The sequence below is a fragment of the Anopheles stephensi genome, chromosome 2 (genome assembly GCF_013141755.1).
Source record: "Anopheles stephensi strain Indian chromosome 2, UCI_ANSTEP_V1.0, whole genome shotgun sequence".
NCBI classification, from domain to species: domain Eukaryota; kingdom Metazoa; phylum Arthropoda; class Insecta; order Diptera; family Culicidae; genus Anopheles; species Anopheles stephensi.
The window spans coordinates 42,005,485-42,213,924 of record NC_050202.1 but is presented as its reverse complement, the minus strand read 5'-3'; the positions used below and the strand labels follow the sequence as shown (position 1 = coordinate 42,213,924).

General features: G+C 44.6%; 9 protein-coding genes and 1 long non-coding RNA gene across 28 annotated transcripts; 4 read left to right on the top strand and 6 right to left on the bottom strand.

The window, feature by feature from the left end:
* The first annotated feature begins 9,088 nt into the window (after positions 1 to 9,088).
* On the top strand, positions 9,089 to 28,509 carry LOC118503289 (protein phosphatase PP2A 55 kDa regulatory subunit). Of its 8 annotated transcripts, none has more exons than XM_036036379.1 (7): positions 9,089 to 9,227; positions 10,311 to 10,869; positions 15,873 to 16,093; positions 16,703 to 17,011; positions 23,822 to 23,973; positions 24,935 to 25,744; positions 25,831 to 27,559. In XM_036036379.1, the coding sequence occupies exons 3-7, from the start codon at positions 16,087 to 16,089 to the stop codon at positions 26,197 to 26,199; spliced, it is 1,647 nt and encodes a 548-aa protein (XP_035892272.1). In that variant the 5' UTR covers positions 9,089 to 9,227; positions 10,311 to 10,869; positions 15,873 to 16,086; the 3' UTR covers positions 26,200 to 27,559. The 8 variants fall into 8 exon arrangements, with proteins under 8 accessions (XP_035892272.1, XP_035892271.1, XP_035892274.1 ...); XM_036036378.1 differs by having other exon boundaries at positions 9,096 to 9,227; positions 10,299 to 10,869; XM_036036381.1 differs by having other exon boundaries at positions 9,102 to 9,227; positions 10,299 to 10,869; positions 16,708 to 17,011.
* Positions 28,510 to 29,599: 1,090 nt separating this feature from the next.
* On the bottom strand, positions 29,600 to 30,809 carry LOC118503292. Its single transcript, XR_004905170.1, has 2 exons — positions 30,680 to 30,809; positions 29,600 to 30,617 (listed from the first exon to the last, which is right to left on the bottom strand). It is a non-coding gene; the product is annotated as an uncharacterized LOC118503292 (long non-coding RNA).
* Positions 30,761 to 32,334, top strand: LOC118503291 (allantoicase-like). The gene is made up of 2 exons (XM_036036386.1): positions 30,761 to 31,100; positions 31,165 to 32,334. The coding sequence occupies exons 1-2, from the start codon at positions 31,011 to 31,013 to the stop codon at positions 32,254 to 32,256; spliced, it is 1,182 nt and encodes a 393-aa protein (XP_035892279.1). The 5' UTR covers positions 30,761 to 31,010; the 3' UTR covers positions 32,257 to 32,334.
* Positions 32,335 to 33,083: 749 nt separating this feature from the next.
* Positions 33,084 to 37,259, bottom strand: LOC118503288 (protein Skeletor, isoforms B/C). Its single transcript, XM_036036377.1, has 3 exons — positions 36,420 to 37,259; positions 34,975 to 35,194; positions 33,084 to 34,907 (listed from the first exon to the last, which is right to left on the bottom strand). The coding sequence occupies exons 1-3, from the start codon at positions 36,532 to 36,534 to the stop codon at positions 33,116 to 33,118; spliced, it is 2,127 nt and encodes a 708-aa protein (XP_035892270.1). The 5' UTR covers positions 36,535 to 37,259; the 3' UTR covers positions 33,084 to 33,115.
* A 1,458-nt stretch (positions 37,260 to 38,717) lies between these two features.
* On the bottom strand, positions 38,718 to 43,209 carry LOC118503287 (protein fem-1 homolog C). Its single transcript, XM_036036376.1, has 3 exons — positions 42,434 to 43,209; positions 41,077 to 42,359; positions 38,718 to 41,006 (listed from the first exon to the last, which is right to left on the bottom strand). Exons 1-3 carry the CDS (start codon positions 42,936 to 42,938, stop codon positions 40,782 to 40,784), a joined length of 2,013 nt encoding a protein of 670 aa, XP_035892269.1. The 5' UTR covers positions 42,939 to 43,209; the 3' UTR covers positions 38,718 to 40,781.
* A 1,308-nt stretch (positions 43,210 to 44,517) lies between these two features.
* Positions 44,518 to 45,606, bottom strand: LOC118503285 (luciferin sulfotransferase). Its single transcript, XM_036036373.1, has 2 exons — positions 45,244 to 45,606; positions 44,518 to 45,173 (listed from the first exon to the last, which is right to left on the bottom strand). Exons 1-2 carry the CDS (start codon positions 45,588 to 45,590, stop codon positions 44,534 to 44,536), a joined length of 987 nt encoding a protein of 328 aa, XP_035892266.1. The 5' UTR covers positions 45,591 to 45,606; the 3' UTR covers positions 44,518 to 44,533.
* Positions 45,607 to 45,720: 114 nt separating this feature from the next.
* Positions 45,721 to 54,144, bottom strand: LOC118503286 (ADP-ribosylation factor-like protein 3). 2 transcript variants are annotated; one of them, XM_036036374.1, is made up of 3 exons: positions 54,025 to 54,144; positions 53,245 to 53,742; positions 45,721 to 45,840 (listed from the first exon to the last, which is right to left on the bottom strand). In XM_036036374.1, the coding sequence occupies exons 1-3, from the start codon at positions 54,025 to 54,027 to the stop codon at positions 45,760 to 45,762; spliced, it is 582 nt and encodes a 193-aa protein (XP_035892267.1). In that variant the 5' UTR covers positions 54,028 to 54,144; the 3' UTR covers positions 45,721 to 45,759. The 2 variants fall into 2 exon arrangements, with proteins under 2 accessions (XP_035892267.1, XP_035892268.1); XM_036036375.1 differs by lacking the exon at positions 45,721 to 45,840 and adding an exon at positions 52,963 to 53,132.
* On the top strand, positions 49,993 to 52,913 carry LOC118503282. The gene is made up of 3 exons (XM_036036369.1): positions 49,993 to 51,221; positions 51,371 to 51,653; positions 51,729 to 52,913. Exons 1-3 carry the CDS (start codon positions 50,236 to 50,238, stop codon positions 52,050 to 52,052), a joined length of 1,593 nt encoding a protein of 530 aa, XP_035892262.1. The 5' UTR covers positions 49,993 to 50,235; the 3' UTR covers positions 52,053 to 52,913.
* Positions 53,893 to 56,622, top strand: LOC118503283 (probable E3 ubiquitin-protein ligase HERC2). Of its 2 annotated transcripts, none has more exons than XM_036036370.1 (4): positions 53,893 to 53,964; positions 54,090 to 54,349; positions 54,421 to 54,913; positions 54,971 to 56,622. In XM_036036370.1, exons 2-4 carry the CDS (start codon positions 54,283 to 54,285, stop codon positions 55,470 to 55,472), a joined length of 1,062 nt encoding a protein of 353 aa, XP_035892263.1. In that variant the 5' UTR covers positions 53,893 to 53,964; positions 54,090 to 54,282; the 3' UTR covers positions 55,473 to 56,622. The 2 variants fall into 2 exon arrangements, with proteins under 2 accessions (XP_035892263.1, XP_035892265.1); XM_036036372.1 differs by having other exon boundaries at positions 53,905 to 53,964; positions 54,099 to 54,349.
* A 9,384-nt stretch (positions 56,623 to 66,006) lies between these two features.
* Positions 66,007 to 195,985, bottom strand: LOC118503280 (mushroom body large-type Kenyon cell-specific protein 1). 10 transcript variants are annotated; one of them, XM_036036361.1, is made up of 10 exons: positions 195,850 to 195,985; positions 193,943 to 194,572; positions 160,448 to 160,535; positions 158,495 to 159,090; positions 107,834 to 108,217; positions 107,315 to 107,764; positions 106,857 to 107,248; positions 106,548 to 106,791; positions 106,230 to 106,461; positions 66,007 to 88,263 (listed from the first exon to the last, which is right to left on the bottom strand). In XM_036036361.1, the coding sequence occupies exons 4-10, from the start codon at positions 158,586 to 158,588 to the stop codon at positions 84,924 to 84,926; spliced, it is 5,136 nt and encodes a 1,711-aa protein (XP_035892254.1). In that variant the 5' UTR covers positions 158,589 to 159,090; positions 160,448 to 160,535; positions 193,943 to 194,572; positions 195,850 to 195,985; the 3' UTR covers positions 66,007 to 84,923. The 10 variants fall into 10 exon arrangements, with proteins under 10 accessions (XP_035892254.1, XP_035892253.1, XP_035892255.1 ...); XM_036036360.1 differs by having other exon boundaries at positions 195,872 to 195,983; XM_036036362.1 differs by having other exon boundaries at positions 193,943 to 194,569; positions 195,872 to 195,983.
* Between the last annotated feature and the right edge of the window lie 12,455 nt (positions 195,986 to 208,440).

Genomic DNA, 208,440 nt, shown 5'->3' with positions numbered 1-208,440 from the left:
CAAAGAGTGAGTGAAAGTGTGTGAAAGCAGTAAAGGAAAAACTTTCTCTTTCCCGGAAAACGTTTAGTTTGTGCCGTGTAAGGTAAGCTAACCCATGATAGGCGGAACAGGATTCAACCAATGTTTGCTTCCTGGAACGCGCGATGAGTTCCATTTCCGTCACACGTTGCTGCCGGTGTACGTGTAAGTTTGCTCACGAATGTACTCTGCTGTAATAGTCCGCCCAATTTCCTTCCCTTCTGGCAATTATTTCGCGTACCCACTGAAAGGGGCAAGGCCACGCAACGTATTTGTTTGTGGAGTCGAATCAATGGCAGCTTGAAGCTCTCGCTCGCTCGTTCTCTCTCCGGGTCCGGACCAGTCGCCAGTGTACCATCCAACATCCTGTTTCGCACTAGTCCAACAAATTAAAATGTTATTCTACGTTTATTACGTGACTTATGCGGTGTGCGGTTGTTCCTAGTCGAACCCGATTCAAACATTGATTGAAAAACGATATGAAATAGCTATTAGTTCCGCCCGGTGGAGAGCCCCCCGGTATTGGTTGTGACGTTGATGGTGGCGCCTCGGAGTTTTGTGTTTTTCTCCGTGCCGAGATTTCTCATAAACACTCTCGCATGAACTCTCAGGCCGAGCAAACGGCCGCAACAGCTGGCTGCATCGACGAGCTCTGTTCGGGGGGTTTTGGTCAGATATCGGCTTTGGCCGAAGAGATGGAGCCGCCTGGTGCCGGCCACGTGTTACAGAGGTCATGGACAGAACGAGTGCGAAAGAGATATCCAGAGAGAAAGAGAGAGAGAGAGAGAGAGAGAGAGAGAGAGAGAGCGTCAGAGCGAGGTAGAAAAAGAGCGAGAGCGAACGAAGTGTGATAAAAAGCGAATGGCAAAGTGGGCATGAGAAAAGTTCATGCCAGGGCAAGCGGAATGGACACCGTTTCGCCAAACGGCTGTCCGTAAATATTTAATGCCCTTCACCGGTGCCAGCGATCGATGAAAATCTGGCAGGAACCTGACCTTATCATCCACCAAGTGCGCTTGCTAGAACACACTCGCTGTTTATCATTCTCACTCATGGCCCGCTTTTCATGATAAAAATTAGACTTGTCAGCCGACAATGGTACTTGTACGGCTTAAAATGGTTTGGGCCTGGGGCAAGATTGTGTGCTTCGCTACCCGATTTTCGTTAGCCCAATTTTGCCGTACCCTACCTACGGCACGCCGTTGATCGAGATTTATGAAGGTTTAATGGCACCTCCGAAAATGTAATGCTGTTATAAGTATTCGCCAGAGTTGTTGCCGCTGACATGGGTCGTGTAGCTTCGGGTGGCGTTGGGGAGCTTTTTATTTTTAGCCCAGATCTATTTACAATCTTCGATGATAGTAGAAAAAATAGAACGAGTCAATAAGTAAAACAGAGCTGGGTTATGTACGTAGATAGTAATTATGTACAATTTGGTGGCCGCTTGGGACGAAATTAATTTTCGACAACCACGAAAGGGTGGCCCGATGGAAATGGGCGTCAGAGGCGCTGATCGGCACTACCGAAGTTCAAATCTCGTCCGGGCCGTTCCCCGGTAGTGAAAGTTGATTATTCAACTACGTGATATCAATAAGTCTAGTAAGTCAGACATGGAAGGCATGACCTAAAGGATCGTTAAGCCAAGAAGAAGAATCTCGAAAGGGTCTTGGCCTGTCATTACTGGCTTCCTTGAGTCTTGAGGATACCTGTAGCTCCGATCAGGTTTCGTAATCCGGGTGAAGATCGACAACACTTCTGATTCGAAAACAGGACAGGCCTTAAATTTGCAATCCATACGCTCCCAAATGAAGCTTTTCTGCTTCAATAAGGTCAATGGATCGAAAATATCAACTTATCAAAATTCAAAGTGCCATCAACGGTCGCGAACCTCACGCGTGTTGTATGTGCGAAGAAATTGTGTATGTTTGTGTCCTGTATGCAAAAAAGTGAATAATAATATACCAAGCCTAGATACGTTGTCCCGGTTTGAACAACATTCCTCTAGATGGAACTCGCACCGCACCAGCGAGCAGCGCGAAAAATATCCCGATCGATGAATGCAAATGATTGTGAACGCCATCAGCCTCCGATGGGCTCGTATGTATGTATGTGTGTATGTGTGTTCATCAGCATCCAAAACCCCATCATGTACAAAATAAACAACAACGGAGGCGCACACACACGCAAAAAAAAAACCTCAGGAAAAACAGAGCGAGAAAAGCGACAATCATGGTCTCCGTCGACTACGCTCTAGGAGTAGTGTCACCCAGGGTTTCGTCTTGGTTCTCTTGGACTTGGGTTGGTGGCCAGGAGATGGAAGGAGCTCCATCCCATCCCACGTGCTAAAATGCTAAGTAAATTGAAGAAGTTCTCTCCTCGCCTCCGCTCCCTGAATGGTAATGAGACTCGGCACTGTGCGATGGGTTCGAAGTGTTCCGTTAAAGGATGCGCCAAGCGGTCCTTTCCCATCGCCTGTGCAGGAAGGCAGCAGCAGCTATCACACTGGCTAAGTGGGTACCTTTTTACACAGGCCCAACCATCCGTCCGTGTGACGGTGTGTGTAGATTAGTTTGATGAAGTTGCGGCTGGAACATTCTACCGCCTGTGATGATGGGCAGAAAGCGAACCAACGTGGACAAATGAACGGAACACACAGGCTCTTCTTTCTGTGCCTTTTACTTTGCCAAAGAAAAGAAGCATCACTGTGTGTGTGTGCCGGTGGTGGTGAATGCACTTGCTCAGGAAGATGTGGTTGTACATTTTGTTGATAAGGCACAGGAAGCCTTTGGAGCGTACGGGGCTGTTGGAGGCGAATCTGGCGACCAGCAGTCCAACCGTGCCAGTCCATCAAGGACGAACAAACTCACCACAACCCATCTGGTAGTAGTAGTAGTAGTAGAAGCAGCAGTAGAGACACAAAGGCAGTAGCACTTCACAATCCAATGTCCGTGAGGACACGGTGTACTTCGTCCATACTCAGAACTCTAGGTTCCATTCCATTATGCTTCTTAAATCTTATTTTTATGTATCCATATTTGATTGACACACCGCGAATCCACGGCCGCATCCGCAACGGTTTTTCGTGTGCGAGATGCATGGTGATGATGATGGCGATGCACCATCCGCAAGGACGCGAATGCAGACTGCATTCATGCAGTCGGTTTGAGGTGAGCCGAGGTCTGGAAAAGGTCGGTGCTCAAGTGGTGTTTCAAGTATCCACGACGGTCGTGCGCAATTGTTCGTGCGGTTTTCTTGTCCTTTTGTGTACAGTACAACCTGTCGGGGGAAGGACCTGCCAACCAGGATGTAAAGCAATTTAACCTTCCACATGCTACATGTACAGAGCATGTATTCTAAGAACCCCAAATGTGCTACAAATACTCGAGGGAGTTACTCGACGGGCTTTAGACTCACGAGTGTGTGGGGTGGAATATTTGCTGGCTGAATGATTACCGGTGGATCCGGTGGGTCATAATTAACCTTAGGTCCCAGTGTGATGTGGCAAACACACACACACACACTTAGAAAGAGGCACGGAGAGTACATAAACTATGGTGTGGTAGTGGGGCTGAAGCTTTTCTTATCCACTCGACCGGTTGGGCAAGGAAATTGCAAAAAGGGCACACACGCTTCTCTCCGGATTTGACATCCTTTTCCCGGCAGTCGGTCGGTCGGTCGGTGCTATCCCTTCCGATGTAAAGGGGCAATCTCAGGCCTGCCCTTTCGCTGTATATTTTAATAAAAGTTAAAAATAAACATACATAGGCTCCGCATGTGAGATGGCGCAGATTATTTACATATCGGCCCCATCTATCGAATTAGTTCCGTTTTTTTGTTGTTGCTGTTGCTGTGCTGTGTTTTGTTTTCGTTTTCGCTCCACTGTTCCATGGCTCATCTTCGGCTGCTGGCATGGACGGATGATGATGCTGGATGCTCCAGGTCCGGCTGGCTCTGGCAGGACGATAAATAGGACTATCGGGTCCTTTTTGTTTTACCATGCCCCAGGAGCACGCTAAAGCTGTTTCAATTTGCTAAGCCCGCCAGTAACTGTAATGGAGAGGCAGACCAAGCTTCAGGACGGGCGAACGAGAGAGCATCTCCGAAGATAGGGTTCATTTGAGCCCGAATGGGTTGTGATGTGGGAAGCGATGCTTTCCTAAAATATCGCGAAGGAGTTTCGCTATTGTAAAATGCTGTAATATTGATTAATCGAGTATATCACCGAGTGTCTTCGTCAAAGATCATTCGAGTTAAAACCCTTTGCTGTTTATTTGTCTAAATCTTTTTAAATAGCAAAACACGAGCGCATATAAATAATATTTGGATTTAAAATGTTCGAGATTAGATTTAACTTCTTAAACCATTGTGTTCCGAATTGGTCGAAAGCTCCGCACCACGCGATGTGATCAACTAGAGATTTTGACTGTGTTATTTGAAGCTATTAATAACCCTCTTATATACGAGCTTTGCTAATGGGGGGAAGCGGCGAAGCCTAGCATAGCATCCTACGTTATCAATATGGCCATTAATATGATCAAAACTTATTGCTGCAGTGTACTCTCTGCTTGGGCTATTTTTTGTCCAGTTTGGGGGAACTAATCGATGCATTAACTTGGATATCTTGATTTCAGTCTTACAAATATACAGTGACAGACTACATAATAAGACCACCCAATTTTGAAACAGCGTAAATATGAGTTTATGATGCCGATTTTCAAGGAATCAACTTGTATTTTTTTGTCTAGTTTCGTTGATAATTCTGGGAAAACGATCAAGGTTTCTGATCAAGATCATAGCTTCGTTCTTGATAAAATATGGCTAAAATACTAATACAATAAAATAAGACTTCACATCAAATTATTTTTTTTACTTTCTGGGCATCCTCTCATTCCATTTTTTAGTATTAACACAGTTTAGCTGTGTTATATAAAAATAGTCTTTTTTGTCATCAAATTTGTTGACTTTACAAACATTTTTTAATTCTCAGTAATTTGTAATTTGAACGAAAACAAAATCTATATTGAAAGTTAGGATGTTAATAATTTCTTCTTCTTTCTAAACACTTTGATTGGTATGGTTATACCAACGAGAAGAATCAACACTAATACTTTTTCTGGAGCAGCCCGGTGGTAGATGGTACAGCGGTGTCGGTCTTCACACAGCAGAACCGGGATTCAAATCCCATCTAGGCCATTCTCCCATAATAAGGAATGACTATCCAACTATATGCGGTATCAATAACTCTAGTAAGCCAGAAATGGCAGGCATGACCTAAGAGGTCGTTAGACCAAGAAAGAAGAAGAAATTCGGATACAAAAGTTGTCTTATTCCACTGTAGGCATAACTTAGTTCTTTAAGTGGTAAGTCAAGCGTTTACGCTTCACTCCGCAACATTTTCGAGGACCGAGGATAAGGTCGTTGGCGTAAATTTTGGTACTAAGTTAGATTTTTTTGGTTTGAAATTGGTGACTTGGGGGCAAAATTTAACGACAACCACTGTAAATTTGATATAGTGTAAGAGCCATGGGGACAGTCGAATAGTAGAAGCTGTAGCGCCTCCGGTCTCTTAACAGCGGAGTACATCGAATCTCGTACGCTTGACTTACTCTTCAGAAGGAAAATTAAGTCAACGGATTCCCGAAATGGGAGGCCATGTGCTGTTGAGGTTGGAGAGCTCTAGATAAGAAGAAGAATAATGTACTGGCCACCCTTTTTTGTAAAGTTAAAGCGACAAATTATTTCTTCGCGATCAACATTAAACCTTTTTAGTTTTAGTATTCGACCGCACTGTTCATTAACTTTCTTATATTTTCACGCGTTCTTTTCGAAGTTCATACAGAAAAATAACAAATTATCTTCCGGGAAAAGTCGACTAACGAATATTTGGTGTTTTTGTACCATACACTTATGCATAATTCTTTTAAATACCTGTTGGTGCTTAGCAGTTGCAGCCGCTTGCATAGATACGTGCCAAAGATAACGTGCAAGAACTTTGGTCCAGAGCAAGCACCATCGGGCAGATTTATAAGCTGCAGATCAGTAGGAGACACTATAATCGCATCAGGTTTGACCTAGTCTTGTCCATAGACGGATATCTATGGCTAATACAAGTAAATATCTTTTCCGAAGTAATTACTTCCTGTCTAAGGTATCCTAACATTCTATACATAAAAATAAGTTTGAACTAAAGAGATATTCGTCCTGAGTCGCAATATCTATTATTCTAGGTTACTAACAGAATTTTAACAAGATCGTCATAAGCACAAGAGGAATAGTTACTTTTCATAGACCCAGGAATTACTGAAAGAACACTGAAGCCCTAAATCAAATAATCAAAATCTCCAATGACACTACACTCTGTACATACTACATTTGATCCACCGACTTTCGTTGCTTTTAATCTAGATCAAACTCCGAACCGCGGCAATCGTTGTTCATCATCATTTTACCCATCTATACGGTAACAGGCAAGGCAAGCAAACGAGCCTGGATCGTTCCCAGTCTGGAGTCTGCTAGCTCCATTTTGGCAGCCCGACGAGACAACGAGATGTTGGAAAACGTTACTTAAATAGGTGTTGTCAATGTTTGGCCAGCTTTTGCGGCTGCTCGACAATTGACTGGACAAACAGCACCCGAGCTGGCACCGGACTCCCTATTGCAAACCATAAAAGCTGTTTTGTGAATATGATGATGAACAACACCGAAAGATCCGATCGCCAGACGACTATTTTCGATCGCCAAACAATTTCCTCTCGCTCTTTCTCTCTCTCTGCACCGTATTTCCCCACATTTTATCCAAAGGGTGGAACCAAAACTGGTGATAATTGGTTTTGCGTTCACACAAAGGATTATTTTGGACGAATTTTTTAATGTGCTTTAGGTCGGAAATATCGAGAAATAACCGTCTTTTGCCGCTGTGACGCCCCACGTCGAAGAAAACAATCGTATGGAGTTAGCTAGTCAAGAGTTACCTCTCGTTTAGGTAGATACATTTGAATATCTCCACACAGTAAAGAGCTATAATAGTTATTTTGCTGCAAGCGACATCATTGACCGATCAACGTGCGGTGGCTGTATGGCTTTGTCGTTTTGCGCCTCAAGGTTTTGCTTGGCCGTTAGCGTCACGTGATCGTAGGCCGTGACTAATGTTCATAAATCTCGCACGCATGCTTCCGTTTGTGCCAAAGTGCGAGCAGCACGCACCGGGTCGAGTTTGTTGTGCGATCACTCGATCGTCCGCACCTTCAGATGCATACGATCACCTATCAGCGATAGATCTACGGCGATCGTTTACTTGTCTAGGGGCTGCATTAGGGCAACCGGAACTGCAAGGTTACTACTACGCTCCGGTATCGTGCCACCCGTGCCTAGCCATTCAGCCAACGGGTGTACTAGACCTTTGGGGCACCTCGTTACTTACTGTGTGCTCGGTGTGATGAATTTATAATGCACAGCAATAGGAACGAGCAATGGTGTAGATATGAGCACTATCGATGTTGATGCGAGTACCTTGCAACGGTGCTTAAATGAAGTTTCAGTATTATCTGTCGTTCAGTGCAGCATGCTGTTGTTATCATACACAGGGGACTTTACACGGCGTTCCTCGCGAAGAATATTCTAGGTCGAAAAAGGTTTATCACACAGAGAGCACTTCAACTCCAGTTAATAATTCTTAAAAAGAAAGCAGTCTTAAAGTGGAAAATGATTGCAATCATTTTTGACTATTGACATTTTTGAGCCTCTTCAATTTGGTACTAAATTATGCATCTCATCTATCAACATGATCTCGATGCCGCCCGTATCCGTATGTACACACGCTCCGGATGGATGGAAGGGTGTATTAATAATGTATGAATGTGTTCTTTGATACTTCTGATCCATCAGGACACGCGTCAATATAGATTTGAGTTTGCGACTCGGTAGCAGTCTGGTAAGATTGTGGAATTGTTGCCAGTGCCAGTTAATTCCAGCTTGCATAACTACCGTTTTGATTGTCCCCATAAGGTGTGATCCGTGCAAGACACCAAACAAATCTCACCAGCCTCACCGAGAGGATGAGTTACAGCTTACAAACAAGCTCGGGCACACTGACGCACAAGGCACCCTAGACCTTGATGGGTATGAGGGAACCAGGGAGCTAACAGCTCAGCGCTAGAGATAGAGAGAAAGAGAGAGAGAGTAAGGTAAGAGACTGATACAGAATCGGAAAACAAAATCAGAATGTATGAACAAATGTACAACGAGCTGGGTTGGAATGGGTTGAGTTGGGTTGGGTTGTGTTTACTCTGCAGGCTGTAGGCTTTGTGGTTTTTGCGGTTACCGGAAAGAAACTGAGCCGCTGTGGGTGTAAACACACACAAAAATGCACCATGCCATACACAATCAAAGCGGAACCGAAAGGTTTCGATTACACCTATTCGAATCCACACCACCGCCAATCAATCTTATCAAATGCCGGTACCGACTGTAAGCAAATAGTCCTCACGCGCAAAAAATACTCTCTACATCCACACACAAACGAAATAACACACACACACATTAAAAGAAGTCTCATAAAATTGTACACTGCAAAAAAAAAGTACGTACAAGAAAAACGTGCAAACACGCACGCGTGCGCTCCCACGAACGATGCGAGTCAACAACAATCGTGCGTCTCCATCGGATTAATCTGTTGGGCGGCCGATGCGAAGTAACGAAGCGGCGTCAGGGATGTTGGGCAGCATTACGTACCTAGTGTTTCCTGTGTTCCCACATGTGTGTGTGTGTGCGCGAGTGTGAAGTATGTATATGGTGTGCCCATCGCGACGCAAGATAGAAAGATACTCGTGGATCCTCTTCACGCGTATCCCCGATATCGCACATTGCCACATTGGTGTGTGTGTGTGTTTTTTTATTGTTATCTTTACCACCCCATCCCATCCCATCCCTGCCCCATTCACACACACACACACGTACACACTCTCACTCTCTTGTAGTACAGCGAAGCAAAAAAGAGCAATTCAAACACAACGCTGTTCAGTGATGCGTTCACCTCGCCTCGATTGGGTTAGTCGGTCGGATTTGTCGGTTGGATGGTTGCGTTCGGCCGCGTGGTACCTTCATTCAGTCGAGGAGCGCCGAGCTGTTCGAATCTTTTGCCGGAACCCGCGTACGTTGTTGTTGTTGCCTCAGGGAGGGCAGCAGAGCAAACGACAGAGAGTCGTGTCTTGGTGGGTGGTGAACAACGCGATCACGATCATCCGCGATCGGTGCAGAATGTGCGCTCAGTGCTGATGTTGCTGTGTTATTGTGCATGTTATTTCTTAATACAGTGTACAGGGTGTGATTGTTTGTTTTGTTTTGTTCTCTGTTGGCCTTCTTCTGGCCTACTTCTTCTGGAAAGTGACAAGGACAACCGCGACACATGCTGATGATGTGGTGTGGATAAAAATAAATGGTATCTGGCATTCGGTAACCGGGATCTTACGGCCGATGTGTGATCTTAACGTATGCTTTCTTTTCATTGCAGATCGTTTTGTGGTGGAAATTTTTTAGTGACGCTTCTGAATCTGGCACTGGATCATAATCCTTCCTCGTGCCTGTCGAACGTAGCTTTATGTCGTCATCTTCTTTCGGGCGTGCCAGAGCCAGCGTTTCATCTCCAGTCAGCCGATAGGAGAGATCCATAATTCATCCATTCCTTCCTTCAAGGGCACGTTTACGTTTCGCTCCGGTGAAAGATTTGTTTTTTTTTTTTGGGTGCCTTCTAGGCACCTTCCGGACTTCAAAGCGCTGGCAGATGAGAATGTTCTTATCTTTAATTTTTGTGTTGTTTTCTCGGTCGCATCATCCATCCATCCAACTCAGAGCTTAAAGCGACTGGCCAGGCACAGCTCTCCGGGCCTCAAGTATCTTGGAGACGATGAGACGGTTGTTTTTGTACCTTGTTGGGGATTTTCTCTCTGTTAGTATGGTGGTGATAATTGTGTTTGATTCATAAATTACATCCCTCGGTTTGAGGTGGTCTGTGAACGATTTTCAGCAAAATATCCAACGATGATAGTGTTTCCGAGGGTTTTGAATGTGAATTTGTGTGAGTGTTCTCGTGTGGTTTTGTTGACGTGAATTAACGATGTTTGTTTGTCTAACCTTTCGCTAGAGTTAATGACGAACAAAGTATCTTCCTGTATAACGGAAATCTAAAAACAAAGATCCTTAAAGTGATTGTGTCTTCAACAATAAAAATGGGATAAGAAATTGGTAAAAAGTTTCCATAAGTGTTAAAGTGAATCAATCTTCAGTCTCTCCCACAGGTTACAGTGAAACTTTTTGCTTTAAACCCTCCCAACCCGACATCAGTGCCAATATTGTTGCCAAACCATTCCGTTCCGCACTAGCGAAACATCTGTTGCAAAACTATTTATCAGTGCCGTGCCCGTGTCGTGTCTGAAAACACCTGATAACGTTTAGTGTGACCACTTAACGGAGACTGGAGAACGGATCAGGAAGTGTACGATCGACGACACTATTGCCGACCATCATAGCGCCATATTGCACTCGATTTGTAACGCGTTTCCTGTGGATGCCTCACCGAACGATTCGCGTACGGTCAATCGTTGGCGAACCTCTACCGAATTCGATTTACGCGATCAAAAGCCGCTGGAAAGCAGAGCCAAATCGTATTACCTCAAATCCGAGCTTCAGCCTGGTGCAACGTGGCGGTGCCGTTACTGTCCCGTCCCGAAGATCGAAGGTTAAAGCCAACCGGAAACCGGAAGTGCAGTGGTAGAGAGCGGGAGTGAGTGAGAGAGTGAGTGTGTGAATCGCCGCCCGAAACACTTTGCTGAACTCCAAATTGAAACGGCAAAAAAGGTAAGCAGTTCCTTTTGGTTGAGGCAAAAATCTTGAAAGTGTTGTGCCAGGAAAGCATTTCTACCGCTGTGTGTCGTGTGGAAACATACAGCAACGTTACTAATTAATAGCGTATTAGCGTAAAAGTTGACAAAATATCCGGTTATCAAAGCCATCATCATCACCAGTTCCAGTGCTCAACAAAACTGAGCAAAGCAATGCTGAGCATCCCGCGTTTAGCGACGACCGTTTGGGTTCTGTGCGATGGTGCGAATTTCTCGCTAGCTTTGGAAGTGCTAATTAGCAGCTGTATTACGCGGAAAGGTGCAGTGACATTCACGAGGCATCTGTAAATATCCGGCCGAAGAGTATCGGCCGCAGTAGCGGAGGATTGCGATATGTTGAGCTTTCGGACGAAATACTCGATCGTGAGCACAGAATGGCGCATTGCATTGTAGGTTGGCGGGGTAATTGAAGGCGCGTCGCCTTTTGCTCGCTACTTTTGGTGAAACGACATAATCGACCTACATTACATTAGATGGCAACGGCGAGTCCGAATACGCCGGAAAGAAGCACCAAACAGCGTCGTAGCGATCGCAGCGATTTCTGTTGATCTCATTTAGGGAGCTGTATAATTATTGGCCGTTTAAATTAAGCTCACTTTGCACCACGGTGGCACTAAATTAATGCCATAAATGATCTCATTTGAACTTCGCATTTGCCATCGACGCGATCTGATCGCGACTGATCGCGATAGACGTTTCGTTTTGTTTTCGGACAGCTCTCTTTTAACTCTCGGCGTGTACGGTGGGCGCGCGCTCGCGCGGCCATAAATCAAATCAGGCTGACCCACAACCAGCAGATAAAAACCACCAACTATTCGCGTACGGGTTTGCACAAACACTCGTGACATCCGCGCGAACGATCGTGCGTTCGCTGGGCTGGGAACGATCGTACGATCAAGGTGCCCGGTTCTCCGAGCGCCTTCGAACCGCATCGATCTCGTGTCTTTCCATCGGCGGCTATCCGACCGAGGTTATGGCCACCGGGTAGCGCATACTGGTTCGGCCCGACGACCTGACCGCCGACCGATGACCGGTCTCTGCCATGTTTGGTCATATTGTCCACCACCCATCCATCCTTCCCGCCACCGTCGCCGACCAGCGTGAGCTAGACCGAGTCGGCCATTTGCGGTACTTACTTGCCTTCCTTTCCATTGACATCGAGGTACGATTGGGGCGAAGGTTGCACATTGCGCGGCGTATGTTTACTTCGTCGACCTACCTTTCAAACGACGTCTACGTTCCTTGATCCTTTATCTCTCTTTCTCGCATCCTTCTCTATGTAAAAACCTTTCTTTCCGAAACCAAGCGTGCATGCACATTTTATGTCTTTCGCCCCCATGAGCCGCATCAGTCGCATGATGCGGACACCCTGTTTTTAGATGTTGTGCTACCGCTACTAGCCGCATGGATTACGCGTGGTGGCCTCTTTTCTTCGAACGATGAGCCACCGAATCGAATCTCACCGCCAGCCCAGCATGAAATGTACACAAACAAACCGGCAAGGCGATTAACGCTTATGCGACATAAATTAGCCCCTTGCAAGAGACCGTGCGGAGCAGCGTCGGAGGTGTGAGAAATGGATTGGTCTTGAAATCTGATTAGCAGCATGTGTGCCTACCCTACCTGCGAAAAGAAGCCGTGAATCAATCGATCGATCGATCGATCAAAGTTTATCCATCAATTTGAAGCTTCGCCTCGCCAGCCTATTTCCAGCGCTAGGACACGGGTCGCGAGCGATGGTTTTTCGCTTGCCGGACACGCATTTTGCGTGCTCTGTTCTTTCGGCTGGCCTTGGGGCCTGAGACATGAAAACAATAACACAACGTCTGGCACGATAACGCCACGATTGCAAAGCTGATGACGACGACGGCGATGATGATGATCCAGTGCTTTTTTTTCGGTCAGAACGCTACCATAAGACAGGTTTTTGGGAAGATGGGGCGGATCGTATCGCGTTGTCGTCGACGGACAGACGTTCACGGAAAAACAAATCTTCGCTACGGTTTGTTTGCACGTGCGTAAATTACACTTAACGAAGATATTTATGGTACGCAATGTGCCACACTTTGGCCCTGTGTGTTTTCTGTCCATTATTCCCTACTCTGTGTAGGGATTTTCTTGTGTCTGGGTGTGTGTGTGCATATCTGCCGCCGTTCATCATCGCCGTCGTGATGGGGTCGAAAGTGTGTTAAAACAGTTAATTTAGACCGACTTGTTCTGTCCCCCGTGTGCAACAAACAAGGGTCACACTATCGTGCGAGTGAGTTTCGGTAATGATATTCGCCCCATTTAATGTCACGGACAAAAGTGATTTAAAGATGAGAGCCAAATTAATTCCCCTTAAAAAAGAAGTGCCTTCAAAATCTATTTTTGGTAGGTGGCCACCTTTGTTGTCAAATTTCTTGGAATGATGCATGTTTCCTGGCCTTCAGTACAAATTAGATTGTTTTGTCTGAGATATAACCATCCTGTAACTTTCATTATACAATCAAACGAGCTTGCAACACGTGAGACATACAGGGTTTCGATCCATATGATGGAAGTTTTGATTCATTCCATCGTCTGTCAATCCATTTTCCCGGAAATTCTTTCGGACGCATCAACGCCATCACTCCATCTCAATTTGGGCCTACCACGACTCCTCTGTCCGTGTGGACGGCCTAAAAGGACGGCTGGGTCGTCCAGTGTCTTTCTCATGCCCACCGCAGCCTGGTGAGTCTAATTCGCTGTACGCTGGAAGATGATCTGTACAGCTCGTAGAGCTCGTTATTGTAGGGGCTCCTCCATTATCCTTCCGCGCATACGGGGCCAAAAATCCTTCTGAGCATCTTCCTCCCGAACGCGACTAAGAGGGTTCCGTCAGTTTTGGACAGTTTCCATGTATCAGAGGTTCGTCCATCGCGACAGGCATTTTGAGTGGAACCATAGAACCATTCCATGGAACCATATCATTCATATTACATTATTTATAATTGTTACTATATGTTTTAATAATAACTTCCTCAATATAAAATTGATTTCAAGCTTCCACAGTCGAATGGCATACTTCCCTTAATCGAATGTAGCATTCCACTGTATGATTGCAAATATCCACAACGCGACTGCAATATTACACTATACAGTTCAAACGTTCCATCGAGTGATTCAAAAGTTCCATTATATGAATGGAAACCCTACAAAACTAAAAAAAAACAGTTCAATGTAACCGAGCGCATGGCGCAAGACTTCTCCTCGTACAGGCGCTAAACAAACGGACTAACTACGCGGCAGATGGTTGTCGATTGCTTGTGCTTGCACATACCCACCCCAGTCCCGCGCATGGACATGGCGCAATAGTAGTCGAGTGTATATGCGTCTATGCGTACGAGCTCGGTGCGCTGTAAAGATCATGTCGGACCCATACTCTCCTCAAGATCATCCCGCCAGATTGTGTCCGATCGTCGGTGGGGGTAACAAAGAGCGAGAGCGACGGAGCAAACTGTGTGGATTACCCTAATCGCACGATAACAATCAGTAACCACCCCCAGCCACCACTCTCTCCCCTCCAATAACATTGTTGCTTGCAGCTACACCGGAACTGGTGTTGAGACGCTCGAGCGAAGTTGCATTTAATCGATGCACTTTTGTTGCAAGATAGCCAATTTTGACTCACGTGAACAAACCAGCAAAACACCAAACAGTGGTGCAAAACAGGAGTGATGACTTTTCAATCTTTTTTTCTATTACATTTCGTTTGTTGTGCTGTCGTTTGCAAGCAATCAATGGAGCCTGCTAACTGAATCTGGTTGACCTAAATATTCTTTTTCTTCACGAAAGCACAAATTCGGGAAAATCTGTTCGTTTGTCTGTTGTTACGTTGAAAATTTGGCGTTGGGTTCGGGAGCGGTCGGCGGGTACAGCCTCGTAAGCAGTGGAGTCACCCCAGCTGTTGCGAGATGGAATTCGCTGATCGCTTTTGAATCCGATGTTGACTTGGTCGATCACGGGCTGTGTCATTGCTGGGAACATTGCACGCAGAAAAAATCCTTGTTTGTACTGTCCAAATAACAGGTTTGTTGTTTTTTTCAGTGCGGACCCATAATAGATCCGCACAAAAAAAACCCACAACATACACACACAATAGAAATGGACAACAACCACCTATCTTTCGTGCACAATATGGCAAATAACTAGAAGGAAATGCCTAGTTAATTTCTGTTATACTTGTCTTTTTGGTGCGGTGGTGACAATACGGCATCGGACCGCCATATTTAAGAAATAATAATTACGTTGAAAATTAAAGACTCATTAAGACAACGCTAATCAGTTTGCAACGCATTGGTGTGCAAATTTGAACAAATGGCAGTAAAAGCTAAGTGTGTTTCAAAAATACTGGCCAAACAGTTTGGCAGCGTTCCAGTTACGGGGACTCTCTGTGCGAAGAGGGACATGGAACCGCATTCTATTGTCTTGGGACAATCACTAATCGGTGGCTGGTTTTAAAAGCTTCCAGAATTGGTGGAGGACGGTATGAACGATGTGGCTTATTGCTAGCTGTGCCGGGAAGTATGCAGAAAACTGCATTCACCGGCTTGGGCTTAAGCAATATGTATACCGTAGCAGTGGAATTATATCCAACGACAACTCATTGCTTCCAATCAAATATGCTTTTGGCACACATGTGCTAGATGTGTCCTAGTGGAGGGGTTTTGGTATAATATTAGGCAAAATTTATGAAGGGGTTTTGGGAAACCTATTGTAGTGTCCCTTGGTGTCCTTTCTTGCAATGTCCCTTTCCCTTTGGCTTCGCCGATCATGTGTGGAACGTGCGTTGGGATTCGGTCCACGATGTTGTAGCTAAACAGATGATTCCAAATATTGCTTTTGCAGCTATTTTTGTGGAACAGCACGACACAAGCTCAACATTCCAGAACGGTAAAACATTGCTTAACTTTCCCATCGTTCTGGCTCTCATTCTAGCGTCCTTGACATCATCGTGGGATAACGGGGACAGCAGCCACCGTAGATGCCTGGCGTTATCAAAGCTCAAAGAACGCGGTGGTCACTCGAGTGAACCAGTGTGCTATCGGTTTTGCATCCGCTTCATGGTTAACATAAACCGGCCACGTCAGCATCCCGCCCGACGGTTTGGTATTGAGCATCTCAACCATCAACAGCAACTTTCGAGCGATCGATGAAGTGTAAGTGCTGCCTGTACGAATTTATTTAAATACCGTACAATTTCTCATAATGGTAGCAGCATTGAGCTATCCTCAACAGTAAGGTCACTCATAAAGAAAGAGGCCCTTCTTTCCATAGTTCCTCGCATGCGATAAAAGCAACGCACCTTACCGCATTAAAAGCGAGATAGATCGCCTAGTAGCGCCCGTAGGTGTTTATAGAAATCGTAAACTTCCAAGTGTGTGGAACGACAAGTGTCGTACCGCTTGGCTCCGGCAAGCCAAGTGATACGGTAAAAATTTTATTACACGCGGCAATTGTTATTCGCCTCGCTAGATAGCAGCGAAGCAAATGGGGTAAGGTGAGCGATACACAAACCCAACGATGGGACGCTCTTATCGCGACTGGAATCGTTTGTTATCTTTTTCAATTATTTCACCTTATAGTGGCTCGAGTCCTCTGTAGTGACTCTTCTGCGGGTAAGACGCGCGGGGACAAAATCGAAATGGAAACCGCGCGTGATAGGATTGATTTGGTGATAAGCGAGTCTTTTTTGCTATATTTCGAACATTCACCGTGTGGCTGTGATTTAATTTCCAACCTGATATTAAACTTTTCCATTCCGGCAGCTAAGGTACAGACGAGCTTTAGACAGAATGCGTCATCGATTGGGCGATGGGGACGATCGACAACGAACCCGGTAACCATACCCGGCAGTACGGCCAGCGGAACGGCTGAGGGATACAGCTACACGCTGACCGGCAGTCCTAGCCCTCCGCACAGTCCTCCCATCAATATGCCACCACCGATACCGCCCCGACCTGTGATACGACAGTCCAGCTTCACCAAGATAGGGTACATGATCAATACGGCCGTCAATGGAACGAAAAAGCAATTCAGCAGCGGTAGTAGCAGCAACAGCAGCAGTAGTAACAGTGGTAAGTAATGCCATTTCTTAATCGACTGTTGTACACGTGCTGCGATAACTTGTTCAAGATAATTTTGTGCTCCTTTATTGAAGATATCAAATGCTTCTACCTAATCTAAGGTATTTCTTGGGTAACTTAAATGTAAAATTACTTAAAAGGATCTTTATAAATTCTGGCACTTTTCTCGTTGAACTTAAAAAAAGGGATTAAGTGGGGTTTAGCTCTATGTCATGTCTATTTAAAGTGAAAATTTGACATACGCCTTGTAGTCAAACTTAAATTTGCCAAAGTTAGACAAATCTGATGGAATTTGAACCAATTATCACAAGGAGGACAAATTACAACATTTGTTAAATTCACATTCAACTCAATACACTACATTTTTGACTTGGAAATTGTTGTGGAATTACTTAACTGTTCGAAATTGTAGCAAGCAATTCTCGCAAGTCGGTGGACAATTTGTAGTTCCAGAAAATTTTGGTTGATCAAACTTTGTAAATGATCAGAGATTCCCTTCATGAATATTCAGCAACACTCGAACGATTTTTGGCAATCGTGATAAATATAAACTCGGATCAACGTACAAATTTTACATGTTGGAAAAGTTAAATAAATCTTCACAACACACCCAACGACTCTCCTACATTTGAAACACGACGTTACTTGGGTACTAACCGTCGTTTTGAATTTTTCGCCAATTCCATCTGACTTCGGAGCGGAGTTGCTCAACCCTGGCCTCGTTTTGTAAGTTGGGTACGCGCAACTTTTGACAGCTGCACTTGGCATTCGCTTCTTCCTATTTTCATCGTGTTTGTTGGAGCTTGGTTGGTTGGTGCCGTGTATTCGCGTTTTCTCTCGACATTTTCCGTAGTATCAGTAGCCCTCTACGCAAATACAACGAAACGCATCGAAAGTGGTCCGTGTCACGAGTTTTCAGTTGCCCACGACAAAAGCCGTGGAGTCGGGTCGCAAATTTCGTAGGTTTTTTTTTGCTTTCTGTCACTGTGCTTCTACCTTCTCCAGACTACGCGGACCATTCTAGCAGCTGAGCCTGTGTGTGCGCGCGCGTATATTTATGTGTGTGTGTGTGTGTGCGTATATGACAGTGTGCAATGGTGGCTGCCGTGCAAACTTCTCGCAGAAAGAAGAACGCTGTTGAGAGTTTGGTCGGTCGGTCGTTTTTTTCGCCGTGCGAATATCCCGCATCCGTATGACACACGATGTGCGCTGTTCCCTGTGCCGTGTGATCTATGTGAGAAGAAGTTAGAGGGTTCTTTTTTGCGTTTGCTTCACGCCAAAAACACATCATCATTAATTTGTTACCCTGTACGATTTCCACGACGGCGGCGGCAAGAAGCAGTGATCGATTTTGGCAAATACCGCATTGGTAATGAAAAGCCTTTGCGAAACATTGTCACGGTGTGTAACCGAGTCGAGAGTTTCCAAGTGGTTGTTATTTGGCTAGTGGCGACATTCGCGAATCCTGTGTAGCGCTTCCGAATCCTGGAGCCTGTCGCACGCTGCTGCGCGGTGGTGGCAGTAGGCAGTGCGAATGGTCGAAATGTGCATTTGAGTCCACTACAGACACACACACACAGGCAAACACACGGGAAGATAACCATCGTTTGCTTAGATGATTAGAACGGGCACAGCAGCGGAGAAAAGTGTGTATAGTTATAGGTGTGTTGTTACTTCTCCTATTCTTCTTTGCCTTTTCCCGTCTCAAATCTAATCATACGATGGTCGGATCCAGAGGATCTCCGTTCCTGTGGGATGTGGTGGTGCGTTTGGCGTAGTTTAGTGGAGATTTTCAAAGATATGATTGGTGGGTGGTGGTTCCGCTGTACCTAATGATGATGATGATGATGGTCAGCAAATTTTAACCATACTCGGAAGCGAGTCGACCTTGCTGCAGGACGGTGGTGTGTAGAAAAGTAAGCTGTCACACTCACCCTAGCTTATCGCCGCGGAGTGCGTACTATGTGTGTGAGTGTGTGCGTTTCGCGTAGCATCTTGGAAGACACATTTAGACAGAGCGTGTGATACGGTGCGGCGGTGTATTTGGCTGGATTTCTTACAGCATGTGGGTCATTTATGGGCTATTCCTTGGGCAGGAATCGGTGAAAAAGCGTCCGCTTTAAATTGCGTCCTTTTTGGCGATGTTGTAACTCCAGATGCGGTAGTAGTGCGCGGTCGTGTTTCTAAAAGGGTGGCCGTACACAAAAGTGTTGAGGTGTGTGATAGCAACTCATCTAATACAGCGATATTTTTATGTCGATTGGTTTTCTTATTTCCCCTGTTACCATCAGATTACTCTGCTGGTTTAGATGTGACCTAGTTGTTCCCATTTGTGTGAAGTTGAAGTGAATACAAAACAAGTGCGCAATATTATTGAAAAACAACACATCGTTCAATCACACGGGCTTTCTGCTTTCTCTATTTACGCTCGCCCAGTGGCTACTACGTTCTACGCCAAAGTGTGCAAATTTCAATCGGCGCTAGTGCAAAATATAGCCTGATTCGTTCTGGCTCTTTAAAAAACAAAAGCTCGTGTTGAAGAAGAAGTATCAATCTACGATCTGCGATAAAGCACATCCTTGTGAATCGGGTGAAAGAAGGAAAACCGCAGTGACAACAATAGTTCGTTCTTGTATATGAAGTCTCTCCCCGGTAGAGGTTGCGACTGGATTTGACATGGCCGGTGAGTGTACATATTTTAGGTAATTTAGTTCAACCGAAAGGGGTGACAGCATAGAACGGAACCGAGTTTTTAGACAAGTGAAAAACATTCAACGAAAGTCTCATCGACCGACCTTTGGTCCTTTGCGTGTGTGACAACAAATGATTCTAACCTCACTTTCAGGATTTTGTTAGCAATGTTCCTGCATGTACGACTGTCTGTCTGTCTGTGTCTGGCTGTGTTGGTTATGCCTGCTGTGCTTTCAGCGCATACTTTGACGTTTGTAGCAGGCCGTCTCTTCCAAAATGCGTCGACCAGATTTGTCAAAGATCTTTTTCCTTACGCTCTGCGCTGCACGATGTAATTTATGAATCGTCGTCGTACTCGTTTGTACATAGCGGCTACAATGAAGCAAAAGAACGGCGAAGGAACAACGTAAATGTTGCTATCACGAACAGACGGGGTTGTGAGTGAGTGTGTGAGTGAGTAAGGGGGGGCAGCATCGGCAGCAGCAGCATGTAAGAAAAAGATGCGTGCTTGCTTTCTTGGTGGTGTGAGTTTCTGCAAAATAAAACGAATAAGAAAACGAATTCGCGCGCTGTGCTGCTTGTGTGTGCGTGTGCTCTAGGAACGGTGTGCTGCTGCTGCCTGTACATGTACACGGTACAGCTTTGCTCGCTGGCTACAGTGACGTAGGACAGGGTTCGTCAACACGTGGTCGGTTGTCATGTTGATTATGGGGGGAAAGCGATAAAAAAAACTGCCGGTAAAAGTGATGCACATGTGTGTGATTTACGAACCTGTGCGGGCAACTTATTTTACTGGTCTTTTACAATGTTCCTTTTTATGTAGTCCATAACGATAGTTGTTGCTAAATATGATCCTAGCCAATGTGGTATGCATTCATGAAAATATAACAGTTTTTATATTTCATTTAGAAACATTACAACATTCTACGAATTTGAAATCGCGATTATTAGTTTAATTTCTTGATTGAAACGGTAGCAATATTGTAGTGGTTCCGGTAAAACACATGTTAGGAGTGGGTATCGAATCCCATCCCGAGTGCTCACGCACTCACGCACAGGACTACATGCTGTTTAATTAAGTAAAGGGGGCTAGAAATATTAGGTCAAGACTTTTTGAAGCGGATGTGTGCAATCTCTTTGTGGAATTTTACTATCATATAATGTCACAGCAGTATTGTGTGGCCGTAAATAGTAACAGAAATTTATTTTATTTTATATATCTAGTATGACGGCTTGGCGGCGTATTGACTAGTAACAGAAATTGATAAGGAACAGCGCGAGGCTTTATCGATGTGAAGTCGGTATACCTAGAATATCTGAAAAATATCCTGGACAATATGGACATTCTTTAACGAAACTCGTTGTCCTTGCTTGAGATGAAGTTGTTCACGAGACAATGACTCATAACCAGCGGCTTACAACGCTAGTCAAAAATCTCTTTTTGACAGTGAACGCATCATCGACCGAACAGCTTCTAACTGACCTCTGAAGCGTTCATGTGAATTACAAGTTTCAATTATTGGAGTACCTTATCCCATAATTCTGTAGTCAAGACGAAGTAGTTACTAATTGTTTAAGAAATCCCTACTTCTTATCGTAAAGCCAGTTGCGGCCGCTTGGTGCTGCTATTTTTGTACAATGCTTCTTGGATACAAAATTCTACGATTATTAATGAGTGAGAAGTCCGTCGTACGTAGCGTTGAACATTTGTATCCGCTAAACCGGCTCAAAAAACCCCTAAACGATTGGCCAGAACCACCAATTGAACCATCCAGGAGAGGAATTTGTGTCCCGTGACTCACTTAAACTTCCATTACGCAGCACCGAATGGGATTAGGTCGATTAAAATCAATACCTTGTGATCTATGCAAAATTTAAACCGTAGCTGCTATTCTCACTGTAGCTAAACACGAGGGTCATCCTTGGCCTTGTTATGGATAGAGGAATAGCTTTGCATGCTTTTAGGATATCGCCTTTTTCTTTACATTTGAAAATGAGGTTGATTCGTCCGCTTTGGCACCAACTCAACTGTGCGGCGATTGTTCAATTAAAATTTACCAAACCCCCATTATGGGGCAATCGGTCGTGCGCACATACTCATGTGAGCACAGACAATGGCACCAATGTTCGCTCGTTGCTTACCCTAAACCGAACCCAATTATGTGCGAATTTTGGGCTTAGAATACATTCCAACGAATTTTCTCCCTATAAGCTCGTAAGATATCTAATGAAAGTCGTACAAATTGTAGCACAGAAACAAGAGTCTGCTGCCTTTTGCCATAAATAAAATCCCAGTGCTTTCTGTACGTACGAATGACCCGACCGTGTAAAACTATCCGCGGAAAAGCAACACAAAAATCGATATAAATGCACAAAACCACCACAACGTTTCTGTGCGACACTCGGATATTACATCCATTGTATCCATTTTTGTTCGTTTTTATGATAGTCTTTTTAAAGGGCTCTTGCTATCCTTTTACTCCTTGCGCTGTATTTAGGGTGTCCTTCGAGTAATGAAGGACCGTCGGAAGACTTTACACTAATTTAAAAAGGATCATTAGAAATTTTTCCTTCTTCGTATCGGTCCCTTTTTGTGTCAAAGCGCATTTATGGACCTTTGCGAAGGGATAAGTCTGTACTGAAGATTCTGGCACACTGCATTACATTAACCAGTGTCATCTAGTACTTGTTCCATGCAGCAGCAACTACAGGTGACATTAATTTCCAATCGATGTCATCCCATTTTATCCATTAATGCACACAGCAAATTGTCGGCTTCCGTCGTCGTTGGGAAGGATGTGCCCTCGGCTCAGAAGTGTCGAGAAGGCACTTGCGTTTGCTGGGAAAGGCCTACAGAATGGAAACGTGATTACGGGAGAGGAGTTTTGTATGTGTGATCATAACGGATAGGAACAGGAAATTCGTAAAATGTTTTTCGACTTGTTCAGTCGCAAATCAGCGTCACCCTTTTGGGGCTGTGGTAGATGATGCTGCCTATGTAGGAACTCACGTTCTGTGGCTGGAAGTGCGGTGGTGCACTTAGTTATTTCTAGACCGTAGCTAACCGTATGATAAGGAAATTTCGGTTACTCAGTTATGCCTGTTGGTGTCACAATCTAATCTTTCACTCACAATCGATGTCCCTTTTTTTTCTTAGATTAAACAACATTAACTGATCGATTATTGTTTCTGCAGAAAAAGCTTTGCTTCATCTAGATAAGAATTGGTAGGACAATCCTAGTAGGAAATGCACTAGTGCCAAATTATTATGGTAAACAATGAAGTGCGTGCTGTTTTCTTGTTGTGAGAGTTTTCTTCAATGGTTCATTAGACCCATCAAGTTCATGCTGTGAGGGAGACTGAGACCACTCTTCATAAAAATAAATTAGATCGATTTTCATAATAATGAACAAACCGCAATTTCTACGTAAACCTTCGATTTTTGAAAGCTAATATCGGGCGGTCCGGTGGCCGAGGCGACAGCGGCGTTGGTCTTCACTCGGCAGCGCCGGGGTTCATATCCCATCCAGACCGCCTCACCGTATGTAAAGCTGACTACTTTACTGCGGGTAAAATTAAGTCACAGAAGGCCAGAAATGACAGGCCGAGATCTCTCGAGGTTGTAGTGCCAAGGAAGAAGAAGAATATCTAAAGATCCTGTGAAGATCGGCAGAAAGTGGTAAAATAGCGATGAGTTTTGTTGCTTTCCATGTGGGGACAGTATGATGTTTCTAGTTCTTCTTAAACGTTATAAATATTAATTTTGGTTTCTTAAGTCGCACACACAGATGCCTGAATAACTGATGTTTGTGTCGTATCTATCAGAGATTATTGCTAGGACATCAAGCAAGAGGAAAATAAGTTTTCAAGTATATTAACTTAATCTCCGTTCCTTTTGGGTGCAACAGAAACATATTCCTACAATTTAGATAACATATGCAATAATATTAACAATATTAGAGCGAAATCTGCTGGTCTTCAGCACAGGAAAACAAAATTATCTTACTTTCTCATTATCTTCATGTTTGTTTCAACTTTATTATATATAAATTGCTAACTCGTATCTTACGTTATCTTTCATCCCATATCACTCACGCTTTCTCTTACTAGGTAATGGCGAAACATCGTGGTGCTTTTCACAGATAAAGGGTGCCCTGGATGATGATGTTACCGAGGCCGACATCATTTCCTGCGTCGAGTTTAATCACGATGGCGAACTTTTGGCCACCGGTGATAAAGGAGGACGGGTTGTTATATTTCAGGTAAGAACATTTCACAGTAGTGCAGTAGTGCTTCATAGTAGAGCACAACAACTATTTGTAACACGTCCGCGACAGTAAACTTTGCCACGCATTATCGTCGCATACGACTAAGGATTCGAAAGTGCTAGCGATACTTGGCGACAGGCAGAGATCGTTTTTTTTTAAACGTCCGTTTATGCTGTTGCTCTGGGTTGAATGGAGTTGGTTTAATTTTATGTAACCAACAAGCTGACATCATGATGCCAAACCGGTCATGTTTCCTTTTCGCTTCCATAATTGTAGCGAGTGAGTAGTGAGCTCAGTGTTTTGATAGAAGCTGTCGTGGTTTTTGCCCGCAGGGAACTTAACATGCAGGAGCTGGAAATCTTAAACCAAGATCGCGCGGATACATACGAAATAGCTTAAACGACGTTCACCAGCGCACACTTTTTTGCGTGTGGTGCAGTTTCGCCCATTTATTTAGTTCAATATTTCTCCGGTATATTATTTGTGTAGAACATGTCATACTATACACTGGGCGAATCAAGAGCAGCACATTAATGGGTTTTGAAAGTATAAGATAAAAATGCTTTACAATGTTGTAGTTTATTAAGTTCATTTTATTGTTCGACAATTTCATTTAAATAAAAAAAATCCAGATAAGGAGATAGGGAGGACTACAAAGTAATGGCGAAACATAAGTAAATAATTTGACAATAACGGCTTCAAGTCGTCATAATTGAAAATAAATAAATAACTCAATAATTTGTAGAAATGTAGGGAACTGAAAAAAATAGCATCACAAATTCGTGAATACGATACTCCAGGATATACTGTGGTGCAATGAAAAGTTGAATCGCAACAAATCGGCCTTACTAACTTGACAAATCATCATAAGCTGATTCGATTCAGCTCGATAGATTAATGCACTTTCTGGTTTATACTTTCATTTACTAATGTTCACCCCCATCTTCCTCTACAGAGAGACCCCTCCTCGAAGGCATCGACACCGCGGCGGGGCGAATACAATGTGTACTCCACCTTTCAATCGCACGAACCAGAGTTTGATTACCTGAAGTCGCTTGAGATCGAGGAGAAGATTAACAAAATCAGATGGCTGAAGCGAAAGAATCAGTCCCACTTTCTGCTCTCGACCAACGACAAAACGATCAAGCTGTGGAAGGTGTCCGAGCGCGACAAGCGCGTCGAGGGGTACAACACGCGGGAGGACAATGGGAGCATTCGCGATCCGGCCTCGATCAATGCACTGCGCGTACCGTCGATCAAACCGATGGATCTGATGGTGGAAGCGTCCCCGCGCCGCATCTTCGCGAACGCACACACCTACCACATCAATTCGATCTCGGTGAACTCTGACCAGGAAACGTACCTGTCGGCGGATGATCTGCGGATCAACCTGTGGCATCTAGAAATTACGGACCAGAGCTTCAACATCGTCGACATCAAGCCGGCCAACATGGAGGAGTTGACGGAGGTGATCACCGCGGCCGAGTTCCATCCGACCGAGTGCAACGTGTTCGTGTACTCGAGCAGCAAGGGTACAATTAGGTTATGTGATATGCGCTCCTCGGCGCTATGCGACCGGCACGCGAAGCTGTTCGAGGAGCCGGAGGATGTGGATATAACAAACAAAAGCTTTTTCCGCGAAATAATCAGTTCGATTAGCGATGTGAAGCTGAGCAACTCCGGCCGCTACATGATCTCGCGGGACTATCTGAGTATTAAGGTGTGGGATTTGCACATGGAAACGAGACCTATCGAAACGTATCCGGTAAGTGGGATGAAGGAGTGTTACCAGTTCCGGCAGGACATCCGGCGTTTAATACGCTGTCTTCTTCTTTTTTTTTTCTTGCCCAGGTTCATGAATACCTCCGTACGAAGCTGTGCTCGCTGTACGAGAATGATTGTATCTTCGACAAGTTCGAGTGTTGCTGGAACGGCAACGATTCGGCAATTATGACCGGCAGTTACAACAACTTCTTCCGCATCTTTGATCGCAACACGAACAAGGACGTCACGCTGGAAGCGTCGCGCGACATCATCAAACCGAAGACGGTGTTGAAACCGCGCAAAGTGTGCACCGGCGGCAAGCGGAAAAAGGATGAGATCAGCGTTGACTGTTTGGCCTTCAACAAGCGGATCCTGCACACTGCTTGGCACCCGCTCGAAAACATCATCGCCGTGGCCGCAACCAATAATTTATTCATATTTCAGGATAAGTTTTAGCCAATAGTAATAGTAGTAGCGAGGATAATTATACATTATTCTAATTGTAATGATGATGATTATAATTATTATTATTACTGAGCTGAGTTTCCTGGGCAGGAAGAGAAGACGGGGGCAGAACGGAGGAAGGGTAGCGTCGTCGCGAGTAGCAAGACGCGCAACATAGCCTGGCATAATACTGTGTAAAGCGGCAAACCGTGCGTGAGTGAAAATCACGATCATTTTCGGAACAGTCAATAATGTACGCGTTTGTGGAGCGAGCGAGCGAGAGAGAAACAGAGACATGCTTAGAACAGAGCTGAACAGTAGTAAGTGAAACAATCAATTGGCTGGAAGAAATAACCCTATGGCCGGGTGTTTCGGTATGACGAATAAGGTTTACTGAAATAGTAGAAAAGCCATACCCTTGTAGCTGGCGATGGGGTTGAATCTTTCCCAGGAGAGAGAGACAGAATGTATGTGTGTATAATAAGTGTGGCCACAACGTTATAGCTAGGATAGACGATGTATGCGAGTGATCCCCGATTTGCTTTAACTTGCGCGCTACATGCTATTGACAAAAGGTGCGAGAATCGGCTTTACACAGTTTACATTTTTGCACGAAAAGATCATCGAAATGTGTCTTTTGGTCTCCTTGACCGATCAGGTCCTGGATCTTTATCCCGTCATGCTCGTCAGCCATATGCTCAGTACGGTAAAATTTTCGATTTTGTTTAGCATGGTTCATTCATTTTGTTTTCTTCATTTGCCATACGGCACTTTCTCTCTTCACGCGTCGTCCCTACATCCGTGGCCTAGTACTAGTAGTCCCAGGAAACAAGCATAAAGCAAGAGCAATCCCCGATCGTTATCTGCCCTTCCCAAGCCAGAACAATAGTATCCCCAGGAGTGTTGGCTTCAGCGGCACGGCGCGGCACTATATACAAACAGAGGAACAATAACTACTGAAACGCCATGCATATGTTTTCGAGTGCGGGTACAATGAATGTGTGTGATTGGGCAAAGGTGAATGGCGAGAGTGCGTGAGATTGTGTGAGTGCGGTGAAGTGTTTGCGCAGCAAGATCAGATAGAAGAAGAAGCACTGCGTGCTTGGAATGATAAGAGTGAGCATGATAAAGGAAGTACATCGTTAATTCTAGATTCTAGTGAAATAAACCAGTTAGGGCGATGTTTTTTTTTTTTCTGGGGGATTGAATGTTTCTAGAGACGGAAATGGAGATGAAAAAAAAAGCATAAACGTGTAAAAAGAACGATAAGCCCCCACCCCCCTAAGTGTGCGTGCGTGCGTGCGCCACGATGATAAGCATCTGGAAAAGCTTTGCACATAGTGAAAAGAAAGGAGAGTATCAACAAAACAAAACAAAAAATGCGAGGAAACGAGGGAAGCCAAACGCAATCACTTGGGGAGGATGAAAGCACGATCATATAGTCAAAATCAGTCCTAAGTTTTGATTCCTTCAGGCATTTTGAGGCATTTTCAACCTGTCAAACTGTACTGTTGCCTATCATCGATTATCACGAAAAGCTATCGTTATCAATGGGGGGAGGTATTACAAAGCAAAAACGAAAAACAAAAACACACATAAAAGATACGGGCATAATTATACATATAAATGAATCACACAGCAAATTGTGTTTCTCAGAACGCGCGTAACAGACGCCCCCCCCCGGGGGGACACATCTCGGACAAACTGAAATCAACGCATCAAAAGGTTAATTAAGGAAGGCTAAGAGAAACTATCGTACTTCGCAGCTCAATAATGGTTAAAGAAAACTGCAAACAATCGGCAGCGGTTGAAACGTAAAGGTTTTGAACGGCGTGTGAAATCGGAATTCAATTACCCTTAGTTGCTTTCAGTTTTTGCTCATTTTCATTTTCAAAATGAAACATGATTGTAAAAAGATAAAAAAAGTGAGCGTGCGTATGTGAAAAACTTGTCACAAACACTCATTTGCCCACCAGGAGCGGGTCGTCTATTCCAATTGTGCATCCTTCCTGAGGGCAAGCAAACAAGCATTGAGATTACAGGACAGCATATTAGCCATTTTTTTTGTTGTTGTTACGTTTTGACTGGCGATGATGTATGAGAGGGTGTGGAAATTGATAGAAGGCAGCGTGTATGAGTTAGTTATTTGCGATATGTGAACAGAAGTAATTGACGTAAATTTCCTTGGCTTGGGAGGACTACAGCATCGGTTGAACAGGGAGCTACATCGGAACGATTGTACCGTCGAAGAACAATCTAAGCACCGAACACCGCAAGCTCTTTGTTCCGAGGAATCGAGCGTAATATGAGCTAAAGAAACTGCTGCGATCCAGAAAAAATGCACACTACGATGGATCTCCTTGCGCACCTCTATGTTTGGCGGTCTATATGTCCTTACCGGTCACTTAACGAATTGGAGCACACACCGAGCTTGTTGACTTTTCGGAGATCGGGTTTAGCCGTGGACCGAATTTCGCTGATCTGAGCAGGATTCACATGCAGATTTCCACGAAGTGTATGCAGTGCGCGATGCGTAGTGTATCATTACCAAGCTCTTAGGCATACAATCTAGCCTAAAAACAAGTTTTTTTTTGTGAAATTCAAATAATTTTGGATACAAAACAACATGTGGAATGGTTGCTTGAAAAGATATCATAAATGAGTTGCTCTCATGTAGATCATCAGGATTTAAATGCCTGCGGTTGGTTTACATCGATTGCCCCCGTATTCGCAAATACGTCAACCACGCTGTATTCGATCAGTTGCCGCTGCCCCTGTGTGCTTTGTTGCATGCCACGAGAAGCGATTTAGCGAACTCCCCCATTCACACAGACACACCTTTTAATCGTTTATTATGTTTTGCATTTAAGAGGGCAAAAAAGGCTGAAGCTTTAGAAGAGATGGTGTTGGATAAAGACACACAGTGAATCGAAAAACCACTCACCGCACTTACGCGTACGATGCATTCAAAACTAAAGCGCTAGAGCGAAGAAAGGATAAAATTAAAAACAGGAGAAGGACGCATACCTGTGTGCTAGAACATAGCCACAGACGATTGGAATAGCTTCGAGAGGGGCGATGCAGTGTGTGTGATGTTGGCAGAATGTGTAACACCACGAGCGATTTTGTCAATCGTGTGTGCGTGTCTCATGGAAGTTTGACGTGACGTGTTAGCAGGACCCCCGCAACACACTCACACATGATATCAGGCAATCACGGAGGGGGTGCGTGTGTGTGTGTGTGCAGAACACATCCATGATGCACCATCCCCCGTGCAAACATACGTACGTACGTGGTTAAGTGCAGCCGTTTTTTAAAAACAATTCCTTTGCGATAGGTTTTTTATATTATTATATTTCTTTACATTAAGTTTATCTTTTATCCCACTTACGATGTTGTTGCTGCCTTTGTCCCGACATGTTTTTTTTTTATTTCGTTAGTTTATGTTTTGTTTTGTTCGCCCAGAAGCATTTGAAAAAATTTTCGCTGCCAGCGTGGTGTAGTGCGGGGCGGCATTGAAAAATCTGGGATGAAAAGACAAACAGCAAGCAGACAGACGACGACCATGCACGAACGATTGGTTTATTGATTGGAAGTGGAAAGTGCGGGGACAAGAATTGCTTGTAAATGATGATGATGTGGGAGGCATGTGATACTCGTGTTTACTTCGTCTTGCACGATCGCAAAAGACTAGACAAACAAAACTAATGGAGGAGATGCTGTGGTGTGGACCGAGGAGGAACAAAGAAGACACAAATATGGGTAGCGAACGCGAGAGAGGTTGTCGAACACAATTACAGAAATGCTTGGCAAAGGCGTTATAATAGCACAGCAGAGGAAAGGTGGATGAAAGACGGGCCGGAACAGGCGGTTTGAATAAGGTTTATGAAATGCACGAAGAAACGAAGCAGCGCAGCGCATAAGCGAAGAAGCAAACAAGAAACAACAAAAATCAAATGAAATAAAAACAATGAAATAAACCACAACATACAGTGAAGAGACAACCCCGTGCAGCGAACGGAGCATAATATTGAGAACATAGAACATCGTGTCGGAAAAAATCGTCCCTTCCGGCAGAGTGCGACGTGTTCTTTTAGCTACCGGATTTGAAATATCTTTACGATAGCTTTATTATATTGTTTTTTTCCGTCGGAGCAGCCTGTAGCTGAGAATAAGTCAAATTCGACTCGTTTGATTTATGATCGTAGTTAACTGAGACATAGCAACTGTAAACAACACGACTCAACGACACAAAATTAGTAAACTATTTACGACTAATCTTGTTTTGTTTTTGAAAACTACAGCGCTTATCATTTGGAGGTTTTGCTGCCTGCCCGGTGTGTCCGTTCAGAACCCCACCGGAGACCTAGAGCAGCCTGCGGAAGCATCTCACTACACTGGATGAATGGACCTTGCTGCTTCATTGTGTTCTGAAATATGGATGTTTTATTATTTACTGTACTGCGATGAATACGAAATAGCAACGTAATACTCTGCCTTATCTGCCCAGCAGGTAATGAGTGTGTGCCTGTGTTTGAGCACATTTTAATTCCTACGCCAAGAACGTAGATAGACAATGGTGATGCGCTTTTCACATGCGCGCCACAAGAGCGATAGAGCGTGTTGTTGCTGGGAGATTGTGCGGCGGGTTTGATTATTTTGTAATTTTTATATTTAAACGGCCCGCTATCGTACGTTGTCCGTGTTGTTCCACATGGGAAGATTAACGGTGCTGTGGCGCGGTTTTGTCGATCGAGAGACTGTTTTAAGGTGGAAATAATACAAAACACGGTTACGTTGTTCAAAGCATCGGGATCGGGAAAATGGAAGCCGCCCAGAGCACCCATACACCGTCACTGGAGCGGCAGCTGCATCCGGCATTTAGCGAGCTGAGTGAAGTGGCATCAATTGGAGTAAGAAATACGGGGTTTCCGTTAGTTTGTCAATTACGTTATCCTTTTTGTTCTTGTTTTGCAGAGCAATGGCTCTATTCTGTTCGCAACGGACGATTGGTTCGCTCCGGCCGAATGGATGCTTAAGGATGCGGACCCAGTGTTTCGGCCGGACGAGTACACTTCCTTCGGCAAGTGGATGGATGGATGGGAAACGCGACGCAAACGTACGCCCGGTCACGATTGGTGCCTGGTGGAGCTTGGTGCTCCGACGCAAATCGTCGGTTTTATGATCGATACGGCATTTTTCACCGGGAACTATGCGCCACGCATTTCCATCCAGGGTGGCACGTTGGACGGAACGATGAAGCGTATGCTGCAGTCCTCTATTCCCCGCAACAGCGATGCGAACATGGGCACTGGCCGTACTACGGAGGAACTAGGCATGGTGGAGCTGATAGGCACGGAGCAGTGGGATGTACTACTGCCACGAACCGAGCTTAAGCCAGGTTACGAACAAACCCGCCGACAGTATTTCATCGTTAGCCCGACGAAAGCGAAACAATCGCCGCCGGTCAATCATTTGCGTGTAAACATGTATCCGGATGGTGGGATCTCACGTCTGCGCGTGTACGGTACGGTCCGGTTAAACGTAAGTGACAGTCTAGCGGCAAAGAAACCGATCGACATGATTGCGATGCTCAACGGGGGTCGCTGTACCGGTTTCTCAAACGCACATTATGGCCATCCACGGAATTTGATCAAACCCAGCCAACCCATAAATATGGGCGACGGTTGGGAGACGGCCCGGCGGCTTGATCGACCGCCAGTGCTACAGGTTGATGGAGCGGGAATTCTGCAAGTACCCGGGTGCGAGTGGGCCACCTTTCAACTGGGTGCCCCCGAAGGATGCTGGATAGAATGTGTATGCATTGACACGATACATTTCAAAGGAAACTTCCCCGACAACGTAAGGGTGGAGTATGCGAGCAAGGGCGAGCCGGATGTGTGGATACCGTTGATGAACAGGAAGAAGTTGGGACCTAATCAAACGCACGAGTTTAGAGCGGCAGATTTGCAGGCCCAAGAGAAGGCTGCCTCGCTCGTACGCATCACGATTGCCCCGGATGGAGGACTTTCTAGGGTTCGCATTTTTGGAACGATAGCTAAAAGGTAGATCCCATCTAGTAGCATGCGATTGTGGTTCGGTATGAAATTGTAAAATATAGTTTTTCTTATAAAAGTCGATTGCATCTTACATCATTCAGTCGATATTAAAATATACTCTGGACAACCCAATATAAGTATTGGGCCCAGGATCGCGAGTGTAGATAAAGTGTTCCGAAGAACGGCTGTGACGGTGATTGTGGCTTATTGTAAGCGAAAGTGAAAATGGCGGTCGAGTAAATTTAGGATTTACCCATTGCTGCCTGAGGAACGATTAACCTGGTTTATAAAAGATGGTCAGCCAAAGCGTGTAACGTCATCCATTCCAGGCCGGTATTGTAGACCACGTATGTACGATAATTTCATCCAAGATACGTATGCTCACAGAAAGTACACAGCTTTCCAATCGGAAAATCCATTAAACACGAGAGATGAGACTAATGACTTATTGATAGTAGCTTAGAAAATTCAATCAGAATAGGTATTGAATCATGCTAATCGTTAAAGACAGCCTACTTGAAGATTGCCAGAAGCGTATGGAGGGAGGAAGCTTTGGTTCAAATGGTGTGCGGTCCTCAAGAGAGCAGCGAGACCAAAGCAACCGGTGAGGATGAAAAATGTGTCCTTTACTAACGCAATATGTGGACTTCTCCAATGTGACGAGAGAGCTCGTCATTGTAGCGAATCCTTCATTGTTGATGCACACTAAATATAGGCACTATTGCAACAACTAAAACACTGGAAACAGATACTTCCATAGGTTTATACTGTGTTTGTTACTTACTTGGACGTCTAATTTTACCACACATGAAGAGGAAGTAAAAAAATCGATTTGAGTGTATTTGGGTGAGAAAAGTTTTTTTTTTTATTTATTTTTGCAACCTTGCCCACACGACGAGAATGCTCGTGAAGAGCAGTAACCGAATCGAGTGATCGAAGCTGTAGATCGTACCGTGATTACGCGCCGACTGGCTGTAACTATCAACTATGTGTATCTTCCAGCCCATGTTTGCGTGGGTAAAGCTGTTATAGTACACCACGTCCGGCCAGCTGGTGTTCGGTGTAATCTCCAACACCGCCGGCTCGCCGGAATCGCAGCTCCACTTGAGCGTGCGGTTGAACTTTTTGAACGTGGCAAAATTGTCATCCAATCGGCGATCTTGTCCCTCCGGGTGGCGTGCTAGACATAGCGGACCAGCGGCTATCGGTTTCGGACGTCCGCGGCGTGTAAACTCCACACCCGCCAGGACACGAATTTCGCTCTGCCGTGCATCGGAAAGCCTGTCGAAACCGCCGTGCGGTTCGTCCGTGATCACGAGCGGATGGTAGAACTCGGGCGAGTGAGGATTGTTGCCGCCACGTACCAGAAACGAGTAGGTGAGGCCACGCCGCAACCACAGCTCCGGCACGAGGAACCCATTGATGTACCATGCCAATCCATTGGAAACGTGTCCGGTAATGCCTTGGTAGCCTCGCTTGCCTCCAGCAGGACCAAGCGTGGCCGTGAACGATCGGACGGACCGATCGAAGATTTGCTGACGTTCCCACACATCCTTCAGATTGTCTTCACGACTTGTAAAGCTGAAACAGTCGTTGACCGGCTCGGAAGTGTTGAAGTGGATCTGTACATTTCGTTTCGGGTAGACGTCGTGGTAGGTAGGCTCATTGTTAGAATCGAGGCGACCCATCGCCCACACCACGTACATCGGTCGGTCCAGCAGGAACTCCTTGTCGCCGGAATCGGACGAAATGAGTGTACGCCGGAACGTGATCGTGTTGATGTCGTCCTCCCGGCTGAACGTGTGCAGCTGAAAGCTGTCCAGTCCTCCCACCACATCGTCACGGCATACGCCCTTGTTTTGACCAAGCACTTGCACACACGGCGCAAGCGAGGTGATGTTATAGTCCACCGCATATCCCCGATGTCCATCGATGAATGCAACAACGACGTCCGCGCCCAGCATTTGACTACGCTGCTCCGAACCGGACAGTCCAAACGACAAATATTCGTCCTGCTGTACGTTTCCTGCAAGTTGAATCGTAATTTGCGGTCCAAACACTTCCCACGACACGCGGTAATCTTTGTGCAGTTGGCGACAGTTCGGCAGCGACTCGGTGTGCGGCGTAACGCGTACCAGCGACGGCGGCACGTTTAGATCGTCCGAAATGAGGATTGACCCATAATCCCGACGTGCTCCCACATCGTACACGCTGAACCAATCGATGTCGAAGATGGTCATATCACCCGGAAGTTCCAGCGTGATCGTTTCGCGATCGTACGCCCGTATCGGGTCCAGGTAGCCCATCTCGTCCGGCACCTTGCTGCCTTTGGACGATGGCGATGGACCAACGCCGACCCAGAAATGTACTTCCGCTTGATCGCCCGCCTTTCCATCGTAGGTGAAGTCGGTGATGCGAATCGTTTTCGAGTCGAGTATGTCGATCGTATCGCTCGATACCATTGGACCACCGGCGATGACCGTTAGGCTGCCCGCCTTTTGCGGTACGGGCGGTTCAAAGTCTTCCGGGATGTACACGTCAGCAAAGTTGTTCTGCGAGTTTAGATCGTACACGGCCAACCATTTCACCTCCGTGATCTTCTTGTTGTCCGGTAGGCGAAGCGTGAAATCTTTGTTGAAGTACCGTTCTAGGATGTTTGTCCTGGAATGCAGGTGAGGATTAAATTGTTTTGTTCACTACAAGGCAGATCAAGTGATGGATCACTTACTTTCCATACTCGTCCGGTACGATGAATCCTTGCGGCCCGGGACGGTTGCTCGCGCCGGACCAGAAGAACGTATCGACACCGTTACCGTCGTAGTTGAAGCCGGTCAGTAGGAACGTGTACTCGTCCACGGCGTACACATCTCCTGACGCTTGGTGATGGTAGGAGTTAAACTTGCCGATGTACTTCCCCCGGTACGGGCCATCTTCCGGTTTTTGACTTGCTGTTGTAAGAAAGGCGATGAAGTACAAATTAACAATGCTGGAACATTACACATTCTATGGATAATGTGTGAACTACAGTCTCAAGTCTCAAGGCTAATGTAATCCGGTCCAGTATTTCAGTCGTTCTTTTCCACATGATTTGTATGAAAAGTGATCAATCCTCAACGCCGTTCATGAAAAAAATAAACCTTTTTAAGTGACGTTTGAAGTTCCAAACTTGAGAAGGCCTTTGGCGGGTATGATTCAAAGAATAAAGACGACAAAGCCCTTGAAAGCCCATAGTCACATTTTTTCTTAAACGACGATTCCTGTGGCAAGATGGGCATATTGATCTAGTTCTATAGAATTTGTAATCTAAGATTACTATTAGATCGTCCAAATCGTAATTTATTGATTTATGTTTTTATGAAAGACAGAGTACATCGTGAGGTGTAATTAGTTCTGGAAAGCATAGTAAAAGTAAAAGTCTTTGATTGTACTTTCAATATTTATGAATTATCCATTTTAAGCTTCTAATTTGCAGGCATGAATTTTGGTGTAGCTAACTTTAAAACGATTGGCAGGAGGAATGTTGCAACAGGCCAAGATTGCGAAGCGGTTGTAGCGCTGGAGAAGTAATTAAGTAGCTTTACAACTAATGAAACATATAAATTTTTTATTTTCATAACATCTGCCAAAATCCAAAAAGGAACAGATCAACAACTAGACTTTTTACGCGCATTTCCATTTGCTCGTATGTGGAAAAATTGTGAAAAAAGGAACTCGTTACGAGCACTGTTGACTGCAGTTCACAGCTATGAGATGAATAAGTGCTTGCACAACGGACATTTTGAGTATGACTAACACTGTGCAGATGAAACAGTCATCGAAACGTCCTTCGGTGAGCGTAGTGCAAAATTCGATCTTATTCCTATACCATGCACCCTTTCCACTAGCCAAGTGCGAAGACCAAAGTTGAGTGCACTTCCTGGGCGGTTCAACTCACTACAGTGTACAACAAACTCAAGGTTGCGCACTGTGCGTAAAACCTTTCCGCACTGTGTTCGTACGCAAGAAGAATGTTCCGACCACACGCTCTCCCTTTGGTTCGTTCGTTGGAGTTGTTTTTGTCTTCTTTCGCCCTCATTCACGGTTCGTCGCTTGTCGTTCGCGAGTAGAAGGAGTCTTTCGTATGACTCGCGTATCCGGGCATTGGGTTTAGGGGTTTGCAAGCTTTGTACTTACCAGCATGGTTTAGCAAAACCGTCGCAAGCAGCAACAGCGTGGCCAGAATCCTAGTGACGGTCACCGATCCGCGCCACCGAACGGCAGATCCGTACAAAAACTGCATACCTTTCATACTTCCTCTTCCTTACACTCACAGCCTAACAAAGCAAAATCGCTTCAAACAACACACCCGTACGCACACTGGGCCGCTGGGCAACCCTAAATGGGAAGGAATCGTGTGCCTTTTCGATACGGTTATGATAAGTAACGGGCCGGAATTCACAGATGGATTGGGGCTGCAAACCTCTTCTAGCAGTAGTTTGCTTTCACTCTTGTCTGCCCCGGTTGTTGTGGGACGTGGTGGACGCCTCGGTGGAAAGTGCGGTGAGATTCAGATACAGATTCGCACCATACAGTCGGGCGGGCGAGTTTCTAATCATGCTTCTTTACTTCACGTCACACTACCGATCGCGTTGCATTGTTGATGCACTTTTTCTTTTCTTGCACTAGAGAACCAAATGAAACACACGAGAACACAGGCTGGAGCTCAGATGTTCACGGCACATACGAATGACGACAACGCGTACACGTAGCAGTGGCCGTCTTTTTTTCCTGGTTGCCGCCTTTCACACTCTACCAGCAGCGGCGATCGTCGACCATCTTAAGACGGTCTGACACGACTACCAAACAATTGTGACGTGCAGAAAGCGGACCGTGCGCGAGATACGCACTGGAGGAAGTAAAACGAGACCCGCCCGAACGGTGGTTAGCGGCGGTCGGTCGGTCGGTCGGTCGGTCGATCGTATGCGCCGAGCGATCGCCGTTCGTGTTAACAGCTGCAGAGCGGCGGCGATCGGTCCGGTTACTTTCGCAAATAAATAGAAATACTCACACCACCAACGTACAGACAGGTATGTGCAGCTCACGCACACAAGCAGGCTCGGGACAAAATCGGAAAGCTAACTGTCATACAAAATCTTACCTTTCGCGCGCCTGCCCGTACACGCACCGAGACCTGTTGCATTCGAGAGATGTACAGTGTGGAACGAAACAATACGATCGTCTTAAATCTGACGGAGAATATCAACGAATTAGCCTGGACATCAATTTGGCGATTTAACAATGGTGGTTTGACAAACTGGAGTGTTACAGTAGAACTTGGAGATTGTAAACCACGAAACATTTCTTCGCTGAATGGGCTGTATGCTAAGTCATGAGTTTTTATGACTATGTTCACGCTCTGCATAGCTTCACCATACATTTAAGACCCAGGCCATGAAGTTTTCGCCACCATGTTTTAAGATTTATGTGGTGTACTCTAGCTGGAAGGCATTGGTATCCGTCTGCCGCTTTCGTTAGTTATCAAGTCACAGAAAGCCATAAAAGACCGGCCGAAACCACCCTTCGAGGATTGCAGTGCCAATAAGAGGAAGAAGTATGTTTAAGCCTGTGTGTTGTGTCTTTAACTTATTGTGTAAGTATTTCCTTATCGAGAAAAAAAGTTCGATGTCAAGCTAAGATGTTGTTAATGGTTCTCTGACCATTGGAATATGTATAATTAATTTAAGATTCAAAACCTGTGGTTTAAAAATGAGATTGTGGGGTGAGAGATGTTACTATTATGTCCTGCACTGTTACGTGGTTACGCACACAGTGATATTTATTCGCAATTTTCCATTCGATTGGCGCTGGAAGTCCCAGGATATTACAGAACCATGAAGGATATGGTCTTTTGAAGGTCGTCGCTAGTGGTGAAGTGGCTTGATTCGTGTATACATATACGTCCACGTTTATTGAGCCTTCTATAAAAATGTTCTTTAAAACTGATTGGTAGGTTTTGGTGTGTTTGAATGGGTTTCTAGCTGTTTCGTTACTATGACGATCAGCTACTCAGCTACTTTTCCGCAGCGTTTTCCATTTGGAGATTTTGAATATTTGAAAAAAAAAAAATCGTTAACTTTTATTACAGATCTGCCCTACCCGGCGATTGCAAAGTGTTTTTCTTTATAGACGTTCTTCATCTTTGCTAGAAGTTGTAGTGCTTGAATTTGGTTGCCGATTACTTGGACATTTCTCAAAATCAGTCCCTTTTTTAGTTTAGTGTAACACAAGAACACACACCACGATTGGGTTACCTTAGTTTATTGTATTGTTGCTTTGTATACGCCTCTATATCACAACTATATTAGATAGTAGTACGCTGCATTGAAACTCGCACAATTATCGGTTATGTAGTTGCTGCTGGTGTCTCTCATCTGTAATACTTGCTCCTTTTTTATTTTTTCGGATAATAATCACAATTACTCGTTAACAGTATGTGCCTTCCTACACACCATTCATATTTTGTGGGTTACCTAGCACTTTAATATACCGCATACGTGTGTGTACATGTTGTATGTATGCATATAGGCGTGTTTGTCGTCATGAAAGCAGTATATTATTGGGTAGTGCTTTTGAGTTACTTTATTCTTTATGCATACCTTTACGAACGACAGGGAACGATTATGTTATGCTCGTACGGGAGGTGTGCTACGTATTGCCCTTTGCTTTTTGCAGTGCGTCACTTACAACCACTTTGAGGTTAACGTTTACTGTAAGGAATATCCTAACGTCGAACGATACCAGCTTAGGTTGTCAAGGCAGCTAGAAAACGTCGGCGAAAACTTCAGAAAATTCATATTTTTGTAGCGCAAATTCTTGAATAGTAGGCATGCTTAAAATGTAGTTGCCCGTCGGAAGAGATTACCCAAAGCGTTTGGGATGTCGTTCGGACACAGTTCATCGAATAAGACAGTGCCTTAAAGGTGATACAATCGTTATACACTAGAAGATTGCTCCCAGTCCGGGGTGCGTTCCATCAGGAAACTTGACAAGGCAGCCAACATCTCTGGACAACCAGACCGCCCCCCGTACGCAGAGCTGACTACTTTGCTACGAGTAGAATCAAGTCACAGAGAGCCAGAAATGGTAGGCCGAGACCTCTCGAGGTTGTAGCGCTAAAGAAGAAGAAGAAGAAGCTAAAGCCACATGTTATATGTAACTTGCTGTGCAGATTTTGTACAAAAAAGCAGGATTGTTCTCCCACGAAAAGCTGTTTTGTATCGATGCCCTTTTCTACGATCCGCACAGATCGTTTTATGTTATTAGACTCACTCAAAAACCATCATTAGGGGGAGGGCCCAATGGTCGGTGGCGTCCGTACGATTCAACAATTTGAGAGTATGTTTAACCCGAAGTCTCCTAAAACACGCATCTGGCAGTCGATATTCGACAAATTATTTCGCAATACGTTTTCTAAACTTCTTGCACCCTCTTGTTAGTTCGTTTTCGATAGGATATTATCAACCTGAATTCTTCTAGAACCGTTCGATATTATTGCTTTTTGTGACTTGATAACGATGTGCTTGCTGCGGTACTCCTACATAAGTGTTCGCCCTTTTTTCTGCCAAACCCTAGTGTTAGTGCCAAGGAAGAGGAAGGATCAAGAATCATTCCTCCGAAATCGAAATGTTGTAAACTAAACAACTTATGCTAGGCAAACTAACTGTTCACCGAGTCAGTTTCGTACGTTTTGTAACTTTGCTAATCATACATTTCGACTTTATTTTAGTAAGTTCTGTGGAGTACCGGCTCAACATAATGCATAATACATCTTTTGTAAGATCCCTTTCATTTGCGTCCATGGCAAATTCCTCGTGAAAAGCACTGTTACAACTTAATTTAAGCTTTATTTTACCCAAAGTGTTTGTGTGGATGTGTTTTGCAAATCGTTCCAAAAGCTTTGCTACACAGCTGGTGCTATTTTACAGTATTATACGTTTGGTTATGTATTGCCGTTGTAATAATCCGATATTTTTAGCTCTTTCTCTCTCTCCGTTAAGCCCGCACAACTTACGTTGGAGTATATGCAACGGTTTACTTCTGTTTTTGTGTTCTCGTCCTAAACATGTCCCCGTCCACGCTATTTTGGAACTACTCATTTAGGTTCCTAGCTTCACACATATAGCTACATCGTAACGCACTAAGTATGTTTTATTAGTTTTGTAGTGTGGTTGGGTTTAATATGCATTTGCCTCCGGTGCAGTGTATCGCATCGTTGAATTTCTTTCCACCAAATGCTAATTATTGCTAAGAAATTGACAAATAGCGCGCCAGGGGGCCGTAGTGTTCAATGTGCCACCATTGCTGGTTCAGTTGTAATTTGTTTGCAAAACGATTTGAAATTGAATCCTATTGACAGTGGGTGTATGTGTTCTCGCTCTCGCTCTCGTGCTATAAAAATCACAGATTTAGAACTTAGCTGGCTGAAAAAACTTACGACAAACCGGGACAGAGTTCGTTCCCGGATGGGGTGGGTGGTAAATTAGTTTGCTTCTTCTATTACGGTTCGTGCCGTTGGACAAATTCTTCCAGCGTGCGTGGTATTTGGTTGCGGTACGGTATGCCAAACCGCACGATCACCGTCGAACAGAGACACTTGAGTGGAAGATAGTTTAGCGTCGGAATGTCGGTGATGGGATTGTTGCGCAGCAAGTTTAGCGGCCGATCATCCTGCCGGTTCGGTTCGTCCAAATGTGCGCCGTACTCAAGCAACGTATAAATCACCTGTAAGTTGAGTTTGCATCCAAATTAAAAGAAACCGTCTATCGGTGAATGGGCGGTGGACGGTACTTACATCACGATCATAGTTGTAAGGCATAGCAGCAACCAGCAGCGGAGTCGATTTCGACTCATTCTTTGCGTTCACGTCAGCCCCACAGTCTAGCAGCAGCTTGGCCACCTTCAAGCTCGGGAAAACGACCCGCAGCGAGGTGGATTCGTCACTGAAGTACCCACTCTTGATCACGTTCAACCGTGACACGGAGAGATGGAGCAGCGTGTCGTTGGTGATGGCGCTACACACCTTGCTGTGCACGAGCGTGTGCACTGCGCGGTAGATGGCGTTCCGGTCCGACTCCGTTTTGGCCGTGGCCAGCATCAGATACATCAAGTGCGTAAGGCACTTCATCACGCGATCAAAGTTTTCCTGCTGCTTGCGGTGCACCGGGCGGATGGTGATGAGTTGCCGGGCCACCGCTATGTTGGCGGTCAGGATGTTAAACACGGCGTACACATCCTCGAACCGTGGTACGCTGCCCTCGTACAATTCCACCGGCATCATTTCGTCGCACCCATCGGTTAGGTCCAGCATCAGCCGCACAATGGCTTGGGCCGCTAGACACGTGTCCGAGTACAGGATGGAATATTTGTGCACCCGTACCTGTAGCGCGAGCAGCCATAGATCGATGCAACGCTGGAACCGATGCGCATCGGCATAGGACGCCCCTCGGAACATGAGCCGGAACAGTGTGTCCCTGTGTTCGATGCCGAGAATACGCTCGTAAATGAGTAAACTCTGTACCCGCATCGCGTCCATGTCGGCGGCAATATTGTCCAGCTCGCGGACGGTGGTAAATTCGGTCGCGTATCCGTACGCCGCACGCGGCTCGATCGTGGGTTTCTTCGGTATGTACTCGGCTTCCCGCAGGCGAATCTGATGTGCCAATCGCCAGTGCAGAATGGCACCCCGCGTCACGTTCAGATCATCGATCAGTGTCGAGCCGAACAGCTCGTGCGCGTCGGCCAACCGTTCGGCGGAGTAGTTGATACGCTTTTTCAAGTAATCGAATATATGATAGGCTCCCTTGAGGCAGGCCGTCTGCAGCGCATCATCGCCGTAGTGCGATTTGGCGAACGGGTCAGCCCCGTGCTCCAGGAGCAGCTGGGCCGTTTCCAGCCGATGCTCCTGAATGGCGTAGTGTAGTGCCGTTTTGTTTTGAATGTCGCGGGCATTCACGTCCGCGCCCTTGCTGATGAGGTACGTGCAGAGGGTGACCGATTGCACGGAATTGATCAGACACGTGCCTCCATTGTAGTTCGGTTTCTTAATGTCTGCGCCGTGTTCCACCAAAAATTGAACTGCAAAAGAAACGAAAAGCAGCGGTTTTATGCTGTTGTCTGTTGCTACCAGGACCTTCTTTCACATCACTTACCAATGTCAATGTGTGTCATGAAGCAAGCGCTACGCAATGGAGTTGATCCAGTGTCCGAAAGCGCATTAATGTTGGAACCAAGACGGACGAGACATTTTACCACCGGAAGCTTGCCGGAAACGCAGGCACACCACAGCGGCGTTACGTGGTGAACGGAGCGATCCTCCGGAACCTCGAACATGCCTCTCTGTTCGCTGTCTGCATCGCACATCGTTATCAAATACTCCGTGATGTACACATTGCCTCGGCGACAGGCGATAAACAGTGGCGAGCAGCCATCGCTCACCCGTTTCACAACCTCCTTCCGCATCTTGCGCGCCAGGCGCTCCAGCTGATCGCGTAACCCCTTCGAGAGGCGTGAATTTTCGGTACAGGTTTTGCATTCTTGCAACAATTCATTCCCGATCTGCCCCAAAGTTCTGTGCTGGAGCACCTGCTTCGCGGACGACGATGACGATGCGGGCGACGTTGTGGAGTGCGACGGATACGTCGTAAGTTTTCTCATTACACCAAGTGGTGGTGCTGATGGAGAGCGCGACCGAGATACGCTTCACGAGATCTGTAACGTTGTGAACTGAATAGATTTCCTACCACAGACCAGCAGACGAAAGCGCTGAAAACGATGGCGAAAGCTTCGACAGGTTCTGGTTTGCAGTCAGGAATAAAAATAGAATAACACAAAAATTAAACCCCTCTGATGCTGGCTTGCTGGCTGGCTGGCAGGAAACTTTTTCACTCTTTTCTATTTTTTATTTACGGATTGATGTTTTGGCATTGTTTTGATGTGGCTGTCACTTTGACAATCGAACCGTCGTGCACTGTGGTCGCTGACGGCGGTCAGGAGGGGAATGTTTAAATTCGAAATTAACGTTATTTGTTGTGCATTTTTATTGTTTGTGATAAAAGTGATAAAAACGAAGGCTTCATTTCAAAAAGCGTTCACAGATTAACTGTGACCTAGAGCGAATTTTGTCGAAGATACATTATGCATATGATTATATTTAGTCCTAATTTCTTTCAATTTACTATTTCCGCTACAGCAATGAGCATTCAAATCTGCTTCCTTATCCTATTCAACAACCTAGCTCAACAACCTTGGGATATTACTCCATAATTAGTCCTCAGAGGTGGGTTCCATGGTGGGTATCCTTTCAAAGCAAAATCTAGGCGACCAATGAAATGGGGAAAATGAATTCGGCATCACTGGTATAGGCCAGTGATAGATTCCGTTTGTAAATTATATTCGCCAGTTATCCATTATAATTTTCAATTAGAGTACAAAAGAGTTGCTCTCTCGACTTGTAGCAGCTAGTTAGAATTGTCAAAATTAGAATTATGCAAACGACAATTTTTTTCTCCCAAAGCTTCAAAATGCGTCTTAGGACTCGTCGATTGGTCGGTCGGAAGAGTGTGAAGAGAATCTAGATCACCCAATTGTGCCGGGCTAAGGAAGATAAATTGTTACCGTTACACTTATTAGTAGTGTACACACGATCCCAGAAAACCTAGCAGGGCATAACTAAACGTGGCCGTAACGGTGTTTACCAGTGATTTGTCCGCATGCACCACAGCCAAGAACCGGTTGTCGATATACTGAAACCCGCCAGATGCAACCGATAGTCCCGATCTACCCAGTGAGGGGGGCAGAATAGTGGTTTGGTTTGGCCTGTATCGTTAGCCCGATAATCAGCTGACCAGTTTTCATCCGGTGCAGCTTTAACCGAGACGAGCGGTACCTATATCGGGCGGATATTGCATGAATTTGCATCGGGGACAGGAAGCCGTTGGCGCGCATGTGGACGAAGATGCAAAAGGAAACCACCAGCATGCGTGTGCACGGGGATCATACGGATTGCGTAAGCTAGCGTGGACACGGAAAGAAAGTGCAGAAGGATGTGGATGTGGTTTGTGTAAATCGCGGAACTGGCAGATAATTGGCGCACATGTGCCTAGGTGCGGCGCGTATGTACACTTTAAAGCAATCCACCGGTTTGCCAGCAATAACGGATGTTTTTTAATCGTCCTCTCTTTTAAGGCTGTCGACACCGACAGATAAATTGTTTCCGTTGGTTAGCTCGATTCAAAAAAGAATACTTTATTTCACTCGTAATCGAACTCTAGCCCGGTGCCCTGAAAATGCTCCTCGATCCAGGCGTCGAATCTCGCGGACAGTGCCTCGTCCATATGATTTTTCCAATCGCCAATTTCGCCTTTCCGAATAAACTTCCCACCAGCGTTTCTCGGTATGATTTGCGAATCTTTCATAAGCGGTTCCAAATTAACGGCCGGATTACGTTGCATCCGTTCGAACTGCAGGTGATCACACATCCGTTGCACTTCCTCGTCCGTTAGCTCCTGTCCAAATTCAAGAAACTCCGCGCACTGACGTATCACTTCGGGCAGATTGCGCTTCATGTCCTCGTACTTTAGGAAGAGCATATTGTCCTGATTGCGCCTCTTCCAGAAAGCCAATGCGTGAGCCCACATCGGTCCGATGGGAGTCTGATCGGCTAGGAAAAGGTCGCAAAACTCTTCGAATGTACCTTCGGACCGATGAATGAGCTGACAGTAGTAGTAATACGAGACGCACAGGTCCTTGGGATTTCGAACCACGTAGATGATCTTTGGCCGTACGCTGTCCATCTCGCGGGGATGAAGCTGCCACGGAAGGTGGGATTTGATGAAGCGCCTACCGGCCATCTGTTGCACACACTGCACCGAATCGATTTTCTCGTGTCGGCTACCGGTGAAGAAATGGATGTCAGTAAACGAAAGATTATGATTTGCACCACGCTCAACCAGTAACTTACGTCACGGTGTCCTCCACGCTACGATCGTCCGAAAAGATGGCCGAAAGCTCGAGCAGCGGTGTACGCACTTGCTGCAGTTGATTGCGGGCCGCATCGTAGTCAAGATTGTTCCCGAGCAGCCACACCATCTCCTGCGCCCAGGTCGATCCGGCTCTCGGAAACGACATCAACCACACATCGTTCGGGCGGATCGGTAGCGCACGGATCGAATCACCGAGCTCAGCGAACGCTTTCGGCATCACAACACGGCCCGGATTCACCTCGATAAAGTGGTCCCGCCGACCGAAGAAAGCGTCCAACCGCTCCCGAAAACCATCGCCGAGCGGATTGTACTCGAGAGGGTCCATTCTGAGGGACGGTATTACGCCAAATACAGACTAAGGCTGAGCTATTCTACGACCAAACACCACACGATTTTTCTAAGCGTTCACCACTTTCACTGTTCATCCACCGGGCGCAAACTGAGGCCGGAAATCGGCTGTGCAGTGGCATTTATAAAATGCAGTCCCCAGTCCCCTACTCTTGTACTGGACTGGCACCAGACGCAGGATTGCATCGAGACTTTTTGCAAGCGCGCCCGCGCGCCAACTCCAGTTCCTAGGAAGAAAGTAGTCAGTTTAGCTGGCACTAGTGGACGAACACATCATGCTGATGTTGTACCGGGGCTGGTGGTGGGAGTGGTTGTTACCGGCTGGTGCATTTCCGTGTTTGTGACGCAGGGCTGGTGTTAGTGAAAGCAGTTGGTGTTTTTGTACTGGCCAACACAATTCAGAACCGACGGAACGGTTACGCATGTGGAGGGCTTTCGATGTAATATCTCGGGGAACTGCTTTGAGCTTCACTGCCGGTGATGCTTAGCAGTGGTAAACACGCTGCTTAGATTACGGATTAAGGGATCTGCACTGCTATGCCGCTGGGAGTGGGACTCCAGCAGGAAATACGCAGAGTCATTGCTATGGTTACCTAATGAAATCATAAAGTGCATCGGCAACCATGAGAAATTGCAAAGTTTGATGCAATAAAGCACTTCCTCTAAGAGGTGGTGAAACGCCAAGGTTGCGAACCAAAGAGACTTTTGTCACATTGGCACTATCAATCAATGGCTCTTCGTAAAGAAGTATCCGCCCTTTATGTTCGCTGATTTGTTCGAGTATCACGCTCAACTAGCATTTCTTCATTCACCGGTGTCCTATGAGAGTTGGATCTTGGACATTTTAATGATGCGACAATCGCTTGATCCTTCGTCTTCGCTACCGAATTAGATTTGCCGTAAAAGCCCTATAGCTCTATAGTATAGGGATGTCTCTGTTGCCGATAACGCAATCACAATTGTCATGAGTGCTTAGAAATGGACGGCTTGGACAGTCCATCTTATCCAGTATCTTGCTCATATGGACGGATACTCTGAAGCCTGGAGACAGGGTGTGCAACCCTAAGATCACCAGGTTCTTTGAAGGTAGCTCTTCAAAGTGATCTCGTCAAAGGGAGTGCATTCAGTGTTCATGAACTAAGTGTACTATCCTAGTTTATTTTTTGTCACAGATTCACGGGCCAAGAGATATCTCATCCACACAGCGCATATTCTTGAATCTTGAACTAACGGTATTATTATATGACTTACCCATCGAAGCTCAACAAAAGAATGAAATAAATATTAGCGGGGTCAATCGTGAAACCACCGCGCAAGAGTTTGATCCACACATGCACTTTATCTAGTTTAGCAACCGAAGCAACCTTTTTTTTATCGGAATTGGTCCTATTGAATGATAGGAAAACGTCTTCTATTTAAGATATCCCACAAAAGCTCTACTTGTCTATGCTTGGAACTGGTTCTGCTTTTGATGACGTGATCACGATTGTTATGAATGATTATCGGTTGTTAAGAAATGGACGACTTGGACTGTGCGTTTTCTCCAGGACCTGCATTACATGGACGGATGCTTTGACGTCTGGCCTCCGGGTATGCAAACACATGATCACTATTGGTCGTTTGGTTTTTTTTAATGGGCTTTTGGGGTAATCTCACAAGACAAGTGATACAAGTGATTCGATACTTTTTCCACAATAGGGATCGGGCTGTTAGTACGAGCAAATGTTCAAAAGTAAAGACTCTGCTATGTTTGGCTATAGTTGTTCTGAATCAATTGATCACGATTTTGTCTGCAAACAGGAACCACCATGTTGAAAGACGATAAATAATGAGATTGATCGATTTCTTTAGAGGCGACTAAAGGCGACTGGTCTCACGACACGGTAAAACCGAGGATCACACCCCATCCGGACCGACTTCCGGTTCCGGCAGGACCGATTATCTAGCTACGGATAAAATCAAGTCACAGGAAGCGTGAAATTACAAACCTCTCACGGGCTTAAAGCTCAAGCAGGTCTCCTCTCGTGGTTATAGCGCCTAAGAAGAAGATCGCTTTGATGTAAAGACATTGAATGAAAAATGTGTTTAAGTAGTGGCAAGTTCATCACCGTCCAGGGAGCCTTAAATAATTCTAAAGCTTTCGTGTGCACCTCTCCGACCATGAATTCTCTTCGTTAAAGGAACCTTCTTCATGAAAGGGACTTCGTCCATCAAGCGATCCTCATCCTTTAATATATTGTCGCCCAGGTACATGGTCCAAAATCGGGTAACAAATCACAACATTTTCTTTGTTTTGACTTTGTTGAAGTCCTTCCTTCCGCCACGGGCCTATTGAAGTCTTGATTAGCCAATGTATCTAAAATGTAGTAAACTAAGTCAAATAATTAAAGATTAAAAAAGAAATCTTTACATAAGTTCGATAAACTTGGGACCCATTTCCGTTCCGCTCGGCTATTTCCAGTCATAAAACGAAAAGTATTGTAGCTATCCACAATTCTGCTCCATGCTACTTCGAAACATCCCGATCCGTTGTTCAGTCCGTTTGACCTTTTCCTCATAGCGAGCGAGGCCTGTCTGCAAAACGTTGTCTTTTGCTTTTCGAAGCCTGCATCTATTTCATATCTCCTATCGGTAGACACTTCCGACCCGCCTACAGATAATCTTCCAAATCTTTCCTTTCCTTCAACTCGATGGCTCTTTAGGAGTTTAAGCCGTACGCAACGGTCATGGGTGATTCCCGGTTACGGGTTCCCCACAATTTTATACTAGACTAGCATTTGACCCACTTTTTTACCGGGTCGGAACATCGACGGTGAGCTTCTACATACGGCACCAAAAAGGCGAAAAACAACATACTTTGGTCGGGGTGGTTCTCCAACCAACCCACGAGATCATTCACGATCGATCGCTACACCAAGAAGAGGGCAATGGGAGAGAGAGAGAGAGAGAGAGAGAGAGAGAGAGAGAGAGAGAGAGAGAGAGAGAGCCAGAGAGCAAGCTGGAAGAAAAGACACAAATATTAAATGATGATGCTTCATCCGAAGAAAGAACATTCTTCTGAAGTATCTTAACTTTGAGGTTAACGACACTGGTGGAATCGCTCGTCCATCTTGTTCCTCTCTCCCTTATTTTTGAACAAAAATTAACACCCAAACAGGAAAGTGTGTGTTTTGTTACAATCACCTCTCTGGTTGACGTCCGACAGCGAGGGATGTCTCTTCCCCGATGGAAGTGGAATAGCTAAAGGCCGTTTCATGGTGACCCATTTGCGGATTCTGGCTCCTTCACATCTGGTAACCTGTTTCGCCCAGTTTCTTCCCCCTTTCACGCTGGTCGGCGGAGTCATGAATAATGCAGCGCTCTTGAGTCGTCGTTATTCACGTCTGCGCGAGACCCACGTTATTTTGGTCGGTGAAAGTTTGGGAGCTTTTGTTTTCGTGGACATCGGCAAAGAACGCAGCGCACGGTCGTCAGTGAATGTAAAATGGCAAGTTGTACCCGTGCAACAGTCTAAGCTGGATATTTCAAAAAGAAAAACGCTTGAAAGGATCGCGAACGATCGCTGAAGTGCTCTGAGCTGAACAGCGCGCCCTAAATAGGAACCTAGCGGATCTTTGCTTGCTGCTCGGTGCGCGGTCTGCTGGTCAATTACGCTTATACAGAAGCAGTGGCACGGCACGCAAAATCGCATGGTTCTCTTCGCAAGCTGAACTGCCTACCCCTCCTATGCTCAGCTTGGAACGGATTGGAATTCTATACCCTCGCGAGGCACAGGCACCGGGTATAGCAATGCTACGTCTAATAGCTACACGGCAGGTCCAGGGAATATGTGTACATGCCCGCCTAAGAATTACTGTTATAAAAATATAATTTTCCACCATTCTCGTACCCGGCCCGTTTTCGTACGTCACCCTCCCCCGGATGGACCCGCAGCGTAACGAATGGCCTAGCTCACGCGCCACATACGCTGCTGATCACGCTCTAGGTACGCTGGCGAATGGCCGCTGACTTCTTGCGCCTTCCACCAGACACACATACAACCTGTTCTAGCGCTTCGCTCCGTTTCGTTTCGATGCCCATCGAGTCATGATTTCATGTGTATGTTTTTTTTTCGTTCGCATTTTGTTATTTCTTTCCTTCCATCCTGAAGCTTTTCTTCGCATCCTCACATCTTCTCTCTCGGAACCACCCTTACCTTTTTCTCCCTTTGCGATCGCGGCCCGACAATTACTAGTGCTTTTCCATCCTTCTGCTTCTGGCAGCACATTATCCGTCTCGTTTGTTCGCACGCTTGGCCGTAGCAGCGTCGCGTAGAGGTAACTCCGGACGCCAGCACGCCAATCTTCACGAGGAACGTGGCTATTCTACGGTTCGTTCAGTTCGGTACCAGATTTCGAGTCGAGCGCTTGTCTCACCACCAAAACCAAAGACGTCGCGCGGCGCGCGAGTGCAAGAACTTCTGTGTTTGCGTGTAACCATTTCACATCTGCACAAACAAGAGGCCCTGTGATTTAAGTCGTTGCAGTGCTGGTGAATGACTAACTTTCTTGACAAAAAATGTGCTAGAAATCTTTCGAGTGGCAGTTGATTAAACGACGTTCTAGTGTCATCCGGAAGCAATCATGTACTTCGGGCGTAAACATATGTGCTTTGTTGCGTTGGTGATCTTCTCGATCTTCAGCGGAGGCGCCTACACGGCGCAGCGTACGCATGATGCCGTGGCGGACGAGGGTAGCCCGTTCTTAGATATGGCGAGCGAGTTCTTGTCGACGCTGGGCAATCAACAGGGAGGCGGTGGTGCTGGTGGTGGCGGCGTTGGAGGTGCTGCCGGACTCTCCGGCATCGCTTCGATGCTGCTGCCACTGATGGCCAACGCTAACAGTGGTGGGAAAGCTAGTGGTAATGATGGCATGGGTGCGATCCTTTCGGGCCTCGGAAGTATGTTAGCGGCCGGTGCGAACGGAGGTGCAGGTGGTGGTGGAGGAGGAGGAGGATTTGATCCTGCGCTGATTGGAAACGTGATTCAAATGTTTGCCGGAGCGGCTAGTGGTGGTGGCGGATTAGATGACGATGAGCCTGTTCGTCGTCAGCAGCAAGGTGGTAGCAAGCGTCAGAAACGAAAAGCACAACCTGACCAGGCCCAGAATCCGCTCGTAGATACGATGCTTACAATGGCTACCAGCTGGCTGGCGAACTACAACAGTGCTGACCACGATCGTGATTCGCCCTCTGACGGCGCTGGTGGTGCTGACGCGCTCATGAACCTGCTGCCCTTGGCAGTGCAAGCATTCCAATCGTTTTCCGGACCGGAAATGGAACGTACCCATGCGAAGCACAAAGATCATTCCTGGGTGCTGCCACCGTTCCTGGAAAACATCCACGTAATGTGGGACCAGTTCACGCAATCCGAGCTGGCGGAAGCACTGTGGATGAAGTTGGGTTTGAACGCGGTCTTCAAGGGTTTTGTCGGACGTGACGGTAAGCTGGACTACGACAAACTCTTCCAGTCGCTGCAAAACCAATCGTTCCGGCGGCGCTGGATCAAGGCTGCGACCATCTATCTGGCCGAGTGGGTGAACTACATCGCCAATCCGGAGGTTTACCAACGGTGAGTAATCACGTACGACGCGACACAAGCGGGAATACCGTTACCAGATGACGTGGTGTATTCGATGCGGTTGAAAGTGCTGTAAAGTAGGTCAGCGGCGCGAACGCAACGCTTATAAATTTCGTGTCACTCGCTACCGGTGTTTCCAGGTACGTTGCCACCGGACAGATGATGGCCAACGGGTTCCTGCAATCGCAGGGCTACCCGAAACAAACGTTCCTCGATATTAATCGACCGAGCGAAACGATCTCGCACCTGATCGATCACGTGGCGAAGCGCCATCTGGCGGTAAAAATTTCTTCCATCCAGTACGTTAAGCCGGCCGTGAACTACGTGAAGGATCTGCTGAAGCTGGGCAAGGCCAAACAGTTCCTGACCCAGTACAACGTGACCGAGATGACGGATAAGCTAACCGACACGCTGAATCTTGAGGTGAGCTAGCTGGGTGCGATCGATTGAGGGGGTGTGGCCCGCCAATAATTTGATTATTTTCTTGACTCGTAATAGGTCATTGAACCGGTGCTAAAGGTGCATCGGGCTTACCGGCAAGCCATCGCAACGCCACACTGCGACAAATACATCCTGTGCGACATCAACTCACACGATCCAAACGAAAAGTTGGGTCTCGGCGGCTTCAAGCACGGCGTGACCCGATTCGGCAGCATGGCAGCGGCCTGGTTCATTGCACAGGAAACGCACACCCCCTTCTGGACGCTGTTTGCTATCATCAACGACCCGCACAACTGCGATGTGAAGCATCCGGTCGATTGTTTAGAGTACCACGAGAGTGAAAACCGTGTCACCACAGAGTATCCGCACAGTGAGCTGTAGAGGCGAAACGTGTGATCCTGGTGTGGCAGCGGTGGCTAGCTGACTGGTGGACGCATCCGGGAAACGGGCGCCAGTGCCCGCATAAGACTGACGTTCGTTTCCGTTGTTAGTTTTCGTTCTGTCCATTCCGATGACGGTGAGATGGACAGAATGAATGCCCAGAAAAAAACACGAGCAAACGCGTGATTGTTGACTCAAAACTACACAAAAAAACCTAGTGATCGTCGTCGATTATGGTACTAATGCGCCTAAAACTAGTGGTCACCCAACAGGGTTTTTACTGTACATTCGAACCTACCTAACCATGGGGCAGCTGGATGAAAGAGAGCGTATGATCGAACGTATGGTTAGAATTACGATGATAGGTGCTTTTAGTAAGGCACACAATTAAGCAAGAGGGGGAATTAAAACATTTTAAAGATTAGCACCTGAACACTCTCCCAGACTGTTATCCGGGCTGGGCAGTTAAAGGTGACCTGTTGAATGCTACTAGGAAGCTCCTAATGCGATTCAAATTAACGACATTGACACACCCTCGTTTTCGCAGTTGCCTACATCTTCGGCATTTACTACACGGGAGGAGCGATAGATTTTAAGCTAGCCGTAATTAACTGTCTAATGGGCGCACACTTGCACGAAGCTGAACTATTTGAAGGCTTAGTAATGTGTGCATGCGTGAAATGGTTTGAATGCTTACATCGCATGGTATGGTGTGTTCGAATGTAGATTACAAACGCTGGCAAACGTTGCACTGCGGTGCAACGCCGCCGAGGGTGACTGGCAGCGACGTGGTCACGACCAAAAAAGAAAATACAAATAAACAAAACAAAACAAAAATGAACTGAAAAACTCCCAAACGAACCGATGATTTGGAATTAGTTTTGCTTTTGTTTCTGCGTATCAAATGAGATTCGTTTTATGCATATGCTTTTTATTGCACTTCGGTGTTAAGGCTTGTGAAAGATATAGGTGGACGGAATGTTGGTTGGATCAGTGTGATCGAATCGAAATGGAATTGGTGCATCGAGTTAGTAGTAAGGCTTATTTCTTTATGCTTTTGCAAACCCAATCCATTCCCTCCTATCGTTCAAAAATAGCAGCATGCACGAGAAGACATTTCGTTGGTTATTGGAAACATTCAGTTAATGCTGTTAGTAAATGCTCAATGTTTCTAGGTTTAAAGTTAGCTTACCTTCACGCCTGTGCCTTGCAGAGCCGAACAGCCTTGTATCTGCCAGGTGCGGTCCATTAGCTTCACCAGCTTCAAACACTCAGCAATCTCGGAAGCTTTCAGTGCACCAACCACATCCTGCTTGTTGGCAAACACTAGCAAAGGTACGGATTTTAGCTTATCATCGAGCAGCAGCTCCGTAAGCTCGTCGCCCGTTTCTTCCAGCCGTTTCTTGTCGCTCGAATCGATCACATATATCAGCACGTCCGTGTTTTCGAAGTAGTTTTTCCAGTACGGTCGAATTTTGCTTTGCCCACCGATGTCCCAAACGTTCAGCTTGAATCCGTCCGACACGACGGACTTTATGTTGAATCCCGCCGTGGGAGTCACCTGCGTCACTTCCTCGGATGCAAGCTGTTTGAGCAGGGTGGTTTTGCCGGCATTGTCCAGCCCGAGCAGCAGGATGCGTAGCTCCTTTTCCGGCGCCGATCGTAATTTCCGCAAAAGCGAGAGAAGACCCTGGAAATTTTAAAATAAATTAATAAGGTTACTGCTACTTTTTTTAAATTTTACTGTTTGACAAGAAAAAATAAAATTATGCAAAATTTAAAAGAAATCTTTTTTTCTCTCGCCAAACTCTCTTAAACACCCAAACCCGTCAAACTTGTCAAAACAAAGTCGGTTTCCCGGGAAACGCGCACACCAAACAAAGTGAATCTCCGTACTGAGCTTGCAAAACGGGTAATTATCACGCCAAACGCATACTTTCCGGGTGGAATTTAATCCCGGAACGTGTCTTACCATCGAAAGATGTACAGTAGCTACGAATTGGTTATAAAAGTGTGATGGTTTTTCAAAATTTGGAGTGCTGATAGGAGCAGCAAACAGACCGCAGCGGCAACAGACAGCAGACACCAAAACACACACAGTCAACTGTCATGAACGTCACGAGCCGCTCTTCAACATTAGCTTGAACGGTTGACAACTAGGTGGCGCTGAACGGGCAGGGTTCGTAAACTCGAACGGTTACTGGAGGCGCTGCTAAATTATTCAAATACAATGAACGTTAAATTATGGGTGCAAGGTATCAATCCTGTGGAAGCGGAATCGGATTGTGGCTGGAAGGGTGGGTTTGCTGCTCGTTTGAAATTCACCTAAATTAAATACAAAGAGCGATGCTGTTATTTCCTCTTTCAGAAATAAATTTATGCGAGCTGATGAAGGAAAATTCGATTTCATCTAAAATACAACTACAGTTTGGTCAACTGTACAGTTTTATCGCATACGAACATAAACTACACATCTTTTGTGTTCTAACAGGCGATAGCAGGACGGCTACTCTCGACGCAAGCATTACATCCATAGCCGCAAATAGTAAACACTGTTTAGTTCTGTTGTCGACTGGCCAGTTGTTCAAGTACGATTGTTTGGCCGAAAAAGTGGTTCAGGTAAATTTTCTCGGCATAGAGGACGACGGTGTAAATAAGACACCGAACAAATGTTCCATAACCCATGTGGCCTGTGGGGAATGCGTGTCCGTAGCTTGTACCTCCACAAACGGCGTGTACAATATACCGAATTGCACGGTCACGCTTCCGCGACACGTGCGGATTAGGAAAGTTGCAGCTGGATTTGAGCATTGTCTGCTGCTCACCACGAACGGAGATGTGTACAGTTGGGGTGGCGGATTGTAAGAATGTGAGTAATCTGTTTAAACCAACGATAAAGTAACCATTTTTCTTGGTAGGCGAGGACAGCTCGGAAACGGAGAAATTACCGCACTCAGTGATCAACCGCGGATCGTGGAAGGATTGGCTGGAGTGAAAGTAATTGACATTGCCGCACAAGGATGGCACTCGGCTGCGGTATCCTCCTTCGGTGATCTGTATACCTGGGGCTGGAACAATAAGGGTCAGCTCGGGTTACCGGATCCCCAGCACAACGAGCGTGTCGTATCGCTGCCGCATCTCGTATCCTTCCCGGGTGATGATGAAGTAACGGTGGAAAAAGTACACTGCGGCATAGGACACACCATCGTGGAAGTGGCCGCTGCCGACGGAAGGAAGGATGCGTTAATTGCCGGATGGGAACTAGCTACTCGGTTTAGCTATACAGATGCTTCATCGGCATCATCCAACTTCGAAGGCTTTCGGAAGCTTGACAAACCCGTACAGGAACGCGACGCCTCCTTGGAGTTGGGAACGGGCGCATACCAAGTGTACTTCCTGCAGCGTGTTCGAAGCGAATAAAACTCACCCAAAATGCCACAAAAAGTCACACAATCCTTGACCTGATTCCGCTGGATGCTATCTATACCGTAGGCCAAAAAACAGAACAAAATACGCGGCAGTGCAAGGGCGGGCACATGACGCTGCCGGTGCTGCTGCCATGAGGCTGTAAAATTTTGAGGAAACAAGTTTTGCACGCTTTTCAAGTACGCGAGATCTTACGCAGCGAAGACAGCAAAAGCGGAGAGAAGAGAAGAAAAAAAAAAAAACTCGACATATCGCGAACGCTCTCATAACCGAGGAGTCGGCATTGAAAGAAAATGCAGGCCGCCCGCCCTACACTGGGTGATCGACATCGGCAGCAACGGATCGCGTATGCTGGAGGCGGTGTGCCGCGGAGCTAGGGAAGGAAGCGGTATCGGGCAGGATGTTGCTATGGTGTTGCTTGAGGCCGGCTGGCTATGTTCAAGGCTAACTCAGCTGGCCAAAAATTGCAAAGAAATGAGGTCACAGCGTCTCCGTCTCCGACGTCGGGACGTGCACATCCTTACCGTGCCGGCCAGCATCCTTGCTCGGCAGACAGAGCAGCACAGAAAACACCAACTCTGTACGCAAAAGTCACCAATGCACTTTTGCAGCGAACATGCATGCACTTTTGCAGTGAGACGTAAAGTTTTTTTTCTGTCTTATTATTGCTCTTTTTGCTTTGCGGTGCAGTTTGCAACGCTTTCGCCGAAATCGCTTGGCAAACAAAAGGGCACGGTGGACAGCCAGAAGCAGAAAGAAAACAGCAAAAGGAAGGAAACGCGAACAACGAAACGACGCGCTTCTTAAAGCCAGACAGACCGGGTCGAACCCTCGAAAAATCGAGAGTGAAAATAAGATCAAGGCCAGCCAGTTTCTTCCTGCCGGCTGCACATTGCTGCAACGGGCCGGTTTCGGTGTTCGGTGCATGCGCAAAACGCAACTCGAGTGCACTTTTCGCTGCAGTCCCGTCCGATGTGGTAATTGTGTGTGCAATCGACGCCGAGGACGAAGACGAATGACGTCGATCGTAGGATGACGATCTGGGTGATGGGCTGACTATGGCCGGGGACATGCGGCAACGATCGACGATGCTTTCGTCCAACAAAAAAAAAAAAAAAAAAAAAAAAACAAAAAAAAAAAAAATTATGAGCTCCATCGGACGGAAGACGAGCCCGGTCGGCGGAACCGGTTCGGAATCGTGGGCTGGTTTTTCGGGGGTTCGGGAAGGGATGTGGCCTCGATCTTTTGTGGTAAAACTCCCTCCCCTCGGGGCGAACTAAGTGTTCGCTTCCTCCCAAGCCCAAGAACCCGGAGGGGAGCATGTAGCCGGGCATGATCATTAAATTGTTACGGCCTGTGAGCAGTTTCACTTTTTTTCGCTTCCCCCTCGCTTTGTGCGCGCGCGGGGACACCAGAGGGATGGTTTTGTTGGTTAATAATATTTTGGCAAAAGCCCTCAATGTGTGGATGCAATTTTTAGTTTTGGTCCCTTCGGAGATCGGGCCTTTTTTTCTGCAGAATGGAGCGTAATTAGTGCAGAACAAATTGAGGGATTTCGGCAGGAACGATTGCACACCGACGAAGAAGAAGCGTTCCTTTGTTCTGACTCCTGCCTGCCTGCTGGTCGGTGAACGGTGGTGACAGTATTGAGTGTAAAAAAACCTTCTTCAATTTTTCGGGTAACTTCCAAATGACGAATAGTAATGAAGAGCGAGTGGAATGTGTGATTAAATAATTAAATTGGTTATCGTTAGCATATCTTAATAGTATTGTTGAACCTTTCAGGTCGGTCGGGTCACAAGAAATGAAAGCTTCAAGGAGATGGTAACTGTTATGCCATTAAGGTAACTGTAATACCGTTGGCTTGATATGTAGGTTAGAAAGAAAGCACCAAACTAACAGCAGGTGCAGTGACGAAGAGCATTTTAACGGGATTGCAAATGTTTTACGTAGCGGTCGATTTTTTGTTTTTTTGGCAACTAACAGTTGGACTCGTTGAATTAATTTTCTATTTTTCTTTAGCTTTTTTTAGTTTGAAAGTATCATCAAATATGATCCAACACACATTACATGTAGTTTATTTATATTATATACAAAGCGGATAGCAACATAAAATTACAGGGCATCCGGACCTCCCCCCTTTTGTTTGTTTGATGATATTTCGTTCCAATCACTATTTCCATTTTTGTTTTCTCTGCACCTTTTTACAGTTGTCCAGAGTTTTTTCATCGTTTTTTATTCTTTTCTTTTATTCTTAAAACAACTTCTTCTTATTCCTTGGCACTACAACCTCGAGAGGTCTCGGCCTGCCATTTCTAGCTCACCGTGACTTAATTTTACCCGTAGTAACGTAGTCAAGCTCTACGTACGAGGAGGCGGTCTGGATGGGATTTGAACCTGCCGTGTGAAGCCCGGCGTCGTTATCGCCTCGGCCACCGGGCCGCCCCCTCTTAAAACAACATTCGCTAATATTATTAACATATGAATAATATTAACATGAATTGAAAAGTTTTTGAAAAACACCGAGAAAACTGCAGGACTAAAATCAAAAATTTCGTTATAAAAATCGTTAAAATAGAGAGGAAAAAAAATACCTGAGAAAATGTGCGGAATTGTCGGAATAGTGGTTAGTGGTGAATAATTGTCCATCAAACAGATATTCGTCTTTTTTCACTAAAATTTGGATTCATTGGCTTAATTTGTTCTTGGTTGGATAGTCACTCCTGCGAATGCAGAGACGATCCAAATGGGATTTTTTACCCGAGCTGTTTTTGTTAGCGAAAGGCTTCTAAAATATGTGTACTTACTTACTTAATTCGAGAATTCGTGTAATGTTAGTTATTTTTTTAACATTTCCCCCGTCTTATCAAAACTACCTGATGTATTCCTATAATTATAATTAATTGAAAATTTGCGTAGAAATGTATTTATTTAGTAATGTATGTTTTATTTATGTAAAAAATAATTTATTATTACGAATGTTAATTTAAAGCTCCAGGATCATTGCGAGCCCAACCGTCTTTTCTCTCACGTTGCTACACGCACAAAAATTTCTATCGTTGGAGATTGTTAGACAGGTTTTACAGCAGGCCAAATAATCCTGCTGACTGTGAAGAGACTTAGAAGTTTCGAATTTAATTTGGTTTTTTTGTAGCCTCTTCTTAACCCAAATCGCTGGACCTTCTTCAATTGTGCTGTGTTCGCGACGGTGCAATAGCAAAATTTCATACTATTTTTGTTGTTATTAGAACAGTTATAAATTAGTTGATTTGGGATTCGAGCAGAACTCAATGCCTGTTAAAATATTGCAATTTTTAATGTATGCTTCATAAGCGCACCTTTGCTCAAAGATTTAGCTAAAATAGTTCGTTACTCTTCTTCTTCTTCTTTCTTGGCTGAACGGCCGCTAAGCACATGCCTGCCATTTCTGGCTTACTAGACTTATTGATACCGCATAGTTGGGTAGTCAGTCCTCACTATGGGGAAACGGCCAAGATGGGATTTGAACCCCGGGCGCTGCTGTCGCATGTATCACCGGGACGCCACCCCCCACGTGTACGGTACGGTACGGTGACAGTCCGGTGGCCATTACTGTAGCCATCGCTGTAGTTTGGCAGGACCGGATTTCAAATCCTTTTCTTCTTAGCTATAGGACTGACTATCCGGCTACATGGTGTTCATAGCCGACCTTCAAGGTAGTGCAATGGAGTGCATTAAAAGTGTATCAAAAGCTCCGTCATTTACCCACTTGCAGCTAAAAGAGTAATGACCTCCTAGTTAAAGGCGAATCATAGTATAAGCAAATTTTGTCAAGGACCTACCAGCTTTTGTGGGGCCCTCTACATATCGAAAGAGGCGTATGGAGTATCCTCCAACCAGCAGACTGTGCGGGTCCCGAGAGCCTCGAGCATTTACAGGAGCCAAGCTTTATAAGCGAGCTTGTAAAATGTCTCTGCTTGGTCGCTGAATATGGCGCAATCTTTAGAATTGATGTGTTAAAGGTTATCCAGTTTCATTCTGCCTAGGATCGTCAAGACGTTTGATCGTTTGAGTCTAGTATTTGATGTGAGGCTCTTGAAAAAAATGCAATGCTCAGCATGCATGTGAAATTTGAAATTCTGGTCCTAATGGGGAGCCAAAACCCAAGCATAAAACATTCAATGTCCATTGATTCCTTGCAAAGTCGTTGAACCGCTTTCAACACTCCCCAAGTTTAACATTCCTCTGGTAGAAATGACGCGTACTTTGGCCAGATCTTCGTAGCGTAGTAGCGTCTGCTCGTCAGTCACTCAGCACGCCCTCAGTCAGCTTTATCGCTTGCGGTGCTGATGTACGGCCTTGGCCAGTGAAGATCGGCAACGGCGGCCACGTCTACTTCAGACTGACTTGGTCAAAATACGCACTACCACCATCCAGACACGTCTGTGTAGACGAACAGCTCATTCCACGGTACACGTCGTGACGTATTATCGCGACCCTCGGGAATGTACCGATTTATCAGCCGAACAAAGTTTCTTGACTCGCGAAAAAAAAAAATCACGAGAGGCGAAAAGCAAATAATGTGCCAGATAGCGATAGCGAAACGGGCAGCAGCGATACAAGACAGCACACAGACGACAACAACAGCACGCCCTCAGAAAAAAAACGACCATCGCTAATGCTACTAACATTGCCGCAAGCTGATGTCGCACGGTCCCGGACCTAGCCTAATCTGTTTTGAAGTGATGCTTTACCGAACGGAACGGATGGATGCCTTCTTTTGGGTTCAACGCATTAGAAACATTGAACTCGCGCGTCCGACCGTCTGACCAAACGGGTGCGGTCAATACAAACACAACCGCAACCGGCCGTGTGGGCCGTTGAGCCGTTGGAACAACGGACCGAATGATGGCCATTTTTTATTGCACTAATTGTGCCGTTATTTGATGGACGCCGTCAATGTTTTGGTTTTATTTATAGCAAAACAAAAAAAAACTGGGGAAACTGCAAAACCCCGTCGGCCGGAAATGATACGCCTCTTTCCCTGTTCCTTGTCTGCCTTTTTTTGTGTGAAGCACATCGCAGACGAACAAACTTTTTCCCTCGCCCCGGCCCATCTCGTCTCCAGACGGGTTGACCCGGCTGCGCGAATTCAAGGCCATCATCCCTCCCGTTGAGGGGAGGGTTGTTGCCGCAATACGCATCACCGTCTGGGGGCCGTCGTTTTGTGCATTATCGTGTGCGTTTGTTTGTACACGACGATCCGTTCCGTCTGAGAGCGTACTGAGAGAGTTACGGAATTTCGGAATGAGGTTAGGATTGGGCGGAGGACGTCCTCCGGATGGAGTTTGCGAAAACCCGAAAAGGGAACCAAAATAATGCTTGTAATCTGCCTACTTTGGTTCGCTTTTTTTTTTTTTTTGACGAGGGAAGTGCAACCGACTGTGGCCTCATTAGTAGGCGTCTGCTCCCAAACGGCAGCTTTGCGCAATGTTTGACCACTTGACGCTCCCGACGATGGTTCTCCAACCAGACAACCGCTCCTCGTATCTCGGCAGGGCAATACGATTGAGCCGGGTTTCGCAAAATGTTTCGCAAATGAACGAAAAAAAAAACAGAAACATCATCCCACCATGTATGCGCGTTGATAAGAATAGCGCGTTGATTTAGGTCAGTTTTGTGTATTTTTGTTACGCGAGCAGCGTTTTTCGTGACGGGGTTTCGCGGTGTTATGTAGGTCATTTGAATATTTGGTTGCAATTGGGTGGCAGTTTGATGTGTTTTAAGGGTCTTTTTTAGCCCAATTCGAGATCTGCACCGTACGAATGATTTATTGATACAATTCTTATAAAGTTAAAAATAAATATCCATTAAATCTTTTCGCAAATATCTCATTCCGACTTCGACCTTCAGCTTGCAGGAGAATCAGAATCTAGTAGTCTAATCGGCAGCAAAACCAAGGCTCGTGGATATGATGCCTTTTTGTTGCTATAATTTATCTCAGTAGCCTTGATCGCAGTGTGAACGTGTTAGCATTGGCAGTCGATGAAACAGTTTGGATTGTGCAGTTGAGTTGAGCTGTGATTTTAGTGATAAATTCTTAGGTTTGAGCTTAACGACCATAGTGGAAGTAAAATATTTGAATAGTTGCGGTTACAGCAAGAACTCGTTCACAAGGTACTGTATAATCATTAAGAGGTATTTTCTTGAATTAGACGAGCGTTAAATTTCGTAGTTGTGAGTGGACTGTTTTCCTCTTCTCCTATGACATAATAATGTCGGTATTTCTTAGTCTGTCTTAATGTTTTTTTTTACTTAATTTACCCCCTGGTTGGTCCTGCCTATACAAGCAACCAGAACCGCTCTAATCCTCGATGAACTATGCAGCCAGGAGTTAGCAGAGGGGTGTTTCGAGGGAACCTTAAGAACTTCCAAACGATGGAGTTCATTTGTTATAAGTAAAATAATCCGTTCGCGGTATTCAATTAAAAAAAGAACAAGAAACAAAAAACAGAAAATAATTCCTTTTACAATAGAATGTTCTGCTTTCATATATGATCGATACCAATGGCTACTTGGCTACTATGCCTTTCTTAAGACTACTACGTCTATAGTTGCCGAATGCATTATGTAAAAAAGCAAGTGAAATACTAGGGTTAGTTCAATGGACCGATATATTACCCTTCAAATTACCGATATAAACCTATTAGTCATAGGTTTCTATGTTTGCCTTCAAGAATGAACAATTTTTACTCCATTCTTCTCTAATCGTTTGTTTCAATTCAATGTCATTCAAAACTATGGTGACACAATTTATATAGCATAAAAAACGATTCATTAGCAATACGGCCAGAATAATGCGGCCAGATGAATAAAAAAAAAAGATTCATCACATAAACCAACAACTTCCAAAGGTGCTAGATTTCTTATCGATCGGGTTTGCTTGAGAGGACAAAAGATCCACACAAAAGGTTTAGAGTTATTACTTACTTACTTACTTATCAGGCGCTACAACCGCTTTGCGGTCTTGGCCTGCTGCAACAATCCTCGATACCGCTCACGGTTCAGCGCCGTCGTCTGCCAATCCGTTATCCTGGCCGTTCTGGCGGACGCATCAACGCCATTACTCCATCTCAATTTGGGCCTACCACGCCTCCTCTGTCCGTGTGGACGGCCTAAAAGGACTTTACGGGCTGGGTCGTCCGGTGTCATTCTCATGACGTGACCAGCTCACCTGAGCCTGGCGAGTCTAATGCGCTGCACGATAGTGAGATCATCGTACAGCTCGTAGAGCTCGTCATTGTAGCGGCTCCTCCATTGTCCTTCCACACAGACGGGGCCAAACATCCTTCTGAGCATCTTCCTCTCGAACGCGGCTAAGAGGGCTTCGTCAGTTTTGGACAGAGTCCATGTCTCAGAGGCGTATGTGAGTACTGGGACTATAAATGTTCTGTACAATACCAGCTTCGTCCGTCGCGACAGGTATTTAGAGTGGAGAAGTTTCCTCAGGCTGTAGTATGACCGGTAGGCAGCCAGCACCCGTGCGCGTAACTCAACATCAATGTTGTTGTCGGTGCTGACTTTTGTCCCCAGATAGGTGAAGTTTTGGATGACTTCGAAGGTGCGGTAACCTATCTGTGCATCACCCCTGCGTAAATAAGTGTTTGTTAGCAGGGCCGCTGATGGTGCCACCATCATTTTGGTTTTCGCCTCGTTAATCTCCAACCCGAGGTTCGAGGTTAGAGTCATTATTATGGTAAAATATATTATTAGGTACTTGAAGTTTTGAATAAACATCTTCTTATCTTCTTTCTTGGATTAACGAAACCTTAGGTAATGTCTGCCAATTCTGACTCACTAGACTTATTGATACCGCTTAGTTGGATAGTCAGTCCTCACTACTGGGGAACGGCCGGGATGGGATTTGAACCTAGGTGTTGCCGTGTGAAGGCCGGAATTTGAATATCATATTGTAATCAATTTAAAGTCTTATAAAACCTTTATACATAATTTTTAAATATGTATAAATGTATAAATGTATAAATAATTTTTCTTCCATTTCTTATTGCTCTGGCTAAGCGGCCATGAGAAGACATTTGAGGGCTTCGATCTCATTCTGCAAGGGAACCAATTTACTCGTTGCTAAACAATCGCTTTCTACTAGTGGCGGTTTTAACGATTAGGTCTAAGAGCCTTATGTTTGGGTGGCGTAAGATAAAAGGCATCTGGGGTGGCGAAGAGTTCTCGCCACATTAGAGCTTTACTACGCCACAGGAGTAGCTTTACTAAGTTTCTATTGCGGAGTTTTGGATTATTAGTGAGAGTTTTTCGGCATCCAGGAACATTATTTTCAACCGAGGTACCCAAACATTGGGCTTCGCGGATGACATCGACATCATCGAATGTACATCTGTGGCAGTTTGCGTGGTGTTCATTCGTTTACTAGTCCCCTACAAGCACAAGTCCTGGACTATGCTGGGGAAGGACTGGCAGTGATCCTGCCGTTTTGGAGCAGCGGGAAATAAGGACTGTCTTCGGCGATGTGTTCGTGTTCCAACAGATTGAAGGTGGAGATATCTCCGGTCCAGGTGCTCAGCTGGTTGTTAGTCGGGAGAACCATATCATTAATGGTGAACCCGGCTTCATACTGTAGCGGTGGTTATGATCTTCTTGGAAGAACATGGTGCCGCGAGAGACAGTAAATCACCGTTGAAAACTGGAAGAGTCTCATTAGCTCCAAGCTCATAACCAAGTCCCCAAGTTGTCCGTTTTCAACGCGACGCTGTGACGGATTGCTCATGCAAAAATTGTCTATACCATTCATTTCCACTGTTATATCCTCTCGAAGATCTCCTCCTCGAAAAAAAAAGAGTTCAAGTTATCTATACGGTGTTCAAAGTCGGAAGATTTCTATGGTTGAGGTAAAAGATCGAAGATCACATGGAGCCATTGGTGGAGGATTGCAGTCTTGTACCAAATAACAGTTTGGAGATCTGGCCATGTCAGTTCAACGTAATCTTGCTTGAGCGGGCAGAGCAGAATAAGGGAGTTTTCGACTAAGCTTTTCCGTGCAAGTGATATTGCAAATAGTTCATATACTTTTTTGGACTGTTGTTTGGAGCATTTATTTGGGTTCGATATACAGACCTATACTTTCACTTTGAGGAGCCTTCGTAGAGCAATGATAAGATATAAAGTTGATCTAAAAGAGAACAACAAAAAGATAAATCATCATCAGTATAATAATTCGAAAATGGAGTAGATGGAATTTAAAGCTAGGAAATCCTCGTAACCCGAGCTGTGCTTACCGAAACGGAGACTGAAGCTGTACACATCCTTCGTTGTCCATCACGAGGGAACTCTAGAGACCTTTAAAGTACCAATTTCAAAATACTTACTTCTGTTTCATTCACACAAGCAACAAGCAATGCCACTATGCTTGTACTAACCATTCTGTATTTTTGAGAAGCGGGATTGGTGGGTTTTTGCAAATTCTTTCGAGATGATAGTTATGGTTTTAAATATATTTTTATTACAGTATAATAAATACTGGTTATATTCCAAATTCACATTATAAATATATTACAATAATTATTTTCTTGTTTATTATATAATTTCTCCCCCGGGTTTTTCGGTTTTCTCGTAATACACTCTTCCACTGTGTATGCATGCGGTTTGTGTTTTCTTGTATTTATGTAGTTGTGTATGTATGTGTGTGTATGGTTTTCACTTATCATCTTCATTCAGCACGGACTCCGTTCTAATCTCTTTGCCTCTACTTATCCTATAGAACGTGTGTTGCTTTCTTTATTCAGTATTACTGGCGCTCGTACGCCTGATCGTTTGCGTGATTCTGTTTTCTTGGTGAGATGGCCGATCCTTATGCAGTTACACAGCTGCACATCGACACTGATGTGTAACACAAAAACAGACACCGTAACGTTTTGATCGTTACGGGGCATTGTTTCCGATTGACTAACACCTATTTCTTACGTACCAGTGTGTTAGTGTTCTGCCTTCTTTGCAATTCGTTTTTTTTTGCTTTTTGCTTTTGTTTTTCAGCTACTCTCACTGTTGCATCTGTACTACGGTTTAGTTTTTACTCCCTCTTTTTTAATAACAATCCCACAACGTTTAATATGTATTCAACATGTTTGTTTGTTTGATTTACTCGTGTGTCCCGTTCAGCAAAAAGCTTGCACAGTCTCTGGCGCTACAGTTTAAAGGGGTTTTCTTCTCTGTTTTTAGATGTTTCGATACAATCGCTATGTTTTCGTTTTTGTTTTGTTTCAAACTTTTTTCTTTGTTTTCAAATATCGCGTTTTCTGTTTTTATCAGAGTTTTTGTTTTGGCTAATTAGTGTGTCTTTTTTGTAGCATTGCCGGACGTAATATTTTTCTGTTGTGTCTTTTCTTTGTTTTATTTTCATTTTATTCATTTGTTTATCTTTCCGATCCGAAACATTTCTTTTTTCCCTTAACTTAGACATTTTGATTTCGCCACAAGTTTTCCCCAAACATCTTGTGCTTGGAATCGATACGATCGATTGTTTTTTTTTTATACAGATTTAAGCGTACCTTCTACCGTAAATGAAAAAGGCATCGATATCGTGAATATCTTTGACGATCCTCGTCCCGTCTGGGTTTTCTTCAGTTCGTTTTGCAAGATATTTTGTTTTATTTCTTTGCAGCTTTCCATTCCCGCTATAATTTCTTCTTTTATTTCGTCTGACGAAAGTTTGCCCTGCTTAGAGCTCCATTGAACGCTATAGAACGTCTAGGTGGAGTAATCGCGCGTGTAAATTGCCACAAACGCGGATTTGATTAGATTGTAATTTTCAGTTTCGACTGGATATGGACTTTTGGAATGCTGATTCTGGAGGTGCTTTTGGTCCCAAAACAGGTTTTGTTTACGTTTGTTTTTATGTTACACGTGTTACGCACAATAGATTTTTGAAAGCCCTCTCGTTCTGATGCACTGAAAAACATTTAAAACCGTTTTACCCAAACCGTGACGTCTTCCCCTTTCGATAGCAACTGCTTTTTTGCGTCTAAGTTTCAGTACATCAGAACAATATTTGTTTTTGATTCGAAAAACAAAAGTGAACTGTGAGCGGTCGCTCAACGGTTTGTGATTTTTTTACGAAAGGATAAGTGAGAATAATACTATTTAAACCATTTGCCATACGAGTTTGGAAAATGTTTCACTAAGTACATACATGTACAAGATTCCCGTTTTTTTTATTTCGTCCTTTATAAGGTGGTTTGATGGTTTTGTTTGTTTGTTTTTATTTTGTCAGTCTTTGTTTAATTTTTGTTTCTTTATAATTTTAGCTGTAAAGATATTACGGCACGCATCCCATCGGTCTGTTCAACATGCGCAACATGATTTTTCGGTCTTGCCTAAACATTCGAGCCAACGAGGTTTTTTTGTTCTAATGTGATCGTAGTCTCTGCAATTCGAGTGCAGGGGGTTTGCCATGATTATGGTTTTTGTTGGTTTGGTGTAAAGATGTTTGTTTTCAAATGAGTGAAACGTAATAGTTTTAAACACCTGTTTGGGCTATTGTTTTGTTTGATGTTTAAAATTGCGTTGTAACGGGGGATTTCCTGTCGGTGGAAATGGTGTTGGATGTTGTATGCTGCTGTTTGCTCTTGCTATTGCAAATTGGTAGATTGGTTAGATTTTGTTGTAACTGTGTTTTGCTGCTGTTGCTATTGTTGTTACTGTTGTTATTGGTAGCGGCCAGCGGCGAGTCATTGGAAAAGTTGATGCAATCGTGCTAAATGTAGCTGTCAGTGCTCCAAAACAATTGTGGGTGACATGTCTGCCCTGCCTGCCTGCCTGCCTAGTTCTCTAACCTAACCTAATAGATCATGCCTGCTTAAGTTAGCTTACAAGACTTTAAGTTTTATGATGACTTATCCAAAGTATCTTCTAAACATAAAATTGTATCCTGAAAAACTAATCGAACCTAATCAAAACGACTAACAGTAAAAATCGCTAAACTTAATAGAATCAAACTTAGCCTTATCCGACGTCGCTATGTAACACTTTCATTTCTAATCGTAAAACATCTGTTGTACTGCTGATGTGAAATGATTTTGAAAAAAAAACCTTACAATGTAACCATTGGCTTCAGTAGATGGAGTAGTTAAATGCTAACTTGCTTAAGTAATGCGAAGAAGAACCACCTGGCCGGATGCAACTTTAAAGCAGCATTAGGTACGGTTGAACCCTTCGTTAGAATCTAAACGCTTTGCTGGTGTTTGCTGCTACAATTGCTGTCTTTCAAGCAGGTGTGTACGTGTGTGTGTTGTACAACTTAAATTAAGTCAAAAAAACATCCATAATTCAACCCGAATTGGGCTTTAGTAACCTAGTATCCCACATGCCTGAACTGAACTAGAGAAAAAATAATTGCTTACCATGTAGTTCGTATAAAAGCTTGTATCCTTATATCTTTTCGTTCTTGGCGAACCCTTTGTAATCTATCTACCTACGAACTTTGTGACAGTCGTTCATCTACTAGTGAGAAGATTCGGCATCCCCTACACCTTCTGATCACTACTGCAGAGAAGTTCCCCTGGAATGGCACGCACACTTTCGCACCGATTGCATTCACTTTACTTCGTGCTCCGTTGACTCGCAACGCCGTCGCCTGCTGGTGAGCTCGTGGAACAGGACATTAACCCTGTTGGACTGTTAGTAAAGAAGAAAGAATAAAAACCAAACTGCCACCTCTATGGTAGTATCGGTTACACTTGTCGGCATCGGAAAACTTAATTCTGATCCTGTTTTGTAGCAGATTGTTCCATCTGTGTCTGGTTGGCCGTCGATCTCGCGCCATCATTTGCTCGATTGTAAAACCATTTTTACTCTTAGTGTGTTTCTGTTTTTTAAAGTGTTTGTGTGTAAAGTGTGTAACGGAGTCGTTTCGACACCTGCGTTCTCTTTGAATGCAAGATTAATGCTAAACATCGGTTTAGTGTAGTTTCAAGCGCGTTCGACCGATTTGCTTATCGTGAACGGAGTTTGTTTCAGCGAGCTATGGGGCCGCCCTATTTACAAGAGTTTTTGCCTACCCTCAGTCGGTCTAAGACTTTCGGGATAATCGGTTTAAGTTCGGCTAGCAGTGTGGTAATACACAACTCCGAACGAAGTGTTTCGTAGTGTTTGTTACAGAAAAAGCTCGCGTGAATGCATTCCTACCTGTACCGCGCACTCAACATCCAGTGACGCTTCCGAAGGTAAACCTTACTGTATGCGTGATCTTGATCGTGCCTTTCTACACTGTACTGCTGTAGTTGTATGTTGTATCTATTGTAACGCAATCTTAGTTCTATTTGCCGACCCCATGACATTAGTTCAAGCGGTTCATTCGGTTTATTCTTTGCTCTGTGCTCTGTGTACTCTGTGTCCTAATCAACATGCTGAATTTGTTACTTCTGAATGCGGTACTGTGTGTAAGTTTGTTTCTTTTGTTTTAATATATTCTGATTTTGTGTTTCAATTGTGACATTGTATTCATTATGGCTATTGCTGTATGTGTACGTTTATTTGTGTGTGTGTGTGTGTGTGAATCCGTGTTTTGGTTTTCGCTTAATTGTAATGTACATTTAAGGGTTTTGTTTTACATTTTCTAACTGAATCTTGGCTCTTGATGCGTATCCTTTCCTATACACCTGCAGATGCATGTCTCGATAGTTTCTGTCCAACATGATTGCACCTCGCTTCCATTTTTTGAAGCCCATTTTGTTTGTCTATATCCGTGTTTTAGCAGCATTCAAGAAAGATACTTCGAAATCAAGCAATGCACATTTTTAACGCATTGATTCTTGATTTTGACATTTCGAAAAAATGTCTTTTCCGCTTGTTGGTAAAGCAAAAAACAGACAAAGAAACCATACAACTCAACTGATGCTGCTGAGATGGCATTTACTACACAACGATTTTATAAAAGAAGGTAGAAAGTAACAGCGGGAAGAGTGGATAACATTGAAAGTAGATTATTGAGAAGTAAAAAAAAATAGTAGTTAATGGTAGAAGATAGTCTGCTTACGAATAAAATGTATAACAACAACTTAAAAACCTGTGTTAAGGGCATAAAACATAAAGCAATATTCTCTCAAAGCAAAACAAACGAATAAACAAAACATTACGTATGTATGTATATGTGTACGACTTGCTGCTGATAGCTATTTGATTCAATCTCAACGAGAGATATAAAATGTTTACGAGCGGTAACAGAAGCACGAAAAAAAAAGAAAGATGTTGGATGGAAAAACGATTCGATAAAATCAAGCGGCTTTTCAAGATGGCCGTTGCCAGCTTAAACGTTCTTTTCCTAGTTAGGTTGTCCGGTAGCCAACTTTAAACCTTTTTCGTCTGTTTTCTACTGGAATGTAGTTGCTGCTGTTGATGACACATTTTCCAATTGGTTTTCAATTCAATTGGATTGCAAAGACGGATGCCGGTTGTAGTGCTTCTGTCTTAACTGTCAATGAATGACATATCCAAAACCATAAAAAGCACACCGACGGAACGGTGAGCAATGAAACTGTTGTCATAATATATTGAACTGAAACTATGTTGTAAATAAAAATATCGTTTCGTATTACTTTAAACCCTGGAGTAGATCCCGTAACGGGTAAGGTTTGGAACTCTGATAAACTTCCTTCTACTTGTACGGAGTTACAACTGCTTATTGCAGTCTCGTAATCCAATCTCTTCTATGTTTAAGGACATTGATATTTCCACCATTCTATGGACAGTCTAGAAAGACTTTAAGACCTGGGTTGTCTGTCGCAATTCCCATAACATTGGTCCATATCCATGGAGCCAAAAATCCGTCAGAGAATTCGTCATTTTTTTACGGAGTGCAGATCTCAGTGGCGTATGTGAGTACTCGGATCGATCAAAAGTCTCCCTGACAAACCCATTTTTCTGGTGTAGGGCCTTGGTGGTCGCAAAAGGCTCTTAGAATTTTATCTTCAGCTTCGTCCGAAATATACAAATAATGCTTTTAATCCACTACTCCAGGGTTTGAAAAATGTCTACTGTTCGTAGAGATGTTGTTACGAAATCATGTTGTAACCTCCGTTGCTAATTGGTTGAAATTGTTGTTGTTGATGCTGTTGTTATCCTATTGTTGTATCTGTTATCTGTTCTGGTTCTTGGTTTGATGTTCATTTTGTTGGTTGTTATTGTAATGTGAGAGTCTCAACACTTTGTCTGTGCTGAGCAATGAGTGTGGTGGTTGTGGTGGTGTGCAGTGACTTAAGAACGCTATCTGCTGCTATTTGCTTCTATTGTAGTTATTATACTGTGCTATGGTGTTAGTATTATTAGTAAAATTAATCCATTGATTATTCCTTTATGTGGCTGTTGTTTATGTTGCTGTTGTTTATGTTGCTGTTGTGTATATTGCTGTTGTTTATGTTGCTGTTGTGTATGTTGCTGTTGTTTATGTTGCTGTTGTGTATGTTGCTGTTGTTTATGTTGCTGTCTTAATTGCTGCTTAAGACTGTCATGTTGGCTGCTGCTATTTCCTATTGCATTGTGAATGTGGCGTTGATTGATTGCTCTTATCAGCATTAGTTTTGGTGGATTTGAGCTGCTGATCTATGTGCTTTTATTGTAAATTTTGTATGTAAATAAACTTTTTTTTTTTCTGTTGAGCGGAAAGTATAATTATAATAACTAAACTTAAACATTTCGCAAACTCATGTTGGATGTCATCCTTGGTGTCTGGCCGTGTGGGTTAAAGATTTTTGAATGTTTTTGCATCCTGCTGCTGGTGGACGTGCATGGTCGTGTCGGATATTGTTCGGTTTTGTTCATTTTTGTTCAATTACGTTTTCATTTCATTTAACGCATCTCTCATAGAGCCAACGGGTATATGATCTGCTTTCTTTTTGTTTTGTATAAATTTCGTCTGCCATAAGTCGCTTTAAATCTGTGTGCTTTTGCTGTTGGTTTTACGTTTTCAATAATTCTAATAATTCTTTTCCTTGTTTGGTTTTCGTTTTCCATCTCGTCATTTCATGATTTTTTCCCTATGTTGTTTTCAAGGACATTCTCGGTTGTCGTTAATGTTACAGGAGATTTAGTTCATACTTGGTACTAATTGTCATTTTCCTGTATCCAACAGAATCTTACATATCACATTTAGACATTAGATGAAATAAAATGTTCACACCTTGCTTTTTTTTATAGAATTTTTTCGTTTTTTTCCTGCCCAGTTGACAGTTGCTTTACTCAGACACTTTCGATTTAGTCACGATGACGTATTAAAATTTAGTTATATAAATGCATTTTATTTTTGGACAGAGGGTAAATATTCATCGGGGAGGACGTCCCTTAACGCTCTGGACACTACAGGAGAGCTGCATGGTATATTGCATGCTGTCTCAGCATCCAAAACGCCATTTCGTGTTGCCTCCATTGATTTGATGCCTTCAAAAGGTGTGTATAAAAGCTTCGTTTTTGCTACTGCCGTTTTGCTTTACTTACGCTTTCAATATGAAATTAAGGAAGAATCTAGATAAACCTTTCCCTAAACACGGTGTAAACAATGTGGTGTCTCTCTGCTGCTTTTTACCTGCACTAGAAGCCACATACACGTACCTAAGGGCGCAGTTTGCTGCCGAAGAGATGATAACAACAAAATAACAATTTCTCTGCCGAGTATCTCAGGAGCTCACGATGAAGTGCTTCTTGACGTTACTTTGCCTATTATTTACAACAAATCAAATGTATCAAACGCTCGAAATCGAAACAACTAGATGTGCTTTGCAGCGAAATTAAACTAACTCATTGCGCCATGATCCCGCCCGTTCGTTCGTAAATCTTCAAAGCACCATTGATTTAACACATTCGAATATGTCGCACTTGTATATTATTAGTCTCATAGTTTTTTAGTCGATCGAGTCGAACAAAGAATGTGCCCGATCGCTTATCCCTTTTCTTTTTGTTTGCTGTTTGCCTTTTTGTTTTTAATAATAACAGCATTACTACATTTTCGTTTAGTAACTTGAATTTCGAATAAAAAATTAAAGCGCTAAAAGCTATCCAATCACAAAATAGTTTGGTGCGTTTGTGTTTGATTTTGATTTTGTTTAAATTCCTAATTAATTTAGCACCGCTTTGTCCGTGTTTGAACACACATACACTTTATCAATGATAGGGTTGGTTAAAAATTTTTGATTTTGAAAATCGTTTTCGGAATGCTTGCAGCAATGTAAACATGTAATCACAATTTTGTGGAACCGTTGTTGCCGATCCGTTCAATAATGTTTAATTTTAGTCCGTGTAGTTAATTTCAAGTCTTGCCAATGTTCTAATTCGTGGTGTTTCAAGTATAACAGTGTTGCATGCATGCAATTCAACTTAAAGTAAAGCACTCCCTTAGTTTGGCCAATTGGTAAAGGTGCTTCCTTCAAACAATTTCTCGCGTGTAGATAGTCAAAAAATTTCGAGGACGAAAGAAATCGAGTTACTTAACGCTTTTCTTGTGCTTGTTGCTAACAACTTTTAGGTTTGGGGAGGTTTCTAGTAATGGTTTGGTTTCATACAATTCCTTCTCAAGCGAGCTTTACCTTGCGTGTAGAGTTTGTGGAGATCGTTCAAGGAAAGAAAGTATAACGCTTATAGCCATGAAACCATGTTTTGTTTCCCCCTCGAGGGTTTTTGAAATTAATTTGCAATTTTAACCGGGATCGAGCCTAATTAATCTGTACTGCTAACGTGGCACAAAATGAAATACTTTTTTTGAATTTGTTTTTGTACAAATCTCTAGTGTACACATCTTTCCATAGAAGGAACAGAAGGACAGACACGAACACTGTATTATACAGATATACATTTATGAGAAAAACAAAGCTTCAGCCTCTAGTGTGTATGGCTCCAAAAGTAAAATTAGTTAAAAAAGCACAGTTTCTAGATGTGGTTCTTCTATGTGCCAATTGTTTTTAACAATCCATAAAGCTGCAAAGCTACAAGCCTCTTGGCCGTGGTTAGACATGGCTCATAAGCTAAATCCCATGTTTTTGCCATAATTTTTTTTTGGGATTCATGATCATGTTGCGACATCGTACGACATTGTATTCGATTTGTGTATGAATAATTAATTTCTGTTTTTCTTTTCCACTATCCTCATTCTGTTCCGCTGTAAGGCATTGATTTGATATACAAAGATAAATTTAGTTTACTGCTTCTCTATACACCTACACTTATGTGCATTCTTATATTACCATTCAAGATTGAATTTAGCCAGATTTCCTATGCTCAGACGATAAAAACAGGGAAAACATTTTGACTTATCAAACAAACTGTGTTTACACAATGTATGTGTTTTTTGTGATAAAGTGAGAAGAAATGGTATTGAATTTTGATAGAAACGCAACGGTGCGTTAAACAAGGACAAAATTGAAACATGTAAATTTGGTTAAAATCCCGAAAAACGGCTGCACATTCACATCGAAAAATGCAATAGACGCTTCTTACAATTACGATAGCGCCGAGCATTTGCATTTTTACCTTTTTGTTTTCCACATTTTTGTTTCTGGCACATTTTTGGTGGTAAATACTTTGTAGTTGAATTCTTAAAACATGTTTTGTTTCTTTTCTTCTTCACTTTTTCCGCGTTTGCGTTTGTGTGTGTGTTTTTGTATATTTGCATTTGTTTTATCTACAAAAAACGCATTTTTATATAAACATTTCCGAAAAAGTACAAAAAGAAAGCAATAACAATGGAGGACTAAAATCCAAAAATCTGGAATTCCAAAAAAAAAACCTGAAACTGAAGTTGGTGCCGGTATTTGTCTTTATCACGACTAATTCCCTTTACCACTACAATCGCCTCTATGGTCTCCGTAATTCCTTAAATGGGCAAAAGCCGGACCGCTTGTGGACTTATTGGTGATTCTTTCCAGACAAGCCATGGAATTGGGTGTGTATGTGTGTGAGTGTGTGGGAGGTTTTTCGAATTCACGGTCGTGTAAGTTTTTATTGAGGGTAAATAAAGAGACACTTTTCGACACTTTTTCGGCAATACATTCGTCTGTTCTGTTTGTGACACGCAGTTAAAAAAATAACAAGTCAAAATTTAATATTGTGCCCAACCATGTCTTGCCAACTTAAAACTGACAACGGAAAACAGAAAACCGCACCTCATGTCTTTTTGTTTACTGTTTTTACTCACTTAAGCGCTAAATTACTAAATCAAATGAATTTGTTGTTTTTTTCCTGCAAGTAGTGCTATTTGTATTTTGTATTTTTGTGTTATGTATTATTTCTATTTCTCTAGGCAGCCATTTTATAAGTGTTCTTATCGTTTTCTTCCTGCGTTTCATTTTGTTTCACTGTTGTATTACAGCTTTGCATTAGAATATATGAATTGTGTTTGCGTGTGGTTGTGTGGGGAGGTGAATATTTTGTTTTGTATTCTCACATTATTGTATGCTTATTGTTTATTTGACGCACAGAGGGCACACAGAAAACCAATTTCTTTTCTTATCATTGATGGTTGTTGATTATTGTTTTTTTGTTTTCTGTTACTTTCTTGAACTTGTATGACAGATACAACTCAACCTTGTTAATGCTTACGGTGGATTAGCAAGCATAGCATCGTCGGGCCCGGTACACGGATTGTGATTGAACCACTTAATTAAATTAAGAGTAAAACGCAACTATAATACAACAACTGCAATCTTGCTGTGCAACCTCGTGATGCACATCATGCAAATAACATTCCTGCCATTCGTCAGCCATTGCTGGTGGTGGTATTCGCCCGGGCGTATCTCTTACGTTTTGGATATTTCATTCACCATTCCAGTTATACACTATTTAACTAGTCTTAAGGCTAAACGGAGAAAGAGAACTCTGGCCATATATCGTTTGTTTCCATTCCTTGCTAACACTTGTTGTTAGAATAAAACTGAAGTGTGTTTGTTTCTTTTATGTTGTTCCTATTAACTCGTTGCGAGCGATATCTTTTCTTTTCTGTAGACGGCGCTTAATAAAACCTATATAAAGGTTGTAAAATAAGTTCCTAATTTTACTGTTCTCGTACGTTTTCTTCACATCTGAATCGTGCCAGTAAAGCTAGTAGCGTTTATCACCTAGAAGTAAACAGAAAGCCAGCTCCTCTGACGTAAATTTACGGAATTAAAAAAATGCGTTCCCTTCTGTTCGGCCACTGTTACTGGCTGTATGTATGTTGCGTTAGTACACAAAAATGTTTGTTCATCATAGCTAAAAGCAAAACAAGAAAGTTTGACATTTGTTCATCTTTGGATCATCATCTCTCGTGAAGGTGTTCATTTTTGCCTCTGATCGATTGATCTGCATCTGATCGCACATTTACATAAAGAAACTTAAGCTTGGTTGTTGTTTGATTGTGATGATGTTGTTATTGTTTTGCTTAACGCAATTACCAACTTCGTTTTGTAACTCTGTTTGTTGCTGGCGGAAATGTCTTTCTATATGCAATTCTGGTTTTTGACTTTGTTATTTGGTTACTGAATCTTAGTTGCACTGTATTTGCTTTCTATTACATTTCGCGGAAGCCACATTTCTTTGACTTTATTTGTTTTTGTTTGTTTGTTGTAATATTGTAAAGAAAAACCGTTGACAGATCCGATTGTTCCGGGGGTTGTCAGCTTTGTTTCACTTACGGTGTGTTTGTTTGCATATCCGGGGCGATTTTGGTTTTATTACTATTGATTTGTGTTCTATTTGACTGCGCTTTTCTTCACACATTCAGCACAACTATTACATGCGTGTAAGTGTAGATGTGTTGTTGTGGTTGTTGTTTTTTGCGTTGTGAAATTGGGTTTGAATTAAATCTATCTTGCTGCTCCTGCTGCTGCTGTTTGAATGATAGGTCTATTGTTTCTATTGACATCGAATGGTCCTCCGCAGACAGTATTAGCGCGGTTTTTCCTGATGTTTTCTGGTCTTCGTGTTCTTCCCTTTGCTCCGGGTGGTTCCAAGGGTACATAAACTGTTTTTTTTTTCACTCAGGTATTCATGCCCGCGGGGGAACATCCGATTTGATATATTTCTGTGTGTGATCGTGACTGTGCAGACTGCACAGCCATTGCATGTAGTTTTTTTACAGATTCGGGATTGCTCTTATTGTTTACTATTGTTTACTATTGTAAGTACTGCGGTGTATTGAATTGAATGTGATCGTTTGCTGAGAAGTTGCTTGCTGCTTGTGTTGTTATCATTTACCTAGTCATTAAGACTTTAATAGAGGATCATCATCAGCTTGTCCGTTTGTTTGTTTTATTATTTTCTCTGTACTGGTGTCGCAGTTGGAGGAAAATGCGGGGCGGAGGGAAAATGGGGGGAAATTATTATTTTTTTGTGTTTTGTTTGTTTTTTTTCTTCTTCTGTGGTTTTGCTCATTCCATCTACTACTATTTGCTGTATGTTGCTGTTCATTACGGTTATTATTACTGCTTAGCAAGAGAACTGTAACAAAATTTAAACATTAATGCCCAGGACCGCCGACCACTGGCCGGCGATCGTGGCTGTATTATTGTAATATTGTGGTTGTGGTATAAGTGTGTGTATGTGTTGATGTGAATATGTGTGAACAAGAGAATAAGACGATGCTTACTCATTTAATCCTGGCTATTGTACAATAAAGATTACTTGCTGCTGCTGCTGCTGCTGCTGTAAGTAGTGGCTGTGAATAACACAACGCACTGGTTACTCTCTGGTTGGAGTGTCACATCCGGGCTATTGTTTACTAAACCGAGCTGTGTTTGGGTGTGTGTGTGCATGTTGTGTGTATTATAGAGATAGAGAGAAAAAGTGAGTGATATGGAGACTATTGATTTATCGTTACTGAACTCTGACATTCGTTCCCCGCGGACTTGTAGCAATAATAATTATAACCGTAACTGGGAGATTGAAGTGTTGGTTTGCTTTTGTTGTTGTTGTTATTGTTTTATGCTGTGGTATTTTATCCATTTTACTTCTGCCTATTGTCTGCCCAACATTGTAGCTGGGACTTTTACTGCTTGTATGGGTATGGGGCTTGTTGGTTTGTGTGTTGGTCAAGTTTAGTTCTATTGTATTGGCTATTGTATTACTTTACTGTTTGTTTGTGGCTCGATGGTTGCTGTTACTATTTTCTGTGGTCTCTATTATGAGTCAGTATCTATTTGTGTGTGTTTTGTTATCTGTACACTGTGATACATCGCGGCACGATCACGATCGCACGTGGCGCGCGTGACAGCTCCGGCTGCGATGTATCCTAGTGCCAATCGACTGTCGGCATAGGCTAGTTTTCAGGGAAGTTTGTAGTGTTGGTGTGGTTGTTTGAAGTGGGAAGGACATTGAGCGGGGATGATTGTATGTGTGTTGGATTGATTTTTGCTGTAGTTATCAATGGTTGGTGGTTGGTGGCGTTATTCTACTGCTGATAAGGTTGGTAGTTGATGATGATGGTGGTGCTTTTAGTTTTGTTTTTCCTCCTGCATTTATCCTGCTCTGTCAAATCTTGTTTTAGGTGATTTGAACTTATCTTTATCTGCTGCTGTTTATTGAGACATTTTTATGAATTTATTTGCGTAAGATGGTGGACCTTCGTTTTACTCGATTTAACGCTTCTGCTTGTCATTGAGCTTCAATCACTTTTCTGATGTTTCTGTTGCAGATAGTGTTTGTCGATGCATTTTACGAACGGTAAAACATTTGCCAAAAGCGAGTTTTGTGTGCTGATTGTTCGAACTGTGACATTGCCCAAAGTGAACAAATCATACATGTTTAATCGTACGTACAAACAAATGACCATTTCCTGTGACTGAATGTGTGAGTGTGTGCGTGTTGTGTGTAGTAAGTGTTACTGGTGTGTATTACTTGTGTGCTTCTGAAGTTGTTGTTGCGCAGCAAGGCTGTATTGCTGTTCGATAGGTTCGGTTGTGTTTTGTTGCGTTAGTTTGAAGTTTGATTCAGTGGTGGTTTGCAGGCCAAAATCCAGTTTTTTTGTTTCACTATTCTTTTAGCTGTAACTTGCTCCGAAACAAAAGATCTTTTTTGCGCTTGAACGTTTCTACCTATTGGTTACAGGCTTACGCTGTATGAGACAATCTCTCTTTCTCTCTGTAACTGTTGGTCCGTTATTGGTGAAATTAGGTAGCTTGTTTAGGCTTCACAAACAAAAAGATGGTAGAACACAATAAAATTAATCGCTGGGTCGTACAAAACAAACAGTTTGCGAGTCGAAGAGCTTTTTTGCTTTTTGTTCCGCATTGTCGACAATTCTTTTGCTTAAGGTGGTTTTAATTCGTTATTCAGATATTCTTTTTGGTACTGGACAACATTTTTACCTTCTTGAGAGTGGTTTCGATTACTGTCTATTTTTCAAATTTTGCAAAGAAAACACGAATTCCGTCTATGAAAATCGTTCCCGCTTCTTTCTACTTTCTTTTGCTTCTGCTTCTGTGACACTGTTTCCAATATTTTCATCTTTACTGTCGCTTGGCTAGTTTACTCTTTCGCACGCATAGTGTTTTACATCTTAAAAGTTATTTTTGATTTCGTTCACTTAAAGCACAGATTAAAAGGAAAACATGGAAGGTTTCGTTCAGTTATTCGCATTTCGCATTAATAAAACAATAATATATATGTAAAAAAAAAAACATTGCACTAGCTATTTGTTTTGAGTTTTCTTCCACCAGTGTAAAGGGGTGTAACTTTCATCGTAGTAGCCTGGTATAAACCCCGATTGACAATCGTCGTCGGTCATCGATCGATGACCGAAAGTCGTGTTGCCTGTGTTGTCACCTGGGGCAACTGTGGCAACCGATTTTCGAACGGGAAGTTAAGGGCATCTGGATTTGGATAAGAATTGAGGATAAAGGGATAGAATTGAATGGAAATTTGGCAAAGTTGGAAAGAAGGAAGATAGGAGAAGGGTGTCGACCAAACAAAACTTAAATGAAAACTGAAAAGGTAATTAAAAAAAAAACAAATGGCTAAAGTCTTACACAGGACGCTTGAATGGCTGGTGGTTCCTTCGCTACAGAGAGATTTTCGGTCCAGTTAGTAGCGTGTTCTCGATAAATGAATGCTTCATTCATGCCTTCAGCCTAAACCATTTCCAAAGACATTTTTCGCTCTTGACATATTTTCTTCTTCTGTGATTTCATTTTCCCTTAGTGAACCACACACATGTGGCGTAAGTGGCAGTTTCCCTAGTGTAAAGCTTTACGTGGAGCAGCGAGCTTTTCAAAAGCTCCCGTTGCCTTTGTTGAAACAAACACATAACTCTCGCAATCACACGTGTTTGTGTGTATAATGTTTTTGTTAAGTCCAACACAGAGAAAACGAAACAATTTACAACTTCCGAAGCACACTTGTAGCTTTCGCCGACTAATTTGCTAAATCAAGAAAATTTTGAATACCGTGTGCATGTGCGCATGTGTGTGTTTGCTCCGCTATAACACTGGTTGCCTCGATTTTTGCCATGATCAACGCTCATTTCGTACGCTTTTACCTATACCAATCAAATTACAAATTGGCCCTTATTGGTAAGCGCGTTAGTGAATATTTGTTCTTGGCCAGGCTTGGCGCACTTTGGCTGCCAGGATTTCATTTGTTCAGTTTTTTCTTGTTTCCACGTTTTGTTTTTTTTTTGTAAATATAGAATTAAATAATTTTTCCTATATATTTAAATTTATTACACCTACCACTTGTATTCGCATGTCCCGTGTATAATGTTGTGTATCTTATGTGTGTGTATGTATTTGTGGATGTGTGGTTGCTCTTCTTGGCGCTTTTGCATACTTTTCGTATTAACATTTCTTTTGTTGTGTTTTCTTCTTCGTATGGTTTTTGTTTGTTTTGTTTTAGCTTTTCAGTTTTTTTGTTTGTTTGTATGTTTGCTTACTCGTTTGTCAATATAAATAACGAATATGTTACGGTTTACATCGTTCTAATTGCACTTTTTGATTTCTTCTTCTTCGTCTGCTTCTCCACTATCTTTCACGTTTCACGTCTGCGTTCCCGCATTCCGATCGCGCACTTTCCATTTTCAATATTTATTACGTTCAATTGTTATCTCCTTTCATACACCACCATACAGCATCTATTCCTTGCGCATTCTCAGTCTAATGTTTTTGTTTGCGCTTGCTTGCCGCCCCAGTTTTGAGTCGCCTCCGTTTCTTCGCTTTGTTTTTGGGTAGCTTACCATGAGCTGTCGCTTTCCATTTAATCGGTTCTTCCCTTTCTAAACACGAAAATCGAAGGACAAAAACCGTTGCCTTTGCAAACCCCAAGCAGCACTTTTACAACGGTTACTGTTATTCTGAGAGGACACATTGAGACACTGGTGCACTTAAATAGCACGCGCACTAAATTTGAAACAGGGAAAATTTCGCTTAAAACAAGTTCATCTCGTGTCGCATCCATGCACTACCGATGCTGGCACGTGTTAATTTTTGTTTTGGTTTTTTTGTTATGCTAATTACTGCTTCTCGCCACCGCTTCTTCGCTTAATCATTTACTAACGAAATCTTAGTTTGGTCGAAAGAACAGTAGTTAAACAAAAAAAACAGAAAACGATGGAACAAAGACCGAAAGCTCACGGTTTTTTGCCATCGGTTGGTTGGTCAAACATTTGCTATACAACGCGGCACATAAAAACCTACAATCCTTCAGCTGCTTTTTGTTTACCTAAACGTCACGTTTTACAATTGTTTTACATCGTCACTAGTGTGTATGTGTGTATGTAAGTGTGTGTGTGTTTTAGCTCTCCTGGTACCGTTTTGCTGCTGTTGTTGCCATTTAGCAAACAACGCTTTTCTCTGCTCCCTAGCAATTAGCTCCTAAATTTTAAATTTTCATCTTTTTCTTTTTTGTTTATTAGAGAAAAATATACATCAAAATTTTGGATTATCAATCACAGATAGTGTATAAATATATATTTTTTCCGTCCTGCTTCTCTCTCCCGCGTCCCCTTTTCGGTGCCATTTCCATACCGTCTCATCCGCTAGTCTCTAGTGTTGGTAGAGCGTCTGTTTTCTTTTTTGTATCGTCTCGCATTTGGGAAGTTGCTTTAGTTTCGTGTTGGGCTAACCCGCAAAACGCAAGCATACTCACACTAGTCGCTTTTGTTGCAATGTGCGACAGCGCTTCCAGAAAGGATGCGACGTGTGCGTTGAAGAACATAAATCTGGTTCTATTGCGCGTAATTTTGTATCGTATTTGTGGTGGTAGGAGTGTGATAAAAGGGGTTCGTACGCACGCGACATGAAATCACGAAGCTACCGAAGAAAATGAAAGTTTGTGTCACGGGAAACTAATTCCGGTACACCCTTTTGGGTCGAAGTGTACTAAAGCAGTTCCCAAAAATGTGTCACGATTCGTCCCTCCTCAGCTGACATTTCTGGTGGCATTTTTCAGCTACGTTTATTCCAAATGTATTCAACGCCTAAAATTTCGCTTCCATTTTCCATTTCCCGAATTGGTTTTGGTTTGCCATTCTCGATCAGTTAAATATTTTCTGTTTTTTATGTTTTTTTTTGTTTGTTTGTAATCGTTTGAGGTATACGCGACGTGAAGACACACACATATAATATATTTCTTACTTATTTTCCACCCTTTTTCTGTGTTTCTGTGTTTATCTTTGCTACGAATGGATTTAGACTCTGCTCTACGCGTGGTACATGATAGAATGTGTGTGAATGTGTAAGGGAGAATGATCGTTCTCGGGTGGGCTAGGTTTCGGGATTTTGTGTGTTGGGGATGCCTGTGTACCCGTGTCTGGGACGGGACGACGATACACGCATACATCGCTCCCGGGGGCAAGCGGCTTGGCGTATAGGAATTACGGACCAAAACATCGTGTTTGTAACGCTTGGTAACGGCTGATAACGCACGCGGTGGTTCTGGGTTTAACCGCTAAGTATTATCTCGTATTTTGTTTCAGTCCACACGTTTTACATTTACTGCCGTCCTAATACCCATCAGCATCGTACCTTAATGCTCCTCGGTTTTCTTCCTCAATGCATTCACAAATATCTAGACTTGTTTTAGAAAAAGAAAAACGAAAATACATCCAGTTATAGTTTAGTATTACTTTTTTGTTGTTGTTTGTATAGATAAATTTTGATAAGATTTCACTTCACACAACACACATCGTTTTAGCGGCACACCCATCCTTTTTTTCTCCTCTACGACAGTATGCGCTGTTTAGATTTGTAATGTAAAAACGTCGAAACATATAGATTGATGTTTTCTTAGTCTGCTTATAATTTTGTGTTTTTTAGTTTCTTTTGCATTGTTCGCTGGATGGTTCTGCTCCTCACCTGTACCTGTGAAGCAAATCGTTTTGGGGAGTAATTTTTGATAGGATGATACAATTTTGAACACCAAATAGAGACTTCAGGGTCTACCCTAACCCTGACACGCATTACTGTAATACTTGTATACTTTAATTTGGTTCTAAATCTTTTCTCCTTCTTCTTTCTCTATGTTTCGCTCTCACGGACTCATGGTTTCCGAGATAGCATCTCACCTGAAACGGATAATACTTGTTATTTTTTGAAAATTTTGATATAGCCACAACATTTAGGTATTTTTTAGATTTTCTTCGATTTTCGATTTTCTAGCTCCAAGTATGTTTGTTTGCTCACATGCAGTACAATTTAACTGAAACGGCCCAAAACATTACAGTACACGGCTAGTAGAGATATCAATGCGCTTAATTGTGGTTTTTGCATCGCTTTCATCGAAACAATTCTCGATGAATCTCGTTTATCGTTTGTTCCATCCTTGGTTGATATTTCCATTTGGTTGCCTGAACGCATACTAGTAAGTGTGTCTATGTGAGTGTGTGTGTGTGTGAATTATACGATCTTAGTTTTGTCTGAATAACCGCAGGCTGGGAAACAAAGCAAAGATGTTGTTCGCTTTCTTTGTCCCAGTTTTGTTATAAGTGCCTAAAAAAGATTTCCAAAACTCGTAGCTACAGTTACGAAAACCCGTTCCCATTTTCCGGTGTTGATCCTGACGCGGCACTTTGGCTTTCGTTTTGCCGAGTGGGTATTTTCTGATACGCGTTAACGTCAAGCATTGAGTACTGAGTGCGACTTAGATCGGTGATCGGTACGTGACGTTTAGCTATTGCTATGTGGCATGGTGGATGCGATGTTGGTGGTGGTGTTTTTTTTTCTTATGTTGGTGCTAGAGATCGAATGGGTTGTGTTTTTTGCGCGATTTATTCCCTTCCCATTTCTTCTTGCACAATGTTTCAATGTTTCTTGCTGTATTCCTATACTGAGCCCGCACCTTGACCGGGTCACGGTGATGGGCAATTAGTGGTGGTGGTGTTGGTGGTGAATAATGGTGGTTATCATGACGATTGTGGAGGGGTGTACATTTGTGACGTAGTGTAACGTTTACACAAGGAGCCTATTTGTCGATTGTCAAAAAACATTAGCCTGTGCTTCCAAATTGCGGGTACTTGTTCCATTCCGCAGTTTTCTACAGTTCACGTTTGCCCGTTTTCTTGATGGTTGGATTACGCGATTTTCGTAGCCATTCAAGCCATTCTTCTACCTTCTTACACACCTTCAACTGCCATTTTAAACACTCTCCCGGGTGTGGAGATGTACGATCGGGGGTTTGCGTGTGATCTTGATAGTGTTCAGTGTTTCACTATGTTTCACCTGACGTGATATCAGGCTACTAAGCTCTAGCGGGATGATCGTAAAAGAATGATCATTCGCGTGTGTTTGTATGTTCGTGGATGACATCTCGATTTCATGATCGCCTGTTTAGAATGTTGATGGTGACGGTGATAGACGGTGTAAAGTGTAAGGAAAATAGTAAAGTATTCTTTGCCATCTCAGACGCTTTTTGTATGTGTGGTTCCGTCCTTTTACCCTTCTCAACTGTTTGTATAGCTCTTTGTAACATTATTATCGTTAGTCCTCTGTTGATCCTTTCTTCTTTCTGTTTTTTTTTTGTTGCTGCGATCTCTACGATAAAGTTAAATCTGCTCCTGCGATCATCAGCCTGCTTGCTTAAATGGATAAAATTGTTAACACTTCGTGCTCTCTGTTAGCGGTATCTACTTGTTACGCCCTGCATTTGCTACTGCATCGTCCCGGTTTTTTGTTTGTTTGTTTTCCTTCGGTTCCCGCACCCTTCCATGTTCGAAGGGACAGCGCCAGCCGCCCTGTCTACCTTTGACTACGATGATATACAATTAATATATATATATAAGAATAATATTTGAACTATGGATTCTCCATTTCTCAACGATCTGCCTTTGTGTGTGTGGGGGGTTGTCACACTCGATCGGCCGCGGTCTCTCTTACACTCTTCACACCCTGAATGCCTTCAATTAGCACAGCACAGCGGATCATCACTTACTTCACTTTAGCGCGTTCAGCAGATGGGTCGTCGCAGTTGCATTGCAGATGCACCGCGCAGCCGACCCTAGGAGCTGTCATCTGTCAGTCCCCGCTGGTGGTGATGGTGGTGGTGCTGCTGCAACAGACTGTGACGCAGGCTGTGCCCGTGATGGTTGCTGTTCGATCGCAGCGAGTCCGTGTCCGTCTCACCGTCCGAACCGTGCTGATCGGCCGAATCCGACTGGTGGCCCAGGAGCGATGCTCGGGATGCGGATATGCCGGTCGAGCCTTGCATACCGTTGAGTTCTTCCATCGCGGTCCGTTGTAAGTGCGCCGCGGACATCGACGAAAGATTCTCCTGCAGTTTCATGAGGCTCTCGACGTTTTTCGCGAGCAGTAGCTCCGGCGTGCTAACACAGGCGGCTGATTGTGATGGGTTCTGCTGCTGTTGCTGCTGGTGCTGAAGACCGAGTCCGTGATGTTGTTGATCGCTGCCAAGACTTACGCCCAATCGATTGTTGTTACTGCTGCCGGTGGAGGAGGTGGACGACGCGCCGGGACTGGCCCGCTCGCGCTTGACGCTCTCCGGGTGGAATGCTAGAGGGGGACTGGTGGCTGCACGTTTGGTGGCTGCTTTGGCAAGTAGAGCGGCCGTGTTGGCATCCTCGGCCGTTCCTACCGAACCGGCAGCGGCTGCAGATGAGCGCAATTTGCCTTTCAACAAATGATCGAACAACGCATTGTGGCTGCCCGTGAGTTCGCCCGACTTTTTGTCGAGACTTTGCCGTATGATGTCGTCCAGGAAGGAGCCACCATTGGCACCGCTACCGTCGTACAGCTGCTCGGCCATTTCACGCACACTGCTACCCTTGGGCAGAGCGGCTAGACTCGCGGCTGCCGCAGCACTGACTCCGGCCGGGACTGACTTTCCACCCGTGTAGTGTCGCGTGTCTGCTGGCGATAGCGGACTGGCCGTGGCTTCTTGCTGAAACCGCTGCATGAGTGTTGGGGAGTTGAAGACACCATCCGGACCAGGTTGACCGCGTGCAAAGTCTACGCCCGGCATTCCACCGAAACCGGATGCGTGGTGTGGCCAGAAGAAGGGTGATCCGTAGCCAATGGACGATGCATCAAACATAGGCATTTTTGCACCAAGGGCACCATTGGGTGAGCTGGTGGAAAACTGCGACTGTTGTGTTTGCTGCTGTAGATGGTGATGGTTTTTGCCGGAATGACCACCCATTCCGGCCGCACCTTTCGAACCGGCTCCAAGTCCACCCATGCCACCCTTACCTTTGTCAAGCCCGCGCAGGGAAGACGAACCATCTGCCGATCCCTTGCCGGACGACGAGCCACCGAGCCGATGATCGTCCAGGCCTGGTTGTGGTTTGGGTTCACGCTTTCTCGGTCGCATCAGATGCCGTTCCTTTACCTTGTACTCCAACGTGGAGTGTGGAACGCCGTAGTAGCTTCCCGCTCGATGCACGGACATCTCACCCCGCTGTACCGCTTTCACGGCCTCTACCAAACTGTCCCGATCGTAGTTGCGATACTTGCCACGCTTGGGACGTGTGCCTTTGCCTCCGGTACCGGTGTTGTTGGCAGCTGCAGCAGCCGCTGCCGCCGCTAACTGTGCCGCGTTTCCGACAGACCCCAGGCCGGCGGCAGCTGCTGCAGCAGCGACGGCCGCGTTCCCGTTCCCGAAGTGCGAGATATCGCCGAGCGTTTTGATGACCGATATGCTGGGCCGTTTCATCTGATCCATCTGCTGCTTGTGCATCATGTCCGATTGTTGTTGTTGAAAGTTTTTACTGATGCTTCGCGCTATCACCTCGTGTACGGAGAGCATTGATTTGCCGCCAGCCGCCGACAGGCCCGTTGCTGCCGAACCGTGATGTCCGGAGACTGGTGGTGAAATGGCCGACTCAGCCTTCACGACTCCCCGCAGGTTCATCAGGGGTGGAGATATGACCGACAGGTGATTCGACTGTGCATTCCCTCGATCCTGCTGCGCGATCGACGATGCGACCGACAGCGAAGAAAGTGGTGATGAGGACGAGAGGGATGACGCCAGTGAGACTTGCGACGAGGCCGGTGCGGAAGCAACACCTCCAATGCCGGTGCCACCGTTGCCAACACTGTTCAGCAGATTTGTTTGCGGACTGGCCGATGCGTGTGGAGCACGGACCGGTGCAGCTACGAGACTGCTAAGCACGGCAGCGGCAGCGGCTGTAGGAGGCGAAGGAGTCGTCATATTGTGATGTTGCAGGTGGCGTTCCAGGTCTCCATTTTTGCTGCTGGCAGGGACGCCTACTCCTGGCGAAGCGCCAGGGGCTCTTCCGTAGGACGGAATCTTTAGTATGACGTGCGGATCATCGCTCGAGGCGTCATTCAGCTCGATGGAGGATATCGAAGTGGGCGCGTCCGGTGTTCCGGCGGACATTGTACGCAGTTTCCCGTGCTGCTGCTGTTGCTGCTGCAGCTGTTGGAAAAACGGTATATAGCAGGGATCGATTGATGCGCCCTGCCCACCGGTTCCGTTTGCATTGAGAGCAGCGCTGAGAGAGGGAGATCTTGCCAGTGCCGCATCAAGTGCCGAGGAATTTACCAGGGAGGATACTCCAGTTGCACCCGAAAGTCCGGCAATGGTGGGACTGGAACCCGCGCTTCCCGACACGGACGGTTGTATGCATCCAGCCGCCGGAGGTACACCGCTGCTGCCGCTGGCCTTTTTGATTTGATCCGCCAGCAACTGCTGCTGATCGATGATCTTCCGGAGGAGTTCGGGTAGCTCGGCCAGTGCCTGCTGTGTCTCTCCGGACGCTTGTGACGTCGCCGTTACCTGCAGTATGCGTTCTACCTGCATCACCAGATTCGGGTTGAGTAGAGTGGATGCGGCCGCGGCTACTAGTGGAGACGATTGCGGTGGCTGCGTAGTCGCTGGAGGAGTCGCTGTTGTAGCAACGGACTGGCGGGGGGTCGACGATAGCGCGATCGGCTTTAGACTCATACCGGCAATATCTAACGAGGCCGGCTCGGGTGTGGCACGATGAGCGGGAGGTGTTGCGGTGGCGGGAGGTGTGCGGGTGAGAGAGGTCTCTTGCGGCCGGGGTGTGCCACCGGTTCCGCCGTACATCTTCATCAGCATTTCTGCCAAAACGTGCTTGTCGAGCAGTTCGCCGTCCTTGGTGTCATCGTCCAGCGAGTCCTTATCGTCGTCATCTTCCAGCAGTGACGCTATATTGCGCTTGCTGCCGATCGCTAACTTGTACACCTTGTTGCGTAACGTCGAGCGCGGAATGCCGTACTGCATCGCTGCCCGGCGTGTACCGAGCCGTCCGCTTAATATGTCCTGCAGCGCGTTCTGCAAACCATCCTCGGTGTAGGTTTTTCGTCCGCCGATAGGTGATAACCGTGGTTTTGCCCTGGTAAGAACGGATGAAATGAGAAGCGAAAGAATAAGTATTCGCCGAAGTTGGCAAAATCTTTAATTTGAAGGACATTCATATGTCTGACCGAGGGAAAAAAGCAGGTTCGGAAATTGGGTTTGAAGTGGTTGATTCCAGAGAGATGTGAATGATGTTTTTGGACATGACACAGCCCCAAAATAGGGTCTCTACTCGGTGGGGTGAAAGCGGCATCGCTAAACAATGAATTCGCTGGCGAAAGCAAAACGTCAGCAAACGTGATTTTTCATTAGTTTGCTGTCGTGGACAGAAGATTCTACTCCAGTTCCTTCGCGTTTTAGACTAACCAATCTAAGCGTATGTGTGTGTAGACGCGCTCAGTGTTTGTCCGTTTGGTACACAGATTTGCCTACATTATTTTGTGTCTTCCTTCACCCTTAAACCATCCATCCGACTTCCAGCATTTGGTCCTTGGTGAACATGTTCGTTGCGCCGGGTCGTCACGTGTGAGAGTAGTTGCTCGTACAGCACATATCGCTAACGCCAGCATCTTATACTATTCCAGACACTTGTTTCTTCCAAACTCTCCCTCAGAGCTCCAGCAGCGATGGGGATTCCAGTTTTTGCACGAATTCCGCTCCTTCATCTACCATCCTTTCGCGCTTACCCGACGAACTGGGAGGTACGTACAAGTGGTTTCGCTCTTGTGAGGTGAGGCTTGGTGAAAAATTTTCGCCAGTCAGAAAACAAGTGCCACTCGGAATGGCACCGTGTGTGTGTGTATGTGCTTGCCAGGACGCTAGGATGTGATGTGTGCACCGAACGCGCTGCATATGTATGTATGCACCGGAAAGGGTGCTCTCGGTGCCACAGCGGACGATGAGCGCCATTCCGACACAAAAGCGCGAATACGGCGAAAAAGTAAAAATAACGTGGCGGTGAAAGAGTGAAGCACGATGCTCACGAAACCACCGACCGAAAATGGGTGTGATGGGAGGGATGGAATGAGTCTGGGGAAGGGGGATAGGAGGGGAGGTAGTGGCCACCTGTGTCTGCCGGGGCCTTCACCGGGGCGAGGGGGGATAACCGTAAGGAAGCCACTTTCCACAACCACTTGCCCTAATTCGGTCAGCAACGAAACACTTCTGGCTGTAGAGTCCAGGGCGAAGAAGCTGGCAAGAAGCGAAAACGCGAGGAGGATCTCATTTTCCGTCCACACTCCGCCTAATCCCACTTCCTTTTTCGAAGCAGCTAAGCAAGTGGCTGGCTAGCCCTCCAGTGCAAAACAATGTCAGTAATAGCAGCTTTAACTGAGCTGGTGTGTAGTAGAAATGCTGTGTGCTTAAAATGTGTGCTCTTAAAATGACAAGCAATGACATATACTGAGTCGCTGGACAATGGTTGTCGCTGTGCGTTAACGTCTTTTTTTTTGTTCGTTGTTGTAAACAGAGGATCGAGTTTGATACACCGAAATAAGATACTCTTGCATTTCCGGATCCATACTTTTGAATTCACCGTTCATTGGTCGCTAGTTACAATGTTGGACGAGGACAAGTAAACGTCCGACGAATGAAACATGATCCGTTTTTATGACGATGACGGATCTACGAACTTCAGTCAGCAATGTATTCGACCATAAGATTCAACGTTTCCTTTTGCCCTTTTTTTGTTTATAACCTTAGGGGAAAGAGTTTGCTTTAATGTGTGCGTAGATTGTTTGTCGATGCATTGAAGTGGGAAGATTTGAAGGACTCCATCGTAGAGGCGATAGAGGCGACCCGCAGGGCCGACTTCAATCAACCGAATCGCACCGAAACCAATTCAAACTGATAGATGCAACGTTAAATCAATCCGCTTGCCCGTTCCGTTCGTTCGTTCGGTTGAAGTTGAAGTAAGGAAAACAAAACAACAGCAAAAAAGCGGAGAAATAGCACTTGGATGCCGACAGTGATGACAGTGCCTGGTCGTAAAGGGTCGGGGATGCATCGAGGCGATAATTGCATCATAAAACGTTTCCACTCTCTGTATCGATGGCCCCGCGTCAGGTTACTGACCAGCACAACTTGACGACGTTATGTCGCTTCGTTCGCTCGCTCTCTCAAGGGCTTGGGCCTGGCTGATCGAAGGATCCTCTCCTTATCTTGGCACCGTCTTGTTTGGTCCCTTTTCGCGCTTGATTCTTACGACGACTACGACGATCCGGCGACTGCCCCGTGTTCCAAATGCAGAGCCGCAGCTCTGCTAGTAGAACCCAATGACCGTGGTGGTGTTGATTATGTCGTTGCTTTTGGGGTTACGCTCACGGCCATTTCTCGATTCTTCCTGCCGCCGGAATGCATCGTGTCGTCTTTTGAAAGTGTGTGTTTTTCTTCTTATTTTGAACTCGCCTTATGCTCTCTTTCAATCTCAGGGTTTGATTGTCGGAATAAACTGTGCGACGATCGTGCGATGCCATTGCCGCATGGTTTGTAAAGACGACTTTCGCCCAAACAGAAACCCAACGACAGACAGGCAGCAAACGGGACGGGTCGAATATACAAGGTAAGCAGCAGCTAAAAAAAAGCTGCGACGAATCGTACCAACACACATCGCACAATGTCTCAAACAGCCTTTCAAACAGGAGAAGAACAGAAGTTGTTGAATACAAGTTGGCATAAGATAAGCGCCAGTGACAAGAAGGGTGAGAAGGGCGAGCAGTTGAGAGGCAGGCTATCCGAAGAAGATTTCTCGAAAGAGGGGTGTCCGAAGTTGTGTAGGGTACGGACCGGAAGGAGGGCTCCGCGAGTAGGCCAAAAGGGATGCGCAGGGGATGATGTGCCAGCAGCGCGACAGAGAGCATGTCTAGACGTGTCGATTTTTATGAGGCCTCTTGTTCGGCTGTTGGCCCAAATTCCATCACACACATACACACATACACACACACACATGACTCGAAAGGGGAGCGAAAGGAGGGATGCGCGAGCCGTACTGTGTGTTGTGAGGGTGTGAAATCGGGTTCAAGTGGTCGCGTCATTCCGGGAAAACTTTGGCAGGCAGTTTTCGGTTTCGGGAACGTTTGGTGGGAACCGAAACACACCAAACATGCAGCGCGCGTGTAATACAGAGTGTAGCGGCAGGGCATCCTACCGCAAGTGACTGCAATGGCGCAAAAACATTTCCTCGAAATCTTGTTTGTCAATAACCTGATCGACAGTTTTGCACACTTTCGGCACCCTTTCTTCCGGGAAAATGGGACCGCGCTCTCTCACACATATTGCGAAAAGCAGTGGGCAATGCAAAGGCAGTAATGACGGTAAAGAAAATCAGACTAAAGAAGTATGTTGCCTTTGCCCCTGCATTCGATAACACGAGAAGAAAGTGCAAGTTAAGGTCTTTTGTGTGCAGTAGCAGGAAATTGCGATTCAATTCGTTCTTACATGCAAAGGCAAAGACGAATCGGACTTTAATCAGTTGCGTTGACTTGCGAGCTTAAAAATGCATCACCGTTTCTGTTCGGTTTCTTGTGACGTCAAGCATCAACGACACAAAAGCAACTCAAAGCTGCTAATAGCCCAAGCAAGACACGATTTACAACTATTGGTGCGAGAGAGAAACAACATACGCGAAATAGAAGTAATAGTTTTTACGAACGCCTACATTGATGCCGTAGATCATGATGGTTGCTGTGGCCTCAAATTTGGACCGGTTTTTGAATTTCGTTTCTCTTTTGCGTTGTACTTTTTGGGTGTGATTTCTTCGTTGCAATGGCGGCAGGTTTAGATGGAATAACGAAGTACACCACAAAGCAAAACAGCCGAAAACTGCGTATTAGGAACGCCTTCTAATAGTTGATGTTGATCACCACCACCGGTCGTGGCCATGTTGTTTTTTGAGATTAGAAATGGTTGGTTGTCCAATTTCGTATAATATCTTTTTGCCCAATACGTGTCAGAGTTGGGTTGTTAAGACATAACAATTGTTTTTTTCAAATTAAAGTTGCAACACCTACAGCATGATCACGTACAAAGTGTGATGTAAATACATGGGCACAATCTGTCAAAAGCAGTAGCTACACATGGTGGCGGTTGCTCTGGTGGAAATAATTTGGACCGAAACGCTAATTTGTATTAGCGCCAGTACAGCGTTTGGGGTGTGACAAAACAGGTAGCGATGAACCGTTTAGCTAACTTAACATTTAAGGACAAATGATACACGGATTTTGCAACAATCTCAATACGTTGGAGAGGAAGTCGTGTGTTGTGTAGTTTTGTCAGTGATCTGCGAAATGTAACAGCTTATCGGGTGGGATTTTTAGAGGTCATTTTGTAGAACTGTGGTCACTGTGGTGCTAATTGTTTTAACATATTTTAAACAAATCGTTTGTAAGTTGCAATCGTTGCCTTTCAATATATCCTCGATGAATGTTTTTCAAAAAATGGTTCCTATTTATATATATGAACAAAACTATACAGAAAGTACGAATTCTACAAGCCAAGCTATTTCAATAGACTACTGCCTAATTTAATAACTTCATGTGAAAGTTTGAATAAGATTGGAATGCCTTTTTTCGGTTTTTTTTGGAATGAAAGCTTATGAAGTTTATTAGGTTAATTTCAACAATATTTTGGACGAATTCCATGAACAATCGTACTTAGCTTGGTTGAGTTTGCTGTCCGTGTCTTGTTCAAAATTGGTTGCAAGGGATGTATTTTATTATTGTTTTATTAACATAGACTTTAATTTATGGTATGCTTTAATTTGCTTAAGTAATCCAAACTACTTTTTCGATTTGTAGAAGTTTTAGATCTTCCATCTTGATGACTTATGTTTCGATAATTGAATGTAATTTTTATTTTATTCATAAAGAACGGCCTGGCCTTATTGCTGTGTGTCAATTATATTAGCTTATAATAACTTTTCGGGAGTCCAAAGTAGTCGATATCGATTAAAAGAAGTGCAATTCTTACAATATTCTTACAATATTCCTCATAATTTTAATTTCAAGTTTACGTTTCAAGGGCTTAAGAAATGAAAAGACATTAATAAGCTATCAAAGTCTGTTCTCTTAACGTTGGTTGGCGCGTTATTATACCGATGTTTCAATACATCGCAAATTATGACCTCGAATGAAAAATGTTTTGAGTCGTTAGTACAAAGACATGTTAAATGTTCTTTTTTGTTGCATTCCTACACCTTTAGAATTGTCCACAAAGTCATTCAAGCGTTTCATTTCAAGGTGTCAGGCTCTGCGTTACGGTCACTTTACATTGAGTAACTAAAACAGAGCCAAGTACAGCATGCCATATCAATGCATCAGCCTGCATGTGCATGTCGTTCGCCATACGCTACAATGTGTGGTGATAAATTGCACCTTTGGTGAGATCCCTTTTTGCCCAGTCTAGCTCTTTTCTAGTTTTGACAATTTTTCCATCGCGTTAGTCAGCACCGAACTTCCCGATAGAACCAGCCAACTTGCATATTTTAATAGAAACGCGCGAGCCAACTGTAATGCAAAAAAAACAAAACCCCTTATGGTACGCGGCCCAAGGGAACAACCAAAGTGCATCTTTCGACAGGATTTCCCTCTACACGGTAACGCCGAATGTTGGATTTTCCCTTTTCCAGCGCCTTTCTGTCCAACTTTTTTGGAACGCGATGCATTTGGCATCGAGAATAGGAGTGTCCACGGGTAAGTGTGTGTCTGTATTTTCGTTTGTGAGATGTGTGCGTTTGAATTCAAAGCTATGTGTGTGCATGTGAATAGCAAAGTGCAGCAGAACACTCATATATTTTCAGAATGCATTTTTTGTGCATCGTCTCACCATCTCCGTATGCATTTCTTCGTGCGCTTCTTCGCCATGGTGGAAGGGGTTTACATTGAGAAGTCGCATTTCGGTAGCGCAGGAAAGCGCAAAAAGAATCCCCGTCCCTGTTACAGCGACCAGGGACCCTGTCTCGCCTAACCTAGCCCTGCCAAATCACCTTTACCGTGTGCATAACAAGTTACGTCGGTTGGACGACTGGTAGTTGCTTTCCTTTGCACAACAGCTTTGCAAACATTAAACACACACACACACACACACACAGACACACCACACACACGGCGCGTGCATGCAACCCCTCTTCCACACACTTCCACACCGGACCTTCGAGGAGTTCCAGGCATTACTGACTGACCAGGACAGAGCCTGGGTTTGTCCTGCTTCCTATCTGGTACCGCCTAAGACGACGACAACGACGACTACGGCAAAAAACTATGTTGAGAAGAAGAGCATGGGTAGGTGGTAATGCGGGTGGCATCTTTTGGCTAGCTGAAGGCAGCGCCATTCAACGGACCGACCGTACGTAACATGCATTCGAACATGGATCCCGCATTGCTTTGCTCAGTACGGGGAAACACATACGCGAGAAAAATGTATTTTGAAGGATAACCAATACATCCTTTTGCACTTTTTTTTAGAATAATAATAATCATGTGATTCATATAAAAAACGTTTGACTTCAGTCGTCCAAAACCGACCAAGAACTCCCAATCACCAAGAATTATTCTTCCAGTCGCAAGGAACAATATAAAATATAGAAAAAAAAGATAAATTAAAACATTGAATTCACCGTCTCGGTGAGTTAATTGCGCGTTGTTTTTTACGTTAACACCATGTGCGTCACATTCTACCCAAATACATTTGGCACCTTCTGATACTTCGAATGAGTGCAAAACCGAGCCTAAACGAAGGTGCTACTTCAAAACCTAAGTGGTTGTAAAAATGGAGGAATGTGTCGACGGGGATAGTAGTAATTACGCTTTTCATCATCATCATCATCATCATCATCGCTGCCCAAAAAACCTTGCCCGCTCCAAAGATGGGAACCAACTCGAGTGTGGTTAAAATAAAAACCAAAAATCCTATACCAGACGATGCATACGAAACAGTACGTCCCAAACATACATACACGCTCATGCACACAAAGATTCAAACCTTCAGTTTGTGGTTTTGTTTCGTTTTTTTTAAGGGTGAAAGACGGTAATGACACGGCATGTTTGGTGCATTTTTCGGTGCAAATGTAGTCGGTGCAATATATGCAATTGCATGCATGCAGCCGGGCACGAAACGTTGTAATAAGTGGGGGTGGAGGAGGCGTAGGGTGAAGGGACAGGAAGCAAGGGAGGGGAACGGTTTTGAGGGAGGACGGGATCTTTATTCGTGCCACCCGAAAAATGCATTCTAACATGCATGTGCACAAACATATCAAGCCCCGGTGCATGTGCATTGGGCCCCCTTCTTGGCTCGTGTACTGTTTTCGGGATGGTATTTTTTTATGCTGCTGTATCAGTGTGTGTATGTGTGTTGGTGGGCTGTTTTTAGGATGTAGAGGAAATGGAATGATAGAATGCTTCTTTCGCAGAGCGCGACGAGTATGTGTAGGAGTGTAATTTATGCTACCGTCAAAAAAGGCGTTCTTCGAAAAAAAAAACTCGCTGCACCAACACTTACGCATACTTGTAAAAACGAAACGAAAAAAAAATCGCCAACATAATCCTCCAAGGCGTGGAGAAGGTGTACGTAGTACATGCAACTGGCGCACAAAAATTGCACCGCAGCAAATGAAGGTAGTTTTTGTGGGTCGACGTGTCGTGCAGTAAGACGCAGCACCATTCTACGACAATTCGTCCTTTCTTGGGGATTTTTGTTGTTCTCTCTCTTTCGCTCTCTCTCTTTCTCTTTCCAACACACACTCTCTCCAGGACGCGGCTATCCAGGAGTGAACCATTGGAAATGCACTTTTGGTGCAACGGAGCACACTTCTTGGGGTCTGAGGCAAATCGGAAACGAGCCCTGTCAGCCAGTGGGAACGGTGGCTAATGAACGGTGGTACAAAGCCAGCCTGAAAACGATGACGACGTCGACGATGAGGATAACGACGACGGTAACGGCGTCGACTGCACATCCTCCTTTCCATTCCCCAGTCTTCGCCAGTCTGCACAGCGCCATCTTTCGGGTTTAGATATGGCTGGCAGTCTCCGCGAATAGATTGCCGGGGACATGATGTGATGCGGTGTGTGTCGTTGTCCCGGGTTGCGCTCCAGGACGGAGGTTGCAAAGGGTGGAAGCAAGTTTTAAAATTTTGATGAGAACTTGCCTTATGTTTTCTTTCACCCTGTTTTGTGTGAGTTTGTGTTGGTGTTTTTTTTTCGTCGTTGTAACGCTTCGCGAAAAAAAACTGCATCCAAACATTGCGGTTGACACTGTACCGGCGGCAGCGGCATATGTGTGCGTTTTTTTGTTCAAATTTTCCCGCTCACACACATATGACCATTTCAACCACATATGTGTTGATGTGTGTTGGTGACAGAAATGCAAATTCAGTGTGAAATGCACTCCAGTGCAGGACGATGTTGAAGAGGTGCGGAATGGATGAGATTTGCCAGAGAGAAGAAGGTGAATTTGAAATCCTCGATCACACACGAAAAAAGAGGACTAGGGCACATTTGCGAAAGGCGAGGTGTGTATGCATGTGTGTGTGTGTGTGTGTCCTGTATGCATTTTTCTTCCTCTTCGCTAGCTAATAAAAGGAAGGACCGTCCCAAAAGGAAGTTCCTTCCGCAGTTTTCAATCACAGCGAACGAGCGGACCGCTGTGAAAGGAACTCCGGTGGGGAAGGCTGGCTGGGGAATGTCCTAAAGAGAAGGAGGGAAATTCGTTGCATCGAGTGCAAATGCATTTGCAGGATGCAAGCGAAACAGCTCCCCCCAGGTTCTGCGTACGGTGTCGTCAACGTGTCTAACGTATGGTGTACCTTTTGAAGATTTGGCTTCCCTTTCTTCCTAGAGCCAGAATACACAGTGCCGGCAAGAACGTAACGCACGCAAAGGTTGAACGGAAGTTCGGCAAGTTCATTAACCTTTTTTAGCTGTCGGGTTGGTAGCGATGTGTGTGTGTGTAAGTTGAGGTGTTCTTTTTTATGGAAATTTGATGACATGTTTACACGTGGCGGTGGCGACTGGTCTGGAGGCTTCACTTGGGACAGTGCACATTTTTGATAATGTAATGATTTTTGGGTGGACATGGGGCAGGTTTTTGGGTGATTAAGTGGATAGTATAATGGTTCTTTGTTAAATGTTTCTAAAACACTGGATTGGTTTATTGGTTGATTCATAGAGACTTTGGCTCATTAGATTTAATGCTGCTGTTTGCAGTTTTGCAAGTGATGTGTTTGTCATTTGTATTAACTAAGTTTGAAGATCTCGAAAAATGACTTAAGAATATTGCTGATGATCTTTTATCGTAGACTTTAATGGCAAAGTCGTTTATCATGAATTTTCGTGTATTTTTTGGTATCAATACGGCCAGGCCATCGTTAATGAATAAAAAATATATTTTTTGGACTTTGAAATTTGAAGTAATCCGACTAAATTCATGTCTTCTTGCAGAAAACTGTCCAGGATGACAAACTTTTCTCAGAAGTCTGCCTTTCACGAGATTTTAAACATTAGCGCTTCGACAAAAGTCTTAAAAAAAAAACTACTAGAGAAAATTATCAGAGCCCAATGCTACTTGAAGTTGTAACATTTAATTAAGAAAAGCATTCAAAAACCTCTTAAACTCTTAACATTAATCTTCCTAACATGCAATACGCATCATACATAAAGCATTTTGATAAAATATTTTGTCACAGTCCCTTATTTACCAAGATGGACCCTTCTTATCAATACCGTTTTTTTTGCTTGCACAAGATTGTTCGCGAGATGAGAACGAAAAGCAAGAATCAACATAGCGTTGGATTGTGTTTGTAGGAAGCTACGGTTCCCCCGCGATCACTCGCTTAGAACGTGCTGTGGAAGCCTTTGTTGCCTTGAGAAGCAGAGACTCGAGAGCCACACGGTGTGCTTTTGCCCTTCTCCTCCAAGAAACTACGGTTTGTGCCGAATGCGAATCGATGTGATTAAATATTTTAAGGTCAGATTTATTATTTATGAAACTCGCGTACTCCCCTAAACCCCTTGCGGAGTTTCTGTGCGGTGAGTTTGAGTACGGAGGCCCGGAGTGTGGCGCAACAAAGAAGCAGAAGGTAATTTTCGATTAAAATTGCAGTAAAGCAACGCACCATCATAGTTCAATGCATTGCGGCCTGTATCCACCAGCAACAAGCGTCTTGTGCGTATGCTATCTCACTCTCTGGCCCTCGCTCCAGTGCAGGATTTTCCCTTCGACTGCTGTGAGGGGTTTTTTTTAGCGTGCATCTACCACACGGCCCTTGTCCGTTTTCTTTGTCCAAAGTTCGTGGATAGTAGCGTTGCAAACGTAGACAAACATGCGTGTCATCGGATTCGAGCTCAGGATGCAAGGAGGGGCTCTCGTGGGCATTATAGCGCTGAGGGCTCGAAACGCTGGGCAGAGCCGTCCAGAGCGTCGGTCGTCGGAAATAAAAACAGCATGCGAGAAAACGAATCATTCGCTAAAAAGGTCAAGACGTCGAACGAGTTGCGAGGTCGCGCGACGTAAGGCCCTCTTTCGTCGGCGTCCCCATCGCCATCATCATCATCATCGTCGCCGTCGTCCGAAAGGCGCGAAACGTTGCGGGTACGCAAGTGGCATTTCGTAATGCCTGCTGACATTTGATGGCCGATCGGTGGTTGATCCGCATCCGGCCGGGATTGCGCGGTGGTGGTCGCTGTTGTGCTGCGTTAACAATTTATTCCAACTTCTTCTGAACGAAATCTACGGTGTGTCCCGCACACCCTGGACCCAGCGCTACCTCTCGCAAGGGGATCAAAGGTGAGGACAAGATAGGGTTTAGCTAGCCGACTGGAATCATCTCGATGCTGATGCAATGTGACGAAGGCAGATTGTTTAGCAAATATTGTCAGCACAACGTGGGCTACTTGTCTTAATTACGGGCGAGGAAACGGAAGATAACTGTTCTCGAAACGACGCCCAAGCACTCACAGTTATCAGGTTACGTTCTGCTTATTTGCAACTGATGATAATTTATCAAGAATCATCGCTAAAGTGCAACTGGTCCGACTTTCGTCTTACGGAACGTGATATGTTCCAGATATTATTTTGACTACACTTCTTGAAAAATTGTTGGACTTGAGACGATGGTAGAGATTTTTATTATTTTTCAATGAATTTCATAATGCCAGTTTCAGAGCGGTTTTGGATTAAAGCTATTAAGCTGGGTAGTGTGTTTGTGCATACATTTTTAACATGTTTGGTTTGCATTTTAATGGGTGCAAGAATGTTTTCCTTACTCTGTAGTCTAAAAATAAATTACCAAAGAAAATAGCTACAGATTGTTAGTGGGATGCTGCAAAACTATGACCATATTTCCATTTTGGTGTTTGGTTTGCAATGATAACATTCCCCGTTAGAAAAGCCTTTTTCACTCATTTATACCACCAGTTTTGGATTGATCCTGGGGACATCGAATAGGTATGGTGCTGGGAGAAAAAGCAAAAACAAAAAAGAAGATCCCATCCAATCCGGTTTCTAATTGGAATACACTCGTTTTCATAAATATATAGATATTTTTTGTACAGCTGTGACATAGCGACTGTTTGTATTATTTCAACGTATTTTCAACCAAGCGGCATTGAAGTCCATCCGGTGCGAATCGCTTCCGCCAATGAAGTGCCAATGGAAAAATGGGTGTGAATAGTGTCCGGGTGAGAGTAAGTAAAAAAACACCCGTATAAAACATAAAAAACGATTTACGAGAAAAGAGATCAGTGGAAAAATAGAAAAATATGAATGCAAAAAAGGCAACAAACGCACGGAAACGATTATTTTGTGAACGATTTGAAATACATGCATGCATACACACAAGCACATACACGGAGGACAGATGCACGGAAAAAGCAAACGCAAACAGGCAAAAATATGGGTTTTGCAAATCCATAGAATTCTTTTTCAACAATTTTGTTTTTGTTCGTCACCAACGCCCGTCCAGTGTGTGGATATGGTATGGATTGTATTGAAAACATTAAAAAAAAAATCAGCACAGCTTTGTCACTGCACTATAAACGAGGTGCAAACTGGGCGAAAAAAAATCCCGTCACTGGAAAGGAAATAAAATGTTGAAAAAGAGAAATTCCGACAGGTGCATCATTCAATTAACACAGCTAGAAACAATGGAATAGGTTTTTTTTTTTACAGCACACCTATTTTTTGTTGCTGCTGCTGTTTGTTTGTTTTTAAATTGAAATAGAAAAATCCTTTTGATGGGTAGTATAACATTATTGACCCCCGTTGGTGTTTAAGCATTTTCCGTTGCAAGCGGAGCAATAAAAAGGATACATATTATAAGCGATATGATAGGCGGAATATGTTGAATGACCGACTGGCGAAAAGGAATGACCCGCTAATGCATACATTTTAGTGAGCAGCAAGTGTTCCATTTTGTGGTCTCCTTTTTGTATTAGTTGGGGATGTTTGTATTAGTTTTGTTGGACCTGGAAGGCTTACCTCTGGGTTGTGTGATAATGGTGCGGAAGGATAATACTACCTGCAGTGTAAAAACTACAAGAGTTGTAGATTGAAATGAACGTTTCGTAAGTGGGTTATCTATTTTTGGAGTTGAGCTTAACAATGCTTTAAAAAGTTCGTTGCATTAAAAAAAAAAGTGTGAGAGTGTAAAAATATCAGTGCTCATTTTAGACTTCAAGTTTTACGAAGATATAGCCAGGTCGCCTTTTTAACTTTCATCCGAAGTAGAGCGATTGTGATAGTCAGGATAGATATTTGGTCAATTATTGAAAAGACATTTTCTAGCAGAGTGCTTAACATGTTGATCAAATGTTACTGAACTGCTATAAGCTGCATTTGCAGATGATATTATGCTACTGTCATACAGCATTGACGATATCCCAAAAGAAAAATCCATTGGATCAAGCACAAAACAAGCATTTACACTAGAGTAACCAAACTCTTGTCAAATGGCAGAGCAATCATTACAGGGGAAGAACATTGTATAGCGCTGACAAGATTTTCCCCTTAAAGATTCACTTGTCCCTCTGACAAAATCTTCACGACAAACGTTGTAGAAAATGGCTAAACAGCTGTTTCATTTCAACTCATTCCAAAATGACTCTGGCAAAACTCTGAAGGACGATAGAAAACTCCCAACGTATTTTGTTTTCATCGCTAGTCTGAACCTGATATCCGATTTATGCAGAGGCTGGATTTTTCTTGACCTTCAACACTCCCTGCCTCTCAACGATTGCATACCACAGCTTTCATAATTTCTTCGATCTTTGATAAACAGTCGGCACAGTTTAAAATATATTATTATACAATCTGAGGGAACATCTGCAACCAAAAGGCTTGTCTCGACGGACGATGCTGGGTCTAAGTAGAACATTTACAGTCTCAGGACTCACATACGTCTTGGAGACTCTGTCCAAAACTGACATATTTCTCCTCAAAGAAGACGAAGGTCAAAATGATTGGCCCCATGGTTATAAAAGAAGCTGAAAAGAACCTCAGTTTTCTGAAATAGACTGTCAAGCTGTGGTGGGCCGAGAATGAATGATCTGGTGACCCAGGTGATAGTTTCTGTTGGTCGTTCTCGTGAAAAGAGCAGTCGTTGTACGATCAAACTGAGACGGATGGCGTTGATACGTATGCCAGAAAAGCTAGGATAATAGATTGGACGACGACGACGCCTGATCGTGAGCGACTTTTAAGACTTATTTTGCAGGCCAAGTATGCAAAGATTTTTTGTAAGTAAAAACAATATAATCAAACTTGTTTCATGCTGCAAATAGCGAGTTTTGTCATTAATTATGTACTTCTTACAAGTTACCGCACATACCTTAAAAGTTAATTACATTTGACAAGTTATATCTGTCACCTTCAATCGGATAATTTGTCACACTCTTAACACTTTAGTGGCGCTTGAAGAAACACAAACATTCGGCAGCCGTAAAACATGATGATGCTAATTTGTCATGCGGTGAATCTGTGTTATACAACGTGCAACAGAAAGCCGTAGCTCCGGTCTTCCAAAAATGGCATTAAAAGCAAACTGGAAACAATCGGCTGATGAAATCTGACAAAATATCCCCCAAAACAACTAGGGGCATTATGTTGCAAGAGATTTCGTTTTTAGCTCCAGCAGCTACCTCTATTCTTGGACAAAGATCAGCGAAAAAACGGCATGAGGTTTTATTTTGCCTTGTGTCATTTTAATGCGAGAAGCTAAAATGTGAACTGTATCGTAACCGGGTGGAGTTCGAGTTACTTGCGCAAATTCAGACCATATGTCGTGTTAAGTAATATGTAGAAATAAAGAATCAACACGCGTCATAAGCCATAAAGTGAAAGCACCAGAGAAAAGAGAGGGGTTTCGGCCTGCACGATGAACAAATTTGGAGGGATCCATTTCAAAGCATCAGAAACATTTGTAACTCCAGGTTTCCTGTTTTTGGCTTCTGTTGGCTCGACGCAAACGAAAAGGAAAGTTGAAAGGAAAGAAAATGCCCGAGAGCAATGACCTGAACCGGGTGCCACCCTTTGCCCGTGACGCCTTGCCCTTGTTCTCGATCCAGGCGTTCTCGGTGCATCATCATCATCATCATCATTCTTTCGGTCGTTGCATTCGCTTTCCTTGTGTGCGCTCTTTTTGCCTTGGGCAAATGAAAAAAAAGAAACAAATCCCCCCAAAAAACCGAGAAAAATGTTACAAAACAGGAATCGGTGAATAAAAAAGCGAAAGGGTTTTTTTTTTCTGTGGCGTAGGGCCCAAAACATGCATTCGTTTACCACCAGCCGAATTGTGGTTTTTGTTTTTGGGTAACATAATCATCGTTTCGTTTTGGCCATTTATACGAGCAACAAAACAAACACAATAAAAACTGGGAGAAAAGAACAAACTTCGGTGAAAGTGGAAGGGCATCATAAACAGCAGGCATTAAGGGCAACGTGGCGAGTACCGCTTTTTGACACATTTGGGGACGCGTTTTCGTGTCAAAGTGACGATGCTCTTGGGGCTGTTTCTGGCTGCATGCGAGTGCATCTTCTGCCGATCTCGATGGTAGAAACCGACCAGTTTTTGGCGTTGTTGTTTTGGGCTCACTTTGCTCTCGCAACCCGTTTTCGCAAACATGATTATTATTGCTGCCATCGTCTCCCTTTTTTATGATGATTATTTTGGCGGCAAATTAACCTCACACGCACGCATCTGCTCTGGCTCTCTGCCTGCCATCAGTTGTAGTACAACTCACAATGCCACCCAGGACAGGAGGACAGGAAGTGGACGGGCTCTTAAAATCTGCACCAAACAAATTCGCATCCCGTTAGATTGGTGATGTGAACGAACTCGGCGGTATTTTGGAACTCAGCAGGTCCCATATGGGATGAAATGATAGTGTGACGGCAGCCCGTCAGATGTAAGATTGTGCGTATGTTTGTTGTTTTTCGCTGGTGCTGTTGATGATCTTCTTCTTCTCTTTTTATTATCCTACCGTTTGGCACACCCATGTGTGCAAAGGAACCACATTTGCATGTGTGTTCTTTGAGTTGGGAAGGGAATAGCGGGAAGAGGCCGGGGTCGGTCAATTGAAGTGCATTGCCAGAAAGCGAAGACAAATGCTACGCATCACGTGTGGCGGTTTTCAAATGCATCACGAACGTTGCACGTTCTGACAAATGATGAGGCCGTAAAAATCTGGCCAACGGAGTATGAAAACGTCAGCGATATGTTACGATGTGTTAACAAATCACGGACAGCTGTCATTTTAATGGAAGAAACCGTTAAAGCGATACATTTTTCCATTCACCTTAAAAGGCCGTGCATCGGGAGAGTAATGAACGCGATACTCGGATCTGGTTGCCAGTACTTAAAACAATGATTAATGGTATCGAATTGTTTGTGTGAAAATCGCAATGAAACAAAGAATATACATATCAAGGAAGAAAATATAATTAACCTTTTCTGTTGCTCTTCGGGCGACTCACGACGATATACTCACTGCAGGGTTACTGTTTTGTCCAAGGATACCCGGTATTGTGTCGTGATTTGGTGTAACGTTGCTGATGCAAAGTCATGACACCGATTGGGTGTGATAAGAGTTATTTAGGGGAATCGTAAAAAACAACTTCTTGCATCTTAACACCATAAGCATCAGAACTCCACAACGTTCAGCGATCAGATCCCGACTGACAACTCTTGATGATTGCAATCACCTTATCATTCTCGCTTTTACTAACCTCTATTTCGCTAGTTGGAATGAACGTGGAATGGTGTATTGTTATTAGTGAGATTCATGAACAAAACTTTAAAATTTTGTAGCCGGTACTTCATCAGATCAGCCAGAGAACAGGGTTGAGTTGACGATTCGCTTTATCGCTAATCAATGTTCTAAATCGAGAATGTGACAATTAAACATACATGAAACCCTTCGAATATTATGAATAATATCAGTACTTAAACATTAGTTTGATAGATCTAACGGAAATGAAAGTCTTCTATAAGTTGAATATTCCTCAAGGAATATTCGTCGTCGATTTTCTGATGAAAATATACATGACTGCCAGAGATTAAGTGATAGACTTGTTTTTCTTGGACTTTCAAATTTACTGTATTCTGAGGCACGTTTTCTTTGCATTCTAAGAATGCGCGGATTTCTCTTCGTATCGGATACTCCCTTTAAATTCTTAAAACTTTCTGGGAAAAAGTCACATTTTCTATCTTAATGCACATACTAAGGGAAGACATCTGAGCTGCCCTTGATTTCTAACTATCGAATTATAAGTTTAAAAAAAATGAGAGTAAGAGTGTGACAACATAACTTACGTCATGTAATAAAAACAAAGAACCTACTTCACAAACAGAAAAGGCATCTGCTCTGGAGCAAGCAGCAATCGCAACAGGACCGAGTGTTCAAATTACTAATTAAAAATTTATCCATCGATAACAACGATCACGCTCTCGCGATAGTCTAAGGCGTAGCGCGATCGCGTCAGCACAACCGATAGATATATCGCCTTTTCCTTTTTAATAGCATTTTGAAGCTTATCCTTCTCCACCCTCCATTAGTTGCACTGTAATCGCATTCCACATCTGCAACAGCAATATGGGTGTGGTGGTGGTGTTACACGATACAGGAGCACTTTCTTTTCCAATCACCTGCACCTGCACACGAAGAACTCAACAAAATTGAACACCGGAATAGGGGAGTTCTTCCCCAGTGGGGGACGGTGTTAATGAGAAAGCGATGTTAATTGCAAGGGTTTGGAAGGTTCGGTCCGCAGGATTTTTTTTACTGCTGCCACTATAAAAAGACAAAGCTCAACGGAACCATCCAAAGGAAGGGCACACGGCACCAAAATAGCTCAGTGTCCACAGCGAAGAGCGCATGGACTCCGGTGAATCAAAACCAATCAATCGAATCGCTATCGCTCGATTGCCTCAAGAGATCGGGAAGGACATGGAAAGCGCTTTTGTTTTTCGCCCGGCACGATATGCTCGCGAAGGCGTAACTCGTAACCTGGAGTACACAGTAGCACATCTCCCCTGGCAAGGTTACCTCACAGCACACGGTAGCGGTAACAGTTTGGTAGGGGGCAAAAATGGGAAAACAATCGACAACTAGTATATTTTCATTATCTCTCGATACACATCCACCACGCAGCAGCACTCTTTAATGGGTCAGCGGGTGCGATGTCGAGTATCGAATTTCAATTCTTCTACTACCGTCGCAGGTGGGCTAGTGTGCGAACGCGGCGGCGGCAGAAATTGAAGGAAAATTCAATTAAAAAATGGCGACATGGACGACACCATTTGGGGCCGATTGTTGCTGGCTGGGGCAATTTGTTCGTACTGGATCGAGGATAGGATTCGATTACGATCGGTCCTAACTAACGCGAACCCCCAGTAGGTTGGGGGAAAGGAAGACGTAATTGAAATAGTTCCTCTAGTGCTCACGGAGCCCGCCAGACGGCGCTTGACAGTGTCCGGGACAAGGGTGGAGAAGTGAAGAACGTAAAAAGGGCGTCACTTACTTGTAGATGTGCTTCGGATCCATCATACTCAGCAGTGATGTCATGCCGGAAGTACCCGGTTTCGCGCTGAGATCAAGCGGCTGCTCTCCCGTCGCTCCGACCGTTTCCAGCTCCGCAGCTATCTTGGCCGCAGTCGTGGGACTGATGGCTGCAGTTGCGGCTCCACCAGCTCCAGTTGCCGAATCGACGGTAGCCGGTGATATTTGCTGCTGCAGTTGCGAATACCAGAGAGCTGTTAGGAGATAAGGAACATCACAGAGAGGATCCCAATAGTAAGTTGAATGTGTCCTGGTCGACAAAATCCGTGATGTCACTTACGGTTATAGAGCTGGGCAAGATTCGGCTGTAGACCCTGGAGAGAAGTGGCCGCAGTGTACTGCGCTATGAACGACTGCAACGAGGGTAGATTTTGTGAAGATCCCGCTTCACGTAGTAACGCGGCCAGCGATTTGGCAGACACTCCACTAGCCGCACCGACGCTCAGCAGATTAGCCAAAAGCTCTGGCTCACTGCTCTCGCTCGTATCGCTATCGGATTCGGCCATCGCAGCAGCAGCAGCAGCCTATCATCCATAACAAAAGCATCGAGTCACGTCAAGAATTCGAATGAGCTTGTTCTTGCACTTACCCGTTGGCTAAGGTACCGTTCTCCTTCGGTCGGGGCCGGACCTGACTCGGGAACGACTTCGCCAGCCTCATTCACCGTCAGCAGCTTACCGTCGACGCAGAAATAGCACTTGTCCTGAGGCTTCCAGTCGACCGGAGTGGCCGCCTCTGGTTCCGTGGGTGTTTCGGTTGCCAGTGGCGTAGTGCCTGCGGAACCATCGTCTGTCGCCATCCCATTGCTGCGATGCTGAATTGTGTTGTTGTTGTTACTGTTGATAGTGTTGTTGTTGTTCGTCCCGACTATCGGTATTTTGGATGCGAGGGCCAACTTGACGGCCGTGGTCTCTGCCATAGACTCTGGGTTTGGTTGTTCTGATTTTATTCGCGACGTTTCGGCATTTTCTGTAGAATTTTCTGTATGAAGCACAGCAGAGTCATGATTGAGACCTGGTTTTACTGAAAACTCAAGTGACTACTTACCCACAGGTTCCTGCTTCACAATGGACACGCTTTCAAGTTCGGTGGCAGTTGGCTCCGCTCCTCGGAGATCGGGACTTGTCACGGAAGACGCGCGACGATCGGGTGTGTTCGTTTTTCTTGGCTCGGCAGTTACTTGCTGGGGACCGGAGGCTGACTTGGGCCGGACAGGATCTCCCTCCACCGTGCCGGAGGGTGACGTGGGACAGGGTGACGTTCCGTCAATGGTGGTACCCGTCGATGGAGTCGCGGTGCCATTATCAGTTGCGTGACAATTGCGCGGCGAAACCGATCGTTCGTCCTTGTCGTGTCGCGGTGATCTGGCACTAGAGTGAGGGCTAAGCTTTTCCGATGCCAAGCAGTTGGTGGCACGGGGACTGTCGGGACTGGAGGCGGAGGCAGCACATTTTGGGTCGACATCTACGTCGCCTTGCTGACAGTGCCCATTTCTTACTGCATTGTGGGGGGAAATGGATGACCGTGTTAGAGCCGACTCTTGAGAGGCACACAGCCGTGTCTTACCTATAGCCGTCGCGGCAGTTGTGTTGGCAGCTTGGGCAGCGGCAGGTGTTGTGAGGGAAGCCACGGCGGCAGCGTTTGCTGCGGCCACTATGGCGGCGGGACTGGTCTTTTGATCGATCATGCCGCCGCCAGCAAGCGAGAGGGCTGCGGCAGCGGTAGTGGCGCTGGCGGTATTCATCAGCTGCCCTTGCTGCAATTGGGCGGCCGCGGCTGCAGCAGCTGCAGCGGCGGCAGCGGCCACGCCGGTCGTGCCGCTCAGCAGATCGTCCTCGGTGGAGTTTGTTGTACTCGGGTCCAGCAGATTCAACTGTTGTCGCGTTAGGACGTCCTGATAGTGTTTCCATTTCCTGCGTCCCATCAATTCTTCAGCGACACGTTCTAGTCCTAGTTTAGAGAATTGCAACAGGAAAACAAGATTTAATTAATTGCACTCTTTTGGACATTGATAAAAGTATGTGGCTCTATTGCGATACGGTTGTTAGTAGATAAGAGCGAAAACATCCTTCAATCGGTCTATTATTTTACAAGACTACAGTATTTTTCTGCTTGTAATTGTCCGCTTGTTTTGGAGAAGTTGTCACTACAAAAAGGGTCCACTACAGCATTTTCCTAGATCGATAAAACTCCAAACCACTCACCAGCCCGCGAGAACTAGTAAAATGGAATCAACATTATCGTCAGTTGTGTGTGACAATGCGTGGGGTGAATTTGTTTGATCGTAATTTCCAGTAACAAGTATCAAGTATCTTTGGCATGGAATGATTGAAAATTGTAACAACTGCAAACATATTAAAATGCCTTCCCATTACAAAGCGTACGTTGTTTCAAAATCGATGTTTCGAACTAATTACAAATCAGTTCCAGGCCGTCCCTTACGTCTCCATATTCTTCCTTTGGGCGTTTAATTTCTTCGACAGACATGCTAAAAAGCGGCAACCGTTTGGCAACCGGGAGAATGGCCGTAAGAACTTTGCTAATCAATAATCATTTACTAGGACTTCCAGCAGTTCCCCCTTATGGCACCTAGCCTAATGTGGCCAATGTGTTTGTGTGTGTGTGTTTTTTTCTGTTCGACTGCTTACAATACCGGCTGTAAGGGAAACAAAATGAGGCCTGAGGGAAAAAACGCACCACGGCAATGAATATGGCTTTTTTGCACTGTTAAAGAGTTGGTTAATGTTATGTTAGTATGGCTCCATACATCGTAATACAGGGGTTTTGCTGCTGAATCCACAAGAATTAAACAATATTAGTCAAAAGACACTTGTACGACAAAGTTATCAAATAATATCCCAATTTTACCACATGATTTCACAAAGTCAACTTAAGCTCGAAGTAAATATGGTTTTCCATTGATGTAGCGTGATTTTTGTTTGAATTGGCTTATTTAATTTTAATTTTTTTAGAACAATTTAAGTTTTTTTGGCGTTTAAGGATTGGGGCGGTCCGGAGACCGAGGCGACAGCGGTGCCAGTCTTCACACGGCAGGACCGGGGTTCAAATGCCATCCAGACGGACTCCCTGTACGCAGGGCTGACTACTTTGCTATGGGTAAAGTCAAGTCATAGAAAGCCAGAAATGGCAGGCCGAGACCTTTCAAGGTTGTAGTGCCAAGGGAGAAGAAGAAGAAGAAGTTTGTTTGGCACTACAACCTCGATAGGTCTTTGGTCTGGTCGATCTGGATATTGGTTTAATTAATGGTCTCTTGTAGTAACACGCAGCTATTGTGATATCATCTGTGAAAGTTGTCCTCAAATGTTATTATTCTTATGAAATCTTTCGATAACCCCTGTAAGACTTTACAAGACCTGAAGCCAGTTTGTTTTTGAGCTTTCCCCCTATGGAGGGACCTTGTTGTTTTTAGTCTTAGTTAGTTTCTTTCGCTATTCTACAACTGGCTCTAGGCGCTCTAGCTTCTTATTTGCTATCTCCCTTGATCTGGACACAAGACACACACACACACACACACACACACACATACACACTCCCCAAGTTTTGTCTATTCTCGCTGCGGTATGAAAAAGAAATAAGTAAATAAGAAAATAGCGAACCCCTTTCTACCGTGCTGGTTCGCTTCGATAGCTCGATTCGATCCTATTTTCAAATTTTAATTACTTTCCGTTTCCGTAACTCCCCGTTTCAGGCAGTGAACGCCACTACCCCACCCTCCGTTGGCAAAGTCCCGGGACGTGAACCGAGTCGTGCCCCTTGTTTATCGAATCGGGCCGGTGTGCGGCGGACAAATTCGAACCACACGCAATTTTGACCCATTTAACCTATTCGGTTAAAGCGGCCAAGTCCTTGCAGTTGGCTACGTGTACTATGCGCTAGGCAAAGCGAAACCGGTAAGGATAATAATTAAGGAAACTCCCCGCCTCTCCCGGGCTGCAATGTTGTTCGCCGCCCCCCTTTGCACTCACACTTTAGCGTTTCACTCGTCATCGATCGACTTGGTGAATGCATATTAAAAATGCGTACTTTTTCTGCGCCTTCTGCATCAAGGTGCCTTCCGTGTTGCTGTTGTTGCAGCTTTTTAGGTTGTTTAGGTTATTATTCAAAAGCAAACGAACGAGGGCGCCCCTTCATCCGCCCGGGGGATTTTTTTTCTTGCTCCTGTGTTGCCTCAGCCGGCAGCAACTGAAGCAGATAAAGGGGGAAAGGTAACAAAATGTAGCATTTTCATGGAGTACTTGCAGCATGAGCCGTTGTACATCCAAAAACGAACCACTGCGTAGCAAAAAAAAGAAGTACGTGTGGATAATGCCTTCTCCAGCCGGTGGTGGTCGGGGAATCGCTGGATCGCTTCGGTACTACGGATTGTACACGCATCGAGGTGCAAAAAAACGATTCTCCCTCTCGAACGGAGAAAGGCCATTTTCATCATCCCTTGTGCGTGTGTGCATGTCATTTACGCGTGCTTTGCATCGTTGGATCGCTACCCTTCTTAATGCAGGTTGCAGTAGGCCGCACCGTACTCGTCGCCCACTTCGGTCAGAATCCTCACCCCCCAAATGCAAGAAATCATTTAGCTGCGAACTGGGCATGGGTATAACAGTTGGTGGAGTGGAGAGGGTGGCAGGAGACTCCACCGTACCGGATTCAGTTCTTAAGTAGCGAAAATCCCAGGCCTCTTTGGTGATACTCGTTGCCTCTTTCGTCCTCGGAATTTGGCCGCGTGGCATCGGGAAATTCTACGCGTAGGGGCGGGTGGGGTGTGGCTTCATTTATGCGTAACAAGCGCAAAGTGCGTTCAGGAACACGGTTCCCCGCGAGTCCCCAGGCTTCCCGCGAACCATCGCGCTCCTACACGAGTCCACGGTCCACGAATTTGCCAAACTTTCTTGCTCCCCATCGGTTCATCGGTCACGATTTGCAGTTGCAGCAGCAAATGCGTGGTGCGGTGCATCATCACCCAACGGCACCACTTACGTCCCACCAATTTCTGGACACGGAATACGTGGCGTGTGCCGGCCGGGGTAGGGCCTTACATCCTGCCTGCGGTGCTTCGTATCACGCATGTTTCGGCGCGAGAAGCGTGGGCCATACTCGAAGGGTGCCCTGAGGTAGAGAGTCTTAGTGAGGGGCTCGAACATGCCTGAGCACCGAAACTAGACCCTACGCACATACATAAGTAATAAATAGAAAATCGATAATGCATTTCATTATTTCAATATTAGTTTGCATTAAGTATTATTATTTCTGTCCTGCATCACAAGACGTTCGGCACACGAAACTGGACGAATCCTTACGGCCTTCGGTCAAGCTGGACTATTCCATCTCATACTATGTCTCTCTCTCTCACACTTTCGCTTTGTCTTTTTTGCTCCTGCAGCTGTTCGCTAGTTGTGTGCGTATTTCGGCTCTCAATCTTGATATATCCTTATCACACTAACCCTTCCCGGCGCCTCGCAGGGCACCTTTCTGCCGAATGTGGAGATGCATGTATGTCCTTTTGCTTACGCGACTGGTGCACTGGTGTTTTGTAAAGACGTTGCCGGTGCTACTAGTACGTGCTTTGGATTCGCGTGTGCGCACGTGTTGTTGTGCATGTTGAGATGGGCGAGCGATTGGGGTGAGGGTGCCCGACTGGCATAAGCGAAGAAGAATATCAAAAATATCAACACCAACAGCAATTCCATCATCACCCAAAAACAGAACCACCCCTTTCCCGGTTGTCTTGGGCAGCGTTTTCAAAGTTTCTGTCTTCGTCTCTCGTTAGCCAAGACCATCGAACACAAACTTTGTGAGGGCCCGTTCCCGTACGAAGGAACACTTCTTCGACGACCGTACGACCCTTGTGCCTACCGAAAATTGGAGAAAATGACCACGTACTTCTTCATCTACTGGCATGCAACGTTTCGTGCCCATTTACCACCCACTGACCGATACGGAGACGCACACAAACACACATTGACCAACGCATCCGCAAGAAACAGTCTCACCGGTCTCCCCCCCCCCAAAAGTCTCTCAAAGCATGGCACAGTGGCCGGAAGGAATGAGAATGAATGTATGAGGCCTTGCCGTTTCTTCCTTACCACAGGTCTTGCTCGGCAAGAGGATGCTGGGTGGGTCGGGACGGTTCGATTCTCGAAAATTGCATTTTCTGGCCACATCCTAAGGTGCCGGTCGTTTCGACCATCCATCCCACCCGGGTCTGCTCAGGATCTCTGCTTTTGTGTTTCCAATCGAAATCTTATACCAGGTCCATGCATATAAACACGCACGCATAAATACGCACATAGCACAACATACGGTGTGCACCGGGTGGTGGTTCACTTGCCCTCTCCCTGGCAAGCACTGAGTAAGAAGGCAGGCACAATAAGGAAATTTCAAATCTTCGATCGGATCCAAAATTTACCATCCATCCCGCTTTCGGGAGGGCCGTACTGGCCGACCGAGTTTGAAGAACGGGCACCGTTCCAGGCAAGAATAAGAAGACGGCCGCTTCTTCTAATCTAGCACACCCGGAAGTCTTCGAACTGGACTTCCCATTGCTTGTAGTGCTTCCTCTACTTGCCTGTCGGGAAAAACCACAAACCTTCGGTATTGCTTCCCATTTGCTGCACACGAAGGAGGAAAATCTTCATGAGGAGGAAGAATGTCCAAGATTAGGCAGGATTGTCGGTGGTAATGAGGAGACAAGAGGGTTGGAGATCAGAAGGGGATGGGAGGTGTTTGGAAATATTCCGACCGATACATACCCAGCCCAACACAAGCTTGGCGTATGCACAAAGCGTTGTGCATTGTGTAGCATCAACATCACCGTTAGGGGTTTTCTTTCCAGATGAAAGAAAACTGCAAGAAGTGTGACACCAGCTGGAATTGATGGGGAATGGGGGTAAGGGAAGGTTAGAGGGGACTTGTTCCGATCACCCATTCCTTGATATTCGCTTCTCCTGCTGCAACACACATAAAGAGGGCGAGGGCAATTGCTTTGGACGCCCACTGTGCGCTTTACAATCTAATTTCGACTACCTCCTACATTATTGATGCATCCGAAATGCATCCGAAAATTCGTACCCTTTCGCATCCGTTGAGGAAGACGGGTACGGGGTCGAGGTACTTCTCATGAGGAGGAGGAGGCACTCATTTGAACGCACATACGCAACGTTCAGACCAAAGTCTTGATGATGTCTTGTGTCGCAAGGATTCGTCTAGCACTACCGTCTGCTGAGGTTAGGATGGTAAGATGAAAATTGTACTCCACAAATTTGGGTTTGGAAAAGAGGGAGTATTGGGGCAGGTGTCACCGGAAGTGCTACAGAAGAAGAAAGTGCATATCCGAAAGGACCTGTGTGCCGACCTGAGTGTGCGTACACTAATGCACCTTGAAGAAAATTTCAACCCCAATGATCCTTATTCTCATTCCACCGCTATAAGGCCACCCGATGGCTTATATGCCTGCCAATATCAGGTATGGTGATGCAAGGTGCTAAGAGAGCTTCTGTCTTCCTCTGCTCAGACTTCTTTCCAATCCATGGCGTTGTGCACTTATTCGATGTTCCTCCCTGACTCCTAATGTTCCGAAGATAGGTAGATTCAAGAATCGAAGAAACTATGCTCCAAGGGGCTAGAAAGATGGCGTCACACAAACCAGAGGGTTTGGCCGGACAAAACGGATGGATTTCATCGTCTTAGGGTGGGCCACAGCCACGGGCATCGTCGTCTTCCTTCGGGTTGGGATGGTTGTAAATAGAATCCAGTTTCCGAAATCCTTTCGCACCAACACACACACATAGGCTGCAACGAGTGCGAGTGCATTGAATCCCTGCCATGTTCCTTATCTCGACTGACCATTTTGCCGAGAAATTTTCGGATGACCGCCCCAAATCACTGCCACCACCCAAAATGTGCACCCGTCCTCCTCGAATTGGCAGTCGCCTTCCGTGACTTTCCAGCACCGAAAATCCTTATCATAAACATAATAACATGTTTACGTAGGTTTTACACACGCACACACGAATTGTGCCATAAATTATTCGGTTTAGAATCGAAAGCTGTACATTGCAGCCCGACGATGGTGTGCATACCGTCGCGGTTCCTTTTGTCCCTGGAGCGTGCGCCAGTTTGGAAGATTTCTATTTTAGAGACGGCTAGGCCGGAACACCCTGCAGGGAAGCAACTTACGAAAATGGTCTAGGGTGAGCGGTAAGCCAACGTGTGAGAGTGGTGTGGGTACAGTCGGTCAGCTGTGGTTTTGCTGCTCGTTTGAATCGAGTTGTGGAGTAAGGGATTTGTTGCCAAAAGCCTCATCCCAGAATGGCATACATGTGGCTATCGAACGCTATTTCGTGTGGCCATGTCTCCGATCGACGTGTTGGTAGCTCCGAAAATGTGATTAGCAAAAGGGGATGGGGAGGACCACATGGTCACAAGACGGGATGTAATGCTGCTGTAAAGGATGGGTGTGTTTCTGAGGTATTCTCCGACGTATTCGGGTGGGATGAGTTAAAGCCATCTCTCCGACATTCCACATGACCACCCAGTTCTCCAGCATAATCCGTCCTACTGGAAACGTACTATCTCTCTTTCGCTCCCGGTTCGATGTCAATGTCTTGCCAGATTGTTTCACCCTTTAAAACTGAACAGTCTAAGGGTGGGGGCTAGTTTCTTGTGCTTGATAAAATGTTTCAATTTTTGGCATCATTCCGGAGCTTGAGTTTGAGTGACGGTAAGGAGAACGTCTGCAAGGGTCAATCGTTAAGAAAGTGAGGAGAAGCAGCTAGCGGTGAGACAACAGGCGGGGTGTTGTAATTGGAATTGGATTGCACTTGGGTGAGGACACTCGATTTGGCAACCGACGAAAAGTGGGATGTTGTTGGTGTTGGTGTTGGTACAATGATTACAAAAAGGCATGTAGGATTTGCAGTGAACTTTACAACAAGATTGCAAGAAATGTTGCTTTGGCAAGTTTGAAAGCTACACATGTTGATGGGAAAATCATTTGATTTTTTAATTGACTGATTGCAATGGTCCTGGTAATAGCTTTAAATCGATAACAAACAAAATATTGCTGATAAGTGGCTGACAAAACTTATTGACAAAATTCATTGACTCTCCATGTTACGCATCCACTTAAGGGATAAGAAATTGAACTAGACGCACATACATAATAACAACCAATTTTGCAACAACATAAATACTGCATGTTGTTTCATATTTGAATATACATGTCGATCAAATATCAAATAAACTGACCATCGATTGCCAGAAAACGTGTCATCTTGAAACTCATTTCGACATCTTCAAACGGATCCTTTCTCCACCTGAGGTGAAACTATCGACTGCTACAAACTGATTGTGTGGACACCGTCAGGGCGTGTGAGTGCGTGTGGGTGTGTGTGTGGGAGTGCAACATATTGTACTGAATTCCGACCCTCATCCCTGTCCTGGCACGTACGACCCGGTCCATCTTATTTCGTACTTGAGCGACATTTCCTATGTCTCCGAGAAAGTCTTCTTGATATCGAGTTGCCGTCCGTTTGCTGTACCGTCCAGTATCCTATATTTTCCAAACCGAATCGAAAGACACGTGGTTGACACGTGTAGGATGGGAAAGAGAGGGATTTGGAGGAAGGGGAAGCGGTACAAATTTAGGTTTTAAACCACATTTGCATCTTGGTTTGGCATTTCGAACGCATTTTAATAGAGTTTCTTCGTATTCAGTAGCCCAGTGTCTTGGTGAATAGTGTGTTGTGTTGCGACGAATGAACTCACACACGTATTGCGTGTGATGGGTGCTAGGAAGAGAAGAAGAAGAAGAAGAAGAAGAAGGTGGATGAGGAGAGTGGCTGTATATCCAAAATTCCGGATATGCAACGTTACGCACTTGCTGGCCCTGGCGAAGATTATTGGAAACCCGGGCAGACGGTATAGGTTATCCGAGCTATTTCAAGGATCAGAGACAGTGCGAAAGAGAGCAATGCTTTTTCTCCGATACGAAAATTGAATGCATGCAAAGACAGTGCCCGGGCTGTTCGATAGCTACGCAGGTTCCTCCGGCTGTGAACTTCCTCTGTCAGTTGCAATATTCGGACTTGGGGAATGGGGAACTTTCTTTCGTCCTAACTCAAGAAGCTAGCCCATAAGAAAAGGTGTCTGAAAGGAAGACCTTGGAATAGATGCACTTTGAACATGTGAGCCGGTAGCAAATCTTAGTGTACTGTTTCGTATCTATTAGGAGGCACCGGGCGCACGGACGTATCCTGCAATAAGATACAGTGCCAGATTTGCCTCCGAGGGGGCAGGAGTGAGGGTTGTGGTGTGTGTGTGTGTGTGTGCGTGTCCAAAAGCTTGGCTTGGCCCGGACCAAGATATAATTTCAGGCAAGTCCTACCGAACTCATCGAAAGCGTATCGGGCAAGCATGCATAGTTTACAAGGAGCAATTAGATTTGCCTTTTATACACACTCATACACATACCGTTCTACTCTTCCTGTGCCAAACTATATCTTGCTGTATCACAAGCTCCAAAAGAAGACTGTCTGAAGAAATAACTACCTTCGGTTCGGTTGGATGTCTTTTTAAAATCAAAATTAATGAAATTTCCAGTTTCATGCTACTGGCCGGCACCACCGGTCAATGCCTTGCTAATCGAAGACGAAGAATAAGGAATGTTCAGGGCGTCTTTAGACGCAAGAAGATGCTCTGCAGCCGAGCGTAAGCAACCATTAGGTGAGTTGCACATTCAGCAACTCGAGAAAGGTGAGTGAGGTAAGACATTTTGGAGTTGGTTCCTGGTTGGGATTAGTCGGAAGCTTTTCCAGATCTCCACTTCCATCCCTTTTTCTGAGGATGCCTTGCAAGTGTGGACATAAGATAGGACAATAGGAGGTATGCTATCCGGGGACGTCTTAGAAGAACAGGCGCATTGTACTAGGCCTGTGTAATAAATACCGATCATAACTCGATCATCAATCAATTCTTCCGTGCATTCGGGTTTCTTATTGATTGTGAGTTTTCTCGACGCTGCCTCAGCACCATTCCCCAATCCCCGGGTGGATCGTATTCTTCAGATTTCGTCCATCTCATGCTCATGCATCTCAATAAATTCACATTGTTTCGTCGACATCAAGAAGGTCGGGGAGAAGGCGTTTTGCCCAAACGAGTGCGCTTTGCCGGGGAAGCAGTTCCGGGGCAAGCATCCTTTAATTTATATTTACCATAAGAGCTACCGGAGCACACCATGACCATTATGTGAGCCGGGATTTGATCGAAGGAGGGGCAATCTCGAGAAAATAGGAAAATAGCAAGGCCAGTTGGCTTCGACACCCAACCCACCGTGCCAATGTACCATATGCTCTCGACTTGGCAACCACCACACATCATGGAACTTCTTGCAGGGAAGAAAGTTTGAAGAAAGGCAGGATTCTTCAAAATATTATGCCTATCGAGTAAGGACCGGACCAGTGTCTTGTGCCCCCTGTGGCACCTCATTCCAATTAGGCTGTATCGGCCATCCGTGTGCAGTGCGTCCCGACGAAAGGCGATGGGACTTACCTTTTGTGTGTCTTGTGTTGTTGTGAAAATCATCGCCGATAAGAAAATCTTTCCCAACTCCCTACCGGTCCTTCCTTTCCTCGATTTTCCGCTATCCTCGGACTTTGGTCGGTTTCGGTAAGTTTTCACACCGGCCAAGTGCATCCGGCCCACTCAACCAGACCAAGGTGTAATCTACATCCAGCCTGGAGGAAACAGACGCGCCCTTCTCCTTGCTTCTCGCCCTCTCTTTGCCTCCTGAACATCATCAAAAAACCACTCACTCTTATGCATATGTGTGAGAAGCAGATGGGAAAGCACATCCACAGCACTGCATACGCAACGAGCATCGTTAGGCTTAAGATTAATTCGAGGAGATTCTAAAATTTCGTCTTAGAAATCTTACAAAAGCAAATGATTTTCCGAACGGGCGACGGAGAGGTTAAGAGGAGGACCAATTTTATGTACCCCACACCAAGAAGACGAGCCAACTTCCGGACAGGTGAGCCACCAGTGTGCTTCCTATATGCACAACAGACACGTCCGATACGCATCGCCCGCTCATCAACGATCTTTCGAGGGGCCAATTCCTTGCATTCCCAATGCCCCGGTACCTGGTGCGTCTGTGTGCGAGCGTAACCAGATGGATCGATTCCTGCCCCATAGCCTTGGAGAAATCGAATCCTTAATAATTTTCTTAAACTATCCTCCACGATGCTGCTGCGAGCATGGGGCCGTTTTTCTTGGCTCCCGGGTAGTGGAACGTGTGTCGGTGTTGGAGGAGAATTTTCTTCCAGAAAGGATGTTGTTTCTTGCTCTGATAAGATTATGATCCTGGGCTGGTCTCAACCAAGCACTAGGAGAATAGAAGCAGATGTGCCGGTGGAGGCTGATAGTGAGATGAAAAAGATGCCTTCGGTGCAATAATCTTTTATCTTTGCCCAAAAGGTGCTCCGGATGCATACACATGATGCATCCGATGAACCTTTATCTACCTGAGTGCCAAACGTGTACATGACCGTCTGCGCTGCATTGCACTGCTTCGTTCTCGCTTCGTAATCAATGAACGAATCGGCAAACGCACATCTTACCATCAATTTTCGAGCAAGCGCCTCTTGTGCCGGGGACAACTACAAGGAGGCAAAGGTAAAGATTTCTGGGAAGAATAACCACTGGCCAAACCGCCGGCTCGATGTGCGTGCGAGTGTGTGCGTGTTTATGTTTTTGGAACCGAGTCATGGACTGTTCTCTTCAATGCAAGCTCCAGAGTGCTTCGAATGTGTTGCTTCTTTGCGAGTCATCGATTTAGGATGCACATAAATAAGATTGTCTGAAGAGTGTAGGGGTTTTTACAAAATCTGAATTTATATAAAAAAACATCGGAAGGATTTTAGGAAGAAGTTCTTAAGCGATTCGATTAGTTGAATTAGAATCCCAGTTTTTGAATAGGTTAAATAGCTAATTTAAAATATGGCATTACAGCAACATACTCTCCATACGTCGAGTGATGGCACCGTGCAATGGTTGCACTACAAATTAAGGTGGCGCACAAGAAATTTAACCCAACAAACGGGTGCCCGAAACCGGGGTGCTACATTCGTTGAAAAAGAAGCTTGACATCGTTATCGATTATTTTCCGCACCCACTTTTCTGCGTGAAAAGGGCACTAAAGTCAGGAAGGAAGGCAGGAAGAAAGGCCTGGCGGGGAGGAAACGCGGTCGAAGGGCGAGGTAGGATTTAAAAAGCAAAAAAAAAAGAAGCAGCTATACTACTTCGTTTTGGTTCGTCCGCGGTCGTAAAATTTCTTCCGTTTTGCCTCCACCGTGTGCACCGCTGTGCCTCAGTGAACTCCCACTCCCTCGTTTGCTGTCACTGTGTGGGGCTAATCCTGACAGCTCTAGCTCTAGGTTGCTGGAGTTGTGTGTGGCATTTTTTTCGGTTCTCTTCCACTTTACGTTTGCGTTACGGGGGTCTTTTTTCTTTATTTGTTCCTGCCACCACTTTGACCGAGTGTCCTAGGTCGCTTTTGCCAGTAGTATCCTGCTGGGATAAGGAATTGGTGACGATGACGAGACCGAAATGGCGACCGAAACTGCCGTGAGGTGCAGGATCGATAGTGAAAGAAGTGCGAATGAACGTGACATGCACGTACCGTGGTATTTGTGTAGTTTCGAGGCCATATGGTGGGTTTTGGAGAAGACATTTTTGTTGCTGTTGCTGTATTTGCCTCAGTTTGGAGCAGTTTCTGTCCGGAAATAGTAACACTAATTCACCGTGCGACGTGCATGGTCATGTGAGGTGATACGGTTACACAGAGATGTGCTTCAATCACCGAAACCTGAATTTAGAGCACTGCTACACTAATCAAGCAAATTGGGTGCAATTGCATTACGGAATTTGGGAGCTTCTCGTATGACTTATTTTTTATTTCAATTATCTTTGATTCTATCTACTTTCTGATTGAGTTATAATTATCTTGTAATTTTCAGTCCATAATATATAATTTATAAAATAGTTTCCAAATATAGTTCTCTGAAAACGCGGTATTAATTCATTCATGCTGACATGGATGAAAAATTGAGGACAGGTTCTAGCCATTATTTTAGCAGCCTCAACAATACTCATTACCTAATCAAGATTCGGTGCAACATCGACATGACATCGGCAATGAGTTATTTATTTGAATTTTTAGACTTCAAAGATTCAAGATCGTGGCTCAAAACTCGTCCTGACCGTTCCACTGTACTGTGAATTAACAATTCAACTACGTGGTAGTTGCCAAAAATGGTTGGCATTACCTTAAGAGGTCGTTAGGTCAAAAGGAGAAAGAGAGCTAGAGCGGCTCCCAAGTAAGGATTTCGATATAATCGATCTCCTAGTAATAAACCAGCAGCGTGATAAGAGACGAATGAAGTTTAGTAATTCTCTAAACTTCCTCTAAACTAACTCTAAAGTCTCTAGAATAACAACAACCAGAAAAAAGCACACCAAACCCCGAGCTGGTTGTTCCTCAACCTATAAAATGGGTCTTAGACACTCGAAGGGCTCATTTGTAGACATGTATCTAACTTAAAAGAGTCAAAAGAATTTGTCCATATTGAGAGGTAAAATGATATTTGGTGCTGATTAAAACGATGTAATAATGAAATGAAGTTAGCTTAGCTTATCCCATAATTCTAGACCCTCTTGAGGCATAATTTCATATTCTAATTTTAAGGGTTTACGATAACTATCCTCAACAAAGATATCGCAGTAATTGCGCCGATCCTTGCACCGAAAAGTTTGAGGACTCCCATACTATATATGATTTAAGCTCAAGACATCCTGGAAAACATTATAGTGCTTGTTATGAAATAACAATTGCTAATGAAAAATAAATCATACGAGACTGATTCAGAACCGAGCCCCCTGTGATGGAGGGAATATTAGAGTCCAATCAAATTGAATAGGCAAAGATGGGATCAGGCTTGAAGGGTGCCTGAAAAAAAAATGAAACACACACACACACAAACACCCACGCTCTCACACACTGTCACCAACACAACGAGTGGATTTAAAAATCCCGGGGATTCTGCATCGATGATGCATAAATATTTCACTTTGTCATTTATATCAATTTTGCATGAATGTTTTTACAAATAATGATAGGATAATAATAGCCCGGTTGGTCGGAAAACGGTGGATAGGATAGTAAGGGTCGGTCGGCGGTTGTGTGGAGATAAAATAAAAAGTATATATATGTATAATCGGGTTGTTCGGGCGTAAATACACGTAAATCGTCGTTCTGGACCGACCTGCTCGACCTGGCGCGGATAGGTGGCGGCCGGTTAGAAGACGGAGCGGCCACACCCGCATCCACGCATCAAGCCTTGCTTGTGGGTGACGTGTGTGTAGGCGAGCCTTCGACATCTTTGGCGCACACAGTGTCACCGGTGATATCTTGTCGCTCCAATGCCCTGTCGACACGCCGCGCACTGCTACTGGGCGTCTCCATCTCCAGGCAACCTGAAGAAGCAAGTGAGGTGCCCCGTCTATCACGGGGGTTATCCGAACCCCTATCCATAGTTATGTTTTTTTTTTCGAACTTCTACCACCCTCTACCAGCATTTCCCCTATGCTTCACAGTGTTCATTTTTAATTTACGAAAAGCTGAAATTCATTTTCGGGTTCTGCAATTCAATTTGCTGCAACGGATGATTATCCAACAAACGCAACTGAACGGCACATTTTTACGCGACTGGCAGGCGGATGCGGCCGGTGGACGGTGGCCATAATTATGCTGTCCATCCTTAACCACCGCTGCCCTAGGGGGTGCCCAGGTCCGAGCAGGACGATAAGGGCACCGGTCGGCAAATATGTGCGTATTGGTAATTTTGTTGGCGAACGGAGTAAAAAAAACGAAAAAACGAAAACACACACACACACACACACAGAGGGGTGAAAAAAAGTTGTTGGGGTGCAATTGTAGTTGAGAATGGATTGCAGCAACAAAAAAAAAGTGCATCGATCGCAACAGAATATGCAGCACACATGGACGGCGATGTATGCAGGCAGGCAGGCACAGGCCAGTGCATTACCCCAACGTTCAGCCCCAAATGTGTTCGGTGTTGTTGTTGCTGTTGGGTGCCCTATCGTTCAAATCCCTCTCCCCTCCCCCCCCATCCCCCCTCCTCCACCGTCACTCTCAGCGGAAATGGCGGCAGTAATGGCAGTCGAATTATGTGAGCCGTGATAAAAAAGGATGTCGAACGTGCGACAGGCTAATGGATGAGCGGGCAGGCGAACAAACAGGATAGGACGTTTGAAAAAAAAGTACTTTTTGAACATACATAGAAATAAAAAACTCGTATATTAAAACGCAAAACTCCCTTGATTCAAACCTCCCCGGGTCGTGTGGTTTCTTGCATGCTTCGATTCGGCTTCTCGTTCCTTTTGCCATTCGCTTGCTATTTCCATCCTTTCGGCGGATTGCTACCATCCTGTGCTGTACCTTGCTTCATGCTACCTCCCAGTTTTGTTTTGATTCTCTTCCGCACCGGGGTGAACCGGGGTTTTGGCGGATTGGGTAGTCGTTTAGGCGTCTCGAATGAACATACGCTTCATAAACATGGGCACCGGGCGCATAATCATCAATCGGTATGTTGCCTTTACACTCCTGTGTGCCTGTGTGAAACGATGGACACAGCATAGAGCGATATACTCGTGACAAACAACAGCAAAAAAGAAGCCCCAACCCGGAACCACTATTTGGGAAGAATTTTTGTTTATCGATTGTTTATTCCGGTGGAAATGAGCTGCACAAGGTATACACGGCAGGTAGAATATGAGTTTTACATAGAAGAGATAAAGAAATAAGTATAATCTGGGAGGCGATTTTGATCAACCGGATTGAATATTTTTTTAAATGAGATGATGGTAAATATTACTGAAGGTAATTTGCCTCTGCTTTTCTATTGCTGACATTATTTGCAATGCTTAAAGCAAATCATTTAAATTTGTTTCCTTATCTTGTTTTTTGATAATTTTCGACAATTAAATTGAGTTAAAATTGACAATACATACAAGGCGCATCATTGAAACGTTATTTATTGCTCCCAGACTTATTGAACGGCTATTACTTAATCTGATTCTAGCGGACGTTTTACATATTCAAGCAATTCTACAAAATATAACGATCAAGGGAAATTTCGGTTCACTATAACTTTTGTTAAACTATAATACCGTAAAAATTCATGCTTTTTGTAAACCTTAAACTTGTTCGTTTTGACGATAATTGAGTTATTAGTGCACCTGTCCAACTATAAGGACTTCTTTGGACGATGTGGCTGGTCTCCTTAGCAACAGCGCAAAAGATACAGCAGAGTATTCAAATTTCTGACACAAACAAAGACATATTGCGTGTATTCAGTTTTAATCAGCATTATAACACTTGAACATAGAAAATAGTCTTTGTCAAAATCCCTGAGATATTTGTATAATACTGACAATTATTAAAGTTTCATGTGATGAGATTTTTTGAAACTTAACAACTCGAGACTCCTTGGTCTAGCTTTTCACTCTACCTTTATTTCATTTAAACTTGATTCATTTGGCTGATCCACCGATCCTGCTTACATTAGAATAGTTCAGATTCGATATTTAGTCCTGCCGTGTCACTTCCGCAGTCGGCACTGAAGGCAAATGAAACATGATAAGTTTTGAAAGCATAATATCATTTCGACATTTGATCAGCCGACTAGCAAAATGTGCTCCAAATGTAACCTCCATGAAGCAAACTGCAAACACTTTTCGTTCGATGAGCTCACTAACTCGCATTGCACAGCACCGCACGTCATAGTTTGGTGCATGTGTTTGTGAGTAGTTTATTTGATTAGCAGCACAAAACCACAACCTTTCCCAACAAGCCTCACTCGAAACGGGTAAGCAGAGAGGGTGAGAGAGATGGAAAGAGTGGCGCAAATGGGGTGAAAGGTACGCAAATACACCCCGGCAACGGTTCCAAGTATAATTTTGGCGTCCTAAAACGTGGTAACACATAGGCGGCCTTAGGCCTGCTCTCACCGGAAAAACGGAAACGAAGTAAATAGCGAATGGAGGCGCATGGTAGTCTACAGTTCGGTAAGGAGCGCGCGCGTACGCGGGTGCAAGATGACTTGTACCAAACTAGAACACATTGGCATATCGGCCGACCGTCTTCCCGAGCTCTCCCATACTCTCCCGGATAGCCAATATCAAGAATATTCCGGCACGGGTTATCGGAGGGTGCAGCTATTGTTAATAACTTATTCTTCCTTGCGTAATGGCCTCGTGGGCTCCAAAGTTCCAAATGCAAGTGGCAAGTGGGTTTCTTGGTTACCCGGAAACATTATTGCAAAAGTGATAGTAGCCAGGCAGAGCTGCTACTGAGCTGTTACAGCATATCCTGCTACAGGCAGTAAAAAAGGGCGGCCACTCTTACAGGGAACGTCCGAAATGTAGTGGCGTTTTTACGCATGCAAATATAAAAACATAAATATCTCATGCACCGCGGCACTGGGAACGGTCTGATTTTGAGCGATTGTACGTACAGTGCCAGTGTGGAAAATGCGAAAGACTAGCAAGAGTATAGCTTTCCACACTATCGTTGGCTGGGTCGGGAGGTCTCAAATCTTATCCACCGCGTGTTTCTGGTTGCCATTTCTGTCAAGCTATTATGGGGTATGTGCATGTGTCCGTGCGTGTTTGTATTGGTACCTAGGAACAAGAGCGACCGAAGCCATTCTAAATGCAGCTTATTTTTATTTGTTTTAAAATGCCATTTTCTGCATTATTGACACAGTTTTCTTTTTGTTCTCTTTCGAAGCCGTAACACCAGGGCGCCCCAAACAAGGAAGCGTAAAACTGGTCTTTTTCAGGGCTACGGTGGGAGTGAGATGTAATAATACCATTAGTCGTTAAACGCCTAGCAGCACTCTTGGTGTGTTGTTCCGGCGTAATACATGTAGGATGACTGTTTGTATGTCGGTGTCGATATGTGGCTCTATTCACAGTTTGTGGCATGTAATACGGTCTATTTTTGTGTGAAGTCATAAATGCTATCCTATTGATAGGTCGTGTGAAATTAGAACTTAGATTCAGGAGTTTAGGACCGAAAACGGTTCTTAACAACTCCAAACACATTTGAAATAGATCTACCGTGAACGAACAAGCGCAGCACACAATATTCTCAATAATTTATCAATGCTTTTGTTCGATCGAGGCAAGTAGATTGTTTTTTAATTTATTCCACTATGAAGTCACGCTCGCTCGCCAAGCCGGCAAAAAACACGATAAAAATGCAAGGTTAGAAGCGAAACACAACGATCATTGTTTACGGTACGCGGATGGCGCTCTCCACTATCCAAACCATGGATTCATTTCGGTTCCAACAAAGAGAACTCGACTCGGAAGGCAAATAGAGAAAGAGTGGGGAAAAAAGCAAGCAACCGCCAGACAGTAAGCCATAGGGATAGGGAAAGAAGATGATTCACACGTATGTGTCACAATGAGATGAAGATCGGCGGGCTGGTGGTAACGTGGTGGTAGGCTGCGACGACGACGACGACGACAATCGCTAAATGGCCATCAAGAGTGTAGACAGCCGAGAGCTGGCAAGGGCGACTTTGTGATCGTTCCAAGTGCCTTTGTTTGTGGTCAACTCTTTGACTGAAACTTTGACGTTTCCGAACGGTTTAGAATAATTTGGACACTTTTTTTCTCTTCTTCATAATACCTGAGGATACCTGAACGCGGAAATGATGCATCGGCTGGGGAAATTATGTACAATTATTATCTGTTTTTTTTTTGCTTGATTGGTTGGTTATTTGGTGCTACCCACACACACGCATAAACGATGCGCACATGTAAATGATAATTTTGAGCTGGTGGTGAACGTGCGTGCGTGTGTGTTACATTTTTGTATTTCTCTTGTCGTTTTTTTTTGCGACGATTAAAACAAAAAATCAATATTTTAACTCGTTTGGTCGGGGTTTATGTTTTTGGGCGGTCGGGTTTTTACAGGCAGTTTTCATTTTTCCGACGTGTTTTTATTTTTCCTCCCCTTCCTCCTGCTGCTTGTTTTTCGTTTTATATATTCGATCAACACAATCACACTCTGTTCTGTGCTTCGTTCACAGCGTTCTGGGTGAGCGCGATGTATGGTTCCTGCTCAAAAATCAACATAATTTATTCATTTCCCAACACATTCATTCCATTCCATGCCTGCGGCTCCCGTTGACCGTTCCCGGTTGCAGATGATTGGGGAACTGGTTTTTGGGTTTGCCTGCTGGTGGTGCCAAAAGTCCAGCAATTTTGATAAAATAAAAACCAACTGACGTTAGCGAAGCATAATTAAAATTGAATGCATTAAAGAGGGATTTTAGTGCAAGTCTTTATTATGAGAAAATGGATTTTTCCTAGTTGTCATTCATATGGAAGTTGGTTATAGTTATCAAACTGTTATCGAACCCAATTTCCAATGCTCGTATTGAGCATGAGTATAATACGATGTGGAATGTATTTTTGACTTGCCTTATCAATTTTAAATTTAATGACACCAATAATTGGATCAACGACACACATCATGACTTTAGAAAGAAGAACAAAAATATATATACATAAAAGGCTGCTTTATTCACTGCAAGGTTCTATGATTTAATGTATTCCGAAGCGTTTGAATAAATTTTCGCCATTGCATGAAATATGCTATCTTGAAAGCCTCAGGATGTTACACTTTGCTGGCTAATTATTTTATAGAGACTTTGAGGCATTAAACTATTTTCATGCAAAAAGGACTGGTTCTGTTGATGGTTGAAGCATATTGCTCAACACAAACAACCAACACAAATCAAGTTTGTGAAATTAAAGCTAAAGACTTCAAATTAAAGCGTAGGAAAAATAACCCTCGCATATGCAAACACCATGCAGCATTCTGATAAAAAAAGTCCACACCAAAAAAATCCCAACCTCAGTGTAAAGTCAACACTTTCTTTCCAAGGCCATCCCGATTCGTCACTAGCCGGTGAAACAAGTACAAAATTTTATCTAGTTTTATTTTTTGGCCGAAATGGGGTTCAACGATTTGTGTTCGGCCCAGTGCGGTTTTGTTTGCCTTTTTGGTGTGCACTGCACACTCGCAAGGTCGAGGACGCCATTTTAGTTTTTCGTTTTTTAAATTTCCCGTTGAGCTCGTACACGCAGACCTGAGCCGGGCAAAATGAAACAAAACCTCCAGTGCAATGCAAATAAAATTAAAAAAACCCTCGAATCCCTCCAAACCCCAAACCAATATGCATCATTCTTCTGTAAGTGTTGGTGTGCGTGCAGGCCGGATCGATGTGGCATTAATGTGTTGGTTATTTCTATGTAAAGTAAAAAATGAGCCCAGGGCAAAAAAAGGACTACACCATCCAAAATGAATGTGTTTTTTCCTTCTCTTTGGTTTATACATAAAAATGCACAAATCCCCCCACACAACGCCGACATTCCAAACCAATGACGGATCGGGAAGCGTTGCATTCAAAAATCGACATAATGTTTAATGCTGCCAGCCATCACCAGCCATCGCCAGCCAGCATCAGCCAAGTGCCGAAACAGGCGTGCGGCCGTGTGCATTCTGCATTTGTATATACAGAAGTGCGTTCGTTTGTGAGGGTGCCGATGTTTTCAAATATTTTTACTACCATCAGGAAAAAAGTGGCATCATCGAATGTTTTCGCGAAAAAGAAACAACCGAAAGGAGGACCCTCCTTCCCTGTGACTCCCTGGCCGCGTTTCCAATAAAACCATTACAATGAACCTCTCACGCATACAGTTATATTCTCATTAACCCATCATCGTCATCATCAACATCATCGACGTCGGCGTCACTGTAGTTACCATGGAAGTTAGTCCTAGCACACTGCACATTGCACAAAGGTTGGACACAGTATTGGGGAACGTTTGGGACGGAATGCATTCGCTGGTTGAGTGTGGGGGAGAACATCCGTGTGCAGCACACAGAGGAGCAACAAAAAAATAGGGAAAACCAGAACGGATCGACAAACAAAAAAAGGTTCATGCTGTAGCGTTAAAAATGAATTTTTAATCGGTGGTGATGGCTATGCTCGAAGGTACATTGTGCTGATGGGCAAGGAGTAACAGTAGGGTTAAGCTGAAAAATGTATATACAGTGTGAAAGAGAGCCCGCCATACACAGTCGAGTGTCAGAACAGTGGAGGAAACAGTGGGATAAAATGCGTTTTTAGGGATTCGGAAAAACTGGACAGAGGTGTGTACGTGTGTGTGTGTGCGTGCAAAAATTCGATGCTGGACGGGTGACCAGGTGGGGTTGAAAAAATATTTTATTTTCGTATAATGTATACGGATAAGCGGTTCGGGTTTTTTTTGTTCCACTGCTCACCGGTCTCTGATGCCGTACATACAACATGCGCGGATTGCAACATGTTCAATTTTCGTACATAAATCCATCCGTACAAACACACCTACAGCTTGCGTGTCCTCCCGTGTAAGGTAAAGGTTGGGTATGCCCAGGCAGTGTTGCTACTGCTGCCGGTGCTGCATAGGAAACCCGAAAGTCATAGGGTAGACTATGCGAAAAGGTTTTTTTTTTTAATTTGAAAATCATTCACAAAAGCAGGAATGTTGGTTTTGCCATCATTATACTTCCCCCGATTTTTTGTTGGGGTGATTTATTAAAACAAAACTTTAGATAGCTTTGAAGTTATTATTAAATTTAAGTTCTAATGAGATAGACTGCTAATCGTGATATTGATTAAAGAAATAATTTCTCGGGGCTTTTTTGGTTATGAATATCGGTACAAAATCAACAAGTATCGAATCTGATTTGAACTTTTCTCCCGTAGCAAATATCTTTATCCGATTCTTCTTTCTCTTCTTTGGCCTAAAGACTTCTTAGGTCATGCCTGCCATTTCTGGCTAACTAGACTCAATGATACCACGTAGTTGCATAGGCAATCCTCACTACGGGAAAACGGTCTGAATGGGATTTGAACCCCGGCCCTGCCTTATGAAGACCGGTGCAGTTGTAGCCTCTACCACCGGGCCGCCCCCTTTATCCGATTACGAGCTAAAAGTCAGTCTAGTAACTCATTTAAATCAGCCTAAACAATAAACTGATGTGGAAAACTATAAACTTCGATTTAACGAGAAAGAACAACTTGTCTCCATATAGAAAGAGGTCTTACTGTTATGTCTGATCATTTACAATATTGTAAAAGGTTGTAATTGGAGATCTGGCTTAAGCACATTCTCTGTTGAACATACACTTCGTCCGATTCGATTAAAATAACCGTGACAATTTTACCTTTATTCTGTGGATAAGTGTTTCAGTGGTAGTTCAATGGATGGTTTTTGAAACAAAAGCATAGTTCTTAGATTTATTGCAGTCGAACCAATACTTATATGTGACTAAGAAGATGCTTATCAGATTGTGTAGATTTCGACACAAGTTGCAAGTAAATTGATATATTGATGTTAAAAAATGATTCAGCAATTCTGGCAGTCTATCTACGATTTTCTTTTTTAGTGTGTCCTCGAGCAGCTTTGGCCTGCCAGTTCCTACTGGATTTGACTCGTAGCAGAATCGACTGCGCTATGTGAATACTTCTTCTTCTTCCTTGGCACTACATCGTCGAGAGGTCTGGGCCTGCAATTTCTGGCTTTCTGTGACTTGATTTTCCCGAAGCAAAGTAGTCAGCCCTACGTACGGGGTGCGTGGCGGTCTGGATGGGATTTGGACCCCGGTCCTGTCGTGTGAAGACCGGCGCCGTTATTGCTTCAGCCACCGGACCGCCCCAATACACGTGAATACAGTTCTTTAAAATAATGAATTATTCATTTTTCTTCTATTGTTTTTTCGGAAGAATCTTCATTGTTAGCTCTCACTCGTATTTATTTGACTAACAAAGATTTTTAGAAAAAGTCCTCAATAGCTGCTTGTATTGCTGCAAGCGATGTGTATATCTTATCCCAGCCGACAACAGACAAAGACATCAGGAAACGGCGTTACGGTGCGTCACCGTAACCACGCTGACGACGACCATGACCTACCCCAAATACGTGTAAGTGTAAACAGTGTCTGGCAGTGTCGTGGCGTTCGTCGTTTTGCATCGTCCCGCTCGGCTCGATTACAGCCCAATTCCGGTTCGAGTCAATACATTTGTACCAGAAAGTAGCTCTCGCGCTCAGACGACTCGGCCACGGGAAAAGAAATAGCAAAAAATAATACAGGCTCCGTCCAGGCTTAAAGCAGGCCACATACACGAGGGTGGGCGACGCGAGCAACCGAAACCCCGTAACCAGATAGCGCTCTCAATATAAAAAGAAGCAATAAAACAGAAGCAACCGAAAAACCTTGCGTTATCGTTGCGTCGCGAGCGTGCAATGGTGCCGATTCGGGGGGACACATCATTACCGTCCTGCTGCAGTCCGTCTGGCTGGAAAGTAGGGCAAGGGGCGACCAAAAAAAGAAGAAACAAGCAAATCATGAGCACCAAAAACAAAGCCGTCCTCTTTCACGGTCGTGGTCGCACCACCGGCGAGAATTTGGCGAGAGCGTCCCATACATATGGACAGGAAGCGGACGCCTTGTTGTGCTGTGTCTCGCAAGTGCATACCGCTCACGACCTACGCACTCGGCCAAATTTGGGACTTTCGGACACACACACACACACACAGACGTCTCGCGTGGCTCTCATCATCCCGCGCGCGAGACCGGCAGCCGGCAGTGTATGTGCGCGCGGGCTCTCATCGCGTAAGCCCATTGGCGGCAAGTGTTGCATAGGCCCGCGTGTGTATATATCGCCGACTTCGGCAAGATTCGGCCGGCCGGTGCTTATTTCGGCTGCAGTTTCGCTTACCGCATGCGTGTGCAGGGCAGCGAGTGCTCGGGACGCGCCAAAATGTGCCGAAATCAAATCGAACTTCGCGTGTCTGATCTTGTGCCTCCCCACGGTATGCATGCGACTCGAGCGAACCACCACCAATCGGCCGGGAAGACCTTGAGCTGAGAGTGTCGCTTTGTTTATCTTGTCGACTGACTGACAACGGCGTCGTTTCCCCATTCGGACTGGGGGCGGGATGGACGGACGGGTCTGTGGGGGCAAATGTTGGGGTAAGTCTCATCTCACCCTCATCGCCAGGGGTCTGGTGGTAATGCTTTCTCTTTTGCGTGCACTTCCTTTTCGCTGACATGCATTTTCGGCAAGATGCAACCGAAATGAGGCCAACCGTGGTTCGCGTCATCGGTGCGCAGTTTTGTTCTTTTATGCACGGGCCGGGTTCCGAAGTGATTCACGCGAAAGCGAAAGTGATGATCTTTCTTTGCGATTCGCGTAGTTATTGGGCGGACCACGTGGTGGTGGTGGAGGTGGGTATGGTGTGTGCAAGGTGGGAGTGTTTCTTTGTTATTGAATTTTTGGAATGCACATGATGGTCGCGATCGTATGGCGCGGTGTGGACAGTGTGCAGTCGAATGCAAGAGTATCGATGACATTCTGTAGAAATCCATGACAAAGCGATAAAGCAAGTTCCAATAAAAACTGAGAACTGAATCGGGTGTTCTGTGTTGAAACAACAAAGACGTTAATTATGAAAAAAAACGAATTCTTGTGACTGATGATAGCCGAAATTTGATTGCGACAATATTGTCACACTAATCAAAGAAATATTCAAGGCTTTGATGCTCATCAATCTACGCACTTGAAGAAAATTGCGTAGAATGTCGATGTTGAAGGGTTGCTAATTAAACGCGTGAATAAGGGTCGTGCCATCCAGAACAAGCATCCTTTGTGAGGGTCCTCCCTACACACTTGTGTATAAAAAAGAAACACACACACACGCACACGAGAATGGTAGATGGCGCCAAAAATGAATCGTTTGTTTCACTTGCCTTGGCAAAATCAGCAAACAATAATGCCCAAGAAGAGCGCGTGCGACAGATTCACGCGACAATGAGGTGGGGTAACGATGAGTCGCACTTAGAAAAATGCGTCCTAGCTCACGTCCGACCCGACTCGTGTAGCTGCAGTTACCTCGCCGTTTCCCCGTTTCTACTCCTCGTTACGGTGAGCTCACAGTTGCCTCCACCTTGCTTTGATAACTGCACACGGGAACGGCGAAGAAGGGCACAAATGCAAACAATGCTGACAGATAAACGATAAATTTGAACGGAGAGGGGCTAGAAATTGTGCCAATTTGAAGTTAGTTAAGCAGGGCAGGAAATAATTTTTATTTTAGCTATTTTTCATTACTGACAACAATTTCTTCATTGCTACGAAGTTATTAAGGTCGCATTTCCATGCTCAAAATAATGCAGAAAAAATGTTTAATTTTATTGCTAAGAAATCTTAATAGCTGTCAATACGGCGCCAAGCCGTTTAACTTTAAATATAAAATAAATAAAATAAATCTTAATAGCTAGCTAACGTGTTAGCTGTAACATTACAACTAACGTTACGTCGTTTTCTAACCTTGGAATCTGGGCATGGCATTGCAATTTGACATGTAATATTGTATATCTTTTGAAACAAATCAACTATTTGAAGGGAGGGACTCAAAATGCAAATTAATTGTTTTAGTGTTTAAATACTAAAACAGAAAGAAGCTGTAGACCAACATGAGTTTTCAGGGCCAGGTCTTTGGAGAGATTCATAAAAACTTTTCAAAAATAAATTTTAATTTGTTAATGTAACCATTCTGTCTGCAAAGAAAATTTTCAGGAAAGAAATTCTTAAGAAAGAAAATTATAGTTAGATTGTTGGAGAGGTTCAAAATAATTCTCCTTCAATAATATAATCATTAGTAACTTTTTACGTCAGATTAGATGTATTAATGCCATGGTTTTGAAGAGGTTTTGTGGTTATTGTAAATTCTAATGCCCTTAATAGCAGCAGTAATGTGCAGTTTCGCAATTGTGCAGTGTGGAGAATTTAATGTAATAATGATCAATAGTTTAGCACACAATGTGGAAAGAAGAAGATGGATTGAACTTTAAGTTATTGAGAAAAGCCGTTTGGCGATACTGTAGCTAATTAAAAATTACCCGTCGTTGGATATAAAACCTTACATCCCAACGAAGAAGAACTTAGCATCAAACATGTAGGCTCGACTGAAGCAAGTGACATCAGTGAGCACAGTTATATTCTGTGTTCTTTTCCGAAATTTGCCAAGAGAAGCTTCATTTTCACCTCCAACAAAGAACTCCTCTAAAGAAGTTATTTTTCCTCAGCAACCACAACCCTAGCGGTTGTTTCTGGAGGGGACGGATCTTCAAAAATAAGACAAAAATACAATCACAAAATACATTTGTGGAGGCGCGAATCAGCAGTTGCACGTGCGAAGGACGTGAGCAATTCTGATGTACGCTCAAACAAAGACCATAAGGGTGCGGGTGACCACTGCTCTTTTGGCATGTTGTGACAGATAAGCAAAAACTGGCAGCAGCGGTTCCGGATGGTTCTTAACTCACGTTCCCCTTCCTGGTAGAAGAGCGTCAACTGTCAAACGATAGATAGAAGTATCGTCTATGTTCGTTCAGCGCTTGGCTAGGCGTCGTCATTTGTTTGATAGCTGTTTATCGTTTTCATACCCAAAATGGCCTCCCTCGCTCTCAAGGAAGTGTGCAACCGGTTCGTCAGCTGCAATGCAACCTGAGCACACGAGCAAGTGGGCAAGGGTATCAATCGATCGAGGATCGTTAATGATCTCGAATTCTTGGTAGCGGTGTAGCAGTCGAACGTCTATCTCAGTTTTGCTCGCTACTTGTGCACTATTCAACACAGCTAGTCGAACTCACTCGGACTTCGCTTCACAAAAAACGGCACTCTACATGACACGGCCTAGGGTGAGTATCTAGTGACCACTCGTTAGGCGCTAATTACGCACGTTCCGAGCGCTCGCTGCTTCGAAGCGGAGAGCTGGATTTGTGCTGGGGGTCGCCATATTGCACTTCCAAACGATCGATGATCGAGGAACTGAAACGCTGAAGGACACTGGCCAGGCAGGCTGGCAGGCAAGTGCTGAGAGGCATTTGCAAGCTTGTGGAGATGCAACGGAACGGGGTGGTGGTAATGGCGAAAAACTTGAACTTAATGCAGTTGGACCGTTGTGTGGTGCCGCAGCAGCACCAGCAGGTAAAACTGCTTCTCGAGGTCTCACTACCTCGCGATGGTGGAATTTCAAGTTTAGATTTATTTAAATTTATCGAATTAAGCTCGGCGAACAGCGTGGGGAGCCTCGGTGGTGGGAAGGAGGTGGTGTTTGATGGTGGATTTGTGTTATTTGCAACGTATTTCAAACCATCATCGGTACCGGTACCCGCCGTGTCCAGTGGTAGGGATTTGGAAGGGCAGCTACGCGAACCTACGAAGTTGTCTCGTGACAACACGGGGGTTTTTTTGCGAAGGGAGAAACGCGATCGGGGCAAAACGTTAAAAAAAATGGTTGTTTCGAGGGTTTGGCCTTTGAGGGTGCACGATTTGAATCTTGATCTTGGCGTATGTGGATATTGCGTGCTCTGTCGAACCGAGCGAACTCGTTTTAGCGTGCGGTTCTAAGCGCGCGAAGGTTGGAGGTGGACTTGGAGTAACGCTCCGAGTGTTTGGTTTTCGGAGGACATACCTTCGCTCGATTTTTATGTTCTGTGTTCTGCATCGTACATGGTGCGATCGCGGTGGCATTGAGCGCTCACATGTCATAACCTATTTACCAGCGGTTTTTGTTCTGAAACTGTGGCAAAAAAAAACGCATCAGCTAATGGTGCTCTGGTCGAATAGTGTAGGAAATGTGAAAGGAAATACAAAATGTAAGTACTATTAACAATTGATGGACTAAGCTGTGTGGTTTCAAGTAAAGCGAATTTCTCTGATCCGTTTAGTGAAATTGTCGTTCAATCAAAATCTCATTAAAATCGCTCACTTCAGTGGCTCATTAAGGTCAAGACTGCGAGGTGGAACCGTCCGGTTGAGTCATTTCGGTCAAGTTTGTTTGCCGTATCCGTCGGCAAGGCATCCGTAAGGCAATCAGTTCACGATGCAGTGTTTAGTTTTGGATAAATTGGAACTGCAAAATTCAAAAGAGCATAAGCGACGATTTGAGGCACTGCATCGAAGTTTACGTCGATTCACAAGACCGTACGTTCGTTGCTTACTCTTCAAAATGTTTCATTCAATCACTCAATGCGGCGGCCCGAACCAATGACGAAATGGGCCCGAAATCCAATTTTTCAATGCATCTCTCGGCTGTAGAGGTTCGTTTTTTTTGTTGGTACACTGCCCATGCATCCAATAAGTGGCTAACGATGCATTAGAAAACGCAGCTGCAGTTTTAGAAAATGCATCATCGCTTTGTCCTCGTCTAGCGCATCCGCTCGTAGGCTGTTCGGCTGTGCGTAGAGCTGCTTTTTCTAAATCTATTCCTATCCCACCCCACCATCGCACCGGGACGGAGCGAACCAGTTGTTTCTATCTTGGTTTGGTACGTGCCGAAATATATGGATGTGTGTGTTGTATGCGCTCAGTTGGGTGCAAGCGAGTGCAAAAGGTTTCTAAGCGCACATTGCTCCAACTGTTGCATACGGTTCCGCACACATGTACATAGCAAGGTTTTATTGGGATTTTTTTTTATTTCGGCAACTAACATTACCGAGAGCCGGTGCAGGTGGATGCACTCACTTTGTGGCACACTGCAGTTCGTCTGATCTGGGTGGCAGCAATGCAGCCGAACTCTCGCATGAACTCCGCCCGTCAGGATATCGAGAGGGAGCGTGTGCGATCAGCAAGTTAGACGATTAGAATTGCGGGGTACGGCCGAACCACTCACAAGCACACACCGACACACACAAACGTGGGGAACCGTCGAGTTCAAAATTTTACCCAATTTTTGATGCACCGTTCTAGCGCCACTGTTTTGCGTGTGTTTTGGTGAGAGGAAGCACTCCCTAAATACGCACTCCCCTGATATGTCCTGATCGCTTGGGCTAGAGTTGAGATTGTTTGGGGTGGCGTACAATGTGCTCGACATGTGCTGCAGCTTTTCGCAAACGATGCGACCAAACACGTGCCAACCCGGGTTTTGCAATCGCCCGACCAGTGTGCATCATCATCTCAGGTCGTGTGGCAGTGAATTTGCCGTACCCGGTGTGTTGTTGACTGTTTTCACTTAAAAAGGTAAACCGAGGCGAGACGTCATCAAGGTGAAGATGACCGACTGCTACTAATCTGCCACCACCGTTCGGACGGCTATCGCGGGTGGGTGGGCGGACGGAGAAAGCTAGCGAGATGAGGTTGTGGTCAGTGGGATGCACTAGTTGCATTTACTTGTGTAGTGAGCAATCGATACAATCGGGACTTCACACTGGCGCGGCTGTGTTCAAGAAAACGGCCGCCACCACAACGATGCTGTCTGGATCGACGGCGTCTGGAAAACTCGTCGTCGTGAGATTGTTGCTCCAATTCCCTCCGGTACACATTGAAATACACAAACCAACACACACACACGCAGACCGAGTTTCCTTCGCCGCCGAGAGACCGTGACGTATTTATAAAGGTGCATCAGAGCATCGTGTCCTCGACGCGCACGAACCCTTGACCCTTCCTCGCGTCGTGGGTCGCGTCGTCGCCGTGGGATGGTGCCGACCTTCACGGAAAACCATTACCATTCGTCGCGTGAAAGCCGGTTTGTGTGTCTGTTGCGCTGTGATTATGCAACTGTAACTGCACCACCAGTCAAGTCGAGCGGGCAGCAGCAGCAGCAGCAGCAGCAGCAGTAGTAGCAGCATCAGAGACAGCAGATTTTCCTCGCAAATGTACCGCGCGCGCTCCACGCTCGTTGTGTGTCGTGTTTCGTCTTACCGGGAAACCACGTACCAGCTCGCACTAGTCGCGTGGCTCTGGTTCGATTTCGATTCCTCGGTGCGCTTTTCCTCCATTTTCCAACGGCCCGTTGTTTTTCTGCACCTGGGCAAACAGGGGTACGGTGATGCATATCTTACGTTGCATCTTAAGGCCCACTGGTGAGTCGCGTGGTACGTTTCATTCACAAATCGCCCTGAAACCGTCTTCCGCAGCAGAATGGTTCGTCGCTTCATTCTTCCTGGCCCTCGGGTGCATGATTGTTCAATGGTCGCACGAGGAAGTCTTCAATGGATTGTTGCTATGGACGTAGCGGACGATTAGTCCGGCGGTGTAAAATCATCATCTGTGGGTCGGTTCAGTAGAACTGCACCGTTCAGGATACATGAAATGCTACTCACACGTGTTTTCATCGTTGGGCGTAGAGATCGCCGAAACTTGTCTTGACCAGCTAAAAAACTAGCGTTAGCACCGCTTCAAAAGTGTCACTGAACTGGAGATGTTGCAAGAACCTTCTGCAGTGTACATTTGTTGCTCAAACTCAGTTGCAACACCGGATGGGACACATTTTTTAAGGTGAAAGCATAACACCCTTGTGACGCAAGACTTCCCGCGCTGCGATAGCACATTCAAGGGTTCGGGATTCTTTGAAATCGTCTCCAAGTTTCGCTAGTTGAAACGTATTAGCTTCATTGAATCATTTCCCCCGGTGTGGTACTGTATAGTTTTGTTATTACTTTCTTCTAGCCCTTGCATGCCTTATTATTTTTCCCTATCTACTCTAACATATAGTTTTTTTTTTGGTCGACTTTTGCCACTAGCATCGAGGGGCAAGTTTTAACGGGCGTCGCAAATTTACATTTCGTCACAAAGCAGGCCTGAACACAACGTCGGCCTAGTCTGGCACTTCTTGTTCTTAGCCGTACGGCTATTCGCTCACAATCCGTGGCTTTTTTTGTGGCTCGGTCCGGTCTGCCCAATGTTTGTCGACTTTGAATGCAGTTTGTTGCAATCTAGGCGGAAATTGGGTAAGAAAGAAGGAGGAGCTTCGAAAAGGCGCTCTGTTTTTTGTATTGTCTGTGCTTTTGTTGCACTTTTGCTGCACCTTAAAAGCCTTTTCGTCAATCGAGTTCGAGCGAAAAGGAAAAAAGTTCGTTGTAGTATGTTGTAACTGCTTGTGTGACAGTTGCACAAGAGAAAATAGCTTTTTTTTCGTTAAATTATGGATAACATTTAAAACGACGCAATTCAACAAAAAGACAAAACACAGGGAAATTCAAGCATGATTTTCCGATTTTGATTTTTTTTCTAAAATGCGAGCTGTGAGTCTTAAGAAACATCGTTGCCTTGGGCTGTATAAAGTGCAGTTGAGAAACTAGTGAGGGCTTCAGGAGTTGCTTCCGTTTTCGGAACAATAAGAACAAAAATATGCAAAATTGATCTTCAATCGCCTCATAAACCTCTCATAAAACAGAAAACAAGTAAGAAAAGAGCAAACTTAAATTTGAGCAAAGCTATCCGATGCTTATTGTTAACATGTGTTTGTCTTCATTACTCAATACACATCGGAAGAGTAGGAATATTATTTCCCACGGTCACGTTTTGTCAGTAAGTTGTGCTGGGTAAGAGTTTTATATGAACGTCAATATTTTTTTGCAACCTCCGTAATGTTGACAAAGATGCTTACATAAAAAAGGTTAAAGCTCTCGATTTGAATGAGATCAATCCATTTTGAGCATCCACAACTTAATTTCCTTTTGTGAAGTAGAAACAAAAATCATTGTAAAATGTAGATATTCTTGAAGAGGTGTTTCTTATGCATTAATTATGATGTACATTTGTTAGTAATCCATGCTACAATGTGCAATTTTCAACGACACACTGTTACTGTTATGCTATAATGTTTATAGATACAAATGATTATTTTGCAGGATAATTGTATGCTCCGAAAGAGCTAACCCTCTATGATAATGGATATGTACAACAAATATAGACGATTAGTGTTACGGAAACAATCAGACAGAAAGTAAACCACCATAGAATGGGTCAGATAAAGTTAATCACAAGGTAACATGTCTTGTTTCTTGGTTGCTAGCCCCAGAAATAAACTGCTACAGTACAAGAAGATGAAGCGAATCGTGAGAGACAAACAGATAGAGAGAGAGAGAGAGAGAGATACACGCAGTGAAGAAAAGTGAATCGGATTGGCCTGTAAAAACTCACGCACTCATATCTTTTGCCGGCAGGAAGGAAGATGCCTCGGAGAACATCACGACATCGAGGTGCAAATGACCGATCGGAACGAAACAACGGCAACGTTTTCCTTCATCAACTTAAAATGACGATGATCGGCTCAATGATTGCTGACGAAGGCTTTGAGGTAGAGGAATTTGCCGAATTGCCGTGTTTTTCCTGAACTTCAATCTCTTCTCTTCTGCAGCAAACGTCAAAGCACTGAATCCAAATGCAATACTGCGTCACGCAATGTTTAACAATTTTCCTGCTGCCTGATTTCCTTCTACTGGTTGAATAACTATTCTTTTCTCGATACTCCTCGATACTGGATTCGTGCAAGTCTTGTTTTAAAACTCTCTTACTATTCTGTTTTCACCAATATTATTTCTCTTCCGGTTTCTCACAACAGCGCTTTCTGGCGCGTGAGTCACATCGAAAACCATTTGCCGCTTACTTATACGCAGCGTACTGCGATGAAATTACGATCGGACGAAGTTGTGCTGACGACACTTACCACTTTTCATTTATGCAAAAAAAAAACCAACACACTTCTTCGCCTCCTTCTCCGTACTCGTACTTGCACTGTATCGCGATTTACGTGTGGACAAAAACGCGCACCGCTCGTTTCACATATATGTACATATAAAATAACAACTACGCGCACGCACTAACGCACACTGCTGGAACACAGAGATGGTTGAAAAACAAAAAAAAAACAAAGCGCAAAAGGGCGTCAGTTTCGCGTTTGCAAAGATCGCCTTGAGACACTACCGGCACCAACTGCAAATGGTTCGATGGTATTTGTGTGTGCATCAATTTTTGGTGGATTAAGTTTAGGCAGTCCGGTGAGACAAAGGATCGATCACTGTAAGGGCACCTTAGGATCACGGCGCACACAAACAACCATCAAAACCATAACACGGTTACAAACACGAGGCCACTAGGAAGATGGTGGTTCCTGACACGAAACAGCACGATCACCTGCTTTTTTTGCCTTCAATAACCTACTTTACACACGATTCTCGATCTCTTTGTACGGCGTCGGTAGATTTTGGTACAGACAACAGAACCTGTATGTCTTGCGATGTTACTAGTGCTCGTTCCCGACAACGATTAAGTAACATAGCAATGCAACTCTGCTGAGGCTGCTCCGGCTCCCGAATAGTATCTATCTTCTTTGTGGAGGTAAGTTTTTCGAACGCCAACACTCGCACTCAGGCACGCGATCGCAAAGTGATTCCTGAGCAATCGTAATAAGCACACGTTTTGGAGGAGTTTGAACAAAAACAATAACGAAACTAAACACACAAAAAAAAAACAAAATAAAAACATTCAAATATTTCACACTAAACATATGTTCTAGCAGTTGTAAAAAAAGTAGAAGAACAAGCTCCAAAAAAACGCCAACAAAACTTTAAATAGAATATTTCACCTAATGCTCCCAAAAACGGGGACAAACAAGAACAGTCCGGGCCTGGGTTTTTTAGTAACACTCAAAATACAAACTAAAAAGGCCCAAAAACCCCCAACGATCACTCGTCCACGCACGCGCGATTATAACGGGGTTCGGCTTAACCGTGTGAGCAGCTTAACAAAAAAATTGTTAAAATATCCCCTGTCATGGAGGAGGGAGGTAATAATCGCAAACAAAACATAAACAACCGAAAAAACATGAAACGAACAAACTTGTACACTACACCAACTACGACACCATGCATTGCTTGTAGCAACACACCAAATTTTGTCGACATAAGAACATAATTTGAACACACGGCAGGAGCACCATGAAAGAAGAGGAGAAGAGAGGGGAAGGGGGAGGGGGCGGTTGTTTGTCTTTCCCCTAAAAAAATGTAACCAACTATGTGGGGGTTTTTTTTCGCAATAATTTTAGGTGACAATTTTACGTTACAGTTCACTGGAGCACTTTGCTAGGCGGGGTTTTTCTTTGCTTCAAAATTTGGCTCTGCGAGGTAGCTGACGGTAGTGCGCGGCTCGTGCCCCATTTGGACTGGGTTTTGGGTTTGGGTTGTTTTTTTTTCGTGCTTCAGTCGTCAAATTACTGTCCGTGTGTGTCAAAGCAGCTGGTGCATCTAGGCGAGGTGCAGAATTTGATTCCAAAGTATCGGACGTCGCGTATGTGATCCCTGTGTTTGACGTGATCGTAACATTCGAACACATACTGGATGCTATTCCGAGGCGTATGAGTGTTGCATGTTATCTGATTCGACACACACGGGACACAAGTTTCTCTGTCGGCACTGTCACAGACACACACCACTGGGTTGGTAGTTGGCAGGCTGACAAAACAATCTGCTGTTATTTGATCCGCTTGATCAGGGCACACGTAAAGGAACAATCAATTTTGGTGCTTTAAATGCTTGTTAAAGCACACCACCAAAAAACGGCACTCATAGACACACGCATACGCGTTTTAAAATCCTGGATGACTTAGTTCTCCAGGAGCTAATGCTTTGTCGCTTAAGCCGCCGCCGTCGTTACCTGACAGGCACGGAAGCGCGCATCACTTCCGTCATCCTCACTACATCTTCACGCACACGCACACACGCACATGCACACGCACGAATTACTGGCACCGTGCAGAAGCCAAATTCTTCTTCATTGCCCTCTATTTCACTAAGAACAACCTTAACCGACAAAAAACACAGACACTTATGAACGTTTTGGGGGCTTTTCTTTTTCTTGTTGGGACGTCTTCTCTGCGCGCCCCTCGCAGCACACACCCGCACACACGCACCCTTTTTGGGACTAGTGATCCTAGTGATCCATCCGTTCCACTAAACTGTAAACCAACAACAAAAAACACAAACGCCGCGACCACGGGAACCACCTTCCGCCCCCGAAACCACCGCCGCCGCGTGGGTTAAGCTGAGCTGAGCCAAGACGGATTTGTGTGTGAATGGGTTTTTGGTGAGGAAACCTAACCAGCCTTACTCGGGTCGACTCGGGCCGCGTCCGAAATTGCGTTCCGGTGCATATCGGAGCAGTGCGTTGATGCGACTGAAAAAATAACGGGGAAAACGCCGCGCGAACCACTGAATGCCATCGTGTTGAGCAGGCGCGCTCGGCAAACGACCTGTTGTCTCGTTCGCACCTCTTGTCCTGCGCTTGCCGATTCTCCCCCTTTGACGGGTGCACCCATACACACACACATATGCATTGGTGTGGTGGGGAAAGGCACGGCCAGTCACTCACGAGTGCATGCGAATTCACTCACCAACACACACACACACACATGTACAATAGACAAGAATGGGAATCATGACCAGCTTCAACAATTGCATTCGACAGACCGACGAACAGCGCATGCGAAACGCGGTTTCGGCAGCATTTGTCTCATGAGTGCAACTATGGGCAAACTGCATTCATTGCAGTCGTTCTGCTGGTGGGTTTTGGTCGCGGTCTCGCACGAGCGCGCCATCCATTCTCGCTTGCACTCGTATCCGTTGCGTTGCAGCGAAATAAAGAACAACCGAGTGCGTTTTCCCCTTCTTTGCTAGCGAGGTGTGCGGGGAGGTGCGGAGAGGTGCAGCCTGCCCTTGCACATGCACTTTAGAACGAGATAACGATAGGTGTTTGCGACAACACAGTTCCGAGAACAAAGTCTCCGGAGGGTGAGCCGTTGGTTCGGCACCAACACTAACACGCGCGCGATCATTCTCGCGTGGTGTGCGTTTCGTGTATGTGTCGGTAGTGTCGGTGGTGGTAGTGCTGGTAAGAGGAAAAGATAGGCGCACTTCCGTACCGATTGCTTCCTCTAGCGACGTCGTGGCCGCCGCGCATTTTGGGAGACTAAATTTAGTGGCCTACAAAAAACCAAATCTCTATGGCTCGCTTCTTCAAAGTGGGCAAGAACTGCTAGGGTTGCATATTAGAGGATTGAATCAGCAATAGGAATTATCTCCCTAAACCACCTTGGGATCCCATATTTGGGATGGTGCTTTTGTTATTGTGGTTGCTGCTTAGTCTGTTGCTTGCTCGATCTGGCTATCATCTCCCCCTGCCCCTAGAGAGATTTGCATCATCGCACACCACACGGAAGCAGCTCGCACACGAAAATGTGCCGCGGAGTGGTGGCGTTCCATGCAACTGGAACGTGCTTAGAAAATTGGCACTTCTTTGCGTACTTGGAATAATAAAGCTGTCTTCGTCAAACCCGATGACGATAATGTGGCTGTGAAAGATGTTGATGGCGATGCGTTGAGAAACGCTGTAGCCCGTCAGCATGAGTGAGTGAGTGAGTGAGTGTAGATGAGGTAAGAAAACCAAGGGAAGGGTTGAGGTGCGACGATACAGTGATGGGGAGTTTGAAGGACATGAAACGGAACCGATGGAATGGAAAGAGCGAGAGAGACCGCGAGCTGCCGAATGTGTGCCATGCTCAGTGGAGTACCGAGCGAGATAAAGAAACTTGTTGCATCTTGCAATAGTGCATCAGCGGCAACAACAGCAAGTATAAGACACATTTTTTTTTCTTTACGCTGCCCCGCAACTAAGAAAGTATAAGACACACACACACACACACGCATGCACTTACCATCTTAGAGTGCGTTACGCTTTTTTCCCTGAGCATCCTGGACAAACAAACAAATGGCTCGTGGAAAAAGGGAATGGTGCGTCACAACACCGCCATGCTACCCGACAAGCGGTACAGAAATAGTGAGTTGCTTTTGGCAACCACACAAAGAGAAGGCTTCAACTTAGTTGGCGAAAAAAAGAAAACTCACACTTTTGGTAGACCGAACCGTATGGTAAGGATTAGTTCCCTATTGTCGGAAGTTTTGTTAGAAAACTATTGAGCAACCCAGGAAGAACAACACCATCCCACTGTTGTATACACAGCTAAGTTTTTTTTTTACAGAAAAACCTTGGATTTATGAGCCTGATAGGGAACAACACAATCTGCTGTTGCTTTCATAAAGCCTCGGCTTTTCCTCCAGCCGGTGATGAGGCTGAGCAGCAAATCTCCGTGTGTGTGTGTGTGTGTGTGTGTGTGTGTGTGTGTGTGTGTGATTAGCGACTTTCAGCGGTGACTTATTTTGATAAGAATAGTTTATTGCGGGTGCGTATGCAGTATGCGTTTGGGATTGCGAAAATGCATTGCTGGCACTGATAAGCGGTAGTCACACGGTTAGTAATGGGCCAAAGTTTGCATCAACTATAGGCGCGGTGGGGACTCACTGTACTTCACAAAAGTCACAACAAAAGCCATCTGATGAAAACACTGAATGTAAATAACGACTCAAAGTCGGGCGAAAATATTCTCTAAGGGCGAGATAAGTGATTGTATAACATTCTAATAAACCATCTGTTTTGAAATATGCGTAATTATCAAGCACTGCATCAATCCAGATGTCTTTTATACTTTAAGTAAAAATTTGTTGAGTTTTGACAACGCACATTGTACAACTTTCATTACATCATAATAGATTGTTTGAATAAGTTCGGTGCAGCATGTTGGGCGTGGTTCACAATAAGAGTTTTTTTAATCCTTCAAAATGTCAATCTCCTTCTTTACTGATCGATGTTCCAAGCAATATCACAGGAAAAAGCATTTTTTTAATATTCTGAGTTAGCATTTCACCTAATTTTTATCAGAACTCGTCAGAGCTTCAACAATTCACTGTTCTTCAATAATTTTGATGGTCAGAAATTCTGAATAGCGCATATTGTTGAAAGCTCGATCAACAGGTTGTTGTTTAACTTCCAATTCCTAAGCGCCATGCAACTATTGCTTAGAAATTCTGCGTCTCTATCACAACCGGGCTTTTTTAAATATCATTAATTTTTGTTGTCTTCTTTTATTATAATTCACAAAAAAAATCACTAGTGAGATTAAATAATTCAAACAACTCACCAACGTTGTTCATCTTGTCGGAAGAGCTTTCGATTGGATGTAGATCGTGCAACGACGCTGGCTGTAGCTGATCCATCGACACAGACATATGATGTACGCGATGAAGAAAGTGGTGACAGTTCGAGTTAGACTGTTGTTCAATGAATCCACCTCCACCACGAGATGTCACTTCGGAACCAACACAAAACATTTCGCTCTAACCGAATGTCATCGGTGGTTAAATGTTTAACTAAACATGTTTTCGCAAACAAACTTCACCAAATATTTCTGAGTTCTATGAGTAAGCGACGAGATTGAAACTTTTGAGTTTTAAGTTACAGTTTATATACCGTCACAATTCCACCCTCTTTGGTCTAGATCTAGATCACACCATTTCCACAAACCACCATGCGTCTCCACCGAGGTCAGCTGATAAACCACCAACCGACCGACCTACCAACAGGTGGCTCATATGAGTGTTTTTCGTTAGAATTAGAGAGTCCTTTATTAAGTGACACTTTGCTTGAATCAGTTACACTACTCGGAAAAAATAGTTCACAAAAGTCTATTAATCTTTTTGGAGACCGTTTCCTTTTTCTTCTGTTGGAACTAGCAAACTCAAATGCTCAAAACGCTATCTGCAAACGGTTGAAATTACGGGATGGACACTCCGCTAGATAGCAGCTAGCAGCGCACGGTATTGTTGTTCGAGAACTACTACGCCAGCCGAATCGACCCGGTCCGGGCGAGAGTCACTTGTTGCACTCGCCACCGACGAAAAACTTGTCCAAATAAAAGCGACGACATTGCGCCCGAGAATGCGGAAGTGCAGCAGGCGGAGACGGACGGACGCAGGCGTGACGCAGGAAGTGGTGAGCGGTTCGGTGGTTCCGAAAAATCCCCCCACGCCCACTCGCTCCGCCATTGCGCCCTGTCCTCCTCGTCGTAGAAGAAGCGTACAAAGCGGCGATGATCAAGTAGAGAGGCACAGTGCACTAGGGTTTAGCGTGCTGGTGTCTAGTGCCACACTATTCGACATCTTCCCCAGGTCCTCCAGCCAGCCTTCTTTGGCCACAATTTCAGGCACAAAAAATGGGGATGAAGCACGAACGTATTTAGTTTCGTTAGTTGGCTGGTGGGTTAAGGCTGGATGGTTGGATGGTTGGAGCAGACCCGAAAACTGCCGAACTCCGAACGAACCCCAAACGAATTCCCATTTCGACTATGGACGGGAACGGCAGGCTTGGGACTAGGGACGCAGGACGTTTTTGGAGAAGCTGCTCGTGGCGACTAGTTTTTCTACAACATCATAACAAGGATGCCGTAGTGTTTGTGCCAATGCATTCCGAAAAAGAGCACTTAGGTGAGAGCGAGAGCACGTTAGTGAGAGGAAAACTAGACGGAAAGAGAGCGAGAGAGCAGCTTCAGCACGCGAAGTCGATGAAGCGACTAGGAAGCCGAAATGCATCGCGATTACACGATCGTGGGTGCTCCTCGCACGGGGCTGGAAGGAAGCTCTGGCTTGAAAAATGTACAAAACAAAGAAAAGCGAAAAAAAGGTGCCTCTATCCCGCTGCCACCCGCTTGCAACGGACGCATACAATCGTACGGTGCTGCAGCTGTGTGTGCAGGCGAGAAAGAGACCGTGATCGGTCGGAGAATCGAGTCGGGGGAATTGTGCGGACAGGTTGGGAACGCCATAGACGACTAGAAAATGGCAAAGACGAACAGGAATCCTTCGGGATTCGGGATGCTTCCCTCCCAAAAAAAAAGGAAAACGTAAAAAACCGCCTTGGAAGAAAACAACAAAATCCTCCGAACGTGCGGTGGTTCGGTTGCACGAGCGTCGTCGAATCGAACGAACGAAAAGTGACGAACGAAAAATAGCCAAATCGCCACGGAACTCTTACCACGGTAGCTTGATAACTAAAAACAGTTTTACAGAACGCCACTCGCACGACGATCGACGAGGGGATGGGGTGGTGGCCGGCCTGGCGCGAGGGCACACGGATGAAAAGTAATAACAGCAGCAAACGGATCGAGAGCACCACGGTGAAGCGAAAAAAAAATGTAGGAATTCTTTCCAGCGTTCGTAGGTAGGTGTGCGAATGGCGAGAAGGAACAAAAAAAGCAACATCACCAACATCACCAAGTAGTGGCTCAAGAAATGGGCCAGGAGACGCAAGTGCGCCATCAGTGGCAGTGCGAAAATATAATAAAATGAGGAAATGAGGAAAACTAGCAATTGAAACGTGGAGCGAAGCTGGTGAAATCGTGAAACGGGGCAAGAAATACCGACTGGATACCGAAAAAATCGCTATAAAAATGGAACACGGGTGGCCCCGCTGGATAACGTGCGGCAAATCGGGTAGAGAGAGAGATATAAAAAATACATTCAAAGCGCTATACGGTGTGCGAAAACTAAAGCAAGAAAACTACATAATGCAGCCAAATGTTATTATATACACAAACTTTTTTTGTAAAGTTTCTGTAGCCAGTTGAACCACGGAAAGGAGAGAGCCACCTTGAGTGTGGGTTCTTATATTTTTGGTTTATCGCTATATCTATTGCTCCGTGGGAGGTTTGGTTAAGCGTTTTTGTTGTTTGTCAAAATAAGGAAGTGAAGCCAGGTTTAATTATTTTCTGCTGATTTTATTTATCTTCCGAACAGTGTGGATGGTGTTTTATATTAGTTTCGTTCAGCATAAACTGTATGAAATTTGCAGAGTGATTTTGAAACGCGTTTAAGTTATTTGGAATTAAATTGGAAGTACCGGTGGCTTGGTTGCACGCAACAGAATCGGTATCAATTTCTATCCGGAAACCAGAAATAACTCACCAGGACCTCCTTGTGCTGTCTTGGGTAAGAACAATTTAATGTTCAGAGTTATCAATATTTCTGTAGTACTAATTTCATCGACAGTATCTGGTGCCTAAACAACACTCGTCTCAAACGCGGTTTATCAAAGCAACACATGAGGCTGTTTCAAGAAATCGGTACCATGCGACTCCACCGACTGCCTTTCTTACACAACAGACGGATTTGCTCTATTGGCAAGAGATGCAGCCAGCGTTTAAAGCCACAACGCAAGGGTAAAACCACCTGTTGGTGGTTTGTTGATGCATGCTGGCTGGAACAGTGCCAACCAATGCCAGTGCAATGCACGTGCTGAGTACATTGGGAGCTAGTATCTTAATGAAAGAAAACGGTTGATTGGTTCGCCTGGTTCATAGACAATTTTGGGGTAATCGTGTATCACAATATCACAATTACGTTGTGAAATTTCAAACATTTTTATCCGAAAAAACTACCAACAACGATTTAGCAAGACAGTATCGGAAGTATGAAGTATATCGGAGAAATGTTTCGCATGATTTTTAACGAGGTCAGATAAATGAAGATATCAATCTAATCTGATGATTTTAAAAGAAGCATAATAGGCGTATGATGCGTCAATGCATGTTATATTAAATAAAAACTGATACCATATGGCTTGTCTCGGAGCCATAAACCAAAATTATCCCACCAGATAAAAATCAATTTTGTCGGCAGCGCTCATTAACAGACGTTAGCAAGGTCTGTCAATACATCAAAGTTTGCTAATAGCTTCAGCAAACCATGTGAATTTTTCGTTGGATAGCCTCAAGTCTGTCTAAAGTTGATAAAGTTGAGATAAACAAAGCTCTGAAGCACAAGGATCGATTCAAAATCATTGAATTCTCCAGGATCACTGTACTCATTTACTGATTGAACATCGATCAAAATTAAACACTAAGGCTTTTGCCTTAGTTTTGAATGTCATAATTCAAAACAAAAAGCAGCATTTGAAGAGAAGTTCACTACAACAACTAATTAATTGGGGGAGCTTAGAGGTAAAAGGAATAAAAAGATGTTAGGTTTTTCTCAACAATTAAATTAAATTGTTACATCGAAGATTCTACGGACAAATATGAATATTTATTTATATTTTGAGAATTACGGCTTGACGCCGTATTGTCAGACAAATATGACTAACTAACATTAAAAGTGTTCACATTTATTGACACTTTGCCATGAAACCGGCATTGCACCTGTCGAATAGTTTGTTGCTAAATTTGTTCAAACTCCTTTAAAATCGTACACTCCCCGGTACGTGGAGTTGATCGAAAGAGACATGCCTGTGCGCCAATTCCTGGACAAGCTGCAAACAAGTAAGGATACCTTCAAATAGTTATACTTCCTGCTTAGGTGCATCGGTATTTGTACAGAGTGTGCGTGTGGATGCAGCATTTGCGCTTTGCGCATCTTTCTCACTGAGCGTGAAGAAAGGCAGGAAGAAACAGGCACATGTACAACAAAAAGCAATCTTCAACTGGAACCAAACAGGCCAACGGAAAAAAATAAGTAAAATCTATGCAACTACAACAAAAATATATTCAACTTCATCTAAAATCGGTTCGGGACTTTTCCTTCCCTTCTAGCACATTTGTAGGAGAAAATGCAATGAAGAAAAATCTCCATGGCAGCAGGGAAAAAGAAAGAAAAAAGCCACGGAAAAACCTCCCCAATCGCCAATCTGAGGGAAAGAAACACTGAACCGGAGTCGATAAAAGTGGCGAAAGCGAAATGGACATAGTGACAGAATGAAACAGAGACGTAGGATGAAGTAAGAAGCAATCTCGGGCAAAAAATCCTCCTCTCCTTCCTTCACCCCACCTGGACCGGGCAGGCGGTGGGTGGTTTAGTGGACAGGACAAGGAAGAAAAAGCTTGATGCAATTTTTATACACTATTCGTTTTTCCGCACACTGTGCGACAGTGTGTTTGTAATGGTGTATATATATGTGTGTATGTGTGTGTGTGTGTGAGGGCACCAATTTCGTCGCACGACCCCAGCCAGCCGAGCCGAGGTTGATAGTTTGCGTCTTGGCGGAAGCGGATATCATCAATATTTTTTGTTTGTTCTCCACTAAAAAATCCGAACCCGGCTGGACATCTCGCTCAAGATGTCCGGGCCACCAGTTGGTCCTGGTCACAAAAGGGGTTAACGGAACGATCGAAACGCGAGAAGACGAAAAGGATGGCCATCCTATTTTTTAAGCACAGCTTTTCTCACCTCACTCCTGGCCATTCGTTCCTGTCTAGATGGCGAAGGAATTGAGGATCTCGAGGAGCAGTGTGGCCGCTCGTACTTTGATATTCGGTTTTTGCATTGACCCTACGAGTGCACTCAACTACACTGACTGACTACACAGACGGACGTCTCTCGCACACACACACACACTCATACCCACATGAAAATTAGAGCTAGGTGGCAACTCTGACCATAGGGACCGTGGTCCCGGTTGGACACAAAGGGTGCAACGCAAGGACTCAATATCGCGTTTCGTTACCACCAGTGCCATCATCCCCCGCCAGCTCCATGGGCCAACGTGGCGATGGCTGGCGTGTAGAATGAAAATGAATAATAAATAAGCACATAAGGAAGCGCATCGTGCGCCAGTGCTGTGCAATGTCCGGGACTCGCCCTGGACCACGTCGACAGTGTGTCCAGAGGTTCTGGGCAAAACTTGCCGAGCGTGGGGACGGAGGTGGAAAAAATTAGATCCTGCCCGAAACCGAATGCCGCGAAAGGATAAAGCAAGCAGAGATGGGGAAGCGTCCGGAGGGCGTGTGCTGTGAAAAAAAATCATTAATTTTTGCTTCCCTTGTCCCGGGGGCTCTACGCTGCGTTGTCCGAGTGTGATGGTATATTTTAAGCTGGACGTTGTATTGCACCTCTTTTTCGCTGGAGCTGCTCTCTTTTTCGCACGCTGCCAGCTGGGGGGAACTTCTAATGAAGAAATGGTCCTCCAAAATGGTCCGCGTTGAGGAGTGAGGGATATCCTTCTCTTTTTTTTGGGTTTTATTTTTCATCGTGAGCATGTGTCCTGCCGTCAGCAAGAGCGGAATCTAACAGCGACGATTTTTTGTTCGATATGCCTTCACTTCACTTACTGAGCGGTACAGACCGAATTGGCTTCCCAATTGAACAAAGAATGGATATTCACGAAGTACGGTGTGATGATGCGAAGGTGCAAAAAAAAAACTCCATCGTCCCTGATCGAAACTGGCAGAGTTGAAGATTTTTCGGTAGAAGTTTAGAACGAGCTTGAGTGTGTGGAGACGGAAACTTTCTACGCCTTGCCATTGGGAGTTCTGTTTTAGATCTTGGGGATCGTTCACCCGGACTTTTGACGACGAAACTAGATGTCCAGACAGAAATTGAAGTATCGAGCAAAAAACTTTGGCTTTAGCTCGGATTTTGACGCTAGGATTGCTAGCGTACGGGCGTTACACCCGACTTAAGTCAGCTTTTTTAATATGCGTTTTGAGATTTAAAGGCGACTTAAGGCTTAGATGGCTGCTAGTCGATTCGAAACGAAAATAGATTTTTTTTAAATTCAAATAATTTTCCTAAATTTAACTTTGTTCTTCAATTATACTTAATACTTATATAGATTTAACTTCATACATCTCCAAGTTCCATGAACTAGCTTGGTGCTCATTTCAACTGTCATTAACTACTCATAAGATAATTTGATATGTTTCGAGCTGTTTAAATATGTTAAACGGATTGGAGTTAATTGGGGCGGTCCGGTGGCCGAGGCGACAGTGGCGCCGGTCTTTACACGACAGGACCGTTCCCCGTACCAAATTGTTCTTGTTATCAATTGCTGGCGCTACCGCTGCCGCTATCTTGATGCTGCTCCAATGACACTGGTTCCTGAGAAAACGCTAAACCCTGTTTGATTTCAATCGAACAGAGATACCCACATTCATGAAGTAAAAACCAAACAGCTCCCTCCAAGCATCTTTGCAAAAGCTAAACCACACTGGTAAACATTTATCTTAAGCACTGAATCTCGCCTCATCTTCATCAGCCTACATAAAAGAATCGTAGAACGTTCATGTATTTCAGACGCGAGTATGAGTTCATTTGGCCTATTTCCAGCAATTGTTTGGTTGTATGGTTTCTGGTTACAAATGCTTCCAAAAGCAGAACTACAACGGCGATGTCTCTAACAACCTGTTGCTTTGCTGCTGGAATACTCACTGCTCTACAAGTCGCTCGTGCATTATGGTACGTTACAAGTAGCATTTTCGACTAGCACATTTTCTGCAAGACTTTCTCGATGTGTGTGAAGGTAGTGGCCAAAATGGAGAAGCCAAAATTATTATACTATAACGTTTTGGACGTTATCGTGTTGGCAAACAACTAGAGTAAAGCATTTTCCCAAAAAAGACGAGTGTCGAACAAGCTGGTTAGTAAATGAACAGTTTTCATTCTGTCTAGAGCTTTCATTTCACGCAGTTAAATACTGCCGACCGATGTGGCCGGAAGCAGCGACAACAACAAAACCAGCGCCAACAACACACCAACAGCAGAAAGACATAAACTTTTACCAGCATTCCATTCATCCGGCCAGTACGACACTATCTCGGCGCTCCAGCATACGGCCCATTGCGTCGCGTCGCCGCTATTCGCAAGGGTCGCGCTGAGTAGGCCTTCCGTCCACCGTTTTCCCTACTGCGGGCCCAAGATATGCTGCCGGCACAGTACAGAATGCTATGCCTACCCGCCTGGGCCATACTGTTTGGATCGGCCCATCAACAAGTGTTTCCGGCTGCAAACACCAGACGATGCTCACCATCGCACCCATTAGGCAAAGGTTGTGGCATGCTGCCAACAACGTGCGCTCGCTGGTCACAACAACGCCACGGCGCGTCACGCCATTATTCGCCATCGAAAAACGCCAAACCGCCCCGTGGTTGGAGCTGCACTCTTGACACGCTTAGCGTACGGAATCGTATGATGAGACGAGCTTCTAAAGTGCTGCAGGCCCCCGACTGGGCGGTGGGATGAAATTATCTTCTTACCCCTGGCTTTCCTCCCTGGTTAGTGACGGTGAGTCTGCCAGGTCGCGAGCTTTTGGTCGAATGTGCGCTTGGTTTTCGTGCCGCGTAAACAAATAATATCCGCGTTGCGTTGCGGCACGAAAATGCCGTATGCCGTACGCCCTATGGACAGCTGACGACGAAATCTGGCGATATCAAACAGCGATGGCGGAAGCGTGAAGACACTTCACCGGGATAAAATGCCACCTTCCGGGAAGTCGACTGTCTGGTTAGTGATAGGGGTGGATGTTTGGTTTAAATTTACCGCATCATCAACTTCGGCAACATTCGCTAATGAAACAGCCACTCGAAAGCTTCACGTTTCGCGAAACGCGAGGACATCAGACGCTTCGAAAATTGTTGTGTTCAAACTATGTGCAGTTGTAGGAATAGCGGAACAATGGAGACGCCTGGTGGAAGATGGATTGCAATGGGTCGGGTGAATTAATTTGTGTTGGAAAGCCAAAATTATTATTCGACATCTTCTAAAGATTTAAAGCATCATTGTCGTATAAGGAGAGCCAATCACTGTGTTCGTAAAATATCCAAAGTTAAGATTGGAGAATTGCCTTTCTCACCATATTTGTATGGAAAGCTGCCAACGTTTTAAATCGTAAAATGTCAAAATACATACACCAAATTGACCATATCACCTATGAAGCTTTTTCCGGATATTGAACACTATCAAACCTTAAATTAACCTTAAGTAACAGATAAAGTTAAGAACTAATAATCTTACCGAAAACACACAACAGCTTTAGAGATAATTGAATCGAGTGAACACCAGCAATTCAATACGAAAACTAACCAGGCCGAAAGACAAAAAAACTTTTCCCAAACAGGTTACCAACAGGTACTTCAAGCACCTTCTGATACAGATAAAGTTCCATGCTCCACACTCAACGGTATCTCCGTACCGAGCGAAACATAGGAAACGAAGCCGACAGCCACAACTGGGACACGCGCATGCAACAGCCTGCCAAACCAATGTACTCATGTCTGGATTTTGTGGGATTTTTCTCATGCAACAGAAACCGAAAGCAAGCGACTGTCGTCTGCCGACTGCTCTGTCTGGCCTAGAAAAAAAAACAAAAAAAGAATAAAGCAACAGGCAACAGGAAGCTAGCCAAAAGCTTCGTTCGGGTGATGGGAAAATTGGCTTCCGTTTTGTTGGGTTACCGAAAACCCATTCTCTGCCCAGCTGCATCGAAACATCGAAAACCCCTCGAATTCTTTCCTGTTTTTTTTTTTCGGGGTTGCCTGCCTGTTTTCTCCTCTTGCTGCAGCAACAGATGCAACAGGCTGGAGGTTATTGGACGTTGTGTCTGAGGTTACTGTCGTGCTTTGCCGTTTGTTGCACCAGGCACCATAAGCTTTGGAAAGCGTTCGTACGGGTGAACAGATTTACCCCGAAAATGGTCAATTCTGTTGGTTTATGGTTACGGTTTTGAGTGCCGTTTCGGTGTGGCAAAAAAGCCAAATCGGCCAGGCAGCTAGGCCATTCAGCTGCAAGAGGACGGTCTTTGTTGCTCTCGTTGTTGTTGTATCGTGTCCTATGCTACCGGTGTAGCACTCTTGCCCCAGCCGGTGGAGAAGACCACTCGTTATCATGCTTGTGAAGGCTTCAATGAAACAACTCACTTTGCGAGGACGATTGCTGAAAGGGATACAAAAAGTGGCAATGCACACACACACACATACATTCAGAGGCCACCGGTAGCTGTCCTCTTGAGAGACAGCCCGGACGATTTTATTCCGATTTCAACCGTTTATCTCTGTTCCCAAAATGGGGAAGACACATCCTTGCACCGTTTGCAGCCAAATAGTCTTGCTAAACGAAACCGGCCAAGCACGGGCCAGTCGGTAATGTTCCGAAATTCCTGCGAAATGTCTACCATATGCGAAACAGACGAATGCAGACGGGGCATTCGACCCTCGGCTCGAGGGTGGTTTTCTCTATCAATTTCAAAAAGTTCACCCCACACAAAAAGTTGATCGTTTCGGAGTTTTTGGTGCCATTTAACTTTCGGCCTAACGTCTGCCCAGTGTGCTACTCGTCCAGATCCCGATACCGTTGTTGGGCTGGGTCTCGTTGACTCGTTGGCAGGCAGGGCACGAGAACTATGATTGCCAGATGAGCGTACGAGCCGTACGAGACACACCATTCGTACCGTTCTGTGCTGCAGCAACCGGGCACACATGTTTTCGGATGTTTGGGCAAATGTTTTTGGCCGCTCGTCAGTTTTTGGCCGGTTAAGGGGATTAAGTTATTAAGTGATTTCGTGCGTGTTGCAGGACGAACACTTGTGGGCTGACGTTGTTGGACACATTCCAAGTGCAGTGGAATAATGTGGCACCCGGCGCGTAGGATCAAGGAGCGCTTGTTTGGAATGCAACCACTAGTTGCTTTTTGAGGTTTAACATGAGTGTGTGTGTGAGTGTGAAAGAGTCACATGTTTCCTGCCAATTAATGGGGGCGACGCGTTGAATTAAAAGTTAGCAAACGATGCAGCTTAGACGCAAGACTGTTTGAAGTTTCTAACGAATGAATAGAGGTGTTAATGACGAGAGTTTTAACCCACAAAATCGATATACCGAGTTTAGTTAAGCTTTCAAGGATTCCTGCAATACTTTGCTTCAAAATCCAAGGAAGAAAAAAAAAGGTTCCTATTTTCCGTTTTCTAGCACCTACGTGGTAATTTCGTGATAAAGTGATATCGATTTCACCGAATGAATAACGCATTATTCAACTACCATCGCTACTACCGGTACCAGATTTCGGGTACCGGTACCTGACGGGTCTCACCATCATCAATCGGTGCAATATATTTAGATGTATATTGAATATCGCGCATTGATTTATTTGTGTGTGAAAAGACCGTGCGCTACCATCTGTTACCCGCAAGGCAGCGTCATTGTACCCCGAAAACCCGACCGACCGACATTCCACAAAACGCAAACGCAGTATCCAGCAAACAGCAACGCACCACCGTACCGTGGCGGCCGTGTACTTGGCGATAGCGATATTGTGCTGCAAAGAAAACTTTTCTGCCGTTTCTCCTACAACCATCGGTGCTGTCCTATCGCTACCGACCGCTCGTCGGTGATTGTCGTTGTTTTCCTGGTCCCTGTGTGAAACGGAAACCTGTTGCCTATAGCACACACAGAGCGAGTTCGAAGGCTGTGTATGTAGCTGTGCAGGCACCCGCCACCACCACAACCAATATCTCGGAAACTACTCCAGTCTCCAGTGTCCTTGCACAACCTCACCAGACGTCACCATCACCAAAGTGGAGCCGAGGATCCCCACCACACAGTCACGTGTTTTATTCCCTTTTCTGGCAGGATGCATCCGGAAGAAGCAGCCAACTTCATCGGCGAAAAGCGATAAGGACTTGCTGCGTGGCGATGGAGCGCATGGAAAACGAGTCCACCGCGGAGGCTGGAGCATGAGGATGGTGGTACGAAAGTGAACGAAAATTGGACTACCAGAGCTTCGGCAACGGGATAAGATCCAGTCGACAGGGATCGACCAGGGGGTGGCCTCGGGTGCGCAGAGTTCAGTGGGAAGTGACATTTCCGTTCCTTCCGACTACAGCGTGTTTTCGGGTATAAGGTAAGCTCTCTCTGAAGAAGTTTTCCGTTCGATACACGCGGACGCCGTGCTTGGGTGGCCGTTAGAGCCCGGAGGGTAGCGAGTGAACGCGAGGCGTCAGAAAGACGAACTAAAGAAAAGTGCAACCATCTCAAGGAGGAGAACGGAGCGTTTTTTGTTGCCTTATTGCTGCCTTCCGGCGAGCAGAGCGAGATAGATTAAGTAGAGAACGCACACTTTCGCACACAGCTTTAGGACAAGACAAATCGGGCTCCCCGACTGGTGGCCATGAAGCCGGGGCACATTATACAACAAAAATTGATCGTTTTCCCTATGCAACGCGCGTGGAATATGGAAGGCGGGCCGGAACTTGAGCCAGGGAAGGTGCAAAACAGTCCCGGGAGAGTTGATATTTTCGTGTTTGTACAGGAAGCCCAAGGAAGGCCACACCGAAAGCTGGCAGCAGTAATAAAAGGCACACAATTTTGAAGGGTGTCTGTGTGTGCGAGCGCGAAGGAACGGAACTAACGAAAAGCGGAAACGACTGACACACAAGCGCAAAAACCTGATTATATTTCCTGTTGGAGCGTGCACCGAAGGAGCGTCCGTGTCCGTGTGTCTCTGGGCCATCCCCACCTAGTCCTAGTAAACCCCAGCAACCCCATAGCAACCACCACCGACGCAGACGAGGCGAGTCCAACCCGGGTTTTATATACAACGACGACTTTCTTCTTCTTTCACTGTGTGTACGCCACATCGCCGCCGGAGTGCACTTCGGCACTATGGCGTTTCGATGCGAGAGTGTGTTTTTTTTCTTCCTGCTTCTCTCTCTCTCTCTCTCTCTCTCTCTCTCTCGCTCTTGCACACGCATTGCCACGCCAAAATAGAAGAAAAAAAGGTTTCAAGCTTCAGGGTGCGCCTGCAAGACATATACACACTATCGCGTCCACCCCGAAAGGACATGCACATGCACAAGGCGTGGGGGTTGTCCAAGGGAGAATGAGACGAGCTAACGAATAAAAATACAAAAAAAGGCAAAGAAGTGAGCCTGGTACGTGCCGCTAACAACAAGTTTCCCATCCTGCTGCTGCGTATGCCAGAAGCTAGCAAGAGCTAAGAAGGGACTACACTCTCCACCATCTGCGAGTGGAAGGAAGAAGTCTGGAGTTAGGGGATGGGGTCTTGAGGGACACCGGAAAAAAGCGTCAGAAAGCAGCTCGAAAATATAGGAAAATTTCACTTGTTGCGCGCGTCCAACGTGCGAATGCACCACCACTACTACCAACAAGCGCTATATGACTGCAGATGCGATTTTCCGAGGTGTGTCTGGCAAAGAAGGTCGTGCACGGAATCGCTCCAAGACATGACTAACGAAGCTCGAGGGGGAGCGAAAGGGAGGGCTAGGGATAGGGAGAAGGAGGAAGAAGAAGAAGTACTTTGTTTCGACATGGCAACAAAAGACGCGGCTCTCGGTTATTCTGGCCCATAATGCACCGATTCTACCACAAAAAGTTACCACCAAGTAAAAGCCACCAGGTGTGAATGACAAAATTGGTGCATTGCTGGAATCGATTCTCCTACTGCTATGGGTCTTGCTATGAGTTATCAGACTAATAAGAAACACAAACTCACTCACTTCCGCGATATAATTGGAGAAAGATTGGAAAAGAAATTGATACAAGTACAACACTTACCGACTATGTGCACCATATTTTTCGTCCACTTGGCCAGCTCGCGTCTTATGTAGCGCCGCTCCTGGACACAGCGTGCGTACGAACAGTCTGCCATCGTGCGGCTGGATACGCTCCTGTGAGGCAGACAAACGGGTTCTGAGCGGTCCGGACTCCGGATACAGAAGCCACAGGTGGTGGTGGTGTTCCCGGCGTTGCAAATTGTTGTGCTCTGTACAAATCTTCACCTAACATTAGTCGTCTCACACTCCGCTATCTCGGTGCGGTAACATGGATTCACTGGGACTTCGAGGGTAGGACACCTGTTGCAATGTTCTCTGGCTGAGCTCTGGGGTCTTTTTTTCGTTTTTCGTTATCGACGGCTTTTCTTCGGTGCCACTAGTAGTTTTATCTCGCACAATGTGGGAGATTGGAGGTTTTTCACGCGCACGGGGAAAGGAGAATGCACAGACACTACGAGCCGGGAATCCACGATCAAGCCTCCAAAACCCACACCCCAAAACGTACACAAACTCACGTAAAACACACAAGCGCACACAACACACTGTAGTTATAGGTAGTCCAGGACCATGATGCACAAGATGTTTGGAGTGGGATTGCTGCTGGAAGTAGAAAGCGGGAACGAACGCCCGAAAACGAGAAAATAAGATAATGGGAAAATATTTTAGAAGAATATCATCAACAACAAGTGGTTGGGATTTGGAGAGCGTCCGATCAAACACGAGCGAGACCGAGGGACATCTCCACAAAACGCACCAAACGAACGAACGAACGAGACGCCACACACCTAAAGGAAGGTCCGGAACGCTTCCAGAAACGCTGGCACTATTCTGGCGTGCACACAACTGCACAGTGCGAGCTGCTCCAATACGAACGGAAATGCTGGTGGCAAAACAAACGAAACAAAACAACTGCAGAAAAAATTATATACACTAAAAAACTACTGCTCGAGCAAGTATTGCACACAAGCAGAAGAAAAACATAAGCGCTGCCAGCAACCGGAACCAGGGATGGAAAATGAACCGGAAGGTGGAAAATAAACGAAATATACAACATTAACTTGTGTGGTGCAACAAAACAACCAGAAAAGAAGAGGAACCAGCAACCAAAAAAAAAACACTGGGAACAACACACTCACTACACACACACACATCCATAAACTCCTAAGCAAGTTGGCCGGGGAAATTGGAAGTCCGGAAATGGAAAGAAATCGTTAAAAATGTGTACGAAAAAAAGCGAAATCTACGAAACGCTATAAGAACGAGGGCCACTTCCGCTTCATATACACGCGGCACACATACTGTTGTGTGCTGGACGAAAAAATGCATCCATGGGATGGGTGGAAATAAGCTGCAATCAACAAAAAAAAAAACGCGCGAACACACACACACATACAGCCGCTCCGAACAAATCCTTCGTTGTCACCTCTGCCTGCCGACGTCGTCCACTAAACGCGTGCAATCGGTGCTGCAGTTACTTAGCCTGGGACACGCACACACACACACACACGTAAGAAAAGTGCCTGCTGCTGTAAAAGGAGACCGACACTACTACCAGTGCACACTCACCCCGTGATGGGTTGGTGCAACGGGGGCGCTGCACATGGGATGGGTCGAAATAGCATTTTTCTGGGCGACAGCAAGACGCCTTCGCGTTCTGGCATTAGTTACTCTATCGCACTTGTATTGCCTTTCCCGGTTTTCTATTTTTTGCCACTAAATCGGTTCTTCTCTGTATGAGTGTGTGTGTGTGCTTTTTTCTTTCCTTCTTTTGTGTTCGCTTGTGTTGCCCATTATAACCCTTTAGAGGAATTGGTTCGATTTTTCGTACCGAGTGAGTGTGTGAGAAACGGAGACCGAGGGGGTGGAATGGAGAGAAATTATTAAACTAAAAATAAAAAGGGAACCAGCAATACTCTGGGGATGGTGTTTCGAAGCTGTGTGTACCGGTACATACCTTATCCTAAATGTTTTTGTTGTTGTTATCGCCTTTTGGATCAATACAATGATCGTGTTAGCTTAGTGTCATGGCGGCGGAATGATATCTGGAAGAATACAGAGGAAAGGAAACTGCAATTTAGTTTAAATTTCGCGCAAGGTTGAAAGCTGCTTTAAAAAGCGTTAGTTTGAGAGTCTCACAGACACAACACGCATAACTTGAATCGAGAGATCAAGGGTATCGAGAGATTATTGATTAGTAGGGAAAATATAAAACTTCTTCTTCTTCTTCCTTGGCACTACAACCTCGAGAGGTCTCGGCCTGCCATTTCTAGCTTTCTGAGTCTTAATTTTACCCGTAGTAACGTAGTCAAGCTCCTACGTACGGGGAGGCGGTCTGGATGAAATTTGAAAAAACCCCAATACCCAAAAAATATAAAACGCTATGCCTATAATGGTGCTTGTACTAATGTATGAATTTAAAGAAACCGAGAAGACTTTTACAGATAATTCGTTGGAGTTAAACATTTTCCAAATTTGATTATAGAATTTTACAACAATAATCTCTAGAGATTTTCCGCTTTAAATAAACAATTTTGAATTTCAAAACTTTATTGGCATCCTGGATGAAGTTTGCTGTGCTTATATCAATAACGCGCTCACCGGGCGGGAAATATCATTCTCAACTACTTTGTCAGGTACCATTGCGACTGAGGATTCTATATGGCAAATCTGATCGTATGAATGAACGGGTGACCATCCTCAGAATTATTTCAATTCTCCAGTAGAGAAAAGATGCTATAAAGGTCAAATTCGTTATGGCCAGTGGTTTGAGGCGGTCCGATGGAATAGCCGATAGGGGCGCTGGTCTTTATACGGCAGGACCGGAATTCAAATCTCATTCAGATCGCTTCCCCGTACTCTAAGATCTCCTTGCTATGGATAATACCAAGCCATAGAAAATCAGAAATGGTACGTCGAGACCTTTTGAGATTGTTGTCCCAAAGAAGAAAAAGAAAAAGGTGGTTCTTCACCACTTATATTTCGTTGCCTCGGCGGAGAGCTTCAAAGAGCGAACAAAGCCTCAAACATAGCTCCTTGACTGCTCGGAAATAAAACACATGATACAAGTAATAATGAGAGGTTAGATACTAGGACACATCAGATCTACGATAATAAATACATTCGTGCGTAAGGACCAATCAAATATTGCTATAAGGTTAATGGTAAAGACACATATTACTTGAGAACACTCAATTTAGTGTTTAAGGGGCAGCTGGATTCTGTCATGGTAAGAATGGTTCCAGAATATCCATCCAATTTGTTTTTTTTTTTTCAAAAACGCACTGCTGACATTTTAACACCCTAAACATTCGGAGCATTTCAGCAAGCAAAATCACGAGAAATAGTAGGCCAAGGTAGTCTCTCGAGGCTGTATAGCCAACACAAATAACAACAAGGGGTACATTGTTTGATGTGTATTTTTCATAGAGAAAAAATCTCTAGTGAAGATTTCTTGCAAGGGTAAACATTATCCGCTAAATGAAAAATCAAGTCAATCAAGAAAATTAAATAAGTGTTCTATTAAGAAGACAAATTCGAGGAAAATTTCAAGAATACAAAAATGTTTTCTAGGATATGGATATGTTAAATAAACATCAAGCTGACATGTGAATATTGTTGTTATTCATGAGTAAATTGAATAGGTCAGATAACCATTTTATCAGTCGTTTAAGAGCGGGTAAAAAGAGCTCAGCCAAGGTTCCATGGTTTTAAATAATTCTTCGCGATGTCCTTTGCATTGTTCTACGGAAGAGGCTTTAACATTTGCTTTGGAAAATAATTACCAAAAAATTATACCCCTTTCACATAGACTTCTATTTAACTATATCAAATAACTAATTTTGTGTTATGTTTCCGATTACCAAAGTTTGCGAGTCTGGTAATCGTACCTTGATTGAGATTTACCTAACTGCATTGCATGACTCCCCATTCAACCGAAACCCCACCAAAACTGGGGCTCAATACATTGTGCACAAACAAGTGTGCCAGTTTCAACATTCAACAGGTTCTACAATAATCTCTACCCATATCATCCCTAGCTCTCGTGGCAAACTCTTTCCGCTAGACGACGACAAAAAAAGCCCGACCATTCGACGCTTCTGCCATCGGGCGGAAACTAACTTCCGTTGCCGAACTGAAGTGTAGCCGTGTAGCGCCACTCGGCACAACCATCAACGTTTTGGAGCAACAGTTTTCCGAAAAAAGGAGCACATTGGAGCACAAACATGCATTACACCAGGATGGAGCACCATACTTCTCCTGTTAACCTTAACAAATGATGTTACGAGTGGTACTCTCTGTACAAAATGCAACAAGGTGTTAGTATCGTTTGTTTATGCTTTCGTCCGTTTTGTTTTTTTGGGGCACATTGCTCAAAACACGGATGAGCCTCAATTGCAATGCATTTTCGGTGAATAGTGCTACGTTTAACAGAAGTAGATTTCAACAAGTGATTGAGGATGTAGATGCTGTTGCAAACCTGTCCAAATAAAACACCTCGCCAAACTGCGATCCGTGATGTGCTTCAAGCCCCGGAGAGGGAAATCTCTAACGAAGTGCCTTTCCAGGGCGAGTTTTGAAACCACCAACAACAGCAACAGCAACCGGTGTACTCACGTGTTTCCGTACCACAAAACCTGAATCCCCGAGTGTGTACCAGCACGAGAGAGAGAGAGAGAGAGATATTTACGTTAAAATGCCGAAAATTTACACGTCACCAACCACCACTGCGCCACTCCGGCCAGCACCATCCAGACGGTCGCAAATTCGGTTTTGTTTGGCAGACGGAGAAGTTAAACGATTTGGGACCGGTTTTATGGAGTGTTGGTTTGCACGATAAACCCCCTTGTCCCTCCGTGTCCACAGTACAGCAGCTCCAAATCCCCACGGTCCAATAGACCACGGAGTCCCGGCATTAGCCAGGAATGAGCATGTAGTTAAAGTTCAGCAATGTGCATACCGAAAGCACCGAGAACGCAAAGTACGATAGTCTCCATGCCGCCGTATGTAACCCCGGCTGTTCCCCGGTCTCCGGTAAAAGATTGCAGATTCGTAGACGACTCTCGCATGGAAATGGCAAAGTAGGGACAGCTTTTAAATTCGTATTAATTTTCGGTTTACATTGACCAAATGCCGGTGCCGGTGAAGGCGACTCGCATCGCATAACGAGCACTTCTCCTGGTCCTGATGGTCGTACTGTTGCGCATTCGGATATCAATGCCACCGATGGCACCTGTTAGAGCTGGAGACTGGCTGGCATTGGAAAGCATTTTTTGAAATAGCTGCCACCACCATTAGGACCATTCGTTCAGCCAGAGCCTTAACCTGGGTTCGGCTGAACCGTAGCACACTGTTTGGAATATGGCTCTCTTCCCGCTTCGAGCAGCAATACGGAAGGATAAATCGAGCCTGCATGCATCTCGACCGTTTACGCGACTGGATATGGTTGGTTTTGGGTGGTAATGACAACGGAAGGAAACACGAAAATCGAAAACGGGATTTCCTCAAGCCCGACACCGAAATGGGAGCCTTCCGAAATGAATGAATTGATGAGAGGTTAGGTGGCAGTGGCAGTGTCTGTGTGTGTGTGTATGTGTGTGTGTGAGTGTGTGTGGATGTGGACCAATGTGCCCGGTGCAGTAGCAACAGATTACATAATTAGCAATCTAGCGTCTGACTACTGGCTACAGCTACCTTACCGTTGGCCGGATCGCATAACTCGGCATGCTCCGGTAGTGCAGCTGTTCGAGGTTCGTGTGTGGTGGCGCGAACGGCGAACAGTTCGGTCCGTTTCACGTGGATGTCTTTAATTGGTCGCCCTCCCACAGGATCCCAAATCCGACCAGGTTCGAACGGCTAGAGCACACCGGGCCGGCAGTGTCGAGTAACGCTTTGCTCGATTACTTTCGGGGCTGGCAATTTTAATCCAATAATCGACCGGCAATAGGCAATAGGTCGAAAGGTTGTCAAACAGGTCGCCCGTCAGCTTCTCTCAGCTGCACGATGCTAGCGGTTGGTAGGACGAATGGTTTTTTCGGGTGCAGTTTGCAGCGATTGTAAGGTGCAATTGCTGGTGCGGGTTAATAGTTAAGTGATCAATCAAAAATAATTCATAAACGGTTCCTGTACGAAAAGAGCTCGCTGTTGTGGTGATGGTTTAGGGACGTGTCGTTCCCCGTACGGCAATGAGTGATTTTCATTAGTTCAACACTGTTTGACTGTGGTGAAATGAAGGGATAATTAGAACAACCGCTTCGGGATCAATCATGCTCATTTAGACATTCAATGGGTTGGAATAGAAATGCTGCTGTCAATGAATTTCATTTGAATTAGTTCGATTTATGGGAACAGGGTTACGTACAACAAAAATTTGATTAGCTCATACTGACGAGGGATAACGTTGAAGTAAACTATGGCAGCAGGTTTCTAAAGACTTCAGACTCTAATCAACTCGTAGGCTTTACGGGTTTGAACCATGCAATAATGCGTTCTTTATGGCCGCTGGTTCTTCCTCTTTTCAAAACTCATTGGGAATAGAGTAATGTGAGATATAACTACACGGACATAGCTGCCAAATTATCTTCAATTTTGGAATGTTTACTATTCCTATGAGCAGCAAACAAGTTCCTTTGGTCGAGTTGTCAGATTTGGGTTATTAAAAAATTCCATGATAAAATGATTAACTATAACATTGATGAACATGTAGGATTCTACGATTAAGAAAACGTTGACTAATCTTTCTATTACGACAACTAACAAAAAAATCGATGGTGGTGTATGGAGTCCTTCTGGAAGTGTCTTTCAAACACGGTTTTAATACTCAAAAATCTAACAATCAGAAGTATGATTTTTGCAAAGAGTCATAGAGTCTAATAGAGTCTAATAGAGTAGCAAAGAGTCTAATAACCTCAACCTGTTGATTGGGACCTACATATGAAAAATTACAACTGCTTAGGATTCTTCGCATTGGTCCTTGATACCGCTCTCAGCCTATCGCCGATAACTACAAATCTATTATTCTGGCCATTCAAGAAGACGCATTAATTGACTATAGTTAACGCAATATTCCAGCAAAATATGAACGAAATTACAAAGTTTAAGTACTACTTCGCATGTTCATACTATATGCTGAAGAAGAGTGGAGGAATTGATGCCTCATGGTAGATTGAACAGCTGGATTGAAGACTGGATAAGTACACAGGATAATCGTCTTCAGATGGTACTTCGGGAAGTCAGTTTTCTGATAATCGTTTAAAATCGATCTTAATTTTCTTATTTGATAACTGACATGGTGATTGTTTTACCGTTCACACACCCTTAGTTTTGTTGTTGAGTGACCAGAAATCTTGAGCGTTCACAAGCGGAACTTAAGACTTTGTTAACGATTCTATCGATTAAGCTCGCACGTGCGAGGTAAATAATATGTTTAACCTACATTCGATATGTACGAATGGTTGCTGCTAATGCGTCATTTTTTGTGTTTTTGTTCCACTTATTAAACGCCACAGCAAAGCAGACAAAGCACACTTGCGGAAAAACCACACGTGTTCTATGCTAGGCAAGCAAGCAGGCAGGCAAAACGCAGGTAAGCAAAAAGCAAAACAACACAAGAAGACAGTGTTTTGCTTTGTTTGTCGCTCCTGAAAAACCGTCTATCAGACTATCCGGCAACAATGGCCCAAGCGATTGTTGCACATGACAGATCGGTTGTCTCGCAGAAAGAACGATTTGCAGTCCACCCGCACGGCCATCGCGAACCAACGCATACCCGAGGCAACAGGTGTTTACGATGGTGCAGGCACCGAGCCGACCAGCTCCACGGGCAAGCCGGCAAGAAGCTTATCTCGGTCACATACCAATCCGTGTGGATGTTCATGCGCTGCGAAGCAACCAACGACGATGGCGACGACGACCGTTGGTGGTGGCATGTGGCGCACGCTTGCATTTGCGTCGGTGGACTGTGTGGCCTTGCCGTCGTGGGCCGGGTGGGGCAAAAATGTTTACGGTTTTAGTCACGGAACACGTCTCGGGCTATCGGGTTATCGAGTGACCGGGCCGACGCCGTGTGGTTTTGTGAGAAAACAGGTGTTTTTGTGCCACCTTACCGTCGGCATGTCGGCTCGGGCCACAATCGAAGCCAAACCGGGTGGACACTGGTATGGACATATCAGAAGGAAATAGTGCTAGCCGTGATTCCGGCACGTGTTTTCCCGCCGGAACGGGCAATAATCAGGGCGGGGGGAATAATAATTTTTACTTTTTACTTCGTTAATGTTTATGCTTTTCACGTAGTAGCTCTAGCACCTTTACTGTCTTAATAAATTGCTAGAACTAGCTACAACTTCAACGCTTATCTCAATCGACTAGTCAAAGTACATCTCTGTTGTTCGATGGATTTCTTTTGAGGGAAACTTTTGTTTTAGATTGCCTCAACAACTATTACATGGAAGAGTACATTTCACCACCAAATGCAGTATTTGACAGCCGCCGTGCAAAGGTACGAGCTGTCTTGAAATAACGTCAATAATTGATCCTGTCATCCTTTATCATTTTCGGCAGATGTGAAAGTGAGTTCTCCGATGGTGCAACCTTCTTTAATAACACAAACGTACAACGCCACAAGCACGTGTCTCAATTCTCAATTCTTCTTGACGTTACAATGTTCCAGATCATCCTCAAGTTGTCCAAGTATGAACACATCTAATTTCCACTTTTACAACTTTAAGCAGCTTTTCTGAAAATAAAGCCGGCAACTTTCCAAAATTTTGAAATCCTGAAAAAATTATTAATATCAGTATGATGTAAAATAGTATTACTTACTAACGCTTTTTATGATACAATAACACACTATTGCTGAATTTGAATGTCAAAAGCATATATTCGTGTAGCGATTAAAGGAAACCCAAGAAATTTCGCTTCCCATGTGTCTTGGGAATTGGGATTTTCTGATGATTACTCTGATATTTACCTATTTTTAAACTCTCAGCTCGGAGAGGATTATAAATCTTTAAAAAAGCGGATATAATGCTAAAAGCTACATTTTAATGTCAACAATCACAAATCTTTTAAAACATTACCAACGGGCTAGGTGGTGTAGTGATTCCAAATTGGTTCCTCAGTCCGAGCACATATCTCAACATAAATTCAAGATTTTCACAAATTCCTAGAAACATACCAAGCTTCTGAACAACTTCCTGTTTAAATTATAGCATCGATTTCGTCTGGGAAAATGCCACAGCCCGAGAATCCTCCTCAATTGACCACCGGAAGGTTGATTACAAGAATGGCGGGCGAAAACGAAGCACACCGGCAGGGTGTAACCACCCTAACGACGGGTTTTCTTCACACAAAAACTCTAATCATAGATACTGACCACGGTCAACTGCCCCATCATCGTCCTCATCATCATCATCAACAGCAGCAAAAGCAGTAGCAGCAGTAGCAAACCACAGCAGTCCTCGTCTTAACTAAAGTCTTCAACGCTGTAGCATCTCACTATCCCCCCGCATCCGCCCATCATGGGGTGGCTCAATGAAACGATGCTCTACACCACGCTACTACGCTCTTGAAAGAGAAAAACACGCACAACAAAAAAACACGTCAGCAGCGCGAGTGTATCAGTGCGTAGGGATATGATTGAAATTGGTTCGAAATTAAGTGGCAACTAGATTCGCCCTGTTTCACTCACTTGCCGAGCATACTGCCGTTTGTTTTTTCTAAGCAAGAATTTTCCAAATCCCAAAGTAACCGCTCGATGCACCACGAGAAATTCTACTTTTTTCCACCCAGAGGCTTGGCTAGCTAGTCATTTGCAGTAGCGATGATCGACCAGCGCTGGTCGCTGGTTGTTGTTGAATGATTACAGAGTGCAAGATCAAGAGCAGCCAGGGAGAATGGCTCTCGAAGGAACCGAACAAAGACAAAAGGAACGAAAGGAGGCTGTACTGCCTCAATGAATGGCGTAACGAGGGTCCCGTCCGCATCAATTCAACCCATTCGTGTACGCTCGTACGCATTTTCATATTTCGCATCCACTTTTAAGAAATCTAACCGTAATTCTTAACGATGTTCAATAACGGGAGAAGTTCCTGTTTGGCTTGGTGGACGACAAAGGCCTGCAGGTGGTGCTGGAGATTGGTGGCGGGCGATCGTAGTAAGAATGGGCCTGAACCCTAGTGTGATAGAGGTTGCCTAGGTTGCCTCCTTTTGCTCTCCATTCGTAGGACCTAATGGCCCAGGCCCCCCAGTTCTCCTCCACCGCTCTCGTTCCCTCCTTCCCTGCGCCATGATTATCGATACCTGTAGCGGTATTATTGATTTCATTTACATGAGCTAACAACATCCTGCCATTAATGCAGGTGGGGTTGATTGTGCCTAATAACAATATCATGTCTTCGGGATCGTTCCAACCACGTGTGGTCAGCCTAGCAAGCAAGAAAAGCACTTTTGGTGAATCAACTCACAAGCAATCGGAATAAATTAGTTGCCGAGCATTTTTTCCCCCCTGGAAAGAATTAGTAGTGAACGATGAACCGGAAATGACGTAAAAGAGGTAGTTGTTTTTTGTTTGGTTTTTTGTTGTCTTATTTGTTCTTACAAAGTGCAGCTGATCTAGGACAGGTGTATCATTAAATTGTGCGTCACAAGCAGTTCAAATCGATCGACTATTTTTAAACAGGCAAGACTCACTGCTAGGAATCGTACAAGAAAATCTAAAATTTTAAGGCCTAGTGCAGAGATATTGGTCAGCAATTAACACTCTCTGCTGCACCATTATGTTCTATTGACATAGTCATTCTTAATGCCTTTTCGTTCACTGAAAGGAAATTCATGTCACACACTAGTTGCCGGGCTTTTAAAACATAACCTATTGGCTCAATGCAAACTCAAGCCCGCTGGGATTTCTCACGATCGAATTTTCTGAAGGTCACCACCACCAAGTCCCCCACAACATACATCCATTCCCTCCCTTCCCCACTCAAGAAGCCATATCTCTGCACTGCAAATAATTCGTGCACAATCACAAAACGCGATCTCGCTCTCCGCACTCGATCGTACTGCAGCAGTAACAGCGTCAGTACCTCACAGTTGGACAAGTGTTTGCTAATTTATTGGTCACCTTATGGATCGGCGGTTGTCGTACGAACGCTTGCCAAGGAACAGGTTGCTCGCACACCCTCATCCATTCGAGGAAAGCACCATCGCACTGTAAGCGTGACTGAGCTAGAGAGCGGATGCCCATCTCATCCATCGCCATGGGTTTCGCTCGCTGCAGCCCTTTGCATCGCTAAAGAAGCTGCTGGGCACCTCGGTTTGCAACAAAGCTCCGCGTGGAAAATGCAACCCTTCGTACGTTTGCTACGAGTACGAGTTCACCTCGGTAAGTGCGTTCGGGAGACACACGGCGGCACGGGCCAGAAGGAAATGTCGGAATGGGCACAACACATTTGAAGGTTTCTGCAAGCCACGCGAATGCCACCGGTGGTGACGACCGATGGAGTCGTGAGGAGAGCTTAGGCCCCAGATGGTAGTAGATAAAAGAGCGCAATTTAATAATAGATATATTGTATATCGATCAAATTATGTGCAATCGCTTGTGCTCGGCGGCAGTCTAGAGGCCCTGCGGCTTGAGACGTTGTCTGTTTGTGTGGTTGTTCGTTTGTGTCCTCCATATTCTCACACACATACGTCTTTACGTTTTCGATGCACTTTGCCTTAACACTTTTTGTGTGATTTTTAGTGTTTTTTTTTAAGTTTTCATAATATCATTCCAGTGGCTTCCAAGATACTTCAACTTCAAATTCAACAGAAAACTAGAGTTCTTTAAGCAAGTAAACAGATAGTTGAATGATTTTGATACTACCAATGAATTAATTTAACCAACAAAATAGGTAAAAGTGCACTCTATTCGCTACAAAATAAGATGCCCCGACCAACCTGCACGAGAATGGCAGCAGCAACGAAGCTAACAAACTGATAGATTCAATCTGATTCGGTTAGGACCAGTTTTTCTCCATCTCTTCCATCCACACGTCGATGGTGGCGCGATCGTAAGACAACCAACGATTAAACTATTCAACCCTTCTCCCCAGCCCCTGCCATGTCCTCATGCCACGTTCTTCTCCTCCTCCTTACGCCCGTAAACAACACAACAAAGGGCCGCACAAGTGGTGGCAACGAAATCGATTACGGACGCTGGACAAGGACAAGCAGCCAGAGGAAGATGACTTTTCGCGTACAAACACACACACACACACACACACACACACACACACACACACTCGCCCGGTTCAGCCCTCGATGCACCAAGGGGCCACCAACAATCCAACAATCAGTTCGGTAGCACAGTTCGATCCACAGAACTGGCTGGCCTGAAGTTTGGGATCAAGCTCCGTCGTTCCGTTCGGATCGGAGATCAAGTGCATGGGAGCGAGCGTGGTGCAGTGCATTGGTGCGGATGCAGCAGGCAGGCAGGATTCCATTAACGATGAAAGATGGTATCAACGCTGTCGGCCTGGTCGGCCTGCACCATCATCATCGGCATCATGTTCCGTGTCGTGTCTACGGATGCTCAAAGACGACGCGCCCGTTATCTCGCGCCCGGCAGAGTGCCCGGGGAAGCTGGGCAGCGAAATCGGTTTTCGAAACGACAGAAGCGACAGAAGCAGGCGACGGAAATTAGTCCCGATAGGTGTCGTACGCGATCGATGACTTTTACCAGTTTGCCCGATGCTGCGCTTGATCCCTCTTTCTCCCTCTCTCTTTATCTCTCTCTCCCTTTCTCTCTCTCTCTCTCTCTTGCATGCCTTGATGTTCATTTTTCCCAGTTTTCCATTTTCTTTTCACTGCTCATTCGTTTGTCCTACCCGGAAGATATCTTAATTCGTGGGCAGGATAAAGGCGACCAGCATAACCTTGACATGTTACAAAACGGGAGCAGCGCCCAGAAGTGATGAAGAACGAGTTTCAGCATTATAAAGCAGTTCCGCAAAACTCTTCGAACAACCTTTGATATTTTCAGACCTGCTACTGGATGTTGTAAGTTGTCTTCAAATGCACGTATTTTTCAAGAAAAGGTTATAATTTATGTAATATTGCCTAATTAGTGTTGCAGTTGTTGTACAAGAATCAGAGTTATTGTTGGTCCTCAGGGATAGCTTTCTTTTCTAGTGTAATTGTGCAAAGCACATTGGGGAGGCTAACTCTTCCACCGCTAGTGTATCATTCTGCTTAAAGTAGCTATTACCACACCATGCTCTGGAGTTTGTTCGATGTTCGTGGGGTGAACAGTTCGGGTCTTAACACGGCAGAACCGAATTTCGAATCCCATCCGGATCCTTTCTTAGTACGCAGGAGTAATGGCAGACCAAGGCTTTTTGTGGTTTTAATGGCAAAGAAGATGAGAAAGATTGAAGTTAGTAATTAGTCGGAGATTATTCAGTCCTTTTACTGCATTATGAAGGCATCATCATACTATTAAAATAGTCAAATTAATTTTCTATTATTGTTTCTATGTGGAGATAATTTATTGTATAGCTTAAAATTTCATAAAAATTTCACAAAAGTGTGCGAAATACGAAATATTACCTAATTGGTTAATTGGTTCGGGTGGCCCGGTAGTATTTGCGACAGCGGTGCCGGTCTTCACACGGTAGGACCGAGTTTCTAATTCCATCCGGGCCATTCCCCCGTTCGCTAGGATGCACCTTCTTGAACGACATATGTATAGAGCAGATGACAGTTGTTTGAAAAACATGATAACTGATAATCAGAAGCTTTAGTACCCTATTCAATGTTTTACAATGTTTCAATGTATCTACATCTAGATTTTCCAAGCTGCACTTATTGCAAAGAGTTTTTCATTTATTTTTATACCTTTTTGGAAGTAAATTATCCCTGATTAAACAAGTTCAATAAAATAATAATAATGACTTACTACATTGTTACTCTTCTTATTATTTTTCCAGATTCAATAGCAAATATGCAATGAAGATGATTAGAGCTTCTGATCAACTAAGAGCCCGTTACATATGTTTAGGGTAAAAAAAGTAACCATCAAGGATGAAGACCACTGTACTTTGAAAAAAATAATCTACACCATCTCTATGTAGCAGGTAAGTGTATATCAACATTAATATATTCAGTCCCGAACCAAATCCAAAAAACTTTGCATAAAGTGCCACTCCACAAAAAACGATATACCCCAAAAACAAAAACTTTGTGGCATCAAAAGATGCAGCCGCTTCTTCGCAGCTCTCGAGCATTTACGTCATTTCCAATTGTTGCACTCGTGCATCCCCCCGTGCACGGGATGATGTTGGTGGTGCTGATGGTCGACGTGCACAGTAGAAAAGACCTCAACGAGTGTAAATACACAAACACATAAGCAACGAGCCATGCTACATACTATCGTCATCTGGACGTGATCAGCGTTGTCTTCGTAAGGACGAACCGAAAAAGCACAATAGGAAAACGGCACACTCCAGCACTACGGGGGAACAGTAAGGACTAGAACAAAACACACTCACTATGACCAGTCCACTTTGGTCGTTCTGTCTCGGTTGAGGGAGACTTGGGGTTTTTTGTGTATTCCCCGGCTACTTCCGAACTTGCTTGTCCTCCAACAGACCGTTTGTCCGAAACTGTCCGGAGAGGAAAATGTGAAAAAGCACTGGGAAAATTTTTAGTTTATGTGTCTTTGTAATTTCTCTCCGTGTGTCTTTGTGTGTGTGTGTGGGCCAGAGAAGATTCAGCAAGACAAAAGGAGAGTAGCAACGTTGCCAGACGAACTTATACATACTGTCCCGAGCCTTGCAAGCGCACCACGACGTGCCATGTACTTTGGCAACTTGGGTTGGGAATGGCTGGTTCGCTGGACGGTGTTACTAAAATAAATAATTCGCCCCGGTTTTAATTGGAAAAAAGTCACTTCTGCCGTTTTTCACTTTACTTTTTCGCACATACTTTTTTGCATATGGCGCGGTTCTGAATCTTGTTTTTTGCTTTTGAATCGGGTGAAGGAGTCGTTTTTTATTTTGCAGTTCGGAATCTGGTAAACGAGCTGTCATGAGCCATTTGCATTAGTGCGCCGGGGTACTTGTGCAAAATAGACGATGGCGAATGTGAAAGACTTAACTCGAGAGACTCAAACTCTTTGCCACTCAATTCGTGAATGTGACATTTTTAATTCATTTGTGGAAGATTTTGAAGGCTTAAATGTAAGTAGTTAATTTTTGAAAGAAGAGTTTTTTCTTCCTATATCCAGCTTCACCCCACGAAAACCACAAATAAATCCACATTTGTAAAACGCCACCTCTGCCACCCTGCATGCTCTAACGCTGACCTAGATGCACCCTCCACTCCAGCTGGCAAAAAGCTCGTATCGCAGCACCGAAGGCGTCACAATTCGCGTTTAAATTTCGTACCATAAAACATGCCCGTAAGCCCCGTTGTTGACTGATAGTTGATAGGAGCGAAAATTGTGCACTATTTAAGAACGCTGTTTTCTGGCCCTGGCCCTCTCCATGTCGTGCAGCCATGTGTGTGTGCGTGTGTGTTCGAGGAACCAAAACTAAGCACTAACAATAACACTGATAATTGCAAACATTGACGCAATCTGGCTGCCTGCAAAACGGTCGGCCACTTTCTTCCGTTGCAGGGGGCAGTTGCGGTGTGGGGGCTAGGGTGAGGTGAGGGAAATGCACAGATAAGATTATAGTTGCAGGCCTGCAATCCACCAACCCGGCGGTGCTTGGGTGAAAATATATAATCAAATTAAATGTGGCCAGTAACTGACGGGCCCTCACCCTATAGCCCTAGCCAAGCTCACCCTTTAACCGATTCCTTTCCTGAAGATTTGATCATCGTACAAGGGTGTGTAAAGCACCGAATATGCACTTTATGAATGTAATATTGTCTAGTGAATGAATTTCTTAAACTTAAAGAGCTCTTAGAGGTAATTTTGAAGAATACATTGTGTACACTGAAGTGTACACTTGTATTATAAACTAAAGAAAAAAAACACCGCTCTTCAGTTAACGTTTATCAAACTCTGATTTCCTGTAATCATAATCGAAAGACCACATGTTACACAATTTATTCCTACTACTCTATAGATTCAGCAACAAAATTCAATTATCTGCACCGCACCACAATCAAATGACATCACACAGCTAGCGAGTGGAAATTCCCCAAAATGGCTAGTAGCTGCACTAATAAAAGCCTCTCCAAAACAACTACGACACAGTCGCAAATCTAAGTCACGTTGCACCACCCAACGTGTGTGTGTCTTGTTCCAAAAACGAACCAAAAAGGCGGCACTGAATGCCAAACACACATACACCGATGCACACTGGTACGGCCTTCCGTTGTGCAACAACAAATAGTGCATCGCCTGCACCTGCATCCATCCGACCACCGACTCCCTCCACCAATCCGTCCACTTGAGTTCGTCCGCTCCGTGCCATGCCATATATGTGTGTGTGTGTGTGTGTGGGATGGTGTGCGTGCCCCTAATAAGAGTGATTCCTCTCATTCATGTAGGTTGATAAGTGTACAACCGAAAACAACCGAAACGAAGGCATAAAACTACTCGTAGTTTCGCTTGGCTACTGGCAGCAGTTGCGAAACGAGTACTTGTTGTGGCGTTCGGTTTTGATGCCATGTCACATTGAAGCTTAGGCCACGAAACAAAGCGGTTTTTTGCCTGCGTTTTGGGATTGATTGGTCTAGAAGAGCATTTGGAAGTAGACGCGTTGAGACGCTTTATGGGTTGAATATAATTGACGCACAAAATAGTTTAAGACTTTCACGAATATTACAAGTCACTTAGTTTCTTATTAAAATATTTTGAAGAACAAACAAATTTAGCGGCCGTTTAGGTTCCATAATATTCGTCTATTAAAACCCCTGGTAGAAAACAGTTAAGCTTAACTATAACGCGTTACATTCGCGACTCCATTCGGCTAGTCGCACACGCTCCCATACCAAGAAGAGCCGTCTCAGCGCTGATTCGTTTGACAGCCCGTTTTGCACATACGAAATGCAACCCCACTCCGAGCGTTGTTTGGCTCGCTGTCGTCTTGATAGTTAAAACTGATTAGAAAACCAAATAAATTCGCACCCGGCCCGCACGCTCCCCGCATGCATCCGCAGGCGAATGGTTGTTTGGTCACACTGAGATGCATTTGGGAGCGAATGAGAGAAAGAGCGCGTGTGTGTGAGAGAGAAAAAGAAAGATACAAAGTGCAATAAGCGATAACTTCCGTTTTTAAATGATTCCCGCTTCTTGTAATTGTTTAAAGTAAAACCAAATATACTGATCCACTAATCAGATTCGCTTGGATACTTCATAAAAAAAACCCTTGATAAGGAAATGCTTTATATCAACTCCATGTAAATCATATTTTATTTTAATGATTAATTAAAATTCACCCAACACGTGTTGTTCTTCACTTTGTTAAAGGAATGTTCATATTCTTGGTTGTTTTTGTTTCTCTCGTCTACACATGATCGTATCAAACAGGGTGACCTTCACTCGAAGCAAGCTTCCTGCGCTACTCGCCCTTTAGTAGTTTCCGTTCGGCGATGCAATTACCCGCACACATGACACGAAAGCTGTATTCTTACTACGAAAATCTCGATTTCTTCTCTACTTCATCACTTTGTGTGTCTTTTCCCTGTTCAATAACAGTTTCTAAGTATAGCAAGCTTATACCTAGTAATGATGCTAAAGCCACAACTATCTTGATCTTGATTATTGTTTGAAAATGTTTAAAAAGTAACCAACGGACTGAGAAATCCATCAAATTAAAATTATATTTAAGAGTACAAAATTATGATCACGCTTTTAAACCTCATAAAGTTTTTCTGAATTTTGAATTACTGAATCAAGACATAAATTAAAAAATTTAAAATAGATCGTCGAAAACAATGATTTAACCCTCTTGTCAAACTGGATATAACTGCATTCAAAAATATTGCTTTGCTAATCTGTTCATGGGAAGCATTTCAAAGTAATGAAATTGAATGACTGTTTGGAAATTTATTTGACTTCATTTAACTCACAAATTATAGTCAATTTTTCTACGGGTTTGTCGGGTTTTTTTTAATATTCTTTGTGTTTTGCTTACTACAAAGCATACTTCCACCACGTGATCATCGCTATTGGCTCCGAAACAACCTGCCAGAAGTGATCATTAACATTCAAGGTCCAAATCTCACGTGCACCGGGCAAGTTTCCATTTGATTGGCAACCCCAAAAAAACACCCACCCCAACCGAACCAACAAACAAACAAACAAACAAACAAGCAAACAAAACAAAACAAACCCCAGCTAAATCTCCTACTTCCATCGCATGCAAACACACATAGCGCACAATAAAAACAAACCCGGCAAAAAATGGCAAAATTATCTGCAAATGCACCAAACGGCGGAGAAGGCTTCAACACCCACCGCCGTCCGATGCAGTGAAGCAAATTAAATTTTACCACCACAAACAGCCAATGCACCACCACACATCGCGAGAGAGAAAACACGCTTAGGCTTGATGATGTTGCATTTGTTCAAGCCTAATTCGTGCTTCAGGCCGGGTCTGGGAAGGCGATACGGTGGGAAGGTGGCTAAGTGCGGTGCTGTGTGCTACGATGCACTTTTCGACGATGCGTATGCGGTCTGATTATTTTCTATTCTATCGGCCTCGTCCGGCTCTCTGGCCATTCCGTTCCCCCGTCGGCCAACACGCTCCAAGTCGGAGCTACGAGATTAGCTAGAGAGTTCTAGTTTTTATTCTCATTTCGATTGCTGGCCCAATCTGGCGATGGGTATGCACAGGGTGGTTGGGTACATTACACCTGTGTTTTTCCCCCTTTTGTCTATTTCACGCACCCTAATTTTTGCACTTTCTTTTCCATTCTATTCTACCGTGGTTCTCGCTTTACACGGTGCACTGCTACGCTTTCACCGTACCGGAGTAATGCAGGCGATGCATTCTACATGCATGGCGAAACTGACCCGAGTGCGTTTTTTGTTTACGGAGCTCTCACACACCACAAAAACAAAACACAAAACAAAACCAAATCGAACTCACCCCTGACTGCCAACGGACAATGCTAATCAACACTTGCGTTTCGGTGTGGATAGGTGTCTTTGTCAGCGAGAAGAATCACTGTTCGTTTAGCAGAACCGCAACGGTAGCCACACATTCTCTCCGAATGTTGCATGTTGTTCGATTTGCACATTTTTGCACGTCAAGCGCGTTTGCGTGCTGCGCTGTCAATGTACCAAGCTCATCCTTCATCTCCCGCCTGGCGCAAAGGTGTAAAGTACAGCAGAGCGTGTTACCTGTGGCGATAGACAAATAGCACCACACCACCTGTTGAGATCTGTAGGCCGTTAAAAATAAGCACGTAGAACGGAGTATGTTTATGTTGTGTTCTTTTTTTTCTCTCTCAATTAAAACTATTGTTATCAAACTTCGTGTAGGTGTACTCTCTGTTTCTTTAAAAGATTTTGATTGATGGGATATTGACTCGTACTATGAAGGCGAATATTGCAACGAATCCGCTAGGTTTGGGATGCGTTCCGTTGATGGAACGTTAAAGCCTAAGATTAATTGTAAGACGCAAATTTTAATAACAAAATGTAATATCTCTAAAAAAGGGATGATTCATATTGGAATGAGGAACACTTCTTTGCCTTTAACTTAATATCTCCTGCTAAGGGAGCAAAAGCGAAGATTGTCGCAGTCGTTGAATCGGTCGTGGTTCTTAATTAAAGTTTGAAACTTAGAAAACTTACTTCAGATAACTGTTTACATTCGAAAATGTCTCAGATCAGCTAACCAGATAATGTTCTGAAGATAAAATTTGCGAAGATAGGATAGATAGGAGGATTCCTTTATTCTCCTTCTTCTTGGCTTGACGATCTGCTAGGTCATGCAGGCCATCGCATGGTTTACTAGACTTATTGACAGAACGTAGTTGGATAGTTAGTCCGCTCTACTGGGAAACGATCCAGAAGGGGAATCAAACCCCGATATCGCCATGTGATTTCTTGATAGAGGTTGGCAGATACATCCACATATTTGATCGAAAACCTGGCAAAGGATTATAATTAACGATACTCGAATGTTTGATTCTTTGAGCTGGGGGGATCGCACTGAACAATTTCCAAATTAAGAACAGCTTGGTTTTAATAGAGGATGTCATAGGTATCCACGAAGAAGGCTTCATCTTAGTCGTCTAAGATGCCTTATCAACCTGAAGGATTATTAGTCTATCCTTGCCAAGAAGTTTACCAAATAATCGCGAAGTTGACAAGACCTGATCGATCACGAGATCTCGTAATACAAGCACGCTGAAGCATCTTCCAAATAGTAGTAATGCAGTAATAGCAGAGTTCTTGCCGTCTAAACTGCAAACTTACTCTCCCAATCTGTCCGCTTAACTAGCGCTGTGCTGAACTGTAAAATAATGAACCATCTATGGGTTTTAAATAATTATAAATCAATACTTAAATGCAGAGATAAACCTAAAAAGTCCCAACATTTGATTAAAGTTGCCCAGAATACTCTGATAGAGGTATCTGTTTTTATTTCTCCTTGCAAATGGGATCAACAAACCTACATTACATTACTCTCAACACTAACTCACACACTTTACAAATAAAATCAATTCCAACACCTTGCTCGCCACCTCGTTACCTTGATCAATCAACGAAACTCATACACAAATCATCACTATTGTGAGATCCATGACCAGTAGCGAGCTCGGCGATCTTAAAACGATGCAACCCCGCACAGTAATCCAGCAGCCAAGCATCGCACAAAACTAGCGTAAGATAATTAAATCTGTCTGGCAGCGGAAAATAACTGGACGTTTCGATAACTCATACCCTGTTTTGATGGAGCCGATTACGAGACGATCGTTTCCCCAGGCAGGGTGGGGGGTGTAAGGGGGTGCTTTTTGATGGGAAAACCCCACAAAATCCGTGGACAGATTTTACACGGAAGCAAGTAAACAAGTTATTGTTGAATAGCGCGAACGGGTTTTCGGACAAAAGGACGGCCATCAGCACAACTCGCGTAGATAAACGTATCTTGATTTTTGTTTTATAATCATTTTGCTCAAACTCTCCCGTGAATCACTGATTCGTTGATTTATCTACTTTCAAATACTTTGAATGCCTGGCACGAAGTGATAAACGTTACTCTCGACTCGGCACATTCCAAACTGAGCTGATAATTTTGTATAAATTGTGTGACGATAGCTTTTTTTTATTCTTCCACTTTTTCCTTTAACCGAAGGACGGAGATGCTTGCGATGTAACGGTGTCGCCTAGCATCCGTTTCATGCTCAAGAGACAGTCACGTATGTGTGCATTTAAACTGTTAGCAAAACAAAATCAAAAACAAAAAAACCGGGGGCCTAGCCTAGACCGTCTCAAACATGTCGCGTTTCGAAGAGGTACCGCGATCTTTCGGCTCCTCGAGTTAACGGGATACGATTCGCGGAAGCCGCACGCCGTCTGGCAACGGTTTTCAATTGAGATGATCATGGCGCCTATCACGCTGATGACGATCATGGCGATGACGATGTGCAGCAAACAACGGCATGCTGGTTTGACAGCTAACGTATCGTACTTTTGCTACGCATCAGCAACAATTTCGCTTCAAAAGGCTTTTGTTGAATCATACTTTCACCTCGTTCATGCCGGTATTTGTCATTGATTTTAAACGTGTAGTGTAATGATTGAGTGATAAGAAAAACATGAACGACAGTTACTAACTTGCAGTCTGTAAAGATAAGTTCGTTGAATTGTGATATTTTAGGATTTGAATTTATGGCGAGAAAGGCTTTCTGCTCTAGTAGTGACTATGTACACCGTGGAAGAGCATGCAACTGCGACATACAGTTGAGAAGAGTAGAGGTTGCGTCTGTTTAACAAAGGACCATTGACTTATTTGTCATATCATAAATCTCAGGCTGGGAAGAGTCGTCCGAAACATACAAATGAAAATTTCAGGATTTTTTTTACGAAGCTGAGACTGTATAGAACATTCAATTTTTGTGTACTGTTACAAGTCGTTGAGACCTGTACTTTGTCCAAGTCAGACGAAAACTCTCCAAGACTCAATAGCAGGCCAGGTTCTATTCCATCACATCAAAAGTCAATTAAATTTTACAAGTATGTAAAACATTAAAGTGACTTTTTTTTTTCACCCCAAAAATCGTGAAGCTTAAAATAAAAATTCTGATGAATACTTGAGCCATGTTAGAATTTTAAAAATATTCCAGTAGGAATACCGAAAAAACCGTTCCTTGCCATAACGCAATGGAAGAAAAAACTTGCTTGATAATGTTTCGGACGAGTCGAATGGTGAATCTGAGCAAAAACGAAAAACTCTTCAACTCCTTAGGGATGCAAATACTCGGCATGTGACGGAGCAGGAGACACAAAAATCGTCACGAAGTACCGATTCTTCATCCGGGGGGAGGTGAGATTTTTTTGCCATCACTTCCTGATTCTGCTTTCCGTTTCCCGCACTCATCAAGAACACCAGTAACGAATAAAAAAAAGCAGACGAGGTGCAAATGGGAATTTATCCAATCGATGGACAACACGGAGACGAAACCAACCGCCAGCGAGAGGCGAAGAGACGAGGCAAACGACGACGTCGACGACGACACACTGGGTGCACGAAAACAAATTGAAAATTAAAATGCGCCACCACCGGGGACCCGAGCACCGAGGCCGGGCGGCGAGGACAGTGCAGGCGCGCATCAAGGGAAATGAGAGAAATGGAAAAAAAAATTGCTAACAGAAAGAACACACCCAGGAACCGAGGACCTCGCCTTTCGACCAAGATCTATGCAGTGCACTGTTATGCGACTGCGGCACGATGAACTACGGACCTAGGCAACAACAAAAAAACAACAGGCTAGACCCTTGGAAGCAACTCGACAGAAAAAAAAAACAACGAACCAAACCGAAAGTAAAAAATAAAATAAAACAAAAACTATCCCTCCGATAGCAGTGGTGAAAATATCATGCAGCGCCGGAAATATTCTGACGAAAAAACAAGATTACTTTCAACACACACCCCGGGACGCTTTCCACGACGATTGGGATCCGGTTTTTCATCTTTTCTCGCTCGCCACCCATCATCGCAAAAACGCATCGCACGACGAGCACGGAGAGCGAGCACACAGCGAAAAACGGAAAAATCCCTCCCCCTCTCAGGATGGGTGGATAGTGGGCGGAGGTCGAGGAAAATGGAAAATTCGGGTATGCGAAAAAGCAAAATTGTCCAAGACAGCGCGCGATGAGGAAGTCTTTGTTCTAATGTGTTTCGTTTCGGCCATGACGATGGGTTTGATTTTTTTGTTTTGTCTTTGCTCTGTGCCCAGCTTTCGCCCTCTGCTTCTGGGGTTTGTCTTTCCATTCCCATATCCTTTCCTACTTTGGGCCACCCCCTCCACCCACCCAGTGTGCCATTGAATGCACACAAAAGAATGGAGAAAATTAACCGAACTTTGTAAAAATCGATCGATAACACTGTCTGGAAGAGTAATGAAAAATATCGATCATAGATACGGAGAGCTTTGTTACAGCCGCTGAGTGGTCGCAAGGAACGTTATGATTGATGAATGTGAGCCACTACTATAGGTGATCGGCCATTGTTCGAATAGCTGGCGAGCTTTAGGAAAAAAGTGTAATTATAGTCATTTATTATTAATATGTCGTGTGCCTCATTACTGATTTGAAGAAAATCTTTAAAGCGTCATTTTTATGATGCCCTTTCCTCTCATCTTTAGCGAACAACCTCCACAGAAAGCAGTTGCAACAAAGTATTCAAACCGGCCAAATGCATCGCTTAATGCCCTCAAACTCCGGAATTTTAACACTGCCCCATTTCGCGGGCAGATGTGTGGCGAAGATTTTTGGACCTGGCCCATTGTCGGGCTTAGTAGAGCGCCCCTTTGCATCGCGTTATCGGTTCATCGCAGTCCCTGCTCCAAAATGTAACTAGGACAAGCAGATGCAGCTGCAGATCGACCGACCGAGCAGCCAAAATGCAAAACGAACAAACTGCAAGCTCCGATTGCGCTTCCGTACGTAATTTTTGTCAAATGCCGCTCAAACGAATCGCCTTTCGCCCAATGGGTGCACAAATATGCGCCGAAGGATCTAACGAATCCGTCTCACACCCCAGGATATTAAGATACGAGACGTACCCGTCTCTTCCCCTCACCCTCTTTCTCCCCTGATCCACCAATCAATCGTTCACGGAGTGGTGAAGCTCGCAGCAGCAACAACTGCGACTACGAACAACGGGTACGGTGACTCCCTCGGTACAGCGACACCCTCGCGCGCACAGTCCAGAACTCCAGACATTGGAACGTCCCAAAAGGTGTTCCAAACTCGTGTGTGAATTATTCAACACTTTTTGGCGCTGCCACCCTGCTATCCTGCTACCAGTGGCCGCGGTCGCCCCAGTGACCGTGCATTAGTTTCGTGTGCTTCGTTTTAAGCTGGGATCGGCCCAGGGTTTGGCTTCTCTTTGCGCCGTTTTTGTACACCGGTTGCATATATGTGCATTCATTGAGGTAGTAAGCAAATACATGCAGCACTATCGATTTTTTTTCCTACCGTGCCGTACCGTTTTCATGCATTTCGTGCCAACACGCACACACGAAGTTGAGTTATTCCTGGTGAGGAGCGATTTGGTTTTGGTGCCTGTGTGCTTCTGTGCTTAGGAATACGAGTGCTGGATTTTGGGCTTTTGCCGGTAGTAAATTGGAGGGTGGTTTACTATTGATGATGCCGTGCATTTCGTGGTTCGCCTGGATAGTTCCTATTATTCAACACACCTTGGATTTTCAAAACAGTCACGAATGGCAGGTAATATGATTCATGGTTGCAAAAGGCGATTAGAATTATTAACTTGTTTTTTTTTTTTGTATTCGTAAAGAACGGACTGACTGTAATACTGAAGACTGATTGAGAGAGAAATTGCTGTTTACATTTGCTGGGGCACATGTTCTGCTGTACTATTCCGAGTGTGCTTAAAATGTTTCGGTATTTAGAATTATAGAGCTTTCAATGTCCTGGTAATCTTGCCCTTCTCCTTGGTTGATTTCAAAACATTCATCTAATACATCATCGCTCGAAGTCCTTAACTGCACCTCCTGATGCTCTGGACTGTGTCCAAAAAAGCAATTTGGCGCCTTCTACACACAACCCTTAAAGATAATCTTAATCGTGGTATCCGAATAGCATGCAAGCAATAATGAGAAATCGGTAAACTTTAGTTTTACCATCTTCCAAAAGAAGGAATAGTGTCCTGAGATAATCTGAGGAACAAAGACTTCAACCGCTTTTTGGGAGCTTTTTGGTTTTGTTATAGCAAATTTTTTACTCTTAATGCTCTACCAACATGCCATTCAAATTTCTCTGTATGGGACATGCAGGTGATCAAACCAAAAACGACGAAACCAAGAGCTAAACTTCTTAGATATTTTCTTTTACAAAGTACTTGGGACCCTTAAAATCCTTCACATGTATCAATCCTTCCACTCCGCACATAAGCTGGCTGAGTATATAGCTAGCCAGAAAATGTTGAATATTTATTAGGTCCACAAGTACTAATAATCTCTTTTTTAGGTGATTATTTCATACTTTCGTATTAAAAATATGCGAACTGCCATGCTAGGAACATTTCGACCGCATCTTGCAATTAAGCTTCGCAAGGCAAAGCAAAAGTAGCTCAAAACAAATTCGATCCAACACTCCTCATGTTCCACTCGACCTACTATTTATGGGTGAATGCTACCTATACTCATAATCATTATAGAATGAAACTGAAAACGTTCTATATCAGAACAGATGCGGCTAGATGACTAAACGAAGCACATGCAGTCATGTTCTCCATATCATCATATATCATGTTCTCTCCGTCAGATTGAGGATCAATTTAATTATTTAAGCTAAACCTAATGTTTTGCTTCCTATTTTGGCTATATCTATGTTTTTATCTAGTCAATATGTGACCTCCACACATTCTTACCATGGGATTAAGCTCCAAGATATCAAAATGATTTGGTAGTAGATTTCTCTCTGCTGAAATCACCCTTGAATCAGTCAATTTACATAGTTTTCTTTTGAAATCTCATTTTTAAAATTTGTAAAATTAGCATCGGCGAATTATCATGGAGCATCCCACACTTCTAAGTAGCTCCATTTGGTTTCGCTCCTCAGTATTGTTGCTTCAGTATTGTTGCTAATAACGCAAACTGATAATCGCTTGAAGATGCATTCAGGATAAAGGCAAATATGAAAATCGATTACCATGATCAAGCCAATGTTAACTTCACCCAGCTTAAGCAAGCCCCTTTGAAAAACCCACACAATCTAACTTTCCAAATTTTCTGATGAGCGATATTGAAATTCATCGGCTCAGATAAACAGCGGCCTTTCTAACTAAGGCTACAGTTTCGAGCTTATAACGCTGACTCAAGAGCATCCTGATCTCAGGAAAAGGAGGGAGAGAGTTATCAAAGGAAACTGAGATAAATATGAAAATGTTGAAAACTATTCGTAAAAACCAACCACTAAGAACAAAAAATTAGTAAGTACCTTCACTCTGTTAATAACCACACCCAAGATTAAAGCAAAACTTAAAATATGATAAATCTAGTAAAATTATCACAAAAACAGCACTTGCAGCAGAAGAGAGAAACAAAAAAAAATGGACAAATATCATTTACTTCGCCATAGACACACATAACCCTTTTCACTGCGTTTTGCTACATAGTTCAGTTTGTGCGCAGATATACTTTCGGTTAATCTTATACGGTTGAGTCAAGTAAAAATCATTCGCTAACGAAAGTAAATGGGTCGCTAGAGACCTGGTAGCTGAGAAGAGGGAAAAAAAAACTATCCCCCCACGCCAGGCTAGTGACAGCAACTAGACAAAAAATCCGCCAGCGGTACGCATCCATCTTGACTGAAGACGGCCAAAGTCCAGCCAAGGGCTCGGAGTGCTTTTTTTTGTACGTGTGTGCATTTGCATCTTTTAGTCTCGCTACTCTCTCTCTCTCTCTATCTTTCTTTCTACTCGTGCTATTGTCTCTCTAGTGTGCTACTTCTCTCCTTCTCTCTAGCACTCGTTCACTCATCTTTTCGATCCTTATTTTCTATTACAGCAAACGCCTGCTTTTTTCCATATAAAGCGTCACTGCTCTTCTTTTACCGTCCAAAGAGATTTTCGCTGTCGCGTATGCACGCAGACCCATTGCAGGAAGTCATTTGAATCCCGTGCAAGCGGGGTTGGGTCGGGAAAAGATGTGGAATTATTTCTCTCCGTTTTTTTTTTGTACATTGCTCCAAAAACCCGCCTCACTGCTTCTCCATCACACTGTTTCCGTTCGATAGCTGCTCCACCACACACACACACTGCGTCTTTGGACACGTAGCCGAGGGCAACAACAGTAGGATGGAGACAGCAAAAAAGAAAACCTGGAGCAAAACATCATCAACAGTCCCTCTCCCGTTACCCGGGTTGCAATGTTTGCAGCTGCAACCCGGGCCCAAGATTTCCTTGTCCATTCCCGATGCACAGTGGGCGACGCGTTTTGGAGGATTTGAAACGTGTGGTTAGGGCGGGTTGATTGCATCAACAAAAAAGTGCCCCATCCCTCACACACACACACACACACACACACACACAGGGCCTTAAATATGAAAGTGTACCGCGGAAAGACACCCACGGGATGCACCACGAGAGGAAATTAATTCTTTCTTTCCGAGGTGTTGTTTTTGCCTTACTTGGGGGACTTCCTTTCCACGTTTTTTTTTCAGCTGCAGTTTCTGTCCTGTCCACCGCGAGCAACACCCATTTTGACAGCCTCAGCTTCCTTCGGCTTCAAGGATTTGGAGCCTCACGCTTCAGGAAAGCGAGCTTTTTCTTCCCAGCTTTTAGTGGGCGAATTTCTGTTCGTTTTTTTTCATTTGCTTTTCGTCGGGAATAGTAAAAGAAAAAAGGGATAAAAAACAATTCCTCGGATCGTGAGCTCAACCCAAACACCTCAACCCTCTTCCAGTTTCCGGCTTGAAGATCCTTAATAGTGAAAATGGAAAACAGCATTAAGCAGCAGAGTACTGCAAGCAACTGAGGGGAGAAAAAAAAGCACTGCGCTCAAGAAACGACCACTACGTTGCATCTTTCTGCATTACCAATTTTTTTTTGCGCCCCATTCGCTCTTCTCCTGCGTGACATCGCCGTGCCGTCAGTTTGGCGGACCCTCCCTCACTACTGGGCGAACGGTTGTTACTCGGTTGCTGGAGTTTCAGAGATATACTAGATATAGTCCAGCAGCAGCAGCAGCACCAGCGATAGCAGCAGGAGCAGCATCGCCACCAGTGGTTTGGGGTTAGACGTTGGAAAATGAAAAGTGTGCTTCAGGGCAGGCACGCAACAACAACAAAAAAACCAAGACCACTCGCAAGATGAGACGAGAATTTTTAATATAATTTAAGTTCATTTTTTCTCACCCCTTATCAGCCTCCTTCTCGCGCTTTGGCCCCGTCCCTGCTTGATGCGGTTCCATCGCTTGTCATCTTATCCTCTGTGCATTGCTGCGTCCTTATTTTGCTGCCTGCCAAGATCGAACCCGGGTCTGGGGTTTGGTCTGCTGCTGCTACGATGGTGTGCACTTTTTTATTTCTTTGCATGCATTTTTTGGTTAGTTTTTCTCCCTTACTTCATCTTTTTTGTCGCGTTTTTAAATTCCTTTTCCCTCGCCATACTTACTCTACGGGGATATTCTTCATTTTCACCTACTCTTCCCACCCGAATCAAACACTCTTCCCGCAGTACTCCACTCTCGCTATTGTCTCTTCTAGCTCAGTCTATCCTGCTGCTCCAGTGCTCGGTGTGTTTGTGTAATTTCTTTCTCCTTACTTCGAACATGATTTTTATATTTAGACGCTGTTTGCATCGCTTTTCATAATTTTAATTCTTGACTCTCTCTCTCTCTCTCTCTCTCCTTCTCTCTCTCTCCCTCTCTCTTTCTCGATGCAAAGTAGCATTTTTGCCTTCGGTCTTTGGATACTCCATGCTCATCTGCATCAGTTTTCCAACCGGTCATCTCGATTCGTTTAACGAAATGTCCATGGAACCGTTAATTGCAAAAAGGGAAAAACCATTAGGTTTACGGGCAACAATGTTTCAAGCAATTCGGACAAGTGAGCAATCGACAGAAGCGAGCTGTACTTTTAGTAACAGAATTTTCCATTGCTTATTTTAATCGCTTCAACTTCTGATAATATTTCTCAAAATAGAAAAAAAAACTAAAATACATTTCTCGTGTCACTTGAGGCAGTTTTTTTACAAAGAACCGGCGAAGAGGATATTTCTCACCTCAAAAGCGATAAACCGTAAGGTATTATGATGTGTGTCAATGTGTAGACGATCTAATTCGTCTCACTAAATTAACAAGTTTGGCCATTTTAGATGATAATAACATTCAGTCGAGTGCATGATGACGAGGAACAGTTTTAAACAAAGCTGTACTCCATAGCACTGCCTTGGCAACTTCTTCTCATTCTTTTCATTACTTTATTGTAAAACTTCTCGGCTCTAAATACTTGTCGTGCCTTCCACATGAATGTTCCAAGTATGTTATCCATCAAGTTGAGGTGAATTGATGACATTGATGCTCCTGCCAAAAAGACTGGTGTATTGGACTGGCAGGCGCCGGCGCTAAACCTTGAAAGGTATCTAGAACGTATAGTAAATTACATAGACACCTTTCAGGTCAAAGTGGATATTTTTGGCATTTCTGGACAGATATAGCTCCTTCTCGTTATTGTTCAATCGCTATTGGTTTAAAATAATTTGCTGTCGATTTCGACCTAACAGCCTTCCATCTCGTTTTGACAGGTGATGAGAAAATACAGCAAAGCCTAGTTCTAGTCGACTTTATCTCAAACAGAGGCAGGAAATGGTTTAAAAATTAAAAGTTAATGCCAAAAGCTTTTTGAACATGTGGAATTTGAGGCTATATCCCATTTAAGATGATTTAAAATTTTATATTTCATTCGAATATTTCATTCGAAAACGGGGGTAACAGTAAGGCAATTATTCAATTTATGGCTCTCTTTTTCCTAATTCCTTCAACATTACTTTAAATTGCTAAGCGTGTATATAAACCAGCCCTTTTTCAGATAAATTTAAGTGTAAAAAAGCATCCACCATCCTAGTCACAATGTCCAAACCGTTTGAAGGTAATATGTTTGTTTTAACTGATTGGCCAGAATAACAACATTCCCATTGCTCAGCCGAAACCTTATGAACCCCATCTCACGTGTACTCAATTTTTACTCTCTTTTTCGGATAACGAGCCCACAATCAGACAGGACAACCGAGAGCACTCAGCATTGGCTGTCCAAATAAAATAATTCCCTCCGTTATCCCGTCGCATACACACACAATCCGTGAGCGATATCGCAACGATTAACTCCAGCAATGGGGTTTACATCGATAATAAAATTAAACCTTTTCTCCGATCATCATCTTCCCCGGCTGTGTGTTTTCCGGCACATCCACCTCGCCTATCGATAAAATTTGATAGCGTATCGACGAGGGATCGGGATTCCGAGTCGAAAACACATTAGGGAACCGAATGAATGCCCGACCGAGTATAATCGGGCAGGAGAATTCAATTACTACCCTCAGGAACTCCCCGGATGGTTGCTTCGATTAAGCTGTTTGGTATGGACCATTAGCTTTTTTGGGAGGTAGTAATCGGGTGATCCGGGAGAAGGTTGGAGCGTTGACGCGCTGCGCCACTATTACAATATTTGTTAATTGAGCGAATTGTTTGAAATTGTTATTATCGGTGTGAAGTCTGTGTGGAATTGGGTTTGTATTGTGTCATCATTTACACCATTGCTTTCGAACGTTCTGCGACAATGATTCTGGAAGCACACCAACACATTCGATGGGCAACTCTAATATTCATAGAAAAATATTCCTTTAAGCTATATACCAATCGATCAAATATGGTTGTCTAATGATAAACAACATCAGCTATTCTTCATTCTCGTACTTGGTTGGTGATTTATACTTCTCCTAATTCACTCGAAGATCTATTCATCTATTCACCAACGAAACAAACGATCTCCCCGGCTAACAATTATTCATGCACGCGTACCGTCCGCGCTACGTATCGTAGATCGTTTGCTAAACAGCTTATTCCAAAGTAACAGGAAGGAAAAGTTGTACAAGAAAAACAAAACGCGCACACACACCTAACCCTTTACCACAGCGACCAGTTACCCTCACCGATGCCATACCACCGAACGGATCCGGTCCCGGCCCGGTGGGTTTTGTGCAAAAACGCCAAACGGCGCACCAAAAAACCGGTTCGGTGCATTTTTTCGAGATCAAGTGCACAACCGTCACATCAGCCGTCAGTTTTGTTGGCTGGAACCTTGCAATTGCAACCAAACCACCAACTACTGCTTCCACCACCACCACCATCCATCCATTGCTGCCTGCGGCGTCAATCGTTAACCCTCTCGAAAATTCCCATCGTGCGTCACTTGCCCCTCGGCCCTCGCCAATGCTCACCGCAGGCCACGACCAAATAACGAGCGATCGACTAATTGCCATCAACTCGAAAAACTAGTCCCTTACGTACCCGCCACTTCCAAACTAATTTACTATCTTGCCGCTGTTGCGCCGTTCCCTATCATCACTGGCCGCTGACTGACACTGACTCTCTAACCTCCGTCATTGTTGGGGCTCTGGAAAGTTCCCTAAAAATCCCCACCCTCACTCGAGGCACCCCCGTCCTCGCTCATCCCGTTTCGTACCACACACAAAGGGGGACAGAAGCAGTTTCGGAGCTTTCGGAGCAATGGGCGAATGATAATCCAAACGCTTCCGAGCACATAAGCGTGTGTGTCCTTCCTTATTTCCAACTCGCCATTCGCTCAACCAACCAGCCCTCACGCCCCCTTTTCAAACCCCGAGCACCGAACCTTATGACCCTTCTGACATGCCCCGGATGTCTAGCCCTGGAGTACCCACCCTGCTAACTGCTGCTGCTGTCGATCGCACGACACGGTGCCCCATTGCAACAGTTAGGTGTGTGTGCGCGCGTGTGTTAGTGTGTGTCTGTGAGTGCACGGATGTGTTTTATATGATAGGAATATGGAAAGAAAAATAACAACTCTAATGTTTGATTTTTGATAACAAACGAACCGAATGGATCGCCCCCCGTTCCAAGCGTGTACGTAGACGAAGAAACGAAGCCAAGCACGGTGACTGCGTTACCAGCACGAAACCTCAAACTCTCGGATGCTCTCGGGCCTGGCCCAGGCAGGGCAGGGTTTAGAAAACGAGCAGCGAGGCTTTGTTGGCCACGATGTAAAAAGGTTTGGAAAATTATTTTTCACCCACCCTTCCCACTCCCCATCCCGCATCTCACCTCTCCAACAGACAGTTGTCTGTTAGTTTGTCCCAAATAGGATAACGGTCATGAATTGATCGGGTGGACGCAGTTTGGCGGGTCGGGGAGCAACCCGTGGAGAGGATCTGCAAAATCAACAAAGAAAACGGAACAACAACAACGACAACGCCATGTCGCCGTATCAAAATGATACGGAGGGCGAATGGGAGGGGTTGGGCGCCCACAAAACAACTACAAAAACGTGTGTCCAATGTGTGAGTCTGCTGCCCTGCCGGCTCACATGCAGGCGGACATTTTTGAAAACTATTTTTACAACGACATTCTACGGTGACTAGGTTTGGTTCGAATTTTCATCAAATCGGGTGTCATATTCTCCTCTGTGTGTGTGTGTGTGTGGTGTGTTTGTTGTGCGAGACAATCGTTGTCCATTTTTGTTCGATTTTTTAAATACGTTTGATGGTTTGGAGGAGGACCATTTGCGTGCGACACCATGCGACAAGGGTAGCCAGTGGTGAAGTAGAGGATCGGGAATGTAACATGCATGAAATAGGACTGCAGTAACAGCGGCCTAAACCCTCACGAGGAGCAGAGAGGGGGATTGGGAACGCAGGAGCTTGATTGTATAAGAGGATAAGGAAGGCGCACAAACTACACTACAACGCTGAGTGCACACGCACACACACACGCTTGGCTCGAGTGTATGTATTCCGCTTGTTTTTTTTTTGCTTCCTTTGCTTCCATGCTTTCGTTTTTGTTTCGTTTTGCTGGACATATTGTCGTAAGGGCTGCAAGTACCCCAAGGTCTATCTTCTCCCAAGGTTCTCCAAACGAGGGTGGGGGACTTGCGAATGACAATGAAATAAAGCTCCACGTGGCCGGGTACGCGAACGAGTCGTGACCAAATGTGGTGAGAGCGTAGCTACCATAGCTCTGAAAAGCCCTTTTTGTTTTCGGTGCTGATGAATTAAGCCTACAACACTATGGGCTGTAGCGTTTTTTGGGATGCGATTTCTGCACCTTCGATACTCAGTGACATGTGTTCTTCAAGCGCCGGGTGAGTTATTATGAGCGATTCACCAGGTAAGTAGTACAGTTTTCTCCAAGCCAGTATAAGCAATCAAATTCTACTTTGGATGTCTGTGTATAAACTTGTGGCAATATGCATCTTATGACAGGGTTCCCATATCAGATGTTTCTTTTCCAGTGTTCCAAAATCTGGCATATATTTTTTGTCCAGAATCTACATTAAATTAGCTCTGGTGATCTAAATCTCGGAAGTTAATGTAAAACATCATAGTAAAGTTTCTGAGATTTCATCTGCAGCTTTGAAATTAACATATTTTGACTGCTGTAGAACAGTTTTATAATGTTTATCAGCGGAATTTTTTGCTAATGAGCTATTTTCAAATGTGGAGATAGTAATTTTCTATAAAACAAGTAAAGAAACGTTAGCTGATTAGACTTGAAACAAAGTAATATCTCTACGCATTCAATAATCCTCAAATATAAAGGGGGTCTCCTTAGACCTTTCTCCAAGATTGGATGTCCATGGTTGTCAAAGTATCGCAGATATTTTTTCCGTTAGATTTGCTAGTTTTAAGTTTCTAACGCTAATAGCAAAAAAGTATTTAGGAATAATTACATCTTATCTATAATAATTCTAGTCACAAGGTGCTTAGCTAGCAACAAACTTATGCATTATCAAGTTCTATCACGTTATCAAGTATTATCAAGTTCTAGACAACTCACTCACTCATCCAATTCTAATCAATCTGGCGATGATCTATGATATGTATGCATTAAAATTGTTCTCAAACCATGAAACAAGTGTTTCCATGTACAAAACATTAATTGATTGTGACATAACACACAATCTTGGTCATACATTGTTTGACCAAGTATCTACTTGTGTAGTAGCATACCAAGATGTGACAACCCAGCCCTACTGGTCAACTCAAATCAGCAATGTAGTTCGATGTTAATAGAAATTTAGCTTACAAAATTGAACCGTCGTGGGAAACACTGCTTTTCGATATAGGTCAATTGTTAACCGATCAATCTCGGATAAAACTCTCCCATTCCAATAACATCTCATCGCGTAAGTCATTTTCACACGCTTATACATCCAAGCATGTGTAAAGCCACCCCGATTACATTGTATGACGACGGCCATCAAACACGCACGCATCACCCTTTCTGTGTCCATCTTCTAATAGCTATTAATCCCCCCACCCGTTAGAGATCTTCACCAAAAAAAGGCTGCCCAAAGCAGCTACCGCCATCAACTAATCACCTTCTCATGATCGCGCACTTTCGGTCCCATTTTTCGTCAGCAACCCCAACAATGTGAAAGCGGGACGGCATGATGATTATTAGACAGGGTTTTTTTGTTGTTTAGTTTGTTTGCTTGCTTGCTTTTCATTTTCTTGTGCCCTCCATTCAAATTCGGCCCCGCTTCGACACACCAGCCCCGTTGCGATGCGTGTGTGTGTGTGTGTGTCGCTGTTGGGGTGCGTGTGCGTCCAAGTAGAACAGAGCCCATCCATAGCCTTACGCCGCCGCCGACAAACGACCGATGTCGGTGGCGAAGGTGATGTGCCGCCGTGCGTTGGTTGGTTGGGCGCATTTGAACACTTTTTTTATATTTGGCAGCTAGCCCGTTAGCCACGCCCCACGAAACTAACCTAACGATGGACCTCTTTTTCCACGGCGATTTTTTTTTTTGTTATTTGCTTTAGTTTTCGGAGCGATAAAGTGGCCCGCTTTCAAGCGTTCTCCCAACAGTACTCGCCATGTTTGCGGACGATCGCTCGATGTGCCTGAGGTGTTTTTATTTTGGAGCGCGGCGTTTAGGATTACACGCCACTGCCATCCCGACACACAATTCCGGTTCCTAGCAAACGACTGAATCATTCAATCAAAGTGTTGTGCTACGAATTTTGCACCGAAATTTCCAACACCCCGGACTTACCTCTGCAACGAAATGTCGAAGGTCAGGGATGGGTCCGTCCGTGGTGGCAACATTGCCTTTCTGCCGAGAACACACCGATCCGCACACCCACATGCACGCGGCGTCACCTGCCTACAATGTTAAAGATCACCGGCAAATACCACTGCTGAAAGCGTGCTGGCCGCGTGTTGTTTGTCTATTTTCTTCCGCTTCACGGGCTCGGCACGGTGACGAGGGGAGGATGCTCCAAGCTTTTTCCCTTTTCTTTTCACTTGCGTGTGCGTCTTATGCAATAGAAGCTCACCTCACAAACACTAGCACCCTCATGGTGCCACACACTAGCACTGACACACACTCACACACACACGCACACAGGTTGGGGCGGCTCAACGCACAGTGAAGTCACTGTGGGCCTTTGGTGGCGGCGAACGTGCAAGCCGCCTTGGGCTCCTTCGAAAATGGGTAACGTTCGGCGTGGACAGCGTCGTACGCGCCCGCCATTGGCGCCATTGGGCCGAGGTCAAGGAAGCGCAATATTGGCCACTTCACACACATGCACACAAAAAAATCCACCACTAGCAACTGGCCGACTCGCTAAACAAAGGCACCTTTAAAAGTTTTTTTTACTGGCGAAAAGATCGCCGAATGCTTCTGTAAATAGAGACTCTCTGTTAGGACACATCAAATGGGATATAGAATTTCTTCGGCCATGCTTCCATGGATTTGATCTTGGCCTTTGAATCGACCCACACCAGCCCAAGAAAGTGATCGGTAAATCGAACAGAGTACTCCTGTTGCTCACTGCGATTGTGCGTTGTTTGGGGAAGTGAATAGCACACTTTTTTCTTCTTTAATCTCCATTAAATACACTCACTACTTCCAAGGAGAACGAACTACCCTGCAAGTCCGTCAACCCCCTAAGCTACTCGCACCCTCCCGCCTGTTCTTGCCATGGCCGAGCTTCCGAGTGTATTGGTGTGCAACCTCGGATAGATCTCCCCTCACGAATGCACAACCGGGCGCAAAGATGTATTGGTGTGAGAGTAAGCGGGATCTCTGGGAAACCGGGGCGCGGAAAAAAGGGACAAAACCTAGTATCCCGAAAGAGGATATCGACAACAGGGAAGCAAACGCACTCGCCAAAAAGGGCCGGAAGCGGATGTACGACGGCACGATCTACACTCATCGCACCAACACTACCACCGTTACTCACACTTTCTCACAGCACATACACACGCACAAAGGGGCGATACAGAAGATGAGATGAGGTAACAATATCATCAACAAACCAAACCCCAACACACACTACTTTTGCATCACACACATACACACACTTGCTGAGGGATCATCGGATGCACCAACCAACAGGTTGGCACGGTTCGAAGGGCGCACAACACTCGACTGACAATCGACTGTCAACCGGTACGGTCAAGCGAATGCGGTACACTAATCGAGGCCCCCTATTGGCATGCTGCATCGTGAGTAGACATTGGAGCGATGTCGGTGGCGATGTTTCTTTCGTGCAGCATTTTGCCCTGTTTTGTTCCCTCGCGACAGATTTCGGAGGCCTTATTTGTTGACAAGCGTTGGAGAACCTTCTAGGTTCTAGGTTCGTTTCAATGTTCTTCTAATTAGTTTATGTGTTTGTTTTTGTTGACCCAACTTTTCGATCGCTTTGCTGCTTAGTTGAAGGGGAAAACAGATAATGCTAGTGTGAAGGTAAAGATAAAGCAAGAGAAAGGATAGCATGTATGTGTGAGAAAGAGAGAGGGAGAGAGGGGGGGGTGAAAGAAAGAGAGAGTCACAAGAGAAGTGAAAGAGAGAAAGAGCATTTGAAACTAGGATAGTAGCATGTCTGAATGTTTTGTTTCCCTGGTTTTTTTTTACAGAATGCAACAAATGCACCCGAATTAAAGAAAGAAACACACACACACGAAGAGACGCACATACACAACAAACAACGAAACGAAACGGCAACAAATTGGCGGCAGCGGGCCGCACGAGAAAAACTCACTCACTACACTTCTCGGCGTTTCGGAAACTTCGCCACAACTGTTTTAGTGCAGGCTGCTGCAGCGTCGTACAACCGAAACAACAACCGACAACCCTTTGCCTATGTGCCCTCTCTCCCTCCGACCCGTAGTCGTGGTCGACCGTCATCGCGAACCACCATCTCCCTCATTCCCCACCGTCGGCCCCTTCTTGCCATCAGTTGCCCCAAAAGCTTCAAAGCTACAGGCTGACTCGTTTCGTGGACAGTACAACCGCTGTATGGCGGTCTGGTGAGCTGCGGGAGAAGGGGAGAGTGTTGTGTGGAGGTACTCCAGACGCAGCTACAGACGCCATCCCATACCTTGTTTGTGCTTCTCACCCCCCCCCCCCCCCCCTTCGAGGTTCGTATTTACATCAACCTCTACTACTAGCGCACTAGCGTAAGGTCAAATACAATCGAGTCACACAGCAACAACAACAACTACAACAACAACAAAAAGGCACTATCATCGCGCTACACATACCACTGCAACAGGATGCATTTTGCACGAACTCACCACCACCAGTCGACACTCGCGATGCAACTCATCTCACCGAGAGCGAGATGAGGCCGCCAATGGAGTCGCCTGGTGTCGGAAAGAGAGCAACAGTAAACATTCAGTGAGTGGCCATCGCGAGTGAGTCACTTGTTTGCTTGGCGCAATTGCACACTTGAAAGCGGCACTCACACTGCTCACCCAGCCCGTGATGCACTTCCCTTCCCAACGTCATACGGCTGTTGGACGGGGAGCTTCGAAACGCGCGAAAGAAACGCGCCAACGAAACTCGACTTGCACCAACACGAACGCAGCGACCGCATTCTGGTTAGAAGACCGTGACCGGTGCTGGGGTTGACTGCTACAATCTCCAAAATGGTTAATGATAATCGGCCCTGCATTCTAATGCCCCGTTTTCGGATACCGGGCGACTGGACGAGCACGTACGCGTCGGTGATTCTTCACCCGGCCATCTTTGGAGCTGGTGATGCACTTTAAGCGTTTTAGAGTTTGGGATGTGGCCTCTTATATGATCCCATTGATAATGCCGGTGGCATCACGTGGTCGCTTTTTATTCGTCGTTCGCGACAAACGAACCGGCCGGCCATCTGTTCTCATTGCCCAACCTTTTTCTGTTCAACCTTTTTCTCGGTGCCTGGAAGCAGGATGAAACCGCGGTAGCATCCTTGAGCGATGAACTGACCCAGTCAACATTGAACCATGTACCACAGAACGAAAAAGAAGATACCACCACAACCAAAAAACCTGCATTCACTGATCGCGCGCACATGATCACGCACCAGTGCAGTTCGCTCACACGATCGCTCGGCACCACGCGGTAACTCACAGCTCCGTCACACAAAAGCTTTCAAAGTCTCACGCACACTCGCCGGCAAAGACTCTCACGCTGGGTGTAAATGCCAGAGGGGAAATCGTTGACAGATGAGTGATCCCAACACACACTTTCGTCAATGAGTTTTTTCGACGCGCTACACCCATATTCGCACATGGACACTCGCAGATGCAGTTTTGTCTGCCACTCACAACCGGCATCTTCAGCAGCTGCTGCACTAAAATGCACGTGCATCGTGAGATGCATCTCAACGCATGTTATTGATGTGATGATGCGAAACTCTCCCAACCAAGCCAATCTCGCGGTCTCCCTCACTCTCACGTCCCTCTGGACAGTCGGTTTTCCACTATTCTTTGTCTCTATCCGTGCATAGGACAAGTGAGTAGTGGATGCCCTGAACAGTGCACTGTGTACACCACCGTGATGATTTGAATGCGTCGCGATGGCACCACACGATGGCAAAACCGGCTTTCCGTGATGAATAACGCAGGAACAAAACCTCCCAAACCGAGCTTCAATGCCGCCGAAGCCGATCGATTATGACAGTATCGCTCGCAGAAAGATCTTCTTCTCTTCTATCGCTAGGAATGCTACCCTTACCAATCCTCCTATCAAGTTTTTGTAACTTGAAGCCACATTTTATCGCTCGAAGCTTATACACCCTTTCGGTGTGGGGTCGAATGCCACATCCGCCACAGCGCTGAGACCTTCGGCAAATGTTTATTCCTAACATAGCTACTACCAGTGCCGATAGGAGTTCGAGGTTGATGATGATGATTTAGTCAATCGATAAGCGGTGCACACTGTCTGATTCGGGCAGTGTTCGGAAAAATAAAATCGCTGATCACACGCAAATGCAATGAGTCTCGCACGCGGAAGTGACATTTTTCCAACCCCCTCACGATGAACGGGGCTTATCAGCAACGAACTTTTGCAAAACTAAAACTGCCTTGCTGGAGCTGCCAATGGAGGAAACAAGTTTCCATTTGTCTGCCAGTGTACACGCACGAGGCGCCGATGAGCAGTCGACGGATTTCGTGGAACATGAATCACTGTCACTGTACTGGAAGTCAAAGTCTTCCTTGTTTTCAGCAATTTAATTTCCGCGAAGCAATGTCGAAGGACTAGCGCAACTGCATTTAATCTATCGCCGGTTTCTTTTGGCGAATTTTTGAATAACCCTAACTTTTTATTGGGATTTTGCATGTTTAAAAGCCACCAGAGTGCTCTTATGATGTCTTATCTGCATTCAGATGCAAATTGCTGTTAGCATTTCCTTCCCATATTCGAGGTGCGTACCGTTTCGTATCAAACAAAACACACCTCGGCAGCCCTCGTCAAAAAGGCCACGCACATACGCACGCAAAATGATCCGATGCGCGTAACGCACAAACATGCTAAAACCAGGTTTTCTTTACGACCAAGTGCGTACTCGCACAAACAAGGCTCTGCCACGGGATGGAAGCAGCAACAGCAGCAGAGTGAAAGAAGTAAAACACTTCACATCGTACTTTCTTCTCACTTCTGCCAATTTCTTACCGCCAGCAACACACAAAAAAGCGTACGAAACACCACCAAAGCTTCCTTCTTCTTGCAGCTCAGCGACGACCACCCTTGCCGTCTTCTTGTGGCCGCGACCACATCCAGAACCGCTGACCGGCCTCGAAATGATCGCCGAAACGCACACATGTACGTGGCCGGCCGGTTGGTGCGGGAAGTCTCGACTCGGCTCGAAAAAACAAAATTAACAATAACAGTAATACCATCATCAACAGCAGCAGCTCTGTTACGAACCGAACCGAAACGACCAAACCGAAGGAACGTTTCGAGCGAATCCGAACCGAACAGATAGTAAAAGCGCGAGGCACCAGCAACAACAACAACAACAACACCAACAAAAAAGGGGACAAAGTGAGCGCACTGTGCAACCAAGCCAAGAAAAGGGCCACGAGGATGGTTGAGAAGAGAGCGGAACAGGAGACAAGGGAGGGAGGAACTCATTCAACTGCATCTCAAGGTCTCTCTGGTCGCTGCAGCTCGATGCAGTTGCAATTGCAGCTTGTTCTCGTCGCTGCACGTTGAGGTATTTTGGGAAAGAGTGGCGAAGGGTGGCCCGACGAGAGGCGCGAATGCATTTCGGTGCAACTGCAAGGCACTGCAAGTACTCCGGAACAAAAGTCGCGCGCTCGAAAAAATAAAATAAAAACAACACAACGAAACTCTCCAGCCGTTCGTTCGATCGGTGGTGTTGTGTGCGCATGAGAGAGAAGGAGAGATAAGGAGAGACAGAGAGACAGAGATCGAAAATTCGGGGGCCTTATTCGAGTTCTGCCTTCTGACAGAATTCTCTACAAAACTTGATGTGTTTGTGGGAATTTCATGCTAGAGCAGAGTGTTCGTGAGCTGTGTGCAATTTTTTCTGCTTCGTTTTCCTATTTTCGGTTAGTTGTTTCCCGCTTCACTCTGCTCGTGTGTTTGCATGTTGCACAATGCATCGCCACCGTGTGGTGGACAACTTTTCGTCCCATTTCGGACAATGCGTCTGGCGATTGGGCCCGCGGAATGTGTTTGTGAATTTATGCGAGTGGCAGCGATCGCCGGATAGGAGGGAACCAATCGCACTTTTTTGTTTGGTGAGTTTCTGTTTGGCTGTTGTGCTGCCGGGGGAAGCCGGCGCAATAACGTCGAGGTATGGGGAGGGAGGGAGGGAGGGAGGGAGGCCAAGAGATCCAACTGCACACTGCAATGCGGTGCACTTCGCGTAACCCTGAGAAAGCGGATTGACCGCGAAAAATATTCGATACGAAATGAACACGTTTATCTGTGTGTGCGTATTGGTGGGTAGATTGAGATTTTTTAAAACTGTTCCCTAGCCACCTCAGGTCTGTCTATTTAAACCCGACAAATGCACGTACGATTTTGCCCGGTTGATAGTAACCGGTTTATTGTAAAAGAATTATGGTACCGAAAAGTGCCATAAAATGCTCATAAACCTATGTACCTTCGTACAATGCATTGGGTCATATGGACGTTCGCCTCCCCTATGCCTAGGCATGGCAGCAACCTGTAGCCCGAGCAAGCAGTGCGAAGCCAATTTTCGCATTAAAACATTTTATGGTCAGTTTTATTGAAAGACACGGAAAAGTTTTGGAGTCAGGCTTACGTAGAAGGAAATGAGATTGTCCGTGAGAGACCTTAGATCATTTTTTGCTTATTTATTTTTTCCTTTTCTGCATATGAATCAATCAATATGGATGACAGACTTGACTCATTTTGGTAGTTTTAACAGGATAATCGATCAATTTAATTACCCTACTCCAAGGTAAATCTTTTTCGTTACATAATTTGCGTGACAGAACTGAAACTATGAAAGCTAAATTTAAGCACAATTACCTTGTTGGCATAGAGAGATGGGATTTGGAATTGGGATATCGATTTGCTCTCTTCAGAAGTGGTAAAACATAAAGTTGATAAAAATATTTATATTTCGCGTTTTCAAGTGAACTGCAGCAAGATAAACAGTAGAATGCACATTGAATTGATCATCTAAATAATAAGCTTTATAGAAAAAAAATTTACCTAGAAATCACAATATACGATTGCATCAAAATTCGATGGTTTTGAGCTACGGGTCGCTAGTTATAGATTAGTTATAGATTGCTTTGAGATGAGAGCAAGATTTGTTTAGAGGAATTTTACCACAAAAGCGATATGTCCCTAGAAACTGTAAGTTTCATAAAGTTTTAAAAGTAAACGTCCAAATCTTATGGAGGGCAAATCCGAACGTGTGGGTCACCGGAAAATTATTTGCGTTAAACCTGGTGTATTGCCAGTAAGTTAAAAAAATGTACATAAAACAACATTCTGCCTATATAGGCCCTTCTAGACCTCGATAATACTTTCGCTTACCCACTAAATTTCAAAAAGTACAAACTTGTCACCCCTGTACTGCAGCTCAGGGAGCAAAAGGTAATTTATAATTTTAACATTTAATTTTCTTAAAGCTCTAGTTGAACTTTTATACTAAACAACATTTTCGGTGCTGCTTTTGTATATTTATCTCAACAAAGGATAAATAGGAAATTTGGAACAAGAGGAAAAAGTGGAGTAGTTTTTTTTTCTTTTTGGACGCCCATGCCGAATACTATGCAATGGATATGGTGAACAAATGTAACTTCTAAAAATGGCACCTAGCCATGCTTCCGATTTATTATACTAAACTTACCTTACTCATTTCCACAATATCCTTAAAGGAACTAATTTCTTTCGAGTTCGTAGCTCCCCTTAATAATCATCAATCTGCTTCAAAAACTGTCTATTGTAAATGGCTATTCACGAAACGAGTCTTGTACGAGCTCACCCTCGGGGGGTTTAACAATTCGGAGAAGGTAATGTCTTCAAGCCAAGTGAATTAAGCTCTATAACTTAGTTTCTAGTCTAGATTTGACTATCAACAACTATTCTCCATCATAAAAGTTGTAGTTCCTTTACAGAAATACGTAACCTTGTGTAGAGATACTTGAAATGCCAAGAGATTTTTTATCATCCTTATTCTTGGCCACCATAACTTTATGCTGTTATTTCTGTTGCACTATTTCCTAACTAACTCGTCTTCGAAGCTTCAACCTGATCCAAGACTAAAATTCAGAGCACTTTCCCCACCTCCTAATGCTGAACCCACTGTTTACATGGCTGAATATAATATTGCAATATTATTTTATTCTCCCACCGTACACGTACACCTTCCGTCGCAGTCAATCCTCCATCGTCCTACGCCGTACGGCTGGCATCATGTTATCAAAGCAAATGTTCGTGCAAAAACATTCCTAATCGTTGTGCAAACACCGTTTATTCACACCTTCAATCATACACACACACCCGCACACATCCACAGACCCTGGTGCACGAACACGTCCTTGCTTAAACCTATTACCCCAGGCTTATCGGGAAACCCAAATCGCTCGCTTCATTTGCACCGTTTAATGCAATTAGGTGCATACCCGCAGCAGACCCGATACCGACGATAACCGATCGCTTCCCAAAACCGAAACGACACCTAAAAATATCCCAACACCCCAAGCACGGAACAACACCTTCAAAAGGTTACTCCCGACGACGATGACGACGATGACGACGACAACGTCCACGGTTCCCACAGACCGGCTGCAGCGCGTGCCTTTCTCGTTCATCCTGCGTACGTGGCTGCATATGATGTGTGTGTGTGTGTGTTTGGATACATTGCACGCCGAGTGTATCCTTCTTGTTGGCTGCACTTTGCCTCGGTGTGTATCGATACAAAGAACCGTACGCTCAACATTTGATTACACTTCAAACCGAATCTCTCACCCGTGGCTCTACCGTGGCTCGTTTCGTTCCCATGGCCAGCCGGGACGTTCGATACGTTTCCTGTCTGGGCCTTCCGAAAGCAATGCTGGCCGGATCTTTTTCTCCTCCGGAAGAAACCTCGAGACCTTCCCTTGGTTGGGTTGGAGGGCCTCCTGTGAGTGGGGGGGGGGGCTCGATCCTGGAGGACGGCCGTTTGCTGTTCTGCAAACCGTTTCTGCATTGGACCGAAAACAAGTATAGCCGCACACACACACACGGGCACGTAATTTTCTGACACTTTTTCCGATTATTTCCCTTTTATCTTTCGCCAAGCATCGACATCATCGTAGTCATCGTAGTGTCGCAAACTTCAGCAGCAGCAACAGCAGCAGCAGGCAACGCTGCTGTCGTAATCCTAGCCGTCGGGCCTTTGGAGGCATCGTTATGCTAACGGCTAGAGACAACAGTAAGACATAACACGATAACACAGTGTGGTTCAATTGATTGGCGAGTGTGGAACGTTCAATCATGGGCGCTGGATAATTGTTCTAAATTAAAATTGTGCTGAAATGCATCACATGGAAACATTTCTAGTCCAGAAGATGTGCTTAATTACTTCCTGGTAACAGGGGTGCTACTGAACATTCTAACTTACTTTCAAAACTTACTTCCAAAAAATAAAACTCTGACAGAATTCTCTGCTTAAAATGTCCGATACTCGTTATCATGAATATGATGTGCAAATCACTCGTTGCCGCATAGAAGTCATTACACCTAGAAGCTTTACCAGTGTTGTTAATACATTTTCAACTGGTCAAGTATCTTAATTAATTAGGTTGAACCAAGGTATAGCATAAAGGGTTCATCATATAAATGTTGATAGATAGCTCTCTATTTCCTAGCGAATTGTTTGTCATATACTGCAGAAGCCTTCAATTTCGATTGTGGATAATTTATCAGACCCTATTGAGTTATAGTTGGAATTGGGAAATGTTGGTTTTCAAAATACTTCCCTTCTGACAAACATGTTGAACAAATTTCAAAAAACTTTTCCTCCATACATTCAAATATCTTTGTCGAACTTTTGTCGATTATAATGGATGAGTCTGGTACAGAAATTTATCGTATGACAACCCTGCCTGTCTGTTGAACCAAACTTAAAGCATCACGCGTATGCGAATATTTCACACCACACAACAACCGCATTCAAACGGACGTGGATTAGGACGCAGTACCACGAAAAGAAACGACCCGAAAGATGAGCTACACACTTTCGCAAGCAAAGTGAAGAGATGTTACCTGCCTGAATGTATCCACAACTTAGGCTAGGGAAGAGCCGGTGTGTCTCATCGCAACCTTCCAATGATTCGATAATACATACAACTGCCACAGTGAACGTGCCTATCGACGGCAGTGCCGGTGTACGCGGACTTCTAAACCATCAAAGTAATATCAAGTGGTTTGCAGTGTCGTCGGATCGGTTCGCTTTCGTTAGCAGGCGCTTTCGCGGCAGCGAAGAATAAAGTGCGACAACAGATACACGGAGAGCAGCATGGCAGGCGCGTCACGTTTGAAGGAGCATTGAAGCTTGAACGCTGCTAACGATACAACCGTGGCTCTAATTACTGGATCTTTGTTTTTCGAAATTTAAATCACCACGAGCATTATTTGTTGATGCTATATCTCCATCAATAGAAAGGATGTTTGTGCCCTTGTTAAGGGTATGATAGTTAATACTTGGTTACCTAAATCTCAAGAAGATGAGCACAAGAATAAGGACACTGGGAGTGCTTCTGCCCGGTACATGTACACGCTGGTAAACGATAATTACACCACAAACTGTACCAGCACCGCCACTGCCACAACCATCGTCATCGTCGTCATCATCATCATCAGCATCTAGACGGATTACTATCTTTGGCAATTAAACCGTGATAAAAGCGGTTCGAGAGGATGCGCAACAAAACAAGAGCACGGGCCCCCTCCCTGGGTTTTTCCGATAGAAAAGACAAAAAGTTGAATTCCCGTTTTCGCAAACGAGCCCGAACCAAAGACGTTGTTGTTTCCCTGATGCCCGTTCCCGTCGTCTGCCCAAAAGCAGCTACAGAAGTCTATTAGTCGCGACTGGCAGGGCAGGTGGCTGGTGGACGGCGGGCAACGGGAAGACGGGCAAAAGCCTCATGGTCGCGAACCGAAATCCGGTTGATGACAAAGTCACCAAATGGCACATCAGAAATGCATCACCCTTCTTCCGCAACCCCTGTTTTCGTCTCCAGCCCCGCTGAAATGCGTGTATGTGTGTGCGATCGTACGAGGGTACCAGCTTCAAGAAACCATCCATCAGAACGAACGGATGGAAGAAATTAATATGGAGAATGTGAAGGCAAAAAAATGCTGCCTTGCATCAGTACCATCGGGACGTTAGGGCGATAGGAAGTGCGGTGTCGCGGGGAAAACCCCGCCAGCTCGATGGCCCCACAGGAGATGAAGGACGGAAAATGAACGAACGAAATAACAAAAAAATACCCACACACACACGCACAGCAGCCGACGATGACCAACCGGGAAGGGAAGAACTAGGGGAGAACGAACCCCGACAACAGCGTCAAATGGACGAAAGCAGCCACCAAAGTGCATCGCACGCCTTGTGAAGACGTTCCGAAGCGGGGGAATGGGGAGGGTGGGGGTAGACTGGGGTGCGGGAAGCACAAGGGCTGAAAATCGTAAGACGAAAAGCAACGACGCAAGAAACCCCGGGCCGCCGTCGCAGTGCGGCTCTCATCATCGGCACAAATATGGTTGCCTGCCAGAACCAACGAATTCTGCCTTGCGCGAGGTTAGTTTTGTTTGGCATTTTACTTCTTCCTTTTCTTCTCTGCTGGTTCTTCGCTGCTGTTGCTGCTTTGTTTTTTTGTGGCTGTAATGCTGCCCTTTTCTGCTTCTTGATTGCTGTTCTTGCCTCTCTTTGCTTTATCGTTTTATCAACGCTCCGTTTTTTTGTGAACAACTTTTAGGACGGTGGAAGTTCTTTCCGATTCCCGCGTTTTTCCTGTTTCTGCACTGTTTCTGGCAATGCTTCAGCCATTTTGTGGTGTTTCGGGATTCTGGTTTTTGTTACTTAAGACACTTCCTTTGTCATCTACGTTGTTACTGAAAGGCCAGAAGGAATTAAATTTATACAATACTATGTACTTGAAAAATATAGTTAAGTGTTTATTTTGAGATATACAGAGATCGTTAATCAAACATCTTTGTTGTCGACAACTTTGGTTCACTGATCACATCTGAGAATGCACTTTAGCCCCAGGAGAATACATTTTCAGTTCTAATCCTTTCAGCAGCTAGCTCTTTTTATTTTTGTTAGCTATTTTTGTTTTTTGGAAATTCCATGATATATGATCGACACGTGATAAGACGATGCCCTGTCCATCTGTGATGTCCTGTCTCACACTGACCACTGGGCCACCTGAGATTTAGGCCTCTAATCGATTCGGCAGAATGCAGCTATTAGTTCTAATACAACAGAATTCACAAGAATATCTAAATCCCATTAGAAAAGCTAAAAAGGTAGAAATATGACCTATTACTACATATGAAACAAGACTTCTTCCTTGGAGGAATGGAGTCAATCAACCATCTAATGAAGCTAGTTTTTTATATTAGATCTGCAATCATTTTCAGTTCTTCATACAGCTAATCAAAGTCTTTTTAAATCCTACCATCTGAACATCTCTATAGATGATCCTACCAGGTACGGATCATTAAGCAGTTGCTTGGGGCCCAAGCTTTCAAAGGACCGCTTTCATATCGGAAGTGTCATATTTTTCTTCAAGAGCCTCGATCATCCCTAAACTTCGTAAAGCATCTAGTATAATGCCTGTTGCCTATAAGGTGTTGGTGCAGATTGGCAGGTATTTGCTGATTACTTTACAAACTCTCTATATATTACCTGTAAAAAAATACTATAACATTTGAGAATAGATTCAGAACCTTCTTTCACCATAATTTACTGATTAATTTACACAACGAATGATAACCGATAAATATTCATCATTCCAGCCTTGTTTATTCGTTAAGTACGGCCTATCCTCCTTTCTAGTATCGCTATTTTAGTTAGGAACTTCAGCAGTAAATGGAGAGTGATGGTACACCTTTAAACAGTTTTTTTCCTGCCAAAGGAAGATACTGTTAATTTTTTTAATTATATGCAATTGAGTCAAATTCGATTTGAGCTGCAATACGGCCAAGCCGTTCTACATAAACTGATTAACTGATCATCTTTGAGTCCTAAAAATCCAACAAACATACGATTGCTTGTTAAAATTCCACAACAAAGCATCACTCTACACCAAACATCGCCCTCAACGGCACCGACTTTTTAAAAGTCCCACCCTCCCTAAGATCATTCAACACACGCCGTGATGCGTGATCGCAAAAAAATGTTGCTCCTCGTTTTTACATTTTTTTGAGAATCAACACGAGAATGGCCCGTAGCAAATGTTTGCTCATTCCCCACGGCCAACTCAACTCTCTATGATTCTTTTATCGTCATCTTTTCGCTTCGACCATTTGCTTTGCTGCCACCCCTTCATCATCGCGATCGTTCCGCGGCTGTCGTTGGCGTCGAAAATGATGATGATCATGATGATAATTTAACAAACTCAATGCTCGGGTGTGTGTGTGTGTGTGTGTTGTCGAATCGGGTGCAGTTTTTTTTTTGTAGCATCATTTTTGTGTGTCGATACGCCTGTGTGTACATTCTAATAATTCGTTTCCTTTCTGCGACGAGAGCTCTCGAGAGCTCTCTCCGCCAGCTATTACCCACACGTTTCCAACGTTTCGTGTTTTTACTGGCCCGTTTTTTGTGTGCATGAGTCGAAACGATCATCGTTTTCGCTTCGTTTCGGTTACATATTCTGCTCATATTCGTTTACCGGCTGCGTACGGCGTTCTGGGTGCTTTATGTTCTACATATACACTGCCCCACGTGAATTTGCTGTGTGGGAAGGTGTGTGCTGTGTGTGGGTGAGGGTGCCAAAGAATGGGGTTTGTTGTTGGGGTTTGTGTTTTGTGTTTGCCTCTTCCTATATCGCATTTAAAGTCTCGGCATCCGCACACAGCGTGGCTTTCGCCCGCATCGAAAACCGTTCCCGAAATGAATGCGCAATTTTTCAGCTTGCCGAAAGCCATTGACCCCCACGATCGCGTACGTGAATGTGTCTGGGTTTTTTTTTTTGTTTTGTTTTGCTGTTTGGTGAGTTTGGTGTAGGTCGTGAGCATTACGGAAGAGTGAGCTCAGGCGGGCATTTTTGTGTGCAAAATAATCGAAAAAGCAATGGTTGACATCATTTTACCAATAAAAGTGAAATTTCAATCTAATTCGCATCATTGACTGCAAACTACAGACTCTAAGCAATTTAACTCGAAACATTAAAGTAGGGTAAACAACATGACATCTATTGTACTGCACCCATCGTCCAATCGAAGTTATGTTGCCTTTTAGAACTTATCACCCGGATAGGGCACAGACACACTCATACGCCCAGTCGAACCTAACCAAACCACATGAAGGATTCTAACGAGTTGAGTTTGATTGACAGCCTCAAGCAGGCGTGCCTTCTACCTTTTACCAACAAGCATCGGAGGACACACAGGGATGGATGCAGAGTGGCAGCAAGTAAGGAAGTCACGTAAATTGAATTTCAGCACCTTCCGCACCTATATCAGGGGTTTCGGTATCCTTTCCTTCCGTTCCTTGCTCGATAGGCTTGGGTGTTTTGTTGGGGGACCAAAGTCCTCACCCGTCGTTTCTG

Coding starts and splice junctions, on each gene's coding strand:
- LOC118503291 (XM_036036386.1), top strand. CDS start 31,011: ATGGAAGCCGCCCAGAGCACCCATACACCGTCACTGGAGCGGCAGCTG. Junction 31,101..31,164: donor GTGAAGTGGCATCAATTGGA/GTAAGAAATACG, acceptor CTTGTTTTGCAG/AGCAATGGCTCTATTCTGTT.
- LOC118503286 (XM_036036374.1), bottom strand. Junction 45,841..53,244: donor TGCAAGGCACAGGCGTGAAG/GTAAGCTAACTT, acceptor CTTTCTTCCTAG/GAACTGGAGTTGGCGCGCGG.
- LOC118503282 (XM_036036369.1), top strand. CDS start 50,236: ATGTACTTCGGGCGTAAACATATGTGCTTTGTTGCGTTGGTGATCTTC. Junction 51,222..51,370: donor AATCCGGAGGTTTACCAACG/GTGAGTAATCAC, acceptor CGGTGTTTCCAG/GTACGTTGCCACCGGACAGA. Junction 51,654..51,728: donor CCGACACGCTGAATCTTGAG/GTGAGCTAGCTG, acceptor GACTCGTAATAG/GTCATTGAACCGGTGCTAAA.
- LOC118503289 (XM_036036379.1), top strand. Junction 17,012..23,821: donor CAGCAGCAGTAGTAACAGTG/GTAAGTAATGCC, acceptor TTCTCTTACTAG/GTAATGGCGAAACATCGTGG. Junction 23,974..24,934: donor GACGGGTTGTTATATTTCAG/GTAAGAACATTT, acceptor CTTCCTCTACAG/AGAGACCCCTCCTCGAAGGC.
- LOC118503285 (XM_036036373.1), bottom strand. CDS start 45,590: ATGGACCCTCTCGAGTACAATCCGCTCGGCGATGGTTTTCGGGAGCGG. Junction 45,174..45,243: donor AGCGTGGAGGACACCGTGAC/GTAAGTTACTGG, acceptor CTTCACCGGTAG/CCGACACGAGAAAATCGATT.
- LOC118503280 (XM_036036361.1), bottom strand. CDS start 158,588: ATGGCAGACTGTTCGTACGCACGCTGTGTCCAGGAGCGGCGCTACATA. Junction 107,249..107,314: donor TGTGAAGCAGGAACCTGTGG/GTAAGTAGTCAC, acceptor TGCTTCATACAG/AAAATTCTACAGAAAATGCC. Junction 106,792..106,856: donor AACGGTACCTTAGCCAACGG/GTAAGTGCAAGA, acceptor TATGGATGATAG/GCTGCTGCTGCTGCTGCGAT.
- LOC118503283 (XM_036036370.1), top strand. CDS start 54,283: ATGAACGTTAAATTATGGGTGCAAGGTATCAATCCTGTGGAAGCGGAA. Junction 54,350..54,420: donor ATCGGATTGTGGCTGGAAGG/GTGGGTTTGCTG, acceptor TTCCTCTTTCAG/AAATAAATTTATGCGAGCTG. Junction 54,914..54,970: donor TACAGTTGGGGTGGCGGATT/GTAAGAATGTGA, acceptor TTTTCTTGGTAG/GCGAGGACAGCTCGGAAACG.
- LOC118503287 (XM_036036376.1), bottom strand. CDS start 42,938: ATGAGAAAACTTACGACGTATCCGTCGCACTCCACAACGTCGCCCGCA. Junction 42,360..42,433: donor CATGACACACATTGACATTG/GTAAGTGATGTG, acceptor TTTCTTTTGCAG/TTCAATTTTTGGTGGAACAC. Junction 41,007..41,076: donor CTTACAACTATGATCGTGAT/GTAAGTACCGTC, acceptor CTCAACTTACAG/GTGATTTATACGTTGCTTGA.
- LOC118503288 (XM_036036377.1), bottom strand. CDS start 36,534: ATGAAAGGTATGCAGTTTTTGTACGGATCTGCCGTTCGGTGGCGCGGA. Junction 35,195..36,419: donor GGTTTTGCTAAACCATGCTG/GTAAGTACAAAG, acceptor TTCTTACAACAG/CAAGTCAAAAACCGGAAGAT. Junction 34,908..34,974: donor GTACCGGACGAGTATGGAAA/GTAAGTGATCCA, acceptor CCTGCATTCCAG/GACAAACATCCTAGAACGGT.